Below are 288,358 nucleotides of genomic sequence, written 5' to 3'. Positions count from 1 at the left end.
AAAAAGAAAAAGAAAAGAAAGGTGGAAGACGAGCTTTTTTTTTCTCCGCCCCGAGTTTCGACCACTGCATTTTCATACATTATCCAACGAAGTAAATACAAATTCCGTATTGTTCATCTTCGAATGTAGCAGAATTTCAATGTACTACGAAAATCCGACTGGCAAGACTGTTTAGGATGTTTGTCAATACGGCCAACTCTACGTTCTGAATTTTTTCCTACCAGTGAGAAGAGTTGGTTGCTAATAGGAACCTGATGAAATGTGAATCACATGCAGTATTCTCTTCACCACAAGAATAATCGAATATAAACATTTTGCCATGTATTCTTTCGCGTTTGCTGCTATCTCATTTAAATCCTGCCTAATAAACCACGAAACTAGAGTGAGACAACAGCAAACGCGGAAGAATATACGTATCATGTCATGTTTATATTCGTATTATTCTTATGCCTAATCTGATACAGTCAGAAATGAAGTATGGCAACTGACCAGATTTTTAAATCTAAGATGACTCTAATTTCTGTGCAGAATTTGATGTACTACAGAAGCGGCCGCAAAGATTTTCAAACGGAGAAAAATTTTCGCTGAACTCTCGTTCAGAACATGTTCTGAAATACGCAGTCTATTATTTGGTTCTTGTTGATCATTATCAAAGAAAGCAGCAGTGTAAGTAACAACAAATAGCAGTCTCTTGCCATTGTTTCGCTAATGAGACGATTCCCCTCTCTCTCTTTTTTTTTTATTGTAAGCGGCGGTAGCGCGCACAAAAGCAAGCCGTGCCGCGAGCGGCGACAGGCTGTAAACACGCACTGTCAGAATGCGACAAACAATGCATGACAGTACAGTAATGCATTTTCAGCTTAGGATGACGTGAACACCTATAACAAAGAAGACGGCACTTATCAGATCAAAGCAAAATAAGCAATCGATTCAAACCAGACAGAGCACGTGAAAAAGGAGTGGTACTCGCATAAATACGGACGGAGCGCCTGACGCATAGCAATGGCTACCTGGTAAAGCTTAACTGCTAAGCTTACGACTCGAACCAAACTACTGTCGCTGTATCGTCATTCATTCGACGTAAATTGTGTCTCATATTACAATGGACCAACTTTGTTTCGATTTGGAGGTGCGGCCTAAAACTTTTTTCTCCCCTTGAATTTCGAGTCGCAAATTTCAGGTGCGGCTTAGATTCGGGAATTTTTTTTTTTTTTTTTCCTTTATTTCGAGTCTAATTTTTCAGGTGCGGCTTAGATTCGAGTGCGGCTTAGATTCGAGTAAATACGTAGCTTCTGGGAGACTCAAACATTTATAACAGGTGGCAGGGACAAAGAATCCAGTGAAAATTTTTTACGTGCCTTATCTGAAAACTACCTTGAGCAGTTAAAAAGAGAACCGATTCATGGAGATAACATATTAGACCTTCTGGTGACAAACTGACCCGAACTATTTGAAACAGTTTACGCAGAACAGGGAATCAGCGATCGTAAAACGGTTACAGCATCGATGATGTCAGCTGTAAATAGAAATATTAAAGAAGGTAGGAAGATTTTTCTGTTTAGCAAAAGTGACAAAAAGCAGAATTCAGAGCACTTGACGGCTCAACACAAAAGTTTTATCTCAAGTACAGATAGTGTTGAGGATCAGTGGACAAGGTTCAAAACCATTGTAAAATTTGCATTAGATGACTATGTGCCAAGCAAGATTGTAAGAGATGGAAAATAGCCACCATGGTACAACAACTGAGTTAGAAAACTGCTACAAAAGCAAAGGGAACTTCACAGCAAACATAAACATAGCCAAAGCCTTGCAGACAAACAAAAATTACATGAAGCGAAATGTAGTATCAGGAGGGCTATGAGAGAGGCGTTCAATGAATTCGAAAGTAAAGTTCTATGTACTGACCTGGCAGAAAATCCTAAGAAATTTTGGTCTTATGCCAAAGTGGTAGGTGGATCAAAACAAAATGTCCAGACACTCTGTGACCAAAATGGTACTGAAACGGAGATGACAGATAAACTCCAGTGGAAGACTCTGCAAGAGAAACGCTCAGTAGCTCGGTACAGGCTTTTGTTGAAGTTTCGAGAACATACCTTCACTGAGAAGTCAAGCAGTATATTGTTCTCTCCTACGTATATCTTGTGAAGAGACCATGAGGATAAAATCAGAGAGATTAGAGCCCACACAGGGGCATACCGACAATCTTTCTTTCCACAAACAATACGAGACTGGAATAGAAGGGAGAACCGATAGAGGTACTCATGGTACGCTCCGCCACACACCGTCAGGTAGCTTGCGGAATATGGATGTAGATGTAGAGATGTAGATGTTAATCTCTGTTCCTGTCTCCAGTTTTGTGACAGGCCATAGAGTGCATGCTGGTACAGGCTGTGAAGTAGTCACTGAAGTGAAGCACACTATGTTGGGTGGCATGCTCAACAACTCGTTTTAGTTAATAACCTCTACTAATCTCTGTTCCTGTCTCCAGTTTTGTGACATGCTATAGAGTACATGAATGTGGTTAATCTTATTTTAACTTCTATCAATTTACTATATTTTTTCAGTTCTTCTTCTATAAGTGTAACTTATTTTATTTATATATTACTTATTAATTATCTGTGGAAAATATCCACTTTATTTTATTGCTTTTGGTAAGATGAATTATTTGTCTCCATATATTCAAACAGTCAATAGGTTCCATTTACACTTGGTTAACTAATTGTTACATCAGTACCATTACACTACATCAGATACACATATGAGACAAATTACATAATCTTTTTAGTTTTCCACCTTATATTAAATTATTTATGTCACCTCTTTATGTTTATTGAGATATGATTTATTGTATCTTATACATAGGCCATTTATATTTCTTTTGAATGAACATTTCTACATCATATCTGTGGAGCTAAAGCCCTGACACCTGCTTTTTATGGTCATGTATATATGGACTCATATCTTTCTCTAAACTGCACAATCAAGGTAAGTCTTCTTGTACTTTACTAATTTGGAGTACACTTCAAAAATTGGGAAACAAACTACTTCTGTAAGAACAGTTTAGACACCTTCTTCTTTAGGATGCAGTCACTAAAAATCCTTACAGTGCTGGTGTTTCTCTCAAAATCCAAAATCCATCCTCTTCACTTGGTTGAGGTCATCCCTTCTATGGATACACCTAAAAAATAACCCTCCTTATTTATCTATTTCAAGAAATTTCTCCTTGTAAACATGACTTCACCTGAGCTATTTAATCCTATTTACAAATGACAGTGTCCTGATTCCTCTGCACTAGAAAAGCTGCCACCTACGTTTCTCTGGCAATGTTCTGGGGGGATGGTGGACAGTCATGTGTTGCTTGACTCTTCCCCTGTCAAACTCTTGTTGTACTCCTAGACAATTTTCAACCATTTTGCATGTCATAACTAAATTTAGAGAATGGGAACAATTCTGTTTCCTTTCTCCCAGTTAACAAGATGTTGCTAGCAAGCAACATATTACAGTAGGGATTCTGTTAACTTTGGTGCTTTATCTTCAACATAGGAATGACGTGAGTTCCCACAACAGTCATACATTTGATGCTGATAAATTGCACAATGGTACCAATGCAAAAGAGCATAATTTGGGCTACTATGATGTACGTGTGTATTCCTTTTTGATTTGTCTATCACTATGTGAAACGGAATTAAGACGGGGTTCTGCAATAGAAACTACTGAATATGGATAGGAGGAGGATAGAGCCGGTACTCCTGTTGGAGCAGGAAGAAAGGAAAAGTAGGACTAGGAGTGTTGTAACCGAAGAAGGATATAAGAGGGACCCCAAAGACTGATTACCATACCAACCGCCATCCCAGGCATCCCCCCCCCCCCCCCCCCCCCCCCCGGACACGTTTTCACCAAGAAGCCAGAGGATGAAGATATTATATAGGCACCCTCCTATCATAGCCAAAGGAGAGTGAGTAATAATACACCAAGAAAATGTATTTTGTAATCGAATATGGCCATTGTCATCGTATGTTTAACAGTGTGAATTTTTCAACAAGTGAGATCATCTAGTGGATCGGAATTAACCATTTAATTACAGTATTTAATCTCTCCTACAAAGAATATTACAAACTGAGGGTTTTGTGGTTCTATACTTTTTGACCCAGAGTGCAGTATTCAATTGTGGGAAAGTAGTTTAGTTGCTTGTTAGTGTAATAACCTTGATGACTCCAGTGTGGATCCACTTATTACATCATAGACATCAATAAATAACTAGGTACTTATAATCAAAGATAGTAAATGTTAATATTTACTCATTAATTAATATAATTTTACATCTGTGGTAGTTTGTATTGGCCTGTGTCAAAATAATCATTTTTGTGATCCTAATCATCTTATGTATGGTTAATGTTACTACTAAAGAACAGTAGAAAAAATTCATTCATAGGTAATAGAAACGGTGAAAGTACAAGAAATTGCTAAGAGGAAAATGGAATCTGAATGACTGGAGCGGCCATCAACTGAATGTGCAAAGACTACAGACTTTGTTGACAGTTTTTTAATTTCTCCACCACATCAATATTATTCAAACCTTTCTCTTGACCTGTCCTCGAGTAATACTGGATCATCAACATTAAATACAGGTGTAATTGCCCCCCTATTATGTTTTTGTACCCTGAGTTGTTCTTACATACTCAGATGTTCTCAGAAGATTCCGTACTTTATCAGGCTGTATCACTTTGTTTTTTGGCCAAGTAAATAACTTAAATAGTAGTTCCCCAACAAATTCACTATTAATTATTTCTACTAGAGATAGTCCAGTAGGCAAATGCTGTAACTTGTTCAAGATTACCTAAAATCCAGGCATCATATGTGCCCACATAGTGCATCTCCTGGAGCAATATGTTCTACACAATCTCCCTACTTCCAACATAACCCTTTCACAGGGGTTTTATTGCAGATGGTATTTGGAAATGGGCACATGTTTCATGGCTTCCTAAGCCATGAATTCCTTGAAGTTATTGCTAATGAACTGTGATCCATTATTTGTCAATAATCCTTGAGGTTTGCCAAATCTGTAAAATACTCTGTCAAACAGTTTATAACTACAAGCTTCAACCAGGTTCAGTTAATATAAGAATATAGGCAACCACATCTCTACCATCACAAAGGAATGTGTAAGTTTGCGGTGGTTAAGTCATGTAAAGCCTTAGGTATAAATGGATATAATTTGTATGATACATGACTGTTATTTTCTTTTACCTTTTGACAAACTTCACACATTATTAGCCTGCTTATGACCTTCCTACTCAGATTTTTAAAGTAATAAAATTTATTCATATGCTTAATGCATTTGCAAATGTCAAAAGGGTCATATTCTTTATGTATAAACCATATCAACTCTACTTCGACAGTATGGTTGATAAACAATTTCCTATGTATTGAATTTTCATTCAGTTGTCAGAATAAGGCACCTCCATGTATATTCGCAAATGCTCTTAACTAGGGGCAAAAGAGCGTGTTCACACTACAATAGCTTCTCCCCAAAATTGTTATCTGTACATAGCCCTGCTTTATTTTTAAAGCTACTTTCCTTACTTTGTTGTTCATTCAACTAACAGAGGGAAAATTTATAGCAAAAATAACTTCCAATTCTTATGTTAATATCATTTTGTTCTTTCCTAATGGGAGTTGTGATAAAGCACCTAGGACTTGATTTTGTGATTCGTTTATATGGTATACTTCTATCTTAAAATTCTCATCAGAATACAGCCCATTGCATTAATCTACTGTGTAACAACTGGCTTTCCATAAGAAATGCTAATGCTAGATGGTCAGTATAAATACTTAACTTTGATACCCAGGTAAAGCATGAAATTTTTGTATGCTCCACACGAGAGACAATAATTGTTTTTCAGCGGCTGTATAGTTTACTTCATGTTTATTAAAACTTCAGCTTGCAAAAGCCATTGTATTGTGCTCCCCTAGTTCTCAGTCCCATTCACCTTGAAAAAATTTACATGCTATCCAATACTCAGATGCGTCGGTAGCATACTTGAATGGTTCCTGCAATATCAAGTGTTTCAGTATGGGTGCCTCCACTAAAGCTTGTTTAATATACTGGAACACCTCCAATGTCCCCTCATCCCATATCCACTTTGATCTTTCCTTAAAAGGAATAACAACTGAGGATCATTCACAAATTGACCTCTGATGAAACATCAACAGAATCCAGCTAGCCTGAGCAATGAACATAACTGTTGTACATTGCTTGGATCATAACAAACTTCGATTGCTCTTATACATTTAGGATCAAGCTTTAACCCTTCTGTTCCTACAAAATGGCCTAAAAATTTCAGTTCATCCTGAACAAAGAGTGATTTTGATAATTTAATTGCGACGTCTTTTTCATAACATCTATGTAAAATTTTGGTTAGTAAGGCACAGCGTTGCTTCTCTGTTTCTGACACTATTAAGATGTTTTTGACCTATATATTCAATGCTTGCACTAGGTAATTACCTAGGGCTTTATCTAGTTTATATAAATACCACTTCTGAGAAGTCCAAACCAAGTGTAAGTATTTGAAAGTGGTACGATTTAGCCTAAAATAAAATTGCAGAATCTTTGAGCAGACATACCCGTCAATATCTGATTATCAAATCTATCAAGCTACAATATTTAGCCCGCTCAAATATGTACAATAATTCTTTGATGCACACTGGTCTCTCTCCTTCAGTCTCTATATGCTTGTTGTTGTTGTGGTCTTCAGTCTGGAGACTGGTTTGATGCATCTCTCCATGCTACTCTATCCTGTGCAAGCTTCTTCATCTCCCAGTACCTACTGCAACCAACATTCTTATGAATCTGCTTAGTGTATTCATTTCTTGGTCTCCCTCTACAAATTTTGCCTTCCACACTGCCTTCCAATACTAAATTGTTGATCCCTTGATGCCTCAGAACATGTCCTACCAACTGATCCCTTCTTCTAGTCAAGTTGTGCCACAAATTTCTCTTCTCCCCAGTTCTATTCAATACCTCCTCATTAGTTATGTGATCTGTAGCACCACATTTCAAAATCTTCTATTCTCTTCATGACCAAACTATTTATCGTCCATGTTTCACTTTCATACATGACTACATTCCATACAAATACTTCCAGAAATGACTTCCTGACACTTAAATCGATATTCAATGTTAACAAATTTCTCTTTTTTGGAAATGCTTTCCTTGCCATTGACAGTCTACATTTTATATCCTCTCTACTTCAACCATCATTAGTTATTTTGCTCCCGAAATAGCAAAACTCATCTACTACTTTATGTGTCTCATTTCCTAATCTAATTCCCTCAGCATCACCTGATTTAATTTGACTACATTCCATTATCCTCGTTTTGCTTTTGTTGATGTTCATCTTATATCCTCCTTTCAAGACATTGTCCATTCCATTCAACTGCTCTTCCAGGTCCTTTGTTGTCTCTAACAGAATTACAATGCCATCGGCGAACCTCAAAGTTTTTATTTCTTCTCCACGGATTTTAATTCCTACTCCAAATTTTTCTTTTCTTTCCTTTACTGCTTGCTCAATGTACAGATTGAATAACATCGGGGAGAGGCTACAACCCTGTCTCACTCCCTTCCCAACCACTGCTTCCCTTTCATGCCCCTTGACTCTTATAACTGCCATCTGGTTTCTGTACAAATTGTAAATAGCCCTTCACTCGCTGTATTTTACCCCTGCCACCTTCAGAATTTGAAAGAGAGTATTCCAGTCAACATTGTCAAAAGCTTTCTCTATGTTTACAATTGCTAGAAGTGTAGGTTTGCCTTTCCTTAATCTGTCTTCTAAGATAAGTCGTGGGGTCAGTACTGCCTCATGTGTTCCAACATTTCTATGGAATCCAAACTGATCTTCCCCAAGGTCAGCTTCTACCAGTTTTTTCATTTGTGTGTAAAGAATTCGTGTTAGTATTTTGTAGCCGTGACTTATTAAACTCATAGTTCGGTAATTTTCACATCTGTCAACACCTGCTTTCTCTGGGATTGGAATTATTATCTTTTTCTTGAAGTCTGAGGGAATTTCGCCTGTATCATAAATCTTGCTCACCAGATGGTAGAGTTTTGTCAGGGTTGGCTCTCCCAAGGCTATCAGTAGTTCTAATGGAATGTTGTCTACTCCCGGGGCCTTGTTTCGACTTAGGTCTTTCAATGCTCTGTCAGACTCTTCACACAGTATCATATCTCCCATTTCATCTTCGTCTACATTCTCTTCCATTTCCATAATATTGTCCTCAAGTGCATCGCCCTTTTATAGACCCTCTATGTACTCCTTCCGCCTTTCTGCTTTCCCTTCTTTGCTTAGAACTGGATTTCCATCTGAGCTCTTGATATTCATACAAGCAGTTCTCTTTTCTCCAAAGGTCTCTTTAATTTTCCTGTAGGCAGTATCTATCTTATCCTTAGTGATATACACCTCTACCACCTCTACATCCTTACATTTGTCCTGTAGCCATCCCTGCTTAGCCATTTTGCACTTCCTGTTGATCTCATTTTTGAGACATTTGTATTCCTTTTTGTCTGCTTCATTTACTGCATTTTTATATTTTCTCCTTTCATCAATTAAATTCAATACATCTTCTGTTACCCAAGGATTTCTACTAGCCTTCGTCTTTTTACCTACTTGATCCTCTGCTGCCTTCACTATTTCATCTCTCAAAGCTACCCATTCTTTTTCTACTGTATTTTTTTTCCCCATTCTTATCAATCATTCCCTAATGCTTTCTCTGAAACTCTCTACAACCTCTGGTTCTGTCAGTTTTTCCAGGTCCCATCTCCTTTTTGCAGTTTATTCAGTTTTAATCTGCAGTTCATGACCAATAGATTGTGGTCAGAGTCCACATCTGCCCCTGGAAATGTCTTACAATTTAAAACCTGGTTCCTAAATCTCTGTCTTACCATTGTATAATCTATCTGAAACCTTCTAGTATCTCCAGGCCTCTTCCATGTATACAACCTTCTTTCATGATTCTTGAACCAAGTGTTAGCTATGTTCTGTGCAAAATTCTACCAGGCGGCTTACTCCTTCATTTCTTACTCCCATACCATATTCACCTACTTCGTTTCCTTCTCTTCCTTTTCCCACTACTGAATTCCAGTCACCCATGACTATTAAATTTTCGTCTCCCTTCATTATCTGAATACTTTCTTTTATCTCATCATATATTTCATCAATTTCTTCATCATCTGCAGAGCTAGTTGGCATATAAAGTTGTACTACTTGGCTACAATAATGCAGTCACTATGCTGTTTATAGTAGCTTACCTGCATTCCTATTTTCCTATTCATTATTAAACCTACTCCTGCGCGTTACCCATATTTGATTTTGTATGTATAACCCTATATTCACCTGACCAGAAGTCTTGTTCCTCCTGCCACCGAACTTCACTAATTCCCACTATATCTAACTTTAAGCTATCCATTTCCCTTTTTAAATTTTGTAACCTACCTGCCAATTAAGGGATCTGACATTCCACACTTTGATCTGTAGAACACCAGTTTTCTTTCTCCTGACAATGATGTCCTCCTGAGTAGTCCCCGTCCGGAGATCCAAATAGGGGACTATTTTACCTCCAGAATATTTTGTCCAAGAGAACACCATCATCATTTAACCATACAGTAAAGCTGCATGCCCTCGGGAAAAATTACGGCTGTAGTTTCCCCTTGCTTCCAGCTGTTCACAGTACCAGCACAGCAAGGCAGTTTCGGTTAGTGTTACAAGGCCAGATCAGTCAATCATCCAGACTGTTGCCTCTGCAACTACTGAAACGGCTGCTGCCCCTCTTCAGGAACCACATGTTTGTCTGGCCTCCCAACAGATACCCCTCTGTTGTGGTTGCACCTACGGTACGGCTATCTGTATCGCTGAAGCATGCAAGCCTCCCTACCAACGGCAAGGTCCACCATGGTTCATGGGGGGGCGAGGGTGTCTATATGCTTACTAAGGGTATAAGCATAGAGTACAATGTTCCAGAAAATTTTCTTAGAATTACCAAAGGATTGTTGCATATACTTATGATTCCATTCTTAACTATTTTCTTCCTCTACTACTGGCCTTAAGCTTAATGATGCTGGATGACGTTAACAAAAGAAAGATCTATTATCTATTAATTTAAATTTATAGTTGTACTCACCTATCACTCCGGATCTATCAGAAAATACCTTTCTGCATCATTGTAAAATATTAGAGAATTCATCTTCTTGTTTAGCTGTTAGAACTAACTGCAAAGCTTTGACGTGTATTTGTTTACTAAGTTCCTTGGAGTCCTCCGGCTTATCATCTATGTTCACTACCTTGGTAAATTTCACTTTGTTCTTAGTTATGTACTCTTTAGGGGCATTCTATAGATGGAGCCCCCACACACCATTACTGGTGCGTTATTGTTAATAATCATATGTGCAGATAAATTATTAACATTGTGTATTATGTGTATACCACATGTATTGCAATGGTGTGAATATTGTGACTGCAGCAGTGGTAGAAAACAGAAAACAATTGTTTCAACTTATGTTTATGGAAGCAACAGTGTCCAGCAGTAGTTAAATTTCATTCAGGTATTCCTCAAATGAGGTCCAGATTTTTTATGAAATGACTTAAACACTAATTTTCTTTAACCATTGCTGGTTTATTTCTCTGGTTTTCTTGAATCCAAACATAATACTTGTGAAACTTTACATCACATAGATTCTTCAAATCAGATTTATATATTTAACCTTCAGCTTTATTTCACATGACAGAGAAAACTAAACAGGGTGGTAGCATTCTCAAAACTTAACCTAGACTGTCTCAAAGACCAAAAACAGACAGCTGCACCTCAGCACCTGGAATCAACCTACAACCAAAGATTCTCAATATCAAAAATGACTTTAAAAGAAGTTGCATTGATCATTCTGAGACACAAATTTTGTACATCAGAAAAATAGAGTTTCCTGTATTATTGTAAAATGTAACTGGTATTGACCTTCTAATGTATCCATACAATAAAAATAGGAGAAATGTAATAGACTTAAAATGCTAATGTTGCTTTCTTCCAAAGGTTAATTGTTTGAAAGTGGAGTATATCACAGTGATCACTGCAGGAGAAGACCTTGGGAAGATACAGTGTAATAAGTTCAATTCTTAATTAATCTTCATACTGATGGTTAGTGAAATTCTTCATTACATGGTTTTGTAGTTGTCACATTCAGAGTCATCACTGGAGAGTGAGAAAACTTATTGACAGCCGACTGTGCTAATATTAAGTATAATGAGACAAAATATTTTGCATTCCTGTTTGGACTTTATGACACGAAATTTAGGCTGCAAGGTTTGATTTGATAAAGTGTGAATCTGCACATAATGGTGTGCAATGAAATGTCACCTAACCATTTGCTTTGCAACATGATTAAAACCTATAACATTAAAAGAAACTTTACATCTACTGAGCCATGTCAGCTTGTATCGATTTCTCTTTTGGGTGACTTCCTCTGCTTCGTTTCTCCTCTTCTTGTCTGGTGGTGTTGTCGCCATGCTGCAGCCAGTCAGCTGATATTTTACAGCATGCAAGTCTCATTTGGACAGTGCTGGGAGGAAGATGGGGCTCCGAGCTGAAGCGGTTGGGACAATGGTTGGCCAATTATGTGAGGAGTGACTAAAGGCTCTGTTCTCTCTGTTCCATTGAAAGTGTGTTGCTGCCACCACCCACTGTGCTGCCCTCCATCAGAGTGACCTCTTGGTAACAAGCTGTCAGTTGACAATTCACTTGCAACCTTTTCCTTTGCCTGTGATTTTATCAGGAACAAACATTGGTTGGTTGGTCATGCGTCTCAGAGGATGATGCGTATTGGGTCTACTGGCTGCTTCTGGTTTGTATGTGCCCTGATCACTTGCAATTCATCTCTGCTGCTGCACAGTGACTGATTTTAGTACTGTTTGGGTTGCTTTTGGTACTGATTTTTAGTGAATCTGTGAAGGGGTTCAACTAATAGGAGTCCTACTGGGGTAGACAGGGCAATTATTGCACCAAGTCTCTTTTTTTAACTGTGTTTAAGAATTACATTCACAGTTCAATGGGGCATCCATTAGCCCTAGCCACACAGGGAGATGGCTGTCATGTAGTGGACACTGTGGACTGTGTATGAATGCCCTATATTGGTAAGGTGCAGCATTTCTTACTAGTGAAATTTTTGAATGAGCAGTCAATCTTAATGTGCTTTCTGAGTACTGAATTTGTGGAGGCAACTTTAATAACCTTGGATTAATCCTGTGTTTACCTACTACCCTCTTGTTTAAAACACACACACACACACACACACACACACACAATATTAGGTTGTCAGTTTTGCAGGCTGAGCTGGTTAGTAATACTGTACACTGATCCTGCTCCTGGTTATCCAACCAGCCAACAAATTGTTCCAGTGCGCCCCACCAGCCAGCCAATTTGATGATGGGAGAAGATGCAGGCACAGCTCTGGGCAGAGGCTGTTGCTAGAACCTCACTGGAACCACTTTTCCATGCCGAGCTGTGATTGTGGGTCGTCGGTCACTAAGTTAAGTTCTTATGCTTATTCTGACATTCTGTCCCGGGATCTTAATTTTCTGTTCCTCATTAAATTTACCCTTGCATGCCTTCCCTCCTGGAATCAAGCCTCAAAACTGTGCAAATATGAAGGTTTGAAGCCATCACACAGTTACTAAATTTCACCAAGTTAAACTCTGTTGCAAGTTTAATTGTGAAATTTTTGCCAATTTACCAAACGTTTAGGCCCCTGCAGGCCAGTTTGCTGTCACTGTGTTTACATTTCTTGTATCCCTGGTAGCCATCACTGTGGCCTAGTTGTTTACAAGTGGGGCATTTACTCTCTTAAATTGTTTTGGAAGAATTATAAAATACCTCAATCTATTTCCATTGAAGTGTTTTTTTTAATTTTTTTAAAGCAAATATTTCTAAGCCTTCTGGAGCTCTGTCTTGATATTGACCTTGTTGTAATATCTAAAAATATTAAGGGAGCTTCTAAGCTTTTTTGTGCTTGGTGATCACTGATTTTGATCTTTTTATAAATTTTTCTAAGAGAGAATTTTAAAGTAAACTCTAAGCCTTCTGGTGCTCTGTGATTACTAATGTTGATCTTACTGTAATTTTTTTTCTTTTTAAAAAGGGGGGTTAATTTAAAAGCAAAACTTTTAAGTCCTTCTGGCACCCTGTGATTGTTGGTTGTTTTTAAGTGACTTTTTTCTTCATTCTGTTGTAAATGAAAATTTCAGATGATTTCATGAAATAAATTAGATATCGTCAACCACGAGTGACACTGAATCTTGGGCTTGGCCCATCCATAAATTCCTGCCACCACCAATGAAAAAGCCATTTCATTATAGTAAAGAATAGTGGTATCATTACTGAGAAATAAAACACATTTCTAGACAGATGCTATTATTAAAATTATTATTGCAAATTTACAATGAGGAATAAAATAATGTACTTACATTATGCAAGATGAGAGAAGAATGATAACAATCAGGAGGCAATATGTGCCTCAATTATTTATTTATTTGTTTATTCATTCATTCACAGATAGATTTCTTTGTATGGATGTCATCATTACATGCACACACATTTACAATAGAGGTACATAAGATAATGGAAAAAACAGGCTCATAAGAAATTGTTAATACAAATGTACATATAAACATTCTGCCACTGCATTAATAAGGCTGAAAGAGCCTTCTTCAAACAGGAGAAATGAATCATAAGACTCCTACAATAATACACCTCTGTATTGTATTGCACTGAGTAAATTACAAACTACAACATACTTCTTTTTTTAATTGACAATTGAAATGCATCATGGATGTTAAATGAGGTCAGAGATACTTGTTACATTTAGATATTTGTGTTAAGCTTATAAAATTAATTTATTATAACATCAATAACTCCTTTTACCAATTTTGTTTAAGATGAAAGTAAAAATAAATGGATGACTAGTTTTCAAAAGGTACATATTTTGTATAAAAAGCATACACATTGAATATTTCGATAACCATCTGATGGGATAAAGGGCTAGAAATAATGAATAAATACAATAAAAAGGAGCTCAGCAAAAGCTGAGAATTGTGTGAATATCGACAAAAGTGGTATGAAGTGATTTATTAACAATGAGGACTGGTGTACGTAAAGTCAATTTGGAAGAGAGAAAATTATGCTAGCATTGATACACAGTACAGTTCATTTTTTCTCAAAACTTAACAATACCTAATGTGTGAGTAACTGTGGAATCCACCATTATTAAAGCTCTGCACTAAGCACAGCTGAGAAACACATCATTGGCTGCACTTCTCCTTGTGCGGTCTGCTGCTAACATCGCAGACCGCCTTCGCGTGTGCACACTTCGAACTACAGCGATTGGCTGCCCATAACACTCAGTGATTGGCCACCCAGAATATACAGCGACCCCAGCTGCCAGCTCCATTAACTATGGAGCCTTGTTTAACACCATTATTGATGTCTTCAAGCCAGTTCTCATCAGTTGACAGGGGGTCACAAGTTGATTCCGTATTTCTAGATTTCCAGAAAGCTTTTGACACCGTTCCTAACAAGCAACTTCTAATCAAGCTGCGGGCCTATGGGGTATTGTCTCAGTTGTGCGACTGGATTCGTGATTTCCTGTCAGGAAGGTCGCAGTTTGTATTAATAGATGGCAAATCATCGAGTAAAACTGAAGTGATATCTGGTTTTCCCTAAGGAAGCGTCCTGGGACCTCTACTGTTCCTGATCTATATAAATGACCTGGGTGACAATCTGAGCAGTTCTCTTAGGCTGTTCGCAGATGATGCTGTAATTTACCGTCTAGTAAGGTCATCCGAAGACCAGTATCAGTTGCAAAACGATTTGAAAAGATTGCTGTATGGTGTGGCAGGTGGCAGTTGACGCTAAATAACGAAAAGTATGAGGTGATCCACATGAGTTCCAAAAGAAATCCATCGGAATTTGATTACTCGATAAATAGTACAATTCTCAAGGCTGTCAATTCAACTAAGTACCTGGGTGTTAAAATTACGAACAACTTCAGTTGGAAAGACCACATAGATAATATTGTGGGGAAGGCAAGCCAAAGGTTGCGTTTCATTGGCAGGACACTTCGAAGATGCAACAAGTCCACTAAAGAGACAGCTTACACTACACTCGTTCGTCCTCTGTTAGAATATTGCTGCACAGTGTGGGATCCTTACCAGGTGGAATTGACAGAGGACATCAAAAGGGTGCAAAAAAGGGCAGCTTGTTTTGTAGTATCACGTAATAGGGGAGAGTGTGTGGCAGATATGATAAGCGAGTTGGGATGGAAGTCATTAAAGCAAAGACATTTTTCGTCGCGGCGAGATCTATTTACGAAATTTCAGTCACCAACTTTCTCTTCCAAATGCGAAAATATTTTGTTGAGCCCAACCTACATAGGTAGGAATGATCATCAAAATAAAATAAGAGAAATCAGAGCTCAAACAGAAAGGTTTAGGTGTTTATTTTTCCCGTGTGCTGTTCGGGAGTGGAATGGTAGAGAGATAGTATGATTGTGGTTCGATGAACCCTCTGCCAAGCACTTAAATGTGAATTGCAGAGTAATGATGTAGATGATATGTTCTACTCCACAATTCGGCAGTGCTATGCTGCGGTGAAATGCCATTTGGTGTTGATTTGGCTGCATGAATGCTATACTGGGACTTGGTCTTCAACATTCATTAGGCTTAGTATATCAATGTACTAGTGATATCACCAGAATTCTGCATTTCACTTGCACTTCCTGGACATTGATATAACCACCATCAATTTATATAATTTTCCATAAAGTGTTCAGGTACAACTTAGCACATAGTAACAGAATTATTTATATCAATGTTGTGTCAATAAACTGTAGAATGGTGATATATTTATTGTGTTATTCCTGATATAACACAATAAAGTGGTGACAAGCCAGCAACCATCCACATTGGAAGTTCTATTCACACAACTTATTCATCAGCGGGACGAGAACCACAAGCTACTACTGAACACCCTCCAACCACTTCTTCAAAGCTTACTGCAGATGTAAGCAACACATTAAGTGCCAGCTTTCCCTTCCTTTGATGAGATTTTAGAAGATATAGAAGTCTAGGAATCAAGACTTCTGAAGCATTTCCATGCATTCAAGGTAACCAACGCCAGCCTCATGAAATCTTTGTTTTTGTCTTGGTCAAAACCCGAGATTTCCCGGCTACTGCGCAAACTGGCCCTGTTATCTAAGGCTTCAGAGCTCACCTTTTCAAATATTTGTTTGTTGCTTACTAGATATTACCAGTGGCTTACCTAAGTTATTTTCTCCCGGGTAGCATTTTACTAATGCAAGAAATAGCCAAACCAGATTTTTAGAGGATGGGATGCAGAGTTGCAAAGTTTAGGGCAAAAATGTTGTTTTCTTACTACCCCTCACTGAACTGTGGACCTTGGCACTGGTGGGGAGGCTTGCGTGCCACAGCGATACATATAGCTGTATCGTAGGTGCCACCACAATGGAGGGGTATGTGTTGAGAGGCCAGACAAACGTGTGATTCCTGAAGAGGGTCAGCAGCCTTTACAGAATCAGAGACAGCAAAGGACCTGGATGAGCAGTTGAACAGACTGGACAGTGTCTTGAAAGGAAAATGAGATGAATATCAACAAAAGCAAAATGAGGATAATAGAATGTAGTCGAATTAAATCAGGTGACAATGAGGGAATTAGATTAGGGAATGAGACACTTAAAGTAATAGATGAGTTTTGCTATTTTGGGAGCAAAATAACTGATGATGGTCAAAGTAGCAAGGATATAAAATGTAGACTGGCAATGGCAAGGGAAGCATTTCTGAAGAAGAGAATTTGTTAATACTGAGTATAGATTTAAGTGTCAGAAAGTCACTTCTGAAAGTTTTTTTATGGAGTGTAGCCATGTATGGAAGTGAAACATGGACAATAACTAGTTTGGACAAGAAGAGAATAGAAGCTACCGAAATGTAGTGCTACAGAAGAATGTTGAAGATTAGGTGGGTAGATCACGTAACTGATACGGAGGTACTGAATAGAATTGGGGAGAAGAGGAATTTGTGGCACAACTTGGCTAGAAGAAGGAGAGGACATGTTCTGAGGCATCAAGGGATCACCAATTTAGTATTGGAAGCAGCATGGAGGGTAAAAACCATAGAGGGAGACCAAGAGATGAATACAGTAAGCAGTTTCAGAAGGATGTAGGTTGCAGTAGTTACTTGGAGATGAAGATGCGTGCGCAGGATAGAGTAGCATGGAGGGCTATATCAAACCAGTCTCTGGACTGAAGACCGCAACAACAACAAAAGTAGGGAGTCCTATGTAGAAGAAATGATCAGGGACGTGATCAGCTGGGGTAATTCAGACAGGGATTTCCAGCACCAGGCACTTAAACTTGAAGATCCATCATTAGACATTGTTTTGGACTTAGTGCAAAGCTTTGAAGTGACCTGAGCAGCAGGCAAGAACCTGGATCGACATAGCAACTGTTAATTTAAACAAATCCGAGCCAGCAGCCAATGGCCACACTATTGGCAATTCGTCCTCCACACTGCTCGAGCTGATAAAATTGGTCTTGGATACTACAATAATTGCTGTCATGTCCAGATTGTTTAAAAAACATCAATGTGGAGACTCTCCTGACACATGGGCCTATTGGCAAAACTGTTCTGCCTAGGGCCATTTAGCTTCTGTATGTTGTTAAGTCCCAGCTGGCACGACAGCTTCCTGCCCACCAGATGGATATTAATCTGGTAGCGGCTGTAGACTATCAAGAGACTTCCAATAAGCTTTATGTAGAAGTGTAAATTGCATAGAATTCAGTTCAATTACAAGTAGACACTGGTGCAGCCATGAGCATTCTGAATTACGGTGCCTATTTGAAATGTGGAGCTTGTCCCTTCCAAGAAACAAAGAGACATATAATTGTGTATAATAAACATACCATCCCAGTGCATGGTCAAGTTGAACTGCCAATGACATATCATAATGTCACTTGCCACATAACCTTCTAAGTCGTTAAAAGTGATTCAGCTGAGAACTTGTTTGGACTTGACTCTTTTCAGAAATTTGGATATTCAACAGATGGTTCTGTGAATTCGGTATCTGAAGATATTCCATACTCGGACCTAGAAACATTGTGCCAGAATTATAAGGAACTTGGCACCACAAGGGATTTTGAGGTGCACTTTGCACTGAAACGTAATGCAAGGCCTTGGTGCTTTTGAGTCAATGCCATTCCGTTAGCTCTCAGGGACCAAGTAGAGGAAGAATTGGATTGCCTAACTGCAGCTGGAATTCTGGAACCCATTCCTTCTAATGAATGGGCTATTGCACTAACCATAGTGTGAAAGCTGTCAGGGAAGATCCGCCTGTGTGGCAATTTTAAAGTAACTGTCAACACCCAGGTAGAGATTGAGACATATCCTATTCCAAAGTCAGAAGAATTACTGTCAAAATTAAAAGGTGGAAACTTCTTCTCCAAAACAGATTTAATGGATGGATACCTCCAACGTCCCCTCGATGCATAATCTCAATGGTTTCTTACACTTAACATGCCGCATGGACTTAATCATTTGAAACAGCTTACATTAGGTATAGCAAGCGCTCCCATCATTTTCAATGGTTTTTGGAACAATTAGAATTCAAAGTGGATGGATGCATTAACTATGTAGATGTCATCATTGTAACAGGGAGCACCATTGAGGAACACCTTCACAATCTGAAACCTTTATTCAGCATCTTAACGGAGGCTGGCCTAAAATGCAGAAAAGAAAAATGTTCTTTTTCCAGCCTGAGATTTAGTACCTCGGCCACATACTTTCCAGCTCGGGCATTCATCCTCTGGATAAACATGTCGAAGCCATAATCAAACTTCCCAGACCAACAACACTTAAGCAACTTCATTCCTTTCTGAGGAAGATATTATATTACTAAAAGTTGTTACCCACAGCAGCAACAAAAACTGCTCCCTTGTGCCAGTTATGCAAAAAAGGGATGCCTTTCCAGTAGACACCAACTTGCGAGCATGCCTTCCACAGATTGAAATCCCAGTTGTTGACCCCGTGTCTTGTACATTTTGATCCTACAAAGCAGATAGTTATTGCAACAGATAGGGGTCAGAAGCAGTCCTAGCACACATGGGCGGCAAATGGCTCTGAGCACCCTGTGGCCTATGCATTGAAAACATGACTGATGCCCAATGCAGGTACTCCCAAATAGAAAAAAAGTGCAGGTCATCATCTTCACGTTAAAGAAATCCCACATTTTTGTTTATGGCACAAAGCTTCACCTCATCACAGACCATTAACTGCTCATCTCCTTATTCAGTCCAGCAGCAAAGATTCGAGACAGGACTGTTCACTGTCTCCAGCACTGGGAATTATTTTTGGCACAATACCAGTATGAGATTGACTTCCACAACACAACTGAGCATGCCAATGATGATGCCCTACGCTGCCTTCCATGGGTACCCAATCCAGAGGACAAGGAAAAAATTCTGTGTTTTCACATCGATGAAGAAGCAGAAGCTGCCATAGATTCTATTCCCATTACCAGCTCCCAAACTGCAGACACAACTGCTAATGACGAGGTACTCCAACAAGTTTGAAGTCACATACTTCATGGATGGCCTGGACAACAACCTCCCAAGGCATTCCGTCAGTTCTTTAATGCCCAGCATCAGCTCATGTTGATCGACGGTGTAATTCTACTCGTTTCTGACAAGGGACACCCATGAGTAATGATTCCTTATTCTTTACATCTTCACGTCATGCAACTATTGCATCAATGTCACTGGGGTGTATCCCAAACGAAGCTCCTGGCTTGCAGGTTCACTTACTGGCCGGGCATGAACCAGGAGATTGAATGACTCATCCAAACATGTCCATTCTGCCAAAGCCAGCAGGCAGCCTCATGACATTCATTTGTTTCTTGGCCACAACGTACTCACCCTTGGGAGCGGGTACACATCGATTTTTGCCAGGTCAGTGTTTATCGCCATGTTCTTGATAGTGATTGATGCTTACTCCTGATTTCTGTAAATTGTCCACCGCAATGACAAATCAACCACCAACACCATCACAGCCTTAGAAAAAATTTTGCAGTCAATGTCTGCCAAAAGTGCTCATAACTGACAATGGTCCACAATTCTGTAGTGAGTCGTTACACGGTTTGTGCCCAGCATGCCATTCGCCACACTCTAATGGCCCCCTTCCATCCACAATCTAATGGAGAAGCCGAGAGGATGGTCCAAAATTTCAAAATTCAGCCGAAGAAATACCTCCAGGATCACTCCACTGATGCACTACTAACTTTTTTTTTTTTTTTTGAGCAGTTATAGGTCCACATCATTTGGAGACAAAATTTCTGCGGAACTTCTCCACTGATGGTAGCCCTGGACCCTCTTGGCCCTGCTCATGCCAATGCCACGGCCAGCACCACCATTGCCTGCCTTCAAGTTCCACCCTGGGACCTTGGTCCGGGCAAAACCCAGCCTGGATTCTGGGAACAATCATTCAGCACAGGTGCTACTTCCAGACCAGAAGGTTCTGTGATATGCCAGTCAACTTCGTCTCTGCCTAGTTTGCCAACAGTTTTTTCTGTCCCCCTCCCCACAACACCATTACCAGTCGTCTAGTTCCCATCCTACCCTGACCCCTCCAGCCAGCGTAACACCAGACTTATACATGCCTTTTGCCCCCAGGCAGCTGACCAACACCACACCACAATATGAGCAACTTACTCCAGGTGTTGCACTTCCTGGACTGCCAACCAAGAGTAATTCAGGATGACAATGAAGGCATGCCACTGGTTCTTCCTGCTGTGCTGCCAAGGTCAGCACCACACAACCTTCACCACTGGTTGGGGCATTTTCATCCGTACGCTCCTGTGTCCCGAGTCACTAACACCACTGAAGACCCGGAAGACGACCCCATGGATGTAGTGTTCATTTGCAGCAGAAGCTTCCCGGCTTCTGCAGGGGGAAGGGATATGGTATCCATCACTATTAAAGCTCCATACTGAACATTACATTACTTTTTTATTGGTCCATTTGATCATTTGTTGTACAAGGTATACAATATGATATTGGACAGGCCATCATGATTTACAATACATGTTTTTAAATCATACAAGAATATTTACACTGATTTAGGCTTAATATTATAACAACTGATGATTCAGCTTCCATACATTATATTTAACCCAAGTAATTATATATAATTATTTTTGTATTTGGCAATAAATTTTTATGTTTCAAGATATTCATCTATACTACGCTATTGGCCATTAAAATTGCTACACCACGAAGATGACATGCTACAGACACAAAATTTAACCGACAGGAAGAAGATGCTGTGATATGCAAATGATTAGCTTTTCAGAGCATTCACACAAGTCGGGTGCCAGTGGCGACATCTACAACGTGCTGACATGAGGATAGTTTCCAACCGATTTCTCATACACAAACAGCAGGTGACCGGCGTTGCCTGGTGAAACAATTGTTGTGATGCTTCATGTAAGGAGGAGAAATGCGTACCATCATGTTTCCAACTTTGATAAAGGTCAGATTGTAGCCTATCGCTATTGCGGTTTATCGTATCATGACATTGCTGTTCGCGTTGGTCGAGATCCAATGACTGTTAGCAGAATATGGAATCGGTGGGTTCAGGAGGGTAATACGGAACGCCGTGCTGGATCCCAATGGCCTCATATCACTAGCAGTCAAGATGACAGGCATCTTATCTGCACGGCTGTAATGGATCGTGCAGCCACGTCTCGATCCCTGAGTCAACAGATGGGGATGTTTGCAAGACAACAACCATCTGTACGAACAGTTCGACGACATTTGCAGCAGCATGGACTATCAGCTCGGAGACCATGGCTGCGGTTACTCTTGATGCTGCATCACAGACAGGAGCACCTGCGATGGTGTACTCAACAACGAACCTGAGTGCACGAATGGCAAAACGTCATTTTTTCAGATGAATCCAGATTCTTTTTACAGCATCATGATGGTCACATCTGTGTTTGGTGACATCGCGTGTATTCATCATCGCCATACTGGCGTTTATCACCCGGTGTGATGGTATGGGGTGCCATTGGTTACACATCTCGGTCACCTCTTGTTCGCATTGACGGCACTTTGAACAGTGGACGTTACATTTCAGGTGTGTTACGACTCGTGGCTCTACCCTTCATTCGATCCCTGTGAAACCCTACATTTGAGCAGGATAATGCATGACCGCATGTTGCAGGTCCTGTATGGGCCTTCCTGGATACAGAAAATGTTCAACTGCTGCCCTGGCCAGCACATTCTCCAGATCTCTCACCAATTGAAAACATCTGGTCAATGGTGGCCAAGCAACTGGCTCGTCACAATATGCCAGTTACTACTCTTGATGAACTGTGGTATTGTGTTGAAGCTGCATGGGCAGCTGTACCTGTACATCCCATCCAAGTGCTGTTTGACTCAATGCCCAGGCATGTCAAGGCCACTATTACGGCCAGAGATGGTTGTCAGGGAACTGATTTCTCCGGATCTAGGCACCCAAATTGCATGAAAATGTAATCACATGTCAGTTCTAGTATAATATATTTGTCCAATGAACACCCGTTTATCATCTGCATTTCTTCTTGGTGTAGCAATTTTAATGCCCAGTAGTGTATAATAGCATGTTTGCAATAAATATTTATGGACAGCAGTTTTAAATTTTGAAGCTTCTTTTATTGTTTTAGTGTTTGTAGGTAGCTTATTGTATAGTCTGTTTCCTGTTTGAAGTGGTCCTTTCTGTTTTAGTGTTGGGTGTGCATGTTGAACATGTAAGTCCTGCTTTCTCCTTGTGTTACACAGGTGGATACTTTGGTTAGTTGACACAAGATTGTTGCTATTTTCTAAGATTTTCCTTACAAATATGATTACTTGTAAAATGTACAGACATGGTAGTGGAAGGATATGTAGTTTCTTGAATAAGGGCTTGCATGAGCTTCTTGATGCAGTATTTTCTATGGCTCTTACAATTCTCTTTTGGCATACAAAACAACTTTTGCTAGCTGATGCATTTCCCCAAAATATTATGCCGTTTCGCAGTAAGGATACTGCCTGGGCGAAGTATACATCTTTTAGTGTCTCTTTCAATGAGCAATCAGAAAGAATTCTGATGGTATAGCAAATGATATTTAACTTATTTGTAAAGTATTTTGTATGTCGGGCCCATCTTAGATCTTCTTGGATCCATACCCCAAGAAATTTTGTAGAGCTTACATTTTCGAGGGTTCTAGTAAACAACTCCGTCTGGTGATAGTGGACATTTATTTTGCACTGTGTGTATATGCATTTTAACTGTTTTTTCTGTGTTTATTACTAAGTTGTTCCAGGAAACCAGTCTGTAATGTGGGTGGTACAATTTTTAATCTCATGTAGTAATTCTTCTTTGGTTCTTCCTTTTATTATCACATTTGTGTCATCCACAAATTTTATGTAATTATGGCATGGGCTAGTCGGTTCCAAGTCATTTACAAAGAGTAGAAACAGAACTGGTCCTAGAAGGGAGCCTTGTGGTACACCATACTTGATGCTCTCCTTTTCTGAGCAGTAGGGCTTTATCTTGTTCCCTTCTTGGATAGTGAGCTGAACTAATTGCTCTATGCTTTGGAGATATGATTTTATCCATTCATAGGCCGGGCCCCTAATACCACAGATTCAAGTTTCTGAAGCAAGATGTTGTGACTGATGACATCAAATCCTTTTTAGATTTTCAGAATCCATGTTGAGTATTTGAGAAATAATTATTTTTTATGTGAAACTTATTAGTCTTTTACTATAGATTTTTCAATTATTTTGGAAAAACCAGATAATAGTGAGATTAGCCTGTAGTTTGACACCTCTGTTTTTATCCCTTTCTTGAAAAGAGGTTTTACTTTCACTATCTTCAATTTTTCTGGGAACACTCCTTCTGATAGAGGCCAGTTACAGATGTTGACAAGTGGCCTGGCTATGAGGGGAGCACATTTCTTCAAGATATAGTCAGGGATTAAGCTGTAATGTTTGATTTATAAGATGTTCAGCTATCTGTGTAAAGTAGGAATTAAATTTATCTGCAATTTTTGTAGGTTCAGTTATCACAGTTGAGTTCTCCATTAGCCAGTTAATGTTGTGGAAGTCTATCTGTTCTGCTGCAGTTTCTTTCCTGACAATATTCCCAATGGCTTTCATCTTATTGGTGGAATTTTTTATGTATGTGTCATTTGTCATTATTTTTGCTTGTTCGACAACATTTTTGAATATCTTTTATAGGTTTTGTAATAAGAGTCAATTCTGGTGATGTGAGTTGTTTGGACAATCTGTGCAGTAATCTTTTTTTGTTTGAAGATACTAGAATCCCAGGAGTAATCCATTTATTTTTTGTTTTCCTTGTGTATGTTTTCCTCTGGGTTGGAGGGAAGCACAGTTCAAAATAGTAGGAAAAATTGTTAATAAAGTTATTATATTTTCCATCTGTGTGTTCACAGTTATAAATCTCTTCCCAGCTTTCTTTGCTCAAGTAATGGAGAAAATGATTTATATTTTCATTACTGTAGTTTCTACTGGTGGTTGTTAGGCAGTGTTTAAGCTGTAGCTCGGTTTCCATACTCAGAGAGAGTTTTTGGGCTGTGAGATCCCTAAAGCCTGTGTTTAGTGTTTCTATTGTATAGTTCATTTCTACATTTACAAATATCTGATGAATCATGGTACATGAAGTCTTTGTGATACGAGTTGCTGTTTCTATGGTGGATTTCATGTCAAAAGTTTGCAAGAGATTCAGTAATTCATTCTTTTCTTTGGTGTCCTACGCAAAATCAATATTAAAATCACCACATAGAATAACTCTTCTGTTTATTTGTGTTAGTCTGTTAAGTGAATGTTTCAAACTTTTTAGGGGAGTATTTATGTCACTAGTTGGAGCTCCGTATAACCAAATAGCAGCTAGTTTAATGTCTACTATCTTAACTCCTAGTAGCTCTACATCTTTTTCCTTCACTATTTCAACAGGAAATTTTATATTTACAAAGTTTATATTATTTCTTATGAATATACAACTGCCATCATGTTTAATATTTTTTCCACAGAAATAACCACATAGCAAAGTTAGGTAGGGACACAATATGTAACTTGTCCTCATCAAGCTAATGTTCTGTGAGTCACAATAATGAGGTACTTTTAATTTGCTTTCTAATAGGATTTGGATTTCGCTTGTTTTACTAATTAGTGATGGCACATTTTGGTGAAAAAGAACCAAGTTCATATTTTTGTGTTTTACTTGTGAGTTTTTATTTTGTGTCCCCACAGAAAAGCCTGGCTATGAGGTGGAGGGCTGGATTTCATCTGATACACTATTTCTCCCCCCCATGAACCATGGACCTTGCCGTTGGTGGGGAGGCTTGCGTGCCTCAGCGATACAGATGGCCGTACCGTAGGTGCAACCACAACGGAGGGGTATCTGTTGAGAGGCCAGACAAACATGTGGTTCCTGAAGAGGGGCAGCAGCCTTTTCAGTAGTTGCAGGGGCAACAGTCTGGATGATTGACTGATCTGGCCTTGTAACATTAACCAAACGGCCTTGCTGTGCTGGTACTGCGAACGGCTGAAAGCAAGGGGAAACTACAGCCGTAATTTTTCCCGAGGACATGCAGCTTTACTGTATGATTAAATGATGATGGCGTCCTCTTGGGTAAAATATTCCGGAGGTAAAATAGTCCCCCATTCGGATCTCCGGGTGGGGACTACTCAAGAGGACGTCGTTATCAGGAGAAAGAAAACTGGCATTCTACGGATCGGAGCGTGGAATGTCAGATCCCTTAATCGGGCAGGTAGGTTAGAAAATTTAAAAAGGGAAATGGATAGGTTACAGTTAGATATAGTGGGAATTAGTGAAGTTCGGTGGCAGGAGGAACAAGACTTTTGGTCAGGTGATTACAGGGTTATAAATACAAAATCAAATAGGAGTAATGCAGGAGTAGGTTTAATAATGAATAAAAAAATAGGAGTGCGGGTTAGCTACTACAAACAGCATAGTGAACGCATTATTGTGGCCAAGATAGACACAAAGCCCATGCCTACTACAGTAGTACAAGTTTATATGCCAACTAGCTCTGCAGATGATGAAGAAATTGATGAAATGTATGACGAGATAAAAGAAATTATTCAGGTAGTGAAGGGTGACGAAAATTTAATAGTCATGGGTGACTGGAATTTGTCAGTAGGAAAAGGGAGAGATGGAAACATAGTAGGTGAATATGGATTGGGGGGAAGAAATGAAAGAGGAAGCCGCCTTGTAGAATTTTGCACAGCGCATAACATAATCATAGCTAACACTTGGTTCAAGAATTATGAAAGAAGGTTGTATACCTGGAAAAATCCTGGAGATACTAAAAGGTATCAGATAGATTACATAATGGTAAGACAGAGATTTAGGAACCAGGTTTTAAATTGTAAGACATTTCCAGGGGCAGATGTGGATTCTGACCACAATCTATTGGTTATGAACTGCAGATTGAAACTGAAGAAACTGCAAAAAGGCGGGAATTTAAGGAAATGGGACCTGGATAAACTGAAAGAACCAGAAGTTGTAGAGAGTTTCAGGGAGAGCATAAGGGAACAATTGATAGGAATGGGGGAAAGAAATACAGTAGAAGAAGAATGGGTAGCTCTGAGGGATGAAGTAGTGAAGGCAGCAGAGGATCAAGTACGTAAAAAGATGAGGGCTAATAGAAATGCTTGGGTAACAGAAGAAATATTGAATTTAATTGATGAAAGGAGAAAATATAAAAATGCAGTAAATGAAGCAGGCAAAAAGGAATACAAACGTCTCATAAATGAGATCGACAGGAAGTGCAAAATGGCTAAGCAGGGATGGCTACAGGACAAATGTAAGGATGTAGAGGCTTGTCTCACTAGGGGTAAGATAGATACCGCCTACAGGAAAATTAAAGAGACCTTTGGAGAGAAGAGAACCACTTGTATGAATATCAAGAGCTCAGATGGCAACCTAGTTCTAAGCAAAGAGGGGAAGCCAGAAAGGTGGAAGGAGTATATAGAGGGTTTATACAAGGGCGATGTACTTGAGGACAATATTATGGAAATGGAAGAGGATGTAGATGAAGATGAAATGGGAGATAAGATACTGCATGAAGAGTTTGACAGAGCACTGAAAGACCTGAGTCGAAACAAGGCCCCGGGAGTAGACAAAATTCCATTAGAACTACTGACAGCCTTGGGAGAGCCAGTCCTGACAAAGAGCCAGTCCTGACAAAACTCTACCATCTGGTGAGCAAGATGTATGAGACAGGCGAAATACCCACAGACTTCAAGAAGAATATAATAATTCCAATCCCAAAGAAAGCAGGTGTTGACAGATGTGAAAATTACCAAAGTATCAGTTTAATAAGCCACAGCTGCAAAATACTAACGCGAATTCTTTACAGACGAATGGAAAAACTGGTAGAAGCGGACCTCGGAGAAGATCAGTTTGGATTCCGTAGAAATGTTGGAACACGTGAGGCAATACTAACCTTACGACTTATCTTAGAAGAAAGATTAAAAAAAGGCAAACCTACGTTACTAGCATTTGTAGACTTAGAGAAAGCTTTTGACAACGTTAACTGGAATACTCTCTTTCAAATTCTGAAGGTGGCAGGGGTAAAATACAGGGAGCGAAAGGCTATTTACAATTTGTGCAGAAACCAGATGGCAGTTATAAGAGTCGAGGGGCATGAAAGGGAAGCAGTGGTTGGGAAAAGAGTGAGACAGGGTTGTAGCCTCTCCCTGATGTTATTCAATCTGTATATTGAGCAAGCAGTAAAGGAAACAAAAGAAAAATTCGGAGTAGGTATTAAAATCCATGGAGAAGAAATAAAAACTTTGAGGTTCGCCGATGACATTGTAATTCTGTCAGAGACAGCAAAGGACTTGGAAGAGCAGTTGAATGGAATGGACAGTGTCTTGAAAGGAGGATATAAGATGAACATCAACAAAAGCAAAACGAGGATAATGGAATGTAGTCAAATTAAATCGGGTGATGCTGAGGGGATTAGATTAGGAAATGAGACACTTAAAGTAGTAAAGGAGTTTTGCTATTTAGGGAGTAAAATAACTGATGATGGTCGAAGCAGAGAGGATATAAAATGTAGACTGGCAATGGCAAGGAAATCGTTTCTGAAGAAGAGAAATTTGTTAACATCGAGTATAGATTTAAGTGTCAGGAAGTCATTTCTGAAAGTATTTGTATGGAGTGTAGCCATGTATGGAAGTGAAACATGGACGATAACCAGTTTGGACAAGAAGAGAGTAGAAGCTTTCGAAATGTGGTGCTACAGAAGAATGCTGAAGATAAGGTGGGTAGATCACGTAACTAATGAGGAGGTATTGAATAGGATTGGGGAGAAGAGAAGTTTGTGGCACAACTTGACTAGAAGAAGGGATCGGTTGGAAGGACATGTTTTGAGGCATCAAGGGATCACAAATTTAGCATTGGAGGGCAGCGTGGAGGGTAAAAATCGTAGAGGGAGACCAAGAGATCAATACACTAAGCAGATTCAGAAGGATGTAGGTTGCAGTAGGTACTGGGAGATGAAGAAGCTTGCACAGGATAGAGTAGCATGGAGAGCTGCATCAAACCAGTCTCAGGACTGAAGACCACAACAACAACAACAACAACACTATTTCTGGTATTTTTTGAATTTTCTTTCCAGGGAGATGTTTTACAATGGGAATTTAACATTTCTCTGGAATATATTTGCTTGCATGTATTTTCACCCCTATTACTGCTTATAAGTTTCCCTTGTTCATTATAATCTGACAAACATCTATGAACATCTTACTAAATATTCTAGAGCCTAATCTTTAAGATGCAATCCATCTTTACCAAGACACTTGTCATTAAGAAATTTATTTGGATCAATGAATATTACACTCAGTTTATTACATTCCTCTTTAATATTGTCATTTATTCTGTGTGTATATCTGTCACTTACCGACCTTCTGTACACGATACCACTGATTATAATTCTTGAGGTGTTGTAGATGTTTCTGGCAGTTCTTATTAGGTTCCTCATGTTGATGATTTCTTCTTCACTTCTGCTTCGTAGACAGTTCCAACGTGAATAAATACACCTTTGGATTTCTATCACATATCTTTGTAGCGCTTGCTGCTGATTTTAGGATATTGCTGAAATGTTTTTGTTATTGCTTAGTCCTGATTTCAGGGCGAATGTCTATTTTTGAGTTTGGAACTATGATGTTTTTTAATAATAACTCATTTTCTGTTGTAGTACTCAGAGGACGTTTTGTTTCATTTTCGGCATTTGTATCACTTGCCCACTTATATATGCTTTTGTTTTTTGTATCTACAGCATTTTCTACTGTAATGGCGATTGAGTTGTTTTGACTTTTGATCATGTGTATCACTCCGCGAGTGCGAGGATTTGGGCCCATTTTCTTCTATCACTTCAGTTGTTTCACCACTAAGTGGCCACTTCTTTCGTTTTCGTCATTTTTAGCACTTGTCCACTTATATTTATTTTGTTCACATGTCTCACTCTGCTCTTCAGTTTTTTTACAAACACAATCTTTTGTCTTTTTCAGCGCACTATTTTCTTCCTGTAGCGATGACAATTCTGCTCTTAATGCGTTTATATCATTTTGCAGGATACGAATAATTTCGTCTTTTGTACTTATGGCAGAAGTCAATCACAGCTGTTCATCACTTAAGCACTCAGAGCAGGTCCACTGCATATCCTTCCTTACAAATTTTAAACACACTTTGGCGCATTTATCATGCAGCCAGAAGTTACACACTTTGCACCAAATTCCTTTTGCTATACATTTATTACACTTCCTACATGAAGAACTACTTAATTTCGACTGTTTCTGGAGCTTTGTGACACTACACAATCCTACAGGCACCATACTCTACTCACAGTGACGTGGTCCATTACCAGCGGCCAAGAAATGCATTGTTGGCCATTTCTCTGTGCGCGGCCCACTGCTAACATCACAAGGCACCTTCGCGTGCACATACTTCAAACCACAGTGATTGGCCACTCATAACACTCAGTGATTGGTCACCCAGAATTTACAGCGACCTCAGGCACCAGATCCGTTAACTAGGGAGCCTTATTTAACGCTGCTACTGATGTCTTCCAGCCAATTCTCATCGTGCTATGTTCTGCTCCACTACTCAAGAGTGCTACGCTGTGGTAGACCTGCTCTTCAACGTTGATTTGGCAGCACTCTGGACTTAGACTCTGAATGCTAAACTGGAACTTGGACTTCAACGCTCACTACGCTTAGCATGTCAGTGGACTAGTGATTTCGCTGGAAGTCTGCATTTCACTTGCACTTCCTGGATACTGCTATAACCAGCATCAATTTATATAATTTTCCATAAAATCTTCAGCTAAAACTTGGTGCTTGGTAACAGAATTATTTGTATCAGTGTTGTGTCTATAAACCACTGAATGGGGATACATTTATTGTGTTATTCCTGGTTATAATAGTAACCAATCTATTTCAAGGAGTATATCCAGAATGGTATTAGGTATCACTAGTAATATTTGCATAAATTATAATTATTTACTTTTACTGGCAGTCTAATTTCTTCATTTATTAATTTTCCTGTATTTCCTGCAATTCCCACAATATATACAGCAGTTAGAGGTAGCAATGGACACTTTCTTGCATCAGATTGTTGCTGGGAAATCTTGGCATATTAATGAAGTTTCACTTCCAGAATATATGTAGATACTGACATTATTACCATATACATTTCTGATACTTAATTTGTTTAATTTGTTCTTCACATTTTATTTTGTGTTCTTCTGACAGCCACACGCATGTCAAAATGGCATGGGTGAATGCCATTAGTCTTCCTTATGATTACGTTGTAACATCCTTGATCCTGGCCCCTACACCAAGACATTCCATTGTCCTGACATTGGCATGGGATATGATCCATTTGAGGACACGTAATTTGGAAAAGACATATTAGAGGATACATGGTTCTCTGGATTATTTGCTGTGTTGGGTATACATACTTGGGACGGATTATTTGGCTGGCTGTTTCATGTTTTGTTTCTGTGACTGCTGTTCCTTTTATTTACTTGACAGAAGTTACTTTCTTTCCTCTTTTGAAATTTAGATGAATAACAACTAACTTCCTCTTTTTTGTGGCAGTTTTCTCTCTTTGTGTAATCCCTGCATTCTTTGTTGTGTGTGTCCAAGTCTTCAGTAAAGGTTAACAGATCATCGAATAGTGTTCCAGCCTGATGCTATATTTCTTTCCCCACATAGTAAGATAGTCTCCTAATGACGATGTTTATAAAAGTGTTTTCTCAAGTGGGTTATCTAAATATTTAGACCTAGTCAAGTACTACTCAGTGTATTTCATGTAACTGCCCCATGTACCGCTATAGTATTTGGGAAGAAGCAATTCCAGTGTCAATTTCTCCTGTATACTAAATGACCAATATTTCCTTTTGAATTTTTCATGAAATTCTTCTTTAGATTAAAACTCTTCTGAATAAATGGTTCCTCATTCAGCTGCACCACCTAACAGGTAACTAAGTGGCACGAGTGACCGATCAGACTTTAAAAACAACAACATTTCAAGTGTTCCCGTTGATGTCTCGGTAAACTCAGTAAGCCAAAAACTGGAAGATAAATATAAATGGAAGGTGGTGACATACAGCAAAAGGAAAAACAAGGCGACAGATACACAACAAAAGGAAAATGACTTTTTAATAATTGGTGATTCGCTGCTGAAGAATATCGCTGTCCCCAATTGCAAGATCAACGTACGACCTGGAATTAGAATGCATCAACTTGGTAAACATTTTAAAAATATGGTAAATGCAAGACAAGATACTACAGAACCAGATTCTGAAACCAGACATAATTATAAAGGGGTGTTTATATATATTGGAATGAATTCGTTAAGGAGCAGCAGTGAGGAAGAAATGGCAAACGAAACAAGAAACATGATTCATTCTGCAAGAAATATGTATGCAGCATCTCAGCTGATACTTACCGGAATTATAAACAGAAGGTTGGTGAGTGAAAAATATATCGCCAAAATAAACTGTGCTCTTAAAGAACAATGTGATCGTCTTGGGGCAATTTTTATAGACCCAAACAAATTCCTATGTGAAAACTAACTAGTGAAGGATGGCTTGCATTTAAATAGACTGGGGTCTGTAACATTCAGTAGAATGTTTGCAGATGTCTGCAAAATCATTAGAAGCAAGGGAAACTAATATGGCCTGAAGGGGGTGAAAAATCATATACTCTACCTGGAAAAGAAAAATATAAGCACCATATAAAAAAAGACGATACTAAAGAATTTGCCCCAGAATACAGCTCACAACATGTAAACCAACAAAAGAAAAATTACATAAAGTACTTCATCAAAATATTCAATACTTAAGTAACAAAAAATTAGAAGCAGAAGTACTCCTGATTGAAGTAAGAGCAGACATATTATGCATAAGTGAACATGGACTAACTGAAAGTAAAATACATAATGTTGCAATAAAGGACTACAAACTAGCTAGTTACTTCTGCAGATCTAAATATAAGGGTGGTGGCGTTTGCATATATATTAAAACAGGTACTCTATCAAAGAATGTAAACAGTGAAGCTGCTACATTGCCCATAGCTAGAGAAAAAGACTTTGAAGTTACTGGTATAGTGACAAATCATTTTAGAGTGTTTTGCGTGTACAGGTCACCATGTGGCAATATTAGCATCTTTCTGAAAAAAAATTGCCAGCTTATTGAGAATGAATATGAAGAGAAATCTTATTATTTGTGGAGACTTCAACATTGACATGGGAAAAGACACAAAAATAAGACAGGATTTTGAAGAATTGTTAATACAGCATAACATGAAAGTAACAATAACTGCACCAACAAGAGTGACTTCACAAAGTGAGACAGTTATTGACAACATAATTACTAATATGTGTAACTATGAGTCACATGTAGTTCATACAGAAATATCTGATCATCATGCACAACTAATCAGCTTTTGCAGAAGTAATGACACAGTATCAGAACCAAAACAGACAACCAAAGAAATTAGGATCATCAGTGAACAAAATATCAACATCTTTAGAACAATGTTAAGTAAGCAAACCTCGAATGAAATCCTACAGGCCCAGAGAGTAAATGAAAAATATGATGCATTTATTTCAACAATTAAGTACCATTTTAATGTAGGATTTCCCAAAGTAAATAGACAATAAAGGCAGCAAGATCAAAAACAGTGGATTACCAGTGAAATACTAGAACAGTGAAGGAAGCTTCAGAATGTGAGACGGATGGGCAAAGCTGAAAACTATAAAATGTTAAAAAAGAAGTATAGAAAAACAATAAGAGAAGCCAAAGCAAGAGCAATTGACACCACCATAACGAACTCAAAAAACAAGGCAAAGGCAGCTTGGAATGCAATCAATGCTGAAAGAAAGGAAAAAGATGGGTCAAACAAAGGAAAAGGTATTAGGTCGATTAAAATAGACAACACAGTGGTCACAGATGTTATGGAAATAGCAAACATACTGAATAATAACTATATCAGTGTAGTAGAAAACTTAACATTGGAAAGAAATAGTAAAAAACAGAAGCGTATTAAGGTACCAAAAAGATCATGCAGTACTTTGTTCTTAAGACCAGTCACGAAGATGAATTGTGGAAAACAATACAGAAACTGAAGTCCAAGAAATCAGCTGGTGATGATGAAATATCAAATCATGTAATAAAGCTGGTAAGTGAAGAGATAATAACACCACTGCTGAACATAGCAAACTGTTCTTTCAGAGATGCAATTTTTCCAGAAGAGCTGAAGATAACGAAGGTAGTGCCAGTGTACAAGAAAGGGTATAAGGATGATCCCAACAACTACAGACCAGTTTCACTGATATCAGGTTTCTCAAAAATCCTAGAAATGCTTATGTATACCAGATCAGTTAACTATTTGGACAAACATAACATTCTCATACCCTCACAACATGGTTTCAAAAGGGTAAATCTACAGAATCAGCAATTGCCAGTCTAACAGAATACATTTTACAGTCCTTAGATGAGAAAAAGGTTGTCTCTGCAACGTTTCTGGATCTTTCAAAAGCATTTGACACCATTGACCATGAAATGCTGATACAAAAATTAAGCAACTATGGCATTCGAGGGCAACCAGGTGAATGGATAAAATCATACTTGTGCAACTGCAAGCAGTACGTATCATTAGAAAACTCATACCAATCAGAAACCAAACCCATCAAATACGGAGTGCCGCAGGGTTCGGTAATGGGGCCATTGTTATTTAATGTGTTTGTTAATGATATAGGTGTTGAGGAGGAAGAAAAGAAAATATTGTATGCTGATGACATGACAATACTAAATAGTGACCAAGATACGGAACAGCTTGAGAGAAGAGCATACATATCTGCAAATGTCACAGCTCAATGGCTGTTGGAAAATGAACTGGTAATAAATCTAAAAAAGACTATGTATGGAGTGTTTAAAAACAAGGAAAAGGCTGTAGACATGGATTTAGAAGTTAATGGAACAAGGCTGGAAGAAGTAGAATCTGCTAGATTCTTAGGTATTCTTGTGGATAATGAACTGAAATGGAAAAAACATATTAATAATGTCTGTAAGAAACTGAGGTCTGTCATATTCTTAATGATGCAGCTATCGCAGTATTCAGACAAGAACCTTCTGTGTACAGTGTATCATGGACTTTTCGAACCATACTTACAGTATGGAGTGACTGTGTGGAGAAACTCAAACAAACAAGAGACAAAACGAGTGTTCACATTACGAAAAAAAGCAATTAGGGCCATTTTAAAAAGAAAGACCTCTGAAACGTGCAGAAACTTTTCAAGAATTTTGGTATCTTAACTTTTTCATCATTGCATATACAAAACAATAATGTACATCACAAAAGGTAGTGAGGACTGGATTACAAATGCTAGTGTACACACCCACAATACAAGAAGGAAGAATGAAGTATGGAGCTTACCCCACCGACTGGCAATGCTAGAAAAAGGACCCCAGTACTCTGGTATCAGACTACTAAGAAGTCTGCCTAAAAACCTGCAAGGTAGCGTACTTCGCAATGACTTTCCAAAGAAACTTAAGGACTATCTCATTGAAAAAGAGTTTTACAGTGTTGCAGAATACTTATGCCATTAAATATGTATATATTGTTATTCATTATCAATGATGTAAAAATGTAAGCTAAAGGTGTAGAAAAATAAGTGATAATGAATGTTAATACTTTGACATGTCCTATATTACACGTACATTTACTGTACACAATGTAACCTTACAGGATCAAATAAAATTCAATTCAATTCAATTCAGTTTTCTTGGAATATCCTCACCTCTTTGGTTAGGATCTAGAGAACATACTAGTTTTTAACTAAATCACCCACAAAATTTGGTGTGCTTACAGTTGAGTCCATTCTGGCTTGCACCTTCTGCTCAGCTAGGTCATTTATTTGTTCCTCCAAACTAGTAAAAGCAGGGTGGGGCCTAATTGTTGCGTTCAAATCCTTGATCTACTCTAATACATTCGGGCTTACCTCAGAATCTGAGATTTACTCATGAACATTGTGAAACTCTTGTTCTGTAAATTATTTCATTTGTTTCAAATATGATTTAATTTACAAAATTACAATCAAATCAATTGTTTTCTGGTAAACCTCCTGGGATGTAAGGTCGTGGTCCATGAAACTCATCAGCTCCTAACGTTTCGTCCAGAGCTGCGCTGGACATCTTCAGAGGGGTGTTTCTCCTCCGGTGAGTCTTGCCGACTGACAGGTCGGACATCTGAGAGCGACTTATATATCGTAGAAAGTGGGTGTGACCAGAGTTGCAAGTGATATGCAGAGATAATCTTTGTCAGAGATAAAACTTAACTATCGATCGTAATCTCGTCACGGATAAAACTGTCTAGCAATTCTGTAGTGCTACTGTCCAAATATCACCAAGTTTCATGGTCTCTTCTTTTCGACAGAAGTCTTTGCCGCTTAGGAAACACAGATAAATCGGCTGTAGCAGAACACGCTTTTCAGTCAGGAAATCATCAAGTGAAGTTTTCCGAAACAAAAATTTTATCTACGACGACGAACTATTACCCACGGCTTTGTAGAGAAGCAATTGAAATATATAAACATAGGGATAATTTTAATCTAAAAGAAGAGACCATGAAACTTAGTGATATTTTGACAGTAGCACTACAGAATTGCTAGACAGTTTTATCCGTGACGAGATTACAATCGATAGTTAAGTTTTATCTCTGACAAAGATTATCTCTGCATATCACGTGCAACTCTGGTCACGCCCACATTCTACGATATATAAGTCGCTCTCAGATGTCTGACCTGTCAGTCGGCAAGACTCACCGGAGGAGAAACACCCCTCTGAAGATGTCCAGCGCAGCTCTGGACGAAACGTTAGGAGCTGAAGAGTTTCATGGACCACAAACTTACATCCCGGGAGGTTTACCAGAAGATATGTCATCCGGTCGTGAAAGCCTTCATACTAAAATCAATTGTTCACCTCTATGTAATTCGCCTTTTGAAGTATTTATAGCTGTTAGCAATTCTGAAATCTTAACACTAATCTCTTTCTTTTCCCATCTGGACTCCTTAGACAATTCATCTTTACTGTTCTCTATATTAGTACTTAACTCATTTTTTAATTCATCATTAGAGATTGCAGAATAATTTCTTAAGTCAGAATTAGACTGAATAATTCTTCCAATTTTTTAAAACATTTCTTGAAAATTGCTCTCAATGCAATGGGTAACTACAGGTGTACAGTAAATTCAACAATACACTCCTAAAAAGAATTAACTTGGTATTGTAGCAGCACCAAATCACTAACTGGTACTACTAATTCACAAAAAGTCCACCCATTGTTCAACAACAACAACAACAACAAATTGTCCATCACAGATATATCCTATCCAAGTTGTGTATGCACACGTCATCATGATGAAGTGGTGGCATCAAGGTAACCTGTTGCTGTTCACACCCCATCGGCAGACTTGCTTGGAACGCTGAAACTGGAAGGGCAGTGGGTGGTGGTGTGGCTGCACAGTACGCTGCTACTGTTGCATTGTGATGAAGCTCATGTTGTGTAATCATGGTGAACAGATGTTATAATGGTAACCTGTTGCTGTTCACACCCCATTGGTAGATTTAAGTGCATTGCCAAAGTTTGAATGGCAGTGGGTTGTGGCATGGCTCCGCAGTAGTCCACTAGTGTCGCATGGTGAAGCTGTTGTGACAATCGGAGCTCGTACAAGCATCTGTTGTTGCTCTTCAGACATGTGGACTTATCAGACTAGTTCCATGCTGCAATCTGTCATTGTAATAATAAAAAAACTGTTAGTTAATCAACTAAATATATTTTCTTCTCTTTATTTACAGGCGGTGTGTTTTAGTAACATTTACACTGTAACTTAATTGTGGCTGTTGATCCTCATTTTCAATATCATCATAATATTACTCCAGTTTCTTCTCGATAAAGTTATAAAAAAATCTTATTCTTCTCTGGCACAGCTGTATTAGCATCCTTCCCTAGGACACCAAAACAGAATGTTTATTTTTTATCTGTGTCTTTTGGTTGATCAATGAATGGTACATGAGGTATTTCACATGGACACCAATGTCATGAATTACAATTCAGAGCTGCTAATCAGATCCGAATAACTGTGCTTCTATTCTTCTTAGTGGTCTTCTATTCCTCTGCAGTATCTTTGGTGCTCAAGGCTGAAAGCAAGCTGGAATTCTCCTCAAATCTATGTACTGTCCAAGGAAATTTGTTTCTTTCAGTCCCAATCTACTAAAACTTCTTTATAAGCAGACACACAACTTCCATCTGACACATATAATACAATCGTATCAAAATTGCTTGAATTACAGATGTCTTGTTTCATTAGATTGCACAACTTGAATAAATTTTAACAGAGCAAAACATCTGATAATGAATGACAGAATGACTGTGTTAAAATTTCTTCTGTTTTTGCTTCTATGACATCACTATTGTTACTGTGAATGCTGTTCTTCCATTGTCACAGCACACCTCTAAGCCACATCATCAAAGAATAAATGATCCACAGCAGGTGGAGACCCTGAATTTGTTGTTTCATTCTAATGTAGCAGAACAGTAAAACATTTAATGAAAACTATGATACCGAGAATAAAGAAGTATGTGATAGTAGGTTGCAAAGTTATTTAAATGAAAGAGGCTGTATTATAATAATACTGGATTACTGTATTTATGAAAATAGGTCAATTTGTAACATATCAAGACAAAATGAAGATGATATACTGGAATCTCTAAATAATAAAATGAAGGCAGTTGGAATATTTTGTGATCTGTCCAGAGCCTTCGACTGTGTGTACCACAGAATACTCCTCAACAAAGCACGCCACTATGGGATCACTGGGGCACTGGGAAGCTGACTAAAATCCTACCTCCAAAACAGGAAGCAGAAGGTAATTCTCAATGGGAGCAATAAAGAGGGAGAGGTAGTAGAGTCAGACTGGAGCACTGTACTCCATGGAGTACCCCAGGGATCCGTCCTTGGTCCGTTGCTGTTTCTGATATACGTAAATGACCTACCTTTTTCATGCAATACGTGCAAGTTCACCATGTTTGCTGATGACACCAGCTTTTTGAATAGTAACAAACAGCTCACTGATATAGAGGTTGATGCCAACAAATTACTTACAGTACTATTAACCCGGTTCCGAGTGAACTCGCTTACATTAAACCTGAGCAAAACAAATTATATCCATTTCAGCCTTGACCACAAACTCCCCCAGGAGATTACTGTTTTAAATAACAATAATCAGATAGAAAGGGTACACTGCACCAAATTCTTAGGCCTCCACATAGACAGTAGGCTCAACTGAGACCACCATGTCCTCGAGACTGTAAAAAGGCTGTCCTCAGCAATTTTTGCCGTTAGGACAATCTCGCAATTTGGAGACACAAATGTCATGAAGTCCACATACTTTGCATACTTCCACTCCATTATGTGTTATGGCATCATCTTCTGGGGCAATTCACCCTCATCTAAAAAAATCTTCCTCATGCAGAAAAAAGTAGCCCGTATAATGTGCAGAGTACCCCAGAGAACCTCCTGCCGTACGCTCTTTAAAAAACTTGGAATACTTTCCACAACCTGCCAGTATATTTTTTCCCTAATGAGTTTCTTGGTTGACAATCCTGCCCACTATGAAACCAATGAAAGCTTCCATTATCGCAATACAAGAAAGAAGGCTGACCTCCACTTTGAACTAAAAAGTCCAACTCGGGTACAGAAAGGAGTGCATTACTCCAGTGTCAAAATATTTAACTTATTACCAAGCTATATAAAAAGTCTATGTAGTAACAGTGCATCATCCAAAAACAATCTAAAGACATATTTAATCGAGAAAACGTTTTACCCACTTGATGAATACTTCAACAGAGAAAAGTAGTCTTTGTATGTATTTATATTTACTGTTGTTTGTTTATGTTCTTTTTGTTCCTATTTGTAACCATATACTTACTGTGACAAATAGGCTTTTGCAATGTGATAAACTTTGCATAATGTATTATTCCTACAACTTTATTTTAGTTCATTATTATTTTTGCAAGTCTTATGTAATTTATGTCTAGTTCTGCTCTTGTAAACTAAATGATACCATGGTCTTTGAACATATATTACTCAAGTCATTCTACATCCTAGCATCATACGCATAACAGGATCTATGGAATTTGTAGATAAATAAATAAAATAAATAAGGATAATTAAACACAAAACTAAAAAATATCAACATCAATATAAACAAAAGTTCAATTTATCACTCACAGAATTTGTACAGATAAAAGTGATTTGAACTCAGCTAATTGTAAAGTCACAGAATTTATGTTAGTAACAAAAACTAATCTGTGCTTATAAAATTGTCACTGAACATGATTAGAACATTATTGTGGACACTTATTTCATGTAATGTCATGATGAGTATTGCAATATTTCGAAAAGAAAATTGATTCAGAAACTTGTAACAAATTAAGATAAATTTTGTAATAAATTTTGTAAAAGCAATGAAATCTTAATTTTAAATTCTATGAACACCAATTTAAACAAAGCAGAATGTAACTTAATGATTTTCAAATGCTATATAAGGGAAAGCGGCCGTAGTCATACACAGTCATTCTCACATTATCTTTAGGCGCTAAACCAGTGTGAAACCTTTGTCAATTTGTGAAGTAATAAACAAGTTTTAAAGTATTTTGACTGTCATGGCTTCACTATTTATTTGATTAACTTGACACAGAGGGCTTGATATGCATTAAGTTGACCCAGATGCTATTTCAGGTGGAAAAAATGCCCCAAAACTGAAGTACAGACCTCAATCAAGATTGTCGATATTCAGCAAGTTAAGCACCTTAATTGTAGCCATGCAAGCTAGTTATGTTTTACCATTTTGCAGATATTGTAATAAAATGTTAGGAAAGAGAATTCATATCCTCCCAAGACATGAGAAGATGCAGAAATTATATCCTCTGTGTAAATTTTTTGTTATGTTTCAGTTTTTAAGTAACTGATAGAGCTAGCTCAGTTCTTCTTGTACCGTTTACATCCTGGCTTCTCTCCTGTCTGCCTGGAAACCAGACAGTGATACTACACTGAAGTGCCAAAAAAACTGGTATATGCATGTGTATTCGGATACAGTGATATATAAACAGGTAGAATACAGCGTTGCGGTCAGCAACACCTATATAAGACAAAAGTGTCTGGCACAGTTGTTAGATTGTTTACTGCTGCTACAATGACAGGTTATCAAGAGTTAAGTGAGTTTGAATGTTGTGTTATTGTCGGCACACAAGTGATGGGACAGAGCATCTCTGAGGTAGCGATGAAATGGGCATTTTCTGTACAACCATTTCACTAGTGTACCGTGAATATCAGGAATCCAGTAAAACATCAAATCTCTGACATCGCAGCAGCTGGAAAAAGATCCTACGAGAATGGGACCAATGATGACTGAATAGAATCTTTCAATGTGACAGAAGTGCAACCTATCTGCAAATTGCTGCAGATATTAATAATGGGCTGTCAACAAGTGTCAGCATGCGAACCATTCAATGAAACATCATCGATATGGGCTTTCAGAGCCGAAGGTCCACTCGTGACCCTTTATGACTGCATGACTCAAAGCTTTAGGCCTCACCTGGGCCCATCGACACTGACCTTGGACTGTTGATGATGGGAAACATGCTTCCTGGCAGACAAATCTCGATTCAAATTGCATCGAGCAGATGGAAATGTACGGGGATGGAGATAACCTCATGAATCCATGGATCCTGCATGTCAGCAGGGGACTATTCAAGCCAGTGGAGGCTGTGTAATGGTGTGGGACGGGTGCATTGGAGTAGTATGGGACCCTGGATACGTCTTGATACAACTCTGACAGGCGACACATATGTAAGCATCCTGTCTGATCACCTGTATCCATTCATGTCCATTATGATTCCAACAGACTTGGGCAATTCCAGCAGGCCAATGCGACACCTTATACATCCAGAATTGCTACAGAGTGGTTCCAGGAACACTCTTCCAAGTTTAAATACTTCCGCTCACTACATTGAACATTGTTGAGCATATCTGGCATGCCTTGCAGCTTGCTCCTCAGAAGAGATCTCTACTACCTTGTACTCTTACGGATTTATAAACAACCCTGCAGGATTCATGATGTCAATTCCCTCCAGCACTACTTCCGGCATTAGTCGAGTACATGGCAAGTCGTATTGGAGCAGTTCTGCATGCTCGCGCTGGCCCTACATGATATTAGGCAGGTGTATCAGTTTCCTTGGCTCTTCAGTGTATAATTCAACGTACAACTTAGAGTAGTGACATATGATCTAAAACCCAATTACTCTTATATCTTTCAGAAATGTCTGAAAGAACAGACACTGTTTTTGATCCAGCAGCCATTATGAATTAAGGCACATTGGCTGCAAGTCGTGATCAATTTAAACCGATGGAGAAAGTTGAAAATTTGTACCAGACTGGGGTTCAAACTTGAATCTCCTGCTTACTGGGCAGATGCTCTGACCACTAAACCATCCAGACATAGTGGTCATCACAACTGCACAGAGTACCCTAGCATGCCACTTGTCAGTCCCAAATTCTCAATTTATTAACACACTACTAACTTTTGTTTAACATTAGTAGTATTTCTTGTCCTAATCTTCTTTTTAAATGGGTTTTTCAGGATTGTAATCAGTGAGCAAAAAATGACGTTGGTGTTACAAGTATGGTGAAGCTATTGATTGGCTGCCATCACTGAGTCTTAAGTGCGTATTACATGATCAATAAAAGAACCTGCATTTATTCTATTTGTTTTTTTTTCCTACAAAGCCTAATCTATTTAAAAGAAATACTGCTATGTAACACAACTACTAGGGTGGAAATAATTACATTTCTTTCCATAATTATGCATCGCTCTATTAGTAGTGGACCAACAATCACTGGCTGTGTCGATTTTTTAATGCCACTCCCATCATTAAGATAATTCTGTCTTCTCTTCTTGCTAATACTATAAAACATATAACATTTAATTACTCATGAAAGAGGAGGAGGAATTGTAATGGCAAGAGTGTGACAAGATCTGTAAATGTCTTACATTGTTTGTTATACATTTCATGTCCAACACATAGCTGGAGTTGTGAAATTATTGTGTTGGAAATGAGAAGAATCCCCCATGGAACAGGAAATAAATAAAACAAGAATGATTTTTATGGAAAAAAATTAATGGGAACTGGGACAGAGATTTAAAACATGCCACTACTTATTTTCCTTGTCTTCAAAGGGTGTACAGTTTTTGACATATCCATCATTAAAAAAAATTAATTAACTACATATACAATTTTTTTCACAAGATGGTCACTCTGATAACATACGCCATTTAATGGCAAAGTCAATCTGTGCTGCTATATGTCTGATGCTTTGTATTTTATTGAGATAAATGTGAATGTTCAGTACTGTTACTAGTAGATGCTTTTTCAGATCATAAGTCATTCAAAATTCTTTAAAATATCTTTGCTTGACTTTCATGTTATGGTAAAAAGAGGAAAGAATACAAAAGTGGCTATTGAAGAAAATAGTAGCATCAAGCTTAACACTGAGCACAATGAAATTGGTAATGCGGAAACTGAGAATTTACACAGCTCAGAACACAATCTAAAATCATGCTCTGAAAGCGATGCAACTACTTTTAACTGATAATCTTTTGCGTGAAGTTGATGCTGATAGATGATTCTTCACGTAATGCAATTGTTCAACATGATGACTCTTCACATGAAGTAAAAGTTTCAATGGATGATACTTCACATGAATCAGATGTGCACATATGTGATCAGCCAACTGATCCAATCACTCTATTATTATGAAGTTATAAGAAGTTTGTCTGTGTTATTGCCCCGGATGACAATTACTCAAAATATTTGTCAGGATTTGTAAGCAGTGGGTCCTTGAGGTACAAAAATACGCAAACACCGAGAAGAAAGTTTTAACAGTTTATTAACAAAAGACTGATTATAAGACATGCATGCTATGTGCACCCATCATCACTGTGTCTGACATCCTAACTCTGGCTAATTATGGTTGTATCGAAAGGCTCCATGGTGAGCCAAGAAGAGAGACATATTCGCGCCTGAGGCTGCGCTAGTTATCTGACATGCTGTGGACGGTGGCCAGTGGCTTACTCCTGTGGTGCACTGTGGCCGGACGCACATCTACTGACCAAGCAATTTGTCAGCATTCCAAGATAGCTCGGCTGGCGAGCACGTGATATGTACTGTATGGCTACACGCAAACCCATAGACCCTTACAAAGTCTAGGATCAATGGAAGAAAAAAAAAGCCTTAGAATTGAACAACAAACAGACATTAACCATGTATCAACACAACAGAAAACATGTTAGAAGATTTATAGAAACAATCCCATGATTTACAACAACAATCCAATGATTTGAAGAAACAATCAGATGGTTTAGAGGAACTGACTATTAATTTTAACACTTTGTCAGTGCAGTCTAATACTTTGACAAATGATGTTCCACAATTAAAGAAGACTTATTGTGGTCTCTGAGAAGACACAAAGATATTGTCTAAAGAACAAAAACAATTAAAAGAAAGTGTAGTGAAGTTAGAAAATAAAGCTGATAGTTATGTGGAAGAACAGGGTGCAAAAAAGCAATTTAATGATCATTGCAAACGTATTGCTGAAGCTTTTTCAGAAGATCTCTTGCACAAGGATGTAGAAATTAATGTTAAATTAAGTTCAGAATCAGAACGCATGGTAAGTGAAACAGTCACAACAGCTGTGTCCTAGCAAGAGAATTCTGGTGAACCAATAAATTCCAAATTGACAAAGATAAAAGTCACTTTAAGCAAGGATTTGCCAGAATGATGTGACAAAGCTACTGTGCAAATCACAACTGTGCAACAGCAACTGTCTGTGGTCAGGGGCATAGTACAAGCCACCCCATCATCTGCTGATAAAGTGTACGGTAGTGATAGCAGTCCTGCTGTATACTGTGCAATGTATGGTACCAAAATGAATTCCAATGATTTATCATCAAACCACATACTGTACAAAGTACAAATTGTGCCTTTAATATCTTCAGTACCACTTGAAGACTGTATAATTAAGCACACACAATTCCAGTCTCTTTCCCATATTAACTTGTATGACAGCCTATTGTGTTCATAAAGGCTTTCAATGGTGGGTTACCCCCATCCTGGACTGAACAACAAAAGATCTGCTTCACAACAGGATGAATCAGAGTGATGGCATCCTTTGGGCCACAGACACAGTAGAACTTTGCTAAACATGTGAACAATGTGAAAGAGCATTTCTATCTAAATATTGTAAAGATACCAGGAAGAGAAACTTACGAAACAGGTATTCAATCCTGAACCCTATCATGCCAAACAGTGTGATCTCCATAGATGTTTTGAGAAATACTTAAACAAAACTCATTATCGGGATGAACCTATTTCTCATAAAGATGTGTTTGAATTCTTAAAGGGAAGTTGCCTTAGACATTCATGAGAAATTAGTATGTCACGGACAATGACTTGAACATTTTATCCCTTTGCAGCCCATGAATAAACACAGGAGGGAAAATATAACAATTTCTTTATAAATCTATCTTTATTGTTGCAAAAAGCAATAAGGTGATATAACAACAATAAAATTTGAATTTCATAATAAAAATTTTTGATTGGTTTCAAAGGGAATCACTGGGTTGTTATGATGATTTTCATGGTCACATTTTTTTGTGAAATTCCATGAAAAAGTTCTTTGTTTTTGTTAAACACAAACAAAAAAAAAAAAAAAAAAAAAAAGGTTCAAATGGCTCTGAGCACTATGGGACTTAACATCTGAGGTCAACAGTCCCCTAGACCTAGAACTACTTAAATTTAACTAACCTAAGGACATCACACACATCCATGCCTGAGGCAGGATTTGAACCTGCGACCGTTGCAGCAGTGCGGTTCCGGACTGAAGCGCCTAGAACCGCTTGGCCACAGCGGCCGGCAAACACAAACCAACATTGCTTGTATTACACATTGATTGCGTATGACGCGGTACTTTGGAAGTACCACAGTGTGCATATCTTCGAGATGGTCCTCTTTCCGATATATGGAATGTGCTGTCAAAGTGCTTATCTGGTGAAAGAATGACTTGAATCTGTTCTGCTGGATCTGAGACCTCTTGCAATTAGGAGATGATGAAGATGATCCAACTAGACCAGCAATTACAGAGAGTGTGAAATGCTTCAAGGATATTTGCTCGCGACTGCATGTTCCTCATAATGATGAAGGCATTTACTGCAGTGACATCAAGAAAGTGCGAGAAAATCTTGTGCCACCACTATCAATCTCTTGGACTGATTTTAACACGTCATATTTGTCTACAAGTCCCATATTGGCATTGTAATCCTTTACAATATCTGTGTGTGAAATGACTACAGAGGCACCATCATAACATTTCTGAGATGTTGAGTTACATTTTCAATATTGTAGAAATTTGAAAGAAACTGTATTGGTTTGCGATCTTTCAAAATGACTGCTGTAATACCTCACCTGCTACATTGAAACTGAGATTCTCCCCGAGACATGTTCTTTTCATTTTCGAAGGCTTTTGGGAATCCAGCTCTCCCTTTCCTCACCATCCCACGAGCATATATTCCCAGTTTCTGCAGATAAAGCATGAGGGATACAAAACAACGGTGTTTTACAACTTGGAAACCTAAGCACCTTACTGTCTCCTGGCCAACTTTCCCAGAATAGAGCTGTAATTTGGCAACATAACCAGTTTCATTCGTAAATACCAAAATTTTGTAGCCACATTTTATGGGTTTCTACGGCATATACTGCTTGAGGCTTGACCTAACTTTGAAATGAATCAGGAATTCATCCACAGTGAGATGTTCTGTTGGCTTATAACTTTCAGGGTAACTCTTGCTAAGATAATCCAACAGTGGGCACATCTTGAACAGTTTATCATAGCCTTCCTCCCCCTTTGTTGGCTGCTATCATTATCATTCACATGCATATGTCTTAGCAACCATGAGAATCTGTTCCAAGGCATGAGAACTGGAACATAGGAATCATGGAGAGCTGGGTCAGAAGACCAATAATCCCTATATGAAGGATATTTCTTGATGCCCATTAATAAATTAATGACAATAAATTTCTTCATTTCATCAATATTAGTTAGTTTGAAAGCTGCAGAACCTTTAAGCATTTGAGTTACATACAAATTGGTTTGAAATACTAGACGGTCTTGTAAGTCATTACAAAATAAGCAGCCAAATATGTCAATGGGGTATGTGTTGACAGATAGGATATTTGAACCATAATTGTGAGAAAATTCAGTACTTTCTTTTGCATGTATCTCTTGTACCCATTCAATACGCTCCATTAGTTCTACACTGTCATTACATTATTGTCACTTTCAACACAAAAACTGTGACCCACTTTGTCTCCAAGTTCAACTATGTTCTCTACAGGTGGAATTAGTTGTGGTTGTTGATCAGTTTCATCTGATTAACTTTCATTGTTTAAAGCAGTACTCTGGATCACTTGGAATTTCAGCAAGTATCTCCAGTATGTATGAAGGTTGTTTCTTCCCCGTGCTTTCAGAATTAGTGTGCAGCAATTAGTGTGCAGTACTGGCTTCAATATAAAACCAGCTGGACACAAATAGGAGCAAAATAAAAATATAGTTTCAAGCTTGGCTCAGCCAAATGAATATCATGTTGTACACATGATATCACCTCCCTCACCACCTGGGTATAACGCACAATGTTCTCACTACAGACCACCGAATTTGAATCATAATAGCAGCAGAAAATACAATAATCAGTATCATCATGGTTACCAAGGAAATGCGGTGGACAGTTTTATGGGAATAACAGCAATGGTTACTGGAATTCACAATATGTGAATCAGAACCACAGAAATGTGAATAATATTCACCTGCCGAATGGTCCACTTGATGCTAGTTGATAGTTAATAGTTTCACAGTGATTTTAGATGTGTTATGTTGCAAATTTATAAAGAAATAAACAAATTTCTTTGAAATGTGTCATTTGATACATGAAATAATCCTGTAGTAATGTTCACTGATAATAATAATAAATGAAAAGCACCAGTTTGCTTTTGTTCTACAATATTATTTTTATTGCTAACCGGTTTTCGGCTTACAAGGCCATCTTCAGGCATTTACTGAGTATTATCACCAAAGAAGTTAAATGTTAGCAGACAACACTGGAAGAGAAGTAACACATCTAGAGTGAAGTAGAAACATACAGTGAGTAACATCTTTGCAATGAAATAGTAAAAACTGAACAGTACATAAATAACAATGGAGTTGACAGGAAAACATTTAGCACAATATTTATTTATTTATTTATTTATTTGATTAGCCATCCGTAGACATTTTGCAATGTATGGATGTTGTCAGTTTGGATACAGTGATTTTTGCAGATACATTGACACTTTTATATGCATTTACAGAGTATACAAATACAATGACATTTATCACTTAAATTACATTCAAACAATTAAATATTCACTTATTGTTTAGAAACAGTGTTCCTGAAAATATAGTTTAAGGGTTTTCTGTAACAGTACATGTTGTTAATTTCTTTGATGTCCTGTGCAGCTTGTTATACATTTACAGAATATACAATACAATGTCATTATGTCACTTAAATTACATTCAAACATTTAAATATTCACTTACTGTGTAAAAATAGTGTTCCTGAAAATACAGTTTAAGAGTTTTTCTGAAACAGTACATGCTGTTAATTTCTTTGATTTCCTGTGGCAGCTTGTTATACAATTTTACACCCTGATACAAGAAACTTTTTTGGGTCTTATGCTTGTTTCTCCTATCTAGATGAAGGCAGTGGCTTGTTCTTGTGCTATAGCTGTGTAAAATGCTGTTTGTACTATAATTCACTATATTTTTCTTTATATATACTATAGTGTGGAACATAAATAAACAGGGAACAGTTAGAATACCAAGTATTTTGAATAGTTCTCTGCAGTGAGCCCACTTACTGCTTTTAGTTATAATTCTCACTGCTCTCTTCTGCACTTTAAAAACTGTTTGTAAGTTGAGTACATTATTTCCCCAGAAAATTATCCCATAGCTTATGACTGAATGTACATAGCTAAAATATACAGTTCTTAGACATTCATCGCTGCATACTGAGGAGAGAACTCTAAGTGCGTAACACGTTGTAGATATCTTTTTTGTGAGTTTTTTAACATGTTCACTCCACCTAAGCTGGCTGTCAATATGCAACCCTAGGAATTTTGTGGTGGGCACTTCGTCTACAGAGGTGTTATGTAGCTTTAACTTTAGGGGACTGTTTTTTCTGTTTATTCTAAAGCGTATGCTATTTGTTTTCTTAATATTTAAGGTCACTTTATTCTCTGTAGACCATTTGTAGACATCTTTCAGTGATTCATTACAATTTTCCAACATTTGTGCTGATGTCTCACTGGTGATTATAATATTGCTGTCATCGGCAAACAATATCTTCTCTCCATGTCGGATATATTGTGGAAAGTCATTTATATAAATTAAGAACAACACCGGACCCAGCACACTTCCCTGAGGGACCCCAATATTAATATGCTGTGGATCTGACAGGTGTTTTTCTATGAACTTTGATCTACTGGAGACATGCGAGATCTCTACCCACTGTACTCTATTTTTAAGGTATGAATGGAACCATTTGTTGATTACCCCTCTTACTCCTAGTACTTCTAACTTAAGTAATAGATTCTGGTGGTCAACTGTATCAAAGGCCTTTGACAGGTCAAGGAATATGCCAGATACATAGTTGCCTTCATCCAGTGCTTCTAGAACCACTTTAGTGAAATGTGCTATTGCCATTTCTGTATCTCTGCCTGGTCTGAAACCAAATTGGTCATTTGAAAGAAGGTTGTATTTGTTTAGATAGCTCATAAGTCTGTTCTTCATTATGGACTCTATTATTTTGGAAAATGATGACAGTAGGGCAATTGGCCTGTAGTTCTCAATGTTTTCTACATCATCTTTTTTGTGTAGAGGTAAAATTTTTGCATGTTTCAGATAATCAGGGAAACAACCGGCTTTGAAAGATTCATTTATGATATTGGTTAGGGGGGCTTTGATACTATTTATGCATTTTTTCAGCACAGACATTGGAATTTCATCTAAACCTGCTGAATTTTTGCTCTTTAATTTCCTTACCACATTACATACTTCTTCCTCAGTAGTGGGTAGCAATACCATTGAATTTGATGTATATTCCCGTGTTCGTGGATTATGAGATTTTGAAAAATTTTCCTGTAACTTTGTAGCTATACTACTAAAGTAAGAATTAACAAAGTTTGCTAGTTCTTTTGGGGTACTTGTTAGGTTTTCTTTGTTCCTGATTTGGGTGTTTATTTGCCTTTGTGTTGCTGTTCCTGTCTCTTGTTCCACTATAGTCCATGTAGCTTTACTTTTATTCTTAGCTAGATTTATTAACCTATCATTGGCCTTTTTTTTTGCAACATTGAGCACCTTCCTATAGATTTTTTTGTAGTTTCTGTAGTAATGAAGAAAATCTGGATCACTGTTGTTGTTTTTTATAGAGTTTAGGTATTTAAAAGTTTGGGCAGATTTTCTAATTCCTGTGGTAATCCACTTATTTTTGGTGGATGTTCCAGTAGAACTTAGTGCTTTGGGGAAGGCTTCTTCGAATATTATCTTAAACTCCGACATGAATTTGGAGAATTTCTGATTCACATTATTTTCTGAATATACTTCTTCCCATCTTTCATGTCTTAATTGTAAGCAAAATTTTTGTATTGCTGCGTCTGAGTAGACTCTTTTAAACATGTGGAGGTTTACTGGTTTTTCTACAGAAGCTTTTACTTTTATGATTTGGCATAAATGATCTGACAGTCCAAGATTTTTGACAGTTATGACACAGTTTTCCCCACCTATATCTGTAGCTACATGGTCAATGGTAGATGTTGAGTGTTTGGTTATTCTTGTTGCACAATTAACTAAAGAGGACATGCCAAAACTATTCAGAATATTCAGAAAAGTGTTACTGGTTTCATCTGCCTTAGCTGTGTTAATGTTTAAGTCACCACACAAGAGTATATTACTTTTCAGGGATGACACTTGTTCTAGGCTTTGCATAAGTTTTGAAAAGAATGTTTCTAAATCACCACTGGGAGAACGGTATACACATAGTACAATTAGTTTTTTGGGCATATCTACAGCTGGTATCTCTACTGCTGACACTTCAAAATGCTTGTCTACACTTAGTAGGATAATATCATTCCTGACTTTAAATGAAATACCACTCTTAACAAAAATACATGATCCTCCACCTTTCATTGAGTTTCTGCAATAAGAACAAGCTAGTACATATGAGGGCAAATTTATGTATTGAATTTCATTGACTTTGCACCAGTGCTCTGTGATGCAGATAACTGGACTGTCTAAGGATTGTAACTCAACTTCTAGCTGTTGCACTTTGCTTTTTATACTCTGAATGTTTTGGTGAAGCACTGTTAGAGATTTAATGTTACTTATCTTGGAGGTTTCTTTTTCATCATGCTTGTGACTAAAAAATCTTGCAGATGGGAGGGAGGCACTCTCTTCCGTCTGCTTGTTGCTCCATGTGAGGTTGTGTACTTTTCTGCCACTGCTGATGTTGGAACTGCTGCTGCTCCTGTTGTCTGTACTGCTTCTGTTGATTGTGCTGCTGCTGACGGTGCTGTGTCTGCTGTTTCTGGTACTGCTGCTTTTAGTGACACTGGTGGCTGTTGTGCTGGTGTTTCTGCCTCTATTTTTGTTGATGTTACTCTTACTTCTACTAGTGTTGAGTTTTCATCGGTTTTGCTATTGGGATAGCCTGGGATGGCGGCTAATTCTGCTGTAACCTCCTTTGAATGTGTGTTTTGGTCATCATTGCTTTCTGCATGAAAGTCCAGTGGCATAACAGTTTCAGTTAAAAAGTCGTCTTGCATGTTGAGTTTGTCTAAAGTTTCACTGATTTTTTTCACTGAGCAGTCTTTTGCCTCTTCTGTTTAGGTGCATTCCATGATTTGTGTAGCTGCATCTCTGAAGAAAATTCACACTGAGAAAATAGGCATTTGAGTAGGCTTTACAGATTTTCTGGAATTGCCTGTTTGCTTTTTTAATTTCTAAATTTACGCAAGAATTAGGTATGAGATCATGCCTATGAGGTATTCCTGTTACTATCACTGTGTCCTTTTCGGTAGCATGAAGAGTTTTCTTTAGGTTGCGGACTGCAGTTGCCAGTTCATTCCTATACACATCGTTTGCGCCCGCAATCAGTACAATGCGCCGATTTTTGATATAAGAATAACATGCCTACATAACGATATCTATTGATAAACAAAACTATTGAAATAAGATAAACTTAGTACTAGGCAAGGCTGCATCAAGAGGTATGAAACATGGAGAGTGATACACAACCAATTAAAAAAGAAGAGACAGTTGTCAATGTAAATACAGAATACACGAAGAACTTAAGCTATATCAATACGATAAACAGAAATTAATAAATGCAGGAAAATTGAGGTGTTTGAGGGAACCTACAGTTTGAGAGTGTGGTGGTACTGCATTTTAACATTAACTTTATAATCAAAGCAGTGGCTGTATACCAGTTTACATTAAATAAATGAGCAAAGTAAAATATGAACAGTATTTGATGAGACAACTACAAGGGGAGTTAAACATGGACAGTAATACAAGCACAAGTTAAAAGCAAACCCTTAACTATTGAAACTACAGCATATGTGGAATACAAAGACAACTGCAACAAATAAAACAACTTAATGACTACAGGAAAATGGGAATATGTAGGAAGAGAGGGTGTGGGAAGTAATGAACAACAAAGATGATTATATGAAGTTTAAGAGAGGGGAAGTGTTGAGTTGTGTCTGGTCATTTAGGATGAGATCTGGACTGTGAGCAAGATGTTTGTTAATTTCCAGGGCTTCCAGCAGGTTGAGTTTATGGCCTTTGTTTGCTAAGTGAAGTACATGGGACACTGGCTGGTAGTTGTGACCCTCACTCAGTACATGCTCAGCAAATGCAGAGTCTGAATTCTGCAACCTCCAGCTGCGTTCATGTTCAGCCAGCCTAGTTGATATGTCTCTGCCTGACTGACCAATGTAAAATTTGTCACAATCAGAACAGGTGATTTTGTATACCCCACTGTTGGCTAATAACTGGATCTTATCTTTGCTATTAAAAACACACTGGGCTGTAGTGTTCCTGACATAGTACGAAACCCTATACTTGCAGGATTTCAGTGCTTTGGCTATAGTCTGTGTTACCTTACCTAGAAATGGTAGAGTACACCATTTCTTGCAGACAGTGGATGGGGAAGCAGGTGGGGCATAGAGGAGGGGTATAATTTTCCGTTTTTGTTTCCTGTGCAAGATGTGGTCAATAAGAACTGGATTGTAGCCATTGGCTGAGGCAATAAATTTTATTGTATCTAACTCTGCTTTAAAATCATCTCTGGACATGGGGATGGATATGAGACGGTGTACCATTGAGTGGAAAGCTGCATGTTTGTGAGCTATGGGGTGTTGTGAGCAAGAAGGTATTACTGTGTCTGTAGTTGTTGTTTTTCTGTAAATTTTGAAACAATGTGTGTGTGTACTGATGTCAATGGTGAGATCTAAGAAGTTTATGGATTTGTTGCCAATTTCCATAGTGAACTGGATATTTTTATGTTGACCGTTTAGGTTTTTCAAGAATGTGTTGAGTTGTCTTGTAGTACCAGTCCACATACACAGGACATCATCTACATATCTAAACCAGTATTTGATGTTTGCACTCAAAGGTTCTGTTTTTAGAAAATTTTGTTCAAAATGGTCCATAAATATTTCAGCCAACAGTGGACTAAGAGGGGAACCCATAGCTAAGCCATCTAATTGTTTATAAAGAGTGCCTTGGAACTGGAAATAGTTCTGTGCAAGGCAGGTCTGTGTGGCAAGTCTCAAGTCATTCAATTCCACAGGATAATATTTTTACTCACTGATATATGATTGCCTGCATTGATTTATGCAACAGTCTAGCACACATAGGGAAAGTCTACAATCTAATTATTATTTTTTGTCATACTGCTAATAATAATCAATACTATGTTTAGAAGAACTGATGACAAATTTTTTTAGTTCATCTATATTAAACTCTCAGCATAGAAACATTAGGACATTTATAAATTACTGCAACACTTCATCTTAATCTGCATGTTTTCTTCTATATTTTTGGCACTACACTTCTTTTTCCTTTTACTTCTTTCGGGAAAATTTGACATTCCATCTTATATTTGACCTATGGATTTACCAACAAGTACTGGTTCACCTTATACCAGCATCCAGAGATGAGGTGTTCCTTGAGTTTTCTTTTGAAGGTGCTCAGTTCCTTTATGCTCTTGATGCTAGATGGTAGTCTGTTATAAAATGTTTCCTTCAATTGTAGGGTCCTTGTCTGTCATTTTCAATCTTTTGGTGCAGATGCGGTAATTTACTCTGGTTCTTGTGTTATGGTCATGAAATTCTCTGTTCAGAGGTGCTGTACTATTTACCTTTAGACGAAGTATTGTCTCATACATGTACAAACATGGTACAGTTAATACTTTAAATTCCTTAAATTTGTTTATCCAGGATTCCCAAGGCAATAGCTTAGCTATGCATCTGATAGCTTTCTTTTGAAGTTTCAGGACACTCTGTAGATGTACACCTGCTGCATACAATACGTGTGGGAAAATAAGTTCATAGTACTTTTTAAGCAAGGTTTCTGTGTCAGCCGTATAGCACATTTTTTTCATTAAATATATTTGTACTTATTTTGTAACGGATCATGTCAATGTGGTTTTCCAATGTCAGGAATTTGTCCATACCTATACCCAGAAAACTGTTACAGTCCACCGATTCTAAGTGTATATCCCCAATACACAGAGTAATTTTCCTCTGCTCTGTTGGTTCTGTTTGTTTCGGAATTTGTACACACAGATTTCTTCCTGCTAATCAATAAGTTATTTTTTGTAAAATACCTTTCTGCCATTTACAAGTTCTCACTGGTTCTTTTCCCCAACTCCTTCACTGAGTCACTACAAATTAGTAAAGTTGTGTCATCGGCATACATGATCACTTTTTCATTTACAACATTGGGCATATCATTTATATATAAGATAAACAGCAGAGGTCCTAGTGCTGAACCCTGAGCTGCTCCGTATTTTACTTGCAAAAAATCAGAGTAGACATTTCTCTCTGTATTTCCAGATTTATGTTTTATTTCAACATGCTGCTGTCTGTTTTCAACAAAGGATTTTATTATATCAGCAGCTTTCCCTCTTATACCATAGCAGTCCAGTTTCTGTAGAAAAGTTTTATAGCATACATAGTCAAAAGCTTTTGAAAGGTCTAATTAGACACTAGATACTTTCTTTTGCAGATCCAGTGCCTCACTGATGTGTGTTATGAAGTGTGTCACTGCAGACTTGGTGGATCTTCCCTTTCTAAATCCATGTTGTGCCTTATTTAAGATGTTAAGCTTCTCTATGAAGTTAATAAATATATCTTTAATCTCTGCTTCTATTATTTTAGACACAACAAGTGTGACCTTTATGGGCCTATATTTTCCAGGGTCTCCTTTACCCCTTCTTTGAATGCTGACACAACTTTATTCATCTTTGAACATTTTGGGAATGCTTCCTGCTTCATTACTAAATTTGTCACAAATGCTAGAGGCTTAGCAAGAAATCTAGCACAGTGTTTGAACGTTTTTGCTGAGATACCATCCAGACCTGTAATTTTATTTTTTAGTGCTCCAATTTTTTTAAGAACTTCCGATTCATCTGTAGGGTGGAGATATAAACTTTTGGCCACTGTTTCGGGAATTTTCATTCTTCTTGGTACTGATATGTTTTGTTTTAGAAGTTTCTGCACTATAGTGCTGGTTGAAAATATTGCATAGTTGTTCTGGATCGGTCACTTCTTCCTCCTCCCTTGTCATAGAGGGTTGGGTGGTTTTGGGGAAGGAGACCAGACAGCGAGGTCATCGGTCTCATTGGATTTGGGAAGGATGGGGAAGGAAGTTGGCCTTGCCCTTTCAAAGGAACCATCCTGGCATTTGCCTGGAGCAATTTAGGGAAATCACGGAAAACCTAAATCAGGATGGCCGGACGTGGGGTTAGTTGTCCTCCCGAATGCCTTGTCATAGAATCAGAGCCTGTCAGTAAATATCACAACTGACAAACAATAAAGAAGCTTCAGCAAATTAATTCCAACCTCATTAAACCCTTTGAGGATGGTTGTTTATGGTGTGGAGGCAATCAAGTTAACCTGTTAAGGTATAATGGAGGTATCGATATAAGAGATGAATTGAGTATGAATCAATACACATTCTAATAATTTACAAGTGTTAGTTCAAGCTTCGACTGATGCTATAGTTGGAAAAATACCTTTTTAAATTGTTTTAGACACAAGTCCTCTGTTAACATTATGTCACAGAACTTATTCAATAAGGTTTAAGTGACACACAGAAGTGCCAACCAACGAAGTACAGAACTGCTGCATAACTGGAGCTTTAGGTGCAAAGTCACAACCTGTCAAGTGGCACACGTAAGTATTTATCACAATGGGAAATTGAGTCCTGTTATGCCCATTCCTAATTTTGAATGGTCTCGTAGTTGAATGTTTGCTTGGCATGGACTTTTCCGAAAAAAGTACATAAAGTTAGACTTTTCTTTGGGTAAATGCTATTTGTGCAATCAGGAAAAGATATCATAGCTGATTTAATGCAAACCCCAGTAGCACGTGGCAAATATTATCAGGATAGTAAGGTGAAATTCCTGAAAACAAAGAGTGCTCCCATGAATAATTCTTCAAGTCTCTGTAGTAAGAATGTGGATAACAAAGCTTACATCCATGACAAAGTAACTAAATACACCTATCTCAGTCCGGAACAAAAAAAAAAAAATACAAGGAACATACTTATGAAGTATTAACATGTATTTGACGAGAAATCCAGTGTAACAAATATGTTTGTGTACCATATGGACGTGAGTCCACATGTATGATACATTTTGTCAAAAATCCTACTCTATCACATCCTTCCAGTTGCCTCAGAAATAAAACAAATGCTTTGTTTGACTGTCATTGAACCACCTTTCTCAATGTACTGTAGTCCATTATTATCAGTAGATAAAACCTAATTGATTTAGTCCTGAATGCATGTGCCATCAACAAAATTATGGCAGTTCCGACACAGCTTTAAAGTTTAGACATGCTATTGCAGAAATTCCACGTTGTGCAATGTTTAACTAGCATAGATCTCAGATATTCACAGTGGTAGCCCTTATTGTCCAAAGAATTTAAAAAGTATAAAGCTTTTGTCCATGCTGGCAGAAGCTACCATTTTCAGGTATTACCCTTTGGACTCAATGTAAGTTCTGGGGTGTTCACTGCTGATCTGCATACAGTTCTAGGACCAGACCTGCTAGATAAAATGAAATTGAATGTAAATGACATCTTAATTGCTACTGCTATGTGGGAGGAACACCTTTATTTACTTGATAGGTCACCACATAAATTTTAACATGCTGAAGAGACAGCCAACGTCCAAGTCAAACTTCTGAAGAGAATAAATTAAATTTTTAGGACACATTTTCTCTCCTTCAGGTGATATCCTAGTAAAATAAGTACAATAAAGAATTTCCAAGCTCCTAAGACAAAGAGGCAGTTAATGGCCTTTATTGGCCTCTGTTCATTTTTCCATCATTTTCTAACAGATCAATTGCTAATTAGCTCAGAACTGTTGATGTTGTAAAAGAAAAATGCAGTATGATGTTGGACAGACAAATTTCAGTCAGTTTTGGATACTATAAAAATGCTTTGGTAAATTCTGAAGTCTTGTGTCATCCTGACATGAATTTGGACTTCTGTATTGCCACAGATGTGCCTTCTTCTAGTCTTGGAGCCTGTCTGTTTCAAATGCCTGGCAGACCGACATCACCAGGAACCCACAGAAACACCACACTGGATCCACCACGAGTGAGCAAGTGACAGTTTTCCTGGACCTGCTCCACTAATGGATGGGCAGTGTACAGTGCACATAGACTTTGAAGGGCACTAATTGAGTCTGAGCAGAGGACACAATTGAAAAGCGTGTGTCGCCAGTTGTATTTCGTGGCCTGATACAAGGCGAAGAGCTTGGCTGTAAATACTGAGGAGTGTGCCAGACACCGATATCAAAAGACATGGGTACCAATTTTGAAGGCACACCTGACCCCACAGTCAGTCCGAAAGCCATCAGTGTATACAAAAGTACGATCATGAAGTTTCACGCAAAGGACGTGAAACTGAAGGCGAAAGACCGAGGCTGGAGTAGTGTCCTTAGAAAGCAAATGAAGGCCAAGGTTAACATGGGCCACTTCACGATGCCAAGGTGAGATGCGGGTAGTGTGAAGGTAAGCTGCCGTAGCAAGTGCTGAAAGTGGACTCCAGGAGTAACAGAGACGGGGGACGAGCCCCATACTGATGTTTAAAGGAATCATCAAAGAAGGAGGCATAGGATGGATGGCCATGCATGGTACACAAATGGCATGCATACCTGCTTAGGAGAAAGTCATGGCGGTAGAACAGTGGTAGTTCAGCAGCTTCAGCATACAGACTCTCAACTGGGCTGTGTAAAAGCACCCATAACCAAACGGATGCCATGATAGAGGATAGTGTTGAGATGGCGTAAGTGAGATGGGCATGCAGATGCATAAACACAGCACCCATAGTAGAGTTTCAAACGGACAATGGACCGGTATGAACGGAGGAGGGTGGCTCGATCGGCACCCCAGGAAGTAAGATTGAGGACACATAGGACGCTGGGAAACCACGTACAGCGGTCTGCCAGGTAAGACACATGGGAAGACCACGAGAGTTTCCTATCAAACATGAGTCCCAGGAATTTCATAGTTTTAATGAACGGCAGGACAATAGGCTCAAGATGTAAAGATGGTGGGAGAAACCACTTACGTTGCCAGAAATTCATGCAGACGGTTTTGTCAGTGGAAAAACGAAAGCCATTGTCGATGCTCCAGAAGTAAAGATGATCAAGGCATTGCTGAAGACGCCGCTCAGTGACACAGGTCCATGGAGAACTGCAATAGATGGCGAAATCATCAACAAAAAGGGAGCGGGAGACGCCCGGCGGGAGACAGGCCATTATAGGGTTAATGGCGATAGCAAAGAGGACGACACTCAGGACGGAAACCTGAGGCACACTGTTTTCCTGGATAAAGGTGTCCGAGAAGGCAGAACCCACACGCACCTTGAAAACTTGATCTTTTAAAAATACCTGAAGGAAACATGGCAGACGGCCATGGAAGCCAGAAGTATAAAGAGTATGGCGGATACCAGTTCTCCAGCAGGTGTCATAGGCCTTCTCCAAATCGAAAAACATGGCCACAGTCTGGGATTTCTGCAGAAAACCATTCATGATATGAGTGGACAAAGTAATGAGATGGTCAACTGCAGAACACCGGGCTCAAAACCCACACTATGCATTCGTCAGTAAATTGCGAGACTTGAGCCACCATACCACCTGGGCATGAATCATATGTTCCATCACCTTGCAAACGCAGCTGGTAAGAGAGATGGAGCGGTAGTTAGAAGAAAGGTTTGGGTCCTTACTGGGCTTAGGTATGGGTATGATGGTGGCTTCATGCCAGCGTACAGTAAATGTGCCCTCTGCCCAGATGTGGTTGTACATGTTAAGCAGAAAGTGCTTGCACACAAGAGAAAGGTGCTGAAACATCTGAATGTGGATGGCGTCTGGCCCTGAGGCAGAGGATCAGGATGAACTGACAGCATGGTCTAGCTTCCTCATAGTAAAGGTGGCATTGTAGCAGTCATGATTCGGAGAAGAGAAGGGTATCACCTGAGCCGCCTCCACACATTTCCAATGGAGGAAGGCAAGTTGACAGTGGGAAGAGCTCGAAACTTCTGCAAAATGGTGGCCCAAGGTGTTGGAGATAACAATAGGGTCCACAATAACATAATCTGCTACAGTGAGGCTGGAAATTGGGGAATGGATCTTGGTTGCATAGAGCCATCAGAGGTTGGCCCACATGACAAAGGAAGGGGTGGAACTGTTAAAAGAACTAGTGAATTAAATCAAGCCAGCTAGTTTCTAACCCGAAGAACGCAACGACACTTTACACGCATCTGTTTATAATGAATGCAATTTGCCATCATAGGATGACAGTTAAAAACACAGAGAGCACGTCTCAGTGCGCGAATTGTGTTGTGTCATGCCTCAGTCCAGCAAGGGACTGGGACACGATGTGGTAAAGAGGAAGGGAACATTCTGCAGCAGTAAGGGTAATGCTGGTGAGATATTCGACCTGGTCATCACAACTGGGGAAATATTATTCTTCAAAGGTTGCGAGGGAGGAGTAAAGCTACCAGTCAGCCTTAGTAAGCTACGATTTGGGCATGCATGCAGATGGGGTAGGGGTCAGCAAACGGAGAGCACATGGGAAATGGTCGCTCGAGTAGGTGTCAGAGAGAACGGACCACTCAGGATGATAGGCAAGCTGAGAAGTGCACAAGGATAGGTCGAAATGGGAATAGGTGTGCGAGGAGTCAGAAAGGAAAGTGGGTGCTCCACTGTTAAGGCAGAAGAGGTCAAGTTGGTTAAGAAGGTCAGCCAGGAGGGCACCTCTCTGACAGGTCCCGGGAGAACCCCAAAGGGGATGATGTGCATTACAGTCACCGAGTAGCAAAAATGGGGGAGGTCGCTGCCCAACAAGCTGAACAAAGTTTACCCTTGTGACGTCGAATGACAGAGGGGTGTAAATCGTACAAAGGGAAAACATTAAGTGAGGAAGGAAAAGGCGAACTGCAACAGCTTGAGGATGGATAGTCAGGGAGATGGGTTGACTGTGAACGTCATCCTGTATGAGCAGCATGACGCTCCCATGAGATGGAATGCCGATCTCAGGGGGTAAGTTAAAATGAAATGCTAAGTAATGTGGAAGCTCAAAGCAGTCATGTGGGCACAATTTCGTTTCCTGAAGGCAGAGTTCAAGGGGCTGCTGCAATGCTAAAAGCAGCTGTAAATCCTCTTTGTGGAACCTAAGGCCACAAATGTTCCATTGGAGGACAGTCATGAGGAGGAAGAGATGTAGGGGTGTCAACTTGGCAGCTGCCGAGTGACAGCCAGTGTAGAGTTGTTACTACAAGGCACAGAAGCAGGAGAATTCTGTTCCATGGGGTCTGTTCAATGGGGTCCACAGAAGCATCAGCTTGCTTGTGTGTTCGGTCTGTGGTGTCCAATGCTGAAAAATGATTGGTGGTGCACACCACTTATACAGAGGCCAACTGAGCTAAGGTACCAAGTGGTGACACCGTCAAAGAGGATCTTCGAGTTGGTGAAGGAGAATACTGTTTGCCTTTGGTGGCTTTCTTTGAGCCTTTCCAGTTAGAGGAAGACTCGGGCGTTGTTTGGCTGGTCGGATGGAGGAAGTCTACACAGGAGCAGTCTTTCTATCCTTACCAGCCTACCGGTTGTGTAGCTGGTGGCTTTGCCCCTTGAGGTGAGAGTTAGACAGCTTGTTGCACAGCTGGATGGGGGGATGGCGATGCTACCTTGACACTGGGTGATTTCACAACCTCAGACCTGAATTTGGGATTGCATGTCTGTGTGGCCATGTCCTTCATAGAACAAGGGGTAACAAGAACAGAACTATAGGTGCCAGATGGGAGAACACAGGGTTTTCGACTAGCCAGTAACTTATGAGCGACTGGGTAAGGAACATTTTCCTTTACGCAGGTCTCTTGGACAGCCCGCTCACTGAGATACATGGGACAATCCCGATAGGCAGCGGCGTGGCCACCATTGCAGTTGATACAGCAGGGAGGAGGAGGCGGAAAATCACCCTCATGAGCATCCCTACCACAGGTTACACATTTGGCTGGGTGTCAAAAAGACATTCTAGTGTGGTTGAAACAATGACACTGGTAGCAGCGCATGTGATAATTTCATTGCCTGCTTTGATCTTGGACAGTAGCACCACTCTATCAAACGTGAGAAAGGAGTGTGGGTGGGCACTAAGGAGGAATCTACCTTTTTCATTACACGATGGACGCCAATGACACCGTGATCAGAGATGTAAGATTGGATTTCGGCTGTCGAGCAGCCTGGTGTAAATTACACCATGGAAATCCTCGACATGAACAGGGTAGCCATGAAGAAGCGAGATGGCAGGCAGTAGTTGTGCTTGAGAATCAGAAGTAGTCTCCAAAAGCAAAGTGTCATTCCATAAATGAGAGCAGGATTTCACAGGGCAGGCAATTGCATCAACACCTTTCTGAAAAATAAATGGATTTACCGTGGCGTACGTGAGACCATGAGGAACCATGGTGCAGCGGGAAGGGTCTTTGAATTATTAACCTCATTACGTTTACATTTTGTAGACATTGATTGGGAAGATGATTGACTCATAGTGAAGAAATCTCCCATGATTGCCAGCGTCTCCAATAGTGTGCTCCTTCCAACTGGAGGTCCCCTTCACAAGGTGGCACACTCACCTTAGGTGATTGTTCACACCTCAGGTCACACTTCCCGATTACCTGACAGAGGGACCAATCGCCAATTTGGGAACGTTGCAGTGCAGGCAACCACCCCTCCCAGGGCCTGGCCTGTACCAGGGGGCATGTGTGAACCCTACCTGTCAGCCTGGGACTGGGAATTACATGTTACCCAGTCCCCAGATGCATGGGCTGGCCTTCAGGAGTGCACAGGGAGGAAGTAGAAAAAGAGAAACTGAAGCGGAGGAACGAGAGGAGAAGTGAAACAAAGAAAGGAAAAGAGAGCAAAAAACAAAGGTTAGACTGTTCTTATGTCAGCGACAGACTATGCAGAACATTCCCAATAACATCCCAGACATGTTCCCCAAGGGAGGGGAAAGAGAACAGTAAGAGGACAGACATGCAGCACGGAAGGGAAAAGATGCTGCAAAGACTGGGGCCCCATGGTAGCCAAGCACAAACCTGCCAAAGAGTGGCAAGTCCCTTCGGGGTCGTGTGTGTGTGTGTGTGTGTGTGTATTTTTGATGAAGGTCTTGCTGGCTGAAAGCTTATCTGTGATGTTTTTGTTGTGGCTATCTGCGACTCTGCATCTCCGCTATATGCTGAGTAGTAACTTTCCTTTTCAAAATATTGTAAACTTTCCTAGTATGATATGCAGAACAGTTGCTAAAAACTTGTCAGATATGCCAGAGAACAAAACCGACAAACAAGTCCTGCTATACAAAAGTACACCCTATGTTATTAACTCAACCTCTGCAAGTAGTATCTGTCAATGTTGCTGGTCCAGTACCCTCTGCAAAAGATGGAGTTAAGCACATGGTAGATCGTCATCATCTTTTTTTTCAAAATGTGTCAAACTGTATGCTATAAAGATGACAATGGTATCTGCCATTGTCTCAGAATTCTTACGGACTACATACCAACAGCTGGTAAGACTGCACCTTGTAACAAATAACGCTTCAGACTTAACATGCAAAAAATGTGAAGATTTCCTACAGGATTGTAAAATGAGAAACATTTTTTTACCAAAATTTCATCCACAAGGTAACCTGAATGAACGTGTTTTCAGAGAATTTAATCGTTCTGTATAAACACATGTAAGTACACAACATACACATTGGGTGGAATTTATTGAACCTTTGAGTACATAGTTAACAACTTCTAATTTACACAACTCCTTACACACCTTCAGATTAATTACTGAGTCAAAAAAAAGTTAACAACTGGATAAACACTGGGAGAAAAGGTAAGGCATACACTGATTACACTCGTCGGACAGGCTAGAACTCAAATGAATGCCTATTATACAAGAGGTTAGGATGTGCACAAGGATATTCCGCTGAAGAAACCATAAATCACTTCCAAAATCTTCAGCCTTACAGAAAAGAAATAGTAAATGCCAACTGTACATAGGACCATATAACATCCTGCAGATCCAGCATCCAGGGAGTTACCTTTTGGCTTTTCCAAAATCAGACAAAGTTAAAGAGTTTTCTTCTGTCTGATTCATGCAATTACATAGGAACACATATGTTTGCAAATTTCAGGCAAAAACAGTTTAGAGCTTTATGCAGCATTCACTGTACCTAAATTGATGCACTATGACAGAACTATACAAATATGAAATTTTTGTGTGAATCATTAATTAAAGATTTATACCTTTTATATTATCTCGATTCAAAGGAATGCAATCATCACTATTACCGATGCAGATACCTTTTGAAATCATGCAGAGATTGGGAGGGCAATGAAAAGTTATTCTAGGTGTGGCGGGCAAAATCTCAGACAGAATGGATCTCATTTCAGGGCATGATTTTAGGAATTCACGGCCATGTCAAAGTAGCTGATTGATACATCCAAGATCAAGATAATACTGGGTGACAAGTGTTGTGCTCTGAAGTTGCTTTTTGGAGAGATCAGCAGTACCAGGACTGGATGTGATGGCCTGGAAATCTGCTTTTGAACTAGGCTGTTGGGATAATTACATCCATTGAAGGCTGAAGTGAGAGTGGTGGTGTATTGCTGTAAAGAGTCTGCATCTGAACAAATACGTTTGCCTCGAATGCCAAGGCTGTATGGGAGGGAACGTTTGACATGAAAAGGATGGCAATTGTCAAAATGTAAGTATTGTAGTTTGTTAGTAAGTTTGATGTGGAAGGAAGTGTGTAGCTGGGTTTTGATGAGGATGAGATCGACATCAAGAAACATGGCATGTGATTCGGAACAGGACCATGTGAAATTTAATTGGGAGAAGTATTCAGAGATTCCAGGAATTTTAAAAGGTCACTCACCATGAGTGCATACAGCAAAGATGTCATCAATGTATCTAAGCCAAACCAGGGGCTGAAGGCTTTGGATCCCAGTAAAGCCCCCTCCAGGTGACCCATGAGAAGGTCGGCAAAGGATGGAGCAATCCTGGTTCCCAGGGCCATACCCCTGATCTGTTTGTACACCTGCCCTTCAAAGGTGAAGTAATTGTTGGTAGTATAAAGTTAAGCAAGAAGGATATTATAGGCTTGGAATCAGGTGGGCACTGACTGAGGAAGTCTTCAGCAGCAAAGTGAGGGGAGAGTGCTTTGGATCAGAGGTTGACAATGCTGATCCATAAGCCTTCAGCCCCTCGTTTGATTCAGATATGTTGATGACATCTTTGCCACATGGACACATGATGAGGCTGACGTGTTAAAAATTCCTGATCCATAAACCCTCAGCCCCTCGTTTGATTCAGATATGTTGATGACATCTTTGCCATATGGACACATGAGGAGGCTGACCTGTTAAAATTCCTGGAATCTCTAAATATCTTCTCCCAATTAAATCTCACATGGTCCTATTCCGAATCCCATGCCACTTCCCTTGATGTTGATCTCATCCTCATCAAAGACGAGCTTCACACTTCCTTCCACATCATGCTTACTTACAAACAACAGTACTTACGTTTTGACAGTTGCCATCCTTTTCATGTCAAATGTTCCCTCCCATGCTGTGTTGGTATTCGAGGCAAACGTATTTGCTCAGATGCAGACTCTTCATATCAATACATCACCACTCTCACTTCAGCCTTCACTGGAAGTAATTATCCCAACAGCCTAGTTCAAAAGCAGATTTATCAGGCCATCAAATCCAATCTGGGTACTGCTGATCTCTCCAAAAAACAACTTCAGAGCACACAACTTGTCACCCAGTATTATCCTGCCCTCGAATGTATCAATCAATCAGCTCCTTCGACAAGGCCATGTCTTCCTAAAATCATGCCCTAAAATGAGATCCATTCTGTCTGAGATTTTGCCCACCACACCTAGAATAGCTTTTCATTGCCCTCCCAATCTCCTATACCCTATGGCTCCTACACTTGTGACTATTCCTGCTGCAAGCCTTGCCCTGTGCACCCTCCTACTACCACCTATTCCAGCCCTGTAACTGGCAAAACATGTACTATCAAAGGAAGAGCCACCTGTGAAATGACACGTCACATACCAGTCATTATTTAAACACTGTTCAACCTTTTACATTGACATGACTACCACCCAATTATCGGTCATGATGAATGGGCATAGGCAGAGGGTGTACACAGGCAATGCACAATATCCTGTTGCAGTGCATGCTGTAAAACATGACAGTTGTGACCTCAGTGCCTGCTACACCACACACAACATCTGGATTCTTCCCCCAGAAACCAATTTCTCAGAACTCTGTAGGTGGGAACTAGCACTACAACATGTCCTTAGTTGTCGCCACCCACCTAGCCTTAATTTACGTTAATTTCTTCCATCTTGGCAGATGTAGACTGGGACACTCAGATGTTTAGGACGGGTGGTAGGGACAGAGCATCGAGTGACATTATACTGAGTGCACTATCCGAAAATTACCTCGAGCAATTAAACAGAGAACCGACTCGTGGAGATAACATCTTGGACCTACTGATAACAAACAGACCCGAACTTTTCGACTCTGTATGTACAGAACAGGGAATCAGTGATCATAAGGCTGTTGCAGCATCCCTGAATATGGAAGTTAATAGGAATATAAAAAAAGGGAGGAAGGTTTATCTGTTTAGCAAGAGTAATAGAAGGCAGATTTCAGACTACCTAACAGATCAAAACGAAAATTTCTGTTCCGACACTGACAATGTTGAGTGTTTATGGAAAAAGTTCAAGGCAATCGTAAAATGTGTTTTAGACAGGTACGTGCCGAGTAAAACTGTGAGGGACGGGAAAAACCCACCGTGGTACATCAACAAAGTTAGGAAACTACTGCGAAAGCAAAGAGAGCTCCACTCCAAGTTTAAACGCAGCCAAAACCTCTCAGACAAACAGAAGCTAAATGATGTCAAAGTTAGCGTAAGGAGGGCTATGCATGAAGCGTTCAGTGAATTCGAAATTAAAATTCTATGTACCGACTTGACAGAAAATCCTAGGAAGTTCTGGTCTTACGTTAAATCAGTAAGTGGCTCGAAACAGCATATCCAGACACTACGGGATGATGATGGCATTGAAACAGAGGATGACATGCGTAAAGCTGAAATACTAAACACCTTTTTCCAAAGCTGTTTCACAGAGGAAGACCGCACTGCAGTTCCTTCTCTAAATCCTCGCACAAACGAAAAAATGGCTGACATCGAAATAAGTATCCAAGGAATAGAAAAGCAACTGGAATCACTCAATAGAGGAAAGTCCACTGGACCTGACGGGATACCAATTCGATTCTACACAGAGTACGCGAAAGAACTTGCCCCCCTTCTAACAGCCATGTACTGCAAGTCTCTAGAGGAACGGAGGGTTCCAAATGATTGGAAAAGAGCACAGATAGTCCCAGTCTTCAAGAAGGGTCGTCGAGCAGATGCGCAAAACTATAGACCTATATCTCTGACGTCGATCTGTTGTAGAATTTTAGAACATGTTTTTTGCTCGAGTATCATGTCGTTTTTGGAAACCCAGAATCTACTATGTAGGAATCAACATGGATTCCGGAAACAGCGATCGTGTGAGACCCAACTCGCTTTATTTGTTCATGAGACCCAGAAAATATTAGATACAGGCTCCCAGGTAGATGCTATTTTTCTTGACTTCCGGAAGGCGTTCGATACAGTTCCGCACTGTCGCCTGATAAACAAAGTAAGAGCCTACGGAATATCAGACCAGCTGTATGGCTGGATTGAAGAGTTTTTAGCAATCAGAACACAGCATGTTGTTATCAATGGAGAGACGTCTACAGACGTTAAAGTAACCTCTGGCGTGCCACAGGGGAGTGTTATGGGACCATTGCTTTTCACAATATATATAAATGACCTAGTAGATAGTGTCGGAAGTTCCATGCGGCTTTTCGCGGATGATGCTGTAGTATACAGAGAAGTTGTAGCATTAGAAAATTGTAGCGAAATGCAGGAAGATCTGCAGCGGATAGGCACTTGGTGCAGCGAGTGGCAACTGACCCTTTACATAGACAAATGTAATGTATTGCGAATACATAGAAAGAAGGATCCTTTATTGTATGATTATATGATAGCGGAACAAACACTGGTAGCAGTTACTTCTGTAAAATATCTGGGAGTATGCGTGCGGAACGATTTGAAGTGCAATGATCATATAAAATTAATTGTTGGTAAGGCGGGTACCAGGTTGAGATTCATTGGGAGAGTGCTTAGAAAATGTAGTCCATCAACAAAGGAGGTGGCTTACAAAACACTCGTTCGACCTATACTTGAGTATTGCTCATCAGTGTGGGATCCGTACCAGATCGGTTTGACGGAGGAGATAGAGAAGATCCAAAGAAGAGCGGTGCGTTTCGTCACAGGGTTATTTGGTAACCGTGATAGCGTTACGGAGATGTTTAATAAACTCAAGTGGCAGACTCTGCAAGAGAGGCGCACTGCATCGCGGTGTAGCTTGCTCGCCAGGTTTCGAGAGGGTGCGTTTCTGGATGAGGTATCGAATATATTGCTTCCCCCTACTTATACCTCCCGAGGAGATCACGAATGTAAAATTAGAGAGATTAGAGCGCGCACGGAGGCTTTCAGACAGTCGTTCTTCCCGCGAACCATACGCGACTGGAACAGGAAAGGGAGGTAATGACAGTGGCACGTAAAGTGCCCTCCGCCACACGCCATTGGGTGGCTTGTGGAGTATAAATGTAGATGTAGATGTAGATTTATTCACAGTAACTACTCCATTTTAGTTTCCTACATCTTTCATTTTCTGACTTGTCTATTTTTCATGATCCCACCTCTGTTACATACAATGCACTTAGCTTTTCACACTTATTAACTCATGCATGGTGTTTTAGTAGTAATCTCTGTGTTGCATATTACCTTGTCTTCAACCTTTAATTAAGCTCTCAGGTTTTCAAATCTCATCCGGTGTAGTCACCAATCATCCCGTCTGGTAAATCTCCCCTGTCCAGGGTTCTGGGCGACTCTTTTTGAACTGTATCCCTTTCCCTAAACCTCTCCAGTCCTTTTCCTCCACCCTCTTCCTTCCCCTTCAAGTCTTCTGCCAGAAAAAGGAGCCACTGGATCAGAAAGCTTGTAAAAGTTACATCCTTTTGTGTGTGTGTTCCTCTTCTGTCATCACTTGGTGAATAGATTTTTTGCCTATCAATTTATAAGAACAAATGTAGTAAGAAAAGATTTTTGAGTTTCTTGAAGACTAACAAGATCAATGGGGACTAATTTGGAATATGTTCATTTAACATAAAGCCAATGACAAAACCATTGTGAAATCTGTTTATGCACCTAAAAAAGAATTAAACATTTGAGACTGGAATAAATATATTAAAATACTGGGCAACATGTGAGCAAAATCCTATACCTGACATGTGTTGTGCAATGCCACCAGACAGTTTTGCTCATGCAGATGCTTCAAAGAGGTGAAAACTAACCTTACCTGCATTCAATCCCATGGGCTTCTAGTTGCCTGTGGTTCAGTGTGCAGAAGAGGGACATACGGACATATTTGAGTTGATTGATGTGGAATCCCACACAAGAACACACACAAACACAGTAACCATCATGCTGTATCGCCAACTGACTGTGAGCCTTGGCCGTGCACATAACCAGCAACAATCACATGCAGCAAGAGGAATATGATTGTTAGTGGTGTGATGCAGAGGTGGCACCATTAAAAGACATTCAAATGACATGATCAGGATTAATACAGAAATAGATCAGGTGAAAATGTTTGCAACTATGAACCTTAGTGAAATGTAAGACTAATTGAGCACATGTTGTGTTCCACAATAAACAAGGAGATAGTGAATTCTGCTACAAAAACGCTTTTATAAAAAAAAGAATAAGCTCTAAAACCATATACCCAAAGCAATAATAATAATAATAATAATAATGTATATGTATTTCTTATATAATCTAGGTTTGACTTGTAAGCAAAAACTTATGTTTTGTAATAACGACATTTATTTCAGCACTACCACTGTGAGCTGTGCAAAGTCATTTCTGATCCCACTACATGACTGTTCCACGAAACCTGTCCTATGCTGGAAACCTAATGCTTGTATGAGTGACCACCTGGATTATTTCAACCACGTAACTCATTGTCTGGGTCCTATCCTTCTGGTTGGCATCTGACAACCACTGACATCACCTGTCATATGTCCCTATGTCCATTTTGTCAACTGTTGAAACTGTGTTAACCAGACTACTTTAGGCTTTTTGTAAATCAGCCCTAACATCAATATTTAGTCTTCATGAAATGAAAATCAAACAGTTGTTTACTTGTAGCAGTTACATAAACACACTATGCTTTGTGTGTGTGTGAAACTGTTCATTAATATGAGTGAACTGTCACAGTAATGGAAAATGAAAAGTAACAAACTCCCTTATGTGAGTATATCTGCAGGGAGGTGATTCTTTGAATGGCACTGTCAAGTTGACTACAAAAAACTGTGGCAATACCATTCAAAGAGGCCACGTAATAGAAAATTATGAAAGAGAATCCACAGCCTCTCAAGATCTGAGATGATAATTTTTGTTTTAAAACAAGTTATAGGTCTAGCTCAGTTCTTTTTGTACCACTTACTTCTTGGTGCCTCTCCTGTCTGCATGAAAAGCAGAAGGTGATAGTATTATTCAATGTACAACTTAGATTAATTACATTATCATGATCTAAAACTGAATTACTTTAGTTTAACATTACTGATATTTCCTGTACTTACCTTCTTTTTAAATGTTTTTTTTCCAGGACTGAAATCGATAAGTTGGTGTTACTTATATCGTGATGCTATTTATCAGCCACCATTGCTGCAGCCTAGAATACATATTGCATGACCAATAAACGAACCTGCATCCATACAAAATTTGTTTTATGGAGTCCAATCTATTTAAAAGAAACACTGCTATGCCACATAAATACTAGCACTGAAATACTTATATTTCTTTCCACAATCATGCATCACAATATTAGTAGCAGACCAACAATCACTGATTGTGACAATTTTTTAAAACCACTCTTATTCTGTCTTCTCTTCTTGTTAATCACATAAAACAAGTGATACATAAGTTATTCATAAGAGAGAGGGAGGAATTATAATATGCTGTGTCCATATAACTTATATTAACTGCACATAATAATAGACCATTTCTCTCACAATATGCTGCCTGAAACTTAACTATTAATAAAAAAAATTAATATCTCCATCATCTCTCATCTTTTAGAAGTACAGACAGTGTAACCCATCATTTGCCCTGATATAATGCATTACACGTTACTGTTTTCAAGAAGTTTGCTACCCTAGTTGAAAAGGATACAGAAGGGATTAAATTAAATGATTGTGCTGCTGCAACAAACTTTTGCTACAAGAGTGTTTTAAGAAACAGTATTTAAACTGTCAGCAAACACTTTTTTCTGTAAGCAGACCCACTGAACATGCAGATGATTTATGATTTATGGATATGTTAAAATACCCTGCAGGAGATCAGCATGCATACTAGGTTACATAGGATTTGTTATGAAATGCCCTTTTTGTTGTACATGTACACAAATGCTGCTTGACAAAATTTATTGGTACCAATGTCCTTAAATATATAGCAATTCCTAGTGTAAGTGACAACTACTGCCACCATATTTGCTAACTTAAGTCCTGTAAAACATAATATATACACTCCTGGAAATTGAAATAAGAACACCGTGAATTCATTGTCCCAGGAAGGGGAAACTTTATTGACACATTCCTGGAGTCAGATACATCACATGATCACACTGACAGAACCACAGGCACATAGACACAGGCAACAGAGCATGCACAATGTCGGCACTAGTATAGTGTATATCCACCTTTCACAGCAATGCAGGCTGCTATTCTCCCATGGAGACGATCGTAGAGATGCTGGATGTAGTCCTGTGGAATGGCTTGCCATGCCATTTCCACCTGGCACCTCAGTTGGACCAGCGTTCGTGCTGGACGTGCAGACCGCGTGAGACGACGCTTCATTCAGTCCCAAACTTGCTCAATGGGGGACAGATCCAGAGATCTTGCTGGCCAGGGTAGTTGACTTACACCTTCTAGAGCACGTTGGGTGGCACAGGATACATGCGGACGTGCATTGTCCTGTTGGAACAGCAATTTCCCTTGCCGGTCTAGGAATGGTAGAACGATGGGTTCGATGACAGTTTGGATGTACCGTGCACTATTCAGTGTCCCCTCGACGATCACCAGTGGTGTACGGCCAGTGTAGGAGATCGCTTCCCACACCATGAAGCCGGGTGTTGGCCCTGTGTGCCTCGGTCGTATGCAGTCCTGATTGTGGCGCTCACCTGCACAGCGCCAAACACGCATACGACCATCATTGGCACCAAGGCAGAAGCGACTCTCATCGCTGAAGACGACACGTCTCCATTCGTCCCTCCATTCACGCCTGTCGCGACACCACTGGAGGCGGGCTGCACGATGTTGGGGCGTGAGCGGAAGACGGCCTAACGGTGTGCGGGACCGTAGCCCAGCTTCATGGAGACGGTTGCGAATGGTCCTCGCCGATACCCCAGGAGCAACAGTGTCCCTAATTTGCTGGGAAGTGGCGGTGCGGTCCCCTACGGCACTGCGTAGGATCCTACGGTCTTGGCGTGCATCCGTGCGCTGCTGCGGTCCGGTCCCAGGTCGACGGGCACGTGCACCTTCCGCCGACCACTGGCGACAACATCGATGTACTGTGGAGACCTCACGCCCCACGTGTTGAGCAATTCGGCGGTACGTCCACCTGGCCTCCCGCATGCCCACTATACGCCCTCGCTCAAAGTCCGTCAACTGCACATACGGTTCACGTCCACGCTGTCGCGGCATGCTACCAGCGTTAAAGACTGCGATGGAGCTCCGTATGCCACGGCAAACTGGCCGACACTGACGGCGGCGGTGCACAAATGCTGCGCAGCTAGCGCCATTCGATGGCCAACACCGCGGTTCCTGGTGTGTCCGCTGTGCCGTGCGTGTGATCATTGCTTGTACAGCCCTCTCGCAGTGTCCGGAGCAAGTATGGTAGGTCTGACACACCAGTGTCAATGTGTTCTTTTTTCCATTTCCAGGAGTGTATGTATATTAGTGATCAAACATGTTCAAAGAGGGGGCATTACGTTAACTAGGTTTAATGAATCTAATTCATGAATGTAAGTAGTTCATTAATTTTACTCTTTCATCTTTGAATAATCTGTTGCAACAAGGACAGCTGACATTTATACTGACCAAATTAAAATTGGGTGAGGAAAAGTTCTGGTGATTCCTAAACATTTTTAATAACTGTCTGCACAGCTGTAATTTGCTTGAGTTACACTGTTGTTATTTTTCTCTGTTAAAACTCCCTACCATAAAGAAGGTCTGCTCCGATACTCACAACCATTCATATTTTAACCTCATGACAATGATGGTCACTCCCATTTTTTAGTTACTTTGCTATTAACCAAGCTGTGACTGGTGTTATCTAACCTAATGATAGAAGTAATTGGAACAACACCATATGTGACTCTGCCACCAGGCGTAAACAACTGTTCTAACACCAACTTAATTCTCTTGAAAGAAATTACAAATGACATTGATTATGATAGCTGTCTGCACTTGTTTACCCTCTACAGCTCACCTGCAATGTCTTGCTTTGTAAAATTTTCATTCTGTGACTCTATATCCCACATTGTCCGCCGCTCATGGTTTTGCGGTAGAGTACTTGCTCCCCGCCCACGGGGTCCCGGGTTCGACTGCCGCTGGGGTCAGGGATTTTTCCTGCCTCGAGATGACTGGGTGTTGTTGTGTCACCTTCATAATCATCATTTATTCCCATTAAGGTCAGAGGAAGGCAATGGCAAACCATCTCCACTAGGAACTTGCCTAGTACAGCGGTGTGGGTCTCCCGCATCGTCCCCTACACTCCTCGGAGTATGGGACCTCTCATCATCATCATCATATCCCATATTACCTGACCCAAAATAGCACTACGTTTAAAAATATGATTTGGTATTCATCCTGCATAGTTATCTGACATTTCTAGTATGAAAGCTATGTAACAACAAAATTACTAATTTTTCTACATTCTTGTTACCGAAAGTTTGTAGTGCTCTGTGTACACTTGCATCTGCCAGAAGCAGAGGGGTGAAACACTGTATAATAGCTGAAAGAACATAGACTTTTATATCCATTAGAATCACAGCCTGGTAAGGTCTCACCAACTTAGCACCCAATTCAGTGCCAGTTAGCACTCCATGTTCACAATTACTACAGCAAAATAAAGTTTCTGGCAATACACAGTACATCTAATAAATGTTAATGTGAGTGTCATGCCCAGAGGCTCAATATGCAAGAGATGCAGAACAATAGAACTACGCAGTGCCAGTACTCAGATATCTATCATCATATTTATGTGTATGTCATAGTCTCTTTGTAAAACTGTTTCACTCAAATTAATAACATGTAATATAATCTATTAAGGGACTTCAAGTGAGAGAAATAAATCCAGATTGTTTAATTTCTCTTACGCTTATATAAATTACCAATATCAAACATAAAATGACTCACCTCCTCACAAACTACTCAAAATTCTGATGACTTTGGAAAGAAAATCATTAATAATGAAGGTATGAATATTAATTCATATTTCATGAATAATGTATGGAGAATCTATTTTTCTCCTAAAGCGATCTAAGCAATATGAACACTACCCTTTGGCTTACTTCTAAATCTACAAAATACCTCACTTATCCTGATTATCTGCCAGAAAGTTGGCAAAACTAATTTTACAATAAATTACTGTTGTGTTCTTGAGCATAAACTTCTCTTCTCTGGATTTATTTTCTTTGAAATGACAAATGACCATTAACCATCATCGTAAGACCTGTGTTGATACTGCTGCAAATGGCACACTTACAAATGGTTGCAGTGCAAAAGTTTTAATGACAACAAAAAGGAGAAGGTTACAGACTGCACATTGAATCATTTGTTTTAAAGTTATGAATTAGTCTTTCTTTCATAAAATTTACTTTTTATTTTGGTGCTTAATAGTTATTTAATTTAGTTACAATGACAACACGTAATGTCTGATCAAATGCTGTACATAAGGCCAGTCCTATTTTATCTGGATTCCAGTCATAGCTTGAGATTGGCTGACTGGATAATGTGTTGTTTTGCAGTAAACTAACTGTCCCCACTACACCTACTGCTCCATCATCTGTTGTTTTCACTCGCTGTGCAGGATAATTGCTGGAACAACCGAAATGAATAATTTTACTATTCTGGAGTGACTTTATTAATATGCAAGCTAAGAGGTAATAAATGGCAATGCTATGAATGGTTCACATTAAAATCCTATTGGCTATAATATATTAAAATAGTCATAACTCTCAACAATCAAAATATCAACCACAATGCAAGAGAAACATGTGTGACACTGGAGACTGTCTGCAGAAAAGGCAAAAATTCGCTGTTCTTCTTTAGTAACAATATGGTAGTACATGACATATGAGGCTCCATTGTTACAGTCATGCAACATCAAAGGAGTAAATTACAGCATAAGCATGGTAAGGCTAGCTGTAATTCAAAAGTAGCTTACTGAAGTTGGTCATTAAAAAAATGTAAATTTGCTTAAAAATGCCAAATAAATTATCTTATAACATTATAATGAGTATGTAAAATAAGAGAAAGGCAACCACTCACCTATAGCAGACTGATATGTGGAGCATAGAGACATTTACCAGAGAACACAGTTCTCACTACCTTTCAAACTTTTGCTCTTTTTTCTAATGAAAGTACACACAACCCCAGAGACACCGAAATGCACACTTTCATGACCATGGGAGTGTGCATTTGGGTGTCTGTGTGTACTTTTACTAGAAAAGGAGCATGAGCATGAAAGGTCATGTGAATAGTGTTTCCTGTTGTGTGTTTCTAGGTACCACACATCTGTCCGCTATAGATGAGTGGTTACCTCTCCCTTATTTCACATGTTGCACCTTCCAAGAGTTTCCACGACTATGGGTACAGCATTTAAGAAATTACACAAAAATTGGTTTTAGCATTTTATTAGACAAACATACCTATACATCACTAGGCTCATAAATTGATGTTTTTGTATTACAAATGTGTTTTAAGTGACACATTAATGTTAGTACGAAACAGGAGAAATCAGTAACCTTTGTTTCATAGTAAGCACACAAATCACATTGAGCAATTAATTATGTTTACAGTGATCATCCAATAAATTTACAAATCATATAAGTGAATTTTACATGAGAGGCTTATACCTTTTCCCTGCAACTGCAAAAAGAAACTGCCATTAGTAGACAAGTGATAAAATAGAGTTTTTTTTAAAGATTATTAAATAAGGCACACAACAGCTTTTTGCCATGTAGGCAACAAAAGGATGAGGTATTTCTTTATCCCCAAACTATTACACAGATGGCTGCTGAGGATGTAACCGAACCAAGAGCTGCCAATGAAATTTTGAGAAGTGAGGAAGTGTAAAAACTAATTTACTACAGCTGTTTTAGAAGGCACAAGAAAAATATTCCACAATTCTCGTTCTCGTGCATGCTCTGGTAGATATTGAGAACCCAAATATAAATCTAGTAAAAATTAAACAGTAAATATATATCAGTTACCTCTCCATCAAAATGGAACTTCTTGACATGCACTGCTTCTATGAGTTTCCAAGATATTGACTACTGCAATGACTTCACTGGCAGGAGGGGTGGGATGGGCAACAACATGGTGCCTTTCTGTCCCAGAATAGGGCAAGCACAAAACTTGTTGCTTACAGCTGTATGAAAACTTACACAGTTTGCGTATGAGGAATTTCACCATTTTTTGCTTGCTCTCTTCATCTCTGATTGACTATAATGGACCCAGGTCTTGTCTCTGGGTTCTTCTCTTCACAAAAACTTTTCACATGTGCTAATACATTGCTCTTTCACCTCATGAGTCAGCTCCCGCAGCATACATCTTCCAGACACTTTATGAAAATTGAGTACTTAATCCTTCATGTGGAAAGTATAAACATGGCTAACATTTAGAGTTGTTGCAATAGTGTTCAGCAGTTTTTCATTACAGTCAATCCCACGGCTGTAGCAATCCTGATAACATAACGCAATCTGCCTGACCCAGAGAAAACTCTAGGTGCCACAAGTGTCATATAGTTTCTGAACTTCCAACTCCAATAGTAGATTCGTTGCTGTCACATATGCATCATTGTACTGGACCTTTATTCTCCAATTAATTTCAGTAGACATTAACTACACATAATTCAAATAAGAAATCAATTTTCATCCCTGATGCAAGTTGCTAATGGGGCAGCCATCTTCCCAGTGTCATGTGGCTATGTGTACAATGCTAATCTATGTAAATAAAAATATAAATGTTCGTTTGTACAAAATTGTAAATCTCCAAAAGTTCTTCACTGATTGCTTTGAAATTTTCCCACAATGTTGTATAATATGAGGGTTTGAAAGGTTCTCAGAACAGAATAGAAAAAAAGTAACATCACTGAAACTTTTTTTTATTTTCCAATGTAGTCTCCTTGTAGATTAATGCACTTGGTCCAACGATGTTCCAGTTGACAATGAGTTTCCTCCAGTCCTGCAAAATAGTTGTCAACTCCTGCTATCAATTCTTCATTTGAAGTGAATCTTCGTCAACCAAAAAAAATTTTCGGTTTTGGGAAGACATAGAAATCTGATAGAGCTATATCAGGTGAATAAGGTGGGTGTGGCAACAATTCATACCTTAGTTCGTGTAATTTTGCCATAGCAACAGCACATGTGTGCGGGCGCCAGTGTCAAGAGTCGCGGCACCCATCTTGCAGATAATTTTTTCATTTTTAATTCTTCAGTTAAAATGTGATATACCCTTTCAGATGATATCTGGCAAGCATGAGCAATATCATGCACTTTCAATCGGCAATCCTCCATAACCATTTTGTGTACTTTTGCAACGGTTTCTGGAGTAGTGACACATCTTGGCCAACCACTGCACGGATCATCATCTAAGCTCTCCCGACCAAATTTAAATTCATTTGACCACTTGGCAATAGTTGACAATGAAGGAGGAGAGTCTCCCAGTGTATTCTGGAAATAGGCATGAACGTCCTTTGCTTTCATACCTTTCTTTACGAAGTACTTAATCACTGCTTGAATCTCCATTTTTTCCATCTTCACAAATCACTACGCGGGAACAACAACAGAGCCACGTCACTGCCACAGCTCTCTTCCAAGAGCACTGATGTGGCATGTGTTTACAGGCAACAGTCCAATGAATATTACTTGAGCAACTCATTGCGCTAGCGCTGACCTCTCATGGTGGTTCTGAGAACTTTTCAAACCACCCTCCTATGTACAATACACATATTTATACACTCTATGACACTCCAAGATGCATATAAAAACATGAGCACATTCAAATGCAACACTGTGTCACAATTTCGAAGGAATCAGTGAACAAATTTTGGAAATTTAAGATTTTGAACAAATGAACATTTACCCACATATAAATAAAAATGTAAATGTTCATTTGTTCAAAGTCTTATACCTCCAAAGATGTTCGACAACTACTTTCAAATTTTGACACAATGTTGCATTAGAATGCACACATTTCTTATATACTTATGGGACTGGCATATAGTGTGTATGTGTCTATATATGAATGTTCGTTTGTTCAAAATTTTAAGTCTCTGAAAGTTATTCACTGATTCCTTTGCAAGTTTGAAGCAATGCCGCATTTGAGTAAGTGCATATTTTTATATACATACTGGAGCACCATACAGTATATGAGACCTGTCTAAAATGTACCCAACCTTTGGCCAGAAAAAATATTTCGAATACCTGATGGGGCTGGGACCCTAATCCCCTTCAAAGTAGGCCCCTTGCGCATGCACACACTTAGCCCACCGATCCTTCCACTGCCGGAAACACCTCTGGAAGTTTTCTTTTGGAATAGTGTTCAGCTGTCATTGTGTTCTCTCTCTGCTCTCTTCTCTGCTCTCAAAATGAGATCCTTTCAGTGGCCTTCAATTTTGGAAACAACCAGAAGTCACAAGGAGCCATGTCTGGAGAGTAGGGAGGTTGGCGAACAGCTACAATTGCATGTTTGGCCAAGAAATTTTGGATCAAGTGGGATGAATGTGTGGGGGCGTTGTTGTGATGTAGTTGCCAGTTTTTTGTCATCCGCATGTCTGGTCTTTTGCGCCGAACTGCGTCACAGAGTCACAGGAGAAGATCTTGATGGTACTCTTTTGTTACTGTTTGTCCTTCCAGTGCATATTCATGATGCACAATTCCACGGACATCAAAGAAGACAGTCAGCATCACCTTGATTTTGCTTCGCACCTGTCGGACTTTCTTCGGCCTTGGAGACTCGGGATGCTTCCATTGCGATGACTGTCTTTTTGTTTCTGGGTCATACCAGTACACCTATGACTCATCTCCAGTTATCACAGCGTTCAGAAACCCAGGATCAGTGTTGGTGGTGTCCTGTGTAACGTCAAAATGGAGGTCTTTTGTTCTGGTGACAACAACTTGGGCATGAATTTCACAGCCACTCGGTGCATGTTCAAATCATTGTGCAAAACTGCATGTGCAGAATCTTTACTCACTCCAACTTCTTGGGCAATCTCCTGCACAGTCAAACAATGATCTGGCATCACCAAATTTTGCACCCTCTCAACAACAGCTGCACTACAAGTAGTTGGGGCCTGCCAGAACACTGGTCACTCTCCACTTATGTGCGGCCATTTTTGAATTGTTTTGTGTTACACCCATCACATCTCATCCAAACACCTGCTGAATCTTATGAATTGTTTCGCTTTGAGAATCACCAAGCTTTTGACAAAATTTGATGCAGTATCTTTGCTCAACGTGTTCAGTCATCTTGGGAGAATCGGTAATCCTACGAACACGTGTAGCATCTCACTCAGCGACCGACAGGCAGCAACTGACATGCTGGAAAGCAGGGACAAAATTCATGCATGCACATAAAGATCTCTTCCTTTACTGTGTACAGCAGTACCATGCTATCATCTCTATTTTGCGCGGGAAAATCAAAGGTCAGATACTTTTTAGACAGACTTCGTATATATTTACATTTTTATTTAATATGTATATAATTTATATATTTATATAGCACATGGTGTTCCAGAAGGTACGTAAAAACACGCGCTTATTCGAATATAAAATTTTGTCAAAATTTCAAAGCAATTGGTGTAGAATTTTCAGAGATTTATGATTCTGTACAAATAAACATTAACATTTTTATCTATACAGATATGTAATATGTAAGGGAGAAACATTTTTATGAAAGATATCAAAACATTCTTCACAAAAATGCTCAAATGGCTCGGAGCACTATGGGACTTAAAATCTGAGGTCATCAGTCCTCTAGAACTTAGAACTACTTAAACCTAACTAACCTAAGGACATCACACACATCCATGCCCGAGGCACGATTCGAACCGGCGACCGTAGTGGTCGCGCGATTCCAGACTGAGGTGCCTTGAACCGCTTGGCCACACCGGCCGTCCATTCTTCACAGAATTACTTCAAATTTTAAATGCTGCTCTACTAAACACTCAGATGGACATAGACTATATCATTTTTTAGACAACAATATATACGGTTTCCAATGAAACTGACTGTAGGAAAGAAAATTCTCTGCTGTAAAAATGTGTGGATTTGATGCCTTTATCGCAGGCAATTTTAATCACAACAGCAGAGCATTTAAACTGTTTCTCACACACAAATATTCTTCCTTATTATATATATTTTAAAACATACACTGTACACACTACAATGTGCTGTTTTGGTTTCTTTCTCACAGATGGTTTGTACAGGAAAAAAAGGAAAGCTGTATTTCTGGCTTGTGATTAGAAAACTGCTACAGAATCTGAATTTGCAATAACAATAAACAAAGCTCATAGTCAGAGAAGAGAAGGGAAGGGGTGAGAGGAGATGGACATAGAGAGCAGGAGGAGGAGATGGATAGAGAAAGGGGGCAGGGAGAGATTGTGATGTATATCCAATTCCCACATAAATTAGAAACATGTCCTCTCTATTTTCTCTGTCTTCCATTTAACCAGACTAAGCTACAATGAAGTGTGGCTGGGTGCAGCTAGTACTTAATAAATTAATGACCCTTCAGTGCACTGTAATAAGCTTACCAACTTACAAGCTACAGGTGCCACATTTTGATTTTTTGTGACATGTTTATGGCTTTCATTTGACACACTTTCTATTTTTTACAAGGTTTTATAATTAAGATTTAGCTATGCACATCAATTCACACTTATGGGTTAAAACATTATCACCATTGCCCACCATGAGACTGAACGAACATAGTGGTAATGTGGGCACATGACATGGTCAGGAAACTACATAAGCAGAGCACAGATGAATGGGGAATCATTCTAGTGACAATACAGGGTGCAAATGTGGCAATTCACAGACATAAACGACTTTGACAAATGGCAGATTGTCATGGCCCAGCGTCTGGAGACAAGCATCTTTGAAATGGCAAAGATGGTTGGCTGTTTTATGGAATGTGGTTGAAGTACAGTGAACTCATGAGTAGGTGATGGGCATCCATGCTTCATTACAGAATGTGGATTTCCAATGCATTTTTGCCCTGTGAAGAGGGTCAGGTGGCGATCTCTCACAGATCTGATAACACAGTACAGTGTTGGTGTTGGCACAAGTGTTTCAGAGCACAATGTTCTGCACACATTGTTGAACATGGAGGTCCACAGCAGATGATCCTTATGTATTCCCATGTTAGCCCACTGATACCATCATGATAGCAGTGGGCATGGGATTGTAAGGACTGGTCTGTGGATCAATGGAAACATGTCACCCAGTCAGATGAATCACAGTTCTTGTTACACCAGGTTGTCATCTAGGTGATTGGCTGCTCAGAACTTGCGCCACGTCACACACACAGGCCAGTGGGAGCAACATTATGTACTGGAAGTGAAAAGGGGGGGGGGGGGCTGTATTCACCTGGGCTTCCATGGGACCAGTGTTAATAACCGAAGGCTAAGTAAAGTGATGGCAACAGAAAAAAAGAGCACAGAAAATATGTCACAAACAGCGCCAATAATTGCTTAAAACATGCTGTAGCACACAATAAATAAGGTAGTATGAAAGTATCAATATAAAACTATATTTCAAAAGATGATTAGTAAAAATGTAATAATGTTTTACTGTGTTTGTGCAACCATACCATTTTCTGCATTTAGATTAAAAAACCGCACTGATAATGGTGATATTTGTTGTCGAAACTAGTTTGGGATAATTAAGAAATTAACGAATAACAAGGTCTTTTGTATCAAGGCAGACTCAATTTGTAATATTATTGTAATGCTGTTCAAACCTGATCTGATAACTTCTTTATTGGAGAACCAGGTGATTTTTACAGGCATGGAGTTAGTGAACTACCTGAGTATTGTTGGTCTGTTAGATAAAGCAAAATAATATATAGGGTGCCCCAGGAGGAATGTTCAGCATTCGCAGATATAACTGGAATGATTATTTGAAGCAAAAAAGTCTAGTAAATGTGGGCTCTAAGAACCAAACATTAAGAGCTATGAGCACTTCTTTATCTTCAATATTGTGAAAAAAAAATCTCTTCTACTGCATGCTCTTTGCTTTCCATATTTTTAGAGGTTTTAATATGGACTAAAGCAAAAACAAAAAAAAGGCTAGTGAACATGGACCCTACAATGCATACCCTCAGAGCTGTGAGCACTTATTCAGTAGAAGAGATATGTTCCACCGTAGCAACATTACAGTATGCTCTTTAGAGCCCATGTTTATTGGACATTTTTTTCTTGCTTTGGTCCACATTACCACCTCTCAAAATATGAGAACCTTGGACTTCAAAATAGTCTTTGTGTACTTGTCATCTTGTGTCATAAGCAAATACAATGGAAATGTGACATTTCAAAAAGAAAATGTGTATTCACAGCTACCAAAAATTCTCTCAGCAGAAGTGGATGGAGGCATTATCAAGTTTGCACTAACATAAGTTATTCAACCTTACACTACGAAAGACTGGAAATAGTGAGACAACTTATGATGGAGAAGATTTCTGATTTTCGATCTGGCTGCTTGTAGCTTTGTCCCAAAAAAGTTAAGAAATCTGGTCTTCAGCGAGACTGGAACAGCGAGCCAAAGCAGCCTTAATGTTACAGGAAACTATGTCACCTCAGAGCTGAAGTATTGGTCCCTCCATTATTGTCCTAGGTATCTAGGAAAGATAAATCACAATGTAAAAGACGAGATTAGTTGCAATTTCCACATGGAATGACTTTCCTGGACTAAAACCCATAAATTGATAACGTTATGTTACACCCTAAGTGAAAATCATTCTGATTATTCAACAGAAATATCATGAAAAACCAAGTGAATTTAGCAGGATAATTCCGTGCTAACCAGGAAGTAACTCGTCGGTCACAGAGTTGCCAAAAATATTCTGTTTTGTTGCCAAAAACTCGCCTACACTATTATCAGGTAAGATACCAGCTCATAAGTTCCCCCAGCAGGCTAGGAAGTGGCTGCAGTTTGCTTTTCTCAAAGATGCGACTGTCAAGGGCTCGAATATGCAAAGTATGAGCCAATGAGTCTTACTTTCATTTCTGTAACTAGTTTTCGGGACTAGAGTGCAGTTGTGAATAATACAATGATGCACTGACTGCTAAATAAACATCATAAGTCAGTAACTGTCACAATTAAGTGTGTTTTTCTGTCTTAAGTGTATAGAAAACTAAAACACTCATTCACCAACCAGGGTTCACATTTTTGGAGCCTTCCATTATGAGTAGGCAATGGGTCTTTTGATCACTGTAGACTTTGAAAATATTTTTCTTAGCAACATTGTCATAGGCACTATTCCCAAAATATGAGAACACGACTCAGAATTCCTGAATGAGATTTTCACTCTGCAGCGGAGTGTGCGCTGATATGAAGCTTCCTAGCAGCAATGATTACAGAGTGTAAACATCCACAGAGGGACTTTGAATGGTATGAATAATATAAATTCCATATCAAGAAAGTTTACTGTGCACAGAACTGATAGTCATGACCAAAAGACCCAAAGCCATGACCAAAAAAGGCAGTCTCAAAAATAGAGCAGTCTCAAAAATAGTAGAGAAAGTCAAACCAGCCAACATGGAAGGAGAAGCAACTGTTATGAGAACATGGAACAAGAACCACAGAACGCTCACAGTAATGTCTAGAATAAGTCATTCTTAAGCAAAACTGTCTTCCAGTCTATAAACACTGAAAGCATAATAAAAACTATCTATTCGTCATGATTACAACACCACCACTTCTGATGCTTACTCAATAAATGCAAATAGCATCTATGTTGAACAACTTATCAATTGGCAGTACACTTTCGATAGAGAGAACAAAGTTAAGTGTGGTGCTAATTGTTTATGCAGTACTTCACAATTGGTGCAGTGTATTATTAATTTAATCCCTGATGGTTCCATACAAACAAACCAACTAAGGTGCCACAATATTCATATGAGAATTAACAAGATGTAATGTGATGGCAGTGTTAGTAGGTGGTTCCCTCCCATAGCATGGCGAGAGCAGGATTATCTCAGGGACTGGCAACCTTGCCCTAATCAAACATTTGTTCTTATTCTCCTGTAAATACTGAGGAGAATATGCTATAACACCTTAATCCATCCAAATATCTACTAAATCATACACAGAAACTCCACCTCTTGTCAACCCACATTGGAAAAAAATAAGAAAAGATGGTCCATACCTTACCTGAATGAAAATTTAGAAACTTAAAACAAGCACACCCCAGGCAAGTACAGCTGGAGACTTGGAATCTCTCACTGAAATAGTAGTCCGCCCCACAGATTCCAAATGATGGAAAGAGGAGAGGCAAAAGATCAACTACTCATATTAAAATACACAATAAATGCACAAGAAGAACATTTTGGCCGTTTGCAACATGAACTGCAGAACATCAAATGTTAATAATCAACTTTTGAAAATGTAATGTAATTGTATAGATGGCAGCACAAGAACACACATGTTAAGGCATTTACATTTGCTAGTTTTGGAGCCAGTGGCTCCTTTTTCTGGCAGAAAGGTTAAAGGGAAAGGAAGAGGGGTGAAAGAAGAGGACCAGTGAGTTTTAGGAAATAAGGAAAGTTTTGTAAAGTAACCCAGAACCCTGGGTCAGGGGAGATTTACTGGACTGAGGAAAGACAGAGATGTTGGGGACTGTACCAGATGAGATATGAAAACCTGAGAGCTCAAAGATAGAAGATAGGATAATACCCAAGACAGAGATTACTGACAATACACTTGCACAAGCAATAAGCTAAGTGGATTATATACGGTAGATGTAGGAGAAGGGAGGCAGAGGTAATGGCAGGTCAGAAAATAAAAGATACAGAAAACTGAAAGGGAGCAAAGAAAGGAATAGTTATTGAGAAGAAATGCTGAGACTGAGTAGGCCATGTGGGTGGCGAGAACCAAGCATGTATTGTAATTCTACCCCAGATCACGTAAGAAACAGATTGACCGTCCTTACGGCGGAACAGGCAACCGTAAAAATAGTTTTCCCGTCGGTCAACAGATGTCGCAGGCGACGCTACAATGCTAACTGACCTGTCCATGTTGCGGAATTGGCAACGCTGTATCTTCGGTGTCGTGAATGACGCTGATTTGTGTTCGGCTAGAGCATTGCGCGCGAAATGCATTCGTCACACAGCTGACATTAGACCATGATAGGCTATGGTTTTTCCCGAGTTTTCAATCGAAGAATGTAAATTAGCTCCTGTAATTCTACAAACCAAGTTTATTTCTACTGTAGGTATACTTCTCACAATCATATGCGAAATGAAATAAATGGAAAGTAACACACAAATATTTCTCGTGAGTTACTGTAAATGCAGACTATATGGAAGTCGCATAGGTTTTACACTCGCCGTCTATTTCCTCTTTGTTATACAGCTCTTCTGATACGGATTATGGGGGTAAACAAGATCTCCACGTGCAGGTTAACACTAGAAAGTTTTCAAAACTTTCTCAACGTCTTTGAAATATAATCCGATAATTTACTGACAAATATTGCACTGAGCAGAGGGTTTCGCGTCCTGACATTACCGACATAATTATTTATTTTGCATAGAGTATGTATAGGGATTAGGTGAGTTATAACGACAATATATTTTTCACATTGAGACTGTAAATAAGTTTAAGAAACAGATTTTGCTTCCTTTTTAAGTATTTCTGTAAGCGTTCTTAAGTATAACCACATTTTGCACTTGATTACAGTTTGTTGTAAACGAATATAATTTCATGTACGCACTTAACAACGATATCTTCGAAAAAAATAAATATTGTGAAACTTTAAATATCATGAGTAAAAAAAAAATAATAATCTGTGATGGTAAACATCTTAACTTTGCGGTCAGCACATCTACTATTGTCACAAGCAGTACTGTTTTGCTCAGATTTAACACATTACTTCTTTCTAGTTAAACGTGGTAGAACGATCAAGGAAAGGCAACGAAACTTATTTGTGCAGCCTAGCGGAGAATCTTTATTTGGTACTTAAATTCAATACGAATAAACTACATATTTTTTATAATTTTCAGTTTTGAGACAGTTCTACTACACTTGTCTTTGAACATTGTTCTGCAACTGAAATACAATTTACATTTCACAAGATGATTCAAAATGAAAAGTCTGTGTTCTCCACATTCCTCATCGTCCAACCAGTGAAAGTTTTCAAGTTTTGATTTGATGTAATTAACAATCCTAAACTTTATATTTCTCTTATAAATCAACTGTAAAAAACAGGACTCATATGCCTGTAAAGACATTTCAATAATGTTGCTAAACTCAACAGTTGGAGCGCTGAGTCCCACTGAAGAATGACACAAATTCCCAGTTGCGTATATTTTATGGAGAATAAATAATTCCCTCTTCTCTTGAAGCTCACTGCTACAAGTAAGTGTCTCCTTACATTTCAAACAACCATACCTTTCGATGCATATGTGTGCTAAGTAGCCAGCAAAATATGCTACTGAACACTGTTCAGAGGAAAGGTCTTGCTGTGAGGAAGATAAATACTCGAAGGTCTCGATGGTACTCCCTTCTCCTTCCGTAGAGGAACCAGGCGTGTTCGGAATTCCGAGCTTTCCAGAGCTCTCCAACAGCTGAGATTCATCACCTTCTTTTTGCAACACACAGTTGTTCAGTAACAGCATCTTGTCAGTGTCATTCTCACAATTTGAAGCGTCAGAAGGCTTCATTAGTGAGTTAATAGTGCTTGTTCGGAACAAGCACCTTAGTGTTCTAACTGTTGGATTACGGTTGTAGCCTCCTTTCTGACGGTACACAGAAAATAAATTCTCAAGAGCATCTTGATTCAATCTGCTGGTCAGTAAAAATTTAATGCCGACAGTTTGTTCCTCAAGGAAAAACTGAGCAATAGCATTCACAGTCTGGATTAAACCCGTAATGCATGGTGGTGTCGTTATTTTACCTGTCTTTTCTTCAATTTTATTTATGGTACTTAAAACATCCTTTGCATTCTGTAGCGTTTCCATTACTACTGGACATTATTCTGATAATGCATACCTATATGGATTAGAAGAAAATGCTGTCCTGCTGTTCAAAACGTCAAACAAGTTGTTCATAAATTCTATAAAAGTAGCTGTGCTCTCTGCTGTATCACTCTGCAATTCTTTAGTCGCTACACAAGTTCTGATAGCTGCAGCAACAGAGTGGCTGAGGACCTGGACTGCCATTTTTACATTCATTTTCTGGAATGAATCAGGTTGCAAATGACCATCAGTGAGTTTTACCAACATTCTGCTTTTTTTGTTCTTCTTATCAATGTCATATGTTTTCCTGACATCTTCGAATGAAACAACAGCATTGTTGAAAATGAAGTCGCCACTAAGCAGATTGTTTCGTATGCTTTTGAATAAATGTGGGGCATCATAAATGTAAAACAATTTCTGTCCATTTGCAATAAAATAAGGTTTTTCAGGCGTAACATGTAAATGCTTCACAACACTTCGATTACTAGCTCCCTGATCACAAACGACTAATTTTGGCTCTAGGTTTGCATTTTGCAATAAAATAATTAGTTCCTGTAAGAGTCCCAATAAATCCACATGTTTTACTCCTGAATTAGACAAAAAATATGAAACAGGCAATTTCCAGTTACTGTAGATGCCTCTAATCATAAAAACAAGTGCATAATTTGCAGGAAGTGGTTTCCTTCCCCTATCACCCAAATCTTCTAGACCTTCTACTAAATCAAGATCTTTTGCATATTCCAGATGACGCATTATCGACATCTCATCAAAAGATACTACACATGCCTTTTCTAAATAAGTTTGTGCCTCAAATTTCTTGCTAAGTTGACTAAAAAGGTTTTTATTAAACCCTGGTAGAAATTTTGTGACGCCAATCCATCGTCTAATTGTGGACAGTCCAGGTAACACGATACCCAATTTTCGCAAAAATTTATATGCTGCAGGAGATTTGTAAAACAACATCAGAGAGAGATTTTTCTCGATAGAAGACCACGGGCGTTTTTTGCTCTTGCACTGCATTGCAGCCAGTGCCCTGGAGTAATCAGATGGGAAGCAGAAACTGCTTAACACATGGGCAATATTATTTGAGCTCCTATAATGCAATAATCTACTCTTAACTTTTGACAAGTAGGAAGTTTTGTTTTTCAGTGATCTGTTCATGTTATGCATTTTCTGTTTCAGTTTTTGCTTTCTAGGGGTATCCTCATCATCACGACGTAGCATACAGAGTTTTCTTTTAACTTGTCTCGGGGGCATTTCTATTTCTTTCAGGTCTGGAAATGGTTCACACTTTTGTGGTGTTGCGTTTGTTTCTACCAGAAGGTGACTAGCTGCACTGTATGTTCTCCTTGGAATGTTCACTTTCAGTTCAAGTGATGACAAACTATTCTTATCACTAGTTCCCTCACATACTGCTGAAGAACCAGTGTCAGATGTAAATTTTGCAGGAACTGCTGTGTGCATAAGCCGTTGTCTCGTACTGTTCATGAATGACTTTTCATGAAAATGGACATCACACAGGAGTCTATTGTGCAGTTTTCCTGGGTCCATATCCAGCAGTTTGACATTGCCTATAACAATAACTATCAATCAGAAAAATACGATATATGTATATACCATTAACACATTTAGTAGCTCAGTCTACATTAGCATGATAGAAAGGAATCTTTCATTAAATATTTGCCAAGAGGGATCTTTGTGTGCAACCTTTTTTGGACTTTAAATATTATGATTAATTCTGGGAATGTGGTCCTATGGCGTTTTAAGCCTGGTCAACACTGAGTGAACTAAAACAGGAAAAACAGCATTCTCATATGTGTAGACGAATTTGAGCAAACGTCATTCAGTCGTGTTTGGTTCGTAAACTTTACTCGGTGCCCACAGTGCCTCTGAAGTTCCTGCAAAAGTTAAGAAACACGTGATTTCTAACCTCTTCTGCGTGACATTACTTGCTTCGTAATTAAAAAAAAAAACATTGCCTATAATGTTGTTTCCCCATTTAGTGCTTAGCTTTTCACAGTGAGAAACAATTAATTAGCGAAAGCATAACATCAATGTTTGCAAGTGTTTGCGTGATGAAATGCTGATTCTGTAGTGTTCGATTCCATTCACCACTGCGAGACAATAACATTCAGTCTTTTTCGGTACGCATTCGGTAGTGTTCAGCTGGCTGTCAGTTTTTGAGCAAAGCATCAAAAGAAGTTTGCCTCGTGTCCCCTTTGGCGTTACCAGCACGGAGAGTACTCGTCTTCTTGCGAACTGCTTTATGTTGCTGCTAGTAAATTTCCTTGTCAGGTGTAATGAGGAGCCAGCGAAAGGCGTCAACCGACATACGTGCAAAATTCTGGAATAAATCTAAAGAAGGCTGGAGCTGCAATTCAGTGTTAAGTGCACTGGCACTACTTCCAAGCGTTTCACATCTACGTAACACATTAAGCCACCAACATATTTATTTTCCTACGTCACTTTGTTTGCTTTGTCAAAACCTTCGGGCAAAATAATCTTACCTCAATATCAAAGATTTACATCGTAGCTGTAACTAGAAGTTTGCGCGGATAGGAAAAATGCCGCCGTCCGTTTGTGCACCGCATCCACAAGATCATTATCCACATCTGCGAAGTTGCGTATCCGCATTCTCAGATATTAACGTTTTGTAAAGCTGTTTAACCCACCACTGCTCTGAAAAGAGACTTGTGCCTGGCCTGAAGTTTTGTCTGCTGATGCCCGCACTCAGTTACGATGCGAATTAAGGCTGGACGTATTTCAGTGACAGTGATTTCAAATTTAAATTCGTTTACTTTGCCTGTAACTTATCGTAAATGATATAAGAGTGGCACAAAACGATTAATTTTGGATTGTTGTTGAAAGGGGGCTGCAAACGCGGTAATATATAAGTGAAAGTGTGTTTTTCGAGCATATTTTGGCGGTGTCAACTTTGAAGAGCCACAGACGGCAAACCATAATTAAGTTAAAAATTTACTTTGTACAGTTTAAAGATAACCCGCAAATATTCGCAACAGACGTACGCTTTTATCTGCAACACAGTAATTACTAGGGATATCCGCACTCGCGCAGACCTGTAACTATAAGTAGTGTTGTTTTCAAGTGAAAGCTGTGTGAGGATTATGCTATGCTCGTTCTCTTCTATTCTCCTCCCTTCATTCCAGTATAAACGCTTGTTCACACGTATAAACGAATGGCAGTGAACATTGGCGAATTATCTATGAATACTCATTGGCAGCAGTGTAAACGAGGTTTTACACTCCTTCATTTCGTTCGCTCTAGTATATACCAGGATTTAGAGGGACCGATGACTAGCAGTTAGATGACGGATATTATTCATTTATTTCACTGTTGCGATTTCAGATCTAGAGCCATTTTCAAGTACCAAGGGAAAGGTCTTGTTTACCAAATGTTACCACACTATGCTTTGCATTTTGTTATCCATATCTTATATTGGTTTCAGTTTTCATATTGCACACAAAAATGCCTCTACACCCAAAATTACGATAGTGAAGTGAATAAACAGTTTAAAAAAGTCCAAATCGCAGCAAAGATTTCATTTAAAAATTATATGATATGATTCTTGTACAGGAAGGGCTGCCACGTTATATCAGAATATAAGATCGACAAAATTTAGATAAGATCGAATGCTTAGGGCTCTTTATTAGTTCTTACTCGTAACTAATTTATTGATTTACCTGAATTTAAAATCCACTCGCGTAACCTTTCTTTATCTTTGACGGGAAATCTGAACAATTTCAATTCAGGATTTGTTCGTCTACTCCTTCCACAGTTGATATAATCGCAGGCCCTCGGCATGACGACTCGATCCACTGCCACTGGTATGTCAGAAACAGCTATACTTCACAGACGACAAATAGTGGAAAGCTGCACGCGTTCGGCCGATGTTGCCACATTTTTCACAGAACGGAGTGCCATCTAGTGGTTGATTCCACAAGTAAGGGTGTGACGCTGTTGCCGCCTGGTGGCCGTTCCCTGAAAAGGGTTGCCTCCTAGACCAAGCGATGGGGCAATCTGTTTCTTACGTGATCTGGGATTCTACTTTCCTACGTGCAGTTCTGAGAAACTGGGGTCTTGGGGAGGAATCCAGATGACAAATGAGGTAAAACTGGCACCAAGGCTGTGACTGTCATGTTGTAAAGCATGCTCTGTTGCAGGATATTGTGTGTTGCCAGTATACACCCTCTGTCTAGGCCAATTCATCCTAACTGATAACTTGGTGGTAGTCATTATAATGCCAAGGCCAAACAGTATTTACATAACATGTGTTATTATACAGGTGGCTCTTCCTTTCATAGGACATGTTTTGAAAGTTTCAGGGTTGTTATATAGGTGGTGGTACCAGGGTCCATACGGCAAGTTTTACAGTGGGGCAGTCATAGCAGTAACAGCCAGAGGGCAGGGCAATGGGTGCAGAAGGAGTATAGGGTCAGACAAGAATATTGCGGGGACTGGGATGGCAGCGAAAAGCTATTCTAGATGTGGTGGGCAAAATGTCAAGACAGAATGGGGCCTCATTTCAGGGTACAATTTTACAAAGTCATAGCATTGTCAAAGTAGCTGATTAACACATTCAAAACCCGTATAATACTGAGTCACAAGAGGTGTACTTCTAAGTTGTTATTTGGTGGGATCAGCAGTACCAGGATTGGATGTGATGGCACGGGAAATCTGCTCTTGAAGTAGGTTGGTTGGGTGATTATGCCCAGCGAAGGCCAAGTTGAGAATGGTAGTGTATTGCTGTAAAGAGCCAGCACTGGAAGAAATACATTTTTCTTGAATACCAAGGCTGTATGGGAGGGAACATTTGACATGGGAAGGGTGGCAACTGTCAAAATGTAAGTACTGTTGTTTGTTAGTATGTTAAGTGAAAGAAGTGTGTATCTGACCCTCGGTAAGGATGAGGTTAAAATCAAGGAAAGTGGCATGGGATCATGTGAATCTTAATTGGGAGTATGTATTTAGAGAGTCAAGGAATTTTAACAGGTCAGCCTCACCATGAGTCCGTATGGCAAAGATGTCATTAATGTATGTAAATCAAACCAGAGGCTGAAGGCTTATGAATTCCAGGAAAGCCCTCTCCAAGCAACCCATGAAAAAGTTGGCATAGGAAGGAGCCATCTCGGTTCCCATGGCTGTGCCCCTGATCTGTACGTAAGTCATAAGGTTGATTCAGTTGAGCAAGAAGGACATCTTATACACTCCTGGAAATTCAAATAAGAACACCGTGAATTCATTGTCCCAGGAAGGGGAAACTTTATTGACACATTCCTGGGGTCAGATACATCACATGATCACACTGACAGAACCACAGGCACGTAGACACAGGCAACAGAGCATGCACAATGTCGGCACTAGTACAGTGTATATCCACCTTTCGCAGCAATGCAGGCTGCTATTCTCCCATGGAGACGATCGTAGAGATGCTGGATGTAGTCCTGTGGAACGGCTTGCCATGCCATTTCCACCTGGCGCCGCAGTTGGACCAGCGTTCGTGCTGGACGTGCAGACCGCGTGAGACGACGCTTCATCCAGTCCCAAACATGCTCAATGGGGGACAGATCCGGAGATCTTGCTGGCCAGGGTAGCTGACTTACACCTTCTAGAGCACGTTGGGTGGCACGGGATACATGCGGACGTGCATTGTCCTGTTGGAACAGCAAGTTCCCTTGCTGGTCTAGGAATGGTAGAACGATGGGTTCGATGACGGTTTGGATGTACCGTGCACTATTCAGTGTCCCCTCGACGATCACCAGTGGTGTACGGCCAGTGTAGGAGATCGCTCCCCCACACCATGATGCCGGGTGTTGGCCCTGTGTGCCTCGGTCGTATGCAGTCCTGATTGTGGCGCTCACCTGCACGGCGCCAAACACGCATACGACCATCATTGGCACCAAGGCAGAAGCGACTCTCATCGCTGAAGACGACACGTCTCCATTCATCCCTCCATTCACGCCTGTCGCGACACCACTGGAGGCGGGCTGCACGATGTTGGGGCGTGAGCGGAAGACGGCCTAACGGTGTGCGGGACCGTAGCCCAGCTTCATGAAGACGGTTGCGAATGGTCCTCGCCGATACCCCAGGAGCAACAGTGTCCCTAATTTGCTGGGAAGTGGCGGTGCGGTCCCCTACGGCACTGCGTAGGATCCTACGGTCTTGGCGTGCATCCGTGCGTCGCTGCGGTCCGGTCCCAGGTCGACGGGCACGTGCACCTTCCGCTGACCACTGGCAACAACATCGATGTACTGTGGAGACCTCACGCCCCACGTGTTGAGCAATTCGGCGGTACGTCCACCCGGCCTCCCGCATGCCCACTATACGCCCTTGCTCAAAGTCCGTCAACTGCACATACGGTTCACGTCCACGCTGTCGTCGCATGCTACCAGTGTTAAAGACTGCGATGGAGCTCCGTATGCCACGGCAAACTGGCTGACACTGACGGCGGCGGTGCACAAATGCTGCGCAGCTAGCGCCATTCGACGGCCAACACCGCGGTTCCTGGTGTGTCCGCTGTGCTGTGCATGTGATCATTGCTTGTACAGCCCTCTCGCAGTGTCCGGAGCAAGTATGGTGGGTCTGGCACACCGGTGTCAATGTGTTCTTTTTTCCATTTCCAGGAGTGTATTTGGAATTAGGTGGGCCTTGACTGAGGAACTGTGTGATGCTGGTATAGAGGTGGCATCAATGGTGGCAAGCAAGGTGTGTGGTGGGAGAGGGATAGGCACAGATCTCAGACAATCTAGGAAATGGTTGGTGTCTTTAATACAAAAGGAAAGTCTTTATACTGTAGGTTGCAGGTGTTGATCAACCATTCAGCCGTTATATGTGTGTTCTCCTGCCACTGCTTGGTGAATTGATATTTTATTGACCCAATTACAGAACTTCAAATGGGACATACTCAGAAACAGTGAGACAAGATTCAAAGACGAAGGAATTGCTGTCCTCAAGTCTGGCCACATCCTATTACAGAATGACTCAGATATAAATTCCCATATTGGCCGGGTAGGTCTGCTAATTCATAACAGGAGGGAACATTTTATCACCAAGACCATGATCAATTCAGACAGAGTGATCTATGTAACTCTTCAGCTGAATCGTAAAATTAGCAGTCAAATCACTTGTGCCTATACACACCTACTTCCACTTCAACTGGTAAAGAACCAGAACAGTTCTGTGAAAATCTGACAACAGCAAAAAATTCAGAAACCAGCACATTTTTATTAATACTCAGTGATTTTAATAAAAAGATAGGAGCAAAGTTCACACGAACTGATCTCTTCAGTGCAAACTTTGGACTCTCCATATGAAACGTGAGAGAACAAATGATGGTGAGTTTTCTTAACAACCAACAGAAATGTGAAGAGCAATGGAATTGAATGAGCTCGCAATAAAAAATTACAAGAACAGAAATGTGAAGAGCAATGGAATTGAATGAGCTCGCAATAAAAAATTACAAGAAGTATTTGATCAGCAGTAAAGAGAGTCAGTGCATTCCAAAAACAGAAAAATTCAAGATTCGGCCTTGAAACATAACACCTTACAGAGGAAAGGTGAAACACTGACAGAGATGCATGCAAATACAGAGACATCAATAAAACATAAAGAAGGTGATCAGAAGAGATCAGAGAATGCAAAACACAAGACCGATAGAGGAGGCCATTAAAATAAATGTGAACATGAGAGTATTTTGTTCCAGTCAATCAAAATGCAAGCTTATCATGCACAATATTTGGAACAACCAAGCTGGAATTGTCACTAAAAGAGATGAAATTATAAAAGCTGTTGATGACTTTCATCAGAAGCTCTGCAGTCAATCACTATCATGCCAAAGCCTGCATAATGAATCACAAAGTTATGTTATGAATGTGGCACTGGAAAAATTGGAACCCATAAAAAAAAAATTAAATGGAAACAGTTCTGAATAATTCAAGAATTGTAAGGAACCAGGAGAAGACCAGGTCATGTGTGAGATGCTTAAAATTGGGAGAATAACGAAGAAGCACTCTTAACTATATTACATGACTTGAGGAACAGAAGATTCCAGAGTCACGGAAAAATGCAGAGTTCATTCTCCCCTTTGAAAAAGGTGTCAACACAAACATCAAGAATTACAGGCATATTAGTCTTTTATCTATATTTTACGAGCTGCTAACAAAAATCATTAAGAACCACTTGTATCACAAATTTGACTTTTATCAGCCAGCCAAACAGGCACGATTCAGAAAAGGATCAGTGCTGTTAACCATATACAAGCAATACGCAGATGATAGAGAAATATATGAGGTACAATGTTCCATGGACTCCAGAGACATGAGAAGGCATTCACAAAATTGAAACCTGGACAATATTGAGGACAACACACAGACCCCATGTTGACTAAACAGATACAATCTGCTAAAATCAAACAATGGAAAATCCAGGATAGAATGTAACAACATTATGAGAAGGAAAGTTGCTACTCACCATATAGTGGACATGCTGAGTCGCAGATAGGCACAACAAGAAGAATCTCACAATTATAGTTTTTGGCCATTAAGGCCTTTGTCAACAATAAGAAACGCACATGCACAGGGTGCATTCTGGGTTCCTAGGATTCTAGGGTTCCTAGGTTTAGGATTCTGGAATCCTAGGATCCTAGGGTTCCTAGGCTTAGGATTCTGGGATTCCTAAATCCCTCACCTGGCTCAGATTCATTGATGATATTTTTGCTATTTGGATCAAAGGTGAGGACATCCTATCAACATTCCTCCAGAACCTCAACAACTTCTCCCCCATTTGCATCACCTGGTCCCACTCAACCCAACAAGCCACCTTCCTGGATGTTGACCTCCACCTCAAAGATGGCTACACCAATACCTCCATCCATATCAAACCTACTAACCACCAGCAATACCTTCACTTCGATAGCTGCCACCTGTTCCATCCAAGAAGTCCCTTTTGTACAGCCTAGCCACCCATGGTCACCGCATCTGCACTGACGAGCAGTCCCTCTCAAAATATACCAAGTGTCTCACTGAAGCCTTCACTGACCACAATTATCCTCCCAACCTTGTACAAAAACAAATCTCCTTTGCCTTGTCTTTCCAGTCTTTCTCCACCTCCCAAAGTCCCACCATTCGCCACAGAGGAGCATTCCCCTCGTAACTCAGTACCATCAAGGACTGGAGCAACTGAATTACATTCTCCGCCGGAGCAACTGAATTACATTCTCTGCCAGGGTTTTGATTACCTCTTGTTACGCCCTGAAATGAGAAATGTCCTGTCCACTGTCCTTCCCACCCCTCCCACAGTGATATTACGTCATCCACTGAACCTACACAATATACTCTCCATTCTTACACAACCCCTGCTCCCAATCCCTTACCTCATGGCTCATACCCCTGTAATAGACCTAGATGCAAGACCTGTCCCATACATCCTCCGACCACCACCTACTCCAGTCCGATCACTAACATCATGTATCCCATAAAACCTGTGAAACCAGTCATGTGATCTACAAGCTAAGCTGCAACCACTGTAGTGCATTCTATGTAGGCATGACAACCAACAACCTGTCTGTCCACATGAATGGCCACCGACAAACTGTTGCCAAGAAAAGAGTGAATCACCCTGTTGCTGAACACGCTGCCATATCCTTCATTTCAATGACTGCTTCACAGCCTGTTCCATACAGATCCTTCCCATCAACACCAGATTTTCTGAACTGCACAGGTCAGAACTTTCCCAGTAACACATCCTACATTCCCATAACCCTCCTGGCCTCAACCTTCGTTACTCACTATCCTCACTCATCCTGTTCCCATTCCATCAGCACTACACAGCCATCATTCCACAACTGCAACGGGTCTTTTTATTTCTCTCCTTTTCTGCTACCCCCCCCCCCCCCCCCCCCGACTAACCTGCAGCACTTCACTTCACTTCACTGTGTGCCTCCCCACCCCAGCCTCTTCCTTACCCCCACCCAGTCACCACTCCCACCATCCACTGGTGCTGCTGCTTGCAGTGTGGTTTCAGCAGTTGCCTGAGAATGCAGTTGTGTGTGAGTTGCATTTGTGTGAGTGTGGGTGTCTTTGTGTATGTGTGCCTATTGTTGACAAAGGCCTTAGTGGCCGAAAGCTATAATTGTGAGAGTCTTTTTGTTGTGCCTATCTGTGACTCAGCATCTCCGCTATATGGTGAGTAGCAACTTTCCTTCTCATAAAATTAACCTGCTACATTTACAAGAATGATCATCTAGATATGAAAAATGTAGGTCAATTGGATTATTGGAAACATTCCTGTAGGAAGCAGCATCATACAAGGAGGGACAATCTCACTTAAGTTATTCATTTTCACTATGGGGGATGTTTTAAATTATCCATCCTGTGGATATAAAGGTACCAACATGAAAAATTTCTAAGTCATCTTTGCTTCACAGATGATATTATCCCCTTTGAGAATGGCACAAATGAACTGTCAAATATGATCTGAGAATGGAAAGATGTTTTCCATGCTTTAGTCTCAAAATTAACTTTCAAAAGACAAAAAACATGAGCTCTGTCAGTATTGTGGGCTCCATCAGAAGCTATGCTCTGGAAGTAATAAATGAAGGCCTTTATCTGGGGCACAAAATCTAACTTGGGAAAGATAACCAGAGAACAGAGATCATGCCATGCATTGGCCTCATCTGGGTGACATTTGGGAAACTTGGTTACGTTCTTTGTAAACTGAGTATCCCCAAAAACTTTAAAAGAAAGGTCTACGATAACTCTTTATTAAACCAAAAACAAACAATATCTCACAAATTTTAGGCTTTTTCCAACATCCAGCTCCAGTTTACAATGATTAAACATCATTCATAAGCTTCATGTACTTAAAATATAAAACATAACAGCAAGATAAATATTAGAACTTCAAACAAGGAAATGACAGTTGATAAATTCATGTGTAGTGATGCACCATAGCCGGCCAGGGTGACCGAGCGGTTCTAGGCGCTGCAGTCTGGAACCGCGCGACTGCTACGGTCGCAGGTTCGAATCCTGCCTCGGCATGGATGTGTGTGATGTCCTTAGGTTGGTTAGGTTTAAATAGTTCTAAGTTCTAGGGGACTGATGACCTCAGAAGTTAAGTCCCATAGTGCTCAGTGCCATTTGAACCATTTTTTTGATGCACCATGTGTAGTGACGTAACAAGACTGTTACGCCACACGGTAGTAGCCAAAAGAAAGGCACGCTAGACTAATGCAGACGGGCGTGATGTCTGGAACATGAGAACTTATGAATGAATAAGAAGAAAAGTATGTAGATGCTTTTTACTTAACTTTTAATAACTCCTTGGAATACATCTCTCTTGAATACTCGAAGCTATAGGCACTGATACAAATGGCTCCTTGTTAGTTCGTAGCCATTAACTTCTGATGGCTATTCTGTCTCTCGGCTAATGAGAGAGAAAGGCTGCGTACAACTGGGCGATAGCTAGGTTCGCGTACAACTGGGCGGTAGCTTGGTTCTCGTACAACTGGGGTCGAGTCCACTCTCGTATCACGAGACCTGCCTAGGTGGTGGCGCTAGGTCTGCGATCACAGTGGCGACACGCGGGTCCGACATGTACTAAATGGATCGCGGCCGATTTAAGCTACCACCTAGCAAGTGTGGTGTCTGGCGGTGACACCACACCATGGTCAACTGTTTGGACAGTGTTTGGTGGAAGGCGGCATGTGGCTGGTGGCTGCAGAGGGGTGAGAAAACTGTCAAACATGGATGTGCTGATCTTGAAGCAGCCAAGAGCTGTTTTGCCAAATTGTTTCTGGAAGATTTTTCTGTTACTGGTGGATTAGAAAGTATGTACATTATCTTTGAGATTCCATCAGACTATAACTTTAGCAGACAGCCGGGCTCCGGTTTAAAAGTACTCGAACTCACAACTTAGTGTCTATGTTACAGTTTAAAATTCCTTCTGAAGTACATATAAAATAGCTCGATGAAAAATGATCTCTCCCCCCCCCCCCCCCCCTTCCTATAAGCATATACACAAATTCATTCACACAAGCAATTACACCGCACACACAAGTGACCATCATCTCCAGCATCCCAGACTGTTGGTAGAAGATGTTTTTGAAAGTGTGCTGATATTGCTAAGAGCACGCTAAAAAGTATGTTGTTAATATAGGTCAGATACAATTACAGTTTTTTTATTTTTATTTTTAGGTTGTGCACAAAGTATTGTCCCTCTTGGTAATGCGCATTATGTAAAATACGTTGATATTGTTAGGGTTAATGCAACCTTTGCTGACCCCGCACAAGGATCAGCTTGTTATATGCTCCATTATGGTTCCACTTGGAATTTCACTCCACGTAACTACTGAGTAACACCACATAATACAGGAGTACTATTCGAAGCATCCCGTTATGATATCCTGGGGTATGGATTTCGGTTCTCCACACAATGGAAGGAAATTTTGAATGGCACTATTGAATCAATCTTGTTATGCATCGTTGGAATTTAACTTCCCTCTCAGTGCACATCCTGTCTGATCAGTTCTTTTGGATACTAACAACACTGAATTGTTCAAGTCCTCCAATCAGCTGATGGCTCATGACCAGAAACGTATCACTACATTGAGATGCTGCCCATGTTATGGCATTCCTGCAGCAGGTTACAGTACTCTCTTGACTGTCTGGCTCATGACTACCCACCCTCTGTACTATACAACCTACTTAATTCATATCATTTTTTTTTAACCTTTAGCAAGAGGATGCCCGCTACAATGCCGTGTGGCCTTTCAAAATGGATCACGTATCTTTTGTCCTTCTAGCACATCTGGATTCACAATTATAAGGTAAATACTGTGTTGTTAATAATGAATAAATTTTCAGAACCACTCTTCAACAAACAATCCTTAGACGCCTCCTTCCAGTGTTCACAAACAAGAATGAACACACTGCAATACACTCCTGGAAATGGAAAAAAGAACACATTGACACCGGTGTGTCAGACCCACCATACTTGCTCCGGACACTGCGAGAGGGCTGTACAAGCAACGATCACACGCACGGCACAGCGGACACACCAGGAGCCGCGGTGTTGGCCGTCGAATGGCGCTAGCTGCGCAGCATTTGTGCACCGCCGCCGTCAGTGTCAGCCAGTCTGCCGTGGCATACGGAGCTCCATCGCAGTCTTTAACACTGGTAGCATGCCGCGACAGCGTGGACGTGAACCGTATGTGCAGTTGACGGACTTTGAGCGAGGGCGTATAGTGGGCACGTGGGAGGCTGGGTGGACGTACCGCCGAATTGCTCAACACGTGGGGCGTGAGGTCTCCACAGTACATCGATGTTGTAGCCAGTGGTCGGCGGAAGGTGCACGTGCCCGTCGACCTGGGACCGGACCGCAGCGACGCACGGATGCACGCCAAGACCGTAGGATCCTATGCAGTGCCGTAGGGGACCGCACCGCCACTTCCCAGCAAATTAGGGACACTGTTGCTCCTGGGGTATCGGCGAGGACCATTCGCAACCGTCTCCATGAAGCTGGGCTACGGTCCCGCACACCGTTAGGCCGTCTTCCGCTCACACCCCAACATCGTGCAGCCCGCCTCCAGTGGTGTCGCGACAGGCGTGAATGGAGGGACGAATGGAGACGTGTCACCTTCAGCGATGAGAGTCGCTTCTGCCTTGGTGCCAATGATGGTCGTATGCGTGTTTGGCGCCGTGCAGGTGAGCGCCACGATCAGGACTGCATACGACCGAGGCACACAGGGCCAACACCCGGCATCATGGTGTGGGGAGCGATCTCCTACACTGGCCGTACACCACTGGTGATCATCGAGGGGACACTGAATAGTGCACGGTACATCCAAACTGTCATCGAACCCATCGTTCTACCATTCCTAGACCGGCAAGGGAACTTGCTGTTCCAACAGGACAATGCACGTCCGCATGTATCCCGTGCCACCCAACGTGCTCTAGAAGGTGTAAGTCAACTACCCAGGCCAGCAAGATCTCCGGATCTGTCCCCCATTGAGCATGTTTGGGACTGGATGAAGCGTCGTCTCACGCGGTCTGCACGTCCAGCACGAACGCTGGTCCAACTGCGGCGCCAGGTGGAAATGGCATGGCAAGCCGTTCCACAGGACTACATCCAGCATCTCTACAATCGTCTCCATGGGAGAATAGCAGCCTGCATTGCTGCGAAAGGTGGATATACACTGTACTAGTGCCGACATTGTGCATGCCCTGTTGCCTGTGTCTATGTGCCTGTGGTTCTGTCAGTGTGATCAAGTGATGTATCTGACCCCAGGAATGTGTCAATAAAGTTTCCCCTTCCTGGGACAATGAATTCACGGTGTTCTTATTTCAATTTTAGGAGTGTATCTCTTTATATTCTACTAATTATCCCTGCACAATTATATGAGTGAATTATGTTTCCTACTTGACTGTCTATATACTCGCAGAGTCAATGAGCAAAGTAGTACAGTACTATTACTAATCCTTGAGCACATAATTACTCTTTGTAATATTCTCTCTGGTGTGTTGAGAGGACTTTCAGGATCTTCTCCTTGCCGAATATCCGCATTGAATAATTGTAATTTTGCTATCAAGATTACTGGAAGAAAGAGATTGAAAATATATTGTACGCTACTCATTTACATCGAAGGTGTATAAGGAATTTCATTACATATGTATTCTCTAATTGGAAATTTGCACTGAGGTGTCGTTTCATTGGTAATCAGAAGGGAACTTCCGATGAATTGGAAATGAACCTGCAATTATTAGCTCCAAGAGCTCCATTATTTCATCGGATAATTAAACTCTATCGAAGCAAACTTTCCGCTTCATCTGAGGTTTCCCGACTGACTACACAATGCAAGAAAACCAAGACATTTTATTTACACAGGATTGCAGATCGCTTCGAATCATTGAGACTGTGGACAAGGAGAGTCATCGTCCAATTCTGATTAAACAAGTAAAGCTTAATTATAACTTTCTGGAGCGACTGTGATGACTGTGATATGGCTGCTTATGAATGAGATCATTAATAAAATACTAATAACTAACTTTCCTCCTCACCAGCAACCAGTATAAACACAATATTAATTAAAATTATAACACGTAGAGAGCAGCTGTGTTGGCAAACCTTTGTTCTTTGTTTCTTCAGTTGTATATCAGATGCAAAATGTGTGTGCATTGTTGAATTGTTGTTTTGTGTCATCCTTTATGTTTTAATTAGAGTCCAAAATGGGTGGTAAATGAAAAAACTGTAGCATCTATGGATCAAAAACTATGTGCTGTAATGTGACTGGATTCTGGGCTAGCAGCCAAAACTATTCCTAGGGGTAGGTGGGGGGTTGGAATTGGAAAAAGTACTGTTAAAGACTGGAAGAAAAATTGAGCACAAATTGAAAACTGGTATGTTTCCCAAGATAATGGAAGTGGAATAAGAGTAATGAAGACAAAGTCAGAAGGTAAGCATAAAGAAGTTGAAGAAATGTTACTTTTGTGACATTAATATTTAAGAAGTTTGTCCATTACTGGGCCAATATTGCAGGAAAAAGCATTACAGTTTCAGCAGCAAATAGAAGGAGAAGATTCAGAATTTACTGTCAGAGGTGGATTACTGGACTGATTGAAAAATCGATTCAGTATTTGACAGATTACAGTTAGTGGAGAGACATTATCCACTGACAAAGAGGCTGTGTCATTTTTTAAAGACTATCTTTTGAATTTAATTAATGAGGGGAAATTTATGGCAAACAGTTGTACAAATGCTATGAGAGTGATTTAAATTTATAAAGTCCTCCTTAAGAAAATGCTTGCTTCAAAAAAAGGACACTGCAGCATCCAGATACAATACATGTAAGGAACAAGTTACTGTACTGGTGTGTGTAATGCAACTGGTAACCAGAAGCCTAGGCTTACATTAGTAGGGAAATCACAGAAACCTAGGCTTTCAAAAACCCCAAAAATCAGGAATAAGTGCCCTTATATAATACTCATCAAGAAAAAGGACAGATGAGTTCAGAAACATGTAAAATGTGGCTACACATGAATTTGTAGCAGCTTTTGAGAAATATTTGAAAATAACAATTTATTGATGAAAGCTCTGTGGATTCTTGATAATGTGGCTTCACATACTGAGAGTGATGACGTCACACATGGAGAAATCAAAGCGTTATTTTCACCACTAAATGTGACAGCTCTTGATAATGCGCCTTCACATCCTGAGAGTGATGACCTCACACATGGAGAAATCAAAGCATTAATTTCACCAATAAATGTGACAGCTCTTTGTCAGCTGATGGACCAGGGCATCGTTGACATACTAAAGAAGAAATATTGCTACTGTCTTCTCAGTTCATTGATATCAATGATTGATAATGAAGATTGTGTAACCATCTGTGAGAGAAATGACTTGTTACATGTAATAAGGTAGTTGGCCAAAGCATGGAAAGAGATTCCAAACACATCACTTGTAAGGTCTCGCAAAATTCTTCTAGACCAAGAAGGTGGACACTTCAAGTTGGAATCCATGTGTGAAACTGAAGTCAAAGAGGGAAACGATGATATCATTTTGTTACTAAAAAATATACCGGGGTGTGAGGCTGTCAATGCAGAGGACACCATAGAATGGATAGGAAATGATGAAGCTGATGAACTAATTGAAAATAATACTGTGGGAAGAGGCATGCAGGGGCTCTAATAAAGGAGAAAAAGGCAAACTTAGATGACTGGAGAAATCTCATCCCAGAATCGGAAGCATCCAAGATGACTGCAGTACAATGGTGAGCAGGAGGAAGTAACACCAACTGATATCATCTGTTTCCATAAGTGAAGGGATACTGCAGCATGGAAGGGTGTTTAAAGAGGGAAACAAAGACTTTTTTAAAACCTCAAACTTGTAAGTTCATCTTTTTTGCTAGGCCTGGCTTCTCACAAGTAGGTAATCATAAATTCATACTTTTCAATGCTGATCATTTTCTTTAATTATTTTTGAAGGGTGCAATGTGTACATATATACACTTCAGATGTTTATTGTAAATCATTTATTATTTATTTATAGGCTGCGTTAATCCAATGAGAAGCGAAATGTTTGCAGTTGTCATTTTATACTTTGTTAGTTCAATCTATTTAATTTCATATGGCATTCTAGTTGGTGGTCAGTCAGATTTAATCACGTTAATATGTTAATATATTTCCAGTTTTGCAACTTTTCTTTGGTCAGTTAAATAGTTACAACATTATTTATAGGACATAATCAGTGGTGTTAATGATCTTGAAATAAATTTTACTTACATCACTTCAATCCTCCCTCCAACCTCCCTGATTACAGTTAAAATAACTGTTGTGTTTCAAAATTCCGTTTCGTGATTTTAGTCTGCCTCACTGTCAGGCTGGCAACCAAATGGCGACACATTGGTGATTATCTGGCCACAATAAAGACAAGAGATTGTGTGCTCAAGTTGTCTTCAAAAATTCGACAGCAGTCTGACATGGAGGTCTTTAAACATCAAGTGGCCCCTATCAGTGGGTCCATTAACTCTTCTAATGCTAGGAGTCATTCAGTCACTGCTTTCATTAATCTTGTAAAACTGACCTGTAAACATGTATTGCTTATTTTAAATAATGTTTTAATCTTTGTCACCCAAGTGTCTCAGTTACCTCTACTTCTTAAAACTGTCTCTGTAACCAGCTTTGGCTATCTTAGGATGCTGCCACAGTCACAGTCCTGTGCTGCCAATTATAGACACTGCTGAGTGATGTAACAATTAAACTCACATTTCAAGATTTCAGTTGTTAAATGAAATTAAAATAATGAATTGTCAAACAAAGTTAAACGTTGTTAGCCCTAGATTAAGGCCCCACTGAGATTGGTGAAGCCCTGCCATTAAATCATGCTGCAGAGTCTGACTTGTGAAACTGTGCACTCTTGGAGCAGCAGCCGAGAATCTCTCTCTCTCTCTCTCTCTCTCTCTCTCTCTCTCTTGTGTTCCATGCCAATGCCTAACACAGAAGCTAAATGACTTAGTTCTCTCTGCATTTTCCTTCTCCTCTGAGATAGGTAGGGACACCTGGTGCTACTTTCTGTCATTCCCCTGACAGTCCTCACTGTGTAACTCCAATGAATAATAAACCACTACGATTGCTTTTTCTAAGTGTGAGTACCATAAGTTAATTATGAGTCTACACTGCTTTCCAATCCTGACTACAACCCCAAGCAGGTGTACAAAAAACATGGCAAGCTCAATGAGTATTCCACAGGAAGTACAAACAGGTGGACTTTTTAATAACTGCAGATAGCCATAGATTAGTGAACAAATTCCTTACACAAAGACAGGTCATTATCATTTTGTCCCATTTCTGTGATCTGAGGGTGGAACACAAAAACTGAACAATTAATTTCAGTGACTGTAGCTAGCTCTCTCTCTTGTCCAGTGACTCTCTGCCCTCCCACACATACACACTGAAAAATATCCTTCTGGCTCAATTTTGTCTGTTGAAATGCTTGTACGGCACCTAGGTCCTGAGCAGTTGGTCTGCAATTGAATTTCTACAGATCCATAGCTCATTGTATCCAGCAACAGGGTGCCTTCTTAGCTGTCTTGAAAACTTTGGAATTGATGTATCAGTTGTATGGCAAGCTGTGCTGCTGATGTGAGTCACCCAATCCTGGATCCTATCTTTACATTCAGACACTACCAGTATATGCTATAATGGACATTAAATAGAGCCACAACCAGTACATTTTCTTGAAAAAATATGCTCATTTACTGTTAAATACACCCAAACATTAGACAAAATGAGACCTATCTTCCACCAGGAATGAATGAATGTATCAAGTTGATATGTGGAACAGTTTAGTTTATACAGCTTTGATAGATATTTGTGTATATTTTATTCGAATAGATACACTGGAATATCATGCCATCACAAAATTTATTGTTTTACATGGTTTATTGTTGACAAATATTTTTCCTACATTGGGGAGGCTTACAATCATTCAGTTTCTTCACCGTCAATACTTATGACTTGGATCACTGAATTCAAAAGTGCAAACTTCTTATCAATGTGAGTCACATGAAGGATGAAATTCAGCGATGTTGAATCCAATTAGTAATTCATTACATGAATTTGCAATTGCGAATAAGGATTACCATCAGCTGTTAAATGGAATGACAACAATGAAAATTTGTGCCGGGCTGGGACTTGAACCTGGATTTCCCACTTATCGTGAGCAGTTGCCTTACCATTTGGCTATCCATGCACGACTCACGGCCAGACCCAAACTTCAATATGTCATCAACCATGCATCTACAACCGGTACTCATACATCCGTTATGTATATTCCCGTACAGGTCAGATGCTGTACTCGAAAGTCGCTTGCCCAGTATCGGCAAGGAAATACGATATTGCAGTGCCTGTGTTATTCTGATCATGATGCACTGCGGCGCCCACAGCCCTTACAAAACACAGCAAATGAATTCGCAATTGCAAATAAGGATGCATGGTTGACAAAACATGTAAGTTTGGGTCTGGCCATGAGTCATGCACAGATAGCTAGATGGTAAGGCTCATGATAAGCGGCAAATTCAGGTTTGAGTTCCCCGTCCGGCACAAATTTTCATTGTCATCATTCCATTCAGCACCCGATGGTAATCCTTATTCACAATTGTGAATTCATTTGATGTGTTTCATAATGGCCGTGCCACAGTGCATTGTGATCAGAATAACTCAGGCACTTTTCAATATTGCAATTAGTAATTGCATGGCTTGGATGGGAACAACAGGTGCTGTTGACTCAGCCCCAAAGATGTGTCCAACTGAGACTTGCACTAGGTTGTCGAACCATTCAACATTATTATTATTATTATTACTCTTACTATTTTTATTATTATTATATAAAGGACAATCAAAAACGCAATGACAGATGAAAACATGGTGAATGTGTGCAATATGGTATTAGAAGAATTAAGCATTGGGCATACTCTAAGACATTCGGCTCAATTATAAATTCCATTAATTGAGTCTCAATCCAAGTTAGACTACTTGGTCCAAACAAAATCATTACTTTATGGGTGGCAGGAAGACAAGATGAAAGATGTTGAATCTTCACCTTTTGGAATCAAATTCATCAAGCACTAAAAAGTACAACAGAGAAAAAAATATTTGTTAATGGCAGAATAAGAAAACAGAAGGCCAATTAATATCAGATTCTTTTGCAATACACAGGGTTGGTGCACACAACTGGAATGAGATGCAAATAAAGGTTTGAAACAAGCAAAATTCAAGTTCAAGGGAAGTTTGAAACCTTTTGAAGTATGAATGGTAATTAAGTGTTCAAATTGCTTCCGTTTTCTAAGCAACTTACAGATGCAGGGTGTATGAAGATAAAGACCACTCAGCATTAGTACAATATCAAATGGAACCCTGCAGATATAAAGGAGGGATATCAAATAAGAGTATAAAATGTTATACAACTCGCCCACTGTTTATCTGAAACTGTGACTTACCTACTCAATTTAATATAGTATTAACCTCAAGCAGCCAGTTGTTAACTGTCAATGAATTTTAATTTTATATGCTGATTAAAAAAAAAAAAGTGCTAATGAGAAATCACAAAATTTAACTAAAGACGAGGCACCTTTGGTGGGAAGATCTTGTTGACAAGGTGATCAGAGTTGTGCTGTGTCATACAAACTATTGTTTCTTTAATTTAACATGCATCTGTTCCAAGAAAGATTCACTCAAGAAGTAAAAATCATTCATTTCTTAAATTTATGCTTGCAAAAATTGCAATGAAATCTATGATTCCCTAAATTCAAGAAATTGTGAAATTAATTTGAAGACTCTAAAAGTGTTGCTTTTCATAACTTGTAAAATTATGAAACTTACTATTTCCATAAACATACTGAGCCACTTCCTCCACAAGTGACAAAAATGTCACGATTCTGTGGTAAATGGCGCGCTAACCATATTGTTGACTTGTGAGCCTGGAACAAGAATAAACACAAAAAATATTGTTTCAGTTCCTACAATGGGTTAAACTAATTTTCAGAGATAATAAAAAACAATGAACACTAGCAACAAAGAACCACATACACTATCTAATCTTACATAAAGGATCCTCCATGGAAAATAAAAGAACAATTTATAGTCATGAATACGGCATTACTGATAAGGACAAGGCTGTTTAGAAGCTTTTAACACTTTAAGCATTTAAATAATTAAACAAAGCTATGGGAATACATCAACACCCAACCAAAAAGCATATAATGTCATTAGCAGAGCACCATTAGGCAAATACACCGCCCAGTCAAAATAATGTGATCACCTGGAAAAAGCCTGAATAACCATCCTTTGCAGCACAGACTCGTGCGAGACATGCAGGAAGAGAATCAGTGCAGCTCTGGAAGGTACTGACAGGGATGTGGAGCCATGCCGATTCTAGTGCTGTTAGCAACTGCACTAGATTTCTCATCTGAAGTTCAATGGCACAAACAGCCCAATCAAGGGGGTCCCACAGATTCTCCATTGGGTTTAAGTCCAGAGGGTTTGCTGGCCAGGGGAGTATGATCAATCCATCTTGGCGGTCTTCGAACCATGCACATCAACTGCAACATTGTGCCAAAAAAAAAAAAAACTGCGGTAGATGACGTTCCGCCGAGGAAACTGCGGTAGAAGACACTGTGCTGAGGAAAAACAAACTGCATGCAGGGGTGGACATGGTCCCCAAGTATAGATGTGTACTTGTATTGATCCATCGTGCCTTCCAGACTAACAAGATCATCCAGGGATGTCCTCTAGCCTGAGCCCTTTTGATGATTGTTGCAGGGTGTTTACTTTAAGACATTTCACAGCGTACATGCCAGTAGCCATCTGTGCTATGGGGCATAAAACATGATTCATTCGAAAAAGCGAGTTGTCACCATTCAATGGACATACAGCTGTGGTATTAGTGCACAAACTCCAGCCTTCACTGCCCCTGAACAGCAGTCAGCATGTGTACACGAACCACGTGCTTGCTTCAGAGACCCATATGCAACAATGTTCGCTCAATGGTCATTGCGGAGACAATGTTGGTAGCCCCTTGCTTCATCTGGGCAATCAGTTGCCCAACAGCTTCATGTCTATTTGCCCACATACACCTCTGCAGCCATCATTCGCCCCAGTCACCTATGGCCTGTGGTGCACCACAGTTGCCTCAGCAGCAGTTTTGGACAGCGCCATTTTGCTACAGACGGTATATACTTGAAGCACAGTGGCACGAAAACGATTCACGAACTGAGCCATTTCGAAATGCTTCCACTAGAGCCCTGCAACTGCCTACCCTATGCACATGGCTCACATGCACCTGTGGTGTGCGAGTAAGAGCACTAATACGCTTTGCAAACATTGGTGGATGTTGCCAAAGATTACTACGCGGATTTCCTGCACCTGCACCCACTTGTACATAGGCTGTGAATTTACAGTGTGCGCACGTACAATGCACTTCTGTTAACTCCACACTTGGGCAAAATTTATGTGAATGACAAATATTGTATAGAGATATAAATTGCTATTCATTATTCATGAATAACAAAAATTGTTTGAAATATTACTCACTTACACGAATAAAAACAATTAGAAATCATCTGTGGATAAAAAGTGTTAAGGATAATACCTGCAGATGAATTTGGAATCCAATTGCATTTATAGCGCCAATTCTTTGTCATTTATTAAACAAATGTAACTTTTGTTCCTTTTAAATTAGTTTTCAGAACAACTCTTTTATTTGAAACATTCCACCATAAACTTTATCTGATTTACAAAGATTTACCATTGTGAGACTAAAGAAAATACATTCTACACATGCAATGCATTCCTGGATTGATCTTTAATCATGACTTCAATGTACGAGTTTCAGCTCATAATGTCTTCAGCAAATATGGAGAATTTTACTTCACTTCTCAAATCACATTCCTAATAAAATCTTCTTTTTAAGTCTTAATGTCATTTGAAACTCGTGACCAGATTTCTTTGACATTTCTTTGGCTACTATATGTCTGAATTGTTTAAGCCTCCCTTGGTCACAGCCACCAATGGAGGTGAACTACTTCTTTTTAAATCATGAGAATGTCTCTGTAACAATAAATGCACTCAGTATATAGAGAGAAAAAAGTCTTACAATCATCATTTGACACTTCCATGACACGCATGTTGCAAGCATGCTGCAATATTATGAACTCTTTTATATACAAAATTTTTAAGGCTTTCGTGGCCACTTGTTGACAAACTGCCTATTGGCTTCTGTCTTGGGTTCTTCGGCCACATTCATCTGATGATTTTGTTGACGTTTCACCAGCACGAGTGGCTGGCATTGTCAAAGATTCACCCTCCATTGCCAGTGGTGAACTGGAGCCGAGCTCACGGTCACAGACTATATGTATCTGGCGCACCAACGTCTGAGGGCTTCTCCGTCATCATTTCCGGTGTGTTTCTCCAGGTAGCAAGAGGAGAAACGCACTGGAATTGACCGCGGAGAAGCCCTTGGACGTTGGTCAACCAGGTATATACAGTCTGCGCCCGCGAGCTCGGCTCCAGTTCACCACTGGCAATGGAGGGTGAAGCTTTGACAATGCCAGCCACTCGTGCTGGCGAAACATCAGTAACATCATCAGATGAGCGTTGGATGAAGTACCCAAGACAGAAGCCAATAGGCAGTTTGTCTCTTTTATATACTCACACCCAGTGTCTCTTCTGAAATTTTTGAATCTCAAAACTCTATATAATTGCACAGACGGATGTCGAAATGAAAGCTATTCCATATTCTAATGGCAAGCTCACTCAGAGTTAATCCTGAAACACTCTGGTTGATTCTGGATATTGAGCAGCATTCCATAAACTATCAGGAGACTTAGTATCAAAAGTCTGGAGATGTTAATCAATAAGAACCACTGGGTTCTTGCTTGGTTCACTCATTCTGTAGCACTACAACAACAAACTGCATAATTATACTAAGGGGACACATATTCAATAGTGCTAGCAGTCTAAGAAAGGAGTTTTTGTCTGCAGCATTCTCATCACTGGCTGCTTACACAGAGTTCTTGCACCATGTTAGCAGTGAGATGGGGAGATGTATTATCTGGTGCACAGAGATATGAAAGGGGCTCTAATATTCTAGGTAGGCCTTCTGCATCAGCCAATATGAAATTGAAGTGATGTAGCCCACATACTGGGCCTCTGCGACAGCTAGCTGGCTCCGCGCTGCCACTTATGAGCAGGCTGTCTCATGGAGAACTTACGTGGCTGCCTTCAATGTCTGTGCACTTGTCAAAGTAACCAGACATTCCCTGAATCCTGAAACAAATTTCATGATGACTTTCAATAACTTGTAGGACTTGGGGAAATTTCCATTTTGAAGGGACATACAATAGGTCTTAAAATTTTCACTCATTGCTTTCTAGCATGTTAGCTTGTAAAACACAGCATGCATTTATTGCAGCAATTGCAAATTCATCTCAAACATCCATTGGGTGATGAAAAATTTTCTGTTCTCCATTTATTTGTCAGTGTGTATTCTATAAACTGCTTAGTCTGAGACAGTCAGTTTTTAAAGGTCCTTTTATTGTTTGTTGAACTCCTTCCTCCATAAGCATGCATTAAATTTTCAGATACACCAAATGCCTCACCCGTGACAATGACGCATGGTGTTGGTACTCTGTTGTTTGATATGGGGCTTTTCTCCGATATTTGTAAATTTTTACTAATGAGAGTTTTGTGCAAAACTGTGGAAAAATAGATGAGCCACTATATTTCCTATGTACATGAAGTTATAAACCACAGTGTATAAAGCAAATAAAATGATGGAAAAATAAATTTTACAATTATAGTAAAGTACATCAGATATGAGAAAAAAGGCATAACATATTCCACATCCATCTCATTCAGCTTATTGGTCATGACTGACTGTCAGCTGGCTGACTAAATTGGCTGCTTAACATTGGGGCTGCCTAGTGCTTTACGGCCCAAACCACTGAGCCTGACTGCCGATAAGTATTTTTATGTTTTATTTGTTACACTGCAAATCAAGTAAAGCAGTGCTCAACTTGACGGGTGGTTTCAGCACTGCAGTGACTTACTAGGTGTGGTTATGTGCCCTTGACTTCCTCCCACCTATGAACAGATACAGCCAGTTAAAGGGGGACCTACATTTCAACACATACTCCAAAATATGGTGCAACTTGCCATGGGGTTACTGCCATTGTTGTTGCTGTATTGAAGTTCATTCAATATTTTGTTATCACTTTAATTTTTGTTACACTGTGGTGAATCTCACGTGTACAGTGCATACCTTCCCCACAGAAAACATGGAAAATCGGCAGCTAATAAAGAAATTCTAATTCTAAATTCATTCAAACACTTGCTAGACCCATTAGTGTGGCTATGTTGTGTTGAAGCTGTATAGGTAGCATTTGCGTTTCCTTATACCTGCTTGGTAGGGCCAAACAGCTGTTGCCCATCACTCCATGAGTGAGAACTGCTTTATACCAAGTGAGTCAACTGGCAGCCTCGAGCACTATTCAGGCTGATTTGCCATGTGGCTCCTGTTCTGCAGCTGTGACTGTAGCTGTATAGGTAGAAGCTATGTTTCCTTATACCTGCTTTGTAAGGACACATGGCTGTTTGCTGTCAGTCCATGAGTGAGCATTGCATGATACCAAGTGAGTGAACTCCAGTCGCATGCCTCCGCGTGCACATTAATAGAGAGTAATGTAGACGAGTGCTATTCACGTACATTTGCAATGCAGCTGCTGCTCTCTAGCTTCCACCCTTGGCTAGAAAGTCAGTGATTATGACCCTTCAGATGTGAGATAAATAATTTGGTTTCCACATTACAACTGCACTGTTTTCCGTGCCCCCCTCCCCCCACCATACTTTATATAACTTCCGCTGCTAATGCTGCCACCTGCCATCTGTGAGTCATCATTGCATGCTGATGTAAAACATAGGTGGAGGACACCTTAATGTGACTGGACTGCATAGGATTACACTGTTTTCCGCATCCCACTGACATGCTTTATATAACTTCCACTGCTAATGCTGCCACCTGTCATCTGCAAGGAGTTACTGCACGCTGACATCAAGCATAGGTGGTCAACACATTAATGTTAGTGGAGCATGTATTTGTGGGTTATAATATTATGTAGTTACAGCTAATAATGAATAGATTCAATACATTTCCAAAATAAACATGGTCAACAACTGAAGTGCTTTTATCTCTATAGGGAGCAGAAGTTACATAAATATCAAGTCAGTGTGTGACAAGACACGTCTGAAATAAAGCAACTACCAAATACATGATGTCACATTGCTAGTGTTACTGATGGTGTATTAAAATGTTGGTAAGCTTTGTTACCTTGTTAATCACTGACAAAACTTAGCTGAATATTGAAACTGGCATCTCGTGGGCGGGGAGGGTGGGTGGGGTGGGGGGGGGGGGGGGGGTGCTCATGTGCCTCAGGTATTTTATGTGACATCTGTATTCGCAAAACATTCCCGCAGTGTTGTGACTTCTGATAAAATGTCAGCTGCTGTTGGGTGTGAGTTTTCATCATACAGTTTTGATGCATTTGATCCTAATGGTATACTTTTGATGTCATGAAACAATTGCTGGAGATAATGACACCTTGTGTATGTATTTTAAAAAAGTGAGAATGTTAAAAAATTATTAAGTGTATCTGTGACTCTTATTTTTCCTAATAACAGCTTTACAACAACGTATCTATTACCTGTATACCAGATTTTATTTCTACATAAACATCGCTAGCTAGTGAAGAAATTATTTCACATTACAATGGGAGCTGATGGGGTCTCTATTCTCTTGCATATTAAAAAGTAGTTGTTGAGTAAATAACTAATGAAGCAAATGTAATGGAGTTTACCAGTCAACATAAGTTAACAAACAAAATATTTGTTACCCCCTTGAAAAGACCACTTTGTGAGCCTCCAGCACTGACATAAGGCATGGCAGTGAGATCGTATGTATAAGCCAGCCAGTTGTATGGAATCAGTACCACAAGATTAATTGACAAGGAGACATGACAGACTGTCAGGAAGAAGCTAACATGTTTGGGTGTGCCCATGACCATTGCCAGATTTGTTGGTGTATCAATGCATTTGTACAACATGTTTACAATGAATGGTTTACAATTAACAGCATTCTAGCTGACAGGTACTGGAGACGAGAGACACAGTAAAAGCTGCTGTCAGTGATGTACGCCCATGTCAACTATTTTCTGGGTTAACATTGTGAAGGGAATAGCATGCAATGGGCATTTTGAGTCGAGTACATCACAAGAGGTCATTATTAAGAGAATCATGTAAAGTTGCATATATTCAATGAGCCAAACAACACAGAAACTGAGTAGTGGCTGACTACAGGCTTGTAATGTTGACTGAGAAGTCAGGATTTCACCTTTGCAAGAGATGAAAGGTGTTGAGTGCAGCTTAAAGAAGCATTTAATCCACTGCATGCTGTGAGTGTAGTTCAGGCCAGAAATAGTTCTGTGATTTTCTGTGGGTATTTTTCATGCCACGACTTGGGCCAATTCACTCAGGTTACCATGAACAAGAACTGAATTGTTTATTTCAATATTCTTGTCAACTGAGTGTTGCCTTTTCTTCTACATCTTCTGATCACCACCACCTTCTTGTAACCCAAAGTTGATTTAGTAGCATGAATCTTCAAGCTTTACCAGTGGATGTGTTGTAAATAGTCTTCATGGTTTTGCCACTGGATGACGTTGTGTGAATTCTAAAATATTTATTAATTCTGAAGTAAGTTAATAATTTGGGTAGCTGGTTAATTCAGAGAGAAGTAGCAATGGTAGAATTTGAATAAACAGTTTTCATAATACTCATCTTTTATTCTTCTTCTTTGTTGTAAATTGTAGGCTCATAGTCCATTCTAAAATGTAACTTTTTATACTGGTCTAGAGGAAGCTCAGCTTCATTTTGTTGAATAATATGAACACTGACTTTCTGGTGTTGAACACAAATATTTTCCGTCATTTCACTTCACAATACAAATCAACATCAACCAAATGCTAACAGAGCACATATAACTTGTACTCCATCCTCGCACTTCAAACTCATACTACTAACTACCCAAAGACAATGATTTACATCTAACAGCATGTAGCAAGGAAAATACTATCATATGTCGATCTATTTGTGCAAAATATCTTTGAAACATACAGTTCAAACATAAAATAATTGTTTAACATTGCTTATCTTTTTAAGAAGTCCATAATCATCAATGTATTACATTAAGTAGTTACATTATATTAATATTTATACATTTTTGTATAGCTATATGGTAGAGGATTTCTGGGTTTTGAGTCTCCAACTTGGGAATGAGTTATTTTATACAATCCAAGATTGGTTAGAATCAAACAATGGAAAATCCAGGATGGAATGTAACAATATTATGAAAAGGAAAGTTGCTACTCACCATATAGCGGAGATGCTGAGTTGCGGACAGGCACAATGAAAAGACTGTCACAAATAAAGCTTCCAGCCAGTAAGGCCTTCATCAACAACAGATGACAGAGATACATACACACACACTCATGCAAATCCAACTCATTCACACATGACTGTAGTCTCAGGCAACACAGTCGTGTGTGTGTGTGTGTGTGTGTGTGTGTGTGCGTAACTATTCTCCCACAACAAAGATTCCAACGCCCATTTCTGATTATCAGTTAACCTTTTTGCTTCCGAAATCTTAGTTATTTAAATTCTGTATCTAATTCTGGGATATCTTTGTCTATAAATCTACTGTCTTTTAAAAATTGTATACTATTTATTTTATCCTCCTCATAAGATATAACTGACTTCATAAAATTAGTACAAATACAATCTCCATCAGATGCGTTGATAATCAACTTCTGTCCTCCCCAGATAGAACTTGCATTCACACTAACCATCCATGACATGCTGAGGATAAGACCCTCACCAAGATCCTGAATTATTAAACATATATGTGTGTAAAAGTTACTCCCTTAATTGTAAAAACTATTAAAGCCTGCCTTTTAACCACTTTATTATGTCTCCCAGTTGCACCTTTCATCTGTGCTAAAATTAAAGTCCTCATTATGTTTTACTTTTTTACTTAAGGATTCAGACACTCCTGAAATTTGGCTGCCTGTGTCAACATGACACCTGCCTTCCCATGATCCTATTCTGAGTTTAATGAACAGACAAGAAACACCAGTACATTTATCGGTCTTAATACCCTCATATGACAGGTCATCTTCTCTCTCTTCAGAACTAAAGCCACCAAAATCAGTGTTGTTCTTACCATTTTCATTGCCTTGGCACAGTTTCATTAAATTAGCACAGGCATCACTATCACTGTCACTAGGAATTTTATCAATCCTTGCACACTTACTTACTTTATGTAGATCAACAACATGGTACTTATCTGTAAGTTGTTTTACAATAACATATTTAATTTTATGCCACCAGTCTGGATATAAAGTTAAATACAGATTTTTTTCACAATTCTAAAGCTTTCATCTTTCTCAATAGCACCTCTATTTAGCCACATATTATATAAAAAAAGATTCATTCTCATTCATAACATTAAGCATCTTACTGTGAATTTCATAACTGGTAACTGAACTAGTATGATTATCTATACATACTAATGTCGCTTAATCCTTTAACAGTGTCCTTGGGTACCTCTACAGTATCATAACCACAATTACACATTTCCTTATAATTACCTAATGCCTGTATATTCATCATCACTTACCCTTAATTTATTATATTCAATAATACCACAAACATCTTCAATATTGCCACACAAATAACCAACATCTTAAGTCCCTATTTCATTACTGTTTACATACTTACTTTCACTAAACTTTCTGTTCATTAACACAATATTCACTTTTTTCCTCACCTGGTTCTTCCATTAATTTCTGAATTCCAAAATCTTCACAAAAATCAGTTCCTTCAGCATTTAACAAATGAAACATCTCAATCCAGTTATAGAATTCTGATAAATTAAATTCTCCTGTATCTTCTTTTCTAATTTCTATGTGCTCACTTACCTTATTCATGTATTTTGCCCTTCCTGGTGAGCATACCTCTTTCTCAACAGATTAAACAGCATAGTACATATCTTCAAGATAGATCCTGTTCACTTCACTAGAGTGTTTTTCTTGTGTGTCAGTATTTATGTAATTTCTGGTCCATTTGTTATTTGTTTCATGAGCCCCAACTTATGGACTAACAATAGGGCCCAAGCTAGTTTTTTGTTTCCTGAATTAATACCCCATCCTGTTTCCTTGTATTTTTATTATCATTTCTATTCCAATTTCTGTTCCAACTATTGCCATGTTGCTCCTCAGGGTAAAAGTTGTTACCATTTACCATACTATGTTCCTTCTGTTGATAATTGTTACCATTGTAGTTACTATGTTTGCTCCAATTGTGATTATTACTGTGCCAATTTTGATAACTACCACTTTCAAAAGGTGTGTGCCTATTGTGGCTGTATTTCCCTGCTTTTTCCAAAACTCTAATTTATCTACATATTTCAAAAACTGGTCTATTGTGTCATCTGGCTCATAGACTAGGACCCACTGTACTACAGCTGGTTAGCTCTTTTTTTTATAGCATCTATCTGGATGAGTTCATTGAATAGTTTGCTCAAATAAGCTAATTTTTTAAGTTGATTTTTGCAAAACTGTTTCGTGCTAATACGTCCATCCCTGAAATTTGGTCCACTGAGAAATTTGCTTTTTATTCTATCTTGTTCTGTCCCTGACCAAAATCTACCTAAAAATCCTTTCTCTCAAAATCTGCATAGTTGTGTCATCCTGAGTATACTGATTAGCCCAACTTAGTGCTTCACCTTCCAGAAACTTCTTAACAAACTTGATTTTCATAACATCAGTCATATTAAACACAAAATTATCTCTGCAATGCTGCGGAAAATCTACAGGATGTAAACTATCTTCACCTGAGAAATTTTTTACTGGAATGTTTCACACACATGGCACCAACATTGTTTATAAGATTTCTATTAACTTCTTCATTGTACAATTCTTTAACTTTTTTGCATGGAACATAAACACTACTTTCTAGGGTGCTGGTTTTGTTGTTACAAAATAATACATTTTCTGTGGGTTTGCTGTCTGCTGTCTTCAATATGTTCAATGAAACTGCTTTCAGCAAGTACCAGTTTAGTATCAACATTAGCTTCCAAAGCTGAAATTCAACTATAAATTTCAACAGTACTTATTTCCTCTTACACTTTTTTGAATGAATTTTTTCCCTACCTTCAGCGACCTCATTTTTGACATTTTTGACTTTCAGTGCTAAATTTAATTTCAATTTCTACCAAGCATTGGAAAATCCAGGATATTAAAATGTAACAATAAAATGAAAGGAAAGTTGCCACTCACCATACAGCAGAGATGCTGAGTTGGAGATAGGCACAACAAAAATACTATCACAAATAAGGTTTCGGCCAACAAGGCCTTTGTTGAAAACAGATCACACACACACACACATACACACAAAACTCTCTCTCTCACACACACACACACACACACACACACACACACAACTGCACTCTCTGGCAGCTGAAGCCAGACATTTATACAGTTTCAAATAGCTATATGGTAGTGGATTTCTGGGTTTTGAGTCTTCGTCTTGGGAATCAGTCATTTCATATAATCCAAGGTCGATTAATACATTTATCTCTCCATAACCAGTTTCATTACAATCTTCATGACGAGCAGCCTGTGGACACTTCCATCTTCCAACAACACAACAGCTGTGTTCTCAGGGCTGCACATATACACTCAATCACCCTATGCCAGGCTCATCCAAGAATTTCGTCCGGCGGGCGCGCCCGCGCCCTGCGGGCGCAAGGCAGTGTAGTTCAGTGCCCCGTCCGTGACCGTGTGTCGCTAGTGTCGGCATAAGAGCTGCAGAGTGAATGAGACCGCACAACACTGTGCTGCCCTGGACTGTCCCGCAGTCAGATCCAACGTAAACAAAGTAACAGAGGAAGCGCACCTCTGTAAAAGAGGTCGATGATCGGTAAAAGAAGCAAACCATCTACTGTTTAGGTAACAACTAGTGTTCGTGTGGCAGAATTACTACGCAAAGCTTTAGAAAACAATATCCAAAACAAGAATCGAAGAACGTCTTAGTTATTTTCTGACCCACAGGTTCATTCTATTAGTACTGCACATGTACACTCGTCATTTATGTACAATAGGCGTCTTCTGAAAAATATACCAGTTTCTTAAATGAACTAGAGTCATAAATATTCTATTTTAGAAATAATTTTATGTAAGGGATATAGTCTCATTCATACTGTTTTACTTCGGGGTACAAGTTTTTGTATCCCTTTTCAGAGTTTAGAAATCGGATCCTTAGTTTGCTGTTTTGTACGTAATAATTTTAAACGCCCATGTTTGAATAATTATTAAAAAATAGAATTAAGGTTATAAAGTTCTTTAATTCTTACAATCAACATTCTTAAAGAAGACAATTATGTACGAAGCGCGTGTACAATGGCATGGCGAGGCTCGGCTCGGCCACTGCGACAACAAACGAATTTGCCCGGGACGCTGGCCGCGGGCGATCGCGGGCGCTAGCGCCCCAGGGGCACAGTTTGGACGAGCCTGTCCTATGCACCTCAACTGGTCTTCTAAATCACCTGATCATAACCCCACAGAAAATGTCTGGCACTATTTGTAACAGTGAGTGAAGCATAGCATACAACATCTCTACAAATTGGTAGCTCTACAGAATCTAGTCATGTGAGTTTCAGCTGGATATGGCATACCTGATCTCTTTACCTGGACTGTCTTCTTTGCCAAACTGAATAAATTATCAAGTCTAGAACAATGCTAAATGGTATTAGTGTGATGTCTCTTGGGACTTTATAATTTTTTGTCCAGTGTGCTTGGATGAAAATACTGAAACAACACATCTGTGAAGCAGCTGCTTAAATGGCAGTGACCAAAATCCAATAAAAAAGAAAATGTGTACTTGTAATGAAATTCTTAAAACAGCTATCATCCACACATTTTCCAGTAATACCAACAGAAAAAAGGGAGCTAGCTGCATGTTCATTCTAACAGCATGCATCATTTAATGTCTATGACAGACAAAGTTACTCACTGGAGACAGTTCCATGCACAAAAAATAAATAAAATTTTTCAGTTCTTAGCTCAGTGTGTACTAACTTAATGAACTAAATGAAACAGTTTTCAGATAACTGTATCCTTCAATCATATTTTTCAGTAAGATTAAAAACAACTTACCCTTTCTGACAGACTTGCAAAACCTTTCTTGGGATGAAATGTTCTTGTATCATACACATAAAATTTTGATTCAAGAGTTGTAGCTACGAGTTTATTCATTGGAATATCTTTTCGGTCAAATTCAAGACCACAAACCTGAAAAAAAAAAGTGTTTTGATTTGAAAATTTCACAGAAAATAAGTTATTAAAAACTGTTGACTAAAAGGTAAAAAGAAAAGAAGAATGGTTCCACGTCATAATCATCCCAGTTTCCCTCTTGGATCTTAAAGCTATGTTTGCAGGGAACTCATTAGCACAACTCAGAATAGTTTAGACAACATTAGCAGCCAGAATTTCCAAAATTGGCTTGTTTCAGTGAAATCTAAATTAGAGAAGCCAGTTTGAAAACAATTCCTAAAAAATAAAAACACTCTGGTTTTCCCTTTCTACACAGCTGCTTCATTTCAAAGCCACAAAAAGCAAAAACACATCATCAGCATACAAATTGGGAAAACATATTTAGTATTCAGAATGAGATTTTCACTCTGCGGTGGAGTGTGCGCTGGTATGAAATTTCCTGGCAGATTAAAACTGTGTGCCGGACCGAGACGCGAACTCGGGACCTTTGCCTTTCGCGGGCAAGTGCTCTACCAACTGAGCTACCCAAGCACGACTCATGCCCCCTCCTCACAGCTTTACTTCTGCCAGTACCTCGTCTCCTACCTTCTAAACCTTACAGAAGCTCTCCTGCGAACCTTGCAGAACTAGCAATCCTGAAAGAAAGGATATTGCGGAGACATGGCTTAGCCACAGCCTGGGGGACGTTTCCAGAATGAGATTTTCACTCTGCAGTGGAGTGTGCACTAATATGAAACTTCCCGGCACATTAAAACTGTGTGCCGGACTGAGACTCAAACTCGGGACCTTTGCCTTTCGCGGGCAAGTGCTCTACCAACTGAGCTACCCAAGCACGACTCACGGCCCATGAGCACTTGCTCGCGAAAGGCAAAGGTCCCGAGTTCGACTCTCGGTCCGGCACACAGTTTTAATCTGCCAGGAAGTTTCATATAGACGGAGCGTGAATCGTGCTTGGGTAGTTCAGTTGGTAGAGCACTTGCCTGCGAGAGGCAAAGGTCCCGAGTTCGAGTCTCGGTCCAGCACACAGTTTTAATCTGCCAGGAAGTTTCATATCAGCGCACACTCTGCTGCAGAGTGAAAATATCATTGTGGAAACATCCCCCCGGCTGTGGCTAAGCCATGTCTCTGCAATATCCTTTCTTTCAGGAATGATAGTTCTGCAAGGTTCGCAGGAGAGCTTCTGTAAGGTTTAGAAGGTAGGAGACGAGGTACTGGAAGAAGTAAAGCTGTGAGGACGGGGCATGAGTCGTGCTTGGGTAGCTCAGTTAGTAGAGCACTTGCCTGCAAAAGGCAAATGTCCCGAGTTCGAGTCTCGGTCCGGCACACAGTTTTAATCTTCCAGGAAGTTTCATATTTAGTGTTGGTTATTTATAAGCTGATGGAAAATTGGATTGGCAGTGGAACAAAAATATGTAACTGGGGATAGATTATGGATATTTTTCTTAAAAATGTAAGTGTTCTTAAGCGACAATTTTTACTTTAAAATTTGTTTCTTTCACTCTAGTCTATGATCACTAATACTGTCTTTAGACTATCGATTTCAAATTGTCCTGACCATCCTCAGAGGCTCAAAAAAGAGGAACCAAATATAACTAATTTACAGTCTACATCTTATGTTCTTCTTCTTCATCATCATCATAATCATTGTTATCATTCCCCACTGCTTTCCCATCTGGCTTGTTCTTCATGATCTTCTGGGGAAATCAATGATGTGGGATTTTCACGAGGTGTTTTGTCTAATGTTCATGATACTGTTGGATAATTTCATTCTTTCAAACATTGGGCCATAAAGTATAGAAAGAGCTCACCATGAAATTATTAAAAGAGATGGCGGTTCCTGTCATATCCTGTGGAAGTGAAAGCTCGGTTTCCACAAAGAATAACAAGAAAACAAAATTTGGACAACACAAATGAGGTTCCTGAGGAGAACAATGGGTTGTACAAGAAGAGAATTAGTCTACATCTTGCAAATAGCAAATTATGATACAACTAAAGCTATTAATTTCACAAATATAAAATACATGAGTTTAAAAATGCGACAAAACATACCTGCATAAAACATGTACTATTATAATAAAGTCAGAGTGGCATCATCAAGGGATGCAAACAAAGTTAGCTAAGCACTGTCAAATAAAACTAATATTATGATGAAAATACGCCACAATGCCAAGTCATAATGTGAATGGCACTACTGTTCGCAGCAATTTGAGGTGCAGCGGGAGCAAAAAAAAATATGTTTGTGATGCAAATGCATCATGTATCATTACTGTAAATATATCTGACAAAAATGCAATTAAGAAACAACATACAATTAGGTAAAAACTATTTTGGAATTACAAGATGTTCTAAAAACTTTTACAGCAATAAAATGACATACATAAAAAACACAAGTGAATTTTTCTTTTAAATTATTAAAAACCTGGCAGATAGACAGGAAAGAAGAATAAGAATCTGGAAGTAAAAAGCAGTGATAGCATAGTTAAGTCTAAGAAGATGGTTAATAAGAAGAGGAACCTGAAAAGATACAAGAATCAAGGAGATGTGGAAGGAATATATTGAAGAGCTACTTAACGCAAATTGAAATATGGAAGAGGAAAATGAGGAGCCTGGGTATGGGAGCTGTGGGGACACAGAGGAGATCAAGATTGACCTAACCTAGGCAGAAGAATTTGTAGTGAGGGTATCTTCTAGGATGTAGAACATGTCAGGAAAGCCACGACACACAATAGATATTTACTAAGAAAAACAAATATGCTACCGTACCTTCCACAGATGTCAAGTGCAATGGCCCTAATAGATGTGGAATAAATAAAAAAAGTCTTTAAACATATCTTTATTTAAAAAGTAATAAATAACTAGTCACAAAGCCTGTAAATGTTCAATAACACTGAGGAGAATATGATCACTCATAGCTTATTGTAACCAACCATCATCAAACAGAATAATCATTTTATTGCACAAAATAATATCAACAGTATCATTCTACTGAATTTTTATACAAAAGTCAGACTGTACAAATACTCACATTATTTGACATTATAAGTAATGCATATACATCAGTTGATTCTACAAGAAATTCATCAGCGGGGTACGAGTAGTTGGCCACCAATAAATACTTTACCCTTCCCTTAAACTGAACGTTATTAGTAGTTATACTTTTTATGGCTGCTAGCAAGTTATTGAAAATGTGTGTTTCTGATTAATGGAAACATTTCTGGACCAAAGTAAGTGACTTTAAATCTTTATGAATATGATTCTTATTTCTAGTATTGATTCCAAGAACTGAGCTGTTGGTTTGAAAAAGAGATATATTTTTAATGAAAAATTTCATTAAGGAATAAATATTTTGGAAAACAATAGCTCGTACCCTAGTTCCATAAACAGGCCTCTTCAGCTCACATTAGTGGCGGATACATATGGGAACTCGCCCCCCCCCCCCCCCCACCCCCACCCCATGGGACCAAATGCATTGCCACCTGCGCCACCCTCACAAGTCAGCCCACATGCTATTCGTTCATTTCTTTTGTCAGTTGACTTGACTGAAACGAGTTATTGAGTACGTGTACTTTCCTATGTAGCATGCACGTCCACGTCATCGTATTTTATACATTTCTGTCTGGCACATAGATAGCTAACACATACCTATGAGAAAAGTTGCAGCCAGTCTAGTGATCTTGAAACATTATTCTGTCTGGCATATGTTTGAGAAAAGTCGCGATTATTCTACTGTTTTCTTGTACAGAGAACCTCCGACACATAGTGTTATAAATATGGACTATTTGCCGAATAGGAAGGTAGTTTACATTCAGAAACAGAAGTATTAAGACTGAAGAATGAATAAGTAAATAATCAACTTTTCAGGAAGAATAGGCGCTTGGAATTCATCATTTAAGGAAGAGAACCAAATTGTAATTTTTTATGTCATAAGATGGCACTGTCTTTTATATGTGTATAATCAGTTTAAATAAAACTTTCTCAAACTTTGCATGCAACTTGATTATTTTTTATTATGGTAAAAGTAAAGGTAGCTCAGGATATCTTTAGTGCCCCCTCCTCAAGGTTTTTCTGTATCAGCCACTGGCTCACACCAGAAATAATTCTTATTAAACATTTCTGTACTCTGAAAACTTTAGTTCAGCTTGATGAATTACTTAAAAATAATCCTGCATGACACTATAGACTGAATGTAATCATAGTTTGCCAGCTTTTATATTTTTATATCATCTACAACTCATAACATTCATACTGCAAATAGAGATGTGTTTAGGCACTACAACAGTTCTTTGGTATGTTCCTCCCAGTCGAATTTATCATCAGGCTGTAATCTTATGAATTAAATACTGTCAACTTCTTCTATCGCATTGTTGTCCTATTTTGGGCATATATACTGGTGAGAAACCTTTTACAAGTTCTAAACTTATGTAATGAGTTTTTTCAAGTTTAGTGACAAAGAACTGGCTAGGAACCATTTATTAATGTCCATAAAAATTTCATTAATCAATTTTTCTACGATCATATTTGATTTGGTATTTATTACAATGTTTGTGTCATCTGCAAACAAAACAAACTTGGCCTCTGGTAATTTTAAAGATGAAAGGTCACTGATACACACAAAAAAAGTAAGAGCTCTAAGATGGAAACTTGTGGGACATCACTTGTAATTAGGCTCCAGCCCAATGATACAACATAGCTCAGTACATGCCTCTTTCCCAATGATAACCTTTGTTTTCTGTCAGAGAGATAGAGGATTTGAACCATTTTGCAGAATTTCCTGTTACACCATAATATCCTAATTTATTTAAAAGGATACTGTAATTTATAAAGTCAAATGCCTTTGACAGATCACAAAATGTACCAGTAGCCTGTAATTTATTGTCTAATGAATTAACTACTGTACATTCTTGCTGTATGTGTAGGTAGCCTTCTCAAAGTCAGAACCCTTTAGAAATCTGTTTTTTTGACAATATATTAATTGCTGTCAGATGGATAGAAGCCAATTGTATATTACCTTTTCTAAATTTTTTGAGAATGCTGGCAAAAGTGAACCTGAGTGGAAAATACCAGCATTTCTTTATCTCCTTTCTTAAACAAAGGCTTTCAGGAAATGTTCCACTAAAAATTTACAGGTAACTTAATATGTTATTAAACTCAGAGGCACACTCTTTAATCAATTTTGTTGACTTTTGTCATAACCACTAGAACTTTTTGAGTTTAAACATTTTATGGTGGACATTATTTCTACAGCTGTAGTGTAGTATTCAATTACTGAAGTTATTTTTAATTACTGGTCAGAGATATTCCACGTCATCTTCTACTGAACTTGACAACCCCACCTTTTCAGTAATAGATATGAAATGATTGTTAAAATGTTTTGCAATGCCGCACACATCTGTTACTAGTGTATTACCTATTCTTAATGCTACCTGCTCTTCTTCATATCTGCTTCTGCCAGTCTCCTCCTCCACTACATCCCATTCTGTCTGGTTATTTGATGTGATTACCTTTTCCTCATAATGCATTTGCTCTGAAGGCCATATTACTGTCTTTAATAACTTGAAGTATGCCTTGTAATGAGCAACAGAATCAACATCAGAGTTGTTTCTGACTGACAAATACAGTTTCAATTTTGGTTCAAAAGATACCTTTATTCTTTGAGTAATCCATGGATTCTTTGTAGATTTTGGTTTAATCTGAGTTAATTTTGGAAGAAATTGTATTCAAGCAAAGTAAGGACTTTATTAATAAAAGTGAGGTATTTTTCATTTATGGCTTTAGCGATTTGTACATCACTCCAGTTCATGTCTTTGAGAAGTGTCCTAAAATAATTAATTTTTGGCTTACTGATTACCATCTTGAATTCAGATTTAGTAGATTTTATATCTTGTTCATATTACTTGATTTTGACGAAAGTGATAGCTCTTCCACAGAGTCCGAAAGCTCTATTCATAAACCGTCCACGACAGCAGGGGTGTCAAAGCAGTCTCATGTTTCAACAAGAGATGTTAGTTGTTCTGAATCTGAAGAATCAGAAAGTGATAGTGAAACGCCTATGAAGAAAGCACGTCTTCGTGATATATTTGACTGGAAAGAAAATGACTTTCAGCCAGTTAATCATGTATTTGATGATACGCTGTCGGGACACGTGTGTCAAATAGGAAGTGAGTCAAGTATTCTGTCAGTTTTCATGTTATTCTTTACACAAGAACTGATGAAATATATAGCTGACGAAACGAATCAGTTTAATTTATTCAACAAAGAGAATACTCCCGAATCAGTGCATTCTCGAATCTCAAAGTGGAAAGATACTGGATATGAAGAAATGTATTGTTTCATAGCTGTTTGTCTTCTGATGCCCCGCGTGAAAAAACTGAAAATTAGTGAATACTGGACCAGAAATGTTCTTCTAAATACGTCAATTTTTAGTGAACTCATGTCAACAGACTGCTTTTTGTTACTTATGAGAATGTTACATTTCAGTGACAACTCTGCCAATACTGGAGCAGACAGATTATTCAAAATTAGGAACATTGTCAATAAAGTTCATACAGCTTTCCATTGTTCATTTAATCCACATTAGAAACTCTGCATTGATGAAAGTTTGTTATTATTCAAAGGAAGGTTATCTTTCAGAGAATTCATTCCCTCGAAACGGAGTAGATTCAGTATAAAAACATTTGTGTTATGTGATTGTAAGACTGGCTATGTCTTGAATTTCATTGTTTACACAGGGGCATCAACAGAAACTGAGTTCCACAATTTGGGGAAAAGTGGTGACATAGTGACTACACTTATGAAGCTCTATTTAGAACGTGGACATACCCTGTACGTCGATAACTGGTACTCAATCCCAGTCTTGTTTGGCTGGCTTCACAGTCACGAACGCATGTGGTACTATCCGTAAGAACAGACGCAACATGCCGAAAATTCAGAAGAAACTTGAACGTGGAGATATTTAATTTATGTGTACTGACACAATGCATGCTATAAAGTGGTGTGACAAAAGGGAAGTGTGGATGTTGACCACATGTAACACCACAGAAATGGTTGACACAGGAAAGATTGACAGGAATACCGGAGAAAAAATTAAGAAACCACAAAGCATTGTACATTATAACTTGAATATGGGAGCAGTTGACCGTTCTGATATGCTGCTTAGCTCTGTCGGATGTATACGGAAAACAATGAAGTGGTATAAAACGTTCTTTCAGATCTGTGTGTTTTAAATGCTCATGTCCTACACAGATCACTAACAGGTCGTAAAATGATGATAGCAGAGTTTCATCTGTCACTGGTAACGGAACTTACAGAAACATATGCGTTAGAGCGCAGAAAAGCTGGCAGAGGAAGGTGCTCTGATGATAACCCTCTAAGATTTGTGGGAAGGCATTTTCCACACATTATAACAAGTGAGCAATCCAAGAAAAGTGCGCTAACGCGTAGATGCATTGTTTGCTGGAAACTAAAAGTGCGTCGAGAAAGCAGGTACGAATACAAAACTTGCAAGGTAAAACTGTGTGTCGTACCCTGTTTTGAAAACTACCACACAAAACAGAATTACTAATTGCAGCATAGTACAAATACAATAATGTTATTAGAAAAAAACTTCGAAAACGAAAAAAAAATATAAAAAGGGAAAAACAAAATAAAAACGTTTTTAACTTCGCCACTGCCGGTCCAAAGCCTGGATCAAAAAGAAGGATGGGAAACATATTCACAAAGTGTAAAAGTAACGCCTAAATTTACAGTTCATGACTTTGAATTTTCTCTATAAGTGAATTTAATGTGCTAACAGAAAGACAGAGATTTCACAGCTTTCAAATGTTGGAAAATCTGTTTAATACTTATGTGCAACAATCACAAGTATTGTACAAATTTCGCCACAGAAACGAAATTACGCATAATCGGGTAATTGCAAAGTGTAACAAATATTCAGGCAATTCAGCGATACCAACCGTAGGCCATGTGAAATTTCTTATCACACCAGAATACGAATTTAACAACGTGAAGTAAAATTGTTCTTACCATTGCTCACAGTAAATTCCGATGTTGTAGTGCGATATGAAAGATGATCTGTATGTCTCTTTCTCCTATAAACGATGTAATACGATGTTCTGAACAACGAAAATAACATACAGTAATCTATAATCTATGGTTTATTTTATTCGTTCTTGAGTTAGTACGGTGAGGAACACATAGATAAATGCAGACATTATAAATGGGTATCCAAGAAAGAACAATAAACTATTGATGTAAAGCTAACGAATCACATCGCTTTCGGCATAATCTACAAAAATAGTGCAAGAAAACTACAAGCAAGATATCATTATTGGTGACGGAAAATAGTTTTACCAGACAGTTTGAGTCTGCAGGGGAACTACGTAGTGAGAGCATTTACGAGTATTCTGTATCAGTCGTGAGAGGACACAATATTTCGCGTGGAGTCGCAGTCACTGCAGAAATATTCAGCACAGGGCGGATGGGGCAGCGAGGGTCGCTCCGCCCAGACGGCAGCTCGAGGGTCAGGCACATTAGTGCAGGAATTCGGATGACAGTGCAGGCCGCAACGCCTCAGCGTGCCAAGCGGATCGTGCACCTCCAGCAGTCAAAGGGTTAAGGTCAACTGTTCAGCAGGACCTTACGGTCTATGGAGTCGTATGCCTTCTTGAACTTCACAAAGAGTGACACGTAGTGTTTGGACCTTAGAGTATAATATCTGATGATTGTTTTGAGGTTGTAGATCTGTTCAGCTTTTGAGTGACTTTTTATGAACCCCCCCCCCCCCCCCCGGTATTCATCTATATGATGTGTGACTTGGCTTCTAAATGCTCCAGAATGGCGAGTCAGAGAATGTTATAGGTTACAGGTAGCAGGGATATTCCTCGGTAGTTGTTAATGTCTTTCATGCTGCCTTTCTTGTGCAAGGGATGGATCAGGACCATTTTCCAATCTTCAGGCAATGTTTCCTCATTCCAAATTTTTTCTATTTGTTTTTATAAGATTTCAAGTGATTCCTTTGGGGCATATTTCCACAGTTCTGCTACAACTGAGTCTTCTCCAGGTGTTTTGTTGTTTTTGAGACGGGCAATGTGGCACTTGATTTCATCTTTGTCAGGTGGTCTGGACTCTGGGCACTTGAGCAGTGGTTCTTTGGTCTCAGTGGGGTTTGGCAGTTTATTACAGTTCAGTAGGTCTCAAAAGTAGTCTGCTAGAATCTGACAATTTTCTTAATTTGAAGCCACCAGTGTACCGTCCTTTCACTGAAAGCATAGTGACAGTGGTTTGTAACTGATCAGTTTGCGTTTGAAGGCTCTGTAGTACTCTCTAGTTTCATTCTTCCTAAAATTTTGTTCTATCTCTTCAATGAGTGATTTTTTGTACTTATGTTTCTCAGTTCTGATGCCCAGGCTGTTTGGGCAATGTTGGATTTTATACGTTTCCCAGTCAGTTTCCAATTTAGTTCAGTAGTATTGTTTCCATGTGGTGAGCCTTTCCGTGAGGACTGACTTGCGTGTGTCATTCCACCAGGCATGCCTTTTGCTTCTTTTGATTTCTGCAACTTCTTTGGCAGCCTCCATAGGGCACCCTTGGTGGTATTGAAGTCACAGTTTGCCTTTTCTTGGAACTCCATGACCCTTTGTCGAAGTTTATCATTGTCAAAGCGTATAATTTTTTTGGTCACCTTTCTGGCGCTTACGGGTATAGGTTTGAATATAATTATGGACATGTAATGATCTGAAGCCACATTTATGTTTTTCTTTACTTTGACAATCATAATTTCAGGGATGTTCCTCCTGGAGATCGCGACGTGGTCTATTTGGAACTCGCTGATGGTTTGGACGGGAGATCGCAAAGTGGTCTGCTTTCTGGGTAGATGGCGAAAATGACTCGACATTACCTGAAGGTTGTGATTTTCACAGATAGATGCAAATCTTTTGCCATGTTGGTTGGTTTTCTATGGGCAGGGTAATTTCCTATCATTTTCTGGTATTTGCGTTCTTGGTCAAGTTGAACATTGCAGTCACACACGGAGTTTCACATGGAGTTTGGGAATTTTAGATAGTCTTTCATCCAGTAGGTCCCAGAAGTTGTCCACTTCTTCTGGGTCAGATCTGTCTTCATCACTTGTAGGGGCACACACGTTTGCTAGGGAGTAGATTTTGTTTGCACATTTCACTGTCAGTATGGATAATCTATCACTCACTGGTTCAAAGTTTGTGACTGATTTAAGGATGCTTTACATATATGCTTCATTTTGTTCCACTGCTCATGTCACCCCATTTTTTGACTCTCTGACTGTGTTTGTAATGTATTCATTAGCTATCTAATCTTTCTGATTGATTGGCAAAATGTTTTATCATTTTCTGGATAAGATGTATTGCGATGTATGAAGGGCCCTCAGGCAGGTGTGGTCATTCAGTCAGAACTTGCCTATGCTATATCCTGATGGCTGTACCAACATTGATCACCAATTACCTGCTCCTCTCTTAACTTTTGCTCACTTAACTTTTTTTCAGTAGTCATTTTATCATTTTTATGTATTTTTGTTAGCTCATTAAATGTGATACTTGGATAAAAATTATTACTCTTTATCTGAAGATACCGCAATAGTGTTTCAGACTCACATGTGGTCACTTACCTCTTTCCTTAATAATGATTTTTTTAAAATTAATATTATTTGCATTTCTAATTGATTTATTTTTATTACTGTAAAAACTTATAACACTTTGTAACTCCAGAACTGCTTTTACCTAATTGTATGTTTAATACTCCCACCAGCAGTCATGCACATGGATGCAGATTAGCTGTCATGGATTATGTAGCAAAGAAGTGAAGGAAGCTGCCACAGAAGGCACATGCAGAGCACCATATGGGCAGAACTGCACACACAGGTATTTACTTGCTGGTGGTGATAGGTCAAGCCAGTAGATTCTTACGATGAGATTGACTAACATGGACCTGGCTTTCATACTGTACTGTGCTCTTTGTTCCACGCACTAGTTGTTTCAGCCATTCGCATATGTTGCATTTTATGCTTTTCTCTATCCCATTCTTAATGCAGTGTTCGGGCTCTCTGCCCCAAGTAGACTGACCTGCACATCAAGTATTTCCTTTTCAAGGTTTGAGCTCCCTTGCTTCCAGCTCGAGGACTCACCAACGGCTAGAGCAGTGACACTTGTGCTGAAAGGGTAGTTTCGCGGTATTATCACGCCTGTGCAGAAACAAAAGTGATAATGAAGGATATTCTTCTGGATATAAAACTTTTTTTCCCCCACAGTTGATATTTGTGGCCACCATGGACCCACTATTTTTGCAATGCTGGCAGGAACATTTGTACTTCCCGAAGCAACAACAACAGGAACAGATGCAGGAGATGCTCAAGCAGAATTCAGAATTGATCCACTATGATGCTGTGCTGGTGGCTGGCCAAGGCCTGCAAAATGCCTTCTCCCCTGCCAACCCCCCTCACCACACCATTCACTAGTTTCAGTGAGTCTACAACAAAGATGGGAAAACTATCTTCTTCAGTTCTTGCTGCACTTGCATGCTGATAAGGGCAGATTGTTATTGTCCAGAAGTGTTGGGTTGTATACATGGTGCAAAATTTGAAGTCATCTGATGAGCCTGAGTAACTTAACTTTGATGAACTCTCTCAGCTGGTCATGCAGTGTCTTGGACTCAACCCTTGTGTTGGCAGCCTGACTGCTGTTTAATCAATGCCACAAGCATTACGGGCAGTCACATATGAATATGATCACTGATCTGCGAGGCCTCTCGTGAAAGTGTCGGTTTCAGTTTCCCAAATGTTCTGTCTCATATGCAGACTCGCTAATTAGGGACGCGATCATCCGATTAGAAACTGATCTAGGTCCAAACTAAGCCATTGACCTTCTCTGACCCGACCCTTCTTTATCTGAAGTTGCCGATATCGGTGAATCGCGTAAACTTATGTAGTTCAATACACAATGTGAAAAACCCTCAGTGACCTTGCCTTTGGCTAAGACACTATGTGATAATTCTATTGATGATTTGAGTGTGTAAATGTCACAGCGCTGTCCATCTTCATCTGTGGAAAACTCAGTGGGTCAAAGTAAGTAAAAAAAAATCATGATCTCCACTCTAGACTTTTTCAGGCTCTTGATTTTGCTCTCCTTCTGCATCTGTTTCTGTTCAATAGGCAAGTCAGTGGTCTTGTCCCAGTTGCAGTTTGGTGCATATTAGAGAGGACTGCCTGTACGTAGATACCATGTATGGGGTATGCTGAGAAGCAGGCTCTCTTAGTATAAGTTTGTGACAATCTGCATGCACAGGATGGCCCAGTGTTCTTCCTAGACTTGGGGGTTGTCTCCGATGCCTCACAAGCATCACCCCAGTGTATTCTGATAATGTTGATTGTAGATGGGTGACTGACTGAGTTTCAGGTAGACATGAGGGCAACAGTCAGCCTTCTTCCTTTTTTTTTTTTTTTTTTTTTTTTTTTTTTTTTTTTTTTTTTTTTTTTTTTTTTTTTTTCCCCAGTCTTCTGACTGATTTGACGTGGGCACCATGAATCTCTCTCCAGTGGTGCCAACCTTTTCATCCCAGAGTAGCATCTGCAGGTTACATCCTCAAGTATTTGCTGGCTGTATTCCAATTCCTAATTTTCAATATTTTTCTGCACCCCACATCTCAAATACTTCGACTCTCTTCCATTCCAGTTTTTGCACACTCCATGTTTCATTACCATACAATGCTGTGCTCCAATTGTCCATTCTCAGAAATTTCTTCCTCAAATTAAGGGCTATGTTTGATACTAGTAGACTTCTCCTGGCCAGTCCCCTTTTTGCCAGTTATTCTGCTTTTTACGTTCTCCTCGCTCCATCCATCATGGGTTAATTTGCTGCCTAGGTGGTAGAATTTCTTATCTTTATGTACTTTGTAATTACCAATCCTAATGTTAAGTTTCTCGCTGTTCTCATTTCTGTTACTTCTAATTACTTTTGTCTTTCTCTGATTTACTTTAAATCCATATTCATTACTCATTACACTGTTTGTTCCATTCAGCACGTTCTGTAATTCTTCTTCACTTTCACTGAGGATAGCAATGTCATTAGTGAATCTTATCATTGATATCCTTTTACCTTGAATTTTAATTCCACTCTTGTTTAATTCTACTCTTGTTTAATTCCACTCTTGAACCTTTCTCTTATTTCCATCATTGCTTCTTCGATGTACAGATTGTACATGGGGGAAAAGTTACATCCCTGTCTTCCATCTTTTTAATCTGAGCATTTTGTTCTTGGTCACTCACTCTTATTGTTCCCTCTTGGCTCTTGTACATATTGTATATTACCCGTCTTTCTCTATAGCTGACCCCTATTATTCTCAGTTTTGAATATCGTGCACTATCTGATGTTGTCGAACACTTTATCCAGGTCAACAAATCCTATGAACTTATCTTGATTTTTCTTTAGTGTTTCTTCCATTATCAACCAGAACATCAGAATTGCCTCTCTGGTGCCTTTACCTTTCCTGAAACGAAACTGATCATCATCTAACACACCCTCAATTCTCTTTTCCATTCTTATGTATATTACTCTTGCCAGCATCTTGAATCCACGAGCTATAAGGCTGATTGTGCAATAATTCTCATGCTTGTTGGTTCTTGGAACCTTCGGAATTGTGTGGATGGTGTTTTTCCAAAACTCTGATGCTATATCGCCAGTCTCGTACATTTTACACACTAAAATGAATAGCCATTTTGTTGCCATTCCTCCCATTTATTTTGGAAATTCTGATGGACTGTAGTCTACCCCATCTGCCTTATTCAATCTTATCTTCCAAAGCTCTTTTAAATTCTGTATCTTCTATATCAATTCTTGTTTCTTCTTCTACCTCATCATCAGACAAGACTTCCCCCTCATAGAGGTCTTGAATGTACTCTTTCCCCAATCTGCTCTTTCTCTGCATTTAACAGTGGAATTCCCACTGCATTCTTAATGCTATCACTCTTGCTTTTAACTTCACCAAAAGTTGTTTTGACTTCTCTGTATGCTGAGTCAGTCCCTCTAACAACCATTTCCTTTTCAAGTTGATCACATTTTGCATACAACAATTTTGCCTTACCTTCCCTGCATTCCCTACTTATTTCATTCCTAATGACTTATATTTCTGTATTCCTGAACTTCCCTGAACATTTTTGTACTAACTTCTTTCATGATCAGCTGAAGTATTTTTTCTGTTACCCGTTGTTCTTTCACAGCTACCTTACTTGTACCTATGATTTTCTTTCCAACTTCTGTGATTAAACTTTTTTAGAGATGTTTATTCTTCTTTAACTGAACAGCCTACTGAGCTATTCCTTATCATAGTATCCATAACCTCAGAGCATTTCAAGGGTATCTTGTCATTCCTCAGTACTTCCATGTTCCACTTTGCACATAGGTTCCTCCTGACTAATTTCCTAAATTTCAGCCTACTCTTCATCACTACTAAATTGTGGTCTGAGCCTGTATCCACTCCTGGGTATGTCTTAAAATCCAGCATCTGATTTCGGAATCTCTGCTGCTTGACCATTCTGTAATCTAACTGAAATCTTCCTGTATCGGCCAGCTTTTTCCAAGTATACCTCCTCCTCTTGTGACTCTTGAACAGAGTATTCACTGTTACTAGCTGAAATTTATTGCAGAACTCAATTAGTGTCTCTCCTCTCTCATTTCTAGTACCAAGACCATATTCTCCCATAACCCTTTATTCTCTTCCTTCCTCTACAACCACATTTAAACCCTCATGGCTATTAGATTTTCGCCTCTCTTTACGTACCGAATTACCTGTTCAGTACCCTCATATATTTTCTTTATCGCTTCATCTTCAGGTTGCAATGTGGCATGTATACCTGAACTATCACTGTCAGTATTGGTTTCCTGTAGTTTCTTACAAGAACAATCCCATCACTGAACTGTTCACAGTAACTCACTCTCTGCCCTACCTTTTTATTCGTAACAAATCCTACTTCCATCATATCATTTTCAGGTGCTGTTGATATTACCCTATTGTCATCTGACCATAAATCCTTGTCTTCTTTCCATTTCACTTCACTGAACCCCGCTGTATCTAGACTGAGTCTTTGCATTTCCCTTTTCAGATTTTCTAGCTTCCCTAACATGTTCAAACTTCTGACATTCCACGTCCTGACTCATAGAACACTATCCATTCATTGGTTATTCAATCATGTTCCCTCCCCCTTGAACATTTCTCTCCCAGATATCTGAGAGGAGGACTATTCCAAAAATTTTTGACAATGCAGAGCTCATCATGACAATTTTTCAATTATAGGCCGCATATCCTGTGCAGTAGTTTCCATTACCTTCTGCATCCTCACAACATTGATTATTGCTGATTCTTCCCTCTTTACGGGCAGTTTCCCACCCCAAGGGTAAGAGAGTGCCCTGAACCTCTGTCTGCTTGTCTGTTCTCTTCAACACGGATGTTGACTAAATGAGGGTGACCTCTTATGCTGGAAGTCTTTGGCTACCAGTCAGCCTAATTAACTTAAAACACACCCATTCTCTTGGGCTGCATTATGTTGAATGACAGCTACATTCAATGTTATCTTATAGTAGATAGTGTATCCCACTATAGGGGCAATTCTCTGTATCAGCACTTTATACAATAGTGGAATGGCAACTTGCCTTGTTAATGGTAAATTCACTGTTGGGGCAAAATATTTTTGGGCTAGATGCCTCTTCTGTTTTTGGATTCCAGATCATTAACAAAAAATAATCAGCGTCCCAGTTGGACCCATTTCAAGGTCTGGACTCTTTCCTAAGATCGTAAGACCTGCCGTTTGAGAATATCTTTGGTTGGATAGACAATTTTGATGCCTATGTCTCCTTTAAACCCTCAGCAATATCTAAATTTTTTAATCTGCACTACATTCCCTTTGCCACACATGACATGGTCAAGGCCAAATTGCAGGCTTGGAATTAAACTGGCATTATCTCTCCTGTTTTATCTAATCAGTGGACCACTTCTTTGGTGGCGAAACAGAAGCCAAATGACACCACATGCTTCTGCGTTATTTGAAAGAGACAGTCACCATGCAATGTGCCATGCACTCATATTCTATTCCATGTCCGGAGTAGTTGTTGACAAAGCTGTCAAGGGGGGCCAGTATTTTGCCTACGCCAACTTTCGGTCCTACAACTGCAGTTGCAATTGGATGCTTTAACCTCTTGCCCTTTGGACTTTCATCTGCCCCAGGAAATTATTAAAGATATTAGGAGCATTTGATTAAGGGCATTTCCTGTTGTGTCAGCTATCTTGATGACATCTGGGTCATTGGTTCCACGCAAGAGGGGCACTTACAAAATCCACTGGCAATTTTTCATCGCCTGCTGGAGAATGACCTTTCTTGGAAAAATGTCCCCCCCCCCCCCCCACACACACACACGAGGTGTGGACGGGTACATCAAAGCCAAGATCAACCTGTAGGAGCTCCAGGTTTTGGTGGGCAAGATTTCTTGCTTCGTTAAGTTTATTCCTCAAGCTAGGCACACCTGATGTCCTCTTAGCCAGATTCAACAAAAAGGCATCAAATTGGTGAGGTCTGTGGACTGTCAATGAGATTTTCACCCCTCATGCAGCATTTGTGCACCAATCTCCATTTAGCTTCCTTTATGCTGGGTAACCTGTGTGACATTGGCGTGGTTCTGTCACATCAGATCACGAGTGGCACCAAATCGCCCATTGCTTACACATCAAATATGCTCTCAGCAGCATGAAGTAACTATTCACAGGAGGAAAAAGAGGCATTATCACTTTTGGCATTAAAAAGTTCCTTGTTTTTTGTATGGGGCAAAGTTCCTACTCATCACCAACCACAAGCAACTGATTGCATTATTTGACCCTTGTTCTAAGCTACCACATCCTATCTCAGCAATTACTGTTAAGACATTCATTACTCATCCACTGCTTGGCACAATAGTGCAGATTCATAATCGCTGTTGCCAGTGGTACCTGATCTGGAGTTTGACCAACAGGGGAATCTATTTTTCACACTGAACAATACTTTGCAGCACACATTTCTGGCTTTTCCTTTGACAGAAAATCATTTCAGCCACCCAGATGGGATAGCACAAGCATGCTCCTTCAGGATCACATCTGACACAGCACATGTTTTTCTTTCTTCAAGATTGATTTAAAGTTGCCTAGGGGTCTTCATATTTGCCACACAGGAGCAAAGCTATTGAGCAATCATCTCGCTGCCATTGTGTCCTCACCTATTCCAGCTGCTACATGCATCACACTTGGGTATGTCCCGAAGGCTCTGGCACTGAGACATTGAACATCTTGTGTGGCTTGCATGGCATGCAGAGAACCAGCCTATGCTGCCACATCAGCTTTTCTCTTTGGCAGTCTTTGAGAACCTTTGAGACAGGGTGCACATTGACTTCACAAGCCTTTTTTAGGGAAGCATGCAGTTGTTTATGATGTATATATTGTCCAGTTCCCTGCGTGTAGTCAAAACATCCTCCACAATGTCAACAGCAACTACTCACATGTTGTCAGTCATTTTTGTTATTGCGGTCTTGCCCCCTCCCCCTCTGCCCTCCAGACTATCGTATCTGATAACCATCAGCAATTTATGTCACAGAAATTTGAAGATTTTTGAATTTGAAATGGTATTCAGTATCTGACCAATGCCTGTTTCTCCCATTGAAGTCATTCGAGAATTTCTGTGTAAATTCTAGGACCAGTCAGCCTTCTACTGTCTCTAACACACGATATTCTAGATATGAGTGTGGGATGGTAGAATCCTACTTACTGCATGTCACATGTATTTGTGTGCAGGTTTAAAATCAGTTGCGAGAAGAAAGTAGACGCGGCGGACGAATGGCGCCGACAAGTACCTGTCGGGCAATCCACAGATGTTTTAGTGAGTGTGTAAGGAAGAACCATGGAGTTTATATGGAGCTCTGTGCTTATTGGGACACTAACTATTGTTATTAAAACAAACACAGTTGAAAAATAACTCTTGAAAACTCTTGACGTAACCTTGCTATAGGCAAGACTTATTTTCTGATTTATGTTAAGAAAAGTTATGGTATCAAAGCCAACTTTCTTTTGACTGTAATTTAATCTGCTTCTGATGTTTGGCAGTACGAGGGACTTACTGGAAGTTATATTTTTATGTTGAAAGTGAGCGTTTTATTGTGTATGAAAGTCAAATACATTATTAATTGATGAAAATCAAAGTTTGTATGTCTACTTATTTCATAAGTAGAAAGAGTCTAAAAATTCCTGTACCTAGTGTTATTCAATGGAGAAGAAGTCAAGAGGGTCTCCAGCAGCTGGCTATCTAGTAAAGAAGAGTGGCTGCAAATTCCAAGTCAGTCACCTCGTAAAGAAGTGGAAGTTGGTTTGGGGGAATAACCCTAAATAACCCAGATTCACACTCACACTTTACGTTGGAAATGTTAGACCATCTTCTAACACAGAGGTGGAGTGATCCATGCAAACTTTCAAGACCCAAATGAAGAAGTCCCAGTCTGTCTCATCCCATGACAATGCACAGTCCAACTTTCTAGTCATGTACCGGGTGATGCCAGTCAATGTATGCAGGCCTGCAGAACATTTGCATGGGAACCTTGAGTTGCATGGCCTGGAATGTCATGGCTTCCTGTGTTTACCTTGTACGGCTGCTGTTTGGGTCTGGTCTTCTTGGCAGCCAGGCAGACTGCCAGGTGTGGTCAGAAAGGTTGGCATTTGTTTGTGATGGATGTCAGTTGGAAGCAGCTAACCCATTATTCAAATCAGTTGCATCTGTGACCCAAATGGACTTCCAACACTGCTGTCTCCATGCCAGCCAGACATTTTCCTGGTGCGAGGCTCCCAACTGCAGCAGTGTGAAAATCACTGGCATCCCCACTGTGTTCTCTGCCACATTACTTTCGTCTGCAGAATAGTAAGCCAGCAGCAATCTCTCCCAGTACACCCAATGCTGAGTGCTTGGAATTGGAATCTGCACTCTCCTTTCCCATATGTCTGCAGATGAACCCTCATCTCTACCAATGGAGGCAGACCAGCCATTATGCTTGACTCCACAACTTTCTGCCATTTGACCATAGTCAATCAATTCGCTGCCGTCTACTTTGGTGACAGACCCACTGCAACAGAATCTCAGACCCTCTTCAGTTTTGCAATGAAGGTCAAAGCAGAAACTAAGCCTTTTCAGCCCTACACAGCCTTTTCTAGGGGTAGGAATTTAGAATCCCCATTGGCAGAGACACATACAGACACACATGAGCTGGTGTGAGACTTGTGGCAGAGTAGTGCAGAAAGCAATCACATGGGCAGAACCAGTGACCAAGATGTTTATTTGTATGCGGAAATAGGCTGGGCCAGATAGTTCTTATGCTGAGATTGACTAACATGGACCTGGCTTTAGGATCATGCTGTGCTCTTGGTCTTTCTTGCTGCTTGTTTCAAGCATTCGTACTCGTCGCATCTTGTGCTTTTCAGTGCCAGTCTCTAAGCTGTGCTCAGACCCCCCGCCCCAGAGAACAACATGCACATCAAGTTTCCCTCTTCTGGGGTCCAGTTCCCCAGCTTATGGACGAACACTCACTGTAGGCTAGAGTAAAGACATTTGTGCTGACAGGATGGTTTTGTGGCATTGTCACGCTTATGCAGATACAAAAGTGTGCTTTTACTTAAATCCATATTTGTCAAGTGCGAGTACAGTAGCAATATCTGATGAGTTTATGTCACAACATATTTTTTGTGCTCTCACTACACCCCGGTTTGCTGCAACCAGTAATGTCTCCACATTACACCTCTGTGGCACTGTGGCCTAGTACACACCATAATATTGCACTGCTTGACAGTTACTAAGGATCAGGGACATTGTTGGACGGGAATGATCACAGGAAATGATAGACAAGATGAAACACACTACCTTACATAACAGAGGTGGAGTGGTATACTTATAACAAAAAATGATACAGATTTCATCATATGGGAAAGCAAGATAACAGACATAAACAACGTTCATGTTTGACACATGTCAGACTCATCTCAGACTTCCACTACCTCAGAGAAAGTGAAGGGAGGAAATAGTTCATAATGCACATTTTGCACCTGTTATTCGTGCTGGCTACCAAACTGTTCAGGAGTACTTGCGAAACATTGTCCCAGTCCTCTCTCAAGGCTGTTTTCAGTTCTTGTACAGTTCAACAAGGGCGTGGTTAATGAGAAACACGTTTTCCAAGGGCATCCCAGGTGTAATCTATATGGTTTAGGCCCAGGGAGTGCGCAAACCATTTCATGTATTCAACATTTTCACTTTTAATGAGTGTGACACCTCAGCAGTTCTGTGTGGGTGGGCATTGTTGTCCATAATCAGAAAGTCAGGACCTACCGCACCTCTAAATAGAAAGGACATGATCCAGAATAATTTCCCTGCAATACCAATGTACTGTAAAAGTGTCTCATGCAAAGATATGCTGTGATTTTTAGCCGTAATCCATAATGTCAGTCACCACCATAATGCCTAGGGCATACCGATGTTGTTCATCAAAATTCTATGATGTGTAATGTATTTCTCTCTCTCTCTCTCTCTCTCTCTCTCTCTCTCTCTCTCTCTACACTAACTAGTGGCCAGAATCACTTGCCACAAAGAAATGTGATTCATCAGAGGACATCACTCTGGACTGCTGTTTCTGATCCCTATCAATTATTGCAAAAATTTTCTTAAGAACATGGTTACTTCGACATTCAATAAATCAATTCTCACCAAGACACCTACACCAACGAACTCTTTCCCGACGATGGCATTATTGAAGTGTGATGCATCTAACATGTTTCTGAACATACAAACTGGCCTGATTTGATTGTCATGAAATGGTTCTGGCAGAGACATATATAACACTGGAAGATGCAAGGTCTACAGAAATCTGTCTAGCAGTGAGATGTCTATTCCTTTGCACCACTAGGGCTACATATCAAACCTCTTGCAATGTGGTGTGCCATTTAAGAGAAGCAGCGTGCTTTCGTATAGCATTTTCACCTACAGCAGCAGCCTTGCTTAATCCAAGATGACACTTTTGGACACACCAATTACTGTGGCTACAGTAAGGACACTTTGTCTTTGAGCTGCCCAACTGCCTGCCCCTGATTGTAAACACTCAAATGATATCTTGCATACATGTTGCCATACTGCATGGAGTATCACACTAATATGTTTCATGACAAACTTTGTCAAACACTGTACTGCATGTATATGCACAGGCTCCACTGCAGCGAACACATCCTGTCCTTTACATTTGCTTTTAACAATGGAGAAACTTTTTTGCTGAAAATATCTTATTCCTATGTTTTTTAGGGTGGGAAATCCAAATCTGATACTCCAAAAGCTGTATCATCCAGCATTTCTTCACATTTTACAGTTAAATTTATTAAATTAAGAGATTTTTAAAGAATTTAACAGCTTTTATACAGTTAATTTAAAAAGGAGGTATAATGAATGTAGATGACATTGGTAGCACTGCTGAAAAACATTTGCTGGCAAAAAAGGTCAATTCTACTTTTGTGTTAACAGATGGTGTTTTGTTTACTGTCAACCTAACCTCACTTTTCCATTTCCTGTACATGTGCTCAGTACAATGTCTAACAATGGTTGAAAAAACTCTGCTGACAGTTTTTGTTATGTTTGTGGTGAATTTGTGATTAAAAAATACCAAAGAAACATTACAGACTCTACATATAGTTAGGCCTATTGAAACAATTTGTATAGGCTTTGCCTAAAGATGGGCCGTGTTTTAAGTATCTCTGCCAAAAGTTTCCACATCTTTCAGAAGCTAAACTAAAAGAAGGAGTCTTTGTCACACCTGACTATAGAAAATTGATGTTTGCTGTTAACTTTGAATCCACAATGACCTTAATTGAGAAAGAAGCATGGGTATCATTCAAGCAAGTCGTTACAAAGTTCTTAGGACATGAGAAAGACCCAGAATATGTTTCTATTATAGCTACGAGGTTAAAGAAGTTCAAAACTTTAGGATGTTTAATGAGCCTGAACAGTAACCTTGATTACTTCCCAGAAATATGGGAGATGTTAGTGAGGAGCAGGGAGAGCGTTTTCACCAGGACATTAAAGTGATGGAAAAACACTACCAAGGCCACTGGAACACAAACATATGGGGGACTACTGTTGGTCACTTCACTGAGAAGTTCAGCAAGTAACTCATCATAGAAAAAGCTACACAAGAAGCTTCAAAGAAAAAAGAGAAAGAAAATATAAACCAATTCCAGTTGACAAGTGAAACCTCTATTAACACGTATCATTGTTTTAAGTAGATTAACAAACAACAAAGCATTTCATTAATTTCCCCATTTATATTATACCACATAATAAAAAGCATATTGCTCAAAAACTATAAGTGATACAAAAAACTAAGGCTAGAATTGGATTCAGCTCATAGAAATCTACAAAGATCAGCTATCAAGTAAAAAACGTTATCCAAAAAAATTTTTTCGTTGGCCTTTCTAATCATTATCTTCAAAGAAATTGCTGCTCTCAAAGAGTGTCAGTATGTGCAGATGCTTGTATTTGTCAAGAAGTGACTCAGTGGAGTTACAAAACTTTTCATTTGTGATGAGAATGTAGTTAAATTACAGACTGCCTGTTGTGGAAGTTCCTACCAAAAAAGTTAGCACTGTTAATGAGTGACAGGGATCATAAACTTCTGCACTGATAAAACTAAGGAAAAGGAAAGAAAGCAATAAAGAGAGAGAGAGAGAGAGAGAGAGAGAGAGAGAGAGAGAGAGAGAGAGAATGAACTTCTCAGTAATGAAAGATAATTTCATCCAAGCGCATAATGTGGTTAGAGCACTGTGTTGTTTTTGGAATCTTCAAACAATGGCAGATCTGATTCTTATTTTTGTATCAGTAAGATGAAAGTTCACAGGAACACATCTCTGTACTTTTGAAAATTTTCACCTCTTCCCACTGTTTAAGCAAAGCTTCAAACTATTCAGTCTAATGTTGAGAAACTTCAGTTTTCCAGAGTGCATGTGATGTGGCACACAAAAGAGCTCACAAGAAGCATTTTCTTACACCAGTTAACATCGAGCCTCATGTTTCTGAGCTTCAGTCAAACTGTGCAAAATCTGTTAGGAACATATCTTTTTCACAGTTAAATTTTCAAGCAAAATTCAAGGTACTGAAGTCTCTGATATGCCTAGGGGCATCTATATCTCATGGTGGACTCACCATGTACATCCTTTTCAGTCACACTGTGCACAGCAATTTTGTCTTTTGGGAGAAACTAATTTTGATCAATCTTCATAAAATACATCACTGAAGAAAGGATGACCACGGTAAAATCCTGCAGACTAATAATAAAAAGTTAAATGCATCATTTGCCAATGAAACTACAGCTCAGTGAAAGATGACCTTCGTCTAAGAACGCTTGGTGTCTATAAGATTCCATGTCGCTGCAGGAAATCATACATTGGGCAAATTTGTTATATTATGCAGGACAGATACGTCAAACATGGATGACACACACATCTGGACCAGCCAGAGAAAACTGCAGTGGCAAAGCATTGTCTCAGAACAGGAGACAGCATGGAACACAAAAACACCAAATACTGTCATTGACGTGTTCGTACTCAAAACTACATTATTATAGCAGCAGTGGAGATTTGCAGCTCAACTAACCTGCTGAACAGGGACGTGGGACATGAACTTAGCACAGCAGGGGATCCAGTGCTGGCCATGTTAAAATCACAGTGAACACAAAGAGGAACTGTTGGTCACATAAGGGCTGACACTGCAGTGGTGACATAGATATTCAGATGACAATGGCAAGGATGGGCACATGCTAGTGAGGACACACACAGCAGAAGGTGACTCCCAACAGAGGGAACTGAGGTGGGCAATAGCAGCGCGCAGTAAGAATGACAGCCTCTGCACATGCATCGAAGCTGTTAGTACACCAAATGGCACGTGGTGTAGCTGCCTCTCTTGCTACTGATCAGGATATCCATGCTAATGGTCACCAAATTACATGCATTCACACCTGTGCAGTTTCTTCTCAGACTGGCAGAAACTGGAGGCTTTGGTCACAGCCTCAGCAGTGTGTTTGCCACAGCTGAAGATGTCAGTCAGTTGTGCTGATGAAATATTGTGGAAATTTCTCAACAACATCAGACGTCTCACCTTAGAACCATATTTACGATTTGTCCATCAGGAAAGTCTCAAGCAACACCTACTAGTAAAGAGTCCGTCCTGAAGATGACCAGTTACCAAAAGGTGAATGAAGTTGTCTGACACTGTTGTTGAGTCAGGCCTTTAGTAAAACCTTCACGTGAAATTTCCATATTTTTCACAACATAGTTTCATAAATTCTCAGGGAATTGTTTATATTGATTGGTGTGGCCACCCAGTATATATGTAAAGGAATCACTATATTAATTATTTAGTGGGAAAGACAAACGTAACAGTGTCATTCATTTGAAAGTTACTGAGGTGTTGTATATTCTTAATAATGAATAGCAGGTAGGCATTTGTGCTGATTGGTCACTGAGCATAGCAACTCTGTCTTGGATCTTTGACAAGTGGGAATGACTAAATAAATTGAAAAATTCCAGAAAAATGCTTATATCTTATGTGTTGGGTCTACTCTATATGCATGATCACTATAAAAATTCCTATAATAATATTATGAAAAGGATCGACTACTGCTCACCATATAGTGGAGATGCTGGGTCACAGAGAGGCACAATAAGAAGTCTTCTTCTGAAGTAGACAACACACACACACACACACACACACACACACACACACACACACACACACACACTCTCTCTCAAGCAAACACAACTCACACACACGACGACTGTCTCTGGCCAAGCAACTGAGAATGATGGGAGAAGCAGCCTGTGTGATGGGGGTAAGGAGGAGGCTGGGGTAGGGAGGGGGAGGGATAACAGGGTAGCATTGGGGGTCAGTAAAGTGCTGCTTGTGGGAGGATATAGGGACATGGTGGGGAGAGGGCAGGCGCAGCTAGGTGCAGACGTGAAGAAAAACGTGGGGCGGGGGGAAGGGAGTGGAAAAAGAGAGAAGTATAAAGACTGTGGGTGTGTTGGTGAAATAGAAAGCTTGGTAGTGCTGGAGTGGAAACAGTCTAGGGGATAGATTGGTGAAGAACAGTGACTAAGAAAGCTTCAAGCCCGGCACCCACAGTCTTAACACTTTTCTCCTTTTCCAATCTCCTCCACCTCCCTCCTACCCCACGCCACATTGTACTTCCTTTCTGCATCTAGCTGCCCCACCCTTCAGAAGAAGGCCTTTTGGCCAAAAGCTTATTTGTTTAGCAGTCTTTTTGTTTGCCCGTCTGTGACACAACATTTCCACTATACATTAAGTAGCAATTTAGGATTTTCATAATGGATTTTCCATTGCCAGACAAATTCCTATGACATTCCCTACCAGAAATGTATTAGGTATCAAGTGAATAGCTGCTTTCAAAATTCTGTAACCTATTCTCTACATCCATGAACCATACTCTGAAAACTACTGTGGTGCACGACACTTGGACAGGGCATTCTACAAACAGAGGATTTTTTGTGTAACAGATGTGAATGGAACAGCAAGAACAGTACCAAGTCTTGTAATGCTACGAGACATATGAATGGATCACTCTATTAATTATGTACACATCTGGCGAAGTCACTATGTACGGTGCGGAAAGATACATCTGCTAGTGCCAGGTCATATGGCAAACACCTGCAACAGATTTAATTGATACAATGTACTGCCATGCTCTCATTTGTCTTCAGTCCAGAGACTGGTTTGATGCAGCTACTCTATCCTGTGCAAGGTTCTTCATCTCCCAGTACCTACTGCAACCTACATCCTTCTGAATCTGTTTAGTGTATTCATCTCTTGGTCTCCCTCTACCCTCCACGCTGCCCTCCAATACTAAATTGGTGATCCCTTGATGCCTCAGAATATACCCTACCAACCGAACCCTTCTTCTAGTCAAGTTGTGCCACAAATTTCTCTTCTCTCCAATTCTATTCAATACCTCCACATTAGTTATGTGATCTACTCATCTAATCTTTAGCATTCTTCTATAGCACCACACTTTGAAAGCTTCTATTCTCTTCTTGCCTAAACTATTTATCGTCCATGTTTCACTTCCATACATGGCTACACTCCATACAAATACTTTCAGAAACGACTTCCTGACATTTAAATTTATACTCAATGTCAAAAAATTTCTCTACTTCAGAAATGATTTCCTTGCCATTGCCAGTCTACATTTTATATCCTCTCTACTTTGACCATCATCAGTTATTTTGCTCCCCAAATAGCAAAACTCGTTTACTACTTTAAGCGTCTCATTTCCTATCTAATTCCCACAGCATCACCCGATTTAATTCGACTACATTCCACTACCCTCGTTTTGTTTTTGTTGATGTTCATCTTATATCTTCCTTTCAAGACACTCTCCATTCCGTTCAGCTGCTCTTCCAGGTCCTTCGCTGTCTCTGACAGAATTACAATGTCATCGGCAAACTTCAAAGTTTTTATTTCTTCTCCATGGATTTTAATTCCAACTCCGAATTTTTCTTTTGTTTCCTTTACTGCTTGCTCAATATACAGATTGAATAACTTTGGGGATAGGCTACAACCCTGTCTCACTCCCTTCCCAGCCACTTTTTCCCTTACATGCCCCTCGCCTCTTATAACTGCCATCTGGTTTCTCGTGGTTTATGTGATGCACAGTTCCTGTGCTTATTAAAAGTTCAACAGCAATGTCACATGTCGCGATCCAATGATTTGTTAATATGAGCTCCTCCACAGCTGAAACCATTAAAGCACTGGAGGTAACAACATGTGCCTCCTTAGGTTGTGGTATTTTCTGGTTGTATACTGTCCTGCTCCATAATGCTGACACCGCCAGGATATTGTGCACCATATGAGACACTGTTCTCCCACACTTCTTTTATCTTCCAATAATTTTGTGAAGCATGTTTCACATCTGCACAAAGAAATTGGATAACTGCTCTTCATGCTGATTAGGGGGAATCCATCATGCAAGGAAAATTGGATTGGAAACAAATTTCCAGGAAAGAGAAAATTACTGTGAAGCTGTTAACTCTGTTTGTGCAACTGGGAATACCATTACGCCATCTGTCGGCAAACACATTCACCCCTGGGATTACATACAATGCTGCTACAACAAAGGTCTCCTTTTTAATAAGACATACCTTATATATTACATTAAACTGTTTTGAGTTACACTCTTGTTGAACTCCCAGGCAGTAATAACGGTTAGCTAGGTGTGACAGATGGATTGCCCATCTTCAGTACCAGAAGTTTTTTGAGTGTTGATAAGTGCTCCCTACTGCATAATTCTCCCCTTCCCCTTCCACCATTCTCACATGTTTCAGTTAACTATTAAAAGCTGTAATAAACATAAAACTTGTGTGAGTAATTTGACCTTGTTTCTTCTTAGCTGTTCATTACTCACAGTTTTTGAGTCTTTCACATTTTTCCATTTGTAAAAGAGATTAATGTAGTAAGTGTCTGTCATAATAAGTGTATCACTAGTCTCCGGTATGCAACAAAAGAGAAAACTTTAGGTAGTCATAAAATAATTTCTTGTGACAAAAGATATTGTAAAAATACTTGCAAAACCATATGTAAAAGAACAGAGAAAAATACATTTTCTTTATCATGGCAATTACTGGATTTTACTTTGTATTTTCCCCCTTTGTTCAATATACTTACACCATTTTTCACATTTGTTTCCCATCTAAGTTCCATTGTTTTTAGGTCGAACAGCTTAATGTCACCATTATCATAACCAGCACATACCATTCTTTCCTCTGAGTTGTATGAATTGCCTGAAAAATTGTACATGACAAGGTTTACAACTTTGATGCCAAAAAATAATAATTTAATAATATATACTCAATACTGAGGTGTATCTATTAAGTATTCAGTGGGACTTTGGAGTAAATTCAGAATGAAATGTTATAGAAAACCAATGACTGTTTAGCTAAACCCAACTGTATGCACATATGACAGAATAACAGCTATAGAAGCTGGCTGACAAAGACTCTATGCCTCAGAAAATGTATTCTTCTGAAGCAAACATAGACATGTAGAGAGATGTCAAAGGAAAGGAAAGAAACACATCAATTAAATATAAATACAAGAGAAAAAAAATGTGGTGCAAACAATGGAATGAACAATTAATAACCTGCAATAACAAATAAAGCATTCAAATCATTTAATAGTGACAACAATGGGGTATGACGATTAGGATTTAGCATCCGGTTGTCAATGAGGTCATTCGAGGTGGAGCACAATCTCAATTTGATGTAGGATTAGGAAGGAAAATTGCAATGTCCTTCTCATAGAACCATCCTAGCTTTTGTCTTATGGGATTTAAGAAAACATGTAAAATATAAATGTGGGTGGTCAGATGGGATTTCAGTTCACATCCTTATGAATATAAGTCCAGTGTCTCACCACTGCACCACCTTACTCTGTAATAGTTGTGTTTCTAATGTTCCAAACAATGTGTGTCTTCATAACTAACAAAAATACACATGAAACTTCCTGGCAGATTAAAACTGTGTGCCGGACCGAGACCCTAACTCGGGACCATTGCCTTTCGCAGGCAAGTGCTCTACCAAATGAGCTACCCAAGCACGACTCACGCCCCATCCTCACAGCTTTACTTCTGACAGTACCTCACAGGAGAGCTTCTGTAAAGTTTGGAAGGTAGGAGGCGAGGTACTGGCGGAAGTAAAGCTATGAGGATGGGGCGTGAGTCGTGCTTGGGTAGCTCAGTTGGTAGAGCACTTGCCTGCGAAAGGCAAAGTCCCGAGTTTGAGTCTCGGTCCGGCATACAGTTTTAATCTGCCAGGAAGTTTCATATCAGTGCACACTCCAGTTCAGAGTGAAAATCTCATTCTGGAAACATCCCCCAGCCTGTGGCTAAGCCATGTCCCCGCAATATCCTTTCTTTCAGGAGTGCTAGTTCTGCAAGTTTCGCAGGAGAGCTTCTGTAAAGTTTGGAAGGTAGGAGGCGAGGTACTGGCAGAAGTAAAGCTGTGAGGTTGGGGCGTGAGTCATGGTTGGGTAGCTCAGTTGGTAGAGCAATTGCCCGTGAAACGCAAAGGTCCTAAGTACGAGTCTCGGTCTGGCACACAGTTTTAATCTGCCAGGAAGTTTCATATCAGCACACACTCCACTGCAGAGTGAAAATCTCATTCTGGAAACACCCCCCAGGCTGTGGCTAAGCCATGTCCCCGCAATATCCTTTCTTTCAGGAGTGCTAGTTCTGCAAGTTTCGCAGGAGAGCTTCTGTAAAGTTTGGAAGGTAGGAGGCGAGGTACTGGCAGAAGTAAAGCTGCGAGGACGGGGCGTGAGTCATGGTTGGGTAGCTCAGTTGGTAGAGCAATTGCCCGTGAAACGCAAAGGTCCTAAGTACGAGTCTCGGTCTGGCACACAGTTTTAATCTGCCAGGAAGTTTCATATCAGCACACACTCCACTGCAGAGTGAAAATCTCATTCTGGAAACACCCCCCAGGCTGTGGCTAAGCCATGTCTCCACAATATCCTTTCTTTCAGGAGTGCTAGTTCTGCAAGGTTCACAGGAGAGCTTAAGTAAAGTTTGGAAGGTAGGAGGCAAGGTACTAGCAGAAGTAAAGCTGTGAAGACGGGCATGAGTTGTGCTTGGGTAGCTCAGTTGGTGGACCACTTGCCCGCGAAAGGCGAAGGTCCCGAGTTCGAGTCTCGGTCCGGCACACAGTTTTGATCTGCCAGGAAGTTTCATATCAGCACACACTCTGCTACAGAGTGAAAATCTCATTCTGGAAAAATACACATGCGTGACTACACTACCCTGGCTGGCTTCATGTCTCACTTCTGCAGCCCAACTGCTGTGAGAGGGTGCATTAGGTTGAGTGGGTGAGAAGGAAGAATGAGGGGAGAGAGGAAGGAAAAGTTGGAAGGAAAGGAAGCTGAAAGCTCAGAGGGAGAGGTGGCAAGTGAATGGGAAAGAAATGTGGCACTGGTGAGACAGTCTTCGTGAAGGCAGGAAAAGTTGCATATGACACATGAAATAATGAAGGTGTCGGTCATCAGGAGGGAGCAAGGTGGGTGGGAGACATGGCAAGTGGGAGGGGGGCCTGACACAGAAGGAACAGAGAATGGAGTTACTCAAAGGGAAGTGGGAGGCACATGGACAAGGATGGAGGTGAGAATGGGGCGAGGGTTAGTAATGAATGAGGCTAGGAGGATTGTGTTGTATGAACAGGTTCCATTTATGTAATTCTATCTGGAGTGGGGAGGGGTGGGGGCATGGGGAGTTGGGGGGGAGATGCTAGTTTTGAAGCAGCCACTGGAGTCAAACCTGTTTCGCGGAGTGGCATGTTCTGCCTCACGCAGTCAACTCTGCTCTTGGAAACAATCTGTCAGTGGTCATCCTTTCTGGTGAACAGTTGGTTGGTGGGCATGCACACATAAAAATTTGTGTAGAAGTTACATCAGACTTGGCAAATCATGAAACTACTTCCACATGTGGTCCTTCTTCTGATAAAGTACGCAGTATAGAGTCGGGATTAGCGACCATAATGTCATCATAGTAATGATGGTTACTAAAGTTAATAAATCCATCAGGAAGGCTATGAGATTATTTTTTCTAGGAAGAGCAGATATTAGTTGTTAGCATCCCATTTAAACAATGAATGGACGTCATTTACTTCCAATATGATGGATGTGGAGGAATTATGGCCAAATTTTAAATGGATTTTAAGCCATGCTCTGGAGAAGAATGTGTAGAGTAAGTGGATTAAGGACAGGAAAGACCCACTATGGTTTAATAACAAAATTTGCAAAAATTTTGAGGAAGCAGAGACCATTGCACTCTCCGTTTCATTCAAAAAAGAATGTGTGGATGACAACAGCCAAAAGTTGGTAGACATTCATATATTTGTAAAAAGATCAATGGGCGAAGCCTACAACAACTATCACCATCGTACCTTAGCAAAAAAACTGCAGAGGCCTCGAGAAAAGTAAAATCACTAAGCAGGTCGAAGATTCCTATCTAGTCACTCACTGACCAGTCTTGTGTGGCAATGGAAGACAGAAAAAGGAAAGCTGACTGTTGCACAAACTCCCATGTGGAGGACATAGTAACAGGCATACCTGGCATAGAGAAGCAACTGAATGAGGTCAAATTCACCAGGTCCAGATGGAATCCCAATTTGGTTTCACAGGCCATTGGTTCAGGGGCAATGGACCTTTACTTAGCTTGCATTTATCACAAACCTCTTGCAAAATAAAAGTACCAAGCTATGGGGAAAAAGGCACAAGTAACGCCTTTATATAAGAAGGGTAGAAGAACTGACCCATAAAATGACAGACCAATATTCTTAACATTGGTTTGCTGCAGAATTCTTGAACATTTTTTAGTTTGGAGACAGAAAAGCTCCTATCAAAAAACTAGAACAGATTTAGAAAGCATCACTTCAGTGAAACTCAGCTTGTCCTTTTCTTGCACGATATCTTGTAAACCATGATTGAAGGACAACAGGCAGTATCCACAGTCCTAGATTATCCAGAAAGCATTTGACATGGTGCCCCACTGCACACTGTTGAAGAAGGTATGAGTGTATAGAATATGTTCCCAGATATGTGAGTGATTCAAAGCCTTCTTCAGTAATAGAACCCAGTATGTTGTCCTTAGTGGTGAGTGTTCATCAGTGACGAGGGTAACATCAGGAGCACCTCAGGGAAGTGAGATGGGACCACTCTTATTCCTAACATACGTAAATTATATGATGGACAGGGTGAGCATCAGTCTGTGGCTGCCGCTGATGCTTTGGTGTACCAAAAAGTGTTGTCACTGAGTGACTGTAGAAAGATTCAAGATGACTCAGACAAATTTTTAGTTGGCCTGATGAATAGCAGCTTGCCTTAAATGTGGAAAAACGCAAATTAGAGCTTATGAGTAGAAAAACAATACTATAATGCTTGAATGCAGCACTACTAGTGTGATGCTTGACAATCACATTCATTAAAACCCAGGTGTAACATTGCAAAGCAATTTGAAATTGAATGAGCTTGTGAGGACAGTAGCAGGGAAAGTAACTGGCTGACTTTAGTTTATCAGAAGAATTTTAGAGAAGTGTGATTCATCTACAAAGGAGATCACATATAGAATACTACTGCCATCCATTCTTGAGTGTTGTTTAAGTGTTTCGGATTCCTGCTAGGTCAGATTAAGAAAGATATTGAAGCAATTCAGAGTTGGCCTGCTAGATTTGTTACCAGTAGGTTAGATCAACATGCAAGTACTGGTAGATCCTTGGTGAACTCAAATGAGATTCCCTGAAGGGAAAATGTTGTTCAAAATGGTTCAAATGGCGCTAAGCACTATGGGACTTGACATCTGATGTCATCAGTCCCCTTGTCTTAGAACTACTTTAACTTAATTAACCCAAGGATATCACACACATCCATGCCCGAAGCAGGATTCGAACCTGCGACCGTAACAGCAGCGCGGTTCAGCACTGAAGTGCCTACAACCGCTCGGCCGCAGCAGCCGGCTGAAAATGTTGTTCTTTTTGTAACACACTATTGAGAATTAGATAATCAGCATTTGAGGTTGACTGCAGAATCATTCTACTGCCTCCTACTTAAATTTTGAGTAAGAACCACTAAGATAAGAAAAATTAGGTCTCATATGGAAACACATAGACAATTGTTTCCCTTTCTCTGTTTTAAGAGTGGAAAAGAAAAGGAAGTTAATAGTAGTGGTACATGGTACCCTCTGCCACCCACTGTACAGTGGTTTGCAGAGAATGTAGGTAAATGTAGATGTAGATCCAAGAAGACACATTTAAGAACAAATAACAATACCAAATAAAGACACCAATATATCAAGAAGCAGGAGGCATGGGCACATATGAAGTAGCTGACAGAAATGTTAGCCTTCAGATGTACAAGGTGCTTTAATCAGTGAATCAACATAAAATGCTGGAGGAAAGTTGTCGGAATTCACTTGGAACTGGGCAGGTTGAGAGTGAAATCAGTGTCGTAATGCAATTAGAAGAAAGAATTTCAAAACACAAAAAGTTAAACATGGATGAATTACATGACAACAAGGTCATTAATGCAATGAGTGGTGACAACAAGTTAGTGGACAACAACAGAGCAAAATAAAAGTGGGAGGAAATGGTAAAGAAACAATTATTGATGAAATAAAATTGTGAAGAAAGGTAACAAAATACTAAGGGAAATGAAAAGTAACAGGAATAACTGTGAAAATTTGAAAAAAAGAAATTGTATGAAAAAGGGTGGGGTTAGGGTGTTGTTAGATGAAGGGGAAAGAAGAAATGCCCATATCAACAATAACTTCTGCAGAGAGAGGTCACTCCTACAAGTTATGGTGTTAACGGAGGTAAGATTGCAAAACACAAATGTGTTCATAATCATGGCTGTAATTTTGGTAACCATGTTTCATTACAAGTTACCAATATTGAGTCTTTGCCTTCACCCATCTTCCCAGCTGCCAGCGATCTTTGTACTACCAAAAATGTTAAATTTTGGTTATCAATCAGTTGATAAATGGTGTTTCATGCTATTAATGATCAGATTGGATTAGAAAATGGGTGAAAGATGCTCATGACAAATATGGCAAGACAGATAGTCATTATATGAATCAAGTGCCAGAAAAATGGGTTGGGTGGGGGTCACAGTACTAGACTAGATGTTGGGGAACATGGAAAATTACCAAAAACCTCATGGTGTTAGGAAACTAGAGTAGTGTGCACCTCACTTTAGCACATAAATTCATAAAACTATGAATATGGAGAGGTTATATTCCACACCAACTCAAACAAGTGTTCTTTCTTCTACAGTCCATAGTTCACTGTGCCAAGGTTTGAAATTTGTCTCTTATATCCAGATGTTTGTATTTTCTTCCCTTCCAGCATTATCCTTGTATTTCAGATGACAAAATATACCAAAAAACCAACCCTTGCCCATTTCTGTCTGTCATTTAATATATAGGTTTCTTCTTCTTTCCTATGGTTCCCAGAGCATGACACTTTGGATTGATACAATATTGTCCTACAAAACTTTTACAGTGGCTGAGAGTTCTTGTGCGACTAAATGATTGTTTAGTTGACTGAAAGTAGTTACAACAAGATTAAAATAATATGCAACTGGCAAAAAATTTGTACAAATTAACAATGAAGCTATAGAACAGTTAATTTGTTTTGGTTTTCACAGTAGTTAAGGATACTGATGAGACAGAGAGCAAAAGATATAAGCAGATATGTAAAAATAGCCTGGACTGTTTTTGACAAACTAAATAGGGTTTCTAAAACTAAGATTCCAGCATAACTGCAAAGAAAAGTTAACAATCAATGTGTCTTATCCATTCTGATTTATGGCAGTGAGACATTGACTTTTAATGTGAAAACCATTCAAAAACTGAAGGCTGCTCAGTGAACAACGGTGAGATGTATTTTGGAAATTACAAGGAGGGACACAAAGAGGAACAAGTGGATCAGGGAAGTGGAAGACATAATTATGACTGTAGTGAAAATGAAATGGAGTGTGGTGGGACCTGTGGCTTCACAAAATGATGGTTGTTGGACTAAATAAATTCTTTGGTACTTTTCTGGATTCATATAGACAATAGAAGACTGAGATGATGACATAATTGGAGATGGGTACATCACATTATAAAACATGCAGAATCAACATAGATGCAAACAAAATATGCAGAAAACCTGTAGCAGGTATTTATCCAGCAATAAATGTCAAATGGACGTTGGAGATGGTGATGATATGGTATTAAGTAAGGCCTCTATAATAGAATAAAGAAACAAAAAATCTTAATTTTTGATTGCTGCAGAGATCTGTGTTGTCAATACAAAAACTACTTATACTGAGAATACATTTTAATTTCATGTTTTTAGCTTCTTTATGAAAATAATTTTTTGCAAAGATTGGCACAGTGTTAGCTGCTTGTTACAGTCTATGTACTCTTGATAATACTATTGAAGCAATATAATAACAATTATAATGAAAATTGTGGCAGTTTCAATTGTGTGCCAGACTAGAACTCAAATCTAAGCCTTGTGTTGCATGGGCAATGCTTTTACTAACTGAGCTATAGCAACTAACTTGTGAACCTTCAACACTATTTTCATGTGTTTCAAGTAACCACCCTAAAGGGTAGTGTTCTTTCTTTTTGACATGGTCACTTTTGGATCTTTCACTATGCCCCTATGTTGAACCCAGGGCTCTATCTTTGTGATCTTCTCTCCACACATTATGCACCCAAAATACCACTTGAATTTTGTCAAAACCACAAGACATCAACGTAGTTATATAAGGCAGTTGTTACTGATATACAGTCATGGTCATAATAGTAAATCTGTGTGTTTTAACTACAAGTTTAAACAATCCTAAACAGACTCCTTAATTAATGACTATTTACACTGCAGCACCAAAGAAACTGGTATATGCATATGTATTCAAATACAGAGATATGTAAACAGGCATAATATGGCACTGCGGTCAGCAACGCCTATATAAGACAACAAGTGTCTGGCGCAGTTGTTAGATTGGTTACTGCCGCTACAATGGCAGTTTATCAATATTTAAGTGAGTTTTAATGTGGTGTTATAGTCGGCGCACGAGTGATGGGACACAGCATCTCTGAGGTAGCGATGAAGTACAACCATTTCACAAGTGTACCATGAATATCAGTAATCAGGTAAAACATCAAATCTCCAACACTGCCATGGCTGGAAAAAGATCCTGCAAGAACAGGGCCAATGATGACTGAAGAAAATCATTCAATGTGACAGAAGTGAAATTCTTCTGAAAATTGCTGCAGATTTCAATGCTGAGCCTTCAACAAGTATCATCGCGAGAACCATTAAATGAAACACTGCTGATATGGATCTTTGGAGGTGAAGGCCCACTAGTGTACTCTTGATGACTGCACAACACAAAGCTTTAAGCCTCACCTGGGCTCGTAAACACTGACATTGGACTGTTGATGACTGGAAACACGTAGCCTGATCAAATGAGTCTCGATTCAAATTGTATCGAGCAGATGGATATTTATGGGTATGGAGACAACTTCATGAATCCATGCACTCTGCAGTAATGGTGTGAGGTGAGTGCAGTTGGAGTGATATGGGACCCGATACATCTAGATACAACTCTGACAGGTGACACATACGTAAGCATCCTGTCTGATCATCTGCATCCATTAATGTCTATTGTGCATTCCAACAGACTTGGGAAATTCCAGAAGTGCAATGCGACACCCCACAAGTTCAGAATTGCCACAGAGTGACTCCAGGAACAATTTTTTGAGTTTAAACACTTCGGCTTGCCACCAAACTCCCCAGACATGAACATTATTGAGCATAACTGGGATGTTTGCAATGTGCTGTTCAGAAAAGATATCCACCCCCTCATAATCTTGCAGATTTATGGACACCCTTGCAAGATTCATGGTGTCAGTTCCCTCCAGCACTACTTCAGGCATTAGTTGAGTCCAAGCCATGTCGTACTGCGGCACCTCTGAGTGCTCGTGGTGATCTACATGATATTAGGCAGATGTAACAGTTTCTTTGGCTCTTAAGTGTATCAAGCTGTTTAACACTTTGAGAACTGAGCTGCTATGGTGTTGTTCAATTAGTTATCAGCTTAAGGGGACCACACCCTGCCTATCTAACCCATGTTAATTAAGGCAAGTATTTGACCCATTTCTGAAAACACTATTTGATGCAGGACCTTAATATTTTTACTGTATGTTACATGATACTAATAGAGTCAACTGTACTAAAATCTACTTTATCCATTTTATAGTTTTTAAGAAATACTTTTTTAAATTTATTAACCAAAAATTAAGTTTTTTCTGCAGAAAATACACTCTTGGAAATTGAAATAAGAACACCGTGAATTCATTGTCCCAGGAAGGGGAAACTTTATTGACACATTCCTGGGGTCAGATACATCACATGATCACACTGACAGAACCACAGGCACGTAGACACAGGCAACAGAGCATGCACAATGTCGGCACTAGTACAGTTTATATCCACCTTTCGCAGCAATGCAGGCTGCTATTCTCCCATGGAGACGATCGTAGAGATGCTGGATGTAGTCCTGTGGAACGGCTTGCCATGCCATTTCCACCTGGCGCCGCAGTTGGACCAGCGTTCGTGCTGGACGTGCAGAACGCGTGAGACGACGCTTCATCCAGTCCCAAACATGCTCAATGGGGGACAGATCCGGAGATCTTGCTGGCCAGGGTAGTTGACTTACACCTTCTAGAGCACGTTGGGTGGCAAGGGATACATGCGGACGTGCATTGTCCTGTTGGAACAGCAAGTTCCCTTGCCGGTCTAGGAATGGTAGAACGATGGGTTCGATGACGGTTTGGATGTACCGTGCACTATTCAGTGTCCCCTCGACGATCACCAGTGGTGTACGGCCAGTGTAGGAGATCGCTCCCCACACCATGATGCCGGGTGTTGGCCCTGTGTGCCTCGGTCATATGCAGCCCTGATTGTGGCGCTCACCTGCACGGCGCCAAACACGCATATGACCATCATTGGCACCAAGGCAGAAGCGACTCTCATCGCTGAAGACGACACGTCTCCATTCGTCCCTCCATTCACGCCTGTCGCGACACCACTGGAGGCGGGCTGCACGATGTTGGGGCGTGAGCGGAAGACGGCCTAACAGTGTGCGGGACCTTAGCCCAGCTTCATGGAGACGGTTGCGAATGGTCCTCGCCGATACCCCAGGAGCAACAGTGTCCCTAATTTGCTGGGAAGTGGCGGTGCGGTCCCCTACGGCACTGCGTAGGATCCTACGGTCTTGGCGTGCATCCGTGCGTCGCTGCGGTCCGGTCCCAGGTCGACGGGCACGTGCACCTTCCGCCGACCACTGGCGACAACATCGATGTACTGTGGAGACCTCACGCCCCACGTGTTGAGCAATTCGGCGGTACGTCCACCCGGCCTCCCGCATGCCCACTATACGCCCTCGCTCAAAGTCCGTCAACTGCACATACAGTTCACGTCCACGCTGTCGCGGCATGCTACCAGTGTTAAAGACTGCGATGGAGCTCCGTATGCCACGGCAAACTGGCTGACACTGACGGCGGCGGTGCACAAATGCTGCGCAGCTAGCGCCATTCGACGGCCAACACCGCGGTTCCTGGTGTGTCCGCTGTGCCGTGCGTGTGATCATTGCTTGTACAGCCCTCTCGCAGTGTCCGGAGCAAGTATGGTGGGTCTGACACACCGGTGTCAATGTGTTCTTTTTTCCATTTCCAGGAGTGTATTTTTGTGAACTTCCTAATGGGGGAATATTAATGAATGTGGTACCAGAGGTGGCTTTTTATGTTATGCAGAATCTCTGAAAATGTCATTCATTTATCTGTGATAGTTTCTGATATAATGGGGCATACATATTGAAAATTTTAGTTTGCAGGAAATTGACTTTAAAGAAAAACTTTTGAAGTTTGTTACTTACAGTTAATCAAAACTGTCCTGCTGCATATGATGGCCTTTCTTTGGCCTCTGGTAGGTCTTCCAGCTTCTTTTTCACCTTCCTGGATGTTTGTCTTGCTTTCTTGGCCATATTAGATGTAGACCAGTCTGCATCGACTATCCTCACTTTATCAAAATGTTGCAGCCCAGTGATCATATTTTCACCAGGATTAATTCCCAGCTTTTCCAGTACCCAACACTTTCCAATATTACCACAACTGAATGTAATAACAGCATCATTAACTCCTAGTTTCACTGTATGCATGCCTACAAATACAGTTTTAGGAATGTGGTTCCAGATTATGCTGTTGAAACATTCATTTGGGTTCTGTGTTTGCCCATGCAGACATTTCCTTAGGTCAAGATGAGCCAAGTCTCTGAAAATAGGTTTAATTGCTGTAATAACAGCAGCAGGAAGAGAATGCTGGTGAGAATAAAATTCTCCAGTTGCCTGAGTCCTACTGTATTTGCACCACGAATTTTCTCCTGATGGACACAATCCATGACATGGCTTATCATCAGCAGTGGACTTAACGGAAGAATATGGCCCAAACACCTCTCTTCATTGCCTCCATATTTTCTTTATTTCTCCTAATTGCCTGCCCATAGTATACCTGCAAGTTTTCTATTTCAGTTTTAGACAACCGACCCTGTCCGGTCAACAATTTTCAATCTTCTAATTTTTTTCCTCTCATTTCAACAGTTAGTTTTGAGAAAACTAACTGTTCCCAAACATTTTTGAACATGGCCTACACATTCTATTCTGCTAATAATGGCATCTCCATATGGCTTAGAGTTCACCACATTGTTGTATGCCCTACTGTCACCATCGCCCAAATTTTGTTGTACCTTAAGCCTCTTGTTTCTACAGAGCGATGAAATATTTGTTGTACTCCATGAATTTCCATACCACCATTTGTTCCTCTAAAATTAGCTACACAGTTGTGTTCTTTATGTTCATTGACTTTACAACATTTGCAATATTTAGACATTATCTCCACATCTAACAATTTACCAGTGTCTACACTCATGGCAGTCACTACTCCATTCAGAGAAGTATGTCCTCTTTTCTGCCAACTTCCATCAAGTGCAACTGCAATATCCAAACATCCATCATTTCCTCCCACTGCTTCCCTAGCAGTCAGTTTCATGCTTTCCTCACTGACCTCACATAGAGCTTTCTCTAATATTGCAGTCAGTTTTTCAAATTTATTTGGTGGTTGATGTAAGTTCATCACTGAACAAAATGTTCTCCCTGCACCCATGCCCTTGCCAATGGAGCGTAAGGCATAAACTAATCTAGTATTGATTTCACAAGGGGCACTTGCATCTGGTTTTGAAGAACTCATAAATGAAATCACAGCTGAGCATTTAGTGCAAATTAAATGCAAAGCAATTGCTAGGCCTTTTCTCCCACTGGCCACTCTCATAAATATTCACACTCTGTGACTCAACACACTGTCTACATTGTACAAATTTAGAAATTACATCTGATAACATTATCAAATTTATAATAATGTTACTGCACCCCTTGTCACTTACAGAAATTTGTTGTAACTCTCTTGAAATGGTGAGCTGCTTTGATGACAAACTCATTGAAGAATTACGAGGGTGAGTCAAATGAAAACCGTAAATTTGTAATAACAAATCGAAATTTTGGGCCGTTACCCTGCAAGTTGGTAAGCGTGCTACAAACAGCATGCAGAATGGCCTGAAGGTGGCAGCACAGTGCAGATGCACACATACTGTAGCAGTATCAGTATAAAAATGGCCACCCCACTTGCGACTTGCACCAGGGAAGAACAGCGTTATGTTATTCGGTTTTTGCATAGTGTAGGTGTGAAACCTATTGAAATTCATTGACGAGCGAAGGTTCAGTACGGTGATGCACGTTTGACACAGCAGCAAGTCTATGAATGGAGTAGGAAGTTCACAAATGGTGTGACTTCAGTGGAAGATGCTCGTCGTCCAGGTCAGGCGCAACGAGTTCTGACTCCACTGAACATTGCAGCAGTTGAAGCCATAGTGAAGGAAAACCGCTGAGTGACACTTAATGACTTTGCAGCATGTTTACAGATTAGTCATGGGTCAGCACACCACATTATTCATGATTTGCTCCAGTTTCACAAAGTGTCTGCAAGTTGGGTGCTATGGCAGCTGACTCCTGAAATGAGAGAACGACGTGTTGATGCTTGTGAAGAACTGCTTTCGTACTTTGAACGAGAAGGTGATGGCTTCCTTGCAAGAATCATTACTGGGTACAAAACCTGGGTTCACTTCCACCAACGAGAAATGAAGAGAGCGAGCAAGGAATCGCGCCATTCTTCATCACCAAAACCAAAGAAGTTTCAAACAGAACCATCAGCAGGGAAGGTTGTGCTGATTCTCTTTTGGGATGAAAAAAGGCATCATTTTGGAGCATTACATGCCTAGAGGGAGCACTGTCACCAGTGCATCATACACAGATCTCCTAAAAAATCATCTACGGCCTGCAATCAAATCAAAGCGACGTGGATTGCTGTCAGCAAGTGTCCTTTTGCAACATTACAATGCAAGGCCCCACACTGCCCGTACAACAGTTGCAACAATCACAGACCTGCATTTTGAGTGTCTTCCTCATCTACCATACTCACAAGACCTTGCCCCAAGTGATTTCCATATGTTTGGTCCACTCAAAGATGCAATGGATGGAGGACTTGCATTGAGCGTGGGGGAGATTATGTTGAAAAGTGATACAGCTTTGTACCACTTCTGCACAATAAATAATATTTTTAAAAATATTTAAGGTTTTCATTTGATTCATCCTCGTACAATTAGAAACATCGCTGCCAGGTGACATAACCTCTTGTACAGAAAGCTTTCTAAACCTGTTTCCTCTAAATTGTCATTTCTTGAAAATGCCTTTACATTTCGTCATCTTCAATAAACACAACAAAACACACGTAAAGAAGCACTGCAAACGTAAGTATAACAACTACTCACAATCACACTTGAACAAAACTAACAGTGTGTTTGAAAGTGTGTTGTTTAAAAACAGCAGAAACAAAAGAATGCCGACTGTTGCATTCCAAGGATAGCTAACACACTCAGGAGTAAAAAAAAAAAAAAATCCCTAACATGCAATGTAGTGGATATAAAGATCTAAAATATATGTAGAAAAGTGGGGGACACAAAAGTGGGCGTGGCACATAAGCATACGTGGTAGGAAAATGCTCTTGAAATGCTAGAAAAAATTTTTTTCAGAAAAATTCTTTTCAGAGTACTTAAATAAAACCTTAATCCATCAAAATATGATGAAAACCGAGAATTGATTTTTTTTCGACCTGAACCACACAGTGGTCCCCTTAAAGATAAGTCAGTAAACTACTTTATTTAGAGCGTAAGTCATGCTTGCAATAGAATAATGGTGTTTGTTAATTTGAGGAGGATACCAACAGGTTAAGGGCCTAATAAAAATAGAAATGCAATTCAAAAGAGTTGTTTGTATGCTATTGTTTTTAGCATTTTCAAGTACGACGTCATAAAATATTTGGTTGGATCTTGATACACTTAAGGTTACTTCTTAGAGCTGATCTATGAGGGTAATCCCAAAAGTGTAGTCTCCTATTTTTTTATAAGTACAAAACTCTGTTTGTGTGGCAGTTGGTCACACTGTTATGAAGAGTGCTTCATGTGCTGTGTGTAAACATGCGCACGCTGTGCTGAGGTGTTCAGTCTTGGCTAGGCAGCCATTGAGAATGGAGCTCCCGTTGGATGTTACAGCCAAGTGCGAATTGCGCGCAGTTATTCAGTTTTTGAACGTAAAGGGCACTGCGCCAATTGAAATCCATCGCCAATTGACAGAAGTATATGGTGAGTCGTACATGGATGTCAAAAATGTTCATAAGTGGTGTAGAGAGTTTGCAGCTGGTCGGACCGAAGTTCAAGATGAACAAAGGAATGGAAGACCGTCAGTTCCTGAGGAGACCGTGTAGAAGGTTGAGCAAAGCATGAATGAAGATCGTCGTATGACCCTGGATGATCTCTGCACGTTGGTACCTGGGGTTTCCCGAAGCACCACTCACAGAATTTTAACGGAAACATTGTAATACCGGAAGGTGTCCTCAAGATGGGTGCCATGCATGCTGACTGAGGTCCACATGTGGCAACGAGTTAATGCTTCCTGCACATTTCTTCACCGCCTTGCAGCCCAACAGGACCAGGACAAGTTTCTGGGCTCTATTGTCATGGGTGACGAAACCCGGGCATACCACTTTACACCTAAGACCAAGCAACAATCACACTAGAGGTGGCATCCTTCTTTGCCAAATCCGCATAAATTCAAACAAATACAGTCTGCCAGTAAAGTCATGACAACCATTTTTTGGGATCGGAAAAAGGTATTGTTGGCCGACTTCATGCCCATTGGGACTACAATTAACTCTGACAGGTAGTGTGAGACTCTGAAAAAACTCAAATGGGCTAATCAGAAACGGAGAAGAGGAATGTTGAGCTAGGGCATACACATTCTCCATGACAACGCTCACCCACACATCGTTCAACAAACCATTGCTCTCCTGCATCAGTTTCAGTGGAACATAACCACCCACCCACCCTATACTCATGACTTGGCACCCAGTGACTATCACCTGTTCTCTATGTTAAAAGAACATTTGGCCAGAAAGCGATTGAGCTCTGACGACAAAGTGAAAGAAGAGGTTCATAAATTTCTGAACAGCACGGGGGCGCGCTGGTATGACATGGGCTACAAAAACTGCCACAGCGCCTACAAGAATGCATCGACAGAAATGGTGATTATGTTGAAAAATAGCTAAATGTTCAAGCTGTAAACTCATGTAAACCATTGTAGAAATAAACAGGTCTATGTACTCATAAAAAAAATAGGAGACCTTACTTTTGGGGTTACCCTTGTATTTTACCATAGCTTAGGTCAGCCAGTGTCTTTTGAAGCCCAAATAATATTGTAACCATTTAGAAATCATAGGTTTTTCTGCACCTACCATATTCCCTATGCAGTTAAAGGTTCTGTAAAGCATAATTAGATCACCAGATTGCTCTAGGAGTATTTCAGCCCATCTCATCTAGGTTCTCAGCTTCTCTACTTGTGTCAATTAAAAAACCTTAGTACCTAAGGTTTGTTTTAAGTATGGGGCCATTCAGCCCACACAGTGACAAGTTGCTGTGATACATGGCCTCTCAAAACCATCTACTCATTTTTAGGAAGTCCAATTATTTTGAGCAAAAATAAATCAGTAAACTGGGTTGATCTCAGAAGGACTAGATATATTATATTTCTTGAATGCCCCTTGTACATGAGTGAACTTATTTTAAGTAGACATCAGCACGCAGAGTAGCCAGATAATCCGTTTGTAATGGATTCCTTCATTTTTTGGCTTTAATTTCACCCCTTAATTTTTTTCTTTATTTGGTGTCACTAATTTTCCTGTTTTTTAAAGTTGTGAAAAATGTGAGATTTTAATTGAATCAACTGTGGGTTCTTGGTGAAACACTGTAAATTAAATAAACAAACACTGTTTTTTGCCTTGTTTCACAAATATTATTATTTATGTTACTGCACAGCCCAGGTTTCAAGTTATAAACTCATTTTCAAGTACGTTACTGATTCCCAAAGATGATAATGCACAAATAAACATGATGACAAGGCAAAGATAGTCATCTCAACTACTTAAAGTATCAATCCCTGGCTTAATGTGAAATTAGTTCAATGACCTTTTCTTATTTTTCGTTAGTACAGTGGGATGTTGTTTAAATCAAAATTATTTCTATTTTCAAGGGAGCAAGTGTCAGCAAGCAGATGGTCTGGCAATAGGCTCACCTTTATCCCCTTTGCCAGCAGAAATGTTCATGGACAAGTGGGAGACTGATTTTCTTACGAGGGAACCAATGACAAAACATGTTGTGTATTGTTACGGATATGTAGATGATATTCTTTGTATGTGGAAAGGTCCCAATAGACAAATTGACAAATTTGTGGAAAATATGAACCAGTGGCACACTAACATAAAGGTCAGAATTGAGTTGGGGGGTTCCAGCATAAATTTTGTGGACATTAGCTTAAAAATAGAAGACAGTAACCATAAACTTATAATGTATCGAATAGACTCCTTCACTGAGACATTCGTCTGGCTTTCTCCCAACATCCTACAGCCTATAAACATGCAACATCCCACCACATGATCCACTGTCTACTTTCTATCCCTGTGTCCCAAGAAGGCTTTGACCAGGAACTTAATACAATAAAAACAATAGCCACAAAAAAAAAAAAAAATGAAGAAGCAAGCCATGCCCCAACTGTCCTCAATGAAAAACACAGACAAACAGAAAAGTAAATGGTGCAGATTACCTTTCATAGGGAAAACATCAAATAGGATATGTAACATTTTGAAGGAAAATGGTTTCTTTGCATTTTTCTATGTCCCTTGGACAATGAGTAGTTGCTTGTTCACTGCAAAAGACAAACAACCAATCATCTTAAAAAGTGCGGTTTATAAAATCACATGCCATGAGTGTCAGTCTTGTACATTGGACAGACGGTGAGGTCAATCTGCACCAGGCTTAAAGAACACCATAGAAGCTGGAGATTGAAGAACTCTGATTCAGCCTTTGCAGAACATTGCTTGAGCAATAATCACAAAGACATAATAGATGTACAAGATTTACACACAGAGGAAAAATGGGGCTAAACTCAATCAATTAGGAATTTTAGAAATTAAAAGGCAGATGTGTACATCCCCACACCTGTTATTAAACAAGGAAATCCAATTGAATTATTTACCGATTTTAGATGATATCACATCTCCAGAACAGAAGCAAAACCTTGGACCTCAGTCTATCAGCAGATAAAAAGTTCTTGGCTGATGCATAACTTTAGTCCCGTCATGTTAGTGTAATTGCTGAATTGTGTAATTCATCTACATCTACATCTACATCTACATCTACATTGATACTCCGCAAGCCACCCAACGGTGTGTGGCGGAGGGCACTTTACGTGCCACTGTCATTACCTCCCTTTCCTGTTCCAGTCGCGTATGGTTCGCGGGAAGAACGACTGTCTGAAAGCCTCCGTGCGCGCTCTAATCTCTCTAATTTTACATTCGTGATCTCCTCGGGAAGTATAAGTAGGGGGAAGCAATATATTCGATACCTCATCCAGAAACGCACCCTCTCGAAACCTGGCGAGCAAGCTACACCGCGATGCAGAGCGCCTCTCTTGCAGAGTCTGCCACTTGAGTTTATTAAACATCTCCGTAACGCTATCACGGTTACCAAATAACCCAGTGACGAAACGCGCCGCTCTTCTTTGGATCTTCTCTATCTCCTCCGTCAACCCGACCTGGTACGGATCCCACACTGATGAGCAATACTCAAGTATAGGTCGAACGAGTGTTTTGTAAGCCACCTCCTTTGTTGATGGACTACATTTTCTAAGCACTCTCCCAATGAATCTCAACCTGGTACCCGCCTTACCAACAATTAGTTTTATATGATCATTCCACTTCAAATCGTTCCGTACGCATACTCCCAGATATTTTACAGAAGTAACTGCTACCAGTGTTTGTTCCGCTATCATATAATCACACAATAAAGGATCCTTCTTTCTATGTATTCGCAATACATTACATTTGTCTATGTTAAGGGTCAGTTGCCACTCCCTGCACCAAGTGCCTATCCGCTGCAGATCTTCCTGTATTTCGCTACAATTTTCTAATGCTGCAACTTCTCTGTATACTACAGCATCATCCGCGAAAAGCCGCATGGAACTTCCGACACTATCTACTAAGTCATTTATATATATTGTGAAAAGCAATGGTCCCATAACACTCCCCTGTGGCACGCCAGAGGTTACTTTAACGTCTGTAGACGTCTCTCCATTGATAACAACATGCTGTGTTCTGTTTGCTAAAAACTCTTCAATCCAGCCACACAGCTGGTCTGATATTCCGTAGGCTCTTACTTTGTTTATCAGGCGACAGTGCGGAACTGTATCGAACGCCTTCCGGAAGTCAAGAAAAATAGCATCTACCTGGGAGCCTGTATCTAATATTTTCTGGGTCTCATGAACAAATAAGGCGAGTTGGGTCTCACACGATCGCTGTTTCCGGAATCCATGTTGATTCCTACATAGTAGATTCTGGGTTTCCAGAAATGACATGATACGCGAGCAAAAAACATGTTCTAAAATTCTACAAGAGATCGACGTAAGAGATATAGGTCTATAGTTTTGCGCATCTGCTCGACGACCCTTCTTGAAGACTGGGACTATCTGTGCTCTTTTCCAATCATTTGGAACCCTCCGTTCCACTAGAGACTTGCGGTACACGGCTGTTAGAAGGGGGGCTAGTTCTTTCGCGTACTCTGTGTAGAATCGAATTGGTATCCCGTCAGGTCCAGTGGACTTTCCTCTATTGAGTGATTCCAGTTGCTTTTCTATTCCTTGGACACTTATTTCGATGTCAGCCATTTTTTCGTTTGTGCGAGGATTTAGAGAAGGAACTGCAGTGCGGTCTTCCTCTGTGAAACAGCTTTGGAAAAAGGTGTTTAGTATTTCAGCTTTACGCGAGTCATCCTCTGTTTCAATGCCATCATCATCCCGTAGTGTCTGGATATGCTGTTTCGAGCCACTTACTGATTTAACGTAAGACCAGAACTTCCTAGGATTTTCTGTCAATTCGGTACATAGAATTTTACTTTCGAATTCAATGAACGCTTCACGCATAGCCCTCCTTACGCTAACTTTGACATCGTTTAGCTTCTGTTTGTCTGAGAGGTTTTGGCTGCGTTTAAACTTGGAGTGGAGCTCTCTTTGCTTTCGCAGTAGTTTCCTAACTTTGTTGTTGTACCACGGTGGGTTTTTCCCGTCCCTCACAGTTTTACTCGGCACGTACCTGTCTAAAACGCATTTTACGATTGCCTTGAACTTTTTCCATAAACACTCAACATTGTCAGTGTCGGAACAGAAATTTTCGTTTCTGTATGTAATTGTTAAAAAAAAAGGTCACTGAAGTAATTTTACATGAAGCCATGGATCAAAATATTAAGAAGTTGAGATGACTATTTTTGCCTTATCATCGTGTTTATCTGGGCATTATCAACTTTGGGAATCAGTAAGGCACTTAAAATGGACTTATAATCAAAAACCTAGGTTGTGCAGTAACAATAAAACAATTTGTGAAACAAGACAAAAAACAGTGTTTATTTAGTTAAAGTGGGATTTAATGTGGCCCATAAAAGAGAAGATATTTTTCATTCTGAAATGTAACTATCCCTGGTCAGAGATCTCACCACCTTCTTTTTTATTGTAAATACCAACATTGGCAACAATTTTATATACCAACATTGGCAACAACAGCAAGCAAAACAAATGAAGAGTGATTTGAAAGTAGCATCCTTCTGGTGTTTGCTTGTAGTGTTTAAGTCCATACAATACCACTGGCACTGTTTCTATTCTGTGTTCACCAATTGCATTGTGTTCAAGCAAATGGCTGGATCAAGTTTACAGTCCTTTACACATGGTAATTAGAAATGAGTGGAGGTGAAAACAATGTTTCAAAAACATCTCCAAAGAAGGAAGTAAAATCCCAACATCAGCAGGTGTATTTCAAGGAGTTGATAAAACTATTTTAAGAGGTAAAACTGGGGGGAAAATAAAGATGGGTCCTATTGCTAGGTGTGCAGAAAGGATTTTAACATTGTTCAGGGTGGATAAAATGACCTTTCAAATAACTTTCTCCATATAAAGAACATAAACTGAAGAAAAGTTGAAGTGTAGGCAATTCTAAGCTCTCAAACTATTTTTTGAAACTTAAATAACAAAAACTAATGTGATGGTGTTGCAGTATTTGAACTGGGTTTAGTTTACCATGGTGTAAACCATAATTTAAGTTATTCCAGCTTTGACTGTGGCAATAAATTAGTATCCTGTATTTCCACCAATCCAACAACTATTGCTTCAAAATTGAAATGTGGATGTTTGAAGGCAGAGGTGCTTGTGGAAAATGTGCTAGCTTCCATGAGTAAGACTTTTTAGAAGCTTTAAACCATAAAAAAAGCAAAATTCTTTACTCTGGCAACAGATGCATTGAATAGAAACAACAAAAAACTGTTCCTGGTATGTATATGCTAATTTGGTCCTTCACAGGGATTTTGTCAAGAATGCTGATGAAACTTTGGTAGCTATAACTGATTTAGTGTTACAGAGGTTGGAGACCCATAACTTGAATGTTAATTAGGTTATCATCACACAGTGATCATAATGCAAATGTTAATTTCAGTTTCAGATAAAACAGTCAGTTGCTATGCAGTAGGAATGAGAACATTTTGAAGGTAAATTATTCTAACCATATTGGACTCAATGTATACCTGCCGGGGAAAAAAAAATAATCAGAGTTAGTTTTAAAAACCATGAGGTATGAATGATCAAAAATCGATTAAAAACAACTAATGAATGAAGGAATTTCAACAATTGGCCAAAAATGAAAATGGACTCTTTTCAAAACAAATCTTTTAGAGGTTTGGCAATAAATAGCTAAAAATTGGGAGAAATAATGGAATAATACAGAAGTGAGAGAAAAAGAGGAAAATCAGGAATCTTCTGCGCAAATTGGAATGGTTGGTGTGTACGACAACGTGATGAAATTTGCTACATATAAATTAGGTACTGACTTGGAGAACCTTGTACTGAAAATTCATAACCATTTTCCAGTCTTTGCCATGAGAAGAGAGCAATAAAATCAGTTTCCCGACCTGTAAACTTGGAATGAGCTGAAATTCTATGCCACATACCCACGAGATCACTTCTGTTGACTTCTGCCATAATCAGACTGCTAGACAACTGGGATGCAGTTAAAAGCTTTTTCCAGAGTACTGGTGATTTTCTAAGTTATTATCAAAAGTTTTCATTAATGATGGCCCTAAGAAAGTAGTTTGGGCTGAAATTTACTTATATTTTAGTAGGAATGTTGAAAACCAGTTGAAAATAGTGACTAAAACAATGGAAAAATGTGATTTAAGTATTTTGGAAACATTCAAACAAATGAAACTTCTCATCATAAAAATCCAACAAAGAAAGAAGGATAACTAGTATGGCAGTAAGGCAAAGGAACTCCTGGATGGGCTGTCTGTGATAGTGCCATGCAAAACAACAAGAGGTTCAAGCCCCCTCAACAGAAAACACAACCACATCATAACACCACCACCTCCGAATTTTACTGTTGGCGCTACATATGCTGGCAGGTGACTTTCACCAGGCATTCACCGTACCCACATGCTGCCACTGGATCACCACATTGTGTACCATGATAGGACACTCCACACAATGTGGACCTATGGATGTTCAGGAATGTGGAAATCTCATATACAGAAATTTGACACAAGTGACACACAATCACCTGATCATGTTTGAAGTCCATGAGTTCTACAGAGCACCACATTCTGCTCTCTCTCATGATGTCTAATGACTACTGAGGTCACTGATATGGAGTACCCGACAGTAGCTGGCAGCACAATGCACCTAATATGAAAAACATATGTTTTTTGGGGGTGTCCGGATACTTTTGATCACACAGTGTAAGTATGCATTTTTAGAAGCCTTTGCTCTATTACAGGAAATTTGCTTTCACAATTTTGAGAATGCAGTGTAAATATTTCATCTTAGTGAGCATGTATGAAGTGTTCAGCTGTTACAGTGATAGCCGGCCGCGGTGGTCTAGCGGTTCTAGGCACTCAGTCTGGAACCGCGCGACTGCTACGGTCGCACGTTCGAATCCTGCCTCGGGCATGGATGTGTGTGATGTCCTTAGGTTAGTTAGGTTTAAGTGGTTCTAAGTTCTAGGGGACTGATGACCACAGATGTCAAGTCCCATAGTGCTCAGAGCCATTTGAACCATTTTGTTACAGTGATAATCTCTCAGGAAGTCTAAACAAGGAACATTGTAGCATATCAAATTGGGTTCATATTTTTTTTTTACAGTGACTGATCATGATACCTTAAGCTTGTTTCAAGTTGTTAATACAAGGGTAAGACAATTATTATCCACAAAATAGTTATAAAATTCTATTGTAATCAAATAGGAAACTTACAAGAACATCATTTTTCGACAGAGTCTACTCGCGTTTCAATGCACTTGGTCCATTATTGTACAAGCTTCCTGATGCCCTCATAAAAGAAGGTCCTCAGTTGAGCAGTGAGCCAGGAATGCACCGCTTCTTTCACTGCTTCGTCTGAGGCACATCAAAGGCCCCTTAATGCCTGTTTGAGTGGACCAAACAAGTGATAGTCAGAAGGGGCAAGATTGGGATTATATGGAGGATGATCCAGTACTTCACATTTGAGTCTCTGGAGCGATTCAGCAGTGTGGGCAGCAGTAAGCAGATGGGCATTGTCGTGCAACAACACAACATCTTCTCACAGCAATCCTTGGCGTTTGCTTTGAATTGCAGGCTTTAGCCTGGCAGTAAGCATCTCACTGTAACGTACACTGTTTATTGTTGTGCCCCTTTCCCCATAATGTTCCAGTACTGGACCTTGTGCATCCCAAAAAACCATAATCATAAGTTTTCCTGTGGACGGTAGGGTCTTGAACTTTTTCTTGCACAGCGAATTTGGATGTTTCCATCCCATACTCTGCCGTTTACTCTCCGGGTCATAATGATGGATCCTTGTTTTGTCATCAGTAAAGATCCTGTCTAAGAAGTTGTCTCCTTCGTTACCATAGGAATCCAAATGTTTTTTCCAGATGTCCAAGCGCTTTTGTTTATGCAATTGTGTGAGTTGTTTTGGGACCCATCTTTCACAAACTTTATGAAACCCAAGTCTGTTGTTGATGATTTTGTAGGCAGAACTGCGACTAATTTGCAGATGATGTGCCACTTCATCAATAGTTAATTGTCTGTCTACGAGAATCATTTCACGTGAACGCTCAATGGTTTCTTCATTTCTGACAGTAGACAGTCCTCTGGCTCCTTCATCATGCGTAACACTTGTGTGATCATTTCGGAACTTTTCAATCCTTTCGTAGACACTCCATTGTGGCAAAACACTGTTTACGTACTGTACTGAAAGTCATCGATGAATTTCAGTCCGTGATATGCCTTATGACTACAAAAAACAGATTACTGAATGTTGCTCTTCTTTCGTGCAAATAGACAGCGGAGCAGCCATGATTAACAGCACAGCAGTGATAACGAAACTAACCTAGCAGCTTTAAAATTGCAAAGATATAACAACAAATAAACAAAGCCTGTGTCATCAATGTAAAATGACAGTATTACCAAAATAAACAAAAATATAACTAAATTGTGGATAATAATTGACAAAACATCAAAAGGTAATGTTTCGCTCTTCTAGTTTATTAAATCACAGTAACTGTGTGTTTAGTATTTATGTAATATTTTGTTTTTCATTCACCTGTTTATTGAAAAATGTGGCTTTGTTGATGTGAACTTCAAAGAATAAGTATTAATTTCACCAATGTCCCCATTTTAGTTCATATGTAACTTAATGTACCAATGTGAGCTGGAAAGCATGCTCATTAAAATGCTTAAGGAACACTTCTTTTTTTATTTTTGAAAATCTGGCTGCCCTACTAGCACATGACAGTGTGTTTCCATCAGTGAAGTAGAAACTCACACCCACACTTTGTTTAGCTACATTCGCAACAGGTAAAAGTTTAGTCCACACAATGAAAGTGACTGAGAATGACATCAGCACAATCCTGGCCCATACACATTCCAATTGAACCTTGCATTGAATTACATATGTATGACAATTCTATCCACTTTACAGACAAGCAATAAGCAGTATATATGATTTGTAGGGCCACATTTTCTGGTGTCAGATAAATTCCTTTTTGTAATCAATCATAAGCCGTTATTAGATCTTTCCAGCCTCTGTGTGCATTTGTGGGACAGGGTGAGACAATTATTACAATACTAGGTCAATATAATTATGAGATCCATTTGGAATCAAAATCCTCAAATGCCAATGCGGACACTGTCTCTAGTCTTTCACACAATATTCAGTATCACTGCTCATGCTACAGTTAGCAATTCACACAGGTTGATGAATATGTCAAATGCGAGAGGCTACAGCATTTACCAACTTCTACCAGCCCAGCACAGCTTTACAAAATTATTTTGTGCTCAACTGCAAGCTAGGGCTAATCAACAGTGGCCTACTCCTCAGCAGAGAGAGCACACATAATCACATGGTCATCCCTCCACCCTGTGTGTCCAGATTGAAGTCTTGCTGCATCACAGCCATGGAGAAACCACTCATTAGCCTAAAATTGATGCTTGATGAGAGCGTATAACAACAGCATTCGTACTCCTCCTGCTGGCACAATCAAAAGTAATATTTAATTTGGCTGTGCTTTGTTTCAATGAACTATTATTCAATTTATTTACATGTTTTCTTTCACAAGGATTTGGTTCTGGCTGATGTTTCCTTTTATTTCATGTGAGGTGAGCAAGTGCAGCAGCCAATTAGGGTTTGCCCACTGCATATCATGGACTGCCTACTGTTGTGCCTGCTGTGTCGGTCACAGATGTTGATAGAACAAGATTCACAATGCCACATGGATACTGTTCTTTTTTTAACATTTATTATTGTTTTTTCATTTAGTTTTTGTAGGCCAATGTTGAAAAGTTAAAAAGAACAAACAAAGGGGACGGACAGCAAAAATAAAAAATTACAGAATTTGTAAGCCGTCTTCAATGTTTTTAACTAACAGACAGACTTCCTGAATTAGATGTTAACATGACAAAACATGAAAAGCAACTGGAAAATCATACTACAGAGTTGAGAGTAGAGAAAACAGACTTAAAACCATATATTAATATAATATAATGATATTACTATTATTGATCCAGCAAACAATTCAAAACATACATCACAAGAAGAGCTGATTAAAAATAACAGGTGTTTGAATGAGGAGTTTTGCAACACTTTATAAGTACTGTGAAATGATGTCACATAAATTGTGCAGGAAGTGTCATCTGATGCAAATACACAAAGAAAATTACAGGCAAAGGGTTTCTTGGATGTAGCAACTGAGTTAAGAGAAAACAGTAATTTTAAACTCTAAAGGAACAGTTGAACTGTAACAGTAACTTTTATACTGAACTGAAACCAACAGCCCAAAAACACCTGGCTAGGAAAATGGGAATAGCACGTTTAGTACCTTTCGATTTTGTACACAGAATAGAACATACTGAGAATGTGTTACAGGAAATTACTAGACACATGCCAGAGGTGGCTACGGCTAACCAAACAGATGTTAAATGAACTGAAAGGACTGTTAGTAAAGATAGTGATGGCAGAGATTTTTGGACCCACACTGCTAGTTTAAAGGAGAAATTTGATGAATCTGAAGACATAGGAGAAGTTAAACAAAGTGCCATGCTCTCAAACCACAGAAAGATGATAGGAAATGTGATGGCTGATGGGTTGAATTCCATCTAGAACATGGAATTAATTTACCTATTAAGTTCCCATATTTCAAGCCTGAAGTGGAAATACATACTATAGCCTTTTTAGAAGTAGAATGATTTTGAGAAGCAACAAGAGAAATATTAGTCTGCAGCAGAACAGCAAAAACCAAACTTAGAATTACTGGATGCAATACCACACAAAATGGAAAGGATTCTCAAACTATTTTGAATGGCACCTGACAAAGGCAAAGCTCTTAGATGAACCAATAAGTGAGATCCATCTACTAAGATCATTAATCGGTTGCACGCCGAACTACGTACATGAGAAAACTGCTGGGAAGGAATGGTCAAGAGTCAGTTCAGTTTTAAGTTACTTGGAACAACTGGATATTCTTAATGATGCTTATGAAGAACAGAAATGAAGAAAGAATGGTCAGAGTCCAAAAAGAAAGACTAAACCCCATCATGGATGGAAGGTAAGCAAAAATAGCTAGTTCTGTAATGTGAAGGTGAGGGATACTGAGAAATCATACAGGGGATACAACAATAAAGCAAGAAAAACAATTGGGAACAGAGCAAACGAAGGGGAAGGACACACAAAAAGAATTTCCGAGATAAAATATATGGAAAATGCTGCAGATCCTAAGGAAGAGGCTGTTTCCAGGGGCTGGGTATGTCAGAGTTAAGACAGAGATATTAGGACAGGTGATTTAGGAGGAGCAACAAGAACTTAGAGATGCCATATTACAACAAGTAATGCCAGAGAGGGCAGCCCAGTGTAAAAGGCATAATTGAAGTCATTCTATATGGTGAAATAATAAATATGGTAGTTGATTTGGGTAGTGAAGTGACATAGTACCAGAAAGTATAACTGATCAAAAACAACAGAAATGGGACTTCAGCTTGCTTCCAGTATCCAGGGATTGCTAGATAAAAGGGTTAACCTATTAGGGAAGAAGTTCTCCTCAAATTTCTCATAGGAGCTATCTTTGGAATAATCACTTTCAGTTGTACCCAAAACACTCTTGGGAACAGAATGGTTGAGACAATGTACGGCAGTAGTGATTGAGCCAATGTGCGACAGTGCTGAACTTCAGTCTAAAGCCGTTAATACTGCAGGGTGAGTCACGAGGTTTTTCCCCGGTTTCTGGAAAAACAAAAAATGTAAATAAAGTAATGGAATCAGATCCATAATTAAGACGCTACAGCAATTGAAAAACTCAGGAAAACAGCAGAAAAAACTTTTGTTGTAGGATTTCACTACCAAAAATGCGCATAATAATTACTTTAAACAATTTTGTAGCAGTTTCCTGCATTCAGAGTGGATTTACAACAAGTGTTCAAAATTTCCTCCCTGCATTTGAAGGCAAAGATTTTCACTGGAGTAACCACGAGAGTAGCATTTCGTAATTTCACATGCTTGTTCCTTATTAACGTTGCGGCATCGAAAATGCGTTGTATTAATTCTTCTCATGTTCCCACCTTAACTTCATACACAATGTCTTTCATTCACTCCCAGATGCAGTAATCTAGGGGTGTCAAATCTGCCAGTTAATAGGGCCCCCGCGAATGTGGGAACTGCTGATTAAGATAAGCTGTTACCACATGGTGGAAGTGTGCAGGTGCCCTATCCTGTTGGATGTACATGTGGCACCTTGTTTCCAGAGGAACATCTTCAAGAAGCTGCAGTAAGCCTTCTCATAAAAATTTACTGTAAATCTGACAATTTAAATTTCCCAGGAGAATAAACCACCCCAGTAACTAGCCACAAAAAACACCACACCAGACATCAAGATTGAATCTGCATTGAAATTGACATACTATTGTGGCATTGGGATTTTCGTCTCCTGAGACATGCATGTTATGCATGCTGTTGATGCCATCTCTTGCAAATGCTGCTTCATCACTGAACATTATGAAGCGATAGAGCTGCCGATTTCCATTTAACTAGTTACAAAAGTGAAAATGGTTGACACAATCATGTGGTCAACTTTCTGGACATGAAAAGTATACCATCCATTCTAATGAAGAATCCTACATACCTACCTTAGATTGTGAAAATTTTCAGTCGGGTAGCCAGGCATCTTGTTCTTGAACGGGGACTGTGCTCTACTGAATTAAGAATGTTTTCCTCTTCTTAAATGTCATGATGTCTTTTGGAGTGTATACAAATACTGGGAAGAGTACCAGTTTCTAGCAATGTTCGATATGTTCCACTAAATGTTTTGGCACTCAGAATCCTACGATTAGGATACCGACGGTGATATTCGGCAACAGCAGCTTTCACATTACCACCATATAAGCCCAAAATGTACAATACTTCTACGATGAAAGTTTGTACAGCATCGCAAAGTGTACTGTACACAGGAGACAATAACAGAAAACAGTGACTGTTGTTACGCAAACATACTAGTTGTCTACCTAAGACTGATCGTGTGTCCTGTGAACACAAGTGTAGCACTCCATGCACTGTGGCATGTTCCAGAAGTCTGTTGTAGCTTCTTAACTATGGATCTGATCACATTACTGTATTTACATTTTTTGTTCCAAATAACCTAAGGAATAACCACCAGCAACTGGGGGAAAACCTCGTGACTCGCCCTGTATATGATGATCAGAAAGATGTAATCATTCCCTTCTTAGAGGAAGAAACTCCATTAAGTTCAGAAAATGAGGGAATGTGAATATTTGAAAATATAAAATACCTGAAATCGAACAGAATCAAGGTAACTAGTAGGAAATAGATTTGTCCCTACATAAGGAAATTTTCATCTCTAAAGTAAAAAAAAGGGCAAAGTTTTGAGTGGAACAACAGGACCTATGTGAGCTGTTGCTACATTACTGCAAAGTGTTTTCTCACTAGTAAAGGGCAATTAAGAGATATGAATGTAATTTTTCAAAAAAAGTGAAAAATCTTTTAATAAAGAACCTTGTGTAAAGATCCAGGTGAGGATGTTCATGGTTGAATGATTGTGATAGAAAATGTGAAATATACACACTTTTTGCCCCGTAATAATACACTGAAATCACTTGTGTGAATATAATGAAAGCTCAGATCGAACAGTCTCAAAGACAGTCCTGTAGCAGAGTTTTGCTATATTAGTTAATGTAACCACTGCTGCGCCACCACAGAGACCCTCCCTGGGGGCCGGACCATTTCTCAGCACATCAGCTAAATAAAGCAAAATGTGATAGCTGCTGATAAATGAAGATGATAATGTTTGAGGTGAGTGGGGAGATGGTGCAGTCACGTGTAACAAGACTGATGCTCAGAGCTGGAAAGAGGAAGGGGGTTAGTGGTAGATGTGGCAATGTCATGGCTACTGACGCATCCTGCTCCACTTACAAATGTTGAAACTGTGGCTGTTTCTTAGCAGCTGTGAAAGCTGAGAAGTGATAGTATATGGGTCGACATCCTGCAGGAATCTGTAGTTGTGAGAGAATATTTCTCACAAGCCGAGAGCAATTAAGTGATATGAATTAACTAATTAATTTATTTTTTAAAGTGTCCCTTCATCAGCCACCACTCTCTGTGCTGTCTTTTCACGATGAGAATGTCATCAATGAGTTTAACCAAGATATCTTTGGGCCTAAACTGTTGCATGTCTGCAGTACTACAAATACATCGTCATCTGTAATGATGTGAATGCTCTCATCTGTGTGGTCGGTGTCACTATTGGTCAAGTCAGAGGTATCCTGTAGGATCCACGCAAGCTTGAGTCTACTGATGGTAACACTCATTGTCTTCCCTTGAAGTAAGATCTCAAATGTGTTTTTGCCCCACTTCATCGGGTAGGGCCTCTCTCCACTCTCCTCTGTGGCACATAAGGGCTGTTTGAGTGTGTGGTGCCAGCAGTCCATGAGACCATTACTTTGAGGATGGTATACTGTGGTTCAGAAGTAACAGTTTGGTAAAAAGTGCCAGTTCAAATTGTCTGCTTTGATTAGTCATGGAAACAGGGCAGCCAAAACAGGAAATCCATAAATGGACAAACGCTTTTCTCTGTGGTTTCCACCGAAATGATAGATATTGCTGTAGCTTCAACCCAGTGAGTTACCTCGTCAAGTGCTGAATGGATGTAAGAGAAACTACCTAATTCAGGGAGGAGCCTAACGGGATATAGGTGGATATGCTGAAAGCAGCCCTTAAGGATTGAATAAAGGCTGTATTGTGGCCGTGCATGCCATCCTATCTTAGAGCATTGGCACGCAGAAAATACTTGGGTCCAATTTTACAGTCTCTCTTGACATTTGGCCACAAGAACGCATCTGTGACATGTCTCCTTGTTGGATGGATCCTTGAATGGGACAGCCCCTATTGTTTATCAAATGACTTTCCTCATACTGAGGGATATGAGTTGTCAATGATGATTCTGGGAAAAATCACACAATACGTGTGCTGAAAAGCCAAGAATGATGCAGCATTCTATGCACAAACTTATTGTGGTGTTGCATAGGAGTTTGCATAATTGTGTGTACTGTAGTGATTCTGCTAGTTTGTCATAATCAGTATCCACTGAGTGTGGCATCAAAGACAGATGGTCTGAAATGACTTTGTCTGTGCCATGGAGATGTCAAACATCAGTTTCAAAGATTGCAAATGGAATCTGTCAGTGGATCTGTGCAGATGTCACAGGCTTCCCCCAATATCATTTTCAAACCGATGTACTGCTTCATACACAACTAACTACTGCCTGTTATACATTGATCACTTGCACTGGGAGTCAGTCAACTTCCTGGAAAAGAAGTGTAGTAGTGGTTGTATTCCAGCTATTGACTGTTGAAGAACTGATCAAATTGTGGAATCACTTGCATCAGAACTGATTGAAATGAGTGTGGTGGGTAGTGGATGTGGCAATGTCATTGCATGAAAAATGCCGTCTTTAATTTGTTAAAATTCCTGTTCCATTTCTTGGGCCCATTCAATGTCTTGCTTGATTGTTATGCGCTTGCCTTCTAACACATTCGTCAGCAGTGCTTGGATGGCTGCTGTGTGAGATAGCTGTCTACAACAAAAATTAAACAGGTTGAGAAATTGGTATAATTCTTGAAAGTTTCATGACTGCTGTAGTTGACTAATGAGTTCATCCCATTGCATTGTAGGCTGTAAGCCTTCAGTGCTAACTGAATGGCCAAAGAACTTAACTTCTTATTGTTGCTGTTGATATTTCTCATCACTGTGTCACTCTGAGTTTGTTTGAGGCATCAGAAACTAATTTGAGATGTTCTTCATGTTTGTGCTGAGAAGTAGAGAAGACAAAAATATCATCTAAGTAAGTATAGCAAAAGGAAAACTTGAAAAGAAAATTGTCTATGAACCTCTGCCACGTCTGCAGTGTATTTTTGAGTCCATATGGCATGTAAAGGAATTCATAAAGTCCAAAAGGGGTCATAATAGCTGTCTTTGGGAATCCCTCTTGATTCATGGGAATCTGCATCAGCCGTTCATGGGCTCCCTGAGTTTAATTCTCAGCCAGACTGGGGACTTTACATTCACCCATTTTCATGTAGAATGTATGACTATCATCAGTTATTTATTTGTTTCATTGCATAATTTTACGGCTGTGTCATACTTCCGATTTACATTTACAGATTAAAGAAGTTAAGGTACATATTAAAGCAGGAAAATGTCAATTGTCATCCACTAGATGAACAATATTGAATAATAACTCCAAATTATATAAAATGGACATTAAAATATTGTACTCTTAGTTATCACTCTACAGCAGAATTAGTAGAGGTGATTTGGTTACTATGTGTGTAGCAATTAATAACAGATTAAAGAATCACAAAAGACACCTCTGTTTGGGAAATGAACTTAATTGAACTGAATTTGGATTTAATATTTAAAATACTGTGATTTGCCTGATATCCTTTAAATATGCTTAACCTACCAAATGCTACTGCCCAACAGTCTCTTCTAACTTCACCTTCTTCCGGTTCCATGACAGCCACAGGTTTCCCCTTTTGTCGAATGTCCCATACCTTCACACTACCTGTAAGAATAACAAGCTGTTCAGAATAATAGTTCTTTATCTTGAGTTTGACTATCTAATATTCAATTGACATGTCTATAAAGGAACTAAGCACAAGTGAAGGTTAGAAGGAAGAATAAGGTAGTCCCATTTTAACAAATTTTAAGGGAAGTAAGAAAATTTTAATTTACTTCTATTTTAAGCTATATAATTACTAATTAATTAAATTGCAGATTAATACATTTAGTCCCACCTGGTTCTTGTTTCTCATATTAATACTATTGGTTTTGTTCTTCAAACAACACTAGTAACATACATTTCAAACAGCCAAATAATTTAGATAGCTGAAAATGACTTACAAGTTCATGGCACCCTCCATCGGTAATGCTAGAATTCAGTATGGTGTTGACCCACCCTTAGCCTTGATGAAAACTTCCACTCTCTCAAGTATATGTTCAATCAGGTGCTGGATGATTTCTCAGGGAATGGTAGCCCATTCTTCATGGAGTGCTGCACTGAATAGAGGTATTTATGTCGGTCAGCGAGGCCTGACACAAAGTCAGCATTCCAAAACATCCACAAGGTGTTCTATAGGATTTAGGTCAGGACTCCATTACAGGGATGTTATTGTTGTGTAACCACTCTGCCACAGGCCGTGCAATATGAACAGGTGCTCGATCTTGTTGAAAGATGCATTCACCATCCCCAAAATGCATTAATGTAGGCATGTGCTGTGATAGTGCCATGAAAACAACAAGGGGTGCAAGGCCCTTCCATGAAAAACACGACTACACCATAACACCACTGATTCCAAATTTTACTATTGGTACTACACACGCTGGCAGATGATGTTTACCGGGCATGTTCTATACCCACACCCTGCCATTGGATCACCACATTGTGTACCATGATTGGTAATTTCACACAACATCCAACTCTCTTAAACCAAGCGAGCTGTCATTTTCAATTACGGGCGCGATGTGTGGCTTATGAGCAGCCACTCGGCCATGAAATCCAAGTTTTCTCACCTCCCACCTAACTGTCATAGTACTTGCTGTGGGTCCTGATGCAGTTTGGAATTCCTGTGTGATGGTCTGGACAGATGTCTGCCTATTACACATTACAACCCTCTTCATCGGTCAGCGGTCTCTGTCAGTCAACAGATAAGATGCTGCATGCTTTTGTGCTGTATGTGTCCCTTCATGTTTCCACTTCACTATCACATCAGAAACAGTGGACCTATGGATGTTTAGTGTGGAAATCTCACCTACAGACACATGACACAAGTGACACCCAATCACCTGACCACATTTGAAGTCTGTGAGTTTCACAGAGTGCCCCATTCTGCTCCCTCACGATGTCTAATGACTACTGAGGACACAGATATGGAGTACCTGGCAGCACAATGCACCTAATATGAAAAATGTGTGTTTTTATGGGTGTCCAGATATTTTGATCACATAGTGTATGTAGCCCTTGTTACAGTAGCATGTAGGAAGCTACAAAAGCTACTTCTCTTTTGTTTAATTTTTATTTATTGGAATGTGGTGTACGAGGGTGGTTTGAAAAGTTCATGGAATGGAATAGAAAAAAGTATTTACATCACTGAAACATTTTTTTATTTTTCAATGTAGTCTCCTTGTAGATTAATGTACTTGGTTCAAAAATGTTCCGTTTCCTCCAAGCCTGCAAAATAGTTGTCAACTCCAGCTATCAGTTCTTTGTCTCAAATGAATCTTCGTCCACCAAGGAAAATGTTCAGTTTTGTGAAGAGATGGAAGTCTGACGGAGCCATAACAGGTGAATAAGGCAGGTGTGGTAACAATTCATACCTTAGTTTGTGTAATTTTCCCTTGCCAATGGCACATGTGTGCGGGCACACATTGCCTCGATGGAAGACGACTTTTTTCCTTCATAAACCTGGTTTTTTCTTGCGTATCCATTGTTGCAATTTGTCCAGGAGGTTAGCATAGTATTCTCCAGTAATTGTTTGCCCAGTGGGGAGATAATCTACAAACAGAATCCCCTTCGCATCGCAGAACACTGATGCCATGACTTTTCCTGCCGAAGGAATTGTCTTTGCTTTCTTTGGTGGCAGAGAATCAGCATGTTTCCACTGCTTTGACTGTTGTTTTGTATCTGGGGTATAGTAGTGCACCCAAGTTTCATCTGTGGTCACAAACCAGCACAAAAAATCTTGTTTGTTTCTCCTAAAACGGGCCAAACATTGTTCCGATATGTCCATTCTCATGCGTTTTTGATCCAACGTCAATAGTCATGGCACCCATGACATATGGCAAGAGTGAGCAATTTCATGCACTTTCAATTGGCAATCCTCCATGACCATTTTGTGCACTTTTGCAATGATTTCTGGAGTAGTGACACATCTTGGCCGACCACTGGGCGGATCATCATCTAAGTTCTCCCGACCAAATTTAAATTCATTTGTCCCCTTGGCAACAGTTGAGTATGAAGGAGCAGTGTATTCTGGAAATTGGAATGAATGTCCTTTGCTTTCATACTACAAAATACTTAATCACTGCTGAAATCTCGATTTTTTTCCATCTTTGCAAATCACTACATGGGAACAACAACAGATCCACATCACCACCACAGCTCTCTTCCAAGAGCACTGATGTGGCACATGTTTACAGGCAACAGTCCAATGAATATCAAGTGAACAACTCATTGCACTAGCATTGACCTCTGCTGGCGATACCAAGAACTTTTGAAATCACCCTTGTACAAACAAAATAGTCAAAGTCTTATACATGTTTTAGGTTTCTCTTCAGTTCACAGTAAATCTGCCAGGAAGTTTCATATCCACACACTCTGGTGCAGACTGAAAATTCATTCTGGAAACAATTTCCCAGGCTGTGGCTCAACCATGTCTCTGCAACATCCTTTTTTCCAGGAGTGCTGGTTTTGCAAGTCTCACAGGAAAGCTTCTGTGAAGTTTGGAAGGTAGCAGATGAGGTACTGGTGGAAGTAAAGCTGTGAGGGTGGGCCATGAGTCATGCTTTGGTAGCTCAGTTGGCAGATCACTTGCTCATGAAAGCGAAAGGTCCTGAGTCTGAACCTCCATCCGACACACAGTACTAATGTGCCAGGAAGTTTCTTATCAGCATACACTCCACTGCAAAGTCAAAGTTCATTCTCGAAACAACTCTCAGGCTATGGTCAAGCCTATGGTTATGGCTAAGCCATGTCTCTGCAATATCCTTTCTTCCAGGAGCACTAGTCTTGCAAGTTTCACAGGAGTGCTTCTGTGAAGTTTAGAGGGTCGGAGATGAGGCACTGGCAGAAGTAAAGCTGTGAGGATTAGTTGTGAGTCCTGCTTGGGTAGCTCAGTTTTTAAAGCATTTGGTCCTGAGTTTGAGTCCCGGTCGGGCACGTAGCTTTAATATCCCACGAAGTTTCTCACTGACCATATTTGTGACAACTGTGGGACATGTCAGAACATCAGACAATGAAACCAATTTCTGTAAGGAAACCCAGAGTACATCGTAATAGTTGATAACAGGTCATACTAACAAATTATGGCAAATGACAACAAATGTTATTCTTTTAGATTATTGAGAAGATGAAAAGATAAAAACAGGAAGGGGTACAACTACACTAATTCGTAACAAAAAGAAATTGCTACTTAGTTCTAGCACAGTAACACGTGGTTGTAAAAAGACTACTCTTTTTGACAAGAAAAGCACAGACCCCATATGTCACTGATTTTTCTCATCTTTTGCAAGATTGTAGCACACATTTAAATGTAAATATCCACTTCAGAGTAAAGGAGATCACTCATCGAAAAACAGATATGTTGAGTCATCAAGTGGAACACACAAAAAGGAATGAAAACTTGCTAGCTTTTGGAGTAATACCTTTTGAGCTAGGACACACACACACACACATATACACACACACAATGTATGGATACACACACCTATGTCCTTACATTGTGCCGGCCGGATGCAAGATGCCAGCGCTGCGTTTCGGCAGGTGCACTAGGTAGGGGTGGGGTTGTGTCATGTGGCATGGATACAGGAGAGAAAGGTGGAAAACAGGGAGAGGGACTGAGGGTGGGTGGCTAGCTGCTCAGAGGTTGGTAACTGTTTTTCTGGCTAGGAACATGAGGGATGGCAGTTGCACGGTCTGGACATGTGTCTGAGCCACTTGGGAGCAGCACATGCTGAATGGAACATGGGGATGTGAATTGGGACAGTCTAATACGAGAAAGCGACGTGGGGATGTAAATTGGGACAGTGTAATAGGATGGAGGAGGGGAAAATTGTTGGGTGGAGAGTTTGGGGTATTGGGTTACCAGAAACTGAGGTCAGGGCATTTATAGGAGTGGTGGATGTGTTGCAAAGATAACTCCCATCTGTGTAATTCAGAGAAGATGATGGTGGCGGTAAGGCTCCCGATGGCTCAGATTGTGAAGCAGCCACTGAAATTAAGCATATTATGCTCATCTGCATGTTGTGCCACTAGGTGGTCAACTTTATTCTTGGCAACAGATTGGGGAGTGGCCATTCATCTTGGTTGGTAGTCATACCAAAATAAAAGGCTGTGCAGTGTTTGCAGCAGAGTTGATATATGACGTGGTTTCTTTCACAAGTGGCCTGTCCCATGGTGGGGTAGGAAGAGCCTTTGACAGGAAGTGCTGTGTGGATAGATTGGGCAGGTCTTGCACCTTGCTCTTCCGCAGGGATATATTTTCTGTGGCAAGAGGATGGGAGCAGGAATGGCGTAGGGATTAACTAGGATGATGTGTAGGTTGGGTGGGCAATGGAACACGAATTTAGGGGTGGGAAAGATCTTGGTTAGAATGTCTCTCATTTCAGGACATGATGAAACATAGTCAAACTCCTGACAAAGGACATGGTTCTATAATTACACTTAAATGTCACAAATGCTGCTGTAGCACAATGCACTTCTCATGTGTTGATGTGTAGTCAAGAAACTGAGATTCGCAGTTTTAGAAGGCTGTTGAGAACCATACAAGAGTGCCAGCTCTTGACCTGCAGTGGTAGTGCACCTGGCTAAGGCAGTAGACTAGAAGCCTACCCATAGTGCATTTGAGACATGTACCTTTCTCTCCTAACCTTCCTCCAAAGAGTTGCCTTGTTATAATCAAACATATTTCTTCAGAAAGGAAGAACAACAGCAGCAGCAATAATAATAATAATAATAATAATAATAATAATAATAATACACTGAAGTACCAAAGAAACTAGTATAGGCAAGCATATTCAAATGCAGAGATATGGAAACAGGCAGAATATGGTGCTGCAGTCAGCAATGCCTATATAAGAAAACAAGTGTCTGGCGCAGTTGCTAGATCAGTTACTGCTGCTACAGTTCTAGTTTATCAAGATTTAAGCAAGTCTGAATGTGGTGTTATAATTGGCACATGAGCAATTGGATACAGTATCCCCAAGGTAGCGACGAAGTGGGGATTTTCCCGTATCACCATTTCACGAGTGACCCTGGAACATCAGGAATCCGGTACAATATCAAACGTTTGACATTGTTGTGGCTGGTAAAAGATCCTGCATGAATGGGACTAACAATGACTGAAGAGAATCGTTCATTGTGACTGAAGTGTAACCCTTCCACAAATTGCTGCACACTTTGGTCTCTTCCCCCAACCCAATCCAACCAACCTTTCACAACCCTTGACTCTTATAACTGCCATCTGGTTTCTGCACAAATTGTAAATAGCCTTTTGCTCCCTGTATTTTACAGCTGCCTCCTTCAGAATTTGAAAGAGAATATTCCAGTCAACATTGTCAGAAGCTTTTTCTAGGTCTAGAAATGTAAGTTTGCCTTTCCTTAACCTATCTTCTAAGAAAAGTTGTAGGGTCAGTATTGCCTTGCTTGTTCCAACATTTCTACATAATCCGAACTAATCTTCACTGAGATTGGCTTCTACCAGTTTTTCCAATCGTCTGTAAACAATCTGTGTTAGTATTTTGCAACTAAGAGTTATTAAACTGATAGTTTGGTAATTTTCACACTTGTCAGCAACTGCTTTCTGGGGAATTGTAATTATTATATTCTTCTTGAAGTCTAAGGGTATTTATTGCCTGTCTCATACATCTTACTCACCAAATGGAAGAGATTTGTCATGGCTGGCTCTCCCAAGGCTATCAGTAGCTCTAACTGAATATGTCTACACCCAGGGCCTTGTTTCGACTTTAGTCTTTCAGTGCTCTGTCAAATTCTTCATGCAGTATCATATCTCCCATTTCGTCTTCATCTATGTCCTCTTCCATTTGCATAATATTGCCCTCAAGTACATTGCTCTTGTATAGACCCTCTATACACTCCCTCCACCTTTCTGCTTTCCCTTCTTTGTTTAGGACTGGTTTTCCGCCTGAGCTCTCGATATTCATACAGGTGGTTCTCTTTTCTCCAAAGACCTCTTTAATTTTTATGCAGGCTGTATCTATCTTAACCCCTAGTGATAAATGCTTCTACATCCTTACATTTGTCCTCTATCCCCTGCTTAGCCATATTTCACTTCCTGTCAGTCTCATTTTTAAGACATTTGCATTCCTTTTCACCTGCTTCATTTACAGCACTTTTATATATTTTTTTTCCCTTTCATCAATTAAATTCAATAGCTCTTCTGTTACTGAAGGATTTCTACTAGCCCTCATCTTTTTACCTACTTGATCCTCTGCTGCCTTTACAACTTCATCTCTCAAAGTTACCCATCTTCTTCTTTCCCCTGTTGTCAATCATTCCCTAGTGCTCTCTCTGAAACTCTCTACAGCCTCTGGCTCTTTCAGTCTGTCTAGGCCTCATCTCCTTAAATTTCTAACTTTTTGCAGTTTCTTCAGTTTTAATCGACAGTTCATAACCAATAGATTGTGGTCAGAGTCCGCACCTGCCCCTGAAAAGTCTTACAATTTAAAACCCGGTTCCGAAATCTCTGTCTTACCATTATATAATCTATCTGAAACGTTCCAGTGTCTCCAGGCCTCTTCCACATATACAACCTTTTTTCATGATTCCTAAACCAAGTGTTAGCTATGGTTAAGTATGCTCCATGCACAATTCTACCAGGCAGCTTTCTCTTTCATTTCTTACCCCCAGTCCATATTCACCTATTACTTTTCCTTCTCTTCCTTTTCCTACTATTGAATTCCAGTCCCCCGTGACTATTAAATTTTCATCTCCCTTAACTATCTGAGTAATGTCTTTGATCACATCATGCATTTCTTCAATCCCTTTATCATCTGCAGAGCTAGTTGGCATATAAACTAGAGCTACTGTGGTAGACGTGGGCTTCGTGTCTACCATGGCTACAAAAATGCATTAAACATACTCCTGCATTATCCATATTTGATTTTGTAGTTATAACTCTGTATTCACCTGACCAGAAGTCTTGTTCCTACTGCCACCAGACTTCACTAATTCCCACTATATCTAACTTCATTAACCTATCAATTTCCCTTTTTAAATTTTCTAACCTACCTGCCTGAGTAAGGGATCTGACATTCCACACACTGATCTGTAGAACGTCAGTTTTGTTTCTCCTGATAATGACATTCTTGTGAGCAGTCCCTACCCAGAGATCCAAATGGGGGACTATTTTACCTTGTACAGAATCCTGAGTGCAGTCCTATGAATTAAATGACATTGAAAGGAAAGCAGAGGCTGAAAAGGGAGTGACACGAGATTGTGGTCTATGTCTAACGCTATTCAATCTGTATGTTGAACAACAAGAGAAAAGGAATGAAGGAAAAATTTGGAAAGGGAATTAAAGTTCAGGGAGAAGAAATAAAAATTTTGAGAAAGAAGGGCATTAATCTACCCGGCTGTGTTTAAAATATTTGATTTGCACTACTAAGTTTGGCATTGCTCATTCTCAAGTGGATCTACTTTAACAGATGTGGGGCCCACCAGAAAAAAAGTGAGGTTTGGCAATGATACTGAAATTCTGTAAGAGATACCAAATGACTTGGAGGATCAACTGAGTGAAACGAATTGTGTCTTGAAAAGAAGTTGCAAGATGAATATCAATCAAATTAAAATATGAGTCATGGAATGGAGTCGAATTAAATGTGATGATGCTGAGGGAATTCGATTAGGAAATGAGACACTAAAACTAGACAAGAAGAGAACAGAAGCTTTTGAAATGTAATGTAGCAGAAGAATACTGAAGATTAGATGAGTAGATTCTACAAATAATGGAGTATTGAACTGACTTTGTAAAAATAGAAATTTATGGCACAACTTAACCAAAAGAAAGGATCAGTTGATAGGATGCATCTACAAGGATAGAAAAATCATCAGTTTGGTGATAAAGGGAAGTGTGGGGGACGTAAAAATTGTAGTGGGAGACCAAAGCTTGATTACAGTAAGAACATTCAAATAGATGTTGGCTGCAGTATTTATGCAGAAATGAAGAGGCATGCCCAGGATAGTCTAGTGTGGAGAGCTGCATCAAACCCATCTTCATACTGAAGAACACAAACAACAACAACAGCTTACGATAGAAAACAACATACATAAGTATAATATAGCGATAAGTTTCATGCAATCACATTCCCAGCTCATACAATCTAAATCTCCTGAACAAGTAGTTCAATGCTGACTGAGAATGAATAACACTGGAAGGAAATGTTGAGATGGATAAGAAAAGTTATGTTCATGCAAGGAGGGGGACCTTCTCAATTAACATATTCTCTGGATGAGGAGTTCAAGTTTAAAATTCATTATCTCTGACGGTCATTTCTTGTCAACTGAAGGTAGACAGAATTATAATTCCTCTCACATGACCCAGTATACAAATTTCATACAAAATTAGTGTACAGGGGGAGATGAATAGCAAAGAAATTGAAGGAGTTATAAATTCACTGAGGTGAACAGGTATGATCAGATACTAAGTAGGATATTAATGGTTTATGAACTCTACAATAAGCAATGTCCAACAATTTTAAGTATCCTTTTAGATAGGTTTTTTCCTGAGAGACTTACAAATCCAATAATAATGTCATCAAGAGAAAGGGATATTGGATGGAGTTGAGAAAGACAGACCAATCTTTGGCACCTGTGTTATTAAAAGTTTTTGTAAAGCTGATGTACTATTAAGATGTTACATGTTATGCTAACAACAGTTTCTTAAAAGTTTAATGTTTTTTTCCATGTATGGTTTCATTAGTTGAGATATAGAAGCCACAGGAAACCATGAGAAACTATGTAGAAATTATGTTACTTACCATCACGACTTCCAGTTACTATTTCAGGAGCACCACATCCCACATTTAATCCACCAATTCCATCAATACAGTTGATAATTTGTTTGTGTGCTGAAGCTGTGTACACTGGGTTTGAAGTGTCCTCTAAATTCCTGAATAATAAGAACACAAACTGTTCCAGGGCATATGCTATGAAGCAAAAACAGCACCACAAATAACAATAAGTTTATTAAGAAATATAATGAACTCCCTGAGTCTGTGATCATTATGAATTTTGGCAAATAGTGTCATTTATACTATGTAATGTATTTTTTAGTTACTTCACAAGTGGTATGTTTCGGCTATTGCCATTGTCAGATCTTATGTTTACAATTTGTGAAATGAAACTGACATCAGTTGCAATAAAAACTATGCAATTTTTTTACCTTCAGACCTGATCATAGCAGTAGCTGATATGAGACACTAATGATGTAAGTAATGAAAACATACAGTAAGTCACAATGATGGTATTAGTCAGAAGGAAAAAAAAAAACAGACTGGTTTATACAAAAACAGCAGTATCTTTCAAGACATAAAATCACAATTGTTGCATTTAAATAGGCAAAAAATTAACATTTTGTATGATGTGTGATTGGAAAGTTTTAAGAATGGATCCGCTACTGCTTACTAGTTTGATGAGCGCGTGCACGGAGGGTGGGGAGTGAGTCATTGCCTTGTCCTTGAGCGCCCTCCAACAGGAAACTGCGTTTCCTTCATTCAGTTCTTGTGGCAGCTGGTTGGGTGCAGATCAACCTGCATGAAAATGGACGTAAAAACGGAGCAACGAGTTTGTGTGAAATTTTGTTTTAAAAATGGGAAATCAGCTTCTGAGACATACGAACTATTAAAAATAGCTTTTGGAGATAACTGTATGAGCCAGTCAAATGTTTTTGTCTGGTTCAACAGATTTAAAAATGGCTGCATTTCATTTGAAGATGAACCACGGTCTGGCTGTCCTTCTGCCTCAAAATCGAATGACAATATTGTGAAAGATCACGACTTAGTGTGCTCTGATCATAGATTTACAATTAGGGAGATGGCCGATGAACTTAATTGAAGTTTCTATTCAGTTCAGACAATTTTAACTGAAGATCTGAACATGTGTCGAGTGTCTGCAAAATTCATTCCAAAAGTGTTGTCAAGTGACCAGAGACAATACAGACTTAAAGTGTGTGAAGGACTGATTAATTGGATTAAAGATGACCCAGAGTTGTTAAATAGGGTAATTACAGGTGACAAATCATGGGTACATGGATATAATCCTGAAACCAAAGTGCAGTCTTCGCAGTGGAAGACTCCAGGTTCACCAAGACCGAAAAAAGCACAGTAAAGTCAGTCAAAGGTGAAGACAATGTTGGTGATTTTTCTGATTCTACCGGTGTTGTGCATCATGAATTTACCCCTGGAGGACAGACAATTAACCAGGAATACTACAAATGTGTCATTGAGCGTTTGCACGAAAAGGTGCGGAAGAAAAGGCCTGCATTGTGGAAAGACAGGAGTTGGGTGCTACACCATGACAATGCTCCAGTTCATCGTGCCTTCTCCATCGTTGAATTTTTCATCAAATTCAAAATTCCTGTGCTTCCACAACTGCCATATTCCCCTGATTTGGCCCCTGCAGACTTCTACCTGTTTCCTAAACTGAAATTTTCACTGAAAGGGAAGTGATTTGACTCAACTGAAGACATCCAGGCAAATATGGAGACATCCTTAACACACTTCAGAAAAAAAATTTCCAGGAATGTTTCCAAAAGTGGAAACACCATTGGAGTCGGTGTGTTCAGTCAGAAGGGAACTATTTTGAAGGAGAAGCATCACAGTAGCATGTAAGTAGCACCACTGTACAATTACAAGCCCATTCTTAAAAATTTCCAATCACACTTCGTACTCTGTGCAAAAGACATTGATGAATACTAAATCAAAATAAGAGTAAAAAACAACTATTAACATTTGAAATGGGAGTTAATCTACTTATATGTATGCATGTCTGTCAATCCAGCTAACACATCAGATGGTATTTTCTCACTAAACATTAAACAGTACTGTTTAAATTAATCTGAAAAGTTATTATATCATTTTCTCATCAGGAGATAACATTTCAACAAGGGTCTCAATAACCTAGGTCACAGTCTTCATGTACTCGTATTAAATCTCCCACAGACATTCCACTAAATTTAAATTTGGAGAACTGCTGAATTTTAATACAACCATTTCCTTACCAGTAAGTCATTTCTTTCATTTGCAGTTGCACAACACATTTGACGAACTGGTGGTCCCCTCTCCAAGACAAATGAAAGCATTTCCTTGTACCATGAGAAAATAACTGACAGCTCATCTGTACTATTACATAAAGAGAAGTTGTTGTTTAATGTTGCTACCCAAAATCTTGAAAAGTACTTGACTGATTTACTTCAGATTTTTACATAATACTCTAATGAACATTCAGATGGACAATGCTATACATTATGCAATACATGAAAGATTTTAATATATATGTAATATGCAAAGAGGAAAAGTTGCTATCAAAACCTCAAAAACTCCTTGACTGATTTACTTGAAATGATACTCTAATCAAAATTTAGATGGACATGGACTACATACTTTTTAATAGTATTTATATATGCAATATGTAAATGGGAAATGTTGTTACCAAAGCTCTTGAAAAGTTCTTGACCAATTTACCTTAAATTTTGAAATGATACTCTAACATACATTCGGATGGACATAGGTTACATATTTTTTAATATATATAACAAATATTTATGTAATATAAGAAGGGAAAATGTTGTTAACAAAAATCTCAGAAAGCTCCCAAATTTTTACAGAATACACCAATGAAAATGCGGACAGACATAGCCTACATATTCTTTAATGTACAGAGATATGGATAATATATATGAAGGGGAAATGTTGATACCAAAACCCCATAAAGTTCTTGAGTGATTTTCTTTAAATTTTTACACAATATGTAAATAAGAATTCAGATGGACAAAGGCTTTATATTCTCAAACATGAATGTAGAGGTTTTCTGTTAAAACTGACCGCAAGACAGAAAATTCTGTGCAATGAAAATGTTCGGTAACATTTTCTTTCTCAGGGACAGTTTCAACTACCCTGCAGGGCATGTAAACTGTCAGACTGTCAGAAAAAAAACCAGCACTGGTGCCATCTCAAGGTCAAGCAGACCTGCCAACTGCAGGGGACACAAACTTGGAGAGATGATGAATCAAACACCACAAACTAGAATAGTGTATGTCGCTTTGTACAGATTCTAGGACACAATAAATCTAGGGAGTTCTTTATTGAATGGCCTGTACTGTCATTGTCTTCACACAACCATTGATACCAATTATCCCAACCAGTTTACACAGTCATTTTAACATTTGGAGGACTGGGTAGCTATGGTGTCATTCAGCTGGCTGATAATATGCTTCATAGCAACTCTTCTGTATTTTTTTAGCAGGTTCCGCAACACATAACATAAATCAGTTTATTTATTTGAAATAAGTATTTTTTCAATGAAGTGCCACAAAAAAACATGGCCTTACATCAGTGACAATTTTTTTTAATAATGAAACGAATATGTGTTTTTTCACAACTTTTTTTTTTCATTTTTTGTTACCTAAATGGAGTCAGGATTAGATATATATACTAAAAATAAAACAGGTTGAAAATGTATTTTTTTACTGGAAATTAATTTTTTTCTGTTGCCTGAGTATGAAAAAATTGAAGCATTTTTAGGAAACAAAGTTCTACATCATATTCTTCACAATGTTACCTGGTATCTTTTCTTGTCTTCCCAGATATTGCCTTACTGCATTCTGCACAATCATTACATCTCCTGTAATGCTATTCTGATATTTCTGTAGCCAGAATCAATTTAGGAAAATGTCTTCCACTGAATCCATTTACAGGTGAACTAATTTGAGTCTAGGTTGATACAACCAGGCCTCCTTTACTAAGCAATGGCTCTGCCAATTCAATAATGAATTCAACATGTATGCAAATTAGCCTACAAAAATACTTTCTTCCATTACTCTGCTTCCTCTCAAAAGGAGTGTAGACCAAAAGATAGTCACTGTGATCCATACCATCTTTTCTTTTTTTTTTTTTTTTTTTTTTTTAGTATAATCTAAAATACAGTCAGGTCCCTTCTCTATCATTCCCAATTTTGTTCTTACAGTTAAATTGGGTGCAATCATTTTGTGTTTCATTAACAGGTATCTGCCGTATACCAGACATTATGTACATTTACAGAAAAAATTTGACGCAACAAATAGCTTTTCGTCATTGCTTTCGAAATTAGAATATAGTTCATCAAGCACTGAAACACTATTCTTCAATAATCTCCTCATTACCTGTGGTCATCATAAATGGATATACAAAGCATGTAGCAGACAAAAATTTAGGCCATTTGCACTGTGGGTGACATTGTGAGGCATGGAAAGCAGCAACAAAAAGGAGAACGTGAGCATTGCAAAGCACATTACAGTTAATACTGTGTGTTATCTGTATTCCTTTCCTGCCAATACAAGCAACAGGTGTGGCCATCTGTGGTTTTCTCTTGATGGTACAAGCATCACAGAGTACATTTACAAAGATGACAGACATAAGACAAGCATTGGAATGCATTTACAAAGCTGATAGATAAAAAGCAGTTATAAGTCCTACACTGCTAGTCTTTTTGGAGTATAATATGTGTAACATAGGAGCTACGTCGCTCATCTCCAAAGTGTTAAGCAACTTCAACTCCCAATCAAGGTTTTGTTTGCAATAACAATAACCAAAGCTCAAGGTTAGAGAGAGGGATAAGAGGACAGAGAGGAGACAGGGAAGAAATGGACACAGAGAGGAGGGAGGACGACATGCTGGACAGAGGGGGAGGGGAAAAGAAGATGGACAAAGAGAGGGAAGAGGAGGAGATGGACAAAGAGAAGGTGCAGGAGGAGAGGGACAAATAGAGGGTGCAAGTAATTTAGGATGTGTAAGGAGTTACCACACATATTTAGCAACTGTGAAGTGTTGCCAGGTTTACTAGTATAATATTAGACCACAAGACAAAATATTAAACACCCCATTACAGGAGAACTGGTGTCATGTAATTCATGACACTGAAATGGCATCATGACGAAGAGTTTTGTGTGTGTGTGTGTGTGTGTGTGTGTGTGTGTGTGTGTGTGTGTGAATTGGGGGGGAGGGGGGGAGGCATGGGGCGAGTACATGCATGCATATCCCAGCCAGTTTTATGGAAACAGTGCAGTACAGTAGGTGAATGTGGAGATTTTACATAATGGTAAAAAGGAGTTATTGCGTTAGACATGCCCATAACCACACTGTGAATGAAGTTTCCTGAGTATCTGGTGTATCAATGTGGACTATCCAACATGTCTACAAGGAACAGTGTACCGCTTACAGCCATGTAACATAGCATACAAATACTAGTACAACAAAATTCTAGCCAACAATGACTGAACGCCAGTGCCACATCTTGTCAGTAATAATCGGTTCCAAAGCAAAAGGGAGTTGTTGTTGTCAGTGAAACCAGTTCCATCTCAAGTAGATTATGAGTGAATGTAATGGCACGCAATGGACATCTGGAGTTGGGTGCCTCCAAAAAGATGATTGTCTACAGCACTACATAAAACTACACAGCCTGAATGGGCCAAACAATACAGTAACTGGACAGCAGCTGACAGGAGGTGTATAGTGAGGGAAAATAGGTCACAATTTTGCCTCTTTTCAAATTATGCAAATTGTTGAGTGTACTGATGTTCCAATGAGGGGTTTAACCTGTAGCATGTGGAAGGTGTAGTTCATTCCATAGCTTGGGCTCACTCATTCAAGTTATTATGAACATGAACTAGGACATTTAGGTCACCATTCTTGCTGACAAAATATTGCCCTTTCTTCTACATCTTAATGAGGAGTATTTTATGGACACTCCCATCTTTCAAGAGACAACAGCCATGTCCACAGAGAGCTGCATGCACACATTCCTAGTCTGACAAACACTCAGGCACCTACCATACCTCAACTTACCCATTAAATCAACAGATTGTAGTAGCAGAGAAAATATCTAGGCCTACTGGAAACAGAGGATGAAACGTTATCAATCAACATCCACATAATCTGGCATATCTGAGGACACTTGTGCATTCTCTTCCTCGCCAAATTGACCCATTATTAATAACATCCATAATATTGTTATAACATATATAAAACTAATATTTTCTATGGTTGGCTAAATACTAATTTTTTGCCTGGTGTGCTTTGTTTGCAGAAATACACCAACATTTATCTTATGGTTTAAGTGTAACGTCTGATATTGTCACTACCGCAGTTGATAACCATACCTCCAGGCCATCAAATGCAGGAGTTAGAAAGAGAAGTTAAACTTCGGTTTCACTTTTTCTCTGCCTTTTGCTATAAAATACTTCATGTGCAGTAGTCCATAGTGAATATATTTTCATTGAATTGAAGTATTTATTTTATATTTTTTTATGAGATGACAATATTTTCTATTCACACAAGTCCTCTTCCAATTTTCAACAGTCTTCTCCACATTGCAAGCTTCACTACTTCATCAGTCAAGTCAGCAGCTAACAGCATATGAGTTATTTTCTTTATCTCAGGTGACAAACTCTGCATGTATACTTTCCCTTCTCTCTGAGGAAATACCAAGTCATTCACTTGTGTGAAAATTCTGATTATGGTTGCAACACTAACCAAATAGTTTGCAGCAATCATCCTCTGAAATGTATTTAAGCACTAAGACTATGCCCCTTTTTCATCATTTATGAGATGAAGCAGTAGTTACAAAATAACCAAAACTGAACTTGATAAAGGAGGCAATGCTAACTGTGATATATCGATATCAACCCACAAGCACAAAAATTGGCAATAAAACTGCAAGTTTCTGTCAGATGCCAACAGCAGTCATGCAAGATCCAGAAGCAACAATGGTGCACACCCGCTGAGACACACCTCCAGCAGCTCTGTACCACGAGCACCCTCTGCCGCTGTGGTACAAGACAGCTGGCAGCAGGCACATAGCACACTCACACTTGCCACTTCGCTACTTTACGCTACACAGACACTGCCTTGTTGTGGCTCCAACACCATTGCTCGTGCTTTAGTTCACAGAGTCTCATCCACGTTGCTGTTATATGAGCTGGACTTTGTTTCTTGCTGCATTATTTGTAATGAGTCTTCATACACTTTGAGAAATACAAGTTAAGTAAATCTTCTGTTTGTTGTGTTTACTTGTTCACTAATCATTTCTGCTCCTATCCACTTTCCCTATGATGACAGTTGGTACAACACTTTGTGGCACATCTCTCCCTATCATTGTGTACAAAGCCATACACAACATACCTGGTGATGCAATGAGCGCTAGAGCCTGTGTGTGCTTTCTTCCTGTTGTGTCATCTTTTTAGTTCGTTTTTGCTGTTATTGATTGTTTTCTGTTTCCCCAGTGTTTGCCCTTTTGTGCTCTTTATGTTCAAGGTTCTGAGGTTGCTGCTTTTGCCCCCCACCCCTTCTGCTTTCTCTGTGGTTATTTGTCTTGTTATTCTGCTCATTGCTCCATTAATAAGGCTGCTATGCCACAATTGCCCGCTGCACTGCCTGCAGCTGATTTAACTCAGTTTAAGAATCAACAAATGGCACAACTGCTTCAAGTGATGAATCGGTTCATGAGGGCATAGATGACTTCACATAAGACACAGGACCCAATGGCAGCACCACCATTTGCATATGTGTCACCATTTCATGAGTCTGAAGAAATGAAGGAAGACTGGATATAGGACCTCACACAATTCAAAATACATTTCACAGCACGTCACATACAAGGTACTTAGAAACATTCCAATTTCTTGGCCATGTTGAGAGTGACTGTTTACAGACTTTGTGCAAAACTTTTTCCTTCATCAGACCCTGAACTAGTACAATATGAGGACCTATTGCAGATGCTTATGAAGTGTTATGTGGACAGGATACAAGTTGCCCGTTATAAATACTTTAGATTGCGTGAGCAACAAGGACAGACATGCCATCAGTGGGTTACTGAATTGCAAGGCCTTACTAAACAATGTAGATTCAAATGTGATTGTGGCAAATACTACAGTGATGCAATGATTTGTGATCCATCACGCACAATGTAGCTGACTGTCAAATTCAGGAAAGGAGTCTTAAATACCCAGCTCCTTCCTTGCAAAAGGTTCTGCAGATTATAGACTATCAAGATTCTTGCGAAAGCACAGAACACAGTTTTGAAGTGGTGCCTGTCTGTTCCGTGCCATGGACAGCCCTGACAAACAGATATCGCAGTCATAAATAGCAGTCCAGCCAGCCACAGCCACAGCACTTGTATAAACACGTTTCATGCCCAGCATAAATTGTGAATCATGCCTGCAGTGTAATACAGCACAAGATCGCCTATCTTGCCCCTCGTTTGAAAAGAATTGCTTCTTTTTTGCGGCAATTTGGGACATGTACGGTCCATGTACTTACAGAAGAGTAAGGCACCCCCTTCTGCTACTCCTTTGCGCAAGTCTAAGTCACAAACAGTGTGTAGTGTGTTTTCATAGCCCCACAGCGTTGTTAGTGCAAAACAACAGTGTAACAGCTGTTCACAAAAGGCTCCCATTTTATCTGCAGTGCTACATGAGGATAACAAACTTTTTGTGTCTTTGAGTATTTCTGGACAATCAGTCCCTTTGCAACTTGACAATGAAGCTTCACTGACTTCGCTTAACAATAGTACTTCTGAATTGCTTGGCAAACGTAAGTTGTGCACATTGCCCCATACACTGATGGTATATAATGGCCAAGGCATTCCAGTCATTGACAGTTATCCCTTGCCGTGCATGGAAGAATTGATGGATACAATTAGTGGAGGTCATTATTTTTCCAAAACTGATTTGCACAATGCTTACTTGAAAATTCCTCAGGATGAGCAGTCACAAGAGGTCTTCGTCATTAACACTCATCTGGGGCTCTTCAAATTTTTGAGCTTGCTGTTTGGCAGTGCTTCCGCATCTGCCATATTTCATCACTTTCTGGAGTAGCTGACTGCAAAAGTTCCCATTTGCTCGAATTATTTAGATAACACTGTCGTCACAAGTCACACTCCTGAAGAACACATTAGCAACCTTTGCAACCTGTTTCAAGTGTTGTCTGCTGCTGGTTTCAAATGTAACAGAGGCAAATGTGTGTTTTTTCACACTGAACTTGAATACTTTGGACAAGACATTAATAGCAAGGTTGTTCACCCATTGCAATCACACTTGCTTGCTATCCATGACCTTTCAGCCCCACGCAATATGTGAGAATTACAGTCTGCATTAGAGAAGCTCGCATATGACAACCAGTTTATTCTTAACAATGTTCAAATCATGGGTCCTTTGCACTGCTTGCTCAGAAAGAATGTTCCTTTGATTCAGTCGCAAGAGTGTCAATCCACTTTCCAAAAATTGAAGGACACTTTGCTTGGTGATCAATGCCTTGTTCATTTTGATCTACCCAAACACAAGGTCTTGGCTGTAGATGGTTCCTCTTATGATATTAGTGCAGTTTTTCACATAACCTTGGTGCTGTCGAGGCTGACTGCCTTTGCTTCAAAGTTGTTGACCAAAATGCAATGTAGTTATTCATAAATTGAAAAGGAGGCTCTCCCCATCGTCTGTAGTGTTACTAAGTTTCACCGGTATCTTTTTGGCAGAAAATTTTACTTGGTGACTATTAACCTCTGCAAACTTTGTTTAATCCTTTTCATTCAGTCCCAAATTGCACAGCCCAGAAGCTCCAAACTGGGCTCTTTTTTTGTCAATTTACCAACATGAGATTGCATATTGGGCCACTTCTAAGCATGCCAATGTAGATGCTCTTTCTCGCCTCCCAGTTGGCCCAGATTCAACATTCACTGAGTTCTCTGCTTCTTGTTGCTACACTGATGGACAAGACACAGATGTTTTGCAAAGCTTTCCACTTAATCACCAGAAAATTGCCCAGGCCACAGCTGTGTATCCTGGTTTGCAGATTCTGTTACACTACGTCCATAAAGTTTGGCCATTTTCTTCCACGCAGATTCATAGCTCTGTGGTTCACTGATATTTTGGCCACCATCATGCCCTTGCAGTTCACCAAGGTGTTATTTTGCTTCGCACCATCAATGACCAGTCTTATGTTGTGGTTCCACAGGCTCTCCAGCTTGAAGTGCTTCATTTGTTACACCAAGGTCATTGTGGTGTCATTCACATCAAGCAGATGGAGCAAACTCATTGCACTTGGCACAGCTTTGATGTGAAATTGAAGAGTTCACTTTTCAGTGCTAAGCCTGTGCTGAACATCAGTCAGCTCCAACTCAGCAGTTCTTTCCTGTCCCAAACCTCAAGCACTTTGACAACACATGTTGGCTTTCAGCAAATTTCCCTTCATAGTTCCTAAGCACTCTACTATGGCTCATTCCACAATCTAGGTCTTGTCATTGATCTTTTGCCTCAATGGATTACCAGAAGTGGCTGTGACTGACTGACAAAATACCCCAATTTGTTGCCGCCAAGTTTAAACAGTTTTGTACCACCTCTGGCATCAACCATATAACAAGTGCACCATTCCATCCACAATCCCACATCAAAGCTGAATGCTTTGTATGAAGATTGTTATGTGGATGGTGCCACCACATCTTGCTTCAGTTGCTGCACCCACAACGGCGTGCAACACCCACTCCGCTCACATAAGCGAAGTACCACACTAACAATTTGGTCTTTTACAGGTTGTATCATGGATGGAGGTGCTGGGAGCATGGCATCATTGTACATTTTGGACGTTCTCTGTTTCTGATGCAGAGACTGAGAGGAATGCAGAGATGCCACCAGACTCAAATTCATCCATGTGAACTGTGTGATCTTGCCTGAGGCTTTGTGCTTTCAGATCCATGGCCGCCTGACGCAGCAGCCCTCATTGCATCCAGCTCCTGTGGGCCTTGTGCCATCAGTGCTGGTCCTGTAGCCGAAGGAATTAAATGCCCTTTCACGGTCATCACCTTCTCGACAGCCACCATTGTCTGGGGATGGGCCCCTCTTCCCAGTGGCTGTCCCAAATTGTGCCTCAGGTTACTATTCAGTTGTCAAGATGTCTCTGTCTTCATTTGCTGCTCTGCCGCTGGATGTAGGTGTGTGCCCTCTGCACATGCCCAGTTGTTTGGCTGGTGTTCCTGGGCGGGCTCAGGGCATACGCTGGGGTGTGGGGGGCTCAACACAAGCCTCAATTTCAGCTCTCATCTCCTCATTGCCACCTACATCCACTACATCCAGCACCCCCCCCCCCCCCCCTTCTCCGTGTTCTGTTTGCTCATCTGTGATACACGATAAAAGTGAGGAGATTTGGTGAGGGTGAGGGATGTAGTGTCACATACTAATATCACTCCATGGGTGTTAAAGTTGCCGACAGAATTGCAAGTTTCCGTCATGTGTTAATAGCAGTCATGTAGGATCTGTTGGAGACAATGGTGCACACCTACTGAGCCACACCTCCAGTGGCTCTGTACCGTGAGCACCCTCTGCCACCACAATACAGAACGGCTGGCAGCAACCACACAGCCTACTAGCACTTGGAGCCACTTTGTTACATGACAGTATGTAGATGCTGCCTAGCCTGGCTCCGACACCACTGTTAGTACTTTAGCTTAGACACACTCATCCTTGTTGCTACTGTATGAGCAGGACTCTGTTTCTTGCTGCATTATTTGTAATAATTCTTTGTATGCTTGGAGGACAACATGTTAAGTAAAATTTCTGTTTGTTGTGTTAACTTGTTGGCTAACCATGTCTGTGCAATTGAGGTTTTCACCAGGCAGCACAGAATAATGTGAATATTAATTTTGTATTATGTGATTCATTATTTTAGTGCTGACACAATCAGACAATAGACTACACAGCTAAGTAAAAAGCATGAATATCATTTTCATCATATTGCGAGAAATGCATGTAACAGTGTGCACACACAAGTGAATACATTAAATTTGTATAATTATATAATGTTGTCTGATTCTGCTTAAATTTTATAGGTTTAAAATCGTGAGACATGAATATATGCGAATGTTTTAAAGATACTCCTAAAGTTTTAAGGCAATGTTTCAAATGTAACCTCTTAGTTACATGTAGCCCTTATAAAAATAATTTAAAAGACCTAATTTCCATATTTTATGTAACAGTTTCTCAACATTTTAGTCTTTCATAATTTCATGTAAGTTTTTAATGCAGCCTTCTACTTGAAAAGCAATGACAGTTTACTGCTTTCACATTTCAAAGCACTTGTTCACCAGAGCATCTCAGAGCACCTCAGTATCTGCACTGGTCATTTGCTTTTTGGCTGTGGAAAAGCGACAGACAATGTGAACAACAGTTCGCTCACAGCATGCAAGACATTGGAGGTAAATTAGTCTTCACTGACTCAAAATATTGTAGCAAAGGGGCTCTGAGCACTATGGGACTTAAATTCTGAGGTCATCAGTCCCCTAGAACTTAGAACAATTTAAACCTAACGAACCTGAGGACATCACACACATCCATGCCCGAGGCAGGATTCGAACTTGCGACTGTAGCGGTCGTGTGGCTCCAGACTGTAGCGTCTAGAACCGCTCGGCCACTCTGGCCGGCAAATATTGTAGCAAATGAGAGTCTTATGGCACCAGGAAAAATTAATGGATATACCCCAGTATGTTTATTGCCAACTGCATTAAGCAAGTTCATTGGGCACTGTACATAAACAAAGGTAACCTGCCATTCTATCAACACAAGTAAAATTGCAAAATCAATTGCTGCCATTTGACTCCAGTGACTCCCCATTACTTTTGGAAACTGTCAACCACATTGTAGATGATCCTTGTACAATTGTGAAGTCACTGAACACAACCAAAAGGATGCTAAGAGCACTGCACTACCATGTGCTTCAAAGCCACTGAACGAGGCACCCTGATGTTATACTGTACATTTGTAATGGCTGAATCAGCAGAAAAGGCAGACTTACAGCCAAGTGACAGCGATAATAAATAGTAGGCTAACAGGCAATCAGAAATAGAAATACTTGCAAAATGTTCGGAATAATACATTAGAACACTCAATGCCTCAAGAACAAAGTGTCAGATCTAGAATTAGCTTTAAATAATTTTGCTGCTGTGTTATTTGAGACTCTCAATTGCTTCATTGGTTCCCGGGCGTCGCATCTGATAATGTTGTGGAAGCTGCAAAATATTTCAACAAGACAGATGCTTGTCTTCAACTGCTTACTGATGCATTTCTGCAGTGGCTCACCAATTATTAAAGTTAAACTTTCAAAATGCTGTATAAATAAAACCACTGGTCAGAATGATGTCAAATTGCAGTGGAATATTATCAGAGAAGGGGGAAAACATATGGCGGAAGAAGAAAAAATAGTGTGAAAATTGATAAATAGATGGCACTTTTAGAGTCAGAATGAGTAAATGAAAACACCTGTCATGCGCATGACCCATTGAAGTTGGTATAAACTTGTCAGGTACACGACTTTTCCTCCTTTCGTGTCTGCAACGTTCACCATGACTGTCTCAATGCAGGATCGCTCTCTGCTTGTAAAGCTGTATTACAAGAATGATGACTGTGCACACGTTGCTCTGCAGAAGTTGCGGACACTGAAGGGTTTGAAAAAAGGCATTGTCCCGATGATTGCCATGGGTCTGGAGAAAACGATTTGGAAATTTGAAAAGACGGGTTCTTCTGGTGTGCTACCTGGTAGAGGGAGGGAACAAATTGATTCGACGTCAGTGGAAGCAATGACCACAGCAATGCAGGAGGAGATGAGTAGTGGTGCGCAAACATGAAGAGCACAGACAATTGCCCGAACACTGGACATACCCTTGAGCACAGTGTGTAAAATCCTACAAAATACCCTTCTTTGCTATCCATTCAAAATCTCCCACATGCATGAGTTGCTTCCTGTTGACCTGTCAGCAAGAGAGACTTTTGCTTTACAATTTCTTGCTCCAAGGAAGTGGACAATGATTGGCCGTGGAAGATTTTGCGGACAGATGAAGCCATCTTCCATCTGACAGGATATGTCAATACACAGAATTGTCGAGTATGGGCAACAGAAAATTCACACGCAAATCAAGCAGTACCACTTCATCCTGAAAAGGTCACTGTGTGGTGCGGGTTTACAGCGTCATTTATCATAGGGCCATATTGTTTTGAAGAGACAGGTGCTTCCCGTCCCATACTAGGAGTGTCTTTTGCGCAACCATGGCATTCATGCTCTCCAACAGCTTGGATGTGTGGACTGGATCTTTTTATGCTGGATGGCGCACTTCCACACATTGCAAATCAAATTAAGCAGCTGCTGAAGCGCCATTTCGGAAATGCTAGAATTATCAGCCACCATTTCCCTACAGCCTGGCCATCCCAATCACCTGATCTTAATCTGCGTGACTTTTGGCTGTGGGGCTTTCTGAAAGATGTTGTCTTCATTGTTATGATTGCAAACTTAGATGCACTGACGGCATGCATTGCGCAACACATTCTGAATGGGACCCCAGAAACACTTCAATCAGTTGTGGAACATGCTGTTTCTCGATTTCAACTTGTTGCAGAAAACAGTGGGTAGCAGATTGAACATGTTTTGTGCCAGTCACACAGAAATTAATAATCCAATTTTATTTTGATTTATGCTTTTTATGAGGTTTTTGACCTCAGGACAATTAAAAACAGATGTGATTGATGCTTTTTATGCAGTTTTTGGCTTCAGGACAACTAGAAACTGGTGTGATTGATGCTTTTTATATGGTTTTTGGCCTCAGGAAAATTAAATTGGCTTCAGGACAATTAAAAACCGATTTTTCCCATCCGATGTGATATGACCTTGCCATGGTGGATGGGCTTACGTAACTAACAGTATCACACCTGTACACCCATGCACACTGAGTAGTACAGTTTGTTTAACATCAAGCATACACCTTAGGCATTGTTGTATTATTCATTTGTCATTTGTAGTTGACCACTATTAAATTGTGATGCTTACAGTGCCATCTATTGCTACATTTTGTAACTATTTACTTCTCTTCTGCCATACATTTTCCCCCTTCTCCAACAATATTCCGTTGAAATTTGACGTCATTCTGACCAGTGGTGTTATTTCGAAGGCATTTTGAAAGTTTAACTTTAATTATAATCACCCTGTATATGCTGGCTCACTAGAAAAGCACAGGCACCAAGGGGTGGGGCTCTAATGTCATCACAGATGAATCTTAGAGCACGTCTATGATAATGTTATAGCCTCGCCCATTGGTGCCTGTGCTTTTATAGCCACCCAGTGTGTATATCTGTGAACCACTGCAGCAATATGTCACACCTGAAGATGACTAGCAGCTGCCTCGTTCAAATATTGTGCAACTTCCACAACATTATCCGACGCGATGCCTGTGAACCAATGAAGCAATTTTGCTCATATTTCTTGGACTTATTTATCTGAAAACTTGTGCAAGGTTAATCACTTAATTTTAAATTAACACCTCATAACTGTCTAATATTTTTAAAAATGGTGGAAATGAATTTATACTGCAGTATGGCTGCTTGAATCAAAAACAGAAGAGGACCAGCTAAATACTGAAAAACATTTTGAATCATACACCACAGAGATAAAAACTGAAGTTAAGAATAAAAAACTAATTTTCTTAACAATACACAGATCACCATTGGACACTAAATAAACATTTAAAAAACAGGTTGAGATAACTTTTTTTTACACTAACTAACCAAAATTTTTACTATGCGGTGATTGTAATATTAATCTGTCAACTGAAAGGGAAGAAATCAGCAGCATTTGGATATCCTAAACAGTTTCCACCTTATTAGATGCATTTTCAGACCCCATTAGAATAACAGAATTATCATTTCTCCCATTAGACAATATCTCCACAAATATCGAAAATGTTTCATTGAGGCTCTATATGCCAAATTAGGTCTGTCAGGTCACAACACACAAGTAACACACATACGTTCCACTATACACAAGATAGTAAAAAATAAGTGGGAATATAAAAAGTACTTCTAAAATGAAAATGTTAATATTTTCATTCAAACTTTAGCAAACGAGACTTGGAAAAAAGTTTTTACTCATCTGGGCCCACTGCATCATATAAGGACGTTGTACACACATCAAAAAATGTTTTGCATCACCTTGGTTCTGAGAGTTCCAGAACCTGTACAGAAAATTGGAATAGAGATCAACATAAACATCATTTCTGCCCTTTTTATTGCTCTTGAAAACCACACACTGCATGTTGTACCACCATACAGTCAGACCTTCATAGGTGATGGTCCACTTTGCTGCACACACCGGTACTTCTAATACCCAGTAGCATGTCCTCTTGCATTGCTGCCTGTCTATATTTGCCATGGCATACTATCCACAAGTTCATCAAGGCACTGTTGGTCCAGATTGTCCCACTCCTCAATGGCGATTCGGCGTAGATCCCTCAGAGTGGTTGGTGGTTCATGTCATCTATAAACAGCCCTTTTCAATCTATTCCATGTATGTTTGATAGGGTTCATGTCTGGAGAACTGCTGGCCACTCAAGTCGAGTGATGTCGTTATCCTGAAGGAAGTCATTCACAAGATGTGCACAATGGGGACACAAATTGTTGTCCATAACGACTAATGCCTCACCAATATGCTGCCGGAATGGTTGCACTATTGGTCGGAGGATGGCATTCACGTATCATACACCCGTTACGGCACCTTCCATGACCACCAGCGGCCTGCGTCAGCCCCACATAATGGCACTCCAAAACAGCAGGGAACCTCCACCTTGCTGCACTCGCTGGACAGTGTGTCTAAGGCGTTCAGCCCCTTCGGATTGCCTCCAAATACGTCTCTGACGATTGTCCGGTTAAAGGCATATGCGACACTCATCGGTGAAGAGAACGTGATGCCAATCCTGAGTGGTCCATTCGGCCTGTTGTTGGGCCCATCTGTACCTCACTGCATGGTGTCCTAGTCGCAAAGATGGAACTCGTCATGGACGTCTGGAGTGAAGTTGTGCATCATGCAGCCTATTGTACACAGTTTGAGTCATAACATGATGTCCTGTGGCTGCACAAAAAGCATTATTCAACATGGTGCTGTGCTGTAATCCGTAGGTAGCAGTCATCCACTGCAGTAGTAGCCCTTGGGCGGCCTGAGCGTGACATGTCATCGGCAGTTCCTGTCTCTCTGTATCTCCTCCATGTCTGAACAACATAGCTTTGGTTCACTCTGAGATGCCTGGACACTTCCCTTCTTGAGAGCCCTTCCTGGCACAAAGTAACAGTGAGGACGCTATCAAACCACAGTATTGACCATCTAGGCATGGTTGAACTACAGACAACATGAGCCGTGTACCTCCTTCCTGGTGGAATGACTGCTACTGATCGGCTGTTGGACCCCCTCCGTCTAATAGGTGCTGCTCATGGATGGTTGTTTACATCTTTGGGCAGGTTTAGTGACATCTCTGAACAGTCAAAGGGACTGTGTCTGTGGTACAATATCCAGAGCCAACATCTATCTTCGCGAGTTCTGGGATCCGGGATGACGCAAAACGTTTTTTAATGTGTGTGTACTAGACTATGAACCCAAGATGCTGCTATGTTCAATTATAGCTTTTATTACAATAGGCCTATTTTTTTATGATTAACACCTTCAGATTATCTGTGGAAAGTACACAGTTTGATATTATATTTCAAATTTTGAAGTAGATAATTTAATGTATTATTAAATTATGGTTTGCTATGTACATCAGGTGGTCTTGATATCCACATCACATTGATGTCTCAGTTACTGTCACACTGCTGTACAAGTTTGTTCCTTGGCCTTTGATGTTGGTGGAGCTATAGCAGGCATCAAACTTTTGCTGAAGCAGTCATTTGTGAAGTTGTCAAATTATGAAAGTTTATTTCATAATGACGTCACTTGACAGCTGTCTTGACAATTAACAATTAATCATATAGCATTGCTAACTCAACTGCCAATACAGCTGTCAAGTAATGTCATTATGAAATAAACTTTCATAATTCGACTTCAGCAAAAGTTTAACACCTACCATAGCTCCACCAATATTAAAGGAGCAAACTTATACAGTAGTGTGACAGCAATTGAGACATCAATGTCATATTGATATCAGTACCATCTGGTACAAACAGCAATGCATAATTCTAATAACTATGTACTTTTCACAGATAACCTAAAGATGGTAATCACTCTGAAACAGGCCAATTGTAATAATGTATATGCACAGCAGCATCTTGGTCTCAACACACACACACACACACACACACACACACACACACACATATATATATATATATATAAAAATAGAAGGAAACATTCCACGTGGCACAAATTATATATAAAAACAAAGATGAGGTGACTTACCGAACGAAAGCGCTGGCAGGTCGATAGACACACAAACAAACACAAACATACACACAAAATTCAAGCTTTCGCAACAAACTGTTGCCTCATCAGGAAAGAGGGAAGGAGGGGGAAGACGAAAGGAAGTGGGTTTTAAGGGAGAGGGTAAGGAGTCATTCCAATCCCGGGAGCGGAAAGACTTACCTTAGTGGGAAAAAAGGACAGGTATACACTCGCACACACGCACATATCCATCCACACATACAGACACAAGCAGACATATTTAAAGACAAAGAGTTTGGGCAGAGATGTCAGTCGAGGCAGAAGTGTAGAGGCAAAGAAGTTGTTGAAAGACAGGTGAGGTATGAGTGGCGGCAACTTGAAATTAGCGGAGATTGAGGCCTGGTGGATGACGAGAAGAGAGGATATACTGAAGGGCAAGTTCCCATCTCCGGAGTTCGGATAGGTTGGTGTTGGTGGGAAGTATCCAGATAACCCGGACGGTGTAACACTGTGCCAAGATGTGCTGGCTGTGCACCAAGGCATGTTTAGCCACAGGGTGATCCTCATTACCAACAAACATTGTCTGCCTGTGTCCATTCATGCGAATGGACAGTTTGTTGCTGGTCATTCCCACATAGAATGCATCACAGTGTAGGCAGGTCAGTTGGTAAATCACGTGGGTGCTTTCACACGTGGCTCTACCTTTGATCGTGTACACCTTCCGGGTTACAGGACTGGAGTAGGTGGTGGTGGGAGGGTGCATGGGACAGGTTTTGCATCGGGGGCGATTACAAGGATAGGAGCCAGAGGGTAGGGAAGGTGGTTTGGGGATTTCATAGGGATGAACTAACAGGTTACAAAGGTTAGGTGGACGGCGGAAAGACACTCTTGGCGGAGTGTAACCACAATCAAGTCCAAATCCAAAAGCAGCATTGTCAGTGAAGTACAATACTTGGTACTGAGAGCAGGTTTATTACAAACACCGATGTACAGCCAGAACAGAACTGAACTCCAGGGCACAGAGTGCCACTACTTATACTGCCAATGAATATTCCAAAATGCTCCTATTTACACACACATAGACTATTCCAGCATATAAAAACATTACAAACATAAGACATTTAAAGAACAATGACAAATACTATAAAACAAATAACTGCTGGTGATGGGGTTTGAACTGGGGACTCGCAGTACGCCATCCAGTGATGCCAACCAGTATGCTACACTGCCTCGGTATTGCTCCCTCTCATGAAGAAACAGCAACCCACTTTTTCAGAAGGTCGCACTGGATCCAACTACAGCATCCTGGACCTAGAGCTTGTCAATGGACCTCCATGTCCTGGCACTGGCAGGTCCTTACACTCTGGTCACGTTATTATATTGTCCTCACTATGATGAGCATTGAAAGCAGCCCCTCCCATCCAGGTTTTGCAATCAATGAGTGGGTCTTTAGTTTCCTTGAACCCCCATTGACAATATGTGTCTCTGGCCTGTAGCAACGCTTCGTATGGAATACATGGATGATGTCTCTGCACTTTAATCTTGGTGTAGGGTTGTAATCCTCAACTTCAGACATCTGACAAGCAATGAAGGATACCATACAGCCCAAAGTAGTGCCTTAGTAATTATTCTGATAGTTTCACTAGCCACACAGGTTTGAAAGTCAAAATCAAGTCTATTGGGCTTTGTCTCAATGGCCGGTGCTTGGCATTATAGTGGTCTCGGTCTCTCTCCTGGACATCCACACTCCATATGTGAGCCAGCTCTCTTGCTCCTTCAATCCTGGCGATGAGATGCTTCACATAGTCATCCTAAGTATTGTCTGGTTGAAATGGGAAAAGTGTATCCATTGTTGTTTTGGCCTCTTGACTGGAGCAGAAAGAATGGTATGAAGATTGTTGTACCTTGCTTCACTGTGTTGTACATAAATGTTATGACACACAGTATTTTATCCCAGTATCTCTGTTTGACATCAATATACATCAAGAGCATATCTGCCAATGTCTTACTGAAGTGTTGTGTGAAGCCCTTCAGCAGCAGATGGTAGGCAGCCGTTGTCATCCTCTGATGGTTGTTTCTACCATTGGGCAAGACTAGGCAGACACCTAGTACGGTAAAATGTTAGTGATGACAAACAGCAGAAAAAATTAATTTCAAATCAAACAGTGAAAAAATTGAGCAGATCTGGAGGAAAAAATGAAAAAGAAGAACAATTAAAACACCGAATTGTTTTCAAAAGCATACAAAACATTTACTTAATAGGTCTATTCCTACTTTGACAAAAATGTATGTAGAAAAGGATGAGATTTATTCATAATTCTAAAAATATTTCAGTTAAAACAGATCCCATCAGTACAGCGTAATGCCTAAATTTCAGGAAAAATTCACTTGCATCAGAAAATAGTTCCACACCTATATTAATCAATTATCTTGCAATTTAATAACATAAGAAACTGGTGTCAAATTTCGTTGCACTGATTTATTTAGTTGAGGTCTAATTTAAAATGTTCAACAGAGTCTACCTATTTCAATTGTTTTGGGAAATTTCAAAAACTTAGGACAAAAAATGAGAAACTGAGGTGATTTGTTGTCTTGAATCAGTTTTAAAGGAACTATAGACAAAGCATGAAAACTGGGGACTGACCCCTGAAAATGAGGATATCTGGACACCCTAATTTAATGGGAATAGGAGATTTGCATTGTTGTGCCACTGAATGTTGTTAGTGGTGGAGAAGAGGGTGGGGAGTGAGCGGTGGGGGTAATCGGGGAGACCAATGGTAGTAAAAAGGAGAGGAAATCGTTTATCAATTCTCGTCTAGGCCAGCAAAACACCTAGCATCAGCCCTGTTCTCTGAGTGATGCCACAATATGAAATTATCTCTGATACTTTACTGTTATTTATTTACTTGTTTATTTCCCAAACTAGTTTCAGCAACAAATATCGCCATAATTAGTGGGTCCTTTAAATATAAAACATGCAGAAAATAGTAAAGCCATAAAACACTGTAACACATTATTACATTTGTACTGTTTGTTTTTTAAATATTGTTTTCTGTGGAGACTTTCATGCTACCTTATTTATTGTACGTTACAGCATGGTTTTAAGAACTGTTATCGCTGTTTTCGGCATATTTTCTGTGTTTTTTCTGTTGTCATTTTTCTCAGTTTACATTATGTCATCTGCAACTGTGTGAGTGGCTGTTAGTAAACAAACACTAAAATGTGTACTTACGTAGTATGTCACCATTATTGGGAGTGTGGTAGTGTTGTGGATAGAGTTTTGGTGTGTACCCGGATGTTACTCAATTTTTCATGCACTCACATTTGTTGGACAGCTTGCAGCTAATTTTATACAAAGAAAACAAAACTTTCATGCTTGATTATGATCCAAAACATTACGCCATCTTGTTGTTCTCACATGTTCTGAGGAATGTATCGCAAGTCCTGAGAAGACTATGGAAACTGCAGCAGGAGTACTGATGACTTCTGTTCCTTATTTATGTGTCTGTGTGTGATGGGGGAGGGTTCTTTTGTGTGTGTCTTCTTTCTGTTCTGTGATGTGGGTCTGTTCTCTCAGAGCAGTAAAGCATGTATTGTTCGAAAGTGTTGTGGTTTCCTTTATTATGTTTTTCCCTTTGACTACAGACTTTTGCATGTAGTAATTTTCTTGTATTGTTAGTTGTTGGTATAAACTGCTGTTGTGCTTAAGGGTGTGTGGATCACTTTCAATATTAGTAAGGTTATGGTTTTTATTCATCAGGAGTTCTGCAAAAGTTGAATGTGTGCTGTCATTCTTTGGAGCTCTCATGTGCTCTGTGTACTTCGTTCAGAAATTTCTGTTTGTTTGGCGTAAGTATTTGGCCTGACAGGAGTTACATGTGAGCTGGTATATTCCAGCATTGCTGAATTTGTCTGAGGTTCTTTTGTCTGGTCTTAGCCATTTTAGTACTGTGTTGTTTCTTCTGAATGTTATTGGGATCCCTTGCTTTTTCAAGATGTTTCCAATTCTATGTGATATTTTATTATTGTATGTTAATGTGTTCCCTCTGTCCCTTTCTCTTGATGTGGTGTGGTCTGTTGTGTTGTCTGTACATTTGAACCTAGGTTTTCAGTTCCTTCGGTTGTGGTCTTGAGTGGGCGGACGCTATTTTTGTGTTCATTTTCACCTTGTTGTTGAACTTGTTTCTGATGTCGGTTTTGTAGTCCTTTTCAATAGCAATTTGTTTGATTATATTTAGTTCCTGTGTGTAATTTTCTGGTTTGAGGAGTGTTCTGTATATTCTGTGGAGCCTGTGTGTGAAACTGGCATATTTATGCACTATTAGGTGTTTGGATGAGCTATGGAGAACAGTGCTTGTGGATGTGAGTTTTCTGTAGATGGAAAATTCATGTTGGTGGTTGTTCCTTGTGACTGTAAGATCCATGAAATTTAGTTTCTTATGTGTTTCTGTTTCCTTTGTGAAGTGGATTTGTGGGTTTACTGTGTTGATCTTGCTGTGTGGCTCTTCTATTGTATTTTGTGTTTCATCTAAAAAAACAGATTATGCTATCCACATACTGGTACAAGTAGATTATTTTGTACCCCTCTTGTTTTACAATGTTGTTGAATATTGTGTTCTCTATATGATCCAAGAAAATGTTGGCTAAGGTTCCACTAACGGGGGACTCCGTGGGTAGCCCCACTTGTTGTAAATAGAAGTTGTTGTTGAAAGTGAAGTAGTTTTGTTCTGTGATAAGCCTCAGAATGGATGAGATTTTATTAATTTGTATGTCTGGGAATTTCTTGCAATTTAGCTGCAGAAAGATGAGAAAGTAGAAATGAAGAAGGAAAGAGATTGCTTTGTGGGTATGTAATGTCAAAAGTTACCAGTTTTTGCTATTGGGGAGATGTTGATATTCTTAATTTTCTCTATTAGGCTTCTGTTGATTGTGTATTTGTATATTTTCTGTAGGAATGTATGCATGTGTCTCCCTAGCAACTAAGATGCGGCTTTTCTGAATTCCACCACTGGCCTGACTGGGATGAGATGTTTATGGACCTTTGGCAGGTTTGTTAAGAGTGGAGTCTTAGGGTTCTTTTGTGTCATTGTTTTTGTCTGGTTCTGTGTGTGTGTGTGTGTGTGTGTGTGTGTGTGATGATTTTTAACAGAGTTCTTAGGTTCTTTTCATATCTTTCTGTTGGGTCACTGGTTAGGTTGCTTATTTTATTCTCTTCCACAAATTTTTCTGTTTTCTCAATGTATTCTGCATCTGTTATTAAGACTAGAGCATTCCCTTTATACACCTTGATGATGAGTGCATTATGTTGGTTTAGTTTTTTGTGCATATTGTTTATGGTTTTCTCATCTGATGTTTTTGTACCTGCGATTATGTGTGGTTTGTTCTTTCTGGTGATTCATTACATTTCCTCTGTAACCAGTTTTCTTGCTAGGCCTGGGTTGAAGTCTGCTGTGTTAGTTTTTTCATGTTGCCCTATGATATATTCAGTCTCAGTAATAAGATTTTCTATAGTCTGATGTGTTATGTGGGTGCTCAAATTGTATTTGGTGCCACTCTCAAGTAGCCACTGTTTTGTGAGTGTTATGTCTGTAAAATTAATCAAGTGTTCACGGGATGTATGTTGTGTGAGTGTCTCAGTTTCAGAGCTGTTTTTGTTCATGGGTTTATTTAATTTCTGTTTAACTGTTTGCTTAGCCTGCTGTGCTGCAGTTGTCATGTTATTTACATTAATTTTAATGTAATTAGGAATGATGTTGGCTAAGCAGATTTTGTTATACTTGATGTTCACGTTTGCTTGATTTAGAACACTTGATTAATTTTACTGACTTAACACTCACAACACAAGAACAGCAACTACTTGAAAAGGTCCCAAATACAATTTGAACACCCAAGTAACAAATAAGACCATAGAAAAACTTGTTACTAAGACTGAACACATCATATGGCAACATGAAAAAACTAACACAACAGGCATCAACCCAAACCTGACAAGAGAACTAGTGAGAGGAAATGAAACAATTAATCAGAAAGAACAAACCATCTATAAATACAAACACACAAAGAAAATCAGCTGAGAAAACCACAAACAATATACATAAAAAACTAAAACAACATAATGCTCTCACCACCAAAGCAGACAAAGGGAATGCGCTTGTATTAATAACAAAAAGTGTTTCACATCAAGGCAGACTCACACTTCCCATATTGTTGTATCTCTGATACTAATGTCAGTTTGTGAGGAGTGAGTGAAAGACAAGGGTATGAAAACGTAATGGATGCAGAAAGATGAGAAAGTAGAAATGAAGAAGGAAAGAGATTGCTTGAATTCTGCAAGAGAAATGGTTTAGTGATAGGTAACATCTGGTTTCAGAAGAAAGAGAGCCACAAAGAAATGTTGTACAACAGGAATCTAGTGCAGAAATCTTTGGTGTATATCATGCTCTAAGGCTGGAAAATGAAGAGTATTATTACAGTTACACAGGTGCTACCATCTGTAACATTGGATAGTGATCACTTATTGGAGATGAGCATGAGTATCATGAAAAATAGAAAAAGATGGAGAACCAGAAGAGGAAAATTGGAGTGTGAAAAGTGAAGGAAAAATAAGCCAAGGAAGAAGAATTCCAGGAGATTATAAGGGAAAGGTTACGAAAGGATGAACGAAAAACAGGAGAAGAGGACTGGGGACAAATTAAAAGTGCAATGGCAGAAACTGCAGTTGCTGTATGTGGTAGGAAAAGTGGCAGAAAATGGTGTAAGAAGGCACCATGTGGGAATGAAAAAGTCAAAGAGGTAGTGGAAAGGAAGACTATGGCCATCAACCTGTGGTTCCAAGAAAGGGTCAAATTTTCAAGAGAGGAGTGTAAAAAAAGAAGAAGAAGAAGAAGAAGAAGAAGAAGAAGAAAAAAGAGGCAAATAAGACAGTGGCTCAGGAGAGAAAAAAGTATATGGAAGAACAGACCAAGATAATGGAGGAAGATAGTAGAGGAAGTAAGAAAGTACTATCAGAATGGTCAAAAGTAAGATGAGAGGTTTGAGAGAGGATGCAACAATGATGGATAAAAATGGGAAAGAGGTTAATAATAAACAGATGCTGAAGACAGTATGGAAGAAATACTTTCAACACCTGCTAAATCCAAATGGACTTGGAGACAAGGATAATAATAGGGTAAACTCTGGGGGAAGGGGGTGGGGGGTGGGGAGGGTGGCACAGGACCTGACATGGAAAGAAATGGAACTGGCAGTGGACGTGATGAAGTGGAGGTTGAGAAACAGTGGCTGAATCATATGTTGAGGATGGTGTGGAATGAGAAGAAAACTCCATAAGAAGGGGGGGGGGGGGACCAGTTGTCCCTATTATCAAGAAAGGGGGCTGGGAAAGATTGTAGAAACTACAGTGGAGTCACACTGATACCACACTGTGCCAAGGTATATAAAAGATTCTGGAAAGGAGAATCTGAACAAGGATTAAGAACAAACTGAGAGAGAAACATCAAGGCTTCAGGCCTGGGAGGTCAACTGTTGACTTCGTATTTGCAGTGAGGCAACTCCAGGAGCACAACTAAGCATTTGGGGAAGACCTTGTGATGGCCTTTCTGAATACAGAAAAGGCATTTTAACAGCATCCATAGAAGAAAGATCTGGGAAGCACTAGTAAAGGAGTAGAAAAAGAGACAAAAAGCAGAGTGGAAGGAAATGTACTGTGAAAGTCTGACTTGTGTGAATATGGGAAATGAAAAGACACATTGGATCCAGCGAACAAGTGGTATGAAACAGGGCAGTATCTTGTCACCTCTCCTCTTCATAGCGGTCTCGGATGAGATAATGACTAAGGTAGCAGAAAAAACTGGATAAGACAAGATGAAAGCAACGGGAGATGAAAACAACGGTGTTCACAGATGACTTGATGATCTGAGGAGACAGGAAGGAGGAGATCCAGGAATTGTTGAATACTTGGGAAGAAACAGTGAGGCATTATGGAATGAAATTTAATGTAAAAAATGTGACAGCCTGGTTATAACTACAAAAAAAGATATACCAACTAGCAGAATAAGGGTTGTAGGTGAGCAACTGAACAAGGTGGAAAGTGGGAAGTACTTGGGAAGTCTGTTAGAGCAAAATGGAGGAAATGAGAAAGAGATAAATGAATGTGGCAAAAAGGCAAAAGCATTCTTGTGAAGTGTTAGGTGCCTGTTTTGGAACAAAGACATCCCACAAAAAAGCAAAGAACTAATATAAAGAAATTGCTACATCCCAATACTGACCTATGCATCTGAAATGAGGGTAGTGAAGAAAAGATGCAAGTAGGTTACTGGAATATGAAATGAAGTACCTCAGAAGTAGCATCTGTGGAAAGATTTATGCACGATGCATACAACAGCTACTGCTGTCACACCTTGGCTAAATACCTGATGGAGAACCTGTAAAAATTCTAGTCCTATGCAATATCGCTAAGCAGGTCTAAGGTTTCCATTCAGTCACTCATTGACCAGTCTGATTTGGCAGTAGAAGATTTCAAAAGGAAGGCTGAAGTTTTAAATATCATGTTTAAGAAATCCTTCATGCAGGAGAATCGTACAAACATACCATAATTTGACCATCGCACAGAGCTCCATATGCATGACATAGTAATAAGCATCCCTGGCTTACCAAAACAACTGAAACAATTGAGAACAAAGTCACCAGGTCCAGATGGAATCCAAATTTGGTTTTACAAAGAGTACTCTACGTCATTGGCCCCTTACTTAGTTTATATTTATCTTGAATCTCTCAACCAGTGCAAAGTGCCAAGAAACTGGAAAAAAACATAGGTGGCTCCTGTACATAAGAATTGTAAAAGAACAGCCCCGCAAAATTACAGACCAATATTCTTAACATCGGTTGCGTGCAGAATTCTAGAGCATATTCTGAGTTCGAATATAATAAATTTCCTAAAGGCCAAAAAGTTCATGTCCATGAATCAGCATGGTTTTGGAAAGCATCACTCATGTAAAATCCAGCTTGCTCTTTTCGCACATGATATACTGTGAACTATGGATGAAAGGCAACAAGCTGATTCCATATTTCTAGATTTCTGAAAAGCATTCGACATGGCACCCCACTGCAGACTGTTAACAAAGGTACATGCATATGGAATAGGCTCTCAGATATGTGACTGGCTCGAAAACTTCTTAAGTAGTAGAACCCAGTATGCTGTCCTAAACAATGAGTGTTCATCAGAGACAGGAGTAACATCGGAGAGCACGAGGGAAGTTTGCAAGTGATGTGCCTCATGCAGAATCACTGGCAGTATGAGTGTATTCCGAGAAAATTTTTCACATCACAACTGTAACGATAAGTCAGAAAATCTGTAACTACTCTTCTTTTCTCAGGATCGGAATGGACTCCAGCGTCATTCACTAGGTGCCCCACAATACTTATTTCTTGGTCGATCATGAGGCACTTTTTGGATTTCATGCGGAGACCTGCAGGCTGGGCACACTTCAACACGGGTATTACTTGGCTTAGACATTCTTCAAATTTCATTGAAAAAATGACAATTTCATTGAGATAGCTAAAACAAGTTATCCATTTAAGACATCAAAGCAGGTTGTCCATCATACATCTGAAGGTAGTTGGAGTGTTACATAGTTTAAACAGGATAATTCACAGAGGCCACCAGAAGTTATGAAGACAATCATTCCCCAGTCATTATAGTCAACCTTGATTTGCCAGTAGTCCATTTGAATGTCCTATGTTCAGAAATGCTCTGCTCCTTTCAAGCAGTATAGGGTGCAATGAATGTGTGGCAATAGATAAACATATCTCTTTGAGATTTTGTTCAGTTGTCAATAGTCAATACAGAAACTCCACGTACCATCCTTCTTCTTTGCAAGGATCGGAAAAGACCTAGGACTCTCAGAAGCTTCAATGATGTCATCTTGCAACATCTTTTCTGCTTCCTCCCAGATTATCTGTTGTCCACACAGTGACACACTATATGAACACTGGATAATTGGTGGATTATCCCCATTGTCGAAACTGGTGTTGTACCATAGACTCCTTCATCAATCTTTTCATCGCTCTAGATTTGAAAGCACCTGCAGGGTGTATATCCAAAGAATAAATAAATAAATAAATAATTCCAGAATGTTTCCGGAATTTCACAGTTAAAAGTACACCTTTTATCACTTGAAACTATATTTTTTCCCAGGTTAAAATGCACTGTACCCCCGGTGAAAATACATTTTTTCTGTATGAAGTGACAATATACTTTCTCTCAGATCTGTAACACTTTGAATTTTGAAGGTTTTATACACTGGCGTAAAACTTCCCAGCGCCTTAAGAAACAAAATCCAGCAAAAAACAGTGTGCTTTGGAAATATCATTGACTCATCATAACACTTACACTACATATTTTTGTGTTACAAAAGTATTAACCCAAATTCCACCAAACAAAGAATGTAGCTTGCGATTTCCAAAGCAATGAAGTCAAAATTGTGACACACTTTTGTCAGTCAATCATAGATCATGTCACATGATCTCACCAGCCAATGACAGCAGATATTCAGAGCACAGGACACTTGATGTAGTCAGACAACAGCAACATCACTGTTAAGTAGTGCAAACAAATGAATAGGAAAAGTTAATGGTGTAAATTAATACACATACATTATAGCTACAAGAAAAACTAAGCTTTCACATATAATACAGGTCATCAAAATTTTTTTGCTGTTTTTTTCTGAGGGTATGGTTAGGCAGGATCCTATGAGCACAGCTTAAATAACAGCAGCTGAGTATTTCTGACAAGCACGATTACAAATTTCACTGTTGTGCACATTGGCGGCCTCACCTCCGTAAGAGGTCTGTTCAAAAAATTCCAGAACTTCGGCTACAAAATTTCTCTACGTTTGCCTTTTACTTACTGTGCATGGTCTCCTTTGAAATACTCTCCTCCACAACTGATAAACCACTCCTAACACCATTTCCATTTCTGGAAGCTGTCTTGGTACACCCCTTGCTGGATCGCGTGAAGCACCATCTGCAATTTTTCTTTTATTTCGTCTACTATTGAAAATCTTCATCCTTTCAATGGGATTTTTAAACCAAAGAAAGTCCACAGGGGCCAGGTCTGGACAGTACAGAGGATGAGGCAGCACAAGGATTTCGTTTTTTGTGCAATAATCACACACCAACAGGGATGAATGTATGGGTGTGTTATCATGATGCAAGAGCCATGAATTGTCTTGTCGCATTTCAGGACGTTTCCTTCTTTCTCACATTTTCACAGGCATCACTACAAGTCCTGATAGTACCATTGATTAATAGCTTGTCCCTGCAGCCTGAGTACATGATGAACTAATCCTCCAAATCAAAGAAAACTATCAGCATGACTTCGACATTTGACCTGACCTGATGAGCATTTTTGGTCTTGGAGAACCTTTCCTGACACACTGTCAAGAGTGAACCTTGGTTTTATTTTATTTTTTATTTACATTTCAGTCTGCCGCTTGTGGTCTCGCGGTAGTGTTTTTGCTTCCTGAGCACGGGGTCCCAGGTTCGATTCCTGGCAGGGGTCAGGGTTTTTCACCTACCCCGAGATGACTCAGTGTTGTGTCATCTTTTTCATCATCATTCATCCCCATTATGGTCGGAGGAAGACAACGACAAACCACCTCCATTAGGACTTTGCCTAGTACGGCAGTGAGAGCCTCCCGCATCATACCCCTATGCTCTGTCAAGAAGCATGGGACTTCATTTCCATTTACATGTCAAGTTCTACAGGACCCAATTGAGGAGCAAATCTCCAAGGTCATGGAACCTGTCAGTACATGAAATTATAACATAAAAGTAATAACAGATAAAAATAAAATGTTTATGAACCCAAAAAGAGTCAATCCATAAGTTAAGTAAACACAATCAACAATGCAACAAGAATCAGCTTCATTTTTCATGGAACTCCTCAAAAGAACAGGAGTGAGCCTCTTCAGTTTTGATTTGAAAGCATGTGGATTACTGCTAAGATGTTTGAATTAGGATGGATTAGAATGGTAACTTATTGAAAATGGATGCAGCACTATACTGCACACCTTTCTGCAGAAGAGTAAAGGAAGTCTGATCCAAATGCAGGTTGGGTTTCTGCCAAGTATTAACTGAGTGAAAGCTGCTTACTCTTGGGAATAAGCTAATACTGTTAACAAGAAATGACAGTAAGGAATGTATATATTGAGAGGCCAATGTCAAAATACCCAGACTCGTGAACACGGTTCAACAAGAGGTTTGTGAACTTAGACCACTTATTGCCTGAACTGCCCATTTCTGAGCCAAAAATATCCATTTAGAATGGGAAGAGTTACCCCAAAATATAAACCATACAACATAAGCGAATGAAAATAAGCAAAGTAGACTAATTTTCGTGTCGAATGATTACTCACTTCAGATACCGCTCGAATAGTAAAAATAGCAGCATTAAGTCTTTGAACAAGGTCCTGGATGTGATCTTTCCACAACAGTTTACTATCTATCTGAAACCACAGAAATTTGAACTGTTCAGTTTCACTAATCATATGCCCATTCTGTGAAATTAAAACATCAGATTTTGTTGAATTGTGTGTTAGAAAATGTAAAAACTGGGTCTTACTGTGATTTAGCATTAGTTTATTTTCTACAAGCCATGAACTTAGGTCATTAACTGCACTATTTGAAACTGAGCCAATGCTGCACACAACATCCTTTACTATCAGGCTAGTGTCATCAGCAAACAGGAATATTTTAGAGTTACCAGTAATACTAGAGGGTATATCATTTACATAAATAAGGAGCAGGAGTGGCCCCCACACTGATCCCTGTGGCACCCCCCAGTTCACAGAACCCCACTAAGACACCACATCACAGCTATTCTCAACATTGTGAATAATGACCTTTTGCTGTCTGTTGCTAAAGTAAGAGGTGAACAAATTGTGAGTTATTCCCCATATTCTGTAATGGTCCAACTTCTGAAGCAATTGTTGTTGTTGTTGTGGTCTTCAGTCCTGAGACTGGTTTGATGCAGCTCTCCATGCTATTCTATCCTGTGCAAGCTTCTTCATCTCCCAGTACCTACTGCAGCCTACATCCTTCTGAATCTGCTTAGTGTATTCATCTCTTGGTCTCCCTCTACGATTTTTACCCTCCACGCTGCCCTCCAATGCTAAATTTGTGATCCCTTGATGCCTCAAAACATGTCCTACCAACCGATCCCTTCTTCTGGTCAAGTTGTGCCACAAACTTCTCTTCTCCCCAATCCTATTCAATACTTCCTCATTAGTTATGTGATCTACCCATCTAATCTTCAGCATTCTTCTGTAGCACCACATTTTGAAAGCTTCTATTCTCTTCTTGTCTAAACTATTTATCGTCCATGTTTCACTTCCATACATGGCTACACTCCATACAAATACTTTCAGAAATGACTTCCTGACACTTAAATCTATACTCGATGTTAACATATTTCTCTTCTTCAGAAACGATTTCCTTCCCATTGCCAGTCTACATTTTATATCCTCTCTACTTCGACCATCATCAGTTATTTTGCTCCCCAAATATCAAAACTCCTTTACTACTTTATGTGTCACATTTCCTAATCTAATTCCCTCAGCATCACCTGACTTAATTTGACTACATTCCATTATCCTCGTTTTGCTTTTGTTGATGTTCATCTTATATCCTCCTTTCAAGACACTATCCATTCCATTCAACTGCTCTTCCAAGTGCTTTGCTGTCTCTGACAGAATTACAATGTCATCGGCGAACCTCAAAGTTTTTATTTCTTCTCCATGGATTTCAATATGTGCTCCGAATTTTTCTTTTGTTTCCTTCACTGCTTGCTCAATATACAGATTGAATAACATTGGGGAGAGGCTACAACCCTGTCTCACTCCCTTCCCAACCACTGCTTCCCTTTCATGCCCCTCAACTCTTATAACTGCCATTTGGTTTCTATACAAATTGTAAATAGCCTTTTGCTCCCTGTAATTTACCCCTGCCACCTTCAGAATTTGAAAGAGAGTATTCCAGTCAACATTGTCAAAAGCTTTCTCTAAGTCTACAAATGCTAGAAACGTAGGTTTGCCTTTCCTTAATCTAGCTTCTAAGACAAGTCGTAGGCTCAGTATTGCCTCATGTGTTCCAATATTTCTGCGGAATTCAAACTGATCTTCCCCTAGGTCGGCTTCTACCAGTTTTTCTATTCGTCTGTAAAGAATTCGTGTTAGTATTTTGCAGCCGTGACTTATTAAACTGATAGTTCGGTAATTTTCACATCTGTCAACACCTGCTTTCTTTGGGATTGGAATTATTATATTCTTCTTGAAGTCTGAGGGTATTTCGCCTGTCTCATACATCTTGCTCACCAGATGGTAGAGTTTTGTCAGGACTGGCTCTCCCAAGGCTGTCAGTAGTTCTAATGGAATGTTGTCTACTCCCGGGGCGTTGTTTCAACTCAGGTCTTTCAGTGCTCTGTCAAACTCTTCACGCAGTCTCATATCTCCCATTTCATCTTCATCTACATCCTCTTCCATTTCCATAATATTGTCCTCAAGTACGTCGCCCTTGTATAGACCCTCTATATACTCCTTCCACCTTTCTGCTTTCCCTTCTTTGCTTAGAACTGGGTTTCCATCTGAGCTCTTGACATTCATACAAGTGGTTCTCTTTTCTCCAAAGGTCTCTTTAATTTTGCTGTACGCAGTATCTATCTTACCCCTAGTGAGATACGCCTCTACATCCTTACATTTATCCTCTAGCCATCCCTGCCTAGCCATTTTGCACTTCCTGTCGATCTCATTTTTGAGACGTTTGTATTCCTTTTTGCCTGCTTCATTTACTGCATTTTTATATTTTCTCCTTTCATCAATTAAATTCAATATTTCTTCTGTTACCCAAGGATTTCTACTAGCCCTCGTCTTTTTACCTACTTGATCCTCTGCTGCCTTCACTACTTCATCCCTCAAAGCTACCCATTCTTCTTCTACTGTATTTCTTTCCCCCATTCCTGCCATTTGTTCCCTTACGTTCTTCCTGAAACTCTGTACAACCTCTGGTTCTTTCAGTTTATCCAGATCCCATCTCCTTAAATCCCAATGTTTTTGCAGTTTCTTCTTAATCTACTGTTCATAGCCAATAGATTGTGGTCAGAGTCCACATCTGCCCCTGGAAATGCCTTACAATTTAAAACCTGGTTCCTAAATCTCTGTCTTACCATTATATAAAATATCTGAAATCTGTCAGTATCTCCAGGCTTCTTCCATGTAAACAACCTTCTTTTATGATTCTTGAACCAAGTGTTAGCTATGATTAAGTTATGCTGTGTGCAAAATTCTACCAGGCAGCTTCCTCTTTCTGAAGCAATATTTTGTGATAAACACAACCAAATGCCTTAGTTAAATCAAAAAAATATGCCTAGCATTTGAAACCTTTTGATCAACCCATCCAGTGCCTCACAGAGAAAAGAGAATATAGCATTTCAGTTGTTAAACGACTTCTAAAGCCAAACTGAACATTTGATAGCAAATCGTGTGATATAAAATGATCAATTATCCTTACATAGACAGCCTTTTCAATAACTTTAGCAAACACTGATGGCATAGAAATAGGTCTAAAATTGTCTACATTATCCCTTTCTCCCTTTTTATAAAGCGGCTTTTCTACTGAGTACTTTAATTGTTCAAGAAACTGACCATTCCTAAAGGAAAATTTACAAATATAGCTAAATACAGGGCTAACATGTGCAGCAGAGTGCTTTAATATTCTGCTAGGCACTCCATCATATCCATGAGAGTCCTTAGTCTTCAGTGATTTAATTATTGACTCAAATGGTTCAAATGGCTCTGAGCACTATGGGACTTAACTTCTGAGGTCATCAGTCCCCTAGAACTTAGAACTACTTAAACCTAACTAACCTAAGGACATCACACACATCCATGCCCGAGGTAGGATTCGAACCTGCGACTGTAGCGGTCGCGCGGTTCCAGCCGGTAGTGCTTAGAACTGCTCGGCCACTCCTGCCGGCAATTATTGACTCAATGTCCCCCTTGTCTGTATCACAGAGGAGTATTTCAGACATCAATCTCGGAAAGGTATTTGCCAAGAAAGTTATATGTATCCCTGTAGAAACTAAATTTTTATTTAATTCACCAGCAATGCTCCGAAAATGATTGTTAAATACTTTACATATATCTGATTTATCAGTAACAGAAATATTTTTACTGCGAACTGACTTTATATCAACGACTTTCTGCTGCTGACCACACACTTCCTTCACAACTGACTATTTTGTTTTAATTTTATCCTGTGTATTAGCTATTCTATTTGTATACCACATACTCTTTGTCTCCCTAATAACATTTAAGCACCTTACAATGCTGTTTGTAATGGGCTACTGTAGCGTGATTGTGTCTGCTACTGACATTTTGATATAATTCCCGCTTTATTCTACATGATATCTGTAGTAACACGGTTCACGTTTTCCGTCGCACTTCACATAGCGTAGACCAGGAACTGTCTTCTAGGCCTGCCCGATGTCACTGACTGGGCACGGCCCTTGCTGCCTGAGTTGTTGTTGTTCCGCCGGCAGAGGTCGCAGCCGTATTCTCGCGTGCCCTCTGGTGGACGGGACTTTACTTGCTGCAACTACCGTTCGTGACGTACCATGCCGATGTGCGCCTCCCACGATCTTTCTGGTGGCTACTGCACTCCTCCTTCGGGGGGTGAAGCCACTGAGATCCCATGCGTCGGAAGGTGGAGCATCATGCAGGAGCGATGACCTCCACATCCATTGGCAGGCCGAAGTCGAGGGGATCTGCCAACCCTCGAGCCGGACCATTTGAATACAGCTGGAAGTGACCCACACGAAGAGGCCCCCGTCGTCCCACCACTGGAGCCCGGGACAGAACGGGAGACAAGCCGTTGAACTCCGGATCCTGGTCCTTGTCCATCTCGGGAGGGGCAAGACCCAGTGGCGGGGACGATGGGGAAGGGACGACCACAGGTGAACCAGCCTCCTGAGAAACTGGGCCTGCGAGGGGGGTTGGCTCTCGCTGGGGCATCTCTAACGATGGCGATGCCGGTGCTGGAGCTACTGGAGGCTGCCAAAGCTGAAAACCATTGAAGTGCGGCTCAGTCACAGGGGGGAGGGGCGGTGGCGTCCCCTGAGAAACCAACACGGGTGCCAGCAATGGGGAAGCCGGTGCCCGAGGGGACAGAGGGTTGGTGCCCAAACGTGGACGTAGCTGATTTTGGTGATGACGTACCTCCCGGTCCCCCGCCTGCAAGGTATAGAGCCGGCAGCCATTTCGGCACAGGACCACCATCGGTATCCAACGTGGATTGCGACCAAACCCACATGCCCAGACCGACATACCCAGTGGAAAGCCGGGTACTCCGTTTTGTGAAGACTGGCGAGGACCAGGCCGGAGGAGGTGCAGCAGAGTCCTAGGTTGGCGCCCGTGGAGGAGCTCTGCGGGGCTGCGTTCTCCCATTGGTGTGGTCCGGTATGCCATCAGGAAAAACGTCAATGCCTCCTCCTCTGCAGGAAATTCGTGCACATACTTTTTCATCTGCGTCTTAAATGTGCGCACCATGCGCTCTGCTTCCCCATTCGATTGTGGATGTTTGGGGGGAGAGCAAACGTGCCGAATACCAAAGCGCCTACAAAAATCCTTGAAGGTCTGCAAAATAAACTGAGGTCCATTGTCCGAGACCAGGGTGACTGGCAGACCTTCCACCGAAAAGATTTTTGCTAGTGCCTGGATTGCAACTTCGGAAGTGGTTGAGGAGCAGCGAACCACATATGGGAATCGGGAATAAGCACCAATGACAATGAGCGAAAAGCCATTGAGAAACGGGCCCGCAAAGTCGATGTGAACACGTTCCCATGCATGGGTTGCAGGCGGCCATGAAGAGAAAGCTGACCTGGGAGATGCCTGTTGGCTCACACACTGGGAACAGGCGGCCACCAAGTGCTCAATTTCTCTGTCAATACCGGGCCAGTACGCATGTCTGCAAGCCAAGGTTTTAGTACAGGAAACACCCCAGTGCCCCTCATGTAATAACGTGAGGACTTCCCTTCGCAAACTTGCAGGAACAACCATGCGAGGAGCTGTTTCATTGGTAGCCAGGAGGAGAACTCCTTCCAAGATGGAGAGGCGGTCTCGTAGAACAAAATAATTATGAAGAGGGTCCGAGGCCTGGCCTGGAGTTCGGGATGACCACCCCTGCTGAATGAGGCGAACTACTTGCCGGAGAACTGGGTCAGCTGCCATTTCCCTGGCGACTCTAAAACTACTGATCGGGAAGCCATCAACCACTTGGCGGGACGCCACATCCAAATGAAAACACATAATCTCCTCTCGATCGAACTTAGGATCTGGGCCCACTGAAAGACGGGAAAGAGCGTCTGCATTGGCATGCTGTCCAGTATCTGATGACAAGCCTCCGAAAGATCGATTTTCAAAAAATATTGGCCTCCCACCACGCCAGAGAACAATTCATCAGCACGAGGCAAAGGATAAGTGTCCACAATCAATTGGGAATTAATGGTGGCCTTGAAATCACCACAAAGACGTAATTTTCCCGAGGGTTTCCTGACAATAACGAGGGGCGAAGACCACTCACTAGAAGAAATGGGAAGAACAAGCCCTAGGGCTGTCAGCCGGTCTAGCTCTTCTTTTACCTGAAGGCGGAGAGCCAAGGGGATCAGCCTCACGCGTAGAAAACGCGGGCGAGCCGAAGCCTTCAACGTGAAGTGAGCTTCAAAGTCTGAAACACACCCCAGGCCCTCCTCAGAGATATCCGGAAAGTCAGAGATCAAAGATTCCAATGATTGATAGGGAACGTCTTCGGAGACCAACTGTATGATGTCAGCAATAGAAAAACCGAAAGCTTGAAAGGCATCCAAGCCAAAAAGGTTAGCGCAGCTCGCATCACTGACAACAATAAAAGTAATAGGCCAAGTGACTGATTTGTAAGTCACGTCGGTAGTGAATTGACCCAGTAGGGGACTGCACTGTTTACCATAACCGTGTAGATGTCGGTAAACTGGGGACAACGGGGGCGACCCAAGGTCGGAATAAGTTTATGCGTTCAACAAAGAAACTGCCGCGCCCGTATCTACTTGCAGTTGTAATCGGCGCGACCAAACCGACACCTCGATAAACAGTTTGTGTGCCGATGCGTTGGGAGCCTGGCCCGATGAAGCTTCCTGAATGTCAACATCCATGTCCTCTGTACCTGCTTCCTTCAAATCGTTTGAGGCTGAGTGGCAAACTTTAGCAATGTGTCCTTTTTTATTACATTTGCAACAAACGGCCCAACGCTGGGGGCACTCTGACCGATCATGATGTATATAGCACGACGCACAGGACAGTAACAGGGGCCAGCGGCTGGAACTCTGTTTACACACCGTGCAGGAGAGGCCGTAACGGCCGGATTGTACCGCTCGCACGTCATCCACCCCGGACACAGTGGACGCGGCCGCGCCGCCCTGAACCACCGCGACGTTGCACCATGCTTCCAACTGTTGACCTGCAGCGTGAGAGACTTCATACGATTGAGCAATGGACAGGACTTCCTCAAGGGAAGGGTCTTCTAACTGCAGGGCCCATTGCCGCACCTCCCTATCAGGGGCCAAATGAACAATGACGTCGCGCACCATAATGTGGGCATACAACTCTCGCGACTGCTCCATGACAAAATGACACTTGCGACTAAGACCATGCAGGGTAGCGGCCCACGCACGGTAAGACTGATGGGGCTGCTTGTTGCATTGATAGAACTCGACTCTAGCCACAAAAACATGCATGCGGCAGCGATAATATGAAGACAGCAATGAACACTATGCATCAAAAGACAAGGACGAGGGTTCCTGCAACGGCGCTAGCTGCCGCAAAACTTGATACAGCGAGGGAGATATCCAAGACAAGAAAAGAGCACGACATACCTCCGCATCAGCAACATGAAATGCCTGGAAATGCTGCCAAAGGTGATGTTCATACGCGTCCCAATCCTCCGCCGTCTCGTCATACCGGGGAAAGGGAGGAGGGAACGGCGCTGGAGCAGACTGGGTGGAGAGCAACGCCGGAAGCACTTGTTTCATGGTGGCCATGAGCTCCGTCTGCTGCTCAACCAAAACCCGCACTAAATCCTCCATGCCGTGGATAAGCTGCGAAACCGGAACAATGACGCAACATGCAAAAGAACGACCCTACTCGTCGCCAATTATGTAGTAACACGGTTCACGTTTTCCGTTGCACTTCACATAGCGTAGACCGGGAACTGTCTTCTAGGCCTGCCCGATGTCACGGACTGGGCACGGTCCGTGCTGCCTGAGTTGTTGTTGTTGTTCCGCTGGCAGTGGTCGCGGCCGTATTCTCACATGCCCTCTGGTGGACGGGACTCTACTTGCGGCAACTACCGTTCGTGACGCGCCGTGCCGATGTGCGCCTCCCGCAATATCCCTATCCCACTAGTCAGCCACCTGGGCTGCCTATTACTGCTAGTACCTTGTTTAGAACGTTCTAATGGAAAGCAACTCTCAAAGAGCATGAGAAATGTGTCAAGGAAAGCATTATGTTTTTCATCTATGTTATCAGCACTATAAACATCCTGCCATTCTTGTTCCTTGACAAGGTTTAAAAAACTCTCTATTGCTGTTGGATTAACTTTCCTACATAGTTTGTAATTATATGTGACATTTGTTCGAGTAAATAAGACTTTTAGTATTAAAATTTCTGCATAATAGTCTGAAAGACCATTCACCCTTTTACTAACAGTATGCCCATCTAGTAATGAAGAATGAATAAAAATACTGTCTATGGCTTTGCTACTGTTCCCCTGCACACAGTTGGAAAAAACACAGTCTGCATCAGATCATAAGAATTTAGGAGATCTACCAACATCCTTTTTCTTGCACTATCATATACAACATTTATATTGAAGTCACCACATATAACTAAGTTCCGGTACTTCCTACAAAGTGAATCAAGAACCCTCTCTACCTTAAGCAGAAATGCTTTGAAGTCAGAGTTAGGGGACCTATAAACAAGAACAATTAGAGGTTTAGTTTCACTAAATTCAACTGCCCCTGCACAACATTCAAATATCTGTTCAGTGAAGTGCCATGATACGTCTATGGACTCAAATGGAATACTGTTTTTTTATGTACATAGCCACTACTCCAAGGAACTCCGTGAAAAACAGCAGGCTAATCTTTATCCTGGTAAAGGAAGATTCTGAATTGTCAAATTATTTAAGTGGTGCTCCGATATATCAATGATTTCAGAGTCAACATCTATAAGCAGTTCACCCTCTTATATTTTGATGAAATATGCTAATTCCTTCTCTACTTGGAAACATGACTTCCTCTGAATGTACGCCTTTAGTGAGAGGGACTTCCTTTAAGCAGGTATACCTATCAGCTGAATTCAATCTAAAAAGGTTCAGTTCTAACACCAACTACTACAGGAATTTGGTCTCAACATCACAATCATACACCCACCTCCTATCACCAGTTATGATACCCTTAAGGAACGTCTCATTCTCATTTGCACAATACAAAAGCTCTTCATAGATTGTGAGGCAAAGGTCTTTCTGGTCATGAATCATGAGCCATGGAACGAATTTGGCAGTAACATGATGCATTCCAAGATGCTGTGTCAGGATTTCATCACATGATCCATCCGAAATTTTACATCCTTCTGCAATCTCTCGGACAGTTAGTCTTCAATTGGTAGGCACAATTTTGTTGACATTCATGACATGAGCATCGTCAGTAGACGTCAAAGGGTGTCCTAAATGAAGCCCATGTTCAACTTCACTCTGGCCATTTTTAAACTGTGTGAACCATATGTAACACCAAGTACGGCTTAAGCACTCATCACCTTAGGCCTCCTATGTCATTTGGTGTATCTCTATGAAGGTTTCCTTGAGTTTCACACAAAATTTAATGCAGAGACACTCCTCTAACCCTGCCATCTTGGAATTTGCAAACTGTGTGACACAATGTTCTGCTGAATACAGCACTGAATGATAACTAACAGACATAACAATGAAACTTCCAGCAGTTACACATTAAACACAGGCATGCGCAGGGATGCCAACCACATTTCACTCCAACACACCATTTACATGAAATTAAGAATATTCTAGAATTTTTTGAACAGACCTCGTAGGTGGTTTGCCTCACTTAGTTACCCTGAATTAAGTGGCTAGGTGACCAACTGGTACCCCTGCACAGTGATAGGGAATGGTTTTGGCATGTTGGAGTGTCCTTTTCCAGGGCACTGAGATGAGCTTTGGCCCACAGGTCAACTATAATCATTGGCAGTTGACTCGCATGAGTAAGGTGGTTGTGCTGGTTGATACCATATTTACTCGAATCTAAGCCGCACTTTTTTTCCGGTTTTTGTAATCGAAAAAACCACCTGTGGCTTAGAATCGAGTGCAAAGCAAGCGGAAGTTCTGAAAAATGTTGGTGGGTGCCGCCACAACTAACTTCTGCTGTCGAATATATGTAGCGCTACAGAGGCATGCTTTGTAGGCACAAAGATAAATACTGGCACCAAAACTGCTGCGTCATTAAATAAATTTAAAAAAAATAGGTGGGAGACGAGCTTTTTTCTCCACCTCGAGTTTCGACCACTGCATTTTCGTACATTATCCAACGAAGTAAATACAAATTCTGTATTGTTCATCTTCGAATGTAGCAGCAGCCTTTCAATGTACTACAAAAATCCGACTGGCAAGACTGTTTGGGATGTTTGTCAATATGGTCAACTCTACATTCTGGATTTTTTCCTACCTGTGAGAAGAGATGGTTGCTAATAGGAACTTTTATGAATTGTGAATCACGTGCAGTATTCTCTTCACCATAAGAATTATACGAATATAAACATTTTACCATGTATTGTTTTGTGTTTGCTGCTATCTCATTTAAATCCTGTCTGCTAATAAACTACGAAACTAGAGTGAGACAACAGCGAACGCGGAAGAATATACATATCATGTCATCTTTATATTCGTATTATTCTTATGCCTAATAGTGATACAGTCAGAAATGAAGCACGGCAATTGACTAGATTTTTAAATCTAAGATGACTCTAATTTCTGTGCAGAATGTAATGTACTAAAGGGGCGCCTGCAAAGATTTTCAAACAGAGAAAAATTTTCACTAAACTCTCGTTCAGAACATCTATCATACGCAGTCTATTATTTGGTTCTTGTTGATTATTAGCAAAGAAAGCAGCAGTGTAAGTAACAACAAATAGCAGTCTCTTGCCATTGTTTCGCTAATGAGACGATTCCCCAATGGTAGCGCGCACAAAAGGAAGCCATACCGTGAGCGGCGACAGGCCGTAAACACTCACTATCAGAATACAACAAACTTTGCATGACACAGTACAGTAATGCATTTTCAGCTTAGAGTGACGTAAACACCTATAACAAAGAAAACGGCGCTTATCAGATCAAAGAAAAATAAGCAATCAATTTAAACCAGACAAAGCACGTGCAAAAGGAAGCATACCCATATAAATAAGGACGGAGCGCCTCACGCATAGCAATGGCTACCTGGTAAAGCGTAACTGCTAAGCTTACGACTTGAACCAAACTACTGTAGCTGTATCGTCATTCATTCGATCTAAACTGTGTCTCATATTACAATGGACCAATTTTGTTTCGATTTGGAGATACGGCCTAAAACTTTTGTCTCCCCTTGAATTTTGAGTCTCAAATTTCAGGTGCGGCTTGGATTCGGGAAAATTTTTTTTCCTTGATTTCAAGTCTCATTTTTCAGGTGCGGCTTAGATTCGAGTAAATACGGTATCTTGGAGCATAAGTTATTGAACACCCATCATCTTTCCCTGCAGTAGCACACAATGTGTCCAAGGTGTCCACCCAGAAAGTAGGGTCATCAATGAAACACAGCACTTAGAACTGAAAGCACATTTATTACGAATACCATAATACAGCCAAAACAGAAATGAACTTCTGGACAGTATATGCTCCTTTTTGTACAGTCATTGGACACTACAAAATGCCACATTATATAAACATACTACAAAAAATATTTGAAGAACCTTCCAGAAGTGACAAATAATAAATAAAAATAATTATTGGTGGTTGGATTTGTACTGACAACCCGCAGTATGCCAGCCAGTGATGATAACCATTATGCTTGCTACACTGCAAGGAACATTTCCACAAATGTTAAAAATTTTAAAAATAAAATCACTGTATAAATACACTTCTTGACTATTCTTAGGAACAACTGACACATGCTAAGAAACAAGCGCCAACTGCAACACCACAACCAACAACTGCTACTGAGCACCCAATCAATGACAGTAAAATAAAATATAGAGAGCAGAACTTTTTAACTGCATTGAAGTCCATGCATGAACCTTCTGCATGCATTCAACAATTCATGCAGTACAACGTTGACAAAGGTCGTAGTGGAACCGATTAGTGTGACATTCTAAGTGGTACGGCAACACGTCTAACTACACTAAACTCCACCCGATCATGCTTTGGAAGGCCCAATGGTACCGACAGACCACCACTGTATCATTTTCAGCTAACAGGCATCACTAGAAGCGGATATGGAGGGGGTTGTGGTCAGCACAGAGCTTTCCTGGCCGTGATAAGATTTCATGACCAGAGCAACCACTTCTCAGTCAAGTAGTTCCTTAGTTGGCCTCACAAGGAGTGAGTGCATTCTGCCAACAGTGCTCAGCAGGCTCAAATGGTTACCCATACAAATGCTGACTAAGCCCCACAGTGCTTGACTTTGGCGATATGATAGGAACTGTTGCTACCACTCCAACAAGGCCTTTGGCACAGCAACATGTCTGCAAGAAATCATTTTAATGCTTATGACTGTGGATGAGCAGTTGGATGGGTCAAAGCTGATCAAAATGTCACAACAGTGGCCACAGTAATGGGTGTGTGTCCAAAGTGTCTTCTTGTGATTTAAAAAGACCACTAAAAATGGAAATGCTATGTGAAAGCGTGCTGGTGGTTGAAGATGGCCCACCACATCACAAGAGGATCAGTATCTAGCCCTAGTGGTGAAGAGGAACAGATTTCTCACTCATAGGTAGATTGCAAATGGAAAATCCCGGATGGAATGTAACAATATTATGAAAACAAAAGTTGCTACTCGCCATCAAGCAGAGATGTTAGAGTCACACACAGGCACAGCAAAAAGACTATCACAAATAATAGCTTTTGGCCACTCAGGCCTTCATCAGAATTAGACGGCAAACACGCATACACACTCATGCAAATACAACTCACAAACACATGACTGCAGTCTCAGGCAACTGAGGCCTCAGACTGTCACAAATAATAGCTTTCGACCAGTAAGGCCTTCATCAGAGGCCTCAGTTGCCTGAGACTGCAGTCATGTGTGTGAGTTGTGTTCGCGTGAGTGTGTATGTGTGTGTTTGCCATCTAATTCTGACAACGGCCTTACTGGCCAAAAGCTATTATTTGTGACAGTCTTTTTGTTTTGTCTATCTGTGACTCAGCATCTCTGCTCATAGGCAGATTGCTGTAGATCTTGCAACCACTACAGGTACACATGTCTTTGCCAGAGCCATTTGACAGCAATTAAATCAGGCTGGTTTGCATGTTCAGAAGCCTGTTAAATGCATCCTACTTTGAGCACGCTGTCATCGAGAGAGAGTTAATTGGTGTAGAGAGCAGGTTGGTAGGGATCAGCAACAATGGTCCAGAGTTATGTTTTCCGGCGAACCCCACTTCACTGTGGCAAGTGATTCTGGCCACCAGTTAGTGTGGAGAAAGAGACGAACACAATAGTTTTCTATCCTGTGTGGCGTAGGTAGACTGTTCATCGTCACTTGTTCCAGAGGTACGTCAAACCACAGGGAAACGAACACACATTCTTATAAGTCCCCAATAGACTATGTTCATGAAATGAATGAAGCACTAACATGTCTGGGATGTTGCAAAGTCAGTGTAAAAATACAACAGTTCCAATTCAGTAGCCACTTGAGACCAGATAACTTACAGAGTCAACATGATTGTGAAGTGGCACAATATGAATGGCTAAGAAGTACAGCAAGTAATGCGCGACACTGCATAGACGGGTCACAGGTTCAGTGGTAAATTGTTGCCACATGATGTGCACATCTCGATGGTGGCTCTGCTTACAAAGGCGGCCTGCGGCTACCACTCACACCCTTAGTACCTCTCATATGTCCATGTGTGAGCTATGTGGGGGTTCCAAATAACTATCATATACAAAAATTACACAAGACAGAAAGTTTGTGAACATCATCGATACGGCCAAAGCATTATGGTATTGCCATGCGTTATGCAGAATGCCTGAACACTGCTCCATATCTCTGTGTGAGGTACCTTTACAGCACAATGATACTGCACGAAAATTATTCTGGATCATGTCTGACTGTTAAAGGGATGCAGAAGGTCCCAACTTTCTGTTCAGGAATGACAACGCCCACCCATGCAGGGCCGCTGAGGTGTCAGACACACTGGAAAGTGAAAATATTGAATGTATAACTCATCAACCATGTTTGGTCATAAATGTGCAAATTTGGAAGTGAATTGCAGTAGTATCAGCCCCAGGCGAGCATGGGTGTTATGCTTTACAAGACATAATGGACATCGCAATGTTACAAGGTGAGCTGGCCTGGCAGAGTGTGGAAGGAGTTGTCACAATAGTATACAAGCAGTAGATGCAATACACCTTTCCACACTAGCACCAGCCGAAATGCTTAGTACACATGCTGCAAGGCATAGCAAAGTCCAAACAAGTAAAGCTCAACAGCTTATAAACACCTAGCAATTTTATACTAAAAAGACTTCTGTTAATACCACAGACAGTGTCGCTTGGTTGCCATCTGGAATGCTGTTCATGGACCACAGTTTGACTCTATGTTAGGGCAGTCTACCCCGAGACCTTGGGACCTGGAGCCTCCGCCACAATGGACCAGCAGCAGTCATGGAAAGCAGCTCACCGGCCACTGGCTTGGAGGCAGTAGGTCACTGCCATTATGTCATCAGCCTGCCACATTGATGCACAAGCCATGCCAGAATGCACACAGTTGCAGCTAGCCGAGGCCACCCATATCTGGAGTCGCTGCTGACAGAAGCTGTTGTGTCACGGGCCTCTGTCTGGCCAATGCTGCGCTCTGTCAACATGCAGCAGGCCACTGGATGATGCTGTCAAGCTGTGGTTTCCTGTACTGAGCCACAGCAGGGTGCCATAATACAGCATTTGGAATTACAAGCTGTTTAGTTGGTGCTGCACAGTGTACCCCCAACCCATCTCCACCAGTCCACCTCCAACTGGTTTCAGAGTACTGATATCACCTTTTAATGCAATGTCGGAACCAGAGGTCTAGAGTATGGTGAGTCAAGAAATTTAATTGTTGTTGTCAAAGTGTCTTTGTCATGGAAAATAAACTTGACTACCATGCTTTTTGTATGGTTAAATTTGTTTAAGTAAGGAGGCGGTGAGTTTGTTACATTGTAGAGATAATGGGGAACATGATTGGATAGTACTTGTCAGATGTAAGCAGTGTAACTTAGATAGTCATTCAGCTTCAAGTGCAGAATCAGTAACAGTAGTGTGTGTCACATGTAAGTATTATATAGGCACACAGCTAGGAGCAGGGGCAGGGATCCACTGCCATTATGTCACCAGCCTGCTGCCTTCTGAACAGCGTAGGGTGCACAAGCCATGCCACAACACAAGTGGTCGCAGGTAGCCGAGGCTGCCCAGAGCTGGAGTTGCAGCTGATGGATGCTGTTGTATCACAGGCAACTGTCCGGCCAATGCTCTGCCCTTATGCCATGATAAACTATTTGAAATTACAGGCTGTTTAATTGGTACCACAAGGCATCCCTCCATCCCATCTCCACCTTACAAACATATGGAATGGCCTGTGTACTCCCCAGGCCTAAACCCTATAGAGCATAACAGGTACAAAATGTGCATTAGTGCATGAGGAAGGTATACTGCTTTTCAACAGTCTGATAATGACTTTTATGTTGGGAGTCTGACCTGAGTCAAATATAAACATTATTTATGTCTTTATCTTACTTTCCCATGTGGTGAAATCTTTACCATTTTTTGTTATGCATACATCACTCCACTTCAGTTACGTATGTACTGTGTTTCATGTTGTCCATTATTGCCTGTGATTATTCCTGTCCAACAATGTATCTGTTCCTTAGCAATTATCAATCAGTGTATATATGAAGTGGGATACTATAGACTAAAAGCTTTGTTACTGACAGTTTCAAACTTCAGAGAAAGTCATAAAACATAGAGTACCAAATTATTTGAAAAGTTCAATCTCTTGTCTGTAAACCAACACAGTTTTCGCAGAGGCACTATTCAATTTAATGAAAATATTGAAATGAGACTTGATAGAAACAACACTTCAATAGGAATAAATTTCAACTGAAAATGAAAATGTCGTGTGACTAGGGCCTCCCATCTGGTAGATCATTCGCCGGGTGCAAGTCTTTCAATTTGACGCCACTTTGGCAACTTGCGCATCGATGGGAATGAAATGATGATGATTAGGACAACACAACACCCAGTCCCTGGGCAGAGAAAATCTCTGACCCAGCCAGGTATTGAACCCGGGCCCTTAGGATTGACATTCTGTCACGCTGACCACTCAGCTACTGGGGGCAGACAATTTCAACTTAACCAAGTGGTCTAATACTGTCCAATATGATGTTCTGCTAGAAAAAGGTGAAGGTATATGTTATGAGGAATGGCAGTTAAATGGTTTCAGTAACATCTACAAAATAGGACACAAGTAGTAGAATTGTATCTCAAAGTATTGTTTATTGGTCTCCTATTAAGACCGTACCAATAGGGATACCACAAGGCACTGCCCCAGGAACTTTCATTTTTTATTTATGTAAATGACATTGAGATTTCAACCAACGGTACTTCATTTTCTGACAACACAAACATTGTAGCAACCAATATAAAGCAGGCAAGGTCATTACTAGGCATTTTGCTGCCATAGGTGAGATATGAAAAGCAATGCCCCCTCTTTTTTAATACTCAGCCTCCCCAATATCCCTCCTCCCCCTCCACCATCAGCAACATCCAATGGCACAACAATGCAAATCTACTATTATATTTTTAATCATTAAACTAATGTGATCAGAGTCCTCATCATTTGGGGACAGTGCTTAGTTTTCCTGTTTTGCCCTCAGTTCCTTTAAAACTGATTGAGGACAACAAAGGTCCTCAATTTCTTACTTTTAGTCCTCAATCTTTGCAATTTCCCAAAATAATTGAAATAAGAAGGATGTGCTGAACATTTTAAACTAGAACGCAACTGAATTTACCAGTGCGACTAAATCTGGACTCAATTACTTATTTTATTTGATTGCAAGAAAATGGGCTAGAAGAGGTGTGGAACTATTTTATGGTATGAATGAATTTTTCCTTGAATTTAGAACTTATGCTATACTCATGAGAGGTATGCTGAAGCATCAAACTAGGTCATCTGAATAACTGTAGTGTTATTTCACTTCCATTCTTATTTAAATATAATAAATCTCACATTTTTCAGTAACCACATTCTTGAGATTAGATAAATAATTGACACCTTGTTTGCATTTTCTGTTGAGAGTTCTACAACTTTCATTAGCCACCTCAGTGTTTTAATTTTTTTCTCTTTTTCAATTTTTCTCCTCATTTGCACAATTTTTTTGATGTTTGATTTGAAATTAATTTTTGCCACCCCTCAAATTTTGGCACCCTACATGGCTGCTTAGTCTTGCCTAATGGTAGAAATGGCCCTGCAAAGAGATATTGTCCACATTTTCATCAGTGTGTTCCTCTACAGGGTGATTCAAAAGTTATGTCCCAAAGGACAAAAGGGTGGATCAGAACTCCACTGACAAACTTTTAGAGGAGAAAGTATGGACTAAAACAAGAAAAAAATGTCACTAAACGTGGGCTTACCTTAAGAGCTTACCTTCAGAGCTATGAGCATTCCATCTTCAGTGCTGTGAAACAAATCTCTTCTAATGAACAAGTGCTCATAGCTCTTAAGCTACGCACTTTAGAGCCCTTGTTTACTAGATACTTTTCTTGTTTTGGTCCATACTGCCAACGCTAAAAATATGAAAAGCCAAGAGGTTCCAGTAAAAGAAATTTCACAGTATCAAAAATGAAGAAGTGCTCATAGCTCTTAAGGTATGCATTTTAAAGTCCATGTTTACTAGATTTTTTTCTTGTTTTGATCAACACCACCACCTCTTAAAGTTTGTCAGTGAAGTTCTGGTTCACCCTATTTTCCCTATGGAACATGACTTTTGAATCACCCTGTAGATACAAAATTGGTTTGAACTTCACAAGTTAATGATAACCTTTCAAAAACCAGTTACATTCATTACAAAAACAAATTTACATCACAATATGGATCTCAAGAATTCGAAATAAACAGGTCGAGGGGTGGATGTCGCTAAACTTTTAAGTTGTGTATGTTGACTATTTAGACTAAACAGCCCATATCCTCTACTGACTTATGAGGTATGCTCTTGCATGCTTTTCATTACTAATTATTACTGTGTGTACTAGATAATGTAGCATAATTTTCTATTTCTTACATTCATTCTGCTACAAACTATGGCTTTATCTTTTGGGGTCACAAGACAAATCTGAAAATCATCTTCCCTACACAAAAACAAGTTTTCAGAATAGTTGCGAACATTTCAAGGCTAACAGCTCAGAAAACAATTATTTGAAGAGTTAAATATTCTACTCTCCCATACCTGTACATACAAAAAAATGTAATTAATATAAAAAGTTACTTTGTCAGTTTCAAAACTAATTGAGAACTTAATTCTTACAGTGCGAGAATGTGCAAAAAAGGGTAAACAAGGCTTCAGCACAGAAGTAAATAAAATTTCATGGTACTAGCTAGCATAAAAAATTCCCAGAACAGATAAGAGAAATGAAAAATTATCATCATTTAACCATCTATTGCATGCCTTTTTTTTAGGAAACCAATTTCAGTGAAAAAAATGTCTGGGGACAATGTCTGACACGTAAAATATGGCAAATAATTAAAAATTGGTTAATTTTTAATGATTCAGTTACTGAGACATGGAAACATAATCTGTGCTATCATTACCATAAACATCATTTTATATACCTTAAAAGTCTAACTGGATGTGATCTAATAATGAGAGGTCCCCAGTGATGAGATTGACTCTTTGAAAGCAAATATACAATGATGTAGGTTAAGGTCCCAGGTATCAAACCCAGCAACCATTCATTGTTGTGGGCCCTCCTTTGCAAGCAATTGATGACAAAAGTTTTGGAATTTTGCGTGACGCTCAATAACATTGAAAAACTCAAATTACATAGTCTGGTTGCATGGTGTAATGGATAGGATAATAGCTTCACATGCAAGAGGTTGTGGGTTTGAATCTTCTCAGGTGCAGTATGTTTTTTATTTTTAAATCTTTATTGAAATGACTTTGACCACTATTTTTGTTAAATTAACTGGTTTTAATGTATTTTTTTTATTTTTATTCCTTTGTCTCATTATTTTACTCACCATTTGGAGTTTTTTCATTTGGTTAATTTTTTCTTTATATCACTCTTTTTCCAATCGGAATTTGGGTGAATATAAATTAATTGTTTTTATCTATTATAATTTTCAATTATTTGAAAATTCTGATCTATCAGTTAAAAAACAAAAGACCAAGTAATCTATTTATATTGACTGTGTAGTGGTGTGAAAAATGTATTTTTTGTTACCAGATGTGCAATTTTTTGCATGGTAATCATCATATAAACTTTTAAAACATAACCAACTACCTACTGCATTATGGACAACAAAATTCAAACAAAATGAGAAATAAATATAATGAACACAAAAAGGTGGAAGGAAAAACAAGGTGATAAAACAAAATACATTAAATCAAAATTAATACATAAAATTAATTAAAGAGACATGAACAAAGGTTTCAAGTGGAAAAAGAATGACAGGAAGAAAAATGAGAGCAAATGAAGCAGTTGATATTATGTTAAATGGAACAAAGGAATGGAAATAAAAAAAATTCATTTAAATCACTTAACTTAGTATAAGCGATGATCAAAGTCATTTCGATAAAGATTTAAAAATAAAACAAATGTAACACATCACAAGATTCAAATCCACAACGTCCTACATGTGTTGCACCTGTCCTATACAGTACACCAAACAATCAGCCTATTTGACACAACTTTTTAATGCTATTAGGTATCAAGCAAAATTAAAAAAAAAAAAAATTTGTCAATTACTCACAAATGAGAGCCCACCAGGGTGAATGGCTGCATATATGGTTTCAAAAAGTCGATCCCACAACTGCAGACCTCTCCTTGTAAGTATCAGAAATAAATCACTCTTCAGCTGCTTTCATGCGTGTTTACGTGGACTCAACTTTCAGTAAAGATTACTGATTATCAAGTGTTTCTGCCAATATAATGATGCTAAACACAGTCTAGCTCAATGCAACCAGACTGTTTATGATGCCAGATGGCAATATCATGCATATATGAGTGGCTTCCTTAATGTTATATGTAAATTTACAGTTTGTAGCCAAATGGAACACCATGCAGGTAGCTGTATAGCAGGCAGAATTCAAATTTTTAATGACCAACTACTATTATGTTGCACTGTAAACCTATATATATTGTTAGGGAAACCACTCATATATGCATGATGTTGCCATATGGCATCATAAACAGTCTGGCTGATCGAGCTAGACTGTGTTTAGCATCAAATAAATATATAATTTTACTATGTGTCAATTACATTTCAAACAAGTGCTTTCATGAACGTGAGTACCAATGTGTTAGAATTCAAATTTAATTTGTAAATCAAAGTCAACTCCATGTATGCTATATAAAATACCTCTGTCACACATTTTTGTAATTCATCAGCTTTATATATGCAATTTTTAATTTGATACTGTGTAGGGTACTATACACTCTTCTACTGTGTAGAGTATGTACTTTATGATGAAATACACTATGTGATAAAAAGTATCCGGACACCCCCAAAAACATATGTTTTTCTTATTAGGTGCATTGTGCTGCCACCTACTGCCATGTACTCTATGTCAGTGACCTCAGTAGTCATTAGACATCATGGGGCGCTCCGCAGAACTCACGGATTTCGAATGTGGTCAGGTGATTGGGTGTCACTTATGTCATACGTCTGTACATGAGATTTCTACACTCCTAAATATCCCTAGGTCCACTGTTTCTGATGTGATAATGAAGTGGAAACATGAAGGGACACGTACAGCATAAAAGCATACAGGCTGGCCTCTTCTGTTGACTGACAGAGACATCCAACAGTTGTAGTAGTAGTAGTAGCAGTAGAGGGGTTTTTGGGCGCACGACAGCAAGGTCTTCAGCGCCCGTTCAGTAACAGAGTGAGACGGGTGTCAAGTAAAATCCCAGAACAGGAATATAAAACGGAACATAAAACACGGGGAACAATCGTTGAAAAATATGTGCTCACCCACACCGAAGCATGGGATGAAGCAGGGTGTCAGCAGTAAAACATGGACAACACAGGAAGAAAATGGTAGAGGGAGCTAAAACAATGTAGCAGATGGAAGTGGCTGGCTGACAGCAAGGAAAAAAGGGGAGGAGACAGCCACTCTGCAATACACTAAAACCTCCAGCCTAAAAGTTTAGGCCAGAGTCCAGACACATCACAAAACTTAAAAACCCTAGACACACACGTCTCATCATTAGCTAGAACAGAAGGCAGATCCCCATCAACTTGTGCTTCTGCCCTTGTATTACAGTATAAAATGCAGTCTGTTAAAATGTGCCAGACAGAGATGTGCACACCACAAGCATCACAAAACAGAGGATCCTCCCGCCGTAATAAAAAGCTATGTGTGAGAGGATAGTGCCCGATCCGAAGACGTGTGAGGGCCACCTCTTCCCACCTGAGCAACCGGCAGGAGGAACGCCACGGCCAAGTGGTTGACTTTACCAACCGCAGTTTATTGGCCGTCACCGCCAGTCACTCGTCCTCCCACAACTCCATGCCCTTCCTGTGGAGTGCAGCGATGGCTGACTGCAAGGGGATAGGACACTGGACCACATCCTGCTCTCTGCAGGCCTCCTTGGCAGCCCGATCAGCCTGTTCATTGCCCCATATTCCGACATGACCAGGCACCCAGCAGAAGGATACCTCTTTACCCCGCCGTTGGAGCAAGTACAGTTGGTCATGTATCAGCTGGACCATCTCCTCAGCCGGGTATAGGTTCTGCAGTGATTGTAAGGCACTAAGAGAATCAGAGCAGAGAAGAAATCGATCACCCCGAACACGATGCATCTGCTCCAGTGCCTTCAGGATCGCGTGGAGCTCCACGGCGAAAACGGTATATTCAGCAGGGAGGCGAATCCGGGTAACATGATCAGGGAACACCACAGAACAGCCAAGGAAATTCTCCTGTTTGGAGCCATCAGTGTAAACGACAGTGAAACCGTGATGCACATCTAAAATGTTAAAAAACAGAGATTGGAATGTAAAATCTGGTGTGCCATCTTTCTTAAAATTAGTCAAATCTAAAATAAGGTTGGGTCTCTGGAGGAGCCAAGATGGAGATCTGCTCCAACCGCGACGTAAAACACGAAGACCAGCCATAGACATCGCAGCGAGGCAATCCTGTGCGCGAATCCCATAGGGCTGCGTCGCACGTTGCTGGTTATGAAATAATCGTGCCAGAGGAGGCTGAGCAACGGTATGGTATGCAGAGGTGTATGGTGTGGACAAAGTTTTATATGCCTGGCGTACTGTAAGTAGCCGTCGCCGCATATGAAGTGGCTGTTCACCAGCCTCTGCACAGAGGCTTGGTATGGGGCTAGTTCGGAATGCCCCAGTGGCCAGCCGAAGCCCTTCATGGTGCACAACGTCCAACATCTTTAAGTAAGAAGGCCTCGCACACCCATACACCGTGCACCCATAATCGAGCCGAGACTGCACAAACGCCCTGTAAAACTGGAGCAGACAAGTCCTGTCAGCTCCCCATGTACTGTGGCTAAGACATTTTAAAATACTTAAAGCTTTAAGTGACCATCGTTTCAGGTCTTTAAGATGAGGTAACCACATAAGCTGCGAGTCAAAAATGAGCCCCAGAAATCTCACAGTGTCTTTAAAAGTAAGAATAGTGTCCCTCATCCTCAACTCAGGAAAGGTTAAAATCAAACGAGAACAGTTAAAAAGAACACAGACAGACTTCTCGGTGGAAAACTTAAAACCACTCTTCTGCGCCCAGTCATCCAAACATCTAATAGTAAGTTGCAACTGACGCGTTGTTGTTGCAAGGCTTGAAGACGAGCAAAACAAAGAGAAATCATCCACAAACAAGGAACACTGGACAGGACTTTTCACTATGGACGTAATGCTATTAATAGCGATGGCAAAGAGAGTCACACTTAAAACGCTACCCTGAGGGACACCATTCTCCTGCTCAAAGTGATTAGACAGGACGTCACCAATTCGGTATCTAAAATATCGTGGCGAGAGGAAAGACTGAATAAAAAGAGGAAGACAACTACGAAAACCCCATTCGTGAAGCAGCTAAAGGATGATACGCCTCCAAGTGGTATCGTAGGCCTTCTCGATGTCGAAAAATACACCTAGAAGATGATGACGGCGTAGGAAAGCTTGTTGTTTAGCCGCCTCCAGGAGGGAAAGGTTATCGAAGGTGGAACGAAACCTCCTGAACCCACACTGAAAGTGACTAAGGAGTTGCTGGAATTCCAACATCCAGACAAGGCGGCGGTTGACCATCCGCTCCAAGGTCTTCCCCATGCAACTAGTGAGGGCAACACTACGGTAGCTACTTGGGCTCGTGCGGTCTTTCCCAGGTTTTAAAAAAGGAATTAAAACTGCCTCACGCCACGCACCAGGAAAGTGACCCGACGCCCAAATGGCACTAAAAAGTGCGAGGAGGATTTCTTTGTTGCGCATTGTGAGGTGCCATAGCATACTGTAATGGATCCTGTCATGACCAGGGGATGTGTCACGAGCTCCAGACAATGCAGAATCCAGCTCCCACGTAGAAAATTGGCAGTTGTAAACTTCATGAGAGGTGGACTGGAAGTCCAGACTACATCTCTCAGCAACGGCTCTATGGTGCTGGAAACCTGGATCCTGACTGGTTGTTGCAGTAACTGTCGCAAAATACGCTGCCATTGTCTGAGCAATGTCTCGCGGATCCGTGTGGAGAGTGCTGTTATTCATTACAGCAGCCATTGGGCACCTCCCTCCTCTACCAGAAATTCTCCTGATGGTCTCCCACACAATGGAACTTTTGGTGGAACGATTAATGGTGTTCAGGAACTGTTGCCATGACCTCTTCTTGCTCTCACGAATAATGCGGTGACATCTTGCCCTCACCACCCGAAAGGCTGCAAGATTGTCAGCAGTCGGCCGACACTTGAACCAACGCAGAGCTGCACGCCTGGTCCTGATTGCAGAGTGGCATTCGGCACTCCACCAAGGCACAGGTGGCCTCTTCCGGTGGCCTGTGGACTGTGGAATGGATGCTGCAACGGCGTGGTGGACCGTTTTGGTAATATGATCCACCCACACCTCAACATTCGCACAGTGTTCGAATTGAGCCAACTGGCTATAAAGTGTCCAGTCAGCTCCACTGAGCACCCATCGTGGTGGTCTCCTTTCGGGGCCCACACCATCTGGCAGGTGAATCCAGATTGGGAAATGATCACTGCCGTGCAAGTCAGCAACCACTTCCCAGTGAGCACTGGTGGCAAGAGATGGAGATCAAAGCGAGAGATCAATGGCAGAGAACGACCCAGTCGCTGTGCAGAAATGAGTACTCTGTCCTCCATTGAGCAAGTAGGCACAGGATGACAGGAGAAGCCTTTCAATTGCTCTACCCCTGGGGCAGGTAAGTGCAGAGCCCCAAAGCACATTGTAGGCATTAAAATCACCACAAATAATGAATGGCTGGGGGAGCTGTGTAAGAAGGTTGGTGAGGGCCACTTCATCAAGTGCGTCATGTGGGGGCAAGTAAAGTGAACAGACAGTCAATGGATGACGCACGTGCACGGACACAGCGACGGCCTGTAAAGTCGTCGTAAGCGAGAGAGGCGAGGAGTGGTAGTCCGTCCTGACGAAGATACCTATGCCTCCTCTAGCTCTCTCTCCACGCAGGTCGTCCTTTTTGTGGAGTGTATAGCCTCGTAGCTCAGGGGAGTATGAGGGATGGAAATAAGTCTCCAGGAGACAGAGACACAGTGGTCTACCCTGAGAGTAGACGAAGTTCCTCCACATGCGTCCTGAACCCTTGCAAGTTCCACTGAAGTATGGGAGCCACCTATGATGGAGGCAGCACCTTCATCCTGTCTCTCCGACAGGGCGGGGAGACGGCAGCAGGTGGAGTGGCAGGCATGGGGCGAGATGATTTCCTCACAAATACATCGGATTCCATCAACTCTGGGGAAGAGTCAGACGAAGCCTCATGTAAAACAACATCCGCATGGTCAGACGGTTTACCACAGGATTTGGCCTGGTGTTGCTGCTGTACGGGAGCTTTCTGCAGTTTGGTGGGCTTTGGGGGAGCCGATGTGGCAGTGGTAATGGCCGTACTGGGCCTTGGAACCGCCTCAGCTGTTGGAGGCGCCAGGGGCTGGCCCAAGTTCGCCACTGTACCCTTGTCTGCCGTTCGAGTAGGGGCTACCGGCTCTGAAACACTGGCTGCATTGCGAGTGCACTGACAGCTGCAGGTATTAGTACCAATACTCACCACCTCTGTCTGCATTGAGGCATCGGCTTTTGAACCAGGGATGCAAAAGATGTAGCAAATGTGGGAGGTTGCATCGACTTATAGGTCTTCTTGGCCTCACCATATGGGATACGCTGGGTTGTTTTTATTTCCTGGACTTTGCGTTCCTCTAAAAATATTCGGCAGTCCCTACTCCAAACAGGGTGGTTTCCAGAGCAATTGATACATCTGGCTGGAGACGAGCAACCAACTCCTTCATGAGCAGTCACCACAGTTGCCACAAGTCGCTTCGCCTTTACACCCTAAGGTGGTATGCCCAAAACGCTGACATTTAAAACAGCGCATTGGGGACGGGAAATAAGGCCGCACACTAAGGCGAAGGAAGCCAGCTTTAATATGTTCTGGAAGTTTCGTGCTACTGAAGGTCAGAATAAAGGAGTCGGATTTCACGAGATTGCCATCAACCCTCTTCATGACATGTTGGACATCAACGATACTTTCTGGAGCCCACTCACGTTGCAGTTCGTCTTTGGGAATGTCAACTAGATCCCGGCATGTCACAACACTTTTGCTATAATTCAAGGTGCTGTGCAGTTCAGTGTCTATGGCATACTCCCCAAGGCATTTAGCAGCTTGGAGGTTAGTTGCTTGCTGGGAAGTGGAAGTTCCCACGAGCAAGGTCCCATTACACAAACGCTTCACTGATTTTAAGGAGCCACAGATGCCCCCCAAACCCTTTTGTATATAGAAGGGCGAAACCTTCTCAAAACTACCCTCCTTCTGTTTTACAATGAGAAACACGTTCTGATTACCAAAATGCATTCAGTTACTAAAGACTTGACTGGTCAAAGATGTGCTGCAGTCAGGGGGACTGACTGCACGAGCCCTCTTCAGAGACTGGGTGTTAGAACCTTCCAGCGGCCCACCCTTTCCGCTGGGAGGAGGAAAAGAGGATTTCAAAGCATCCATCTCGGTCCCATGAGCAGCTAGGAACTAGAAGTCCACCTAGACAGAGCCCCGCATGCCTAGGTAAGCCTTATACAACTGGGGTGCGCAGGTGCCCCAGAGGTTGCCCGCTTGCAACTGTTCCACCCCAACAGCCATGCATCTTATAGGCGCGCAGCACACCGTAAGATTGAGGTTTACCTTCCTCGCAATCCAGGCGGTCAAGCCAAGATTACCATTCCCCACAGCACACAACATTCCACTGCCGCACCATACGGTGGTCGCTGAAGCATGTCCGGGGGTTACGGTGACAGGAGACTGGCGGCGCTGACCAGTCCCCAGCTCAGGGCCCCGGGGTCGCCAAGCCCGTACTCAGCAAATGAATGCTGAGCCCCTGGGGGCCCAACAGTTGAAGAGGGTCCTAATGTGTAATAGGCAGACATCTATCCAGACCATCACACAGGAATTCCAAACTGCACTAGGATCCACTGCAAGTACTATGACAGTTAGGCAGGAAGTGAGAAAGCTTGGATTTCATGGTCGAGTGTCTGCTCATAAGCCACACATCACGCCGGTAAATACCAAACGACACCTCGCTTGCTGTAAGGAGCATAAACATTGGATGATTGAACAGTGGAAAAACATTGTGTGGCATGATGAATCATGGTACACAATATGACAATCCGATGGCAGGGTGTGGGTATGGTGAATGCCTGGTGAACATCATCTGCCATTGTGTGTAGTGCAAACAGTAAAATTCGGAGTCGGTGGTGTTATGGTGTGGCCTTGTTTTCCATAGAGGGGGCTTGCACCCCTTGTTGTTTTGCATGGCGCTATCACAGCACAGGCCTACACTGATGTTTTAAGCACATTCTTGCTCCCCATCATTGAAGAGCAATTCAGGGATGACGATTGCATCTTTCAACATGATTGGGAACCTGTTCATAATGTACGGCCTGTGGTGGAGTGGTTACACGACATAACATCCCTGTAATGGACTGGCATGCAGAGAGTCCTGACCTGAATCCTATAGAACGCCTTGGGGATGTTTTGGAAAGCCGACTTTGTGCCAGGCCTCACCAACCAACATCGATACCCCTCTTCACAGCAGCGCTCCATGAAGAATGGGCTGCCATTCCCCAAGAAACCTTCCAGCAACTGATTGAACATATGTCTGTGAGAGTGAAAGCTGTCATCAAGGCTAAGGGTGGGCAAACAACAGACTGAATTCCAGCATTACCGGTGGAGGGCACCACGAACCTGTAAGTCATTTTCAGCCAGTTGGCCAGATAGTTTTGATCACATAGTGTATATGTGTCATGTATATAGTCTCTGCAAAAATAAACTACTACTGCTATACTACTACTACTACTACTCAAATTTTCCTTGAAATATGTCACATAGTGTCAAAATAAATTACCAAACATTTAGCTTGCCATCAAAATCTCCAGTTGCCAAATGCCGTTCCCTCAATGAAGATGCTCCAAAACTACCACATTTAAATGGCTTGCTTTTCTCCACCTGTAAGAACATTTTCAATTAAATCATTCTGCATGATTTCTGTATCTATCAACAATGTCCACAAAACAATATAAAGACAGGTAACAGAATTAATACTAAACACATCTTACAGTTAATATAAAAAAGCAGTGATAATTGAGTATTTACCAGGAAAACAGAGACATATAATGTTGTAATGGATGTAGAAAACTGCAAGACAATGAAATGATTTCATTGTAATTCTTACAGATTCAAAGAACAAAAAAGATGAGTTTAAAGTAGGACATCATTAATAGTGACTAAAACTGACTGTGTCTAAACCAGAAGCTGTGTTCTCTGTGTCTAAAATAGTAGCTGGTGTATATGAAAGTGCTTGGCGTACATCAGTGAAGTCAATAACATTTTCAACAAAATACATGACCTCTCTTAAAGATTAAAGATTAGAAATAAGCAGAAACTTGATCCTTCATTAAAGATTGCTTAATGCTCCTTATGAGTCTCAAACATAGCATGTGGGATGTACGAACATAACCCGAATAGAATGAAATCTTCTCAATTACAGTAAACTAAAACCACATCAGTAAAAATCACAAACAAATAAAAGTTTTCTGCGGACCTCTAGTCCCTTCTACAGGAATAAAATATGATTTCAACACAATGAAAAGAATTTTATCAGCTGCTGTATAACTGGTCACATAATTCTGATAATGAGTGAATTCAGTATTGCCCACGTAAAATGATCATGAGCTAATACCTGATTTCAGGTGTACTCTCCAATGCCTTAAAATGTTATTGTAACTAAATGTTTCAGAGGCAGAACATGAAAAAGCATCTCCAAACAAAAAATCTATTTTTCATCTTCCACTGCCGCTAATGCCTATAAGCTGACAACATGTGCCCACCTCACAACTTGACACAATAAATAAATTTTACACAGATAGCAGAAAGGCTTCCATGAATATTATGCTATTACCACTGTTCTTGTATGTGATGAGAAATGGAAAACTGGGCCAAAAGAGATGATATGTTGCAATTATGTACTTTTTTTAGAGGTTAATGCAAGTGAAAATAAGTAACACAACTATTTTCAAATGATGCATAAACCTTAAACCATTTCAGCAGAACCTTATGACTACAATAGCTGAATTTTTAAACTAATTTCACTTGGTACCACAATTTAACATTTATCAATGAAAAACACAAACTGTTGATGTACTGCAGTTAACCAAGTTCATGAACCAGTTTTTGGTTCACAAAGTCATCAGCAGACAAATCATTACCATCACCAAAAAGGGTGGCATACTGGTAAACAACTTTGAAATAGATATTACACAAGGAGTGAGGGGCGCAGAATCAGAATAAAGGTCCTCTTCGGCAGTGTAAATGTACATACTTTAAAATATATAAGCTACACAATAAATGTAAAGGGAACATACTATAAAACACTTAGGCAAAACATTGAAAAAAGCTTTGTATGTGGTAGGCTAGGAAAAATAAAATTATACCACATCTAAATCTAAATTTGTAACTGTTGTAAGTACTACATAAATAGTAGCAGGTTTATATGAAAGTATTGCAGAAATAGTAGTAAGTTTATGTGAGTAAGTATGAAGAATTACACTTACATACAGACAGGATGTCAGTATGGTAAAAAACAGAATATATAGCAATGTAAATTATGTTGCCAATCACAATAGATACACAAAAGACGTCCACAAGAATAACAAAGCTAACAACATGGAAACAAGTATTATGTAGGATGGTGTTATGCAGAAACAAAGTAAAAATTAAATTTGACTGTCTCAACAAATCTGGAAATATATAAGCTAAATAATATTAAAAGTTTTAGTACTTAACAGCCTCTACTCCTTTTGCACAAACCTTTTACTCTGTGACCAAAACTCCCTGAATGCCATCACTGCAATAGAAACTCTTGCCTTTCAACAGCTGGAACAGCATTCCCAGCACCATCTGAGAAGCTGTCGCAGCTACTCCTGTCCTATACCAGGAGTCAACACTCTGTATTGCAGAAGTACCCAGATCATGCTATATTAGTCAGAGGCGACTTCAACCTACCTAGTATAGACTGGGATGTCTATGGATTCAGTACAGGTGGTACAGACAAGCCGTCATGTGAATTACTTTTGAACACATTATCCAAAAACTGTCTTGAGCAGCTAAATCGACAGCCAATGCGTAATGGAAATATTTTAGATCTGGTAGCGACAAACAGACCAGACCTCATCGACGGTGTCATTGTTGAGACAGGGATTAGTGATCATGATGTTGTCATTACGACTATGATTACGAAAGTTAAAAAGTCAGTCAAGAAGGCTAGGAGGGTATTCTTACTAGAAAGAGCAGATAACCAGTTGTTAGCATCTCACATAGTAAATGAATCAACTTCATCTACTTCTGGTGCGATGGACGTGGAAGAATTATGGGCAAATTTTAAACACATTGTAAATCACGCATTGGAGAAGTATGTACCGAAAAAGTGGGTTATGGACAGAAAAGACTCACCGTGGTTCAACAGTGCGATTCGGAGAATGCTCAGGAAGCAAAGACAGTTGCACTCGTGGTACAAGAAAGATCGGGAGAATGAGGACTGGCAAAAGTTAGTAGAGATTCGTGCTGCTGTAAAAAGAGCGATGCGCGAAGCATACAACCACTACCACCGTCATACCTTAGCAAAAGATCTTGTTGAAAACCCGAGGAAATCCAGGTCTTACGTAAAATCAGTAAGTGGGTCAAAGGCTTCCATCCAGTCACTCACTGATCAGTCTGGCCTGGCAATGGAAGACAGCAAAATGAAAGCTGAAATTTTAAATTTAGCATTTGAGAAATCTTTCACGTAGGAGGATCGTACAAACGTACCGCTGTTTGAGTCTTGTACAGATTCCCGTATGGAAGACATAGTGATAGACATCCCTGGGGTTGTGAAGCAGCTGAATGGGTTGAAAATAAATAAATCGCCAGGTCCTGATGGGATTCCAATTCGGTTTTACAGAGAGTATTCTACTGTATTGGCTCCCTACTTAGCTTGCATTTATCGCGACTCTCTTGCCCAACGTAAAGTCCCGAGCGACCGGAAAAAAGCGCAAGTGACGCCTGTATATAAGAAGGGTAGAAGGACGGATCCTCAAAATTACAGACCAATATCCTTAACATCGGTTTGTTGCAGGATTCTCGAACATATTCTCAGTTCGAATATAATGAATTTCCTTGAGGCAGAGAAGTTGCTGTCCATGCATCAGCACAGCTTTAGAAAGCATCGCTCCTACGAAACGCAACTCGTCCTTTTTTCACATGATATCTTGCGGACCATGGATGAAGAGTATCAGACGGATGCCATATTCCTTGACTTCCGGAAAGTGTTTGACTCTGTGCCCCACTGCAGACTCCTAACTAAGGTATAACCATATTGGATTGGTTCCCAAATATGTGAGTGGCTTGAAGACATCTTAAGTTATAGAACCCAGTACGTTGTCCTCGATGGCGAGTGTTCATCGGAGGTGAGAGTATCATCTGGAGTGCCCCAGGGAAGTGTGGTAGGTCCGCTGTTGTTTTCTATCTACATAAATGATCTTTTGGATAGGGTGGATAGCAATGTGCGGCTGTTTGCTGATGATGCTGTGGTGTACGGGAAGATGTCATCGTTGAGTGACTGTAGGAGGATACAAGATGACTTGGACAGGATTTGTGATTGGTGTAAAGAATGGCAGCTAACTCTAAATATAGATAAATGTAAATTAATGCAGATGAATAGGAATAAGAGTCCCGTAATGTTTGAATACTCCATTAGTAGTGTAGCACTTGACACAGTCACACCGATTAAATTTTTGGACTTAACATTGCAGAGCGATATTAAGTGTGACAAGCATGTAATGGCAGTTGTGGGGAAGGTGGATAGTCACCTTCGGTTCATTGGTAGAATTTTGGGAAGATTTGGTTCATCTGTAAAGGAGAACACTTATAAAATACTAATACGACCTATTCTTGAGTACTGCTCGAGCATTTGGGATCCCTATCAGGTCAGATTGAGGGAGGACATGAAGCAATTCAGAGGCGGGCTGCTAGATTTGTTACTGGTAGGTTTAATCATCACACGAGTGTTACGGAAATGCTTCAGGAACTCGGGTGGGAGTCTCTAGAGGAAAGGTGTTCTTTTCGTGAATCGCTACTGAGTAAATTTAGAGAACCAGCATTTAAGGCTGACTGCAGTCCAATTTTACTGCCGCCAACTTATATTTCACGGAAAGACCACAAAGATAAGATAAGAGAGATTAGGGCTTGTACAGAGACATATAGGCAGTCATTTTTCCCTCGTTCTGTTTGGGAGTGGAACAGGGAGAGAAGATGCTAGTTGTGGTACGAGGTACCCTCCGCCACGCGCCGCATGGTGGATTGCGGTGTACGTATGTAGATGTAGATGGAATTACCTACAACCTACAGCCAAGAAAAAGCCTACTGCTCAAATCCAACCTCCCCTCCCATCAAATCCTCATAACTCCCCAACTCATAACTTGCTCACTTATTCCACCTTCCACATCCCTCAAAACTTCCTCCACTCTCGATGGAACACTGCTCCTGAACACTCATCCCGAAGCATTACTGTCAACCTTTCTGCCAAAATTCTGACCCCTGCAGAAGTCTCAATACTTTCTAATTTGCAATGGAAACATTTATTCACCATGCCCCCCACTGACAACAGCCTGCCAAAAGCTCAAATTGTTTAAAACAGTTCCAACCTTTCTCCAATCGTGATTCTCTTCCCCTTCCATCCAACCATCCAACATTAATTTTTCAAGAATTCTTCACTTATAATCTGGCCTCACCTTCCTTGCCTAAGTCTCGCCACAGTGAGCCCAAACCACTCCTAAGGAACACACAGCTATCTGTAACCTGAAAACCAATCCAAACCTTATCATCCTAGCTGCATGCAAAGGCTCCAGCACAGTGGTCACAAATCATAGTGATTATGTAGGACGGTCTCCGCCAACTTTCCGACACCATACAACCACGAACACAACGCAGAAACAGAACATGACTTCCAGCAGCTTAGGTACATCGCACAACCTGACACACCATTCCATCTCACTCCTCAAACCAGCAACTCTCCAAACCCTACCTTTTTCCTACTCCTGAAACTCCACAAACTCAAACCCACAAGTCTCCCAACTGTTCCTCCCATTGTTACTTGGTACAATGTTCTCACAGAATGAATGTCTGCCGTTATTGGTCTACACCTCAAAATTATTGTTTGTAACCTCCAATCCTACATTCAAGGTATTGCTCACTTCTTCAACACCTCTCCACAGATCTTGTCCCATTACCACCAGATTCTTTTTGTTAGTCACTGTCGATGTGATGTCTTTGTACACTAACATTTGCCACGCCCATGGCTTTGTGGCCATGGGACATTACCTTTCCCAACATCTTCCTATACCAAACACATGATCTCTTTGATAATCCTCCTAGTCAACCACATACTGGCTCACAATTACTTGACTTTTAAAGAAAAAAATCTATAAACAAATCCATGTTACTGCAATGGGTACTCGCATGGCATCATCCTATGCCAATTTATTTATGGACCATGTGGACAAATACTTCCTATTCGCTCAACAACTAAAACCCTTTGTTTGGTTCAGATTCATTGATGATCCTGTCATGATCTGGACACATGACACTCCAACATCACATCAATATTTACTCCCAAGTCCACTTCAACCAGCCCTCCTCAGCTGAACAAGCAAAACTTCCTAGATATTGATCTCCATTTCTCAGATGGGTCCATAAATATTTCTGTTCATATCAAGCACACTGACCACAAACAGTACATCCACTTTGATAGCTTTCACCCCTTGCATTTCCAAAAGTCTCTTCCTTGTAGCTTTGCCACCTGTGGTCAAGAAACCTGTAGTGGAAAGCACGAATTGTTGAAATATATCGATAGCCTTATTGGAGCCTTTATAGGTTGACAATATGCTACCCAGTTCATCCATAAACAAATCTCCCATCCCAAGTTCTCGTCTGACACCAGAAACATGTGAACCAGCCACTGGCCAGCAGTCCTCTGATCACCCAGTGTCACCCTGGCCTTGAAAAGCTCAACTGCATCCTTCACCAGGGCTTCAACTATCTCTCAGTGTGCCCTAAGAAGAGGGATATTCTACCTACATCACTAAAGAGTTCTACTGCCGTCCTAACCTGCAGAATATCCCTGTCCCAATACTGTTCCCAGTGCTGCACCCCATGGGTGGGAAAAAAAATAAAATAAAATAAAAAAATAAAGAGGGATATTCTACCCACATCACACAAAGCAGAGTTATACCACCAACCCAATCTACAAAATATCCCTGTCCATCTCTGTCCAATAGTACTTCCAGCGGTGTACCCCATGGGTCATTCCCCTGTGATTGGCCCATGTGCAAAATCTGTCCCGTATACCCACCACCACCACCACCGCCACCGCCACCTAGCACAGACCAGTCACAAGCATTTCCTCATGTTATATATCAGACATGCTGTAATTACTGCAAAGCATTCTAAGTGGACATGACAAGCAACCAACTGTCTACTCGCATGATTGGTCAGTCACCACTAAACTGCGCCAAACATGCTGCAGACTACAACACAAATGACTTCATAGCCGAGCGCTATGCAGGCCATTTAGATACTCTCTTCCAGCACAAGTTTCTCTGAACTAAGCAAGTGTGGATTCTCTCTCCAGAATATCAGGTGCTCTTGCAATCTTCCTGGCCTAAATCTCTGCTAACCTGTTTCCCACTGTCCCATCATATCCTTTCCTTTCTCTCTCCTACCCACACCACTCTTTCCCCTTCCAGATTGTGTACTGCCTTTCCGACAAATCTTCCTCCCTTCTATGTGGTCTCTCTCTCTATCTTGTCCCCTTTTCATCTTCACCTTCCTCTTCTTTTTTCCTTCCTTCCCTCCCTCCCTTCCTCACTCCCCCTCTCTATGCTCTACCCTCTTAACTTCTTCCATACTGTTATGCAGCCACTGAGTCATCTGTCAAAAGACCTGCCTCACTATATCCAACTATTCTCTCCTTGCTTTGTGCATCATTGTTACGTCCTCCCACCTTCATCTGCCCAGGCAACTGCTTTCAGTAATTGATAATCAATAATCAGCCTTGCCATGGCTGCACGAGATAACATTTGGGTATCAGTGTGTGTGTGTGTGTGTGTGTGTGTGTGTGTGTGTGTTTCTATTTTTATTAGAAAAAAGTAAGGGCTCAAAAGCTGGTGTAAATACTGTTTTCTGTTACATGTGCCTATGCTCCAAGCTCCATGTGCTATAGGTGAGTGGTTGTCTCTCCCTGATTTTATGCATTGTTCCATGCAGGAACTTCCGTTATTGTTATTTAATATCAGAATAGAAACCCATTCCTGACATTCTGCAAATACTGCATATTTGATCAAAATTTGTTTTCAGCTTCTTACATCTCTATCAAGTGACAAATGAATGTCACAACAACAAATGAAATGATATTAAAGAAATACAACTTATGATGTTGTTGTTGTTATTGTGGTGGTGGTGGTGGTCTTCCGTCCACAGACTGGTTTGATGCAGCTCTCCATGCTACTCTATCTTGTGCAAGCCTCTTCATCTCTGAATAACTACTACAACTTACATCCTTCTGAATCTGCTTAGCATATTCATCTCTTGGTCTCCCTCTACGATTTTTACCCTCCACATTTCCCTCCAGTACTAAGTTGGTGATCCTTGATGCCTCAGAATGTGTCCTAACAACTGATCCCTTCTTCTTGTCAAGTTGTGGCACAAGCTCCTCTTCTCCCCAATTCTGTTCAGTACCTCCTCATCAGTTACGAGATCTACCCAATCAATCTTCAGCATTCTTTTGTAGCACCATATTTCGAAAGCTTCTATTCTCTTCTTGTCTAAACTGTTTATTGTCCATGTTTCACTTTCAGACATGGCTACGCTCCATACAAATACTTTCAGAGAAGACTTTCTGACACTCAAATCTATACTCGATGTTAACAAATTTCGCTTCATCAGAAATGCTTTCCTTGTCATAGCCAGTCTACATTTTATATCCTCTCTACGCTGACCACCATGTTATTTTTCTCCCCAAATAACAAAACTCATTTACTACTGTAAGCATCTCATTTCCTAATCTAATACCCTAAGCATCACCTGATTTAATTCAACTACATTCCATTAGCCTCGTTTTGCTTTTGCTGATGTTCATCGTATATACTCCTTTCAAGACACTGTCGATTCCATTCAGCTGCACTTCCATGTCCTTTGCTGTCTCCAAGAGAATTACAATGACACTGGCAAACAGCAAAGTTTTTATTTCTTCTCCATGGATTTTAGTTCTTACTCCAAATTTTTGTGTTTCCTTTACTGCTTGCTCAATATACAGATTGAATAACATTGGGGATAGGCTACAAACCTATCTCACTCCCTTCCCAATCACTGCTTCCCTTTCACGAACCTTGACTCTTATGACTGCCATCTGGTTTCTGTACAAATTGTAAATAGCCTTTCACTCCCTGTATTTTACCCCTGCCACCTTCAAAATCTGAAAGAGAGTATTCCAGTAAAAACTGTCAAAAGCTTTCTCTAAATCTACAAATACTAGAAATGTAGGTTTGCCTTTCCTTAACCTATCTTCTACAAGTCGTACAGTCAGTACTGCCTCGCGTGTTCCAACATTTCTATGGTATCCAAACTGATCTTCCCTGAGGTCAACTTCTACCAGTTTTCCCATTTGTTTGTGTTAGTATTTGCAACTATGACTTATTAAGCTGATAATTCAGTAAGTTTCACACCTGTTAACACCTGCTTTCTTTGGGATTGGAATTATTATATTCTTCTTGAAGTCTGAGGGTATTTCGCCTGTCTCATACATCTTGCTCACCAGATGGTAGAGTTTTGTCAGGACTGGCTCTCCCAAGGCCGTCAGTAGTTCCAATGAAATGTTGTCTACTCCGGGGGCCTTGTTTCGTCTCAGGTCTTTCAGTGCTCTGTCAAACTCTTCACGCAGTATCTTATCTCCCATTTCATCTTCATCTACATCCTCTTCCATTTCCATAATATTGTCCTCAAGTACGTCGCCCTTGTATAGACCCTCTGTATACTCCTTCCACTTTTCTGCTTTCCCTTCTTTGCTTAGAACTGGGTTTCCATCTGAGCTCTTAATATTCATACAAGTGGTTCTCTTTTCTCCAAAGGTCTCTTTAATTTTCCTGTAGGCAGTATCTATCTTACCCCTAGTGAGATATGCCTCTACATCCTTACATTTATCCTCTAGCCATCCCTGCTTAGCCATTTTGCACTTCCTGTCAATCTCATTTTTCAGATGTTTGTATTCCTTTTTGCCTGCTTCATTTACTGCAGTTTATATTTTCTACTTTCATCAATGAAATTCAATATCTCTTCTGTTACCCAAGGATTTCTAAAATCCCTCTTCTTTTTACCTACTTGATCCTCTGCTGCCTTCACTATTTCATCCGTCAAGTCTCAATATCTGTACTGATAGAGATCATAAACAAAATTGTGAGATACAGGGCATTTACAAAGGAAAGTATTACTTTTCTATATTGTGCGAAAAGTTTTAAATTTACGAAAAATGAAAAAATAGATGTATTTGTTCTTGTAATCTAACATTTGGATAACTAAAACTTAATTGAATAGATGGAAAAAGAAACTGTGCTTGACCATTTAAAACTAAGTCAGAATTTTGGGTTATATTTTTCATTGATAACAAGTATTTCCAGTTGCATTATTTTTCTGACTTACTCAGCTGTATGCAAACGTCACAGTCTACATAATGTGGGTGGTTTCCAGATCATTTAATATTAAGAGCTGGCTGTGCATCAGATGTTGATTTCCAGGCTTCCAACAAATGCAGCTTTGTTTGCTGGGAGTAGGATGTGAAGGACTTGAGACTGAGTCTGTTAGCTGCGGTTTCCCTCAGTACATGCTCAGCAAATGTGGTGTCAGAATTCCAAAATCTCCAGCTACATTCACGTTCATGCAATCTAGTTATTATGTTTGTTTGAACATTGCTGGTTCTGTAAGACATCTACACTCCTGGAAATGGAAAAAAGAACACATCGACACCGGTGTGTCAGATCCACCATACTTGCTCTGGACACTGCGAGAGGGCTGTACAAGCAATGATCACACGCACGGCACAGCGGGCACACCAGGAACCGCAGTGTTGGCCGTCGAATGACGCTAGCTGCTCAGCATTTGTGCACCGCCGCCGTCAGTGTCAGCCAGTTTGCCGTGGCATACGGAGCTCCATCGCAGTCTTTAACACTGGTAGCATGCCGCGACAGCGTGGACGTGAACCGTATGTGCAGTTGACGGACTTTGAGCGAGGGCGTATAGTGGGCATGCGGGAGGCCAGGTGGACGTACCGCCGAATTGCTCAACACGTGGGGCGTGAGGTCTCCACAGTACATCGATGTTGTAGCCAGTGGTCGGCGGAAGGTGCACGTGCCCGTCAACCTGGGACCGGACCGCAGCGACGCACGGATGCACACCAAGACCGTAGGATCCTAAGCAGTGCCGTAGGGGACCGCACAGCCACTTCCCAGCAAATTAGGGACACTGTTGCTCCTGGGGTATCGGCGAGGACCATTCGCAACCGTCTCCATGAAGCTGGGCTACGGTCCCGCACACCGTTAGGCCGTCTTCCGCTCACGCCCCAACATCGTGCAGCCCGCCTCCAGTGGTGTCGCGACAGGCGTGAATGGAGGGACGAATGGAGACGTGTCGTCTTCAGCGATGAGAGTCGCTTCTGCCTTGGTGCCAATGATGGTCGTATGCGTGTTTTGCGCCGTGCAGGTGAGCGCCACAATCAGGACTGCATACGACCGAGGCACACAGGGCCAACACCCGGCATCATGGTGTGGGGAGCGATCTCCTACACTGGCCGTACACCACTGGTGATCGTCGAGGGGACACTGAATAGTGCACGGTACATCCAAACCGTCATCGAACCCATCGTTCTAGCATTCCTAGACCGGCAAGGGAACTTGCTGTTCCAACAGGACAATGCACGTCCGCATGTATCCCGTGCCACCCAACGTGCTCTAGAAGGTGTAAGTCAACTACCCTGGCCAGCAAGATCTCCGAATCTGTCCCCCATTGAGCATGTTTGGGACTGGATGAAGCGTCGCCTCACGCGGTCTGCACGTCCAGCACGAACGCTGGTCCAACTGAGGCGCCAGGTGGAAATGGCATGGCAAGCCGTTCCACAGGACTACATCCAGCATCTCTACGATCGTCTCCATGGGAGAATAGCAGCCTGCATTGCTGCGAAAGGTGGATATACACTGTACTAGTGCCGACATTGTGCATGCTCTGTTGCCTGTGTCTATGTGCCTGTGGTTCTGTCAGTATGATCATGTGATGTATCTGACCCCAGGAATGTGTCAATAAAGTTTCCCCTTCCTGGGACAATGAATTCACGGTGTTCTTATTTCAATTTCCAGGAGTGTATATAGCGGGTATGGAATCATAAAAGGAAGGCAAAGGCAGGATACTAAAGCAAAAAACGTAATGAGATTAAATAGAAAATGCAGAACACAGTACAGTTGAAAAAGAAATGGTAGAGGTACATTAATTCATGGGGTGAAGATGAAGAGTTTCTATGATTACGTAAGATTTGTAAATGGAACTAAGCGTATTCCATCTCTGGAAGAGAATGAATATGATCAACTCATATCTGTCAAGGAAAAAGCAGACAAATTTAGTCATCACTTTTGAGAGATGGTGAGTAACAGAGCACTGCAAGCACATGCCCAATTTGCACGAGGCAATGAGGTGGGAGAGAGAGGGTGAACACAGTTTGCATAGTTTGGTGGAAGTTGCCAGAATTACTGATGCGGCTTCACCCACTAACAACTGAGTGAGTACTTGGGCATGGCTTCATGGGTCGTCCATCTGGATGTCAGGCGATTGCATTCTCTTGTACAAGGGCTGCGAATTCACATTGAGCATATGCATATGCATATGATTACCAGCCGATTGGGTGAAATTTGAGTTATGAATAATGAATACAGTTAAAAATTATTATTTGTTATTTATGAATAGCAAATATTACTCAGATCACAACTGACTTACATGAATAAAAACATTTATTCGTCATCTGAGAATACAAAGTGTTACAAAATAATAGATAAATCTGAAATACAATGACATTTATTGCTCCAATTCTTTGCCATTTACAAATCAAATGTACTTTTAAATGCTTTTAAATTATTTTTCAGAACAACTCTTTTTGTCAAACATCTCATCAGAAACTTTATTTGATTTCCGAAAATTTGCCACTGTGACATTAACGAAAATGCAAAAATGATATTGGTGTGTTATCTCCTGAATTAATCTTTATTTCCTGATAAATGAGTTCAGCTCTCAATCTTCAACAGTAAAAGTTGAGAAATTGTCGAATCTGCTGCACTTTTTGGTAAATAACTCATTGTGATTCCATGTTAGCTTCACTTCCAAAAGTACATTCAAAATAAAATTTTCTTTTTATGCCATTACATCATTCAAAACTCATGACTCAATTTCTTTGACATTTCTTTGGCTATTATACATCTGTAGTTGGTTGTACACCCCCTTCGGTCATAGGTAGGAATGTAGGTGAAGTGTTTGTTTAAGTATTTGTTTTTAAATCACAAGTAAGACATTACTGCAATAATTGCAGTTGGGTAAAAAGGCCAAATATTTCTTCTAATTGTCTCTTGACACTTTCTCACTAAAAACACTGCCAGTGTGCTGCAACGTTATGAACTCTTTTATGTACTAAAACCCAGTGTCTCTTCCTAAGCTTTTGAATTTCAAAGCTCTATGTAACTGCATAGACACCTGTGGGATCAAAAAACTATTCCACATTCTAACAGAAAGTTACTCAGAGTTAATCCTAAAATGCTTTTAGATGACTTTGGACATCCAGCAGCACTCCACAAACATTTAAGAGTTCTTTATATTAATAGTCTGTTGATGTTCATCATTAGCAACTGAGTTCTAATTTTGTCCACTCATTTTGCAGCACTAAAAACATGACGAGTTGTGTAATTATACCAACATGACACCCATATCCAATACCATTAGTAATTTTACAGTTTGTGTTGGCTACATTTTCATTTTTGGTTCATTTAAATACTTTCATATGTTAGCTATGTTAGCAGGGTTGTGTAACTGCTAGGGTCATCTGCCTACGAAGAATTCCCCCCCCCCCCCCCCCCCCCCACTGTGAAGCAGGTAAAGCCATCGTCCAACCAGAGGTTTGTCTGAATACAGTGTTGCTTTATTAGAAAAGGCGGTGTGACCTTACCTTTCTCCCACCTCTAAACTGACTTACACAGCCAGTCAGAAGGGGACTTAATGTTCAACACGCACTTTGAAACATGGTTCAATTTGACTTGGTATTTTTCTGATTGTTAGTGATGAAAGAAGTGATATGTAATAGAAAAAAATTGTAGAACCAACACAGAATAAAACTCCTGACTTTGTAGTCTGGAACTACTGTGCCACTGACTCACATTTATGTACAGTTCATTAATAAGTTATTTATCAAACAGAAACTGCACTGTAAGGGAACGAACGTTAGTCACAGATTTGGAGCAAGAAGTAAACAAAGAATACGCAGTGACATTCCATTACTCATTACTCAAGTTACAAACAATTTATTCATGAATAAATTTGTCTGAATGATCTACTTATTCAAATAATTAACCAGATAGAAACTGATTCGATTAATGCCTGTGTTTGCTTACCACTACAGCCTGCCCTTTCTTCCTCTTTCCATTCATTGCAATTAATGTCATCAACTTCAAAATTCTTAGGTGCCCATATAAATGAGAATTTAAACTAAAAAAAGGAACATTTTGGAACTCCTCTGCCAAGCACTTAAATGTGAATTGCAGAGTAGTCATGTAGATGTAGATATCCACGGTGTTTTACATGCCTCTTTAGCATCCTTTCCAATTAGCTTAAGAGGAAAACAATTTTCAAACAATGATGTGAATTTATCATGAACCACATTATTTTATGTTAGCATTTGGTTCATTATAAATTTCACCCCAGATCATCTCTTGTAGACTATGGTATTCTTAAAAACATTTTTTCTGGAGTCATTAATTATTCTGATTCCCACTGAGGAGTATCAGTACTGCAAGGCACTATATTATTTATCCAAACTAAGCATCCATCATGAGCAGAGAGAGCATTTGATACTGAGTAGACAGTTACTCACTTGCTTAGAGCTTCTCCAAAGAAAAGTAGAGATTTATAGGCACAAAGCAGACGAGGGCTGAGATTTTTAGTTAATTTACTCATATTCTGCTACCACCTCAGTTTATTATCCATCTGAATGCCTATAAATTTCACACGGATTTTTTCTTCAGTGTGTGATGACTAATTATAACTTATGGCACCTCTAAGTCATTTTTATTTCCTTGGAATTATACATGAGTTTTTGCAAGAACAGTGATAAACTTTTGTCTCTGAATCTATTCCACTATTCTCTTAGCTGTGTAAAGATGTGTGCGATACCTATATGGATATACTTTATCACCAGCAAAATTAACAATATTCGAAGAGTCCTGCAGTGATGTTAGTAAATCCTGTATGTAGGTTAAGAACAGAAGAGGACAAGTGGTAAACCTGTAGGAACATTAGTTTTATTCCTTAATTTGACGCTGTTTTCTTTTGCTAATATATAACGTCAACCTTTTAAAGGCAATGCCTTTAATACCATAACATTGTGGTTCGCATAGCACAGAATTATGGTAGACCTATATGAAATTGAAGGCCTTCACAAGATCACTAATATAAATGTCAAGAGGCTACATTTTCTTGTTTAGTTGTAATAAAATGGAGTTTATAAATCATACATTGCTTTCTCCATACAATATCCTTCATGGAATCCAAACTGAACAGTTTTTAAAAGATTATCACCACAAGAGGGTTGAGATTTCTTTAATAAGCTTCTCAATAAATTTTGATTTTGGAACCATGGGCGGGGACGGAAAGGGGGGGGGGGGGGGGCAGGAAAGATGGGTCTATAATTAGATATCACATTCTTTTATCTTCACTTTTATAAATAGGTGCTACTACAGCAAATTCCAGACATACAAGATATACACAGCCTCATTGAGTGATTACAAAAGGCACTCCCAATTCAGCACAACATTTCAGTACTTTGCTGGAAATATAGGGATAAGAGTTATTGCCTTTCACTAACCTAATGGTGTGTGTAATCTCTCTAAAACAGTTGAGTTGCTGAAGATTATGCCTGCTGGTGGAGAACCCAATGCATGTCTACACAAAACAAATGGTTCTGCTGTGACAGTAAACATTTTTGCTCTCTGCAACTCTTTAGAAAAAGTCACTGAATTTAATGGCTAATGAGCCACACCTAAAACTGTGTTTGTTTTATCTTGGTGCAGAACATCATTTTTCCTGTAAAGTTTATTAGTTTTCTGCCTAATAATGCTCCAAATTCCCTTGGCTTTTAGGAATTTTGAAATTATTGCATGTAGTATGCCAACACATTTTTTGCTTTTTGATGATATGAGGAAGAGCCTTGCCATATTGCTTGAAGTTTGAGAGCTAGGTCGCGGCATTAAATAAGGTTCTCTCACCCCGGTGTAGTTACTTCGATCCCACACACTAGTGTCATATCTCTAGGTTTCTACTGTAGATATTCCTGATCTGCTGCAACAGAAAAATGGATTTATAGTGCTATAGCGACATTTTAAAGAAATTTATCATATACTGTGTAGCTTTGGTAATGTCTCCTCATAGTTACTCCAGTAAACTGTCCGGCAATGGTGTGCCCCAGTCAAATCATATGGTGAAACTGTACTTCATACTTCCTTGCCAAATATATCTCATTGGGCCAATTTTTTCAGGCCATATGATTATCATGATCAGACAATAAATTATAATGAAGTTCACAACTATTTCAAGAAATACAGTTGGACTTAGAAATAAAGTAGCAATCATTGTTGTGGTATATCCTTTTATTCTTGTTGGGATTGTTGCCGTAGCAAACAAACCAAAGCTGGACAACAGTAACAGCAGTTGCTCCCAATCAAAATGAAATTAGTATTGAAATCGTAAAATATATTTATTTCCAAGTTAATAACTTGCTTGATGGCGTTTAAAACATTATCTCTGTGTGGACTGTTACTAACGCTGTCTTTTTATGTTCCCTTATCTATTACTGAACCACAGTATGAGGCACCCCCAACTCATTTAAACTTTCTGCCTTATCCTCACCTAGTCTAATACTCCTATTTGTATGTTGACAAAACCGTATAGGGAATATTATTTTTGTAATGTAATTGACATGTCCTGTACTGTTGTGCTGAAGAGTCAAAGGACAAATAAATACGAGTTTATTCCACCTTCTGTGTATATGCAACCGGTCCCTCCTTCCTTATATAATGATCACTGAAATTTGAAATAAGCTGGATAACCTCTAATGAGAAAATGATCCAACAAACAACGAGTTTGAACATGATGCACCTCCCACTAGTGAAACATTTTTATATTATTTTCTTTTACAATAAATAATTAGTTCCGTTCACCTCATGGAGTAGTTTAACATCGCCTTCTGTTATTTCATAAATCTGGAGAGCGCCAGTTCCCTTGGGTTTGGATCCTAGAACTACGAACTTCGCCGAACAAGGGATCCACTTGCCATCAAAAAGTGAAAATGGCAATGATTTTTCAACATGGCAAATTATCTGCGGTTTGTCCATCATTGTCTTCTGCTACTTAGACAACAAATCTTTACATTCCTAAGCGCAAGGTATCACTCGTAACCCCGTAACTATGACAACCATAAACTTCTATGATTACAACTAAGGCCTTCACATTCCTCGCACAACGTTCGACAACTGCTTCGAGTGTCATGTATATACTTTGGTTCAATCAGTGGATCGCTGTTTGTGCAATTCGCCACTGCTCAGTAACGCCCGGACAACACGCAACGATCTGTCTGCGCAGACATTGGCGCAGATGTCTGTACATGCAAAAGATCACTGCAAATGTGGTGTGTTCACACGACACAAACACCAATCGACTACTCGCCCGCCATCTGTCGGTGTAGAAAAGAAATATCAATGGCAAGCGACTACGCTCCCCGTAAACGTCAAAACTTTAATTCAGTTATAGAAATGGAGGAAGTTCTGTTGTGGTCTGTGTTCGCAACCTGTGTTGCAAAAAACATTCAGACCAACCGCAGGAAACAGAGAAAGCGGTCGAAATGGCGTAGACAGTGGCTGCTAAAGCGAAAGCTGTTTTCTCACGTACATTTACTGCGAGAGTTGCAGGGCGCACCTAACGACTGGCGAAATTATTTGCGGATGGATGTCGAAACTTATAATTATCTCTTAAAGCTTGTAACCCCTCATATTATGAGAAAAAATACTTGTATGAGAAGGGCAATTTCTCCTCATGAACGGCTGGCAGTAACATTAAGATTCCTAGCAACAGGAAGGTTCTACAAGGATTTGGAATTTTCAACTGCAATATCGAAACAAGCGTTAAGTGAAATAATACCCAACACATATGAAGCTATTTACGCTGTCCTGAAGGATGAGTTCTTTTTTATAACAGCAGTTAATTTTCTATTATGTTTGCACACAAATATATTCTTTTGAATAAACTTTTGATAAACGTATGTGAAACATATTGTTTTACATTACCTCGTGTTCCATTTCCTCGCACATTGACACTCCAATTTCATCTTCAATTGTAATCCTGCTTGGTCTTGGCGTTTCTTGATCACTAAGAAAGCCAAGCAGATCAAAATACCATAACGTTGGCTGGTAACTTGATCTACTCCTACACCAGATCTTCTAGATTTCTGAACTTTGGACAACTCTTTTCGGTAAATAGATCGCAACGGATTTTATTTTTTTATTACTGTTTCTCTGTTTGCCGAGGCGTCAACTGCCAGCAATTTTTAATTAGAGCATTGTATGCTGCTGTCTTTTGTCTCGGTCACTATATTTTTTATTTTTAATCTTAACCACAAACATGTGTGGTTTCTATATATTTCAATGAATTCACTTACAAACTCTCGAGAACACTGACGAGTATCAGCCATTTTAATGCCCAATGCGCACAAATACAAACACTAGACTGAGCAAACAGCTGTTTCGCGCCAAATTTGCGACGATCTCCTGTCCACACGCTGTCTGCGCAGATGTGGTTTGAACCCACAGATTTGAGAGGTTTCGCTCAAACTTCCAACTCCCAGTTTTGCACACACCTCAGGTTGGTGCAAATCTTCTGTCAACACGCAACGATCTGTTTGCGCAGAATTGATGTGCGCAGACATTTGCGCAGACGGATCGTTGTGTGTGGACGGGCCTTTAGTTTACATCTGCATCTATACTCTGCAAAACCACCGTGAAGAGCATGACAAGGGACACGTGTAGTTATTAGGACTTTTTCCCGTTCGATCTACGTAGGGGGCGCGGGAACAATGTTTGCTTAAATGCCTCTGTGCCTGCTGAAAATATTTTATTGATTGATTGGTTTTTTTAATTGCTTCAGTTTTATCATACATCACAAATTGTGCAATTGATTTCATTTCATTTTATTATCTTCCTGTAAATCATTTACATGATAGTGTGAGGAATGTGAAGGCCTTAGTTGTAATCATAGAGTTTGTGGTTGGGTTACGAGTGATACCTTGCGCTTAGGAATGTAAAGATTTGATGTCTAAGTAGCAGAAGACAATGATGGACAAACCGCAGATAATTTGCCATGTTGAAAAATGATTGTCACAACAAAGTTATCATACAAGTACAAGTACTACAAACATAATAATGGAACATCACTTTCAAGGCATTTAAAAGTACAATGTAGACATAAAAATCAAAATTTTTGACATAAATTTACACGCAATCAAAGTACTCATCTATGTCATAGAAAGTTTTGCTTAAAAGGTAATTTTTAAGGTCAGTCTTAAATTCTACTTCATCTATTATTTCCTTTATGTACACAGCCAGAGCATTTAAAGTTTTATTCCAAAATAGCTTATATGCTTTTGGGTTTGTGTTGTCCTTACTCTCTCTACATACAAATTCTTACGACTTCTATTATTATAATTGTGGCAGTCCTCATTTGTATGTATATGTTTCGTATGTGCTCTTGTACAAAGAATGGTTTTAAATAGATACAGTGATGAAATTGTATTTTCAGTAGTTTGAAAAGGGGCCTACAATGAATTCTTGGAGAATTATGTGTTATGATTTGTATAGCTCATTTCTGAAAATATCTGTTAACCTTGATCGAGTTTTATCCCAGAACACTATGCCGTAAGACACGATGGACTGAAAGTAACCAAAATACACTATTCTAGTACAGTCTGTGCTGCATACTCCAGATAATATCCTCAATGCATAGCATGCCGAATTGAGCCTGTGGGATACATGCTTGAGATGGTTCCAGAATGAGATTTTCACTCTGCAGTGGAGTGTGCACTGATATGAAACTTCCAGGCAGATTAAAACTGTGTGCAGGACCGAGACTCGAACTCGGGACCTTTGCCTTTTGCAGGCAAGTGCTCTACCAACTGAGCTACCCAAGTATGACTCACGCCCCGTCCTCACAGCTTTACTTCTGCCAGTACCTCGTCTCCTACCTTCCAAACTTTACAGAAGTTCTCCTGCGAACCTTGCAGTACTAGCACTCCTGAAAGAAAGGATATTGCGGAGACATGGATTTGCCACAGCCTGGGGGATGTTTCCAGAACGAGATTTTCACTCTGCAGCAAAAGGCAAAGGTCCCGAGTCCGAGTCTCGGTCCAGCACACAGTTTTAATCTGCCAGGAAGTTTCATATCACCGCATACTCCGCTGCAGAGCGAAAAACTCATTCTGGAAACATCCCCCAGGCTGTGACAAACCCATGTCTCCACAATATCCTTTCTTTCAGGAGTACTAGTTCTGCAAGTTTCGCAGGAGAGCTTCTGTAACGTTTCGAAGGTAGGAGACGAGGTACTGGCAGAAGTAAAGCCGTGAGGACAGGGCTTGAGTCATGCTTGCGTAGCTTAGTTGGTAGAGCATTTGCACACTAAAGGTAAAGGTCCTGAGTTCGAGTCTGCTTGAGATGGCCTTTCCAGCTTAAGTTTTGATCAATGTGCTTGCCCAAAAACTTTGTGGAGTACACACTCTCTATCTCCTTATTAATTAGTTTAAACTGTAGGTCCATATTTTTGGTTGCTTTGCCGTACTGTATATAATTTGTTTTACTTATATTATGTGTTAACTCATTAGCATTAAACCATTGTTGTATATATTTCAGGACTATATCAGTCATTGTGGTTAATGATGTTTTATCATCACTTATAATTATGCTCATGTCATCTGCGAACAAGATGATTTTAGCAGAAATTTTTGGATTTTTTATGTCATTCATATAAAGCAAGAATAATAAGGGACCAAGAACACTGCCCTGTGGAACGCCTATTTCCACTTTATTTGCATCTGAAACCCATTACATTTTCTGATTTTAATGTTCTGTGATGATTTCTACCACCTGAGTTCTATATTGAAGGTAAGATTCAAATCATTGCCTCACGAACCCCCTTACACCTGTTGCCTCCAACTTGTTTAACAGAAATTGGTGATTTACTGTATCGAAAGCTTTAGATAGATTTAAGTTAATTCCCACTACAGTCCGTGGCTCGTGGTCTTGCAGTAGCGTTCTCCCTTCCCGAGCACGAGGTCCCAGTTTCGATTCCTGGTGGGGTCAGGGATTTTCACTGCCTTGAGATGACTGGGTGTTGTGTGTCTTTCACCATCATTTCATCCTCATTCACTCGCAAGTCGCTGTAGTGGCGTTAAAGAACTTGTGGAATTCCCACTACACATTTTTCACATTTTTTAGTGTCAGGATTCCTGTCAATCTCTTCAGTATAGTCACAGATAGCTGATTCTGTGCTCTGGCCCGAGCAAAAGAAATATTGATTGCAGTTTAGAAGTTTGTAAGCATCTAAGTAATTTATGAGTCTATTTTTCATTAATTTCTCTAGAATTTGGAAAATGGTTGGAGAAGGGACATTGGTCTATAATTTTCTACCTTGTATGGATCTTCTTTTTTAAACAGAGGTCTAACCTAAGAGATTTTCAACCTCTGAGGAAATGCACTTTCGTTGCCAGACAAATTGGCAATATGTACCAGGGGCTTTATAATTTGTTGGGCAACTTTTTTATTATTGATTTTAGACTCTTTATCACGTTTAATATTTCATTATCATTTGTGGGAGTTGACAACATACTACTGTCTACTTTTGAGGCTGTTAATTTCTCATGTTCAGTAAAGATTTTACTTAGTGACACAGGTACACTTAAAAAGTAATTATTTATGTAATTTTCAAGAGTTTCATCTTTTAATTCAATATTTTCACTATTTTTGAGTACTATTTCCTGATCCTTGAGGCCCTTACCAATTTCCTCTTTCACACTTTCGCAAGTAGTTCTTGATTTATTGCACAATATTGGACAGGTCAAAGAAAATTTGCAATAATTCAATGTATTAGCAAATAGTAAGTAAATTAACATAGGCTCCTATTCTTACAATTTAATTTTTAAATAGTTTTTTTGCTACATATTCAGAAATTCTTTTATAGAATAGAAATAGTACTTTATTTGAAACGCCTTTAGTTTAATTTTAAATATTAGATACATAGAAATTTTTATTTCTTCTGGTATCTTATTATTAGCGTTAATTATGCTCCTCTGATAGACTGTTGTTCTGTGCTATTTTTGATGTATAGTTGATTTCCCTCTGTTGCAACAGTTGTGTACATTTTTGGTCTGTAGCCCGTTTACAAGAGGAAGTCTCTAGCGAACACGAGAGTTTCATAAATAAGTCTGGAATACCAAGAACACCAAGCTAAGTAAAATGAGATTAACTGGACTACATTTTTTAAGGGGACAAATTATTCTTAGAGCTCTTTTTTCATTTTAAAAACGTTTCCACTGTGAGTTGAATATCTCAAGAGAATAACTGCATAACAAAGCAGTGAGAGGAACTGTTCATAGAATGCTTGCAGTACCATTGTTTTAATACTCTTAGACCATAGCACATAGATGAGAGTTCCCTAGACAAGTTATTAACATGTGTGTTCCACTTCAAATCTTCTGAGTCTACAGACTCAAAAATTCTGTGACAGTTACGTTTTCCAGGGCAACATACTTTAATCATGCATAAATAGTCATTTGGTTAGATGGAGTAATTACATGAAAGTAGATACACACAGTTTTTTCCAGTATTTACAACGAGTTCGTTTTTGTTAAACCACTGAGATATTCTTTTCATAGAACTTTGTGCTGTTGACTGTAAGGTTTCTGAGGTGAATCCAGTAAGCAGTGGGCTCGTGTCATCAGCAAGTCGGACAGTTTTTGGGGAATCATATAGTCAACAAATCTGTCCACATTAATCAAGGAGAGCAACGGATCTAAGGTTGACACCTGCAGTACGCCATATTTTATAGGTAATTCGCTAGAAAGGAATGAGTTGTTTCTTGTTTTATTCTTAGTGTTCAATTCAGTCTGAACTGATGTCTTCTGCCTATGATGTTTTAGGTATGAGCGCAATCTGCTATATGCTTCACCTCTTACTCCTCATCTTTCTAATCTTTTTGAGCAAGAGTTTTGCGGTCCAGGATGTCAAAGACTTTCGACAGGTTTTAAAAAATACCTACAGCTAATTTATGTTGATCAAGGGATTTTAAAGCACAGTGTTAGAATTCAAAAATCGCTGTCTGAGCAGATTTAGACTTTCTAATGCCATGTTGTTGTACAGTAAGAGAAGATTATTTCTTTATGAAACATAAAATCCTGTCATAAAAGACAGAATTTTTGAGAAGGAATTCAACTGACACAGACACTTAGTTTGATATTTTATCAGAGGAACCTTTTTTTAGCAGTGGTGAAACTTCTGCTATTTTGAAAATATATGAAAAGTACAAGTTTTTACAGAGAGGATGACAATTTTTGTCAACAGTTTACGGTAGCTGTGTGGTGAGCATATGAACTCATGTACCTTTCAAGGCCCCTTGACATTTTATTGCTTAATGATTTACTTTTACCTATAATTTCATTGGAATTCGTTTCATAAACATACATAGAGGCCCCTTGACATTTTATTGCTTAATGATTTACTTTTACCAATAATTTCATTGGAATTCGTTTCATAAACATACATAGAGGGATTCAAGATCACTGACTTGCTGCAGGAACTTGGGATTCATCCTTTACATTTCACTCGAATGAGGTCTTCAGCAGTATTAGGACAAAGTTCGTGTCACCCCACTCTGCACTGTTGCCAAATTTATTTAAGATGGCGGATAATAGATGGTGGTGGTAAATATGGCAAAATCGCATTGGGCTACCTTCACTATACCTAATGCCCTACCCTTCTCCCTCTCGCCCTCTCTAAGAAAATGGCGGGAAGTTCAAATTTTGGAGAAAAAGGGCACTTGGGCTGCCTCCACCAACCTAATTAAATACTGGATAAAGATATCCGACCGCCTCCTCTTCCTAGGAATTGGGAGGGGGGGGGGGGGAAGGACTCAGCCTGTACTGGGCTGCTGGAAAGGATGGACATAAGTCTTTATTTTGCAGGCAGTCTTTATTTAGACAATCTGAGGCAGTAGCTCCATTCACTGTATTCACCATGAGGTCCAGAGTCCAACGGACCTATTACACAGTACTGTCACCAGAGAGTGTTATCGATCCATGGCGGTCTGGGGAGAAATGGCAGGAAAAGGACTCGACCTGTGCTGGGCTGCTGGAGAGAGAAACGAGTGTACTTTATTTATTTTGGAACAATTCATTTAGTGATGGATTTCACATAGTTTATTTATTACACTGACACAAAGCACTCGCCATGACGTGCTTTGGGTCACAATATAGTCTAGAGACCTGCAAACTGCTTGTAAATCACCGAAATAATGCAGTACACTGATGTACAGACACACAAACAACTCGTAAATTGTCAAAATAATGCATGTAAAAGGCTCCGCAAACACTCACAACGCTTAAACAGCCGAAAATAATGCATTGCACAAAGACTTAGTGCGCATAAAAAACACCTTCGAACTATCGTCAACCTCGACCTACCAAGGAACTGTTCCAACGTGTGCACAGGCTGACGCCGCCAAAACCGAACAGGTGCTTTGCAGGACCATCCAGATGCAAGCCAGTGCTGGAGAGATGAACGCCGGGGCTCAAGCCTTCACTCTCATGCCGCCTGCAGCCAGCAGGTGAGAGTCGCGTCTATTTTCAGGTATACAGGCAGAGTTCTTCGAGTGTTATACTGAAATCAGATGTCTATGTAAATAAGAGCCAAGTCAACCTCTGAACGTGCATGTGTTCACCTAACTATCGTGGCTGAAGTGTACCTGCTCACCCAGTGCCGAGAGAGATGTTTGCAAAGTGGCTCACCTTCGCAGATGAAGCTAAAAGGTTTTCAATGTTATACTGACGTCACAGGTCTATGGAAATAACAGCCAAGTCTCTCCTCTGAATGCACTATAGAAATCTGTTGCAATGCTTCCCAGAATAGCACAGGTTGCATTTCCCCCAGCAATCCTAACAGGACATGCAAGATGACTCTGGCTGCATACATGTTTACTTAGCCACCACACATACCTGCCCATTGCGGCTGACGCATCACTGTGAAATGTTCGCTTAGTGACTCACCATCGCAGTTGCATCTAAAAGGTTCTCAATGTTATACTGCTGTCACATGACTATGTAAATAAGAGCTAAGTCTATATCTCGGAAATTGAAAACTGTTGGAGAAATAGTTAATGGTCGCTTTTGTAGGAGCTTTCGTGATGGCTCAACTTGTCTCCATGGAAATGCTTGTCCTAACAGAACCTATTTACGAATACAGCCCAGAATAGCGCTGAATGCATTCCTCCTGATTGTCGTAATGTGGCGCTCTGTCCACCATGTGTTACCCTTCATGGAAATCCTGCTTACAACAAATATCTCTGTAATGCAAACATTCTCACTGCTATGTAGAGGCTCCTACGTCCCAGTACTAAGGATGTCTTGTGGATGAATAGAGAATTATGAATGGCTCTTATTGAATTTACCTGCCAAATTACTGACGCAACCAGTGTGGAAGCGCTACCCGCCTGTTTTTTCTTTCTGCAAACGAGACTTTCAGCGGCAAAACTATTTTGTACAGATCGCCATGTTGCACTGGCAGTTAAACCCTGCAAAAGTGGCCTATAGATCGGAAAATATGGAAAGACTCTTGCTCAATTACACTGCTCTGCCTCTGAGGGTGAAAGCTTGAATATTAGAGCATGAAACCAATCTCCAACCCAGCAATACATTGCCGCATATCGTGTCAGAGCAGTAAACATACAATTCGTATCCTGCACCATATAAAATCGTCCCTTTGGCGCCATGCATATAGCTATAGACCGCCAGACACTAGTACATATGCCATGAAGAAAGACAGCATAAGCACATACACTGTAGGCATACTCCTCAGAACACTAGATATTTCCCGTGAGGTCTGGTGGTCATCCACCACAGCTGAGGGTCACAAGTCATCTGCTCCCGACGCATGACCAGAGCATCCTGAGCAGACTGAAGTTACTCTTCGAACTGTTGTACAAAATTGAGCTCATTTCCCCTTGGCACAAAGACATTACTGTTTCTGGCCCCGACCTGCTTGCTTGCTTGCTTTGTACACCCATCTCCAGACTCTGGGATTACAAAAACTCATGTATTTTCACATGGTTTGCCAGAATATGATGTCATTTACTCGATACTTCTCGATATCAAGCACACAGCAATATCGCTTGCGTAGCAGTATTGCTCGCACAGTACAATTCTGAAGATATAGACTCGAAATTATTTCTCTGGAAACTCGAAGCTTTAGGGAGGTGGAGCGTGCTGTAAACCACTGAGTAACTAGAAACTTATCCTGTTTGCGAAGACCTTTACATGAAAACTCGAAAAAATAGAGAAAACTTATATTTGCACTTGCAAATACCGATGTCGATGATGTAACAGATTCCAAATCATTCTTATAATTTACAAAGTCAACTAAGGTGTTTCTCATGCCTAGAGAACCAGCAAAAGTGTCTTCCACTCGTCTTTCACCTGCTAGATGCACACACCACAATCGATCTTCCCTCAACTAAATAAAGCCACGATATGTGTAGAAGCAGTCAACCAGACAATTTACATGGGAGGGAACAATGGTCCAGTGTAAACGCATGTCCATATTGAATCTTGTCAAATTTCCATGTGATCACGAAAGCTATCCAACACATACTAAGTATTAGTTCACTAATCGGCCGTCTAGAGGACGACACGAGTAATTCAGTTACATTCATGCATCCCAACAGGTATCTCCATATGGACAGCACATACCATTAGCTGGAAACGTGAATCATTACCACCATAGGCCACCGGTGCACACAGATTCAACCTTAGAAACAGGCCACAAATATATTTTATCAATGTACTTACAATTAAATATTACGATCGCGGTCTCAATTGGACGACATTCGACAATGAATGAAGTATCGGAAATTCAGCCTGCTGACGGCTGTGGCTCTGAAAATAGAAATATGTATATCATTCTTATGACTTGACATACTCTTCCCTTTGCTGTCGCATTATTCAAAGCCAAATCCATAGCTTCCTTATGACTGGACATAGTGATTTCCTTTGCACATGTTGGTACACACACACATACTTTATAAGCCTGCTGCTTAACGTAAACCTATCACGTATCCCCTACTACTAAGTATAATACTCCGCCAGTAACTGACTGCTGGTGATTCGAAATAACACTGACCGAAAATCAGCGATGGGTGGCATGTCTCAAGAGTTTTTGTTGAGAATGGTACCACTGTGTCTTAGAAAAAGAGACGTAATCGTCTTACAAACGGCCAGATGTTAAAGAACTACTGTATGCTACTGTCACAAGTGATCTTGGTTCTACAGGTGCACACAGGTACCATGTTAAAAGCTATACTGTCTTTATAAATCGAGTTATGGCATTACCTCTGAATGAAGTGGTTTTTTCCAAACAAATACCATGACACTGAATATAGACAGTGATCGACGGAGTGTATACTATCAGACCAACAGTGCGGTTTCATGCCACCGATGTTGCAGCCTTGTAATAAAATTACCGAATTTAGAAAGTGATTTGGCGAAGGAACATGGCATGAAACTGGTATTTGCAAGTCCCTCATGCCACCACTAATTATTTCTCCTGTATTTGTGACACATTCTGTGTTGATGCCACGTCAGAGGTTCGGTGATATACCGACTGGGTTATAGGCAATGGTTGATTGAGAAGGATCACAAACAGTAGATGGTGAGCTGAATCAGGTCGTAAGAAATATGCACTAGCTTTTCAGATCTCTAGTGCTATGCTTTCCGGTAGGAGTGATGTCTATGATTTGGAATAATATCTATCCATTCAACCACATACCTGTGTTGTATACAATAGACAAGTCCTTTAATGATTACAGCTATTAGTGAATCATATTTCTGGCACTGTCATATATCGAAATGTCTCATTTTTCGAAACTATCTGCTACAGTAAAATTTTAGATAGTCACTATGCCTCTTGCAACTGCTGCCATTTCTGCAGCTTTGTGCATATTATCGTTCCAATGTATGCTGGAATTGAGCAGTCTCGTTTGCAGAAAGAAAAAACAGGTGGGTAGCGCTTCCACACTGGTGGCATCAGTAATTTGGCAGGTAAATTCAGTAAGAGCCTATTATAATTGACCATTCATTCACAAGACATTCTTTGTGGTGGGACGTAGGAGCCTCTACATAGTGGTGTGATGTTTGTGTTTTGGAGATGTTTGTTGAAAGCAGGACTTAACAGTTTCTACAAAGGGCAACACATGATAGACGGGATGCCATGGTAGGAGAATCAGGAGGAATACATTCTGCGTTATTCTGGGCTATATTCGTAAACAGGTTCTGTTAGGACAAGCATTTCCATGCAGACAATTTGAGACATCATGAAAGCTGCTACAAAACGGAGCATTAACTATTTCTCAAACAGTTGTCAAGTTTCCAAAATGTAGACTTAGCTCTTATTTACATAGCCATGTGAAGTCAGTATAACAGTGAAAACCTTTTAGATGCACCTGCGATGGTAAGTCACTTGGCGAACATTTCGCAGTGATGCATCAGCCACAATGGGCAGGTATGCATGGTGGCTAAGTAAACACATATGCAGTCAGAGTCGTCTTGCATGTCCTGTTAGGATTGCTAGGGGGTACGCAACCTGTGCTATTCTGGGAAGCATTGCAACAGATTTCTATAGTGCATTCAGAGGAGAGACTTAGCTGTTATTTACATAGACCTGTGACATCAGCATAACATTGAGAACCTTTTAGCTGTATCTGTGAGGGTGAGCCACTACGCAAACATCTCTCTCAGCACTGGACCGGCAGGTACACTTCAACCACGGTGGTTAGGTGAACATGTGCACGTTCAGAGGGTGACTTGGCTCTTTCAGTATAACACTCAAAGAACTCTACCAGTATACCTGAAAACAGACGCGACTTTCACCTTCTGGATGTGGGCGGCAGCGGCGTGAGAGCGATGGCTCACGCCCCGGCCTTCGTCTCTCCGGCACTGGCTTGCATCCAGCGGGCCCTGCAAAGCGCCCGTGCGGTTTTGGCGGTGTCGGCATATGTACACGTTGGAACAGTTCGTTGATACATCGAGGCTGATGATAGTTCGAAGGCGTTTTTTAGGCGCACTAAGTGTTTGTGCACTGCATTATTTTCGGCTGTTTAAGCGTTGTGAGTGTGTTTGCAGAGCCTTTTACGTGCATTATTTTGACAATTTCGGAGTTGTTTGCGTGTCTGCACATGAGTGAACTGCATTATTTCGGTGCTTTATGAGTAGTTTGCAGGTCTGTAGACTGTGCAGGGCATTATTTCAACAGTTTACAATTAGTAAGTGTGTTTGCATAGCATCATAGATACATTCTTTTGAGAATTTACGAGTTGTTTTCGTGTCTGTACCTCTGTGTACTGCATTATTTCGGTGATTTACAAGTAGTTTGCAGGTCTCTAGACTATTTACTGTGACTCAAAGCACGTCATGGTAACAGTTTTGGATCAGTGTAATAAATAAACTATGTGAAATCGGTCACTAACTAAACAGTTCCAAAATAAATGAAGTACACTCCTTCCTCTCTCCAGCAGCCCAACACAGATAGAGTCTTTTCCCGCCATTTTTCCCCAGACTGCCATAGGCCAATAGTGCCCTCTGGTGGCAGTACTGTGTAATAGGTCAGTTGGACTCTGGATCTCATGGTGAATACACTGGATGGAGCTACTGCCTCAGATTGTTCAAATAAAGACTGCCTGCAAAATAAAGACTTACGTCCATCCTTACCAGCAGCCCACCACAGGCTGAGTCCTTTCCCCACCAATTCCTCGGAAGAGGTGGCTGTCGGATGACTTAGGTTAGTGAAGGTAGCCGAAGCTATCTTTTCCCCATTATTTTCTTAGATTAGTGGAGGCAGCCCAAGTGCCGTTTTTTCCCCGCCAGAATTTGAAATTCCCGCCATTTTCTTGCCGATGGGAGGGAGGGGAGAGAGGAGGGGGTTAGGTTAGTGGAGGTAGCCCAATTGACCTATTTTACCACCCAAATCCTAACTCTCGCCATGATATCATTGCGATGTTGCCAAATCTACAGTCACCATCTTGGATCCTCCATCTTGAATAAATCTGGCAACAATTTAGAGTGATTGCCTTCCTGACTACTCTACCGTAAATTCTTTTGTAGCCTTAAGAATAATCCGCAAATGCTTGGATGACACTATATTTCTTACTACAGTACTGAAGAAATCTGTACCTCTCACTGTAAATTTTTATGCCTTTAGTTACCCATTGCTTATTGTTGTTGGATTTTATGGTTCTTACTTCTTTTGGAAATGCTACATTATGATAGTAAAAAAATTATTGTGAAAATTCTTCTAATTGCTGATGTTTTCCCAATTTTCCTTAGCTAGTAATTCTAATGTTATCTTCAGAAGAAGTTCCTTTTTTTGACTAGTTGTTTGCGATTGCTACAACCTGTTGGCGTTTCTATACACAACAGCTGTTCTGATAACTATAACCCATGCTCAATACTCTACTTGTGAATTTGTAACTGGTGTATGAGTTGACTATTTGGTCAATAATGGAGTTTGTACATTTTGTTAATCTTCTTCAGCAGTGTATTGTGGGAATCATATTGAACGTGTTGGTCATATTTATCAAATCATCTCCGATACTGCTGTCTTAGTATTAAAATCACCACAATGCATTATCTTCATATTTAATGTACCGATTCTGTTCAGCAGAACCTCTAGTTTGTTCATGAAGATTGGCGGATTTGCATTTGGTGCTCTGCAGTTGTTAATAATTATGAAATTAAGCTCTGGGGAAGTTCAAAGTCTTTTTCAATTGGGTCAATATAACTTTTACTGACACCACTAAAATTCATTTGCCCTTTCACAAAGATAGTAGAGTCACCATATTTGGAGAACTCTCAATCAAAATGATTTGGTAATGCATATCCTGAGACTTAGGTAAATTTTACTTCGGAATTTCGTACCAATGTTCAGTAATGTAAATTATGTCTACAGTTCGTTTATACTCGATTATTGCTTCAAAACGGTAATTTTTTGTGAATGACTGAATGTTGTGGTGTAACACAGCAAAATCTCAGAATTTAGAAACTTAAGCTGAAACGGTTTCTAGTTCTTTATCTAATGGCATTTCAAATACAGCCCTTACCCTTTCTTGTGTGTGGCTTCTGATTGCTGGTGACAGTCAATACGTGAGTTAAATTCTGGATCTTGTACAAGTTTTCTTCATTCATCTCTGTCCTCTTCGGTTTAAACCATTTCGTAATTTGCATTTGACTGACGATTTGAGTATCTGCTTCTCACCTATTCGGTTTAAACAATTTCGTAATTTGCGTTTGACTGAAGAAATTATTGTTTGTTATTTGACTAAAACACTTTGTAATCTCCATTTGTTTGCCACTTGTCGTTTTTCTTCACTCTTCCTCGAAATGCAAGTACATATTTTATCTGCCAGTAACTTCTTTCCCAGTGCATTTAAATGCTCCAAGCTGCTGATGTCTACAGTTTCGACGTTCTTAAAGTGAGTACATATTTCAGTGACACTCTCGTTTGTAGCACTAATCTCGTAGTTCACGCATGACCAGCCTGGGAAATCAAGACGATGTGGGATATTCGACAGGAGTACATTTGTATGAATTATATTATTTAAACATTTCCTCATTTCTGTAGTAACCCTGTATGTCTCATTTCTACAGATATCGTTTGATCTTCTTATTAACAAGACGAATGAAAAAACTGGCAGAAACCGACCTCAGAGAAGATCAGTTTGGATACCATAGAAATGTTGGAACATGTGAGGCAATACTGACCCTACGACTTATCTTAGAAGATATATTAAGGAAAGGTAAACATATGTTTCTAGCATTTGTAGACTTAGAGAAAGCTTTTGACAATGTTGACTGGAATACTCTCTTTCAAATTCTGAAGGTGGCAGGGGTAAAATACAGGGAGCAAAAGGCTATTTACAAGTCGTACAGAAACCAGATGGCAGTTGTAAGAGTAAAGGGACACGAAAGGGAAGCAGTGGTTGGGAAGGGAGTGAGACAGGGTTGTAGCCTCTCCCCAATGTTATTCAATCTGTATACTGAGCAAGTATCAAAGAAAACAAAAGAAAAATTCGGAGTAGGAATTAAAATCCATGGAGAAGAAATAAAAACTTTGAGGTTCGCCGATGACACTGTAATTTGTCAGAGACAGCAAAGGTTCTGGAAGAACAGTTGAACGGAATGGAAAGTGTCTTGACAGGAGGATACAAGATGAACATCAACAAAAGCAAAACGAGAATAATGGAATGTAGTCTAATTAAATCAGGTGATGCTGAGTGAATTAGATAAGGAAATGAGATACTTAAAGTAGTAAATGAGTTTTGCTATATGGGGAGCAAAATAACTGATGATGGTCGAAGTAGAAAAGATATAAAATGTAGAATGGCAATGGCAAGGAAAGCATTTCTGAAGAAGAGAAGTTTGTTAACATCGTATATAGATTTAAGTGTCAGTAAGTCGTTTGTGAAAGTATTTGTATGGAGTGTAGCCATGTATGGAAGTGAAACGTGGACGATAAATAGTTTAGACATGGAGAGAATAGAAGCTTTGGGAATGTGGTGCTACAGAAGAATGCTGAAGATTAGATGGGTAGATCACATAATTAATGAGGAAGTATTGAATAGAACCGATGAGAAGAGAAATTTGTGGCACAACTTGACTCGAAGAGGGGATCGGTTGGTAGGACATGTTCTCAGGCATCAAGGGATCATCAATTTAGTATTGGAGGGCAGCGTGGAGGGTAAAACTCTAGAAGGAGACCAAGAGAAGAGTACACTAAGCAGATTCAGAAAGATGTAGGTTGCAGTAGGTATTGGGAGATGAAGAAGCTTGTACAGTATAGAGTAGCGTGGAGAGCTGCATCAAACCAGTCTCTTGACTGAAGACCACAGCAACATTAACACGATAAAAAGTCCTTGTTCAAACTAGTTACATCAGTTAATTATGTTGGGTTTGTTGTTACACTCAGTGGAGTCCTTGGTTTTACAAAACCAAATGCCTTGAAATTACATGTTCCCACCACACTGTAGAAATTTTATGGTGGTGGGTATCAACTAACACAGAGAGTATTTTTTGTTTGACATTTTTTCACTCGGAGGATTTAAGGTTCTTCTTCTCCTCTTGGGTTATTTTTTTTTCTTTGTTGTACGTGTTTTAAATGTACTTCAGTTTGAAAGTTCACAGTTTTCTGTGTTCAACTGACAGCTGTGTCACTGTAGATGTGTGCATGTATTTTTGAATTTTTGAGCACCTTTCCTGATGTAGTATTTTCACTGTCTGATCTAGTTTCAACGAGCAACGGTTTGTTTACTTTGTGCAATTCATTTTCCAACTTTTCAGGTCTTTCTGATGGATGCTATGAATCCCTTCAAAAGAATTTTTATGCACTAAAATGTCACTAATTTTCTGATCTTTTCTTTTCTGAATGCAGTTTGCTTAAGTCACTGTCTTCCATTATCTCGATAACGAGTCTTATTTCATTGTCAGCGCCTCACATCTTTCGGATTTTTGTTTATTTATGTCCACTTTTCGAACACTGATTATGAACTGTAAAATTAGTATTCGTTCATTTACCTTCAATATCTTATCCTTATAATTTCGTACACTTAGTTTTTACCATCGAAGTTTACGTTTTTCCAAGGAGATACACGATTAGTATTATCTTGTTTTCACGACGCTTGTGGGAGCAATACATATGCAGTTGTAACATCATCCTAGATTCATCACCTAAAGTTAGTTCTAGAAACCTTGTAAGTATGTTTTCACAGAAAAGTTTGTGTCTATTTTCAAGTGTATGTCAGTTTTCTTACAGCATCTTCGTGACATTCTCTCATAGAACAAATCAACATGTGTTGGCCTCCTTGTATACATCCAGTATCTGCTGTCAGGTCTGTCTTATTTGTTATGGCGTAAAGTCAGCGCCAGCACGCCAGTCGTGAACTGCAGAGAAGAGACAGCTGCAAGAAAAGGTCAGCCAATCACACGCTGACCAACCTCCTTCCTGGACGACAACGCGACAATAGTGGCCCCTACGTGAGGAAGACATAAGCGCCGCGCCCGAGTGGTGACAGCACACTTCGATAGTAGTTTTAACATTAGCCACTTCATTAGCCAATGCAATGTAGCCTATTCATTAGCACAGAACTGTGTTTGTCTATTCTGAAGTAGACTGATTCTTTATATGTCGCCTCTTGCTTGTAACACGTCTATCAAAGTTAAGCATAGTAATTTTCTTGTTATAATAAAACTCATCAGTACGAGTTTTCAGTTGTTTGCCTAGTGCAACAAATTTGCAGTATCCCTAGACACAACAGGATTAGGTGTAAATATGAAGCTATACGATCGGTTACCGTTCATGTTCTAATCAAGCTTTCTAGTGTATGGAATGCAACACTGTCGTACGAGAACAATTCTCAAACTTTTATTCAATTGCATATGCTTGAAGGAAGAGCTTGTTAATGGAGAATACTACTTTTGGAAGTTGCGCTTTAGAATAGAGTTATCCCTAAAAGCGTTAACTATATCCATACTGTAACCACGATCTAAAAAAACAGTGACGAACGCTCTGGGGCGAAAGTTGTTACGCTTTGACAGCTGGAGCGACAATAGCGCTCGTCATGGCAAGGAAACACAGTTACGTGCGTCGTAGGGATAATGTATGTTTTTAATATTTTCTACTTAATTAACGGAATAGTTGTTATATTTTTGGGTTCCATGCGTTATTGTTGTCACCAAGAGATATGAACTGTCGTTAAATACATGTAAAAACAGCGCGAAACACACTGATTCCGTGACTTAAGCTACAAGATGAGAATCTAAGCATTTGAGATACGTTGCTACAGGTTGTAACACTCCGGTTTGATCTTCTGACTTATCCCGCTCGATCGGGATCTGATAGCAGCCCAAATAGATATTAATTAATGTGACCGTGTGCCTAATGGGGCTGGCAATCGGATTGGACTGCTACGGAGATGTTACATTCCATTTTGTCCTTCGCAAATACTGCAATAATGAATGTCTGGTGCCAAGAAGAACAGCAACACAGCTTCATTAATCAACAACCTATATTTATCCCCAAAAACACAACGTAAGGAGACAGCCACTGCCTTCGTCAATACACCGTTAATAACGGCTAATCTCAGCACAGGCCTCTTTCTTATTCATTATCGTCACACGCAGATTTTAATCACTGTATCCAACACTGCAATCCAACACTGAAATCCAAATGATGCCGGCGCGGTAGACGCGTAATTACAATATCGGCACGAAAATGTCACTGAATCACACTGGTAATTATACTTTTTCACTTTCCCGAATATTCCTAACACAAAGGGGTTAAACCGCGGCGATGGCCACTCCCTTTGTCGGTAATTTCTATCAATTGCTGGCTTCTGCTCAGCTCTGCCCGCCTCGCGGGAACCTACAACACTCACTAATCGATAGTTGCCCTGTCGACCTGTGTGAGTGCAAACCTAGTAGTAAGGGCCTGCGGACCCCTTACAAGGTGAATGTTGAAAATTAAGTAGACTGATAAGGTAACGAATGAAGAGGTTCTGCGCAGAATCGGTGAGGACAGGAATATGCGGAAAACACTGACAAGAACAAGGGACAGGATGATAGGTCATTTATTAAGACATCAGGCAATGACTTTCATGGTAGTGGAGGGTACTGTAGAGGGCAAAAACCGTAGAGGAAAACAGATTGGAATACATCCAGCAAATAGAGGACGTACACAGCAAGTGCTTCTCTGAGACGATAATGTTTGCAGAGGAGAGGAATTTGTGGTGAGCCGCATCAAACCAGTCAGAAGACTGATCTCGCCCCCCAAACAAAAAACGAAGCTACAACTTATTCAGGATGAAACACTTCGGAATGTGTCCGTATTTGCAGCTTATCCCGTTGATAGCAAGAGAATACAAATCCATTTCATACATGAAAAGCATATCTTTCTGTTGTTATTATCGCAGGCACTTTCCCTGACACTTAAAAAAAATTTTATGGACTTAATTCGCCCTTTCTTATGCTTCACTGGACTTTCTAACACACAAATATTTTTGTGACTGTAATTACTTGCGCTTCAAAAGTGAATGTGTTGAAGATCATTGACATTTGTGTCTCAGATTTAGCAACAATTGTGGAACTGCTTTCTCCCATGTTGGGAAACTCTTTTATTGCTTTTGATGATTTATTATCAAGTGTTTGGTTTTCCCTTAAGCTACAGTTGAAGTAGCTTATTCGTTATGTTAAATTATGTAGGCATTACATTCCATGTACATTTCCTACATTCCACATTCATTTATTTGGCTGAAATTGTAGCGAGCAAAACTTTGCTTTGTTGGATTGGGATACGACGTCTTTCTGTAAAAGGTCAGGTCTTCTGATGTTTACTAGTAATTTTTTGTTATTAAAGGAAAACTACATTATTCAGTACAAGAGAATTGTAAATAAGCAGTTATGTAATACATGGTTTCGTATCGCCCAGAATGTCAGGAAACCAATCACAAATGTCATGTAATTTTTTTGTATATTGTCGATTTTTATTGCACTACTGGTCCCGCAGTTTTACTTGACCCCTCTGTGATAGGTGGAAGAGCTTGTCAAACAATTCTCCTTCCGAATGGGGTCGAGATTTCCCGATGGGCCGAAGCATTCGATTAGTATAGAATTTGTTCGAAAAATCACGTGGTATTTGACTTGCACGGTGCGAGTAAAAGGAAAATGGAAGAAACTACAAACTGTCCTCAACAGTGAGATATGGCTCTGCATAAATTTCACTGTTTCGTGAAACAGTGGTGGAAGCAGCATTTGAACAAATATATAATACGTGTTCTCATACAGCATGCATGGTTATAAGAGACTTTTATATCGAATTTTAGGTAAGGGGAACAGACAAAGACGAAAATGTTTTATATTGCTTGACTGAACCAAGTATAATATTTCATTTTATTATGAGAGGCGGTAATGATTTACCAAATAGCCTGCGAATGAGCAGTTTAATCCCTGTTCACATATTTGCATAACAGTTAAAAACCATACCAGATTTTAATGAGTTTAAGCAAGATGGTATAGTGGATGCAGGTACGTAAGAAATGTTGTGGTAGTGCTGGAACCTTAGTTGAAGATTAATTCCTTTTAATTTTGGAGTAAGGTTTGATATTTACCTTGTCTCAACAACGATGTGCAACAATGCCAGTGCGGGTACATAGACTATTATCTCTTTGTGTTGACTTCCTCTCCAAAAAGATCCATTTAAAAATGTAAGTCCTTGTCACATAGGGGTTTGCAGATTAAGATGTAGCTTAGTAGGAGAATGAGAACTTGCGACCTCCAGATACTGTAACTTTTAATTAACACACTATTGGGAGAGTCCTTCCCCATGAACCATGAACCTTGCCATTGGTGGGGATGCTTGCGTGCCTCAGTGATACAGATGCCCGTACCGTAGGTGCAACCACAGCGGAGGGGTATCTGTTGAGAGGCCAGACAAACGTGTGGTTCCTGAAGAGGGGCAGTAGCCTTTTCAGTAGTTGCAGGGGCAACAGTCTGGATGATTGACTGACCAGGCCTTGCAACATTAACCAAAACGTCCTTGCTGTGCTGGTACTGTGAATGGCTGAAAGCAAGGGGAAACTACGGCTGTCATTTTTCCCGATGGCATGCAGCTTTACTGTATGGATAAATGATAATGGCGTCCTCTTGGGTAAAATATTCCAGAGGTAAAATAGTCCCCCATTCGGATCTCCAGTGGGGACTACTCAAGAGGACTTCATTATCAGGAAAAAGAAAACTGACGTTCTACGGATCGGAGTGTGGAACGTCAGATCCCTTAACCGGGCAGGTGGATTAGAAAATTTAAAAAGGGAAATGGATAGGTTAAAGTTAGATATTGTGGGAATTAGTGAGGTCAGTGGCAGGAGGAACAAGACCTTTGGTCAGGTGAATACAGGGTTATAAACACAAAATCAAATAGGGGTAATGCAGGAGTAGGTTTAATAATGAATAAAAAAATAGGAGTGCGGGTAAGCTACTATAAACAGCACAGTGAACGCATTATTGTGGCCAAGATAGACACGAAGCCCATGCCTACTACAGTAGTACGAGTTTATACGCCAACTAGCTCTGCAGATGATGAAGAAATTGAAGAAATGTATGATGAGATAAAAGAAATTATTCAGGTAGTGAAGGGAGACGAAAATTTAATACTCATGGGTGGCTGGAATTCGAGAGTAGAAAAAGGGAGAGAAGGAAACGTAGTAGGTGAATATGGATTGGGGCTAAGAAATGAAAGAGAAAGCTGCCTGGTAGAGTTTTGCACAGAGCATAACTTAATCATAGCTAATTTCAGATAGATTATATAATGGTAAGACAGAGATATAGGAACCAGGTTTTAAATTGTAAGACATTTCCAGGGGCAGATGTGGACTCTGACCACAATCTAAGAGTTATGAACTGTAGATTAAAACTGAAGAAACTGCAAAAAGGTGGGAATTTAAGAAGATGGGATCTGGATAAACTGACTAAACCAGAGGCTGTACAGAGTTTCAGGGAGAGCATAAGGGAACAATTGACAGGAATGGGGGAAAGAAGTACAGTAGAAGAAGAATGGGTAGCTTTGAGGGATGACGTAGTGAAGGCAGCAGAGGATCAAGTAGGTAGAAAGACGAGGGCTAGTAGAGCTCCTTGGGTAACAGAAGAAATATTGAACTTAATTGATGAAAGGAGAAAATATAAAAATGCAGTAAATGAAGCAGGCAAAAAGGAATACAAACGTCTCAAAAATGAGATCGGCAGGAAGTGCAAAATGGCTAAGCAGGGATAGCTAGAGGACAAATGTAAGGATGTAGAGGCTTATCTCACTAGGGGTATGATAGATACTGCCTACAGGAAAATTAAGGAAACCTTTGGAGAAAAGAGAACCACTTGTATGAATATCAAGAGCTCAGATGGAAACCCAGTTCTAAGCAAAGAAGGGAAAGCAGAAAGGTGGAAGGAGTATATAGAGGGTCTATACAAGGGCGATGTACTTGAGGACAATATTATGGAAATGGAAGAGGACGTAGATGAAGATGAAATGGGAGATACGATACTGCGTGAAGAGTTTGACAGAGCACTGAAAGACCTAAATCGAAACAAGGCCCCGGGAGTACACAACATTCCATTAGAACTACTGACAGCTTTGGGAGAACCAGTCCTGACAAAATTCTACCATCTGCTGAGCAAGATGTATGAGACAGGCGACAAATCATCAGATTTCAAGAAGAATGTAATAATTCCAATTCCAAAGAAAGCAGGTGTTGACAGATGTGAAAATTACCGAACTATCAGTTTAATAAGCCACGGCTACAAAATACTAACACGAATTCTTTACAGACGAATGGAAAAACTGATAGAAGCCGACCTCAGGGAAGATCAGTTTGGATTCTGTAGATGCGCTGGAACACATGAAGCAATACTTACCCTACGACATATCTTAGAAGATAGATTAAGGAAAGGTAATCATATGTTTCTACCATTTGTAGACTTAGAGAAAGCTTTTGGCAGTGTCTTGAAAGGAGGATATAAGATGAACATCAACAAAAGCAAAACGACGATAATGGAATGTAGTCGAATGAAGTCGGGTGATGCTGAGGGAAATGAGACACTTAAAGTAGTAAAGGAGTTTTGCTATATGGGGAGCAAAATAACTGATGATGGTCGAAGTAGAGTGGATATAAGATGTAGACTGGCAATGGCAAGGAAAGCGTTTCTGAAGAAGAGTAATTTGTTAACAACTAGTATAGATTTAAGTGTCAGGACCACAACAACAGCAACAACATAGTATGGCTGTTGTGTTTTATCTGTGAT

At 40.1% G+C, this 288,358-nt stretch overlaps 1 protein-coding gene across 2 annotated transcripts; it reads right to left on the bottom strand.

The window, feature by feature from the left end:
• Positions 1 to 74,758: 74,758 nt before the first annotated feature.
• Positions 74,759 to 265,694, bottom strand: LOC124785846 (dynein axonemal assembly factor 10). 2 transcript variants are annotated; one of them, XR_007015963.1, is made up of 9 exons: positions 265,383 to 265,694; positions 248,690 to 248,790; positions 190,072 to 190,202; positions 180,761 to 180,862; positions 148,594 to 148,709; positions 120,693 to 120,827; positions 108,250 to 108,347; positions 104,653 to 104,953; positions 74,873 to 74,997 (listed from the first exon to the last, which is right to left on the bottom strand). XR_007015963.1 is itself a non-coding variant. In XM_047254215.1 (8 exons), the coding sequence occupies exons 1-8, from the start codon at positions 265,557 to 265,559 to the stop codon at positions 74,793 to 74,795; spliced, it is 1,065 nt and encodes a 354-aa protein (XP_047110171.1). In that variant the 5' UTR covers positions 265,560 to 265,694; the 3' UTR covers positions 74,759 to 74,792. The 2 variants fall into 2 exon arrangements, 1 of the variants encoding a protein (XP_047110171.1); XM_047254215.1 differs by lacking the exon at positions 104,653 to 104,953 and having other exon boundaries at positions 74,759 to 74,997.
• Positions 265,695 to 288,358: the final 22,664 nt, after the last annotated feature.

The sequence above is a fragment of the Schistocerca piceifrons genome, chromosome 1 (genome assembly GCF_021461385.2).
Source record: "Schistocerca piceifrons isolate TAMUIC-IGC-003096 chromosome 1, iqSchPice1.1, whole genome shotgun sequence".
NCBI lineage: Eukaryota > Metazoa > Arthropoda > Insecta > Orthoptera > Acrididae > Schistocerca > Schistocerca piceifrons.
Note: the sequence above shows the minus strand (reverse complement) of the source record. Positions and strands in the feature narration are given on the sequence as shown.

Coding starts and splice junctions, on each gene's coding strand:
- LOC124785846 (XM_047254215.1), bottom strand. CDS start 265,559: ATGATGGACAAACCGCAGATAATTTGCCATGTTGAAAAATCATTGCCA. Junction 120,828..148,593: donor AAACAAATGTGAAAAATGGT/GTAAGTATATTG, acceptor TTTTTTTTTCAG/GTTTGTGGTCTTGAATTTGA. Junction 74,998..108,249: donor TCAGTATGTTTATGGAAATA/GTAAGTTTCATA, acceptor CGGTTGTTCCAG/CAATTATCCTGCACAGCGAG.